At 39.4% G+C, this 254438-nt stretch overlaps 7 protein-coding genes across 22 annotated transcripts; 4 read left to right on the top strand and 3 right to left on the bottom strand.

Moving 5' to 3' along the window:
- Nucleotides 1–1048: 1048 nt before the first annotated feature.
- Nucleotides 1049–39257, bottom strand: ADAM10 (ADAM metallopeptidase domain 10). Its single transcript, XM_056499738.1, has 16 exons — nt 38989–39257; nt 30676–30826; nt 22130–22248; nt 20806–20964; nt 13902–14005; nt 12352–12501; nt 11126–11218; nt 10320–10503; nt 9398–9561; nt 8144–8327; nt 7123–7273; nt 6689–6872; nt 5097–5205; nt 4607–4827; nt 3778–3904; nt 1049–3308 (listed from the first exon to the last, which is right to left on the bottom strand). Exons 1-16 carry the CDS (start codon nt 39041–39043, stop codon nt 3214–3216), a joined length of 2250 nt encoding a protein of 749 aa, XP_056355713.1. The 5' UTR covers nt 39044–39257; the 3' UTR covers nt 1049–3213.
- Nucleotides 39258–40619: 1362 nt separating this feature from the next.
- On the top strand, nt 40620–68768 carry MINDY2 (MINDY lysine 48 deubiquitinase 2). The gene is made up of 9 exons (XM_056499851.1): nt 40620–41387; nt 48752–48809; nt 51014–51078; nt 53613–53771; nt 54604–54706; nt 55255–55397; nt 62929–63102; nt 63686–63859; nt 65189–68768. Exons 1-9 carry the CDS (start codon nt 40728–40730, stop codon nt 65309–65311), a joined length of 1659 nt encoding a protein of 552 aa, XP_056355826.1. The 5' UTR covers nt 40620–40727; the 3' UTR covers nt 65312–68768.
- A 5574-nt stretch (nt 68769–74342) lies between these two features.
- On the bottom strand, nt 74343–96006 carry SLTM (SAFB like transcription modulator). Of its 15 annotated transcripts, none has more exons than XM_056499834.1 (21): nt 95732–96006; nt 94989–95076; nt 90111–90184; nt 89657–89836; nt 89150–89197; nt 88143–88170; nt 86331–86799; nt 85719–85768; nt 83448–83566; nt 81745–81894; nt 81521–81630; nt 81273–81433; nt 80861–80952; nt 80474–80637; nt 79203–79377; nt 78487–78611; nt 77820–77990; nt 76729–77043; nt 76169–76319; nt 75295–75452; nt 74343–74996 (listed from the first exon to the last, which is right to left on the bottom strand). In XM_056499834.1, the coding sequence occupies exons 1-21, from the start codon at nt 95912–95914 to the stop codon at nt 74888–74890; spliced, it is 3120 nt and encodes a 1039-aa protein (XP_056355809.1). In that variant the 5' UTR covers nt 95915–96006; the 3' UTR covers nt 74343–74887. The 15 variants fall into 15 exon arrangements, with proteins under 15 accessions (XP_056355809.1, XP_056355812.1, XP_056355821.1 ...); XM_056499837.1 differs by having other exon boundaries at nt 90120–90184; nt 95732–96002; XM_056499846.1 differs by having other exon boundaries at nt 81354–81433; nt 90120–90184; nt 95732–95999.
- A 9188-nt stretch (nt 96007–105194) lies between these two features.
- RNF111 (ring finger protein 111) lies at nt 105195–143157 on the top strand. 2 transcript variants are annotated; one of them, XM_056499850.1, is made up of 14 exons: nt 105195–105448; nt 113799–114694; nt 123567–123693; nt 125368–125531; nt 128097–128294; nt 129245–129564; nt 130369–130615; nt 131848–132199; nt 133177–133302; nt 133947–134073; nt 139463–139555; nt 140485–140580; nt 141456–141559; nt 141857–143157. In XM_056499850.1, the coding sequence occupies exons 2-14, from the start codon at nt 113818–113820 to the stop codon at nt 141972–141974; spliced, it is 2949 nt and encodes a 982-aa protein (XP_056355825.1). In that variant the 5' UTR covers nt 105195–105448; nt 113799–113817; the 3' UTR covers nt 141975–143157. The 2 variants fall into 2 exon arrangements, with proteins under 2 accessions (XP_056355825.1, XP_056355824.1); XM_056499849.1 differs by having other exon boundaries at nt 141432–141559.
- A 1974-nt stretch (nt 143158–145131) lies between these two features.
- Nucleotides 145132–150469, top strand: CCNB2 (cyclin B2). Its single transcript, XM_056499852.1, has 9 exons — nt 145132–145485; nt 146580–146708; nt 146789–146914; nt 147320–147493; nt 147563–147721; nt 148023–148259; nt 149059–149199; nt 149770–149880; nt 150201–150469. The coding sequence occupies exons 1-9, from the start codon at nt 145456–145458 to the stop codon at nt 150300–150302; spliced, it is 1209 nt and encodes a 402-aa protein (XP_056355827.1). The 5' UTR covers nt 145132–145455; the 3' UTR covers nt 150303–150469.
- Nucleotides 150470–151922: 1453 nt separating this feature from the next.
- On the bottom strand, nt 151923–226377 carry MYO1E (myosin IE). Its single transcript, XM_056499832.1, is given in 29 exon segments — nt 151923–153003; nt 153498–153667; nt 156181–156385; nt 158645–158737; nt 159161–159318; nt 160172–160318; nt 160778–160923; nt 161063–161232; nt 161918–162032; nt 165157–165301; nt 169034–169132; nt 172874–172980; nt 173373–173454; nt 174031–174116; nt 174852–175019; nt 176054–176140; nt 177394–177480; nt 177864–177944; nt 178825–179021; nt 182397–182529; nt 183608–183742; nt 184994–185125; nt 185915–186004; nt 187591–187678; nt 194101–194195; nt 195050–195139; nt 197106–197249; nt 226046–226057; nt 226060–226377. Coding segments are annotated over 29 exon segments (3642 nt in total). The 5' UTR covers nt 226363–226377; the 3' UTR covers nt 151923–152926.
- A 6162-nt stretch (nt 226378–232539) lies between these two features.
- On the top strand, nt 232540–251709 carry FAM81A (family with sequence similarity 81 member A). Its single transcript, XM_056499787.1, has 10 exons — nt 232540–232710; nt 234785–235155; nt 236427–236494; nt 237709–237982; nt 238733–238851; nt 243838–243967; nt 245095–245201; nt 246278–246413; nt 246786–246981; nt 247384–251709. The coding sequence occupies exons 3-10, from the start codon at nt 236448–236450 to the stop codon at nt 247521–247523; spliced, it is 1149 nt and encodes a 382-aa protein (XP_056355762.1). The 5' UTR covers nt 232540–232710; nt 234785–235155; nt 236427–236447; the 3' UTR covers nt 247524–251709.
- Nucleotides 251710–254438: the final 2729 nt, after the last annotated feature.

Genomic DNA, 254438 nt, shown 5'->3' with positions numbered 1-254438 from the left:
TTGCTTAAAAGAACTTTGGTGCCCTTGTCATGCTCATACCATTTTGACTATGCTATACAGGCTTCTAAACAAGGTAAATAAACACATTTAATAACTAAAATATGTAAGATGAATTAAAGACTAAAAATGCAGGATTAATAAATTAATAGGTACAAATAAGATTATGTAAAATATTAGCTAGAAAAATTATATACTGGTTTGTCTCACTTATATATAAAATATACATGAAACTTGTATTTGAGCTGCTTAGGCTCTGGATCTGTGTTCCTACACAGAGATTTAAACACAACCACCACCACCTCTATGAGGATTTGCACAAGGGCTCTGCTCCAAGGGATTTTCCTTTAATGCCCTTTGCTCAGACAGTGCTATTTAGCTACAGGGAGCACTTCTATAAAAAGTCATGGGGGTGGTGGGGGGAGCACTGTGAGAAAGGAACTCTCTCTGATAACATCAAAGGCCACCCTGCTCACTTCAGGAAACAGATGTCCAAGCAGGCCACGCTCAACAAACAGCCCTAAGAATGGAAGACTCACTGGCAGGACCTGGCTTTAAAAAGAAGTCTTATCATTTAAATCAACCATGCAACACACACAAAACCCCAGAGACTCAGCTTAGCAGTTTTAAAACACCTTGCAAAAAGCACATCTGCTCCTTCTGTAGGTGTCATCCACCAGCTGTGTATTCAGAGTATTGCATATTAATGCCAATATTCCTCTCCAAACACATTTCCAAAGGTAACATCAGTAACAATGATGACAGGCTCGAACATCCCACCAGCAACTTGTTTTCATTTTGAAGGTAAAAGTTTTATTCCTGTGATCACATAAGTAATTTAAAATTAATTTCATGGCTTTCCCTAAACAGGTTACACAAACACATTTATTCTTATATATAACTGCTGGATGTTAAAACTGAGAGGAGCACTTTGATAGAGACAGTACAACTACATTTTGCCACAACAGTAAAAGCCAAAAATCAAGCAAAGTAGAATCTCTGTACTCCTCCTTGCTTTCAGGGCTCAACAAGTAAATGGATCTTCAGAAGATGATTTCATCAAGTCTATTTATTAATGCATTTCAAGTTTCAAAAAACCTTACATATCTTTGCACAATACTTTATTTTTTGCATTTTTTAGTAAAAATTTCCAAAGTGAACAAAAAAAGAGACTGTATAAAACACAGTGGACATGAAATCGACAGTAGTATTTCTGTTTCATTGTCTTGAACTTCCTTTCGGCTTTACCACATCTTGACTTGCAGTGGAGAGTTCAGTGCACATTTCTGTTTTCAAAAAACATTTAACTTAGACTCAAAATAAAATAGGGCAGCATTTGTCTGCCAAAATCCTACCACAGGATAACATTACAGGCAAAAAATTTACATGTTCCAAAGTCTACCACACTCAAGAAGTTACTAAGAACTCTTGCTGAATAAAAGTCACCATTTTAGAAATGCAAACCCACTTCCAATCTTTGCACACTCTTAAAACAAATGTATTTAAAATGACTTAAAAGCAACTACATACACTTCTAACTAGTTAAGATCATGTAGAATTATTTATATAGTCTATTGGACTTGGGGTTTCATGTACAAAATTTGTCTCTAAACCATGTACAAAAAGCTGTATTTTGAAAAAGTTACCACATACTGTACAAGTTTACAAGGAAGAGATCCCATTATATTCTGTAACATTTTTGGCCTTGCTGGCTTGCGTCACATTATGAGAATGATTGTGTAAACCTTATACTCTTAAAAACAAAACAAAAAAAAAAACCAAACGAAGAAGCCTGTCCAACCCTTAGTAAATTTTCACCTAAGCAAAGCCAGGAAAATTATAGCCATTTGCATCTCTAATTAGCTTGGTGCTTTTGGAAAACAAGCAATAAATACATCACAAGCTTAAACATTTGTAATGCCCCCTTTCATCTCCTGCATAGCAGTAAGCACCTTAAGACATCTTTTATTTCATCTTCAAAAATGCCAATTATTTACATTCGTAATAAAAATTCTGGAATGGGACATTGTGCTGTTGAACTTCACTACTGGTATAAATGTGGGAAAACTGGTAGACCTAACTACAGTTTTAACTCTGCCACAGTAGCCAGGCAAATCACTCTACTTTAGTGGTTATCAATCAACAGTATCATGCTGAAAAGTTATCCAAACACCTGATAAATTAAAAAAGAAAAGAAAAAAACTACAGCTTTTCTTTCTTCCCACAACCCTTAGAACATGAACTTGATCACCAAACTGTAAGAATATCTGAAGAGCCCAAATAAAAGTGGTTGCAATTTTTAAAACAAGTTGAATAACAGGCAGAATTTTCTAATAAAGCATGGAAACATTTGATCCAACTATTCATTATTTCACTGAATAATCAGACAAATTAAAAACATTTATGTTGAGCTACAAGGAAGACACATAAAACATTTTTGAAACATTCTGATATTCGCAAAGTTTGCAGAACACCTGTTAAACCTCTCTAAGACCATCCAGGCTGTGTCTTAGCAGCTGTTGGATAAAGATGAAATGAGTGCTTGAAACAACTTTTAGAATGATAAAAAAAAGTGTGATTGGATTCAAAATTGCTGTGTAAAGCATCACAGGACCCTTGACCACTACACACCATCATCCTCTGTTATCCTGAGTATGTCAATTAAACAGTAATTTCTTCATTAATAGCGGAAAAGTTTTATAATACAAAGAAACATCCATATTGCAATTCTCTTGTTTACAATTGCACACAAGTACGGGTGTACGTTAGAAATACATGTCTGCATATAACAATGTATATACATTGACAAGTAATGTCTCCAATGCTGAGGTGGTCTAGCTTCCTAGCCTTGTCTGGCAGTTGAAAAATATATCTTTTTCTCAATTCTTGAGCAAAAGTTTTACTACAGCCATATTTGCCTGCAAGTGAAGAAAATGCAGCAATGAAGAGCACAGAAGGGGGAAAGAATCATGATATGCTAGGACTTTGTCCCACTAAATTAAAAATACTCAAGAAAAACACTTTTCTTCTTTTTAAGCTGGAAGATTCTCTCATTAAAAATTAATTACTTCCACTTGTTTTGAGGGCATATCATGCTTTTTTTTTTTTCCTCTTCAATTTTTGAAAGTTAGACTGGGGTCAATGACTTAGTAGGTTTTCTTTGGAGTGAGTTTTCCCATTGTAGGCACTAGGAAGAACCAAGGCAAAAAGCTGCAGTCAGCGTCTCATATGTCCCATCTGATAACTCTCTCGGGGCCTTTGCCGCTGTGGGGGCTGAGTGGTTTGTGGTGGTCTCCTCCTTTTTAAAGTGCCTGTTTCAAAGAAAAGTAGCCATTATTAAATTATTTTTAAAAACTTAAGTTATTTCCAGAAGAGTTGTCCTGGCCATGCAAATTAAATACAACTGTTTTTCTGGAAGGCTTTGGATTTAGACCTGCAAAGTTTTAACTAGATGAGTAAAGGTATGGAGGACATACAGAATACATTTCAGTATCTCAACAATACTACCTTAAACAGGCTAATTCTTACAAAATGCAGCATGGAATAGGAAATAAAAGGAACTCTGCTGGAAAAAGTCTTCAGAGCTTTATATAATAATATATTATATTATAGGAAAATAAGACAAGAATTAGATTTTCATGAATTACTCCACTAGCATCAATTCTAGTTGTAGTTTCACATTGCCAGACTAAGAACTGTTGGTTGAAACACTTGAAATTTCTCTTTAGAACTAAACAGCTGAGGAGAAAACATTTCTCTATAAATAGCTGGAGTACTCACCTGGAAGTGGTTTATGAGGAGGCAACTTTGGATTACTGCTTGGAGTATGAACACTGCATATCTTAATGAAGCCAGCCATCAACATAATCAATGCAATTCCCATAAGCAACACTGCCCACCAATAAGCCTAAAAAACAAAACCACAACAACAACAACAGAAAGATTGTGTGGGGGCTGGCACAAGAGACATTGAATACTGCATTTTAGAAGTCATCAAAAAGCTTTCTGAAATATCACCAAGAATATATGACCTAACATTTGAAAGAAATGTCCCCAGAGCTCTCCCACAGAAAAGCCCCAATACTTCCATTCCAGTATCAGGTACTTTACGGCAGCTGCACTCCAGCAGAACTGTATAAGCCTAAAACAATCAACAGCTTACACAAAATTGCCTATACAGCTCTCAAAGGGCATTTCACTCTAGCTCTTCTTCCACTATAATACTATTAAACTGTCATCTAGCACAATAAAAATGATGAATGCTAAAGATCAAAATATATAGTTCCTTAAAAGAAGTCAGAGCATTCAAATATGAAGAGTCAAAATATGAAAAAACAGTATATTAAAAATGTGAATGAATAGAGGTATTTACAGATACTCTTTGTTATTTGTTTGTTTGTTTCCATTTCCTTCAATCTAGCAAACTTATTTGCTGCACACAGGGTGCATACAAAAAAATCTAGTAAAACAATAGCTCAATATACTTCGAAGAATGCTGAAGCACTCTGCATATCAACATGTATCAACTGTGAATCTTGATTACCAAGAACATTTCATATTATAAACATACATTATAACATTTCATATTGTAATATAAAAGTATACTTACCACAATCCACTCTGCAATATTTTCATATAGTTCTGGATTAAAAATAGCTTTCTTTAATCTAGCTAGAGGGCCATCAGCATCTACCAGCCGACACCTCATAAACACATCACAGTAGCCTTTAAAATCATTACAGGGAGATCCAGGTTGCAAAGTAATGGTCTCAAGATTAAAGTACTCCTGCCATTCGCGCGAGCCTGTGCTTGCACAAGTAGCTGGGTCCACTGAAAAGTGAATACAAATTAATCAAACCATTATTGTATTAAAACATCTGTGCATGAATACCACCCTAGTCTTTAACTGTTCAAAATGCTTTTCTATTAATCTGTAAAAATACAGTATACATTGCTGATTTCCTACACAGCACAATGCAATGTCTGTCTAAAACTACGTTTGAACCAAACACTCTCCAAGCTAACAAAGCTCTCAACCATTAGCAGGTTCCTCAGAGCCCTCCTGCTCTATTTACACTCATGATTCAGATAAATCTTACTTTTTCTCATGCAGCAGACATGGCACAGTTCTCTATCATCCTTGCCATCTGAACCAGCACATGTGCACTCCTCCAAGCCATGCTTCTCACAAATAGAGCCAGCACATTGCTGTGGGAGACAAAAGCACAGCAACACAAAAATCAATTTCACTTTTAAGCACACTGACATTAGGAAAGATATCAAAAATTAATAACTGAAAGCATAACCATAGGCCTAAAGATTTAAAGAGAGTCTAAAAACAACTGCTTCAATTTTTTTCCAATGCTTATAAACAAAAAATTATTAGTTTATCAACATCAATATTTTTGCACACTTTCTAATTTTTTAAAAGATGATTTACCTTACTTAGTTTTTTTAACACAGTATCTTCTTTTATAACATGAGAGTACCCCAAGAGTACCACAGTTCACACTGAAACAATAGTACTTAAAAAATATGGTGAGAAAAATAAATCTAACATGTATACACAAACATTTCTCTTGGAAAATTATAAAAACTACTGGCAGAAAAAAATTCTGCATTTAACTTTACTGTGAGAGGGTTCTTCAAACTCCAACTTTAGTGTATTTATAATTTTGTTTCAAAATCAGTAGCTATACAAAGATAATTCCTCTATCTTTAGGATGGCTATAAATTAGTAGAAAAATATTACAAGCAGTACTTGATTAAAATCCTGGACTCTTACAGCAACACAAGTTACAGATCTTTAAGAGGATGATTTTAGCTTGTGTTTGCTTCCAAGTAAACATAGATCAATTTGTAAGAGAATTCCCATCAATATTTTATAGCAACTACCATGTTCTCTTTTACCCATGAATCTAATAGCAGTTCAGAACCAGTCTAATTCCATATGCTTTAACATCAGTGATATACGTACACGTTTGGAGTATTGCCAATAAACCAAATTCAAGCTCTGTTGATGTGGTGGCTAACCCTGGCCTGGAGGCTCACAGTTCTGGTAACCCCAATTATAACTCAACAGGTCTATGCCATTAGGGAAAAGAGGTGAACATCCCTAGAAGCAAGGCACTGAGCAAAGCCAGGAGACTGGAATTCAAACACCAGGTGCCAATCCCCAAAAGTGTGGGCACAGGCAGCCATTGGCCAGTGAGCTGGGTGGTAATAACCAAACTCAGCCAGCTGGGACCAACCATGTGGGTTTCTAAAAACCACGTAACAGAGAGGCACACTTCATAAAATTCGCTACTGCCACATGAAGTACAGAGTGTCATGTCCTGTCCGTCTCAACTGTGACATACTGACAGGATATCCAGTTCTCCAAGGTGACAGAATTATTGACCAAGACTGAAGAAAAGTGAAAAGGTGGTACTAGAAAATAAAACACTTTCATAATCCTGATTTTTACAAAAAACTTTAAGTGTAACTTTCTCAGACAGCACAGCCATCTTGGGATCTGTTACATACTTCTTAATTCTTGGTGCACTTCCACTGTTATTTTGACTGGCACCAATAAATCAAAAATCTACACAGAAAAAGAGACTGAGCTTGCACTCCTGTGCAGTAATTACAGAAACCATATCAATTCACAATACAATATATTAGCAGTTACATAAGACTGTAAAAACCATACCCCCTTTATGCAAACTTGGGTGTTCCTGTTGCACACTGTGAAGTTTTCTTTGGGTTCAGATATTGGGCAGAGAGCACTGACACCGTTACACATTCCTTCCTTAGCACAGTCAGAGTCATTCCGACACTTATCTGTCCTCGATTTGAAATCACACTGGGCAGTGCAACACGGGCCTTGGCTGGGGCTGGAAAGAAACACCAATTGTGGATGCCAAGAAAAAGCATGAACCGCTCCAAATGAACTATTCACCCTGAAACCTACTCAAGCACTCAGCAAATTTTTGATTTGTGCTAAACAAAATGTGACTTGAAAATAATTTTTCCCACAGCATAATTATGCTTATATAAAACGCAGGTAAGCAAATTCAAATTCTGAAATCCTCATTACAGTTCCCACTAAATGCCCAAAATTGAAGTGTAACACATGCATAATACCTGCAGTTTTTGCCTGGTCTTAACTTGCATTTTTTATCTTCTGGTTGGTTTGCATCATAACAGCAGTCATCTTTACACTGGTCACTGTATCCACAATCACACTGTTCTCCTTGTTCAACCAGTCCATTACCACAGATGGGCTGCCCAGACTCTGAAAAATGACAGAATATTTATGCACAAAGCAGTACAAAGAACATGCAATACTTATAAACCTCAACAAGCATCCAGCTAATCACAACTGAAAGAGCCTGGTCAAGCTGGACTTTAGACTAGGGCTCAAATCAACTTGCATTACTGCTTGACACCCACCTTAGTCATTTCCACAATTCACAGAATTTTAAGCCTCTGAGTAAAAGGTTTTGGCTGAGTGAGAGTGAGAGTGTAAGAACAAGCTTTCTGCTCAGTCTCCCGGGGAGATGCATCCTTTCCTACACTCCTTTAGCAGTCAGAGGACCTTGAGGCAAAGGCTGATGGGTACTGGGGTGAACTACTCCAAAATCCAAATCTACCAAGTAGATGTGCAAACCTATGAGCTCACAAAATTTGTGAGAGCTCACACAGCAGACTCCAGAAAAAAAAATTCATGCAAAATTCTTTTTCATGTCTAAATAGGATTCCCTGCAGTTAAGTATGTGCTCCTTACCTCTAGTTCTTTCACAATGAGCATGACTGAAACCAGTCTGACCCTGTTTGTTTACTCCCTCCCACCAGGCATTTACAAAGAGAAGAGCCTCCCTCAGCCTTCTCTGCTCCTGAACAGTTTCTCTTGGACTCTCCTCACACGTCAGATGCTCCAATCCCTTAATAATCTTTGTGGCCCTTTGCTGGACTCACTCCAGTATGCCCTGCTGCTTCTGTGCTGGGCAGCCCAGAACCTGAGCAGCACTGAAGAACTCAAATTTTTTACTTGCAGAATCTTTCAGTAAACTTAAAAAATTAAGACAAATAAAATAAAAGAGAAATAATTAAGCATTACAGTAATATCTTAGCTATTCTCCTTTCAGGAGGATTAAATACATACCAACAAAACAATTATTTCTCTTCTTCTCAAGAACTTGGCTGATATTTCGAATGCTACAGATTGAAAATTTATTGTTGTTAAGTTTGTCCCCAGACGTAGCTCTTGCATACATGATATAATTGCCATTTTCCTTCTGTCCCAAGTTCTTGGACTCTCCAGGAGTGCACTCCATTCCAGAATCATGCTGCAAAACAAATATTTTACAACTATCTCAATCATGGCTGGTGCAAAAGTAAACTGGATTTGGTAGTCTGAACACAGAATTTAAAAAACAAAAACAAAACAAAACAAACCACTATCTTACACTCTCAGGTTTCTTGCAATACAAAAACTATATGTAAACCCAAAGTTTGATTTTGGGTTCTCTTTGTAGTATTGTTGTTTTTGTTTCCCCCAAGACAACACTAGCAAGTATCTAATTACTTAAGTTTCATCTTATTTGCATTCTTGGTAATTTACCCCCAAGTGCATGTCCCAGAATAAACAGTGACTTGGAAAAGCTGCCATCTTCTAAAAAGAGTGGCTTTATGGTCATAAAAGGGTAATCAGCATTCTGTGGAATAAAAGCAGGAGGAGTTAACAGAAACCACAGTCCATTCTTCTTGTTTGCTTTGAGGGAGGTACAAAGAGAACTTCAAAACAGAGCAGGAGTCTGACAGTCAGTGACTAAATCTACAATATCCAGTGTAAGGAATGAAATGCATTACATACTGGCAAAACAAAAAGCCTCATGCTTTCAAGCTTGCTGGAAACAAGCTGCATCCCTAAATGTCTGTGAAACAGTTCTGCTCAAAAACATTCTTCCTGGTATCCTATTTCCCTCCTCTATTTTCTTAGATAAACTTTTAAGTATAAATCATCTAACATAAACATGAGCCACTTGCTGAATAAAGTGTCATCTTAATTTTGCGCTTCTTCCTCCTCTCTAGGATAAATTACAATAGATATAACAAGATGTGTGCGACTCTACTCTTCATAAAGACAGAGAAGTATTTAGGGAATACTAATAAAGTACCTTTGTAAGGGACTGAACTAATATAAATAATTCACAAAATGCACTGTTGCACCACTGTTGTGAAATACTCAAAAAAGGGCTTGGCTGCCATCCACTTTGTTTGTATACAATGTATGTGCACATCTGCTCATGGAGTCAGGATTCTGCTTTCCTTGCTTATAAGTAGTAAAACCTCCATCTGTAAATCACACCCCATGAAATGGCTGAGAGTGAGTTAACAGATCACCAGCAATACTTACAGGGGAACCAAAGTTATGCCCAACCTCATGTGCAAAAGTAATGTGAGAAACCTTGGGAGGCACATGAGAGCCATAGTTCTGGACAGTGATGATTCCAGTGTTTAGAGACTTCTTCTTACCATCTGAATACAATTTACTTTTTTCACATATTCCACCAGAGCTCCCTGCATTCAGACAAAAGTACAACAGTCACACATTTAGGGAAAGAAGTGTTGTGTTACTTGTCTACTGACATCCAGAGCAACAAACAGTTACCCTCTGCAGGTTTACAGACTAAGAGCTCTCTATAATTAATATCAACACAACCTTGAAAGTAGATTAGATTTATTCACACAAATGCTCTCAACACTGATTGGATACATTCACACAAGAAGTTAACTGGTTTAGAATAGCTTTTGAGAGCTATTTTGGGCATTCACTGAATGGATGAGCCCTTATTTCATCACACCTGTAATACAAGACTAGCAGGGTGCAATGTCCAACAGAAACAGCCTCAATCTACATCCTATTTGGATTTCACAGAGTTAAAAAATGCACTGTAAATTCAATACTACCTAGAAAACCTAAAAGTTCTGCAGTGTAGTTCTCATACTTGTAAGCTCTGTTTACATAGAGCAGAAATATTTCATCTGTCACTTTACTGGTCACTCACACCTACTGTAAATAAAAAGCAATCTAAGTAGTATCACCTTTGTATAATGTTTTCCTTTATTGTTCATATCGTGCTCATCAGAAATACAGAATGATGACTTGAAATGGCACAATATACTAAAAATAAAATTAAACCATACCAAACCAAAATTGTGAAAAGCTAGGAGATTTTTGTCTATTTGCTGTCAGTTCAAAAGATGGTTTCTACCTTTCTTCTAGTGCCCACCTACAGTACTTTATCTCATAGCACTGAAGGCTTGAATACAATTACCTGAAGGGGCTCCAACCCAAGCTAGACCAAGGACTCCATCATCAAAATCACGGTCTGTAAACACATAGGCCAAGCAATAATCATCATGATTCTGTTCTGAGTTCAGTTCCAGAAACTTTTCCACACCAATGTTAGGAAATCTAAAGGGATTGGAAGAGTCCTTCTCATCCATGGTTGTGTTAATCTAAAAGTGAATTGAAACAAACTGTAAGACAGGATTCATTTCTACTTGCACACTCCAGCCAAGAGACTCACTCCTGTCAGTACCTTGCTATGTTACACAGCTAAAGATGTTTCAAATTTAAAAGCCTTGATTGTAAATTACTGCCCCAATCTCTGGAAAAGAAAGCACTACTAAAAACAAAGAATTGCATTTGTGTAGTAAATCCCCATTCTCTTATTTCCTTCTATTTCTTTTCCATCAGTACCCAAAGAATTATATTTATCCTCCTAAATTATCACTTTTACTAGGAAGTCCCAACCTAGATAACCATTCTCTATCTTGGTATTAAAGCTCTTGAAGAAGAGCAATAGTTATTCACTGTACAACAGTGTTGAAAACAAAGTCAGTTGATTCCTACAGAAAAACTGACTACAGCTTAATAACAGAAGTAGTGGGTTTTTGACAATAATAACTAAACCCAAACCAAATAAATGGTTTAGGGTATCATTTACTGCAGAGACACATAGGCTAAAGAATGGTTATAAAACAATAAATGGGTACAAGTGAACAGGAAATGGACATTTGAAGAATACAGCCTCCAAGCAGCAGAAGTGAAGCTGAAAGCATTTCCAACACAACTTACTCTGATTCTTTTCACCATGAAGCTGATGTTACGGATCCCTGAAAAATCTGTTGACTGGTAAATGGTGTCAATTGCTTTAACATGGCTGGAAATCTGTTGAAAACAAAAGTAGCTACAGTTCAGAGATCTGTGCACTACACTATAGCTGATCTTAAACAGCAATAGTTTCAAGGCCTGCACTCTTACACAATATATGATATTGTGCTGTAGGAATCCCTAACAGGCCTTTTGAATTAAATGATGGCATGTAATGGAAAAAAAACACTACCAGTATCTGCATCACACCATGCCAGATTCCCCCAAAGGATTTTGCCATTTGATTTTTTTTTTTTTTTAAAACACATAACTCTATCAACTTCCAGACAGCTTTTTGTGATACTCCTTAACTCACTGCTTTGGTAAGACACCACTGTAGTGGCAATCATATTCAAAGCATTGTATTTCTTTCTTGGAGAAAAAAAATTACTTGTCAAGAATTATTCTTTCATTTCTGGTAGAAGACATATGTGAAAAAACTAACCATTTACCTTTTCTAGCAAGCAGAAATGCTAACTCACTAAAAAGCTGATTTTGACTTCTAAGCTTTGAAAAATATTACTCAAATTTCCTATGCACAGCGTGATAAATAGTAAAATTAAGATCTGCAAGTGGCAGTGAAACTTCAGAAGTATGTTACCATGCTAGCTATACTTCCAGCAAATTATCAGCAAAACCACTAAATCATATCAGCCCTTTTCCCAGTTAATACTATACTGACAAATAAAAAGCATCTGCCTTTAGCTGTCACTGCTTTTTTAAGCATCCACTGTATCAGATAGTATAGGAATAGATTTGAGCATCATTAGCTCACAGCATTTTGAGCTAGAATTTCAAAGGGAAGCCCATTCAAGTGTTAAAACAGAGGCTAGGCAGACTATCAAACAGGACAGAACTCTTTAGGAAATAATATTTTTCTGAGTAAAAACTGGAAACAGACTGCAAGTCCTGCTCAGAGGTGCTAAACACACCACAGCTGCCATTAAAGGTGGCACAAGTGCCCAAGACTTTTGTCATAGAAACAGCATCTTTTTAGCAAAATAAAAAATGTTGTTTCAATTAGGTCAGACCACTTTAACAAATGAAACAGGACATTATAAAGTAAAAATACATGTAGATAAGTGACATGGAATTTATCACGACTACCTGAAGTAAAAGCAGGTGATTTAAAACAAAGGGGTTGGACATACCTGTGCAATCACAGCTTCTCTGGTTCCATAATGCTTGTAGAATAAATGATCAGTCTGGATATACAGCTGACATGTGTTTTTTTCAGCCTGAGTTGCACGCTTTTTTCTCAAAAGCTGTGGATCATCCTTCTTAGGCTCTTCAACAGGCTTCTACAAATGCACAGTAAAGAAATACATTAAATTTGTAGTTCCACATGTTGCACTGGATTGCCTAAAAATAACCACGGTTCTAAACATACTCCACTAATACAAACAGATTTTCATTCCTTTTCTTTAACTTGAAAAGTCTGATGAATCTTGAATTAAGATAGAATGAAGTACATTATGCTCAGTTTTCAAATACTTTGAATGTAATCTTAGCAAAAGCTCTCTCTGCACTTCATTTCATATTACAAAAGGCAGTCAACGTTACATAGATTTGCTTTTCCTTCATGTGATCTTTGGAACTTTTCCTTTTTATAATTTTTTTCTAAGATAAACAGTTGGTAGGTTAGGAAAAAAATCAGCACTGGTGGGACTTAAATGTCCTAACACCAGTTATTTCAAACTGTAATTACCTTAGTCAGCTACCTCAGCAAAGAGAAGCACTTTAGCAAGGAACAAATGGGGCACAGAACAAGAAGTTAAAGGAACACTGGTTAGTCAGAGTGGTATCTGGAAGCACGTTGGCCTTACAGCACTCAATGGTTGATGGCCCTCTCTCTCCATAAAGTTCTACAAGCAAATTTTTGGAAAGCATGTTATTGTTACCAATGCTGAACAGCACATTAATGTTGACAATTTCTAGAGTCACAACAAACTAAGTTACTGATGCTATTTAAAAAGCCATATTGCATCGTTTTCTGTGTATATATTTAGCTGACACCACAAAATTATGTCAAGACTTAGAACAGCTCAGAACACAGCTAAATCTAAAAGAAACTCAGTAACTTGCTGTTGGAAAAAAAATATTTCATGACACATGGTGCAAACCTGAATGCAATCCCACGGTGGGACTCCACTCAGGTGCACAGGCTCCTTCCACAGGACACTTACCTCCCACAGCAGCCAATCTGTAACGTGCTGTACCCCTGTGAGCTTACAGGGTTGTAAGGAAGACTCTCCCACCAATATAATTTAATTTTCCACCGAAAGCACTCAGATATCCCAAGTGTGTTATATTAACATAATTTAAAAATCTAGAAGGTATTAGTTTCTAGAACCAACGTATTACTTTGAGATCAAGGAATCTTGAAACTCTTCTTTCTCAATTGCAATAAAGTATATTCCTCATTTCAAGCTTGATTTCCATAGCCTTCTAAAATTCTAACTGGTGAAAAATTTGAGATCATGTAAGCTTCATTAAGACTATAAGTAGCACATCAGGGCTACAGAAGCAAGGAGAACAAGAATTTACAAAAATTGCGTTAAAAAGAAACCACCAGCAATAATTTCAGTATCTCACTATGTGGAGGGATGATAGCTCACCAAAGTAAAAGAGACAACATACAAGAAATAGGAAGTTATCACACTAAGTACTAATCAACATAATCCATTAGCCTTTGTTGTACCTCTGTTGTTGGTTCTTCTATACCAGTCATCTGGTACTTCTGCATTCTTTCAAATACTGAATGATCTGCACAACCTCCTTGTGGTCCATATTTATGAGGATATTCTAAAAAGAGGAAGGCCAGGTTGAGTTTTCAAATTCCAAGTACAATTCCAAAATATGGCTGCATGTGCAACTTATTCAGCTGGTGTCCAATATTGTGCATGTGATTTGAGGGAAGCATTAGAAGATGCACATTTCCACTAAAACATTCTTAGTTTTACAAACAGAACAAAACTGATATTTGCTTTTCTTAACATTCTTTTCTCAGGCAGCACAACAAAATAGGATGAGCAGTGCCTAACGTAAGAACAGGAGCTTTTATTTAGACATCTGCACCCACTTGCTTCCACTAAAGGCAGCCTTCAAAAAATGACATCACAATGAAAAATTATTAGATATCAAGCATACTAAAGACTGCTGGGGTAAAAGAAAGGGTTTTTATGTCACTTGATAAACCAACTAAGAAACCTCGCTAACATTCTTAGAGGATTTTATTATTTTATTCATCTTCCACTGTTTCTTTTTAAGTTTTCACATTCTGCTACTTAACTACCAATACATAAGAAAGGAAATGCAAATGGATAGAACCATGGTTTAGTTAACCCCTACATGTTAGTTAAACATGCTGGAGATCCAAACTAGTGAGAATATCCCACAACCATCTCTTTAACAAGGCCAACTCCTGCAATAGTTGCCAGTGCACCCCTTATTGCACAGGGAAATGTGCTTCAGACACGTGCTTAGCTTTTATTGTCAGTACCTATTGTAGATTTCTAACCTGTATTTGCAGAAGCTTCCTCTGGAGATGAGAAATACTGAATACTTTTCCCTTTGATTTCTTTGCAGATTCAACTCCATGATAAATTGGTGCCCAAGTAAGAAATAATGGAATACAGATTATGGTTGCCACAGATTTGAATACTTAGCAAGTCAGTTTCTGTAGGGCAAACCACAGTTTTTACCACCATCTCAATAGAGTTCCACTTTTGTCAGAAAAGTACAAACTTTACCAAGGTTTGCTGTGTTTTGGGAGTTGTTGGTTAGTTCATTTTTTATTTTTTGTTTGGTGAGGAGGTGTTATTTTTTAGAGTGGAGATGCAAATTCACAGAGTAAATAGAGCAGATATGTAAGAGTAGAATTGTAAAGCCTAGGCACCAAGGACCTGATGGCCACATTACATGCATTTCAGGTGATTTTGCCCTAGACTAGCTCTAGTCTGGGCTCTGGAGTCAAGGCTTAGCAGCAGCTGAAGCACAGCAGACGTGTTCCCTTGTATTATGGGCTCTGCTATGGTTTCATCTGACAGCTGCCTTTAATTATCTTTGACTCTTATGGTTGCTTGTTACAGTCATACTGCACTACACTGCTAAAATATTTCAACATACAGCTTACCTTGTAAGTTTATTTCATGACTTTCTAAATACTGGTTTATCTCATTTCAATTTCCACCACCACACAAATACCATTTTTGAACTGCTGTCTCATCACATTTCTCCCAGCACTATTAGTGCTAGCACAGTGTCACAAGAATGGAGAGAAAAAGAGAAAAATATTCTCTTACTGCAAGTCACCTCACCTAATTTGCTCCATCATGCTAGTTGAACACTGACTTGGCTACAATCAATATTAAACAAAAAGCACCTCTCTGTTGGAGTCACCTCCTACTTTCTGGGATCCTGTTTAATATCACTGGATTGTAGTTATGAGCAAAGGACTGTAGATATGATCCTTCCCTTCTCCATCTCCACCACCCTATCTTCTTCCCACTGCAGTATAAAAAATTCTCCTGTATTTAGTCTAATGCAAATTTTCATGACCTATGACCTGACTTCACACTGTTTATCTCTGCAACAAGGGCAGGTTACCCAGGGGCAGGAGCAATGGCCCATCCTGCCTTTCCCCCACACACTGTCCCTGTAGAAAACCACTGTGCCCTGAAAGCAACTCCTGCAGGAGCCCCACTCTGAAGCCTTATGACAACTGACAGAACAGTACTGGAAATAAATGCTCTCAGTGTATTACACAAAACAATCTGTCTTTCCTCTCAATCTTGTTTCCCAAAGATGTTAGGAAATCCCTCAACATGTTTTTTATACTGACTGCCTGCAATTCAAATATTTCTTACGTCAAAAGTAATCATCTAGTAAGAAACACTTTAAAGCCACAACAGTTAAAATTACAAAAAAATGAACACAAAACAGTCTGCAAGAGCAATTGCCAAGGGTTTGCATGTGTTAGAAAAGACAAATTCCCCCCAAAATCTGAGACAGATTTGAAGCATCCTGGTAATCACAGGAGACAGGTAATACAGGATGGTCTACTTTAGAACTGTTTCTAATTTACCGGGAAAGTTGTATGCAACATTTTCATTTGCTAAATGCTGAACTGCCTCCAAACTGTGAGGGCACCATTCCCTCAACATCTTTTGAGAGTTCCTATTTCCATCACCCCCTGCAGCAGTTCCATTTTTAAATATCTGAAGCTAAGCAAGAACTACATGGTGCCAGATGACTTGGCCAGTTTTGACCAACAAGACAGAAGTCTGATCCATGCTCTTGTGAAGCTTTTCATTGCTCTGAGATGTGCCAGCTTTCTGAGCAGCCTTCTGCCAGCCCTTTGGGATCAAGAGCTTCTTAGCCTATCCCTGCCACAACCTTGAGAAGTAAAAAGGAAAAAAACCTGCTTTCATAATGAAATGATTGCCAACAGTGAATACAGAGTTGAGGAGAAAACAGAAGACTATTTTCCAACAGAGGTTCAATCTTCTAAATAGAAAAAATCATTAGGCAAAGAAACCCCCAACTTTTTATTTTCCAGTACTGTCCACTTTCAGGTTTTGTACATCCTGGCAGAATGTTAAAAAATAAAGGGTAGAATAAAATTATATTTCTAAAAACTACCTGCAAAATCTTGTCATTTCATAGCTTCTGACTACAATGTCTTATTCTAACAAGATGACAGATGATTTAATGATATATACAACTCCAGATGCCTAAAATAAGATTTTTTTTTTTTCTTTTAAAGATGTACTACTACCTTCCACAAAGAACATTTGGTTTTTCTTCTTCTAATTATCAGTTAATAGTATGATCTGCTCAGCATTTAGGTTAGCTACTAAATCATTACTGAATTTAGGCATCTGGGGAAGGATGACATCAAACTTCCATTAAAAATGATGAAAACTCAATTCTTTAACAGCCATAGAGTTTTGCCCAATAGCAGCAAAAGCAATAATGTCAGAATAAAACTCTAATGTAACCAGATAAAAAAAAAACAACCCTTATTACAGATTTCATTTGCAGCACTCTGTGATGCTGTGCTCCCATGACAACTGTCATCACAATGTGGTGAAAAAGAAACCAGGTTCTCATTAATAACACAGTTTGCAATGTTCAGCAGATATGGCTCTGCAAAATTACAAACCACTTCACTTTTATGTTCCTAGTTGCATGGCCCTTCCAAGATGATAAAAATAATTAAGTGACCATGTTATTTTTCTGGAAAGCCTGAACAGGATTTTCCTGTTGATTTGAAGAAATACTGATTTTGTATTTTGCAGTATGAACTCAGGGATATACTTGAAGCAAATATGATTTAAATACAGTAAATATATCCTTATCCTTAAAGAAATATTTCCTAAATATATTAATGTAAACAGCAATTTGCATCTTTCTAACCCTAAATTATAAAACAGTTTGATCAAGACTGGTTTAGAAACTAAAATCATTGAACTTGTGTTTCAAGTCATGAATAGAAGGCTGCTTTCCACTGGTCACCAGATCCACTGTAACAGACAAAAGCTGCCTTATAAAGTTGACAATATAATCCCCATTTACAAAACAACTTTTGTTTAACTACTGAAAAAGAACTCATTGAGATGCTAATCATATGTTGCATTGTGGTTTCTGAAAAGCACTAAAAAGCATATTGTTTCAAAAGGCTGAAACATGGGTGACCAAAAAATACCCAAATTAAAGCAAAGATGACTTTTTACCTCAGTCTCTCCCGAGTTAGAAATGTGATAAGTTTTGTTGCTTTTGTCCTACATAAGATAGTAGTGGTTTGACTCTATTTCATGAGAGCTAGCTTTAGATTGCAGCAGTAACAACAAATCCACTACAAAGCTGAGCTTTTATGAGTTGTTTGGCTTTTTTTTGAGCTGCAGTTCAATGCAAAAATAGGTCTCATGAAAGACAAAAATAATTTAGCTTCAAAAGCACTCCTCAGAAAGAGACAGAAGCAGTTGCATACTCCAGATATTTCAGACAACGTAATCCTAGAGGCATCTATGATCCTAATGACTGAAGAGACACTATACAATCAGAACACAGGCACATCAGACTTCACTGGCAGCAACCAACAGGACTGATGTGTTTTTAAATAGTGCTGCTTAGACTTCACTCCAGGATGGGCTATTTTCAACCCTGCTGAGCAAGCAGCAATGTTCACTCATTGGTGATTTGGAAGCCATACTGTACTGCTGTTTTAATGTGATTCACCAGAATAGATTTAGACCACCCCCCAAATAATCTGATTTTGTTACTAACTGATGGTTTTGATGCACTAGATTCAAGAGGAAAAACTATGTAAACCAGCATACCAATACTTGAATAATTAAAAACACCCCAACATACCCTGCTTCCATTCACCTCAATAAGACACCAATAAGAACCAACTTCAACATTACTTTTTCCAGTTCCCAAAGCAATGCATTTACTCTTCCAACAGAGATCACTCCTACAAAGCAGCAATAGAACTTCCATAAAATCAATTTATCTGGTTCTTTAAGGCACAGTTCTATTTCTGTCAGTATTCGATAACAGTATAGAATATTTTCAGTCACTCACTACTTACAGCATAAGGAACTGGGACATGAGACAATCTTCTTGATTGTCTCAGCCTTTGAAAATTGGGCACCTCACTGCCTTATACCTCTTACTTTCCTCCTCCCCTTCTTATTAGCAACAGGGTTAGTTAATAAAACCCTTTATGAAGCCGACAGTGACTTATTTACACAAAGTTCTACATAAGTGGAAGGCCAACATTCCCACTATCAAGCAGTGAACTAAACTGTTCAGTGAGACCTGTAAAATGCAACACAAAACGTAGAAGTATGTGTGAATTATTCACAGAAACATTATGAAAGATATATCTTACACTTCCATGCCAGACTTTTTTAACTTTTTCACTACTTTTCCCCCACTACTCTCCTGCTACAGCAGCAAAGCCATAAATAGTCCAACTGCAGAGAACAGGGAAAAGTGCCTTCTCCCCTTTGAACTGACCTCCTCCCTGCTGAATTGACCAGCAATGCTCTACAGGGAAGAAAATGAAGCTCATGCTGCAGCTTCTCTTTGAGAATCAAAAATATGGTATGTTATCTCATAAAATTATTCTCAAGCATGGGTCTTCTAAGCACTAGGAAAATATACACTTAGTCAGAAAACAAATACTGTTCACAAATCCAGTAAATGCTTTCATTCAAAAGCTCTTTAAAATTATGGAAATTCTATTTGCTTTTGGGTTAGTAATCATATTTACAGAATGAGATAACAGGAAGGACAAACACATTTGCTAGCTCACAGCAATTTTAATACACTCAGAGACAGCACACATACTGCCACTGAAAGTAAAATACAAAAAAATCTTCCCAAATTTGCTGAGGTTTTAGTGGAGAAAGATCACTTCACTGCATTCACACAAGAGAAGCAATCAAGGAGAGCAATATGAAATAACCCTGTTTTTTTCCACTGGCTTACAGCATGAGAAAATTATAATATACAAAGCCAAATCACAATCAGAAACTTTCCTCATCTAACTTCTTATTCTTTGACACTTCTTTTCAGAATGCAGTCTCATCATGACATGCTTTGAAAATGATAAATACATATATCATTATCATAGTGGTTCACTTAATTTCTAGTGATCTAAGCCTCGTCATCCAATTCCAAATGAGATTTCAAACTCAAGTCTTCTAGGGTTTGCACACTGGCCTGATGGGACGTTTTTAAATAAAGTTATGGTTTATACTGATTTTTAAGCAAGACTGACATCCTGAAGTTAGCTGGAAAGACACTGTTAGCTTCAATACCAAAAGTTAGTCTTAAATTGATGATGCTAACATCTCCCTTTGATACCTCCTTGATCCTTGAAGGATTCGAACTTGGAATCACAACTTTATTGCAGTACTTTTGAGATTCAACATAACTTAAGCATCAAACAAAATTGATTTACATCTGTGTTACATCTGATGACTGATGATACATAAATACGCAGGTAAATTGCAAGAGAACTTTGGTGCATCAGTTCTGAAAATGTACAAGTATTCAATGATACTTTTTCATCCTTCTGAGCATTTGCCACTGACACTAGATTTCTGGGGCTATATTTGTCAAATTTATCTACCATTCTCTGTATACTTCCACCAGCTATTCTGTAAAATGGGACATACTGGATGCCACCACCTCTTCCTTAAGAGCTCCCTGAAGGCACATGTGAGACACATGCATGGGACACTTTTATTTCACACAAAATAATTTATTTTCAAAATCACATGGAAGAGCAATCAATATAGAGCATTTTAAGAATGTAATTTTCAAAGAAACATGTTTCCATAGGAAATGTACTGCTTGCACACTTAAGTCTGACTGCTAAGGATTTTTAAAAATGGCAGAATAAAGGCTGACATTGGTTTGCCATGAATTTCTCTCACACCATAACTGTATATGAATCACTTGAGGGCAGCACAATTCACAGTGTCATACACAAGTCAAAGTCTCATTTGATGCTTACAAATGGTGTACAGGTTTTGACAATTAATAAAAAAAATATTTCATCTGTAGCACAAGATGGAAGTACTCACTGATATCATCTTCATGATAAATGACAGAGTGGAATGGTAGGTTTCTGTCCTTTATGTATCTCTCTGCTGGTTCAATATAAAAGGTCCCACTGTGAGTTTGGATGAATCCTTCAAATTTTCCATCAATAACAGACCCATGAGTAAAACTTCCCTGCTCACCTGTTAAGGGACAAAGTGTATTAGTTTTTTATACCCTTCAAAAATCCTTTTTAAGACTAAGATTATCCAACAGTTACAGCAAAATCACAGTTACTAAGTTGAGCAGCTTCCCAATCAGGTGCATAACTGAAATGTTTAAAAAGCATATAATGAGGAATTCAACTCTGTATTTTATAACTAGTACATACACAGCATGTAATTCTATAGTCAAATTCTGTCCTTATACGTCCATTCATACAATTAGAAATAAAATCAGAGCAGAACTTTGGAAACTTTCAAAGACTTCCCTATATTCAAGATATGCATTTTCTCTTCAAGCATAATCTTCTTAGAACTGTAGCTAGGTTTAAACCTGGCATAAAGTGAATTTGTACTTGAAACAGTCACAATCAGGAAAAGTACAACTGTCAAAGTTTAATCACTGACTGCTGTAACATGCAGCATCCCAATAGCCTTTCCTATATAAAGAACGAAAGATTACTCTGCTAAAACAATGTTTATATACTCCTCCATTGAGGAAAGTTCAGAACCACTCTATCAAAAAACCTTCTGACCTACCCAAAAATAACTGGTAAATTGGTCTGCCTAGAAGCATATGAAGTCCTGTGTTTATTACTTTTGCAAATTGAAAATGCTCACTTCAAGACTGCAAAACATGGCTTGGAAAGACCTTCAGGAAAACCAAACAAACAGTATAAAGAGAGGCAGATTAAATCTTAATCCATTTCTTCTTTTCACCTGCTTTTAATTCTGCAATTCTTCTTAATTTTTAATCAATTTCATCTTTTGTATTTACTAAAACCAGGAATATTACTCTTAATGATGGTAACTCTATATTCCTTTTATTCCTTTAAACTAAGAATGGCACCTGATTTCTTTTTTCTTCAATGCATTCAACTTTTCTTTTTAAATGCATCAGACTTCTATGAAGAGCATGTTTATAAACAGATTTGAAATTCAACTTTTATGAGTATGAAAATTATTAGATAAAATATTCATTTAAGTGTGACTCATGTAAAAGCAGATGGGAGTTTAAATGTGTTAGATACATTATTAAAGTTTATCAATAATCTAATCGTATAGATACTAATTTTCTCCATGTACTATCAGAAAATTCCTGTTTAAAATTGCTGCACTTTCATCCATTTTAAAGTGTTATACTTACCATAAATGTGTCCAGTGTAAATATGGGAGGTATCATAATCAATTACTTGGTTCGATATTTCTACTTTAAAGTCATCACTAAAAAGAGATGTATCTCTCTTCATTCGAAGGTTGAATTGTCTAAAATGAATAAAACAAGTCAGCAAATTGGCCTTGAGCTTCAGCTAAAAGAGCCCTAAATAAAGTACTTCAAAACAACATTCCTGGGCAACTTGCAGACCTGGTGAAATTTCTGTAGAAAATGTTTTTACTGTACAAGAATTAGACAAAAACCTAGAAGGATTTTTAAAAAAAGATTCTTTAGATGCTTTTGATACAAGTAACTAAATTTACAAGATTCAAGCCAAAAAACGCATTAAAATTAAACATATATTTCTAAAATGCTGACTTGTACTATACACTTCTTCCCAGTCCTTCAGAAGACACTCAAATAGCTTAGGAAAAATGCAACTATTCTACTTCACAGCACTGTGAAGTAGAACAGATAAAAACAGCTTTCACTAATTTTACTTTCATTGATGACACTGAAGATTTAAATAACTTAAATGAAATGTAGGTGAGTTAATCAGTGCTCAACTGAAATCCAAAAAATAAGATGGGCAACAACATCTAGTAAAAATACTCAAACTGGTAGAGTTACTATGTAAACAGATCTTTCATTAAATTATTTGGTTCAGTTGCAACACTATGTACTTTAATGCAAATCCTACTGCCAATCTTCGTATGAAACTGCTTCCTTGTATGACAACAGGAGTTTCATTCAAGCAAGTAACATAACATAAGTGTCTTAAAATATGACACTATATTAGTTCATACCTGTGACAACCATTACCTTGCTTCAGAATTTCATCTGGTATTTCCTCACATTTTGTAAAAACATTAGTGCAAATACAGATCATGAAGTTGTTGACACTTCAGCCATTCTAAGTTTAGTCATTTTCTTCCTATATTCTTCCTTCTTAGCACAATGATTAAATTGAAGGAATGCTATAGTTATGTCACCAATTTGTTACACAAAAAAGTAACTCTGCTAAGTCCAGTACATCTGGGTTAGAGTCTTCATCTAAAAACACTGACCAGCAGAGCTGACCTTCACAGTGAAAGTGTATCCAAGTTTGCGACCAACAAAATAACCCAGGCAATTAAGAGCCATAGTGCAAAGTGATTAAATCTAGTTACTTGTTATTAATGAGCTGAAGCATATACAAAGTGTATCTTCAGTCTCCACCCGTATGTTAAATATGACAACACAGTTATAAGGATTTTGAAACATTAAGATGCACATTCGAGATAAAAAAAAAAAAACAAGCCATGCCTACACTTAAAACCTGGGAAGGGCTGTAGTGACTCATGTTGACTATTCTGTAATGCAAACAGCATTTCACAATCAAACTGTATTTATTATTATGTTAATAAAGCTTCAAAGCAAGTACTCTCCTGTGGCACTGTGTCACAGGTATCTCCTACAAGGTTATGTAACAAAACTGGCAGAAAAAGCTGTTATCTGGCATACAAAAAGGGCACTTGGTGCTCTTCCTTTTCTGCCTTTCCTCAGTCAAATTGCTGTAACCGGTGACAGGCTCACAGAATCCCTAAGTGACCAGAGGATATTGTGGAAAAAAAAACAGGGGGAAAAAGGAGATGGAGGAGTTACTCTACAGCTGAAAGAAGTGGCTGGGGAAAGGAAATGAGGGAGATGAGTTGGCAGCAGTATGTAATACGACTTCAGTACAAGGAGAGTCCATTGTTAGGTTCACAGTCTTTTCTTCCCAGTAGGAACCAGAAAAATCCTTGCAACCACGGCTCCATCAGCCTCCTCACAAGTCAGCATCTAGGAAATACTGTTCTGCTTTAGGTGCAAGTCTTATATCCCTGCCTTTCCTACCTAAGAACTCAAAGACTCTCTTCTTGGAAAAATGGAGGGGGGACTATAAATGGACAGGGATAATAACTTGATCTCTTCTTTCTTGCTGCTTCCAAGAGGCATGCCATAATCTACTCAGTTTCCACAAGACTCTCAGACTCATTCCAGCTCTGAACTATAGTAAATAGAAGGCAGCTTAACAACCTAATACTGGATTTATAATTCCCACAATTCTACAGAACCATCACACTATAAGATTTTTTTTTCCATTGCTTTAACTTACTATTAAATCTGCACAACATACTTCACCACTTAACTGATAATTCCCATGGTCCTGCTACTTACACTAAAGAAAGCTTATCTTTGAAGCTGCACATGATAGTGTGTCCAGGTTTATCACTCTTTCTTTGATCCACCTAGATGCAGAGAATTATTCCCTAGTATTTATGTAAATCTCAACCTCTACAGTATTTCAACACTCAGCCATCCCAGCTAGAATGCTTGCCACTTATGTTTGTTTTCCATTAACACCTCTAGGGTGACACTTGTGGTTATTCAGATGTCTTTCCTGACCTTCAGAAGTCAGACTTGTAAAACTTGGTATTCTAGAACACTACAATGAGGATGGCAAAGTGTTTGCCACTGATATGCACAACTGCAAACAAGCTCAGTAACAGAAACCATACAAGTAGGATTACAAGAAGCTACATGTTGGCTAATTTACACTCCAAGAAAGTATCTCTCAGTCCTGAAGAGGACAGAGTACCGATTTTAAAGGCAGAACAGTCTTTACTCAAGGTTGACTTTTTTCCCTTTCAGTAAAACTTCTTTGGGAAGTTCAGTAAAGAGTCGACCACCCAGTTTCCTGTTTAGTGAAAATAACCCTCCCATTTGTATTTACATAAAATTGACTACTTATATGCAATGCCATGTTCTAACAAAAGGAAGATACCAAAAATCAGAAAACAGGTAAAGATGTACTAGAATAAAAGCACAAGCAAAGTTACTACATGAATTCAAACTATGAAAGTGTTAGGAAAGAAGCTTTCTTAGTTATACAAGTAAAGATGCAGAAGATAAATCCACTAGTTGATAATACGAGCACATAGTTTAGGTACATTCATTTAAATATACTGCTTTCATTTTAAAAACATGACTTTCTCAGAGCATGGCTAACTCTACCAAAGTTTGCTGGCCAGGGAGTAGAGCTGCAAACAATTAACACCAATTTAAGCAGTACAGAGGAAATGCTGCACCTCAGCTGGGCTGTGCCACCAATCCAACATCATTGTATCAGGTGTCTCCCAGGAAAACCTAAGTCAAACATTAAATTACTTTTGTCCTGAAGGCCATACATAATCCAGCTCACTGTATTTAAATTCAACATATACAAGACAGTTAACCCACAGATTCAGCCTCTAGAATTTTTAAACTTCATTTCAGTTAAAAACCACGAAAGAACGTAGGACCCTGCTTCCCAATTCTTACAAGATAAAATTGCTTTACCTAAGAACCAGCATTGGGTGGGTTTGGCTTTTGACAAAACAGGTGTAGGAAGTAACACCTGATTTACAGGCATCTTGTCTAACAAGTTACCTGTCAAGTAAAAAGTACAATAGATAGGTAATGATTGAAGAATTGCCACAGAGCAGTCAGTAATGCTAAAAAGACTACAGTAAGAACTAAAGGCATCAAATTTTTTTCCTTTTCAAGTTTAGGACAGCCTAAAATGAATTGCAGTAAGTGAATCTTGCAAAAATTCACTTAGTAAAATTCATGCTCAGAATGCCACTTTTAAAATTCAGCTTATTGAGTATTATTTCTCTTTTATCCTCTTTTGTTTTCATACCCTACTCAAATATGGCCAGCAATTATCTTGTTTAAACACATTTACTGGCTCTGAATAATGAGGGCAATATGAAGGATTACAGATTACTACAGAATCAGGTATTAATTTTTTCTAAAAACCCTCAGAACTGAAATTTTGTGGCCCTTAGTTCTCCTATAAGGACCATGTACAGACAATACATTCCTACAAACATGTCTGAACAACTGGCAGTATTTCTCAAAAAATAAAATTTTAGGCAAAGTCTACAGAAAATGTAGATAAACTGCAAAACATCTGAAAGAAATTAATCCTTAATTTAATAATAAGCAGGTGTTATCATGTGTTCAAGTACCACTTGAAAATTCAACTGTTCACTCAGGTTGTGTGGGCACCTTTCCCAAGCAAGAGTCATCAACTAATCTAGGAGTAGTGAAAGTGGGTGTGAATGGACAATTAACAGGATCAAACAAAGAATTAGAAAGCATAAGTTACTAGTAATGTATTAAATAAAAAGTTGACTGAAAATAGAGTTAAATAGAGACATACTTTTTCCCCTTCTGAATTCATCAGCATCTCAGGAGTTGCCAGTTTTCTCACTAGGTCAAGGAGTACAGTTAGAATATCACACATTGTCCAAATTTTTTCAGCTCTGTCCTCAAAATCACTATTAAGTATTCAGCATATTTCTGACATTCTACAGTGGATAGTAATTCAGGTCAATATGAATTATGATTATTATATTGCAAACGTTTATACTGAAAAAGGAAGAAAACTTTCCAGTTTCTCTGCAGGGGAAGAGTTGTGTCCTGTAAGTAAACAAGTGCACATTTTGTGATCAGGTGAAAATTGTGTGTAAAATCAAATGTTAGTTTAAGTGATGTCCCAGCTTGCTTTTTGACTCTACTGACATTACCTTGACGTGCAAAATGAAGTTACTGCATTTAAAATGCTCCACTGTATCTCAAGCCAGTGCCAAGGCATTGTTGTTCTTTGAACCAATCCATGTATTTCAGGATTCTGTGCTATGTTTCGCTTTTTGGGGTGAAGGGCTGTGGGGTGGGTTTATAAACTGCTTTATATTAGCCATGTTCCTAGTATTAATACTGTGCTTTCATTAACTTTCTATGAGCTTTCCCTGGACTCAAAGGGCACCTTAAATTAACTCACACTAGAACACTCAGTATGAACTGGCAGGTGGAAGAGCTCTGATACACAACCAGGTTCGTTTCAAACCTTCATATTCCTTCCATGTTGAAGCATTTTAAAAATAAGCAAATTTCGCACTGCTGGGGAGGCAATAATGCAAATTAATATAATATGTGGTTTATTATTAAAAAGAATTAATAAGGATTTGTAGCTTAGTTTCAGCAATTTTAATTGTCCTATTAAGTATTTCAGCATTTAATAGTACAGCTGGCTCAGCTAGTTCACTGCATTTACCATAACAAGTTGTGTTTTATATTACCAAACAACAAAGATTTTGAAAAATTTCTATTCTGAGCAGTATATTGTGTGGCATCTAACTTCCATCTGAAAGTTAAACAGAGAAGGCTTCTCAATGATGGCATATTATACATTCATTTGTAGAATTACTGAGTCAAGTGTGAAAAAAGGTAACTTTGGGTTTAATTCCATCATTTTAGTATCTATTTCATTATTAAATGATTAGCCCATAGTTAAATGGCTGCTTTAACTTGGTATAAATATGTAATATTTAAATTGTGTTTTTATTTTTTCCTTTTTAAACAGAAGGGTACTATGAGATACAGTTCTTAAATCCAAACAGCCTACTGAAAAGAACAGATGCCACTTACACAATCCTAAAATACTGGTAACTGCCAGCCATTTTCTGGACAATGAAACTAAGTTTGATTAATGCTTATCTGGCATATGTCAGCACTACCACTGAAAAGGCTGGTACTGTATATTCACTCTCACCACTGTTGTTTAGTTCTGCACTCTTTTTTCTTAAAGCAAATTTGCCTCTACATTGAACAGAAAAACCAATTCACCTCACTGAAAAATAAGCAGTCAAGTCACTTTCCCATCTTGACTGGTCACGTGAGCAGCAGGTGCTTCCTTTGGCACACACCAGAAGATTAAGTTTAGAAGTTCCAACTGGTCACAGAGATACAACAGCCTGAGAACCACTGTGGCCCAGCTTCACTTCTGCTGCCAGCAGAGAACGGAAGTAAATATTAGGACAGCTTTTCCATTGTTTCCTTGCTACAAAATGCAGCCATTTAATCAGAATCCAAATCAAAATACAAGACTGTCATTTCAGTCCTAATAAGTAAAAGCTGTTTACTGTATTAAGTTAAGGGGGTGCAAGTTGGACAGCTGTGGGCCAATAAACCACTACACTTGGATGAACCCTAATGGACCATTTGGTAAGAGGCCATTCAACAAATATCAGGTATAAGTTTTCAGAATCTCAACTCTCATATTTACTGAATACCTTTAAGTTTCACCATTTGTATTTAAATGCCACATAACATTAAAAGTCCACAGCCTGTATCTAAATAGTTCACGTGTTTTGCAAAAGCTTTATTTCCTACCTTCACACAAAGTAATTCAAATACTGATAGAAAAGTTTTACCTTTGTCCTTCCCAGTGATGACATAAATCACTTAGTTATTCACAATAAACCAGCTGCAACTGCAAAAAGCCAATCCTATTTATACAGCTTCTCAAACTGCTACACACCTTCAAACCAAATAAACAAACTGTGAAGTAAAATCCAATTTACTTGATCCTTCCTAATTCATATTTAAAGCAAAACAAAAATATTTTGTAAGAACACATCCAAATTGATTAACAGGAACTTTGGACTAAATCTACATTCTGTCAACTACCCTCTCTTTGGCAGGAAGCACTAGATATGCCACAGGAAACTACCCAAATCCTAAATTATGGACTGGTTTGACCTTACAGTCAGTTTCCAATCAGCCTCCTCAGTTCATGATGGATTTGTGCCTCAACCACAGGGATTTATGATCAATTCCACATACAAACACCAACTTTTTTCTTCATGAGTAACAGCAGCTGCTACCAAAGTATTTATAAACCTGACTGACTAAAGTTTGGTTTTCCCCTGTGAAGTAAGAGATGAAATTTTTTTAGACCTCGCTATCCTAGGTGCAACTACCATTTTTACACGGTAAGGATTTTTAACCCACCCTCACATCACAAAGAGATCTCAGAGGCTAAGCTAGCAGCTCTATCTTACCAAAGATTATGATGGGATTTTACGAATGACAAGATGAACCTGCTCAAGTGGCCTGAAATGTGACCTGCTCCCAGAAAGAACGGTCTTGTCCTTTTTCTATCACTACTTCAAGTCACACTGATTTTTTTTCCAAGTAATTTTTAGACAGATTAGTTCCCAGATGCTATTCCTTGCATGGCTTTAACACTAACAGTGTTAGCACAAGGATGATGCTGAGAATGTGGTTAGACCTGTTTCTCTCTGCAGCAGTGCACACTTCAGTGAGCTTAAATTATCCACCAGCCTGCAGCTTAGAAGTGGCAGCATTAGGCTCAAACTTAACTTCACTGTCTTGCAGCCTTGCTGGTGATTTAAAAGTAGCAAGGTTTACACCGTGAGGAGCCTCTGAAGCATTCTACTCTGCAGTCCTGTTTATTAAAACAATTTAATAGGGAAAACTAGAGACTACCAGTGAAGTTACAGCAGAGACAGCAGCACTATGACTGTTCTTTAAACAAAATTCCTTGGACTAAAAATCACACCTGAAAACACAGTTTTAAGGACTGGACTTCAAATTCAGGATTTGGGTTGTAGTTCTATGGCATTTAGAAATACAACCCTAATGCTGACCTTCTGGGACCATGCACTGAAATTCAGTCATTACATCATAAACCTCCAGGAACAATACTGCATTCCCTGAAGAAACTACAAGCTGGCACAAAAACAAAACACTTAGTCATAAAACAATATCCCAAACAGATTCAGCAGACCCAGGTTTACATTTTCTCTGTTAAACTTCTTTTGTTTCTACATATGGCTAACAATTGTTTATCAAGTTCTAAATACTTAAATTGTAACTGAAATAACAAGAATGAGCATTGCACATTCCTGAAATATATTAAGAGAGTGGTGCTGCAAAAGAGGGAGTCATAGAAACTAAGATACAGACAAATATTTTAACTTTCTTCCTATTTTTCCTGCATTATACAAAAAGCAGGCAATTCCAAATTAGAACAAAATCTTCCTAAGTGAAAACCTACAAATTATATTTCAGTTGGTCACACTGAATAGCTTTAGTACTGGATCTTGCATGTTAAATACCACGCAAAACATGTCTTGTAAAAGCAATCATCTTTCCCCATGTCAAATAATTCCTAAATTTCACAATAGCACAAAAAAGCAGATACCAGTACACACAAAACAGAATTCTTTTTGGCCTATTTTGCGGCTTCAAATGAAATTTGAAATGTTACTTTTTCTCAATTAAATGTCCCCAAGCAGTTTAGCACAATTCTTGAAAAAGAACCAAAAAACAAAACTACAAAGAAAAAAATCAGACAAAAATATATTCAACACAAAACTGCATTATGAACTCAGAATCAACTACCATTCTGTTCCAAGTAGGACTCCATTATTTAAACTTCAAAGTGGACTAATAGTTACCATCAAATGTTTGAAGAAGTGCTTGCAAGTAACAATTTCATACCTAAACTGGGTATGAGAAAATACTTCATAGAAACTGTAAACAGTGCAATGTAGTTTATTCTACCTAATATTATTTCAGTGGTTGTATTTCATATTTACATTTGACTACAATTAAAACACATGAATAAAATATTAAAAGCAAACACCTAAAATATCACTAACCTTCCATGAGCATGAAAATCTAGGCGCAAGAACTGCTCTTCATGTGACACTGCTCTTTTGGCACGCTGGTGTTTTTGGTGTAACAAATCCACATCATAGGACAGTCCTTCATAGTGTCTAATATATTTATTTAGAGGATTTCCATACTGGCCTGAAAAACAGAGACAAGTAAGGTTGTAAACATACTACCAGGCATGGCAGACCTGTGGTGAAAAGCAGTTGGTAACAAGGACCCAAATTCCACATTATAGTAATTTTAACTTATTTTTCTCCTTTGTACATGTCAGATTCATTCTACTCCAGTCCCACAAACAGGACGCACAATGTGCAGCTACAAGTGCATCAGATGGACCTTGGAAAGCACCTTCCACTTGAATTACAATCAAAACAAGTATAGCTCATTTACTCCAAAACTATCCTACAATGCAAACTCCATCACTGTCAACAGAAATACTTCACAGATACTTCAGAAAGGCACTCCTGATTCAAAATAAGAAGTGAAGCAGCTGAATATCTTTCTTCAGGATTCCTGAAGCTGCGCTTCCAACTTCACTCTGCAGTCATGGCACCAGAGTATCTGCTCAAAATGTTTGTATTCTACATGCGAAATATCCAGGGAAATTAAGAGCAAATCATGCCACCTAGCAACATATTTTGTATCACACGGAATGTTCTACCACATGGAAAATTTTTATTAAAATTTATCTCCAGAGATGTAGATTCAGTTCAGTCTATTTTGCACAATTCCTTCCAGGGTAATATTTATGACTCATGTTAATATGAGCTCATGGCAGAAAATGGTGAAGATTTTGACCCTCCTATCCTGACGGAGGAAAAGACATCAATTACCAAAAAAATCTCAAAATAAAACTTGTGGAGAAAACCAGAAGAACTCTGAATTATGCAAGAAGAAAAATTAGTATCTCATAATCAATTTAACTTCAAACCAACCTAAATGTGAGTTCTCAGTGACCACATGTGGTAATTTTCTTCAGATATCTAAAAAGATTAACAAGTAGTACTTTCAGATGCATTGCTTGCATTTAGCAGCAATGTGCACAAGATGATATTGCTGTATCTGTTTAAAATTCAATTAATGCTATGCTGCATAGAAATCACATTCAAATTTCCTCACAGTACTGTAGGCTTCTGCAAATGTTGACTCTTCATTGTTAACTGCAAATACAGTCCAATAACAAAACTTCATTCTAATTGATTCTCACTCTTGGTCTCAAAATACATGTCCATTCACATCCAGCTTTCCAGAAAGGAAAGTGTCTTAAAATGTTTAAAATGTGTAGTTGAAGCAAGTCTACATGAATTCTAATCCAAGACACAGGACCACTACAAAATTTCAGGAGTTTTGAGGATGCAGGGTGTTTTCTGTGTCTATTGTTTCTTTCATCACTTCTAACATAATCCCTCCAAAAGGAACCACAACACCTCCTGTAACCCAAGAACTTCTACAAACCAAACCGGCCTGCAACTTTGCACAATATACATGTACCTGACTACAGACACATGCTTTCCAATTCCAGGTGTATGACCCAGAAGTGTCAACATTAAAGGAAATAAGCTTCAAAATTAACTGATATAGGCTAAAAAACTAAAAGTTTTAATTGTTAAATGAACCTGAATCTAGAATACAATATTAATAACTCGCTTTAAGAACTTGATTAAAACTAGAGTAAGTACACTGCAGAATGTGCAAACTTCTGAGCTTCAGAATCATCTTTACATTTTGTGTGGTAGGAAGCTTTTAATAATGCACTCCTTATATTTATTGTTACAGACCGTTTTTCTCCTCAGTACTGCAAGATACACTTTCAACAGCTTCAGGAACCCAGAAAAAAAAAGTTTTGAAGTGTGATAATTTACTGAAGACCCAATAACACTTGGCATTCAATCCAGGTCTCATGACCACATGAAAAGATGAGAGACAGCATTTAACTGAGTCACAAAGAATAGTTTTTAAGTGCTAACTACTGTGACAAGTCAGTAAAAGACTACTGACATTAGAACTTCTATAACTGTTCTGTCTGCTAAGGAAAAACAGACGGTTTTAAGCAAAGATCTTTCTTTTTAACAAAAAAACCTCACACACTTGATATGATCACACAACACTTTCTTTTCCCTTTCTTCAAAACTTTAAGAACTCCTTATGTTTTAAGTACTCTCACAGCAAACACTCAACACAAACACTCCTGCTGCTCTCTTCTTGCTTAAGCAGAGCAGCTGCACACCACCTAGAGAATTATGGCTTCTCCAAAAAGGAACTTAAGGCTTCAAAATGAACAGTTTCACTTCCAAAGCCTCTATAACATCAACATTGCTCTCGTGTTCAAAGTCTGCAACTGATCACATTCTTCTAATCAAACCAACTACCTATCAAAAGGGATTATCTTCTTCACAAAGGTAGCTTAATTAGTAGCTCAACCTTGGTAACAAGAATCTATAGAGGTTTCTGAGGCAAAAGTTCATTAAACTGGAAAGAAAACTTCACTGAGGTACATGAGGCAGGTAGAACTGCTGGCTCCAGTTTCTGTAACTAGAAGACTGCATCAAAAAGGAAGAAGTCTATCACAGGTTCTGGAAGTGGCACACCCCAAGAAATCATTATGACAGCACATACCAGATCCCAACCTCTGTTACAAACTACTGCCGTTATTTTTCTGTAAATGAAAAGCTAGGGGTTTGGTTTTTTTAACAAAGATTGCATGACAAAGATCTTTTCAATGTAGTATACAATCAGGAAACCTGCAATAAGAAACACCAAACCATGAACTCCTAAATGTAGTTTATGGGAACTGCCCTATAAATTCCATGTGTCATGCTGCCATCAACAAAACAAAGACAGTGTGATGCCTTTCCAGGCAACCTGGTGGAATAAAGCAACATTACACTTCATCTAAACACTAAGAGAGGAGACAGAAGCCCTTCAGGATACAGACATCAGAGAGTGACAAGGGGATGGCTTTTGAACTTGACAGTATAGTCTTCCAAAGACTTGCTAAACTAGATGTGGCATTTCCTATGACAAATTCCCTGCAGGAATGAAGCTTTACTCTCACAGGGAAGGACTTTAAACAGAATCAGCCGAGCATTTAGGCAAATGTCTCAGTGTGCCAGTCCCTGTGAAAGATGTTTTGTGTGTGCGGATATACAACTCTTCAGGATCCCTAGAGAGCTGTGAAGTATCTACAGTTGTTGTTGTTGTGAACAAACAAATCCCACTGGACAGGTATGGAGTCTGAGGCATGTACTCTCACCTTCAAACCAGCCTCATGCAAAGGCTAAATTGGATCATCTATGTGATTCTAGCTGTAAGCTTCCTGGCACAAGGTGAGCAAACACATGGAACAGTTGTTGGTGGTATGTGCTAAATTATTCCCTGGTTGGTGATTTCCGCAGAGAAAACCTCAAAGAGCTTCTCCCCCCAAGACAAACCCTCCCCAGCCTGCAGGAGAGAAGCAGCACCTGCAATGAGCAAGGGAACAACACTTCAGCCACCTGGATATACAGAAGCCCACGGGATCAGATGGGATGCAGCCAGGAGTGCCGAAGGGTCTGGCTGGCACCATTTCAAGGCTTCTATCACCTTTCTGAAAAGTTACTGTCATAGAGGGGAGCTCCTGACAAATATCATCCCCATCTTCAAGGAGGAGGGCCTGGAGAATTACAACTGGTCAGACTAATCTCAGTGTCTGTGAAGATTCTGGAACGAAATTTTTATGGAAGCTAGCTCCATGCACAAAAAAAAAAATTACTAGTAATAAACAGCACTGAAAGTTTACCCATGTAAATATAAATATCTATTAATTTTATACATATCATTGTAAAAGAGTAACATTTAACTTCCCATAAGAAGATAAATCAAGCATGCACTGTTCTAAAAAATGAAGTTTGCATTAAACCACTCCGATTAAGACTTGCATGACAGATGCAAATAGCTCAAGCACAACTCAAGTTTGTTAGTGGGGTGAAAAAAGAGCACAGAATACCTGACAGAGTATCAGAAATTGTTCAGAAGCCAAGCTAACTCACCAGACAAGTCTTATTACTGCAAGCATCATCACTAATTTGCAGATTCAAAATGCCAGCATGTGATAAACATCTTGTAGAGATTTATTATTATAATTTTAATTAAGACAATCAAAGCAACTTTTGCTTCAAGTTGCTTTCAAGACAGAGTTTATCTATCATACACAGAAAAGCTCCTTTTAGATGGGACATTGAAGAATGTACACTGCATTCAGATTTAGCAAGTCAGAAATTCTACCATATACCTCCTGACTTGGACTTCTCCGAAGAATTTATTCAGGCTGTTGTTTCAAAACCGCCAGCAGAAGGGCAGGCCCCGCTGTCCTTTTACATCTACCCTGTTCCCATTCTTCCCTTGCACTGGCACTAGATTCAGCTGAAAAAATATTCTCTCTCTTCTGGTCAAGTGAGTTTTGGGTGAAAGAAAAACATGTAATCAAGAAGTCAAGTCAGGATCATTTCCCTTCACTGAGGCCTCAATTTAGGGCATGGTCAGACAGTAAGGCAACATCAGTGCAAGCAGATGTCTGCTTTTTATTGACTCTCTTCCTCTCCACCCTGTGAAAGCCCCAGTTCTTCTTCCCCATCAGGCCTGGGTTTACTCAATAAAGCAACTTTAGTTACACATCTGGTAGGAGCTGATTTAATTTTTTTTCCTTTGGATTGACTTCTCATGCCAGGAGGAGAGGTGGGAGGGCAGCACCACCAGACAGCAGTAACTCAGTTCAGCGGCTCTGCCATACTGCAAAAATGAACCTTCGGATCTTTTAAAAGTATAAACAAACTGCAGTCTTAGGCTTTTGGGCAACAGCATTTCAAAGCAACTACCTAAACACTTGATTTTATTTATTTATTTTGAATTACTATAGGCATTTCTGAAATAACCATCTGACAGCTGTCTTGACTAGACACTGTCCCAACCATAATGCTTTTGTTTTAAACTCCAAATAAATGCTGGAGGCTGAGTGCTGCCACATTACTGAAGGCTACTGTTCCTCTGAATTTATAGTAAGAGCACAGCTAAATCACTCTGATGCTGATAGCTCATAAATGCCTTCCCACAACTCCCCCATGTGTCCAGAAAAAAAGCAGATTTTTTCCCATGCTCACTAGGAAATAGGCAGTTCAATATCCAGCAGCAAAAGACACTAAGATACAATTTGGAAGTCCTAGCAATATAAAAGAGCGTGTCGTACCAGTGACAACAAACTATTTATCATAGACTTGCAATGATATTTAGCATTTGATCAGCCTAGCCAAAGCATAGTCATTCTTGTTAAATCCAAGCTTTTTAGAGGCTTCAACAGTTCTCCTTTGTGTTTGCTATTGCCCGTTCCCTTTTTTTTGAATGACCCTTAGGTAGAAGGAGGGGTTTAATTAGTTATATCCATTCCTCTACGAGCATCACTGTATATGGATAATTAAGTATTGATTAATATACCTGCATGCATCTTCATCACATGCAACAAAGCATACTACAAAAAGCTGACAATAATATTACCCAACTTAAGTACCACTTCACACACATCAAAATTCATGACAGCACCACTGAGTGAACAGATCCTTTAAGACAAGCAATTCCAGGGGTGTTGGGGAAAATGCTGAGATTCACTTTTTAAAAAAAGAACTCTTACAAGTCAAGGTACATATACCCTATCTCAATACACTATATACCAGAAGCTAACTTCCAGCTTTCCTTAATGACTATCAGAAAGAAAACAAAATAAATGGTGTGGCTTTTCCTTCTTATACTATTTGAACAGTACTCAAACTGACCTGCAGGACCACTGATTTTGTGAAGGTAGTATTTATGCAGTGGAAGCAAAGAAAGCAGAAGGGAACACTAGAAGTGATCTAATACCAGAACCTGATCAAGAATGTTTCTGGGCCTATTAGGCCAAACTTCTAATAATGTGTCTGCTTTAACCAGACAGACATAACCTACCAAAAACTGTGAAGCAGCCCAAGACAGACACTGCAGTACATTTCACCAGTGCAGCAGCACTACTGATTGCTTTTGATTTCATTCCCTTCACATAATTTTAAGAACAACAAACAAATAATTTTTTAAATAAAACAAAGATTTCACTAAACCTTCTCAAATAAACCATCCAAATTATGCTGCATCATTTTTTAAAAGTTGATTTTATGATTCATACTTAGCTGTGAATTAATGTTACAGTTAGTTCTGTTATTCTGCACCTTTATATATAAAGACTATTACAATCAAGTATGTAGAGTGCTTGCACAGTACACAGGCACAGCCTTCCATAATTCTGAGAGTTCAAACTCAGGTATCCTATAAAAAACTCCAATCTTACACCCAACGTAGAAACCCCTAATTATTTTTAAAGTTTAGATTAATAGAATTTCCAAACTACTATTTAATACCTATGTGCCTTAAAACCAGACAACTTTACAGATAAATGTAAGCTTCAAGATCTCTGCAAAATTAATGAGGCCAGATGCAGTGCACATAAATGAAATGCAAATTGTTGAGTTCTTTTCAGCTCTTTCCAGTTTGGACTGCTCTCACAGTAACTTCTTTAAGAATTATGAACCTGCCCTTTTCACACAGATATTAATGCCTGCCTAGAAGGAAAAATACAAATGAAGAATCTTGTTTTTCAATAAATAAAAACATTTACAATATATAAGAAACTCTAGAAATATGAACACAAGTAGGATAGACCTTCCTAAACTTAAAAGGCTATTCTTAATTTAAGATACAACTGTGGCAAGTCTTTCATAATTACATTTAGGTTTTCACCAAAAAGGCGCTGTTGGATATTTTAGAGATCTGAACTGGCATTATCACTAGATTTCTATCGAGCATTATGAATCTTTCTTTAAAGATTTACCTGCACTGCTACACACCAAAGATATGCACCTCTCTTAGTGAGGTGTGCTTCCTAGTGCCCAGAAATGTTGAAGGTGCCCATTCTTCTCTCAAAGAAAAAAAATTAACTGGAATTTCTGAAATACATTTTGTGAATTTTCTTATATATATCCAGAGGACTGCACTTGACATGCTTACTACGATTTTTAAGGCACAACTGCCTGCCTGGAATTAAACAGTGAAAACAACCCTCACAACTTGGTTAACGAATTATTTTGAGTTAGTTCTGTGCCAGCACCATTTAGTTCAGAAAACAAAGAGGCCTTGAAAGCATGCCAACAATTAAGTCTGAAATATCTTGATAGCTTACAAAAGTTTACATTGAAAAACCTAAATTCTTTCGTGTATCCCACTGCTAATCAGATAAATAGCGGGATGGCTTCTGCCCATGCATATCACCCTGCTTTTTATCTCACAGCTTAGCCACAAATACAACCTACTGAAGTTTCCCATAATTTAATATTACTTTTTGGGAACGTGTGAAAGAACAGCATTTAGCGCTATTTTCTTTGTTAATAAACATACATATTGATGCACACAGAGGTAGAGCCCAGATAAATCAGAGAGGTGCCAAATGAAATAGAGGAAATAAGTCTTTATCAGTTGTTCCACCCACAGTTCTCTGGAAACGCCCTCCCAAGTCCACCCTTCCCGAAACCCTTTTTCTGTACAAAGTCGAAACTATTTTCCCTGCCATGACTTGACCAATTAAACATAACCAGGCGCAGTGGAGAAACTGCCCAGTTCCTAATGCCGAGAAACAACTCCTAACGGGAGCCAACACAGTTACACGTCCCCACAAACACAAGCGAGTTTTGCCCCGGCCTAGGAGAGGAGAGACCCTGGAAGTCACGGTCACACTTTGGGAAGTACCCGGGCTGTCTTTTATTTCCTTAAGCTGAACTTTCCACCTGCGTCCTTCCTGGTTTCGGAGAGAGGAAAGCGGCCGCGAGGGCAAGGGAAAGGAGCCGGGAAGCGGCCACCAGGAGCGGGCGGGAAGTCCTGAGGGACGGAAGCGGAGCCGGGGGAAGAAAACAAACACAGCCGACCGCGGAGAGAAGGACCCGAGGGGGAAGAAGAGCGGAGGGAACTGACCCGGTCCTCGGCGGGGAAAGTCCCGGGGAAGGGGCGGGGGCGCAGGCCGGCCCCGGGCGGCAGGGGAGAGGCCCGGGCGGGCTGAAGGGGCAGGCGGAAAAGGGAGCCCGGCGGGCGGCCCGGCCGCGGCCCTGGCGCCGGGGCGCCCCGGAGAGCGGGGCCCGCCGCCCCCGGCCCCGAGCGCCGGAGACGGGAGAGAAAGAGAAAGGGAAGAAAGAGGGAGAGAGGAAGGGAGACGGCCCCAAGCCAGGGCCCCGCGAGGCCGGGCGGCTCCTCACCTCCAGCGCCTGCCGCGCAGGAGCACAGCAGGATTATCGTCCCCGCCAGATCCATCTCTGCCGGGCGCAGGCCCCGCCGCCGCCGCCGCCGCCTACCCACAGCACATCCGCCCCAGACCGGCGCCGGGCGGGATGGGGAGGAGCGAGCCGGGCGCCTCCCTCCGCTTTGTCCCCCGCCGCTCCGGAGGACTGTTCCCGCCCACGGAACGGCCGCGGATCGCCGGCTCTCCCGGCAGCGCTGCCCCCTCTCTCTCCCTCCCTCCCCTCCACGCGCCGCCGCTCCCTCCGCCCGCGCGCGCGCCAGACGCCACCGGCGGGGCGGGGCCGCGGGACACGCCCAGAGCGCGCGGCCCCGCCCCGCCCGCGCGCACGGGGGCGGGGCCGCACGGGGCGGGGCCTCTCGCCGCTTCCGGCGCGCCCGGAGCCGCGGCTGTGGAGCCGTGACCGCAGCGGGGCACGCACACACCGCACCGGCTGCTGGCCTTTGTCCCCTTACCGGTTATATGGCTTCTCCTTGCAGAAAACTATCTACTTTTAGCGTTTCACTCTGGTTTCCTTCGTCCCCTAACCATATACACATTTCTTCCTTGCACAAAATAATTTACTTACTTTCAGAGTTTTATTTTAGGTCACCGATTTGTCCCGATGCTCTACATGTTGTGAAGTGTTGCAGTGTCCCCACTGAACACAGACTTGTCATTCTGAGACTGTCTTGAACAACCTTCACAATTCAAGGGTACAGAAAAATCATCCCGTGGAAATAAAAATGTGAGACATCTGAACAAAATGTTTACTCTCTTGGTTGTCCTTGTGCTAATACTTCCATCAACTGTGCCATCTCAAAGATTTATTTTTTATATTGGAGTTTGTGCCAAGTTTATCAGTTTACTGTCAGCCCTTTATATTTGTGTTTTTCTATTCCTATTGCTGTGTCAAAATAAAAAACATCTTCCCTCTGAACACTGATATAGGTGAGAAAAGGTTATGGAAATGCACATAGAATATACCTCAGGTAAGGCTGCAGAACTTGATACAAGTGTTTACACAGTTCAAATCAGAGAGCTGCTGAGAATAAAATGAGAGGATAAATCCGTATCATCCCAAGACTATTTAAAATTTGTGATTAAAAGTGGAAGATTTATTTAGGGAGAGGAGAGGTTCACTGGGGTAAAGTCTGAGTAATACACCCACATTAATTCTTACAGAATCACAGAACGTTAAGGGGTTGGAATGGATCTCAAGGAACACTTCATTCCAGCCCCCTGCCACGGACAGGGATGCCTCCCACCAGACCTTCAATGCTTCCAGGAACGGGACATCTGCAGCCTCTCTATGCAACCTGTGTCAGTACCTCACCACCCTCACAGTAAAGAATTTCTTCCTCATATGTAACCTACATTTCCTCTCTTTCAATTAGGCTATTCAAACAAATTGTTCTGGTTATCTTTTATACTCACCATAGCCGTATTTTTTATAGTACGACTGTCTAGGAAAACGCAAGGCAAAGCAGCGAGCGCTCTCGGGAGAGCCGGCCTCACCTGTTTTCCCTCCCCTTGCCGCTGCCCGCCCCGCCCCGGCCCCCCCGCCCCGGGCCCGCCGTGACCCGCGGCCGCTCCCCCCCCGCCCGCACGTCCCCGGCGGGGCGGGGCTGGCGCCGCTGCTGTGATGGCGTCGCGGGCGTTGCGGGCGGAGGCGCAGCCGCTGCGGTGCCAATAGAGAGCGGAGCGGCCGGGCCGGGCATGGAGAGCCTGGCGCAGCCCCCGCCGCCCCCGGGCTCGCTGCAGACGGGCGGTGGGGGCGCTGCCAGCCGGCTCCGCCTGGGAGAGGCGGCGGCGGGCGAAGGCGGCTGCAGGGAGGCCGAGGAGAGCGGCGGGCGGCGCAGCCCTTCTCCTCCGCCGGCCCCCGCTCCCGCCGCGGCCCCTCGGACCGCGTCCCCCTCCCGGGCCGCGGAGGGTGGTGCGGCGGCGGAGGGCGCGGGGCTGGCGGTGCCGGAGAGTCCCGGAGCGGCGCCCGCCTCGGAGAGCGGTCCCGCGGGAGCCGGCTCCGGGAGCAGCGGCGCTCCCAGCCCGCCGGGGGAGGAGTCCCGCAGCCTGGACTCGCTGGAGTCCTTCTCCAACCTGCACTCCTGCTGCCCGAGCAGCTCCGAGCTCAACAGCGACGCCGACGAGGCGGTGGTGGCGGGGGCCTCCTCGGGGGGCCCGGCCCCGGAGCCCGAAGGGGACAGGCCGGCGGCGGGCTCGCAGCTCCTCTCCGCTTCCAAGGAGCGCTTCCCGGGGCAGTCGGTCTATCACATCAAGTGGGTCCGCTGGAAGGAGGAGAACACGCCCGTCATCACCCAGAACGAGAACGGCCCCTGCCCGTTGCTGGCCATCATGAACGTGCTGCTGCTGGCCTGGAAGGTACCGGGCGGGCGGGCGCCATGGCGGGGCCGGGCGGGCGGTGCCGCTCGGGCAGCGCGGGCGGCTCCTGTGGCGCCGGCGGCGTGAGGGCTCCGGAGCCACCGCGGCGTGAGGGCACCGCGGCGAGTTCGTGCTGTTTAGGACAAGGACATTATGGAGAACGCTGGAGAGGAACTTCTGACAAGGGCATATGGTGACAGGACAAGGGGGAATGGCTTTAAACTAGCTAGGGGCAAGTTTAGAGACATGGAAAAAATTCATCCCGGTGAGAGTGATGAAGCACTGGCACAGGTTGACCAGGGAACCTCTGCATGCCCCATCCCTGCCAATGTCCCGGGCCAGGTTGGTTGGGTCTCTGGGCAACGTGGTCTAGTGAGAGGTGTCCGTGCCCGTGGCAGAGGGGTTGGAACTTTGTGATCTTTCAGGTCGCTTTGAACTCTAACCATTCTGTGATTTTCAGGAAGTACACAGGCTTATTTCTGCTGTTAAGCACATGTCTTACATAGAGAACTTGGAAAATAAACACTGCTGTGCAATATGTTGCCAATACACTACTTAGATGCTGCTGTCATAGACTTGCTTCGTTGTTGTCTTAAAATATCTAGATGATGTTTACTAACCTGAACAATATATTATATATAATAGTTTGCAGATGTGTACAGGTTTCTAGTGAGTAAAGATTGATATTTATAGCACTGAGCACATAGGGGATATTTTTGGAAAATAGGTTAGTTTCATATAATAAAGTGTATGTAGAGTTGTACAAAATGAGGAATTGTACAAAATATGGATTTGTACAAGTAACTGCCTGAGTAATGGGGACACATTCATACAGTTATGCAGTATAGATTGTATTTAAATTAACAAATCAGATAGTGATCAAGTACAGCTTTGAGACCTGGAAGTTCTTGAGCTCTGTAGCCATTGTGGATATGGACTTCCTTTAGTCTTAAAATAACTTCTTTTTTCAATTTTTTAAGTAACTAAAATCTAAGGCATAATGTAGTTATTAACATTTCTATGTGGAAGGAGAATCTGTTGGAGGAAAGCTGTAAAGTTGTTTGCATTGCAAAACAAGAATAAGGGGCACGTCTCATGAACTGCTGGCAGTTCAGCCCTGGAAGACTGAAGAGCTGATAGAATGGAATCCTGAAATAGGAAAGCTTTATAGGAGTGGCTTTTATTTTGTAGTAGTGAGGGGAAGAAATTTGGTATTGGAAGAGTAAGAGGTTGTTTGCAGTGTGACAGGTGACTTAGGAAAAGGTCAAAATGGAAATACGTTATCAGAAGAAAGTTATTTAGATGCAGGTAACTGCAGAAGATTAATGCTGTTGGTTGAGTTACAATTTTTACACATTCTTTTGAGCAGACTAGCTCAGACATCAGGAGGAAAACTCTGGATACAGTGATGTTGATGTTTAAGCATCAGTAAAAGCAGTAGAGGGAAGTTGTGTGTGACTTTGAGGTATTGCCTTATGTAGGTTCTGCTGTCCTCAAAAATGTGAATGTTGTCACAGGCTTCAGTATTGAACACTTGCTTTCTGTGCTCCCTCTTTAGTGTCTAGGGGTAACTTGAAAAACTTGCCATTCCTTATCATTTGGGGGGGCATTTTAAAAGAAACTGCTAGTTACAGGATCTTCATTTTAAATCTTTGATTTAATGAAAGATGTAAATGGGACAGCACTGGTCCTGTTGTTTGAATTCAAGTTTTTGGAGATTTTATTCCTTAACATTCTTCCTTTTCCCTCTGCTGCTGCTCTCCAACCAGAATTTTAACTGACATTCTGCTGGGATCAAATATTACGTTAGTGAGAATTAAGGTAATGCCCAGTTTTATAAATAGGCAAAAACCAAAACACCCCTTGGGAGTGCCCTACTGTTTTGTATTACTCAGATTACAGGAAGTTTTCTATAGTTCTGTCTATGTAAAACCTCAGCAGAATTTACATGCGTTGCAGACAGGCAGTTAAACTGGTGAAACTGTCATCGCGAGTTACTATTTATAGGTTTGAGGGTTTTCCTGTTAGTTGGTTATAGATTGTAGTTGCTTGTAATTTATTTTCCTAATTACTGCCTCTACAAATTGGCCTTTCTTTTCCCCAGTTCGTAGTCAAGAACTATGTTGACAGTGGTTGGTGAGGCAGCTCATCTGTACATCACTGACAGTAGCTTGCTACGTGTGTTGGGCATCCACCTTCTCACTCCTCCTAAACCAAGATGAACACGAGACTGGGTTGAGTATTATAATTTGGGAACAAGAAGGCAGACTGAAAGATGAAAACAGGTAAAAGTAGAGTGAGAATACCATAGTACGTATTAGGTGAAAAGAAGTCACATGAAATGGGGAAAAAGGGCATAAGAAGGAGATGAGGAGGGAAAATAGAATCACAACAGAAGTTAAACAGTTACGCTTTGGGTTCTATTCCCTCTATCAGCCAGCATCTTTCCTTCTCAGAACTCTGTCCTGACAGGGTTGCAAGTTCTGGTCATCCTGTGGATAGATCTGGTCTCAGCCAACTTAAGTGCAGTACTGGTTTGGCAGTTGGGATTTTGGAGATTCTGAAATAGTAGCACCCACTGTGACTGTTCAAATTCCATTTTGAAAATACCAGGTTTTGGAACAAAACCTGTGATAAAACTGCTACCTCTCTTTTATCCACTACTTTCAAAGGATGCATAAAACGTTGAGGTGGCAGATTGCAGAAACTGTATTTTAAATATTAAAATTATGAAATTACTTTTCTTTTGAAGTGTTTTTGCAGTCTGCCTGTCTAAGTGCAACTTGCAGTTGAGCCTGTAGGAGGGAGAGCTAAGGAGTTCCGCTAAAGAAGTGTTACAGAAATGTTGTTCTAAGAAGAAAAACAAAAGCACTATGATGTCAGCCTTGGAAAAGTAGCTGTTGTGCAAAACAGCTGTTGTGCAAAATAGTGTTGTAACCACTTAGACTTGTGTGATGCAAATGAAGCAGAAATAGAGATTGAAACAAACACTTTTAAGTATATTACAAGCATGAGTTGTGTCCTCTGATGTAGTGTAGCACACTGTTTTTCAGCTTATTTAAATCTGGAGATTGCCCAGTTTTTGCTCAGGCCTGTGGCTCGCTATGTGCAAAGTTGGCTTTTTTAAGTGCCTTTTGTGATCTAGTTCAAAGATGTGTTGTAGTTCATGCAACACTTTCTGATAACTTCTGGCACTTCATCGAATGTAATTTGGGGCAGGGGGAATGTGGGAATCATCAGATGCTGAAAACTTAGTGAGGGTGCCATGTGATTCTGCTTTGTGCTTCCTACCTAGGGTGTGATGTCTTGTAGCTGAAGAACTGTGTGAACCTTAACATGTTGCACAGAAATAACATATCTGAAGTGTCCAGGGAAGACTTTAAAACATAAAATTAGCAAAGGGAAAACATTATTCAATTTGAGTATAAATATTATTAATATTGTCTTGAGAAGTGCGTGCATATGGAATATCTTGTCCTTTTGTAGGAGAACAATGCCAGTTGCATATTTGGAAATGTCTTTGAAAGTTTTTTGTGCCATAATCCTCTAAAGAAATAGAAGGAGCTGTGTTCACACCTAGTTTTACTAAAATTTTGGTAACTTTCAGAACTGTATGAATTACCTATTTAGGTATCATGACAATTACGTAAGTAAATGTTATATAACCATTTTCTTGCTTAGATGTTTCCAAACTGATGTGCAGAGAAGAGGCAGACTAAAAAATTCTAGTTAGAAGTTCTTAGTTTTAGGTTTTGATAGAAATGGCCTTTTCCAGAGGAGCTGAGCACAGCAAGCTCCCTCTGGCAGGTGCTCCATTAGTCCGAGGCTGCGGTGGTGGTGGCGGCTCTGCGGGCTGGCACCGGCCCTTCCCTCGGCTCTGCTGTCCCTGTGGCTGAGCTGCCGGCCGTATGGCCGGGCTTGGCACACATTGCTCGGCCGGGCCTTGGCAGCCTCCCTTCCTCCAGCACCTGTGGGATGAGGTGAGGCCACAGATCCCAACCTGGAGCTGTGCCCTGGCACAGAACAAGCCCATGCTGAGGGGCTGAAGGGAGCCTGGCTGAGGGGACATGCTGAGGGGTATGTGCTGAAGGGAGCCTGGCTGAGGGGGAGCCTGGCTGAGGACCTGGAGTTGGCAGCACGGAGTTGGCAGCACACAGTTGGGCTGTCCTGTAACAGCTTCATGAAGCTGCTTTTGCCAGGCCAGTGGCACTTATCTGCAAAGAATATTAATTGGTTTTTGTCAAAGCTGCTTGAAGCTACCCTTACCTCTCTGGAACACTGTGTTCAGAGGAGTTGCATGTTTTAGATAAACATATTTTGAGACTTTAAGTCTTATATAAGACTTATTATATAAGCCATTAGAAATTTTCTTGGACCCTTTTGATAGTCATAATATTTTCAGAAGTGTTATCCTCTGTGCATGATTATATCACTTAATTTTTTTCAAGCCCTTCTGTAGTGTAGAAGAATATGGTGGAAAAATTAGTATTATGTAGTTTTGAGGTTTGTAGACTAACTCATAGGAACTGTGTAAGTTTTATTAGACCGTCTGTTCCATATGAAAATTTGTTTACCACTCTTATCTTTTAATTAAAATATGCCTCAACTGCATGTCATGCTGTAGTTGTGTGAGAAGGATTAAGTTTCCCACTCCTGAGTGTAGGAAGTAAAATGTAGCTAGAGTTAGAAAGAGTCATCAGGAGGAAAGACCAGGAAACTGCAGTAGAGGGGTAAAGGAAATGGGTGGGAATTGAGGAAATGCATTTTTCCTAAAATGTGGAATTGATGTAAAATCTAGCAACTGAACATTGAAACCTACTGAGAAAATGTGTCCCTCAAAATAATAGATTGACATAAAACAACAGAAGAAAACAATGTAAGCAATGGTAGTAGAAGCTGCTGTTGTCTATCTGGATAATGACTGTGGTTCTGTATGATGTTTTGCTCTCCCTTAAGTTCCAAGTTATTTTTCTCTCCCATTTCCTCTTCACTGTACATTTCCTGCCACTTAAGTGCTTGCAATGAAGCTCTGAACAGCTGGGAAATGTCATGTTCTCTCTGCATCCTTAAGTCAGTTCAGAAGTACTTAAAACAGTGTTAAAACCCCATTTAAAGGTGTGATCAAGGTCCCACTACACATGCCAGCCCTAAAATTATGCCATCAAGTAACCAATTAACTTTGCTTAGCATTTAATCAAGCAGTTAATTTTGAAATGTAGCTAAAATATCCAGCTTCGCAAGATCCCTGAGATATGAGCAAAACTAATTTGCTTTTTCCGCAGTAAAAAAATATATTACTAGCTTTACAGTGGGGGAAAGTTCCATTTGTGAACCAGTGATATAAATAATATGTTGTGCTATTTGTACATAGAGCTCAAATATAGGTAAACCATGTGATTGTGCTTTAGAGTTGGTGTTTGCCATGTAAGCATGCTTCTAGGGGTTCCAAATATGGTGCAGAACAGAAACCCCAAAGCAATGCTTGCTGAGCTGCTACAAATGGTTTAAATTAATAATAAAAAGAGCTAACTTCAATCCTCACAGTTAACAGTTGAGGGAGCAGTGCTAGTTTTCCTTCATACTGTACTGGCACGTCTGTGCTGTAGCACTTCAGGCAGGGCTGGTGGAGGTGATGCTGCTGTGTGCCTTAGGAGCTGTGATGGGCCCTGGCTCAGGGGTGTGCACAGCTAGTGTTTACTAAGACTTGCATGCTGCCAGTCCCAACTGGGAGCTTAAGAAGCAGCTTTTTGAACTTGTAGTCCTATTGTTTACATGGCTTAGTACATTGTATTTATGTGAATCCTCAGTATGAATATTGTGAACAGGATCAAAGAGTATGAAAGCATTTAGCCTATTGAGCATTAGTTTTGGGAAGAGCTATGTTCTAGAAGTTACAAACAGTTGTTGTTCATTTAATATTTTGAAAAACCATGAACCATGCATTCATGCCTGATTTTTCTTCTTTAATTCCTAGATCCCAGTACTGCCATCTCTGGGTTGATCAGTGTGTGGCATATGTCAACTCTACCCCAGGAAGGGACATATTTCTTAGAGTATAAATAACAAAGCCATATTAACTTGGGTCTCTTTTTTCCAAATTTAATGAACCTTCTTGTGAATTCATATGTTTAAGACATTTACCTTTTGTCGAATATAATTAAAATTGATAAGACAAATGTAGCCCAATCGCACCTCGTTTTCATTGCAAAGTTACTAAAATAGCTCAGTTTTCATACTGAAAATCCTCTTCCATCGCAATGTGAACAAAGCAGAGTGTGTTGCTATACTGTATATTTGAGTTTAGGGTGCTGCATCAAAGGCTTTATGTATATTGCTCTTTCATCTCCTGGTTTTCTACTTCTTCCTTCTTCTCCACACCCAGAAAAGTAGGTGGACCCTATTAAATCTCAAACATGAGATAAGTCTCACATCATGTCTTTCTATATGTGTCAAGGAGAACAGTGATCGTTACTGAGGAAGTTGTTTTAAAAATTCCCAATATAATAAATACCTTTTCTAGACTTTGAATGACAAGATGTTAGAGGGTGATAGGATGAGAAAATTAAAAACTGAAGAGAGCTTAAAAATCAACCCCCAAGACAAACCAACCCCGAACCCTAGAAAAATAAAATTCACATTTATGCAGAGAAAAATTAAGTAAGTCTATATCCTCTTGTGGTATTTCTTCAGATTGCCATACAGAAGCATATCCTTGTATGTGTTTGTGCTTTGGCTGTTGTGCTTCTTCCTGCAGTGAATGAAGTGTTCAACCAAAACGTTTTCCCAGGATGCTGGAAATGCAGGAAGCTTTAGCTCTGCCAAGGTGGTTGGTTTTAGGAGATGATGATGGTGGGAATAGATCAGGGAAGAGGGGAATGGAATCTTCACCACAGAGTTCTGTGTGTCTGCTCTGCTCTGCTCTCTGTGGAGTTAAGCCAAACCCTTGGAATGTGAACGTGGGATGGGAGGCTGGGAGGTCATTTCCTTGTACCTGCACAAACCTTTGGCTTCCCTGTCCCAGCAACTACTGACACTAGATCCTTTAGAGACTTTGTCTGTGTGCAGGAACTTCTTGGGCTAATACTCATTTAAGAATTTTAATGAAGGTAGGGAGTCAAAGACTTGAGGAAATTAAGTTTCTTAACAGTTCCCAGTCTGTTAATTCTGAGCACTTGTAGTTGAGCAGTGAGTGGTGTGAGCTCCTGTGGAGTGGGATGCTGGAGAAACATTTTGGTGGTAGAAGGGGGCACTATGCAGAGATGTGCAGGTGAAAGAAAGTGCTGTGTGCTTCCGTCTAGAAATACCATGCTTTTTGAATTGTAGTGTTTTGGTGTTTTAAAGAGAATATACTTTTACTTTGACAGATTAAACTGCCACCAATGATGGAAATCATAACGGCTGAACAGCTGATGGAATACTTAGGTTGGTAATTGCAATAAATCACTTTCATTTGTATGTTATACTTCATAGTGCTTAGTAACATAGAACTGTTTTATTTACTGTTTTATTCAGCTGTTTATTTGATTGAAGAAAACTACTTACAGCAATAAGTTACTCATGCTTTTCCTTAACTGTTTTTAGAAGTTTTCTGCACTGCTTTCCAAAGTGATTGGTCTAGTTGATGCTGTTGGTATGGCTTAGTGCACCCACAAATTGACAGATTTAAAATTATTCATGTATCTTACAGTGTTGTTTTATTATAGTTGACAGAATATAGTAAATCAACTCTGTCTTTAATTGTCTATAGTAGCTCTAATCCTTGGAAGTAGAACACAATTAAAATAACAAGAAAAATTAATATAATTCTCACAGTGGTTGGAGATCTCATTTGCAGGCACTCATCTGGTATTGTATTCAGTGTTCTGCAAAACTGAAGCTCTTTGTATCTGACAGGGTTGGAACTTTAATATCCCTGATGATCCAGGTGTTAAAAGTGCAGTTGTGATAGTACTTAAGCTGCATGTACCACTTTTCCTTCTCTTGTAGCCTGACAAAATATAAAATGTTTGAACTTAATAGACTAGGTTTGATTTTTCTTTAATGGGAGAAAAAACCCCTTACTCTATTTTTTCTTTTCGCTTGTAAAGAACATAGCTCATTCTTTTCAGAAGCAAATTGCTGACTCTTCTTGTTGAAGAAAAAAGGTACCTGCATAATTTTCCCAAAAAAAAGAAAAAATCTTGCTCCCTGTGTCTAAACATTTCTTATAATTGCATTGATGACACAATACTGTCTGAAGTCACTACGTAATTTCAGTTGTTTAGATGTGTATTCTTTCTTGAAGGCATATTTTAGCTTCTGGAATTGTCTTACTAAATTGAATAATAAAATTGTGTTCAAATTATTTAGGTTCCTACTCACTCAACAGGATTAGCAGTTACAGTTCTTCTACAGCTGAAAAAAAAGCTGAAACCAACAAAACAGCCTTCAACCACTTTCAAGTTAAAAGAGTATAAATTAGGAAACTATAATGATATTTTTGAGTTTAGTAATGGAGCAAGGGAGTAAGTACAAAAACATTGAAATAAAATCTGGAAAGTGAATACTAGTCTCTAAAGATGTTATAAATCTTGAACCTCAGTGCTTAATTAACTATTAACTAATCTATTACCTTTGTGTTGTAGACAAAGGTGGAATACAATTGTTGTGATTTAAGCCTAGGCACCTTTCTCACTCCCCTACCAGTGAGATCAGATGGAGAGTGGGGAGTGTAAAAGCTAGAAAACCTGTGGGTTGAGTTCAAGACTCAATATAGGGAAAGCAGAGCAAAACAGGGAATGAATTTGCTGCTTTTCAGGGGCAGGCAGGTGTTCAGGCCTCCCAAGGAGGGCAGGACCCTGTCACATGCAGTGGTGACTTGGGAAGACAAGTGGCATTGCTCCAAATGCCCCCCCCCCCCTTCCTCCTTCTTCATCCCACTTTATATCCTGGGCATGATGTCGGATGGTCACTGGGGTTCACCTGTCCTGGCTGTGTCTCCTCACAGCCTCCTGTGCATTTTCAGCCCTCACCAGCTTGGTCCTGTGAAAAGCAGGAAGGGCCTTGGCTCTGTGTGACCCTGCTGAGCAATAACAAAAACATCTCTGTGTTATCAGCCCTGGGTTCAGCACAAACCCAGAGCACGGCCCCACACCAGCCACTGTGAAAAAAGTTAACTGCAGTCAAAACCAGCATAACAAGTTTTATAGAATTACTGGTGTACAAAACATGGCAAACATTTGCAGTATCAGTCAGGATAAGCAGTTGCCTTTTTAAATTGTGTCCAGAATTACAAACCTTAATGTGAACAGTTTGACCTTTTTATATTTTTAAGCTGAGACACAGTGGGAGGTCAGTTTTTGAATAATGAAGAGATTGGTATGATACCCAAGAGATTATGAAATGCGGCTTTAGCAATAGTGTTGGCCATTTGAATTTTATTTCTTAATATGATCTTACTAAGTTTTTTATATTCATATTTTGCTCCATAATTATAATTCAGGTTATAAAACAATGTGATTTCATTAATTTGATAGAAAACTTCAGTTGCGGTGTTTATTATCAGTCAGCTTCAGTCAGAAATATTCATAGAAATGTTGAAGCTTTGATTGTGGAATAAATTTAATTTCATTTTTGCTTTCTTTTAGGAGACTACATTCTTGATGCAAAACCTAAAGAGATATCTGAAATTCAGCGACTTAATTATGAGCAGGTAAGGAGTTGCTCCTAAAACACAGTTGCTTATGTCTGAGGAAACTAAAACTACGTGTCTCACAAAGAGTTTTTCACCTTGTTAAAAACCAGAAGCATACAGACCGTTGTTTGTAGTTTGTTTTTTTCTGGGCTTGATGTAGAGTAGTAATTTTATGGATGTGCTATTAGTGAAGAAAAACTCAGTATCTATTAACGCAAGACACTTTCCCCCCTCCCCCGTTATGAGTGCAATGAAGTAAAATGGATTTTATTGAGGAGCTGTGACACAAAGATACTAATAAAAGTATATAACAGGGTGGTTGCTTTTTGAAGTATTCTGTTTCATGTCCTTCAGTTGCTCTGTTCTATGGTGCCTGCCAGAGTTTCTCTGAGGATGTAAACTGAGTAAGAGATCTGTGTTCTTAATCGTGATGGACAAAAAGAGGTTGATGTTATGAAAGGCGATGTTACTTGCACTGGCCACTATTTATATGTCATCACAGAAGTCTTTCTAAACTAAAGATAATGCTATTAGTTTTTAAAATTATTGATTTAGTATAAATTTTCCAAGCTCTGTCTATAGTCATAGCTGATTTTTTGGTTACTCATGGAAGAGGGAATTTGAATTTTTTAATAGGTGTAAGGGTTCAAGGTAGTTCTGTTTATTCTTAGGTCATTTTTTTCTTGTTCTCTTTCAGTGTTGAAAACCAAATCGAGTAACTTGATATTAGTTTGTATCAGATTATAGGAATTACTTTTGTAATAATGAAATTGGCTATTTTTTTCCACATCATTCTGTGCTGTAGAAGGTTATAGCTATAATCAACTTACAGGAGGGTGATGAAAACTATTATGCCTGGATAAAGTACAGCCTCTATAGATTTCTCAAATATATAGGTTTACCACATAAATGTCACATACCTAAAGTTTTTAACTGTGTAATTTCAAAGAAGCCTTCTGTTCTAGAAATCTGCTCAGTTGCTTTGAAGGTACAGAATAGCTGAAGTAGACGTGATAATGTTGAAATTGTAGTGAGAGTCTTCTGTGGTTTTCTGGTACATTTGATGTAATCCTGCTTTGTTTGCAAAGTAAACATTGCAAAATAAACGCAGCTATTGTCTGTAGATGTATGATCTGAATTTGTAGATGGCTAGTGCTTACTATGGACTTCTTACTCATTTAGCAGAGTAAGATTATGGCAGAATTTCTTTCAAAACATCTCAGACAGGATTTATCTTTGATATCTGGTCTTTACTAATGACATGCACTTGTTAAGGTGGTTTGGTTTGCTTTTAAGATGATAAAAGCTGAAGCCAGTCTTGAGAATTACTTCAAAAATCTTGCTAAATTCTAAACCTTATGGCATAGCAAAGTTGTCAATAAGATGAAACAACACATAGTAAGGTAGAGGGAGCTGTTCCATTCCTGATTATGGAAACTTGACAGAACAGGGCAGTTAAAGGGCTACAAATATTAAAACTCTTACTTATAGCAGCCATGCTCAAGTGCAGATTCTGATCAGAAGAAAACAGAGGCAGCTGTCTTTAACCATCAGTAGTTTTAGTCTCTGAATCTTTCCTGTCTCCATCTCCTGTCCAATCTGTATTTCTTTGGTCTTCGTCATTTTACTTTCCCACCGTTTTAAGCCTGAATTCCTGTTAAGCAACAGAATGTTGCAAAACCCAAAAATCCCCAAACAGCAAACAAGAAAGGGCCTCAGTTTCCCCAAATCTTTTCCACAGACTTTCTGACCATATTTTTTGTGGGCTTTTCTCACTTAGTAGAAATGTTTTTTTTCCTGCATCTCAGGAATTGGTTTTTATCTGCTGGTTGAAGATAACTGTCTCACAAAGCACGTTTTCTTTAGCTTATCTGTCCTTTCTGTGATTGGAACTTCATAACTTGATAATTCTCCTTAGGATTCCATTGGAATCACTACTATAATAAGTGCTACTTTCACGACTTGTTTCTACAGTAGAATCTACAGGCCTTTTCAAGGTATGCCCAAAATAAGACAGTATATATTTTTTATTAAAGAAAAAAAGTGGTGAACAATTAAGATTCTGATTCTAAGTACTGAACCCTGAAATTAGAGTTGGCAAGTGGGTCTGGAGATCTTATTGTTCATTATGTAGTGACAAGTACTTCAGCCTGACTTGTAAGGGAGGGCTTAAAAGGGGACAAGAAACCTCAAGAAAAGTCCCTTGAAAATTACCTTATAATTCAGTTTTCTTGCAGACATCTGGCTTGTAGCTTTGGGAAATGGACCTAAAGCAATCAGAACTGCCTAAAAATAGTTTATGGGTGTAAAAAAGAAACAGAGGTGATTGGAGGGAGATTCTTATATTTCATATATCTTTTGGCACAGACTGTAACACGAATGTGCTTTGAAACATTTGTTTAGGTAATTTACCCCCCTTTTAATTTTATTTTTTTTATTCTGAAGTGTTGAGTTGATGAGTACTAAATGATGAAGGGTTACAATAGTAACCGCTGAGTGAACAAAGCTCTATTGGGTCATCTGTTCTTTGTTTTTTTTCTTTTTGTTGTCAGAACATGAGTGATGCAATGGCAATTCTGCATAAGTTGCAGACGGGTCTGGATGTCAATGTGAAGTTCACAGGTGTCCGAGTATTTGAATACACACCTGAATGCATAGTGTTTGATCTTCTTGATATCCCCTTGTACCATGGATGGCTTGTGGACCCTCAGGTAACATATTCTCTTTCAATTATTAAAAAAAGAAGTTATTCTGAAGGTTATTGGTGGAAGGGGAGGCATTTCAGAATTTTAACAAGTCAGTAATTAACACGATAATTAATTTTTTAAATCTAGTCAGAAAAACTGAGGAGTGAATACGGACTGTGTGTTTTTAGTGCAGGACCTTTGCAGAGCCTTGGTCTGTAGTCAAACCACTTTAAAAGCCTTCTATGACTCTGTAAAGGAGAATTGTTTTTCTGAGGGAAGTAGCAAGTTGCCCCAGATATGGTGTCCCAGTCATCATTTTTGAGAGCTTATTAGAGAACACTTGGAAGGAATACAAAGTTACTTTCCTCCTATTTTAAAGTTTGATTTATTAGTTACTGAAGTTGAGAACTGAGGATAGTGGAACTGGTTGGAGAGAACTGCATCTTTAGCAAACACGTAATTTATTTTAACTGTATTATTTAATAAACAAGAAAGTGGTATTGTTTATTTAGAGGGAAACTGGTGAGTTTGGCTGGAATAATAATGCCTAAGACTTTTTCTTCTAGTGCCTTGGTGAGAGTTGCTGTTCTCTTACCTTAGCCCAGCTGATCCAACTCATGCCATGTTCTCCATCTGCCTTAGCTTTTGATACTAAGGGTTAACTGATTTAAAATAGGATCTGAAATAGCAAAATGTGTAACACTCTGGGCTAAAATGTTTTGGCCTAGATTTTTTAAGGGGATAACATCCTTTCTTTATTGAATTCTTATTGTCTTACGAATAATTGCCACTGGCTTGCAGTTGTGTTCTGTTCTTTTCAAAGGTAAATTCTCCATGTTATTCCTTTCTGCTGCAGGTTGCTGACATAGTAAAAGCAGTTGGTAACTGCAGTTACAATCAGCTGGTGGAGAAGATAATTTCTTGTAAACAGTCAGAAAACAGTGAACTGGTTAGTGAAGGTAGGTAATGTTTTTCTGTATTTTATCAAAGTATGTGCCCTGCCCAATCTAAGTTATGTGTTTTCCATGTGGGTCATGCTGAGTATAGATACAAGTGGGAAGAGCTGCATTTTGTGTACTGAGCTGCTTTCCCTCAGTACACAGCACTGTGCTTGTCTTCTCAATTTCTCTGATGCATTCTCTTGATCTATTCAATACACTTTTTCAAAAGCTGGCAAGAACTTCCTCTATTGTGGCAGCATTCAGATTTCAACTTAGCTATGTATTATCTCCTATAATTAGAATGTGTATTATATATTCCATTACAACAAGGAAAAATATGAGTAATATTAGAACTGGATATAGCATTGCTGGACATGGGAAGGTTTGTTTACAATGCTGTGGTTTTAGAACTTTGAAACTTGTTGTCCCCTCTCTGAATATGTTCCCTAAGGCTTGTGGCAATATGGGGATGTTGGGGGAGATAGGAAAAATACTACTATTGTTACCAGGTTTTATATTAGCAAGTGTTTAATAGACACACATAACAGTACGTGTTGCTTTTGCAGGGTTTGTAGCTGAGCAGTTCCTAAATAACACAGCTACACAATTGACATACCATGGACTGTGTGAGTTGACTTCAGCTGTTCAGGAGGGAGAGCTTTGTGTGTTCTTCAGGAACAACCATTTTAGCACCATGACCAAATACAAGGTACATCCAGCATTTTTGTCTTTATTGCTGTGTTTTGTGTTTCAAAGCAAGTAATGGTTTTTAATTGTTTTGAAATAGAATTAAATTCCAGGTTATGTTATATGTAAATATGGCTTAGTGTCTGTAAGGTCTGTAGCAAATGTTACTTAGGAATTAATGATTACAGTGGTTTAGTCACTGGGATCCATTACTACTTTAAATCTTCTTGTAGCCTTTCCCTTTATGTTCAGTTTACTCCCTGTGTTAATAACTCTTTGTGGTTATATGTAGTTATGTACACTTCTTACACGGCTTAAATTTTCTTGCAGTTTGTGGTTGGCATGATAAGGTTAATTTATGTAATTTCTTGTTTCTGAGGATTTAAAAGTTTGCATTACATTTGGGCCAGTAGATGAATATGTCCATGTGCAAAATCCCAAAAGTTTGGAGAAGTTGAGATGAGCTACAATATTGGTTCCCTTTGTTAGGGAAGAGAATTTTTTAAATTATTTTTTTATCTGTATCTGGGGAAGCAAAATGGCAGCAATTGTGAAAGTATTCCAGGATACAAAATGCAAGTGTCAGCTTGGTTAGTGCTTCTGGGATTTCTTCCCCCATGGAATGGAGCTTGTCAAGTTTACATTCATTTATGGAGCATCTTCATGCTAAAATTACTTTTGCTAGGATGGTAGTGTATGAGTTTTCATATTTGTATAGAACTCTTAAAATTATGTTTTGGTTATGTGCTATACAATAGGACTTTAATTTCATGTACACTTGTACTTACAAATAATGGCAATAGAAGCAAAAAAAGAGGTGTGTAACATGCAAAAAAGTTAAGAAACCACTGGTTTTGCCATTATACCTTATATACCTTATGTGAATGACACTTTCATTTGTCACTACTAGTCCTTTTATTCTCCCTCTTTAATCCTGACTGTCAATGCTAATCTTTGGCATTTTGTGTAACTACTCATAAGCTGAGCTAAAGGTCTGAACAGTCCTGATAAATAATGATTGACTCTACAAGCAGGTAACACACTTGGTTTTCTGATTGGATTACATCTGAGATATGTTTTAAATCTGTGTATATGATGCCACTCTGTAGGGCAAGCAAAAGGGTCTTTCTCCTCCCTTCTTCCATTTAAATAACCAAAAACTGTTAAATATATCTGTGTAGTCAAATATTACACTTCCTGATGCAGCTCATTTAAACCACAATTTTGAGTATAGTTTTTCCCCCCCTCTCTGCTTTTCTAAATTTAGTTCTTGGATTAATTGGTGGTAGCTCATGAAACAAGCCTGTACACTGTTTTATGCTTTCATTATGGAGTGGGGAGAGAAGAATAAACCCCAACCTCAACATAGTTTGGTTTTAAAAAAGAAAACAGTAAAAGTACAGCTGTACTTCCTGGGTACAAATGGTATCTAGAAAGGCAGGATACCTCTTTTACTTTGTCTAAAGGCTATTCTAGATAAAATACATAAATCCTCCTGGAAATAATACATTTTTGTGCTATTTTTAAAGCCTTTAAAATCTGAAATATTATTTGTATTAAATACAGTCAATGAGTATCACTTTGTCTTGTGGATTATAAATACAGATTAGTTTTATAATGTATGGGCTCTTTGTAGTCTTCCACAGCCCAGTATTTAGATTAAAGGCCAGAACCTGGGGGGTATTTGTCTGTGCTTTATTAGCTTCATACTTGTAAACATGTACTTCTCAGTTGAAATCCTGTTTTCTTATAGAAATAAAATGCAACACTTCAATGAGTTAAATATCCCTAGCCAATATTAATAATACAGAACAGGTTAAGGCAGTGAGTAAAAATCTGTCTTGAGTTTTTCTTGTAAGGGCTATATACAAGTCCTAAGAAATACAAAGTTAAAATATTTGAAGAAGAGTATTGTTTGTTTATTTAAGGTTTGCTGCTGATAAGTCACAGTGGTTTTAATCTTGTGCTTTTTGAGAACTCTTAGAATTCAGAAATGCTAAGTTTTGAAATAGAGACTATTATTCTTGTGTTTCACAGTCATTATGGGGAATGACTTTGTAGTTAGTGTTTAATTTCCATGTTATTTACATGTTTTAGTCCCTCAGGTTATTGCTTGTTCATTTTGATTTGAATTTCTGCTGATTGGTACATGACGGAATTTGAGATATCAAGAAACTTTTTTAAAATTATTATTATAAAAAATAATTATTTTGTTGATAATTATTTTGTCAAGAAGATAATTTTTAAATGGATACTTGAAGGCCAGCAGTAACTCTTTCACCTGCTTCTAATCTACCAGCTGTTGGCAGTAGCTGCATGCCTAGGGGGTCTTTTGTATCATGTCAGAAATAGACTTAGCTTGGGCTTTTAGCCCAGAGCAGCTATCCAGAAATTTCTGGACCTCCAGGGTACTCATGTGAGTGCCAAATGCATTGTTGCTACAGAGTTGAGTTTTTTTTTCAACTGCTTCGCTCTTTCCGTCTCTTGGGTTTAATGCTCGCTCTGCAGATGGGGTTTCCTCACAGTTTGAGCAGTAGTCAGCAGTAGCTGGACTATGGAGAAAATTCCATCCATTGGGAAAATGGAGAAACAACATATGCCAAGGAAAATGGAGGTATAGAACTTCTAGGGCAAGAATGATGCAATTATTTTTTCTCTTTCTCTAATGCTGCCTTTCTCTCTTTCCCCTCCTAACCAATACATGGAAAGGTATAAATAAAGCAGCTATAAAGTTAATCAAAAGGGAATTACACATGCAATAAGTTATGTCCATGTAATAAAATTGGTGTATTTTTAGAAACAGAGCTTGAGTAATGAGCGATTATTGTTCTAATTAAGCTAACGTTTAAACTTTTATTTGGCAGCTTTAATTTATGGCTGATACAAGGACTTGTACACTGGGGATATTTTTAAAGTGCAGTGTGTTTTTTTTAAGGCTGATATTTTAGTAAAAGGACTTAGATTTCTGTACCTTGTCCATTTGCCCAAGTAATCATTTTTTCTACTTCCTGTAGAAAAATTCCTTTAATTACATTCTAATAGTCTTGGCTCATGTGATTATAAAGTAATAATTTTCAGCAGTTAAAAATGTGATTTTATTTTTTTGCCTTTGCTTTTCATTATGCAGATAATAAGTACATCAAATGATAATTCCCTAGATCAAGGAAAAACAGGACTGTAAAGAGGGGATCAGTTTGGTAAGAAGATCTTAGTTCAGTTGGAACGTTTTACCAGACCTGTTTGTAATAGAACCTGTGTCCTTTACTGAAAAGTGTCAAGACACTTACCTGTTTGCATTTTTAAATATGCGTGTTTTCTACTTTATAAATGTTGTGTTTCTGCTTCAGAACTCAACAGATACTTTTATTCCAATACAAATACACAAAGTGTATTTCATGACAATAATTGCACTTTTTCCTTGGGCATGGTAAAGGCAATGAATATAACTGCTTAAAAACATGTTTATTTTTCAGTTTCTTAAGAGGTGTACAGTTCTTATGCTGAGGGTTACTCTGAATTCAATAGTACATACTTTCTTTAAAAAACCTTTTTAATTAGTATATCTGAATGTTTCAACTGTCAGAGAAAATTAAAACAACACTCATTCATCAGCTTAAAACACCTTCATGAAAACGAAGGGATCTGATCCAGAAGTCCAAGAGAATAATTACATACTATTCAAAACATAAGACTTAAAATGTTAGTCTTTACTGTATGAAGCTATTGGACATGTGTTTGGTTTTCTTTTTCAGTTTTCTGAATTAATGGAAACTTGGTAATTGGAATTGGAACAAGTAGTTTAATAACCTTTATCTTCATTATTTATTCTGATTTTGAAATTATCTAAGGAAAGAAGGTCTAAAACATCCCCTGTAGACTGTATTTGTGCTTATCAGAGAGGGGTTTTTTTGTGCAAACCAGAAGACTGAGAGATCCCTGTTTGGGAGAACAATCTTGCTTTATCCTCAGCTTTATTTCAAGTTTTTTATATGTGAAACTATAAAATCTGGGCATTGGTCTGTAAATATCTAAATATTGATTTTTATAATAAATAATTAGTCATAACTTTGTTAAAGTAAACTGTGTCTACAATAGTTCTACACTTGGGACTTTCTTTCATTGTTTTAGTCTCTATTGACTATAGTTAGTAGTAGATATTTTTGCTGTTTATTATGTTTTGGTATTTTGGGGCGCAGTGTTAACCCATGAGACTGGGTATTTGTTAAAAAACCTACACTTTAAAACAAACTTAAAAGATAAGCTGGTAATACTCTAGCAATGTCCAGTTAAGATTTTTCTGGAGTTAGAAACATTCTGTGAAGCGTTGATGCTGTTCTCAGTGAGGGGCATTTGAAAGCCATTTTTGTGTGCATTTGTTACCTGAGCTGCCCGAGCTCGGTGTGCTGCAAGCCTGGTGATCTGTGAGCGGGGACCCGCAGCGGCTGCACAGGCCGGGGCTGTGTGTGTCCCCCTGTCCCTCGGGGCTGCGTGTGTCCCCCTGTCCCTCGGGGCTCTGTGTGTCCCCCTGTCCCTCGGGGCTCTGTGTGTCCCCCTGTCCCTCGGGGCTGCGTGTGTCCTCCTGTTCCTCGGGGCTGTGTGTGTCCTCCTGTCCCTCGGGGCTCTGTGTGTCCCCCTGTCCCTCGGGGCTGTCCCCGGCCCGGCCCGGGATGTGGAAGTGCCTGCCAAGGGCGGCTGTTTCCGGGCCCCGGGCCCGGCCATGCTCGGTGCAGCTCCGGCTCCGAGGCCCCGTGGAGGTCAGAGGATAAAAGATAAAAGCTTTTCTCGGATCACGGGCTCTCCTTGCTGGAGTCTGGGTGTGCCGCTCCATGTGGCTGTGCCTTTAGCAGTGGGAAGAGAACGTGCCTGGCATTAAAACTGTACCTAAAAAGGCAGTCTGTAGACACGGCCTCTGTTTTCTTGTTGCAAGTAGAAGGAACCAAACCCATGATGAGAGTTTACATTACAGTTCATAGCAAAAGAGCCAGCTCCTCTTACTTTATATATGAAATTATTGCCAAAGGCTCATTGAATATTAGCAATATTGTGAGGGCCCTGGTTGGGTTTTTTTGTGGAATTCAATTTAATCATACTAATGATGTAGAGATCACAGAAGTTGGTTGAAAATAAGAGAAAGATGACTTTGGATCTCTGATATGTGATTTCCCATTTTTCTTTCGCTCCAATAATGTGAACAGCAACTCTGTCTCTTATCAGGTACTAGGGAGCCTGTGTTTGTTGGTTTGCTAAGCTTTGTTCAAGTGAAGCAGGATGTTTTAAGGTATGCAGTTGGTATTGGAATTGCAGTGTCGGTGTTCAGGTGATGTGGTATGTAGTTCAGTTTATTGCCTTTCATTAGGGAGCTGTGTTACATTTTTTATTATTTACTCTAATGTGACATTTTTACAATCAGTGTTTAATTGAGAAATTCTTTCAAAATAAGAATATTAACTGTATTTAAGATTTGAAACGGGTCTCTGTTTCAAACAAGTGTTAGCTTTAATCCATTCTTAGATAGTAGATTCTAATTCCATGAAGGCAGTGATATACCAATGATATATAGATTTGTGTGTGGAAAAATGAAGCTTATAATAGTTTGGAGATAGGAAAACTAGTATTTTCACAATTTCAGTATTACTAAGCTGCACAGTTTATGTGATATAATTTAAAATGTATAGCATAATAAAGGAAAACCTGAGACACACACAACTCCCTTTTTTAGGTTTGGTTGAGTCAATTTACTGTGCAAAATAAAACCTAAAAGTTCAAATACCTTTTATATTTAAAATTCTGGGATTTTTTATTTTTTTACATATTTTTTAACAAAATGTTGTGAAATAGGTACTCTGTGCAAAGTGGAAACATTGCAAAATTACTTCCTTTTATTTTCTTGAGGTAATTTTAAGTGTCAGGAGTATAATTCAGTTCTTAGGCAGGTTTCCAGGGGACAGATGATTTCTTAGATCATGTTATGTGATCAGACTTGTTGCTGACACTTGTGTTTATGTCTGTAAAGCCCCCTTGTGCTGGTTAACTCCCATTCCAAAGCTTGAACATACATTAGTGTTACCTGTTTGGTTTTTGTTTGGGTTTTTTATCCACTCTATTTGGCCTTGTGTATAAGTGCATGTTATGGTATTAGGTAATATGGGAGTAATTGCTGCATGTGAGTCTTTAAATAATATTTTTATTACATCAAGTGACCTCCCAGCCTCAGGAGGGGCGGCTGTAAACAGAGTGGGTTTGACGAGATGAGACTGCAATTTCAACACCTCCCTCAGAGTTATTTAATGCCTTAAGAGAAGTCAGGGAGCTCGTTCTCTGTGTGTTGAGTATGGACAGAGTTTCCATTTCTTGCCTGTTTAGCCTCAAAAATCATTAGAACAGGACCTGCCTCTTGCTTTGGTACAACTTCAGCACAGCAATCTTTGAGAGCCCTTTGTGTGCTGCTGGCATACAAATACCAGATTTTTTTGTGGATGTCACAATTAACTGCCTTGATTTTTACAGCTAAACCACTTTACAAGTTTTGTGTTGAGTGTCTTGATCTGGTACATTCAGTAATACTAATGGAAGCTTTAGTCTTAATATGTTGTATGGTCAGTAACAACATTCTTGATTTGTAGTATAATCCTAAAAACATGATAAAAAAGGTAGGATGAAATAAATGAATTTCTTTAAATGGAAATTTAAACGGGTATTTTGTGCTGCTTTGCTGTCCCTCAGATATGCAGCACCATCTCATTTTACTTGGGACCTGCTTCAGTTATTTCCCTTTGATTTCAGCTCATCTCCCACTCCTTCAGCCTAAGCTTATGTTTCATCCTTCCAGTGCCTTGGTGTCTGCAGTTGTTAGCATTGTCTCCTTCACTCCAGACCAGCCCATTTTATAATTTCAGACTTTGAAATCAAGAAATTTGGCTTTATGGAACTGTAAAATTACTAAAATGCCAACAAAAGCAGCTACTGGTGACAAGTGATAGCAAGAATCTTAAATTTAGAGCTTTCAATTGACACAGACCTCAAATTCTGTCAAAACTCATTATGAAACATGAAGTCTGAGATGTGGCCATTTTGAGGTAATGCCTCTTGGATTGTTTGGAAAGATCACCTTTGTCTCCATCTCTTACCTTTGGAATTTAATGTGATTACTTCTAGGATTTAAAGTTCTTGCTGCCAGTTTTTAAGTCTACTTCTTAGGTATGTTTTTAAAGAGCTGTCAAGGAGTATAGCTTGATATATATTAATATATTCAACTTTTTATATAAAATGTTTTATATTAATTTCTAGTCAATATGAACTTCCACTAAGAATGAAGAGTTACAAGATGGAATACAGAAATTGTGTGGCTGTTAATTTATCAGTGAATACTAGTATCTGGTGGTTTAATGCTGTATGCTGATTTACTCAATTATTAAATGTGTTAAAAAACTCCAAATTAATGTTTTATTGGAACACAACACTTGTATCATTTCTTCTTAGATTGTAAAAAGTTGTTGGTTTTGGGTTTTTTTTGTTTTTTTAGTTTTACAAGTTTTCCTTGTTCTTCTGTATAGGGTCAGCTTTATCTGCTGGTGACAGACCAGGGCTTTCTTACAGAAGAGAAGGTTGTGTGGGAAAGCTTACACAATGTGGATGGTGACGGGAATTTCTGTGACTCTGAATTCCACCTGCGGCCTCCATCAGACCCTGAAACTGTCTACAGAGGGCAGCAGGATCAAATAGATCAGGTACTGGGTTTCTGCCTTTCAATTCTAAGCTAGTACTGACTTTTAGTCATGGTGGGGATTTGTTACTCTTACTGAGACACAGAGTTTGCAGAAGTCATCTTTAAGGTGGGGCTGAGTTGTACCAGTTAATGCACAAGTGCAGAACAAGACAAAGTTCCTTGGAAATCTTACATTCTGAAAAAGTTTATAGTGATCACCATTAACAGTTTTTAAATACTATTAATTTATAAATGGGGGAAAATAAGATGCTTCTTAATAAATTGAAGGACTTGCATCTCCCTCTCAGAATAAAAATCGGATAGATAATTTGCTGCTGTCTAGGTAATAAATTTAAACCTGAAAACAAAATTTTTTAATTAGTTTTTGCATTTTCTGTGCTGTAGCTTAGGCATTGTGAAAGCAGATGTGTAAAGTAGCTGTTCTCAGCCTTTCTGCAGTTGACAGATTCTGAAACAAATTCTTGATCTACACTTGAAGGCTGGGAGAAAAGTGGTACTGTGTAGCAGCACATGCTGAAAAATTCACTTGATATTACTTGACTCTTTTCTCTGTGAAAGCATTCATTACCAAGTTTACTGTTTAGGATTATCTGATGGCATTGTCTCTACAACAAGAGCAGCAGAATCAAGAGATTAACTGGGAACAGATCCCAGAAGGAATCAGTGATCTAGAACTAGCAAAGAAACTCCAGGAAGAGGAGGACAGGAGAGCGTCTCAGTTCTATCAGGAACAAGAACAAGCAGCTGCTCAGGTCCAGGTAAGAAAACGGTACTACAAAATATGATCATCAATTTTAGAAAGTATTAATAATTGCATAGAAATAGCTATGCTTGTATATAATTCAGCCTGAGGTGAATATAGGAATCTTCAGGACTGTGCTACAATTGTTGGAGTATGCATGCAGATATGGCAACTTTCAGACATTTAGGAACTTTATAGCAGGCTTAACCTTCTAAATTAGGGTTTCATTTATACTTAACTTGGAATGACGGTATGAATTAATATGTCGGGTTACAAAGATGCTATTAGCTAGTATTTTACATTATGTAATAGTTGAAGCTTTGTCTTTATTTTGTCTTGCAGAAGTTAGTTGCTGTACATTTTCATGTGATTCAGACTGTGATCTCATGTGAACCTATTCTGTTTTTCCAAATTAGGCAATTCACAGTTTCTCCCAGTATACATTTTCATCCCATACCCATAAGCAGCTGATTTCAAAATCTTCTGAAAATGTGATTCAGTTAAAATGCAATTCAACTGTATCTTGTGTGCAGAGACAGTATTTAAGTTAGTGGTTTGGATTTAGAGGGTTCTTAACCACTGAGAACTTTCAGAACTGCTTTTATTTACAAATATGTAAGGGAAAAAAATTTAAAGCCTGCATCTTTGGCCTGAAGTAATTCAGAACCATTAACTGATAAGTTTAAGCATGAAACTTTGACAGGTAAAGTTGTGTTATTTGCACTGTTTGTTGCTTTAGTAGAACCAGCAGTACCTAAGATGCAGATTCATTACTGCTAGCTGCCAAAGGTAGAACTGAAGAACCTGCTGAACAGGATTAAGAGTGTGGTCATTTACAGCTATGAATGGAGGGAATAGATGATGAATTAACAAAACTTATGTTACCTTTGGGTACCAACCCTCTTGCCAAGTTATTAAAGAGTTACTGGTCACAAAAAGCTGCTACCTTATCATTATCTCACTGTCCACACCAGCACTTTGACTCTGCAAATAGTGAAATGTGGATTATGTACTAATAAAGAAACTAAGAAAAAATTCCAGTACAAGAACACAGAAGTGCCAGAAAATGCTTGAAAACATATTTTATTGAAACTACTGATCTGAATATGTGGACACAAAAGAAAGGACACATGAAGTTTGAAATATATTTTCAGCTGACTTAATTTTCAAGAAATATGCAATTTTGTGGAGGTCCTGGAGTAGGTATACCAAAAACCCCTACTTGAATTCTGTTGGTTTGCATAATACTTTAACTTTTTGTTTGTGGACCTGAGCACACAGTACCAGTTGAGGCTGTATCTGCAGTGATGCTGGGTTTATTTCCCATGTTATTTTCCCTACACAGCAGGTACAAGGTGCTGCCTCTCCAGCCAGTGCTGCAAGACAATCCGGGAGTAACGAACGCAAACGCAAAGAGCCTCGAGAGAAGGAGAGGGAGAAAGAGAAGAACAGCTGTGTTCTCTTGTAACAGAACAGGGATTCCATCTGGAGCCAAGTGCATGTCCTCAGAAGCAAAAACAAGGAGTAAAAAGGAAGACAAACCTGTTACATGCCGCCTGTGCCTGATTACCCCATGGATTTTGTTCATGTTCCAAGAGAGGAGGGATGACTTTGTAACAATCAGACTTCCTTCAAAGTCATAGTGCGTGCTGCTCAAGAGGGAATTCCAAATCACAGTTGGATGCGGCTGTGCTTTGAGTTAGTCATAAGAAATACTGCACCTTGTAGCTGAACACACAACTCATGGCAAGTCCTGTGTCATAGTGACATCCATTACTCATTACATCAGTTAGTAAGCTATTTTATCTTCTACTCTAAACAAAGGTAATTCATTTTGTGTAAGGCTTTTTCCTGAAGTCTGTACACGAGCACAATGGAGTTCTGTGTTACTTCCTTAGTATGAAACTATATCTTAGGCTGGGTATAGTCTCCACGACACAAGAGCCCAAGTAACAGCTGGGCACTGCCTCCTCAGTGTGTCCAGATTTCTTTGCTTCTGGATCTGGTATGTTCTTTTTTTGAACCCAGATTTATACTGCTATCACTGCATCTCCTGGCCAGCTTTTCTTGCCCCAAGAATACGTGAGTTATTAGGCAGCATACAGAAATTGTCATGAAAAACGTGGGGCATTTATTAAAAAGCAAGATGAATATTGTTTGCTTTTCTTGCAACTACAAACTGGGTATGGCAACTCAGATGTTATCAGGGTTAAACAAGTAATTTTATAGATAACTTCTTTTTCTTTTATTATTTTTTTTCTCTTGTAGGTAAACTGGACCAGATAAGCTTTTATTTATTGACCTCTCTATATGTTAGATGAATGATGAGAGGAAACTAAAGTCTATAATAATCGTTATTCTATATAAGAATGCAGAGTCAAAATAACTAACTATCTGCCTTTTATCCAGAAGTACCTTGAACTTCAACATGACGTTAACGTGTCCACTTGTATACTTAAGCAAGTGTACTGTAGTTAAAAACACACTTTTTTGTTTGTTTTATAAATCATGTATTCTTATAAAAGCACACTTCTGAAGGGGTGAGAGAGGAGTGAAGCTACTCTCTGAGATGGTTTGAAAGATGGCCAAGTGTAATATTTTGTTTTTTAAATCACTAATTTAGAATTTTTGGAAACCAGATTTTTCTAATTTATGGGAACCAAATAAACATGTTGCATCTTGTAGTATTTATAGAATGCAGAAATAGAACACTTGATGAATTTTGAGGGAACCACAAATCTTCCTCCACTTCCATTAAATCAATAACAATTATATTCTTGTTGAACCTTTTGATAAAAATTTCTATTTAATGATTTGTAGATACTTTTGAAACAGGCTGCTTCTCCTGGACAAGTTCTGTATCCATACTCTAAGCCTTAGTGTTCACACAGAATAACCTGCAAGCTAAGGAGGAATGTGACATTCCTGCTTCCAGGTGTTTGGAGAATGTCTATAAAAGTGGGTGTCTAACACAAGTCCACTAGTAAAGAGCCAATTCACAATTATTTCAAGCAGACTTGCTGCACTGATGGCAACCAGTCATCACACACATCTGTTACCAACCTAGAATGAAAATGAGATAAAGGAAGATTGTATTTTTACCAACTAAAGGGCCAATTTGTATCACTTTTTTTCCATGCTTTTTCCTCTTTTGTTTTTTCTTCCACTTTTGTTATTTCCCTTTTATAATGATGAAGTAATGAAGAGTAGGAGGTCTCTAATGTGTAAGCTATAAATTTAGAAATATCTTCTCTAGAAAAGTCATGCCCAGAGAAGTAATTTTAATACTTAATGTATGCAGTTGAGATAGTTTTCTATGTCAAAGCAAAGGTTGATGTCTCTTTTTCCTTTGCAGCAGCCTAACTTCTTCAAACAAATTAATGTGATGGAGGATCACCACCATAATGACTTAGCTACTTTAAGTAGATGAGAAACTATTCCAGTAGTGTCAATAACAGAGACTTTAAGCCAGAATGTTGTTTAAAAACATTCTGTTACTAAGATTTTTCCAAATTTGTGTATTTACATTTATTTATTGACCTTGAAAAATAAATATGTCAAGCTAAGTGTTTGTTTTTATTTTCAGTGACAGTATTGCCACTTTAACTCCTTTTGGAAGGAATCCAGCTGTTGTGGCTATGGAGTTCATCTCTTTGCCTAAGATACTTGCTCATATTAGAAGAATTCATGTAACATTTCCAGTTTCAGACAGATATGCCTGAAACTTAATATACTGGAGTTAGAGGAATTATGGTCATTTGGTCACAGAGGAAGAAGAGCTAAATGCAGTGCTCATCATGAAGCTGCAACTCCCAGATAATTCAGTTCCTTTCAATAGAGGAGTAGAGAGTTTCAGGGTATTTGAGATGGAAGGCATGCTATGAACACAGTCCTCTGTTAATATCCTTTTTCCTTTACAGGTCTTGAAGCTTTGGAAAAAAGGTAAAGAATTCCTGAAATCTAGGGCTGCATGAGTTGAACTTGTTAGTGGCAAAAGTTATAAGCAGTGGAGCTTCCCAATACCCCAAATGAAATTCATGTGGAAGCTTAATTTATGCCCTGCGGGGAGTAACCATTCCGAAAGCACCTGTCACAGTTGGTATCTCTGACAGTATCTGAGGATCAAAAAACATGAACAGAATTCTTTTATCTATATGAAGTGAGCTTGGAAAACAATATTGCACAATATAGTCTTGGAGTACCAAGAAGACAATATCTACTTCTGTTTACTTCATTTGCCTTTTTTTCCTTTTTTTTTCTCCAGCTCATGTTCTTGCAAAAGGGTATAGATTTGTACTTTAAATCTATTTATACAATTTAGCATGCACATGCTCCAAATACTACATAATATATATGAAAGTGTCCAGAAAAGTATAGTAGAACCTGTTTTTCACTAGATAAATGCTAGCACAGAAAACAGAATAATAGATTTTTTTGTTGTTGCATTATAGTTGTGGCATAAAAAAAGCTACATACAAGTATTCTTAAGATTAGCAAAAAACTGAGCACTGCCATAAATGTTTTTCTATAAGGCACTTTGTAAATGCTCAAATCCACCAGTTTTCTTGTAACATCAACACTTGCAACCCAACAAAACAGATCCAACAGAGGGTTGTAACACCAGAGAATGAAGTTAGCATTCCTGAAATTCACTTAAACACAATGCAAAAACTACATTTTGTTAGCTGTCCACGTTGTTCGTAGAAGAAATTATGTGTTCAGAGTGTCTCTGCAGAGCTGCTCCTGTGGCTCACAGGAACATGAGCTCCACGGGAAGCACAGGCTCTGCTGGGAACCTTGGATTGCTGGGCAAGCTCTTATTCACGTGGTATTTCACATTATTGTCATGTTTCTTCAAACTTGTGTATACAAGCTCTTGAAAAATTTTTCAGTATGTAATAAAAGGCAGTTTTGAGTTCTTGAAATGGAATTTCTTGTGCATTCAGCAGGAAATAAGTGAAAGGTAAAGCTGATGTATTTTTAACTGAACCATTCTTCACTGCTGCTCCACTGGTTCTGTAACAGAGTCAGCTCATTGCTTGGATCAGCTCTTTGCATTAGAATGCCTGTTAGAGAATCTATACCAACTACGTCCTTCAATACAACGTACTTGCTGAATTAAGAGCTTATTTTATATAAAAGTAGATTTTTAAATGTTGCAGCACTGAACAGGTGACTCAGGAAATGCACATTAATGGATGCAGAATCCTCACTGGAAAGCATATTACAGAAAAGCAAAAATAACAAGCTCTAGTTTGGTTGTAGTACAATGCTCTCATTTTTTCCATCTGTGCTATGATGAACACCTTGGTAGCAAGAAAAATCCAACTCTAAAAATGTTCATTCAGTCCAGGGATAGCAAATGTCATGTGCAAAGCCTGAAACTGGCATTTCATCTTGATGAGTACACATCCTTTTTTATTAAGCATAACTAGCCAGAGACTGTTAGTGTTGAGTGGGAAAATGGGAAAAGATGAGTGACACCTTCTCAAACCACATGATTTACACAGAGTGTGTCTGATGTTCACAGTGTTCCTGTACAGCTCCCTCTTGTTCTCAGCTTGGCCAGTAGAAAAGCAGTGGATTTAAGCTTGGCTTTGGAAGAAGTGTCACAGGGGAATGCTAAGGACGAAAGAGAGGCTGGAACATAAAAGGTCCCTATGTTACCTCGTGAGATTGTTTAAGGCTTTGTCCTTAATTTTGCTGTTATTTTGGACACAAATAGCTGTGGCACAGCGTGCAGTGGCCGCATTTTCTCACCTAGGTAATGCCCAGCAGGTTCATTTCCTGGCAGGTTGGCAGTGTCTGTCCCTGGACACACTGCTCTTCATTCTCACTGTGCTTTAAAGTCAGGACTAGCTGTGCTGATCCTCTGATAGCTCCAAATATTTTTATTAAATGTCATTTGCCTACTGTGCAGTTCTGGTCAATGTCAGCTCCTATCACTCTGAGCTGTCTCTGCTGGAGAGTTCTCTTGCTGAAATCTGCCTTCCTCATTCCTTTTCTGGTTTGTAGGATTACTTGTGTTCATGGAGAAGCTTTGTGTGCTGAAATGGGCAATTCCTTGTTTTTCAAGGTTAAAACATTTAAATACTCTGTTAATTATCATTAGAAAGTCAAGATTCCATGTTTGCCTCTACAGCACAGAAAAATGTGCAACAAACTAGTGTTATTTTTGGGAAATCCTAGGGAATAATTCAGATGAAGTTTTAGCACTCCAAGTAACTGAAAAGTTTGCTAGCTCAGTCTAAATAGTGCTTACAAATAGTGTAACACTGCTGCAATCAAAGGCAGCTGCTGTTCAGTGCAGATCAGTGCAGACAGAGCTGAGGCACTGCCTGTGCTGCCCTCCCCACCCTGAATGAAATGGGGGTGGTTTGATGGAGTCAAACACTCAGCCAAATGTACAGAGACCTTGGGGCTGGACAGGGACACAAACTCAGCTAAGTTTTATTATTTTTTTAAATTATTGAACTTTCTTTAGTGCTGACCCAATTTCAGTTTAGGTCCCATCCACCGTGATACTGATTGTGAAACATATGGGGAGTGATCTAATACTGTCTCATGAGCCAAAGCCTTTAGCAGAGACAAACTGAGGTTCTCCATCACAGAGCTGGATGGAATAATAGGATACTTGGTCAGTCTTGAAGTTCATGTTCTCCTTGCTTGTTGGAGGCCCTTAGGAAAATTTAGATGGACTTTTTGAGTTAAAACTTCAGCTGTAACTTTGAAAAGTTAAGTTTATGCTAAGCAGTTTTGAAAAAAACCTAAGTTTAACATTTTTAGATTTCTTCTGAATGTGTTTTGAGAAAAGCTGGGATAGCCTGTATCTTTGTCAGAAACCTTGTGATGGCTTTTGTTCCTGCTTACTGGCACTTGCCAAGGAAAAGGTCAAAATTGGAATTAGAAGAAACACCAGTGTGTCTTAAACTTTATACTTTAAAAACTCAAATCAGCTGAGTAATGGGAACACTCTTGGGTTTGCTCATCTATTGTTTTGGGGAACTACAAAATATCTATGAAAACAAACAATTTTTTCTTTAGTATTTTGGTATCAGGCCAGCAATAAGTCAATTAATTTTAAGGCTTTTGTTATTGCAGATTAACCAGAGCCAGAAACTGGTTTATCTTAGTTACTGTTTTGTTTACACTTGAGTTTTAGTGAAGCCCTGAAAGTTTGAAACCAGGTTCTCTCTGAGGTAACAGTATGGGGATTTTGGCCAAATGCATGGGTAGATATTACCACTAATTCTATTACCTACAGGAAGAAAGTATTGCTGTGGAAATAAAATCCTTCTTTTGCTTGAAAAAGCATAGTAATAGGTGGTATCTTCAAGACACTGCAAATAAATACAATCAACCAAGGAACCTGCTTGTGGACTTTAAACTATATGTAATCCAAATTTTGCATTTTTTATCATGAATACTTGCAATAATTACATGTTTGCATTCCATAAACTTGGGTTACAGCAGGTATGCTTGTATTTCTGGATTTCTTACATATTTTCTCTTAGGGATTCGCAAGAAAAAATAACTTCAGAGAGCCCCTTAAAAAAGTGACCATAGGTACATTGATTTCAAGAGACAAACCTACTGGAGGAAGGGTTTCTTCACCTGTAATTTGGTAACTCCTGAAATCACTAGTGCTGTAAACATGCTGAGAAGTGTGACTGGTCAGGGAGTTACAGTCCAGACACAGCTGAAATAAGCAGGGCCCTGGTGTGGATACACTTTGTACTTGCCAAAACACCCCCAATTACTGCAGGTTGCTATCAGTGTACTGGACAGTCATAGCACCTGTGAGTGTTTTTTCCTTGTGTTTTTGCAGTGTGTAGTCACTGTTTACAGATTGAGCCTCACAACTTTGCTAGCAGTCCTTCAGAACTACAGAAGTATCAAGTACTTGTCCTGTGCCACAGAAAGCTGTTCTAAATCTGTTACATCTTGCTCAATATTATGTTAATTCCTTACAGCAATTTCTTTATAAGGGAGTGAGAAATACTGTCAGCAGTTTCCCCACAGTAACCTGATAGAGCTTTAATATTAAATGACAGTTTTGGTTTATATTACAGCTTTCAGCAAACTAAAACTTATCAAAGTTTTTTTAAAATAAATTTCAGTTATCCTTTTATCTGGTCACCAGCTGCATAGCTCTTATTTGCACAACTTGCGATAATCACCTTTTACATGTTAGCTTAGTGAAGAAATGACTGATGGAACATACAAAAATGCATCCTACAGAAGTCGCCCCAAGTTCTCCACTGCTAAGTCAAATATTTGTTGTCTTAGCTGCCTTGACTGGGTCTATTTACAATTAAATGTTTTTTTAAAAACCGCACACACAAAACCCTGACACATTTTAGAAAACTTCCAAAATACTTCCAGATTAGTAATGTCTTCAAGATGCCACCAGAATTGTGCAATTCCTGTGTTAAATCAGCAGGTTTGTCTGTTAGTCATGCCATGCTTACCTGATTTCTAAATCTAGTCTTAAAAGAAAATGCAAAATAAAGCTGATGCAAGTGACTCTGGATTTACCAAGAGAAGGGAGAAGTTAAATTTTTTAACTTGTATTTTAGAGGTGCATGACAATTAAATCTAGTCATGCAGCATCATTTGTACCAGTGTATGTGAATGAAATAACTTTTCATCGTGTTACACCATTATCCAACACTGTAATGGCATCTACAAGTTCAACTACTGAATGTTTTGCATTTTAAAAGCCTTAATTGTTTATATTGTATTGTGTTTTTAAAGACTATAAGGAAATAACATTTCCTTGTAAATTGTTAAAATAATTTTGAACACAAATAGTTTTCAGAGAAATCCAGTTCTGTATCTTAATACCCCTTTTTGTTTGTGTACCACAAAGCTGTTAAATTCTGTTAACTTTTAAATAATGTCTCCTGTTATCAGCCTCTCTCTAGTTCAAGGTCTTTACCCAACTGAGATTTATTTTGGTTAACAGTCTTCTGAAACTCATTGTATGTAAATAAATTTAAGTGATCAAACTTAAATAAATATTTCATTTAGATATTTAAGTTCTTTCATAATAATAAAGGTTGGATGATATACTTTAAAAACCCAACAAACATAACCCAACAAAAACTCTCTGGAAAAGAAAATTATAGACTTCTGGTGCTCTTAAGCTTTTGATAAATTCAAAGATTTTAGCAGTTTGTTTTCAATCATCTTTTTTCCCCATTGTCTGAGTTTGTATTAATATTTTAAGTGAAATGGCTACACATGCACAATCACATTTTTAATTTAATTAAACTTTAACTGTTGGAATGCACATCTAGACTTTTACAAGGAACCAAGCACATCTCAAGTTTCATTTTTGTACCTCTCTATAGCTTTATCTTTTAAGGTTATAAACTTCCAAATTGACCATGAGATAGATCCATTAGCCACTATAAATTCATCTTGGAGCAGATACTTGTTTTCTGTGTGTTTTCACACCTGATAAAGCACAGACTGCAGCCAAACTCAGTATATTGAACTTCTCCATTTTTAAGAATTAAATAAGATGTATTAAATATATCAAGGTAAGTGACACAACTTGCTGAGACAGTGCATTTGTTTTGTTTAAACCTAAGTATTTGTCAGATGTGAATATTCATATAGGATTAATTAGAGACAATGCTGTTCCACAGCAGGTTTCTCTCTTCTCCATCTTTCCTGAAAGGCTACTTAGAGCCAGTTTGGTTTAAACTCATGCTCTGCTCTGCTCTTAATTCCCCTGGAACGCTGCAGGTGCTTAGCAGTTCTTCCACACAGCAAGCAGAAATCAGCATCTTACTGCCTCATGCCTTAAAAAATGTAACCTAAATCCTTCTTTCACAGACACTCTGCATCAGTCAACATTTCCAGCTCTTATTCAAGGACAATTTCCTAAGCAATTCTGTTCTGCTAGGAGTCCCCTGTTCATTTAGGGGACATCCACCACCCAAGCTTTTCCAAATGGGATTAATTCACTTTTCTTCCTTGCTGAACAGCAGAGTTGTAACTATACCCTTACCCTGGCTGGGTGACAAAAAGAGTCCTGGCCTGGCTGCCTGGCATTTCTATTTGGGCCTGGTCCAGAAAGGTTTAACACAGACCCTACCATGCTGACCCAAACCAAAAGGCTTAACAAGATGCAACCTTTTGCTCAAGGCCACATCAGTGAGCAGCTGCAGGAGTCCCCAAGCCCTGTAAGCAGAGTTTGTGGTAGTCTGGTATAAAATCCCAGCTGTTTCAAACTTCCCCAGCGCTTTGCCAAACACAAAGTCCAAGCTAAAATTATTTTTTTGGACCTTGAGTCTTTTGCTATGTTTTGGTTCTAATCTTTCTTCTGTGAGCAAAATGTGCTTCTAAATTTTCAATTCAGTAACAATAAAAGAGACAAGGAAGTTGCAGTCAGAACCTAATGGCACCCATGCTTTGATCTGCTATACCAACATGTTTAATTCTGCCTTCCTTCCCCAAAGACTGCTTTAAAGACTTACTAGAAGCTATACAGAATATGAAGGTTTATTTCAAAAGAATACATTTGCAAGAATACACATAAATGCACTCAAATGTAACAGTACCTTCTGCAAAAATAGGTTACATAATACCCAGTAATGAAAGAACAAATCTTATTTCTCTACAAATTAGAAAGCAGAGATAATAGCCTGGACAACCTTCAAAATGGAGGTTATTGTGGATGTTGTGAGAAGTAGCTAACTTTAAAGCATGACACCACAGAGCTAATGTTGGCAAATCAAACTACTAGCACACAGCTGTAAACTATTCTTTTATACAGAATTAACAAATATTTTGGTTCCAATTTCTTTTTACACAGCTCTAGTGCCTCAGGGAAAATGCTTATCAAAGATACACAAAAACTATTCAAAATTACAACGTAACTATTAAAATGCCTCCAAAATTGAGAGGAAAATAATCATGTTAAATTAAAAAAAATTTAACCAGGATTTCCAGACAAGATTTCCTGTTCTTAATCAGAGAAAGTTTACAAGAGATTTCAATAAGTTATCTTGAAACCAAACAGCTGTAGATCTTAGAATCTTCGTGGAGGTCCACCTTTAAATGGCTTAAATCCTGAGCCACTTCCCCTTGGCATGGAATTGCCTGTGATCTGTACAACTCTGTTAATGGGTGAAGAGTTACTGGAAACAGAAGTTTTAAAAAAAGTGTTATGATACGTACCTGGTGCACAGCTAATAACATTCTTACATCTCCTATCACTCAACTGTTAAACAGTGAGTCTCAAAAGAGAATTGAAAACATGAAGGATAGAGACTTTGCCAGTAGTCCCTCCCCCTGTGCTGGCTGGGCAGGTGGGGCTGAGCTGTGCAGCAGCCACAGGGAGTCATCCTGCTGCTACCGACACTGCTGCACTTCCTAAGGACACCAAAGCTGGCAGGGGCTCAGTAAGGAATGGAGAGGAAGGAGTGGTTTCTGTACCTTGTATGTGGAGCCATCATGCCCCCTCCTCCACGACCATCTCCCATTCTCCTTGTGTCATGATAGCCACTTCCTTGAGAACTAGGTCCATGCCATTCTTTCCTTGGTCCAGTTTCACGACTGTGCCGTTCTACGACATGTCTGTCCTCATTGTAGTGCTGTGGAGAAAGTGACAGTCATTCTCACAATGAAGGGGCTGTTTTATCTACAGCAAACAGGCTTGTCAAGAAAGGTAAGCATACAGCTGGTAGAATAAACAAAAGTCCAGCCCCTTTTAAGGTACCAGTCAGTCCATGGGCTGCTTCCACGTTTACAATATTCCTGTTAATTCTAGGTAACAGGAACTTAGCTGCAATGACGAGTGTGGGTATACAGGGAGTGAGGTTCCATAAACTCATACTTTACTCCCAATTCTGCCCTGGTCTCATTATCACTGGCATAAAACTCAGGAAGAACATTAATACTTTTTAAATGCTTCAGGATTTACCAGCAGGAGTGAGTTAATCTGTAGTCTTTAAAGACAGGTCTTGCAGAAGGATTTTCGCTCAGTATCACATTACAAATTACAATTACAAACTGCACTGAAAGTAGCAGGCAGTGTATGGTTAAAACCCTGAAAAGGTGACAACAAATTCTCAAAAGCTTAATCATCTATTCTCTCAGGTATTGTTCTGATCATAAAGATGCCAGATAAGGAAAATAGGGAAATTTTTCTGCAATTTCTTGGGTTAAGAACCTTTAACACAAAGAAAAGTTGAAAATAGGCAGAATGCTTGCGAATCATTTTGATGATGTTATTATGGTCATTCTTTCAGCATGAGTCTGCATTTTCCAGCCTTTCCTTCAGGCACAGGAACACAAGAAGGTGACTCACTTGTCCTCCACCTCTCTCTCCCATCACGCCCCGCTCTCCGTCCCTGCCCCCGTAGCCGGAGGCGCTGCTGCGGCTCCCGGGAGGCGCTCCCCTCACGTGGCCGGACACTTCCCTTCCCGACCGCTCTGGCCGCTCGCCTCTGTGAAAATTGCTTCCATCAAAATTGTGGTTTCAGTATAGTTGAACTGGTACCAAATCACAGCACATGTAGACAGCAGAGATTCCTGTGGTTCCTCACAACCTGCAGCTGACTTCTTAGAAACATTCCTTTAGGTCTATTTTTAAATAATTCAAGCTCACGTGCTACTCGTTTATATCTACATGCTACACAAAAGCCTCCTTAACTCTGTGCTGCTAGTCATGATTAAGAACAGACTGCTGGGAGTCAGCAACCAGTTCCTAGATAAGATTTAGCATTTGATAGCCTACATATTTCTTCAAACGCTGTTCTTTAGGAGGGGAGGGTCTATTCTCTCTTTACACACTAATTCTTGAGGAATTACTACTATGGATAAGTTCTACTAGAATCAGTACTTTCACTGGTTAGTCAGCACATTTACCTGCCATCCCGTTTGTCTGTGCTCATGCTTCCCTCGCTCTTCCAGTTTGTTTGCCTGGGTGGGTTGGAGCCAGTTTCTCTGGGGTGCCGGCCATGGGGGATTTCTGGCCTGTCGTGAATGATCACTGTTCTCCTCTCATCCCGGTCTCCCCGCACTTCGCGCCTGTCCGTGTCCCGCAGTTCACCTCTTGCCTGTGGTGGTTCATTTCTTCTGGACTCACTGAAGCTCTTGGGATACCTCTCAAACCCTGGCTCTTCTCTTCGTGCTGTTGGCCGAGTCTTTTTTGCCTCCCCTTGATTTACAAAACGATCTCGCCTAAGTTGTTAAAGTAGGAATGAGTAATTTGTTTGTTTCCCATTTTCACCTTTCTCTGCACATGTAAGTACATGCATGAGGATGTAAAATATCACTCATTTTTGGATTAGTTGTTTGCTACTATATATATGGAATAGAAATCAAAGATCCTTCCCATCCCAAATTGTATTTACTTCTCCAATTGTAGTTCAGAGCTTGAGTTCTAACAGCCAGTTAAAACATTTCTTTATGCACTTATCTGTTCCTATTTTGGTCAGTGTAATTTAAACAACTGTGAGGCCATCTTTTTGCCCAGTATGAAACCTGGGGAATGCTAGATTTCTCAAGTCAGAATTGTATTTACTATTCTAGTTCACTGCAACCTAAAAGCAGAATTCCAGAAGCTACAATTATGTGGTCTTAGCTTAACTAGTGGTTACTGGAACCATGAAGTTGCATCTGGAACCAGCATTTACTGTGCAGTAAATTACACAGGTAATCCACTGGAACTTGTGACTAGATGTGAAAGAGGAAGGAATAAGTGCAAAAATCCTTATGAAAATGTCTCACAAAAAAGGCCACTAGATAGCTAATTTAAAGTTCTCAGAGAAGAGCAGATGAGATTCTATGATAAAAGTGGCCAGTCTTGAAGACACAAGAAATTTCAGGACAGTACTGCAATTTTATTACATCAGAACTGTGTAAAGCCTTTCGCATGATGCTCAGTTTTGAATAGTTAAGAGTGAAATCCACAGAGATGCTGGCAGACAAATACCTGCTCCATTACCTACACTTACCTATCAAAAGAAGATGATGGAACAGAAGAACCCTCTGGATATCGGCCTCGTTCTCTGTGATCAAAGTCATTGAACCTGTTCTGCTGGCGGCTGTAATCTGAGCCATGGCCAAAACGTGCATCTGTATCAAGAGCCATCTTCTTACTCTCATTCCAGTAAGGATCATCTCTCCTTTAGCCAAAACAAAGGAACCCTTATCAGTCACATGCAGACAAATCAAGGCTTAATATACAGAAAATTGAGGGTCAGTTTTCTGAGATGCTCATTTGACCTTTGGAAAGTCACTGACAAAGTAGACTCTTTAATGAGCAGTGGACAAACTCATTTAAGAAAACACCCAAAACTAACCATCCATTTAGACGAAATATGAATTCTTAAAGTAGAAGCTAGAAGCTTCAACCATTAAGGCAGAACAGCTTTTCTCAGCAAATGCTCTGGATTGTGCTTTTTTCACAATTAATGGGATGTTTCTCTAATTTCAAAGCTCCTTCCTAGAGATGTGTACAGTAGTGTTTCATGTTTGTCATAAACTAATGTCTAACCAAACAAGTGCCAGAAAGCCAGCTCTTCTGTGAAGGCTGCTTCAGGTACAAATGCATTTTCCAGTCTGATACAAGGCTTGTAGCTGTTTTTATTATGCACTACAAATAACCAGTTTGAGAATTACCTGTGATCTACATCTCGTGGACGTTTCAAAGAATTCCTCTTTTCCTGTTCATATCGGAGCTGCTGCTGCTGCCGCCGAAGTTCCTCCCTCTCCCGCGCAATTCGCTCTGCTTCTTTCCGACGTTCCTGCCATGAAAAGAACCACAAACACCGCAGGTCTTTACTAGAGATACACAGAGAACAGTTAGCAAGGATACAGACCTATCCCATGTCAGTTTTCTGCTAAAGGTAATCTGATAAAATTAATCCTTGGGTAGCATCTAAGATTAAAGAGCACAGGGAATGTCTCTAAAAAAAGCAGACAAAAGATCTGGAGATACTATTGGCTGTTACACCGAAATGTCTCCAGGTCATTTCTTGTATTACTACTGTATTTATTGCCCAGAAACACATGTTGAAGTTTGCAGTGGTATTCTATAGGAAACATCTAGTCAAATTATGGAAGAGTGGTATAGACAAAGTGATCTATTACTGTACATCATGTTTAGAGACTGACTTGTACAGCTGCTAGAGTAGCAATCATTTTACATCCAATTACTGCCAGGCAAACAAGATGAAGATTCCCGTTGTTGTACACTGTGAATTATATAATGTTTGGCTGGGTTTTATAAAAGAAAAAGGACTGGGTAGAAGAGTGAAGAGCAAAAGTCTCTGCAAGGGCAAACTGGGCCATCCTCCAAGAAGCTCCAGCACAGTGCAGAGCACAGCTCTGCCCACCTGTTCAATCCGGACACGCTCCCTCTCCAAACGCTCCCGTTCCATCCTCTCCCTCTCCAGCTTCTGCCTCTCAATTTCGAGCCGCTCCCTTTCCCTCTGCAGGCACTCTTCTCGCTCGTGCATTATCCGTATCCGCTCTCGCTCGCGCCGCTCTCGCTCGGCAATTTCTCTTCGCCTGAACAAAGAAAAAAAGAGGTAGCAGAAATTCATCTGAAAAATTTTGTCATCCAAAACTAACATCACCTTGGGTATAGACATATAAAAACGACTTCAGAGTAAGGTCTTCACAGAAATCCTTGCACCAGAAGTCTACTCCTTTTAGCCCCAAGTAGCCAAAAGTGGTTTTAGCTTATCTACAGAACCATTAGCAAACAACTGATAGGAAGATTTCAAGATTTCAAATGATTTCAAGAATCATTTGTTGATTTATTTTATTCTTAATTTGTATTTCTCATTTGTCATGTGGCACACAGTAACAACAATATTTAGTAGCCAAGAATATGACTGAGACTAAAAAACAAATGCTATTTTAGCTCTTGTCTTCTTCAAGCTAAGAAAAATTTTACTTAGGGTTTTCTGTCCAAAAAGTAAGACGGACAGCCAATCATGACCACTCTGAGTTTCACTGGTTAGTAGACTTATGAACAGCTTCATTCTACTTTCTTCTTTTTACCTCACATAATACAGCCTAGAGGAAGCACAAAAGGCATTTTCCCCTGAAGGCTTTATGCTTGCTGGAATTCCTTTGTTTAGGAATTGTTTCCCTTTGTTTAGGGAAAGGGAATAACAAAACTCATTTAACTGCTCTTTGCAAGCTTTTGGGCATATGAAAACAGCAGAACAGAACAGTGTAACTATTTGGTCTTTCTGTTTAAAGGGTCAAGATTGTATTATGTTTGACTAGTCATTTAGAGATACAACATTCTCTGTTTAAAAACAAACAAACAAGCAAATCCCAAACTACTTTTGGTCCTGTCTCCTAGTCTACTTCTCACCTTTCCAAAAAGAAAACTAGCATGCAGTAACATTTATGAGATACACCCCCCCCACTGTAACAAACTCTAAGGTGTGTGTGTACATAAATAGCTATTAAAAGATTACACAAAAATTTTGGAGTTTGTTAATTCACATAAAGATACTGTTAGCTGGAGTCACAGACTTTAACATCTGGTTGGAAGGCTTGACAGAATGAATTCTGATTAGATTTCTAAATATAGTAATCTGATCAATTAATGGATAAAATAGCCTTTAGCAAAAAGTTGAATTACTACCTTCGCAGTTCAACAGCTCGTCGTATTCTTTCCAATCGAACCATGTGTTCTCGCAATCTCTGTTCCTTCATCTTTTCAAAAGGCAAGATATCCTTTCTACCCCTGTATTCCCTGAATTTCACTTTATCTTGAATAATACGCTCTTTGTTCCTCAATATCTGTGGCTATAGATAGAGATTACAATGGTTATTTCAGAAGTCTCATTCATTTAGGGAGATTTCTGGATGCTATGTTCAAGTATCATTAATGACTTAGCAATCCCAAAGCATACAAAGCTTCTATCTAAGCTTTACAGTTAGTGATAGTTTATTGACTCTTCAGTGCAAATATCAACTGCAAGGTAGGATCAAATCAGGTAAGGATTGCATCAAATCTATTGATACTTACTTTATCAAACCTTCCCCTTCTAACTGTCCTAGTGTGGCCTTGGTCTCCTTTTGTTTGGTCTAAAACTACAACTTGACCTGGGCTTTTACCACCTAGTGAAGGGGGGAAACAAAAAAAAAAAACAAAAATAAAAGAAGGTTTAAAAACACACACACAACTATCTCTATTTGCCTATTACAATTTCTCCTTAGTGAAATCTCTAAATCTCTGAAGTAAACTGGTACTGGTAGGAGAAGCATACCAGCACATGCCTGTAATTAAATATTAGTATAAAGTATGGAAGTAAAAATGTGTTACTGGAGTCTAACAAAGAACAGATGTTTAATTGTCTGTTTCCTAAGAGCAAGAACATGCCCCCAAGACAAGTCAGACACACAGATTCAACAGGAGGAAATATGGCTATATGGCATACTTATTCTTTTCTTTTCTTCAGTTTTTTTAGTGGATTCTTGATTAGGGCCACTTGTTCCATTATCACTCTTCTCATCTTTACCTTCTGTTTTCTTGGCTTCTTTACTTTCTTTTTTTTCAGATTTCTCTGATTTCTTTTCTTCTTTTTTGGTTGACAAAGTTCTTTTTAGGAAAAAGAAGACAAAAATCCAATGAGGGAAATTCAGCTTAGAGGATTTTCACAATTTCAGAAGACGTGAAATTTCTTACTTGCTGGCTTTATCACTTGATGCCGTCTTCTTATCTCCTATGCTCCTACCCGAACTAGATTTCTCATCACTTTCCTTCTTCAATTCTTTTTTGGAGGGATCACCTTTCACCTATTTTTTTTTTTCAAAAGCAAATAGATTAATACATTAATAATAGATTAACAGATTAATAATCTTGTAAAAGATGGTCTGTTTTGGGGAAAGTCTTCATGTTATGAAACCTACTTTCTCCACAGAGATCTGCTGTCCGTGCAGCTCTGTGCGGTGCAGGTGTGCGATGCACCGGGCCACTTCCGTACTGGAGGACATGGTCACTATGCCGTAGCACTTTGCCCCCGGGCTTCGTGCATTTGTGACCACCTTTGCACCAAGTACCTGTGCAAACAGGAACAATTCAGGCTTGGAGAGACATTTCTACTAAGGAAGCTATGGTATTCCAGTAAGATTTTTACCCTAGTATATAAGAAAGCAAAACAAATTCACCCCAACGTAACTCCCACCCCAGTAGAAAGATGGATTAACACTCCCAAGTTCTCAAAAGCTTTGAGAAATTTATCCCAACTTTCACATTAAGGCATATCAATGCTTGCATCCTGCTTTGACCACTCACCTCCTCATGCCCATTATCTAAATGCCTCTTCAGTTATTGTCAAAATTCATTCACAGAAACACCACTGACCTGAATTTGATGGTTCATCTCTGACAGATGAACACCGACAAAAAAAGTCAGCAGTTGCCAATTAACGGCAGGAAGGTATAGGCAGTATTATGTATAACTTAATAAGGGAGCCAAATCTTCAAAGTCATCTAGCAAGTGTGTAGGTTAAGCCGTTTTAGCATTCAGCTCTAACATCTGCTTCTTGAGAGGTATTAAGCTTTGTGCTCTTCCTCTTTGCTAGAATTTCTATGGCCACTGGAGCCAGTCCTTTTGCCACAGTCATGCTCTAAAGGCAACAGTTTTATCTTTGTAGCTGTCATCCATTTTATCTTTGTAGATGTCTAGACAGCCATGGTAGAGCCATTAAATATTTCCCAATCAGTTTTAAAACTGGGAAGCGATATAAATATAAGGACCAACCAGCTCTACAGTGAAAACAGCCAAGTAACTGGAAGTTTCAACAAAGTATACTTGTGAATCTATTAAACAAAATCACCTACTAAATTCATTAGGAAAATAATCAATACACATACTTGATATTCACAGTGCTCAGGTTCTAACTAGTTCCCAAGACACAATAAAGCCATACCTGCACAAGCTTACACAAACTACAAATTCACATAGTTATCAGCAACTCCTTTGGGAAAATGAGAACCCTGGGTTTAGAAGACTGCTTAGCTTTCAAGATTTCCACGTTGTTCTATGGAATTTGTGTGTTTCAATTAATCAAAATTGGGAAAACAGACTTAATTTAAAGTAGACTGTAAAAAAAAAATCATTAAGTTATTGAAAGAGTCCCTAGCATCATACATTAAATGTCACATATTTTTACCAATTCTTCCCATTCATAAAGCTTCAGAACACATTTTAAAAACAGTCTCCCAAAGCAGGAAGTTCTATAAACACCATTTGCATTACAATTTAATCAGTCAGTACATTATCTTGCACTCATAGTTAAATACAGTTGCTACAAAGGATCATAACTACCATTATTTTTAAAGCCAATCCTGACCAGAATATTCAAGTATTTGTGCAATTTCTTTTGTATTTATCTTACCTCCACAGGAAGAAAAACTTCTTAGAAAATGAACATATGGTTCTTCCTGTAAGCATATACTCTTAGTGCTGCAATATGGGGTTTTAGATTGCACTGGTCAGACATTTCCTCTCAAACCTTGATTTAAATCAAGTATTACTCAATTTCTGAAACTGAATAGAGCAGGGGGAATAGACTCACACCACACACATGGTATCACACCCCATGAAATACCTTTCCATATTTGCCAAAGAGATTTTTCAAGTCAGCAGCTTTTGTGTTGGAAGACAGTCCGCTAACCCACAGGTTTCTAGTTGAGCTTCCACTGCTACCACTAACACTGCTCGTGCTTCCTGAAACAAGTTTTACAAAACAGCCACAGAATTAAGGAGACAAAGGTACCATGAATCTTTAACTAAAGTGTTGCTGCAAAGAGAAACTTAGCCTGTTATCTCTAAATAACTGTTTATCTGGTTACCTTTCTTGAAAAGACTTCTACAGAAAAAAAAAATATATATGCTATAAGATTTCATATATTTAACCATGTATTGAGACCAATAGCTTGGCTAGCTTGTACCCAAAGGACAAAGACAGAAAAATAATACAAATCTTTGTTAAAGGCATGCTTTACTCCTCATTTGGGTGTGTACATTTAGCTTCAACATCTTGCTCTTATCACTAGCTACCATCCATAAAATGGGGTTTTTTGCACACAGTATTTGTTCTCCATCATGATGTCTGTACACTGCTCAAGTTACCAGAGACAGCAGAAAGGCAAATACAGGAGACTTGAATAATCCCAGCCTCCAGAATCAAGTGGTCCATTTCCACAACTTCCTGAAGTACTGGCTTCATCCAGAGCAGATTTTTAAAAATACTACTGGATACAGAACTGGATACAACCCACCAAAATTATTTCCCACATACTAAAGAAGATACTAAATAAAAGCTGAAAAAACATTATGTGCCTTAAATACTCCCTCCACCCCATATATTAGGTATTTTTGCAACAACACAGCAATAAGAACTCAAGAGATTACATTAATCTCATTTCTAGTATCTTTTAGACTTCAGTTATGTAGTTCAGCTTGTTGTTCTTTGCTGCTAAATGAACTGCTTTGGAATATGTTAAAATGTAGCCAGTCCTACAGGCAAGACCAGAACTAGATCCCCGTCTTGACAACTGGAAAATCTGGTGATGTGCAGAGTTTTAAAAGGTAATTTAACCATCTTGAGAAAAAAATGATAGTTTTGTTTCCTCAATGCATCTAGACTAACTAAGAACAAGAGGCAACATATCTCAGTTATGGTCATACTAAGTTTACCCCAATCTGTGGGCCCTGGCACAGGTTGTTCAGAGAAGCTGTGGTGGCCCCATCCCTGGAAGTGTCCAAGTTCAGGGCTTGGAGCAACCTGGAATAGTGGAAGGTGTCCCTGCCCACAGCAGGACATTGGAACAAGAGGATCTTTAAGATCCCTTTCAACCCATAACACTCTTATGGTTCTGTGATACACTTAGAACATCAATAAATGCCATTAAACAGCCACTATCCTGGCTTTGGCTGTGTATATTAAGAAAGCCTTACAAAAGAAAGCCTTATTATTACAATTATTACATATGCTACATAAATGAAGACACAGCAAATCTGCTTTCAGTTTCATTGTAAACATGTAACTGTCATTAAAAATCACATCTACCTAACACCCAATTATGTCTGCCACAAAAAATTTCCTCTCAAATTCATTTATCAGGTAAAGTTTCATTTGTCCCTTACTGTTATACCGGAGATTCTGTGACAAAGGCTTTTGGCAGAAAGGGAGTAGATAAAATAAGGAGACACATGAGCTCACACAAATGAAATTTGTTCAGCCATGAAGCATCAGTATAACGGTGACATTAATGTACTCTTGAGCTCCACTCTTCAAATATGTAATCATAATACAGTGTTTTATGGAAACAGATGGAAACTGGCAGAAAAATAGGTTCAAATTTAATACATTAAATACATTTAATACATTGCCACAAGAGCAATTTTGCAAGCTGGCATCTCAGCTACAGCACTTGGTTTAGAGTTCAATTTAAAAATGAGCTAGAATTACAAACAAAACAAAAAATTTCATTAGCATTAAATTTAAGTACTCGCAATTATTTTTTGCTTGTTTTGCTGTAAGTTACAGCAGGCTTATCTGAAAATTATAGCTTCTCATCAAAACAAATACTTGGGAAATGTTAAATGGAATTTGCTCCCAAAAGTATTTTGAAACAGAACAACATATTTTCATCAAGTCTTTAGAATATGTATTTTTGATCTTATGACAAACCTGGCATAAGGAGAAACAAAATATATGGACACATACGTATAGCAAAAGATCACTGTACTTCTAGAATAATTTATTATAGATGGCTGAGTTCAATTATATAAGCCATTTTATTACATGACAAGCAATTTCTTAATCAGGAAAGCTTTCGTTCAAGACAATACTATCCTAATTCATAATAGTTACCTTTATCATCCTTTGATGTTGTCTTGCTTTCTTTAGATTCCTTAGTAGAGCTAGAGAAGTAAATTAAAAAAATCAGAAGAAAGTTGAAACTACAGAATTTGGTGTTGCATTTTATACTACTAACACTAACAGACAAGTTAACATTTCAAAAAAATAAAAATGAAAAAGGGCCAGACTGTATATTTGAACAAATGATTCCCTTATGGATTCTTGCACTGATTTTCCCCAAGATGCCTGAAGATCTAGATTTTCTGACAACTCTATTCAGTGGATATATGGCAATCTTCTCCAGATTTCAGGACGGGGACTTGACTTCATTTTGTGTTCTTAGAACTGATAGCTGTTCATTACCATCATCACAAGGACATTTAAAAAAATCGTCAATTTGAAAAAAATAAATAAATGCTGACAATTCGACAATGCAATCAGTAGGACATAGTGTCTATACGAAGATCTTGAATTTTAAAAAGTAACTTATGGCGGTCAAAAAAACCTATAGGCAGGAGCATAGGATACTAATTATAAGATTCTTGCTGCTACCCCCTTAATGTAGAGTGATCTTATTGAATGCTGGTACTCAGTATCGTAAAGAACTGACATAGAAAAACAAACCTCTTTGCTTGACCAGAGGCCCCAGTAGACGAGGGACCTTTCTTCAAAGTATCCTTTTCTTTGTCTCCAGATTCTGCTTTCTTTGAACCTTCTCTGGCTTCCTTCTTGACAGGATCACCCTTCACGCAGTCTTCCTTCTTACCATCTTTATGGTTCTCAGTCATGTCATAGTCCTTGCTTTCCTTCTCCAGGCTCTGTGAAATGGTATCCTGCACATCCTTTGGCTTACTTGCTTCAGAATCTGTAATTTTCACATTTTTACCTGTTTCTAGGAGGTCATCACCATCAAAATCCAGAGTGATGGCATCTTCGGCCTGGATTGTAACCGATATGTTATCATCCTCAGCTTCTTTCACAGAGGTGTTAGCTTCCATCTCTTCATGAGCCGTGTGATCAGCCTCAGCTAGGCTTTCTTCTGAAGGAAGAGGTTTAGATACTTCTTGTGTACCATCACCAGAACCTGCTTTATCTAAGAGGATTTAACAGGAATAAATATGGCAAAACAAGAAGTTTAAACAATTTCATATGCATAAGCTAGAATAGGACCTAGAAAATACAAAGCCAGTTATTAGCACTGATGGAAGGTTAGAAAAAAACACAAGGCGTATTAACACAAATATAAATCCTTTACCCAGGATCACTTATTCTTCATGGCAAAACACATTTTCTAGAGACAAATACCAAAACATTAGGAGGGAGAATATGGTTCCATCCTGGAGATACCCATTCTTCATAAGAAGTATCCATTTTCCAGTTTAGGATTTAGCATTCCAGAAGAACGTATCTGCTTTGGATGTTCACAGTTAATCTGTCTTTGAATCTTCCTGGTTCCAGAACTTCTAGCCTTCCCAAATCCAAAAGAATTACAGTCTTGGAGAATTCCAGCCAGTCTTCCACGGTCAGTGTTCTCTGTTCCTTTCCATTCCAAGCAGTTGCTTGGCAGTCAAGTGAGTTGTACAAGGCTGCTGCAGAACATGGATGGGTGAGCCTTAATCCAGAGTTCGTAGACAAATGGTCTCAATCTTCCTCCACTAGAAAGATTTTCCATCTCAGTCCCACAGAGACATCTCCAACCGTGTTCTTGAATTTGCGTCGATGAGACACTTCGGCCATGGGGTCCCTCGTAAACACGGAGTCTGTAGTTTTATCCTGTAGCTTCAGTAATATGTTTATTCCATCTTGTGTAAAGTGATGGTGTTCCATGTCCTTTTGAGTCCACAAAATGTAGAATACTTATGACTTCTGTCCAGGAAATCTGTTTGCCCAAATGCATTACATTCCTTCTAGTTTCACTAATGAGCACAGCTTAAAAAAAATGGTAGCCACTCCACAGGTTTTCAAACACTTGTTTTACCATCCTATGTACAACTGGTATTTCTAAGTGACAGTAGGCCAAGCATATGATGGTCCATACATTTGTGGGGTGCTCAACTTCAGTGTGAGAGTGCAGCATTTCACACATCATCAGTTACTGCAGTGCAAGTTGGAGGCTTTGGCATCAAGACTTACCGTGTATTAAAATCAGTCCTTGAATACTATGGGTTTTTATTAAGAATCATAGTATTGCAACTGCATTATACATCCACCACAGTAACTGATAAGTACTGACTGTAATCAACTCTTAAGAGTAAAGTAACTCTTAGGAGTGAAATAAACTGACTGCAGTGATTCCAGGTGCTGAGCTCAATGAGAAGACAACTGATACTTAGTGCTGGAGATAAGCCTAGTATTAGTAGAGATTGAATGTTACAAGAGAAAGTTGCCTGCTCTACCAGAGTAAGACCTCTGAACTCTATTAAACTTTAGACATACCTTTCTCATTTTCTTCATCTTCCCCGTCCTGAAAGAAAAGGAAGTCAACACTAAATGTCTCCTATTTTGAAACTTTAAACAGAACAGTTTGTATTTTTCATAGAATTTCTATTTATGAAGGCAAATACTGAAATGAAAACTGTTCCCAAAGACTATCCAGGAACCAAACTTGTGCACCTCCCTTGTTAATTCACTAAAAAATTTTATGAAACAACTGGGCTTTATCTGCAACACTTGCAGTTTTGCAGTTGGTTGGGACATGCAAATATTGTCTTACCCCCTTAACTCAATGAGACATTTCTAAACTATTCCATGTGTTACCAAAGGCTTCAGAATGGATGTCAAGCTGCTGATTACTGCTTTCAGAGAAAGCAAGCAGTCCATCATTAGCTTTAAAAGCTCAAGAGAGAAGTCAGAAATTAGGTAGCCTCCCTCCAGTAAGTATTTAAAAATGAAACTGATTTTAATAGGTATTTACTCATTTCTCAGTAGTTTTACTGAGCAGGAGATGCTGTATGAGATGTCACTTTTCAGACATCAGTTGCATGTAACTCAGAACAAATTTCTGAACTTACAGATATCAGGTATTGGTATTAACACCAGAAAGCATCTCTAAATAACCCAGTTCCACACTCCCCATGTTCTCTAAGGGCAAACTTCTACATTAAACAGAATTTCTAGTACAGGCTGTATAATACTACAACAGCATCTGGCATAGCCTTCTGATATGTTTTTAAGGGAGTGTGAAACATTCTTTGTGAGTCTACACACTGAACACTCCCAAACTGTGGACAAGAATTATCTCTTTAAATAGGTCAACTTACTTGGTATCACAATTATCAGTATTATTAAATACTTGAATGAAAGCTTCCCATATTGTTTACCTTTATAGTCTTACATCATGTGACTCTAACATGCACGCTGGAACAGAAAAACCAGTATAAAAGTGATCTTTTTCAACTAGACAGACATGAAAATTAGCTTAACAGAATGAATTTAGAACTCACACGGCCAGTTGGAAAAGTGTAATCTTCTATGTCTGGACCTTCATTTTCCTATAGAAACAGAAAAGGGACTAGATAAGCAATTTATTTATAAGACACTCAAACATTGAAACAGGGTCAAGAGAATCCATTAGATCAGTAAACGTTGAAGTGGATACACACTCAACAATGTGAACATCAATGAGCAGTTCTCCTGATGTAAAGTATCTGAACACTGAACTGAAAGGCACAAGTCACTGCTAATACATGGGAAAAGGACCACTTAGGAACTAACTCTGTATTGACTCTGGTAGAATTTTATCAATGAGGGCCACATTTATTTCAGGACTATTCAAATACAAATCAAGGCAAATAGAAAGAAAATAGTAAAGTAGAGTAAAAAGAAAAAAAAAAAGGTATTTTGGAGATATGCAAGACAAACTGAAAAACTAGTTCTGCCTTCCTAGTAACAAATACTAAGAAAAAATGATATTTTGCTGATAAAAATTCACATAAAATATAGCCAAGTACCTGACTTTCAGAATCCTTCTCCACATCTTCTGTTGTCTCTACTGGCTCCAGGTATCTTTTCCTTTCTGCACGTGGTAGTTCTTTAGAATTCAAGTTCTCATCTTCAACAGATTCTTTGAAGTCTTTCAATTCATCATTTCCATCTTGATCACTTGCATCTTGTGTCTCCAATTCACTTTCCTTTTGGTGTGAACACAAATATTTGGTATAACTAGAAGTATTAGCTTTATTCTGAAAAAAATCACTGCTATAATCAGTGTCTCACTTGCAAAATAAAATTCATACCATGTTTTAAAAACCCCCCAGCTTCACACCCTTAGGCATCACACTGTGAATACAGTAAAAACAATGCTCCAAATTTCCACATAAATTACCAGAAAGAAAATGGAAGCTTTTTCATTAACTGAAGTCAAACACCAACCTTAAATACAAAATGGGAAAAGTTTTTACATACTTTTATTACCTTGACAAAGGAGTCCTCTTCTACTGAAGCATCACCAGTCAATTCATCAGCTTCTTGCTTTTTACCTGAAATGATGGGATATGTGACTAGATCTGCTATGTAGAGCACACGTTTAATACTGATTATGTGTTTGGCCTTTATTATTCTCTACTTGCTCTAGTTTAGCTGCACTGTTCATTTTAATATAACCCTTCAAAAACTGAGTAATTTTTAAGATAAGGGATACAATGTTAGCTGAATGAGAATGAGCAGTCAATGCTGATCAATAAACAAGTGGTTACATCCAAGAAATCTTAGTGATCTTAATACCTATCATTCTATTTTGAGTGATAATGGAATTCAGGAGTACATTACTGAGGTTAACTAGACATTATGACTTTGGAAAGGTCTTGTTTTAAAGGATAACTAACATCACTGAGAAATTAGGTTAGAACGAACCTCTAAAGGTCATCTAGTCCACCCAACCGCCTGCTGAAAATTACAGTGAAGTTTCAAGGACAATGGAATGTCTCAGAGCTTTATTTAGCTGCATCTTTGAATATCCACAAGCATATCAATCACAAGCCTCTCCAAGACACCTTTTTCAGTGCCTCTCACTAGAGGATGAAGCAAGGCAGAAGAATTGAGTAGGTGAAGCACTTCTGCTTCATGCTTTAATGTATTAAGGACCTGTTCCACTGAAGAATTCACTTTTCTCTATTAGAGATGTCTCTGTGGGGAAGATGACCAGACAGTTCTCTTTGGAACCCATTGATTTGCTTACTCTTATGAAAAACAAGACCTAAGAACACTACATAGAAACATCTCCATACACCCTTTGAAGAACGTTCTGTCTCTGAGTCAAAGATTAGCCTATGCAAGTAGCACAAGGTACAAAAGCAGTTCTGTTAGGAAGTGGCTTTACTGTATCTTCTACTGAAACTCAGTGTCAATTCAAATGCAAATGAGATGGCAGTCATAATTAGCACTTAATGCTTCATTTTTTGGCATCACATCTTCCCTCTTCCGTTCAACCTCCAATGAATGGCTAAACCAATTTTATAGTTATTCCAAAGGAATATAAAACAAAACCATAAGCCAAAGTTCAACACAGAATGGACATCTCTGCTAGCTGAAATACTCTTTTTTTTCAGCCATTAATTTTCATGGTCTTTCATATGCAGTTCCTAAATGCACTTCAAACCTGGAAAGTACTCAACTAGAGGGCAAGAGGAGACACTATTGTTTTGGGTTTGCTTGGATTCCAGTTGCTTTTACTCATTTCCCTGAAAGGCAGCACTCTGGCCATACTCCTAGAAAAAGCACATGGCTTTTCTCAGTACAGGCACACACTGATCGCCAGGAAAAAGCACATGGCAGCAGCTATTTCTGTGACTGCAAAACATGAGATTTAAACTTTCAGTCAGTGTCACTGATTTTACTTCACTTGAAACAAACAAAAAAACCCCAAAACCCACAAGTCCTGTTTTATACTGGTAATGCAATAGATTTGTGAGATTTTGGTGCAAAAAGCCACCTGCACAGGTATGCTGAGAGAAGCCAGCTCTTCTCAGGAAGAGGACTTACACTGGATAAAACAGTTTCTGATGTGCATGACAGCTGATTCCTGAAACAAAGACTAACTCAAATTTTGTGCTAGCTTTTTAGTATTCTGTGATAGAACCTACAGATCCCAGGTATCTTCAACATAAATAAAAAGCAATGAGAAACAGCAAGGATTTCTACACACATTCCACTGCTTTCTGTTTTACCCTCTCACATTTCAGTTTGTTTGTTAAACCTGGAAGACCGAGTTTTTCCTGATCCCACATCCAGCTAAGCATACACAGAGACAGGCAAGCACACAGGGCAGATGCTCAACACATTTAGCAACTCTCTAGCATAGACTAACATGAAAGCTATTTAAATAATTTATTTTGCTTGAGGAGATATGGCCGGTGGACTAGAACTGAGACTTTATAGGAAATAGAAAACCAATGGCAAAGCTACCTCAAGTTAGCCCCACCATTATGCAACAGCAGCTAGAAAACTGTATTTTATTGACTGGTCTTCATCAAGAGCAAGTTACAGCATTCAGTAATGAAGCTGTTTTATCCTTTATTTGCCACTAGATTAAGTAACTGTTTCATTAACCCTTCTGTACTATGTCTGTTGTCTTTGTATCAAGTCCTATTTACTCTGAGTACCAGAGGTGTTCCAAGGCACAACGAGACCTCAACAACGACCTTCACTTTTCAACTTCAAGCCAGAAAGTGGTATAAGTTTGCTCTCACTCTCAAGTTCTGTGCTTCAAGTTACTTTGCTCTGGTTAGAGTTACATTGCTCAAAAGTGATATTTCAAGGTTCTGGTACATTTTTCAGATGTTGGAACAGTAACTTGCCAAAAAGCCAGCATCCACAAAAATTCAGTATTTGTCTGACCGACACTCATTTACAGTGGGCTACTTAAAGGCACTTAAACTCACAAAACTAAAATCAGATTGCAACAAACACCTTGCAGAAAACAACTGTTTCTCTGAACTTATTCAAGATCAGTGTTGACCTGATTGAAGGGTAAGTTAACAGAGCCAGAACAGCTGAACCTTCTGCAGACAACAGGCGCAGCTGGTCTCAAGTCACAGCAGTTGTCAACACCTAAACTTCTGTACAGGTTTATTCAAGCAGCGGCCGTTGAAAATGTCAGTGTTTACTCAGCATTCACCACAGATCTGGGTGCTTAATAACACAAACACTCATTTACCTTGGAGTGATGGCACACCTTTACAAGCCATGCTCAATCCCTTTTCTGGGCAAGGCAATTGCTACACACTATAAAATTGCAACAGACTATTACACAGAGAAGAAATATTCTCCTTATAAGTAAGTAGAAGAATTAGAACATCTTTAAAATGTTAATTTTACATTATGCATTTTTGGCTTTCATTTACAAGCCTTCAGTAGCACAAGACTAGTCTACCTATTCATGGTCCTCCATCTGAGAAAATCAGGCTGAGTGTTTATGGAATTATAGAAGAGTATTTTCTGGACAACCTCCTTCCCTCCCTTTCGTCCACCCCCTGGCCCTTCCTGAAGATGTATTTTCATCATAAATGAATATCTAATACACAATTGTACAGCAAGAATAGCGCTGAGAAGAATACTATGGAATTAGTAATGTCATTAATTTCACTGCTGTCCAAAAAGGCCTGGATTAATCTGTCAGCAAAATCAGTAAGGAGGAAAAACTCCTCGCAGTGAGTAGTTAAAAATCAAACAATATATCATTTCATACAGTTAGAAATAAACCAATGAGATAAAAAAATACTTCCCCTAGACTAAATGGTGCATTTTTCATGTTCCACCAAGAACTTGCCATACTTTTGGCACAAAATTTGTTCATAAGACTTTTGTAATCTAAAAAGCAATGAGGAAAACCTCCTGAGCTTGCAAAGTGAACTGATAAGAACTTCACAAACGCTGTGTTTTCCTTTGAGGTTTACCAAGAACGCACATGTCATATGCATGCATTAGGATAATTTGGTGCACAGGAGAGGTGGCAGGGAAGAGTGACTGAAGCCCTGCCTCAGGCAGCAGCACTGGTTGGCAAACTACCTCTGCAGAAGCAAAACAGTCTAACTACCCAAGAAGACAGCTCAAGAACATTATGTATATCATGATATTAGTCTGGAGACTAGGAGGATAAAAAGCAGCAGATAAGAGAAGTGTTTGTCACAGCAGAACATGGAACCATTTACATCTCTACATGTGGAAGAGTTTCCGTATTTAACTTCCATGTAGTCATCTTAATCAGCAGTTAGCTTTCTAAAGCAGGGAATAAAGTAATGTCATAGAAAAAAAATGAAACCACATTTGAAAGTTTATTTCCTTTCACTTCTCTAATGTGTGAAAAGTGCAAAGAAGTTATTCAAACTTTCTAAGCCGACAGATTTCCTTACTAATTTCACCACTGACAGCATCAGACTGATTGAATAATCACTTTCACCACAAAACTCAGCCCATGACAAGAGACATGTATCTGTTCAATGAAGAATGCTGTGTACAAAGCACACAGGTCCTTTCCCAGTACTAACAGGTCACACATGCTCCCAGAATATCTGAAAACACAAATGCAAACTAAAATCCCCCCGATTCCAAACTCACAGAACAGTATTTAAATTCTCAGGCAAAAGAAAATAGAGCTAAAAAATCTGAAAAAAATCACTGCCAAACAGAACAGCACAAAATCTAAATATTAATTTCTCACAACAGAAAGACTAAAATCTCATTTAGACATTCCACTGTGAGGCTTCAATGCCTATTCAGAAAATTCATGTTTATAAATTCTGTCTTCAGCAGAAAGCATGCTAATACACACACACGACACAGTCCTCTTCAGGGAGTGCCCCCTCCTCATACAGCTATGCCCTCAGCACCAGCAGAGTCCAGCACTTGCTTGTGGCAGAAGAACCTTTGCTGTTACACAGACACAACCAACACTCCAGAGAGATCCACAGCACTCCTGCTCCACCCTGCACCTGTAACACCCCACGTTCAGGATCTCTGAACACAGCACACACCAAACCCCCCCAGCTCATCTACAGCACACAGCTCCAGGAGCTGTGGGCAGTACAGCCACTACCTCAAAACACACATCTTTTAACCCAGCCATTTTCCACCTCTCTCAATATATATATTGCTCCAGCATCCCCATACATTGTCTACATACAGCGACTGAAAACAGACATGCAAGGCAAAGGATGTCTTATATGACTGAAGTTATAAACAGTAAAGCCACAACTGCACCCAAACTATAGACAACAGTCCTTCCTTAAGGTGATACATGCAAAAAAAACCTGTGTCAGAATATGAAGTATATAGACAGATCCTAACCTTTGCCTTTAGTTGGTTTCTTGGTGGGTGTGTCAGCTGAAACACTTATTTCAATATTGTCTGGATCACCTCCTTCCTCTTCAATAGCCTAAATGAGACAAAAAATACAATTTTTAATGGCTTTCAGTGGAAAGCTGGACAGTTTGACTTCATCAGAAGTCTGAAAGGAAACAGTTCTTTCGGCATCTCAAAAATATTTGAGAAAACACTCTGGGTTAAACCTTTCACTTAAAGCTCGAGAAGAGCAGGGGAACACTAATGATAAAGGCTAGGAGTTTCAGCTGTTAAAACGACACTTTGGAAGTACAGCTTATCAAGGATCCACACGTTTCTCTTCGGAAACGTAACACTAGAAGGCCTGCCACAACGACATCTATAATGGCACTAAGGGCAGCTCAAAAACAGGATAGTGGGAAGCACAGACACCCCTCAGCAACAACCTGTCCCGGGGCTCGCCCGACGAGCCCCGGCGCCCGCGGCGGCGGGCGGGCCGCAAGGCCGCGGGGCGAGCGCGGCCAGCCCGGGCGGGAGCTCCGCCGGCCGGGACACCGCGCCCAGCCCGGCCCGCAGGGGCGCACAGCCCGGGGCTCGGCGGGGCGGACCCTCGGCCGGGCTGCGGCGGCACGGCGGGGACAGGTCCCGCCCCCACACCGGGACACCGGCAGGGCCGCCGGCGCCCCGCCCCCGGAGCCGGGCGGCAGCAGCGGCGGCCGGGCCGGGCCGGGCCTGCGCTCGCCGCTCACCTGCTTGAGCCGGGCGATGAGCACTGTCTTCACGCCGGTGATGTCCAGGTTGCGCCGCTTCAGCTCCGACTTGAGGTCGATAACGCGCAGGTCGCTGATCCTCTTGCTCTCGGTGGGCGGCGCCGCGGGAGCCGCGGGAGTCCCCGCGGCAGCGGCGGCAGGAGCGGAGGCGGCGGCGGCCATCTTAGAGCGGGCGGGCGAGCGCGGCGGCCGCGCGCACAATGAGCGCGGTGCCCGGATGGAGCGCGCGGCCGGCGCGCGGCTCTGCGCAGGCGCGGAGCGCGTACCTGGCCCGGAGCGCCCGCCCCGCCTGGGCCGGCCCTGCCCGTGAGGGGAGCGGTTCCGCCGTGTCCGCGCCCCCGCAGGGCCAGAGAGATCCCCAGCGCGGGAACGGCAGCGGAGCTCTGGCAGGGTCCGGAGCGCCTGTCCTGTGAGGAGTGCCTGGGGGAGCTGTGGGGCTCAGCCTGGAGAAGGGGAGGCTCAGGGGTGACCTTATCTCTCTCTACAACTCCCTGACAGGAGGATGTAGCTGGCTGGGGGTCGGTGTCTTCTGTCGGGAAACAGCGATAGGACAGGAGGACATGGCCTCAAGCTGCGGCAGGGAAGGTTCAGGTTTGACATAAGGAAGAATTTTTTCACAGATGAGGTGATTAGATGCTGAAGCCGGCTGCCCAGGGATGTGGTAGAGTCACCGTCCCTGAAGGTGTTTAAGGAAAGACCGGACCTGGCACTTGATGCCATGCTCCAGCTTACATTGTTTTCAGCTGTGGGTTGGACTCGATGATCTCAGAAGTTTTCTCCAACCTAACTACTGCTGTGATTCTTGCATGTTCTGGCCTCTGACTTGTCGGAGTTTAGGAAAAGAACAATTGATCTATTTGTGTAACAGTTTGTTATTGGAAATATTCCAGAAGTACAATACTAATGTTTTAATTTTTTACCGAAGTACCTCTTCTTATGATGTATTAGGCTGTACTTGTACCAGGTAATGGAAGATGTTACCTCTTAGTTCCATTTCATTCATTTTCTGTAGGGAATGCTTGAAGTTATTTTGTTAACAGACGTTAAGCTGCTACTAAATCTTCAAATAAGGCAGAATTTAAGTACCTATAGATTGAAGTCACAATAGCCTTTTGTTCTGTCTCTTCATTCAGAAATTGCATATAGATAAATATGAAAAAATTAATATTTGTTTTATGTAATAAATCTTTGTTAAACAACCTTTTGTGCAAATGAAGGTTTGAATCCTTAAAAAATTTTTACACTATTCTCTTTTTATCTTTTCAAAGTGCACTTGAAAGTGCATTCCAAAATTACCTGAAGTAATACTTTGATTAAGGAGTTATCAGTTGACAGAGAGTAAAATCTATGTATTTAAAAGGTAGACATGCACAGAAGTCTTAAAGCACTCTTTGGACTGGGAATTGCATGCATGTCTTAGCTATGTTATGGCTGCTGTTGCAGTGGATGCCAAGATTTTTATAAAAAGAATAATCTTAAATAAGAATATATATTTTTTATTATGCTGTCTTTTGTGACATTTGTATTAACATCAAATATAATAGGATTGACTCAGGTTAATGGATGAACACAAGCTTAACTTTAGACTACAGAAATATTTTATGAGTGAAAAAGACCTATTTTATTTTCACATAACCTTGAATTCAGAAGTGCAGCAAAATTTTAATCAGGAATGCGAGATTTACAGTGGTAAACTGTTGTGCAAATATACCCAAAATGCAGCTTGTGGGTTCCAGTATTAGTGAAGGCAAGTTTAGTGTGTCTCTTTTGTGGGAAAGATGAGAGGGATAACAAATACAGCAGTTGCACTGGTTCTTAGAGATTTCATGACATACCTAAACCTCAGTGCTTGTTGGTTAAGGTCATGTAGATGTTAAAGCTTTACACTTAGCATGTCCCCTCCCCAAATAAAAATCAACCAAGAGAGCCAAAAGTGGCCTTACCTGGATCCTCAGTCATCCTCCTGCCTCAAGGCACAATAAACTATTATGAAAAGAACCTCAAAGGATGTTTGCATAACCTGTTCTTAAAGACTTGAACATAGATTCCACTCATTCCTCAAGCAGTCTAGTCTAGTCCTTACCTCTCCTTTTTGAATGTCTGGATTAAATACCTTTTGCTGCAGTTTAGCTGATTTATTCCAAGTGAATGTGGACAATGTTCCCTTTCTTTTTGCAGCACCCTTCTACACAACTTAAGGCTGTTACATATTTTTGTTCAGTCTTTCTCTTTTGTTTTTTTTTTTTTTTTTTTTTATTAAAAGCATGGATTATTTTTCTTTAAATCAGTTCTGAAACACACGACTTTTTGTTGTACCGCTGTAGCACCCACCCAATCTTTTCACAACTTCCCAAATTTACCTTAGTGGCAGCTCTTCTGATGATGCATCTCAGCAGAGTGGATGCCTTTTCCAGCCTCATGAACTTGATGTGTTCTGCTTGTGATCCACTCTGCCTACTGGCTTCTTTTCTGCAAGTTTTGTTACAACAATTACTTGTCTCTTTGCAGTTGATTTCTTGTTGAGTGCAGAACTTTGCACTCATGTTTGTAGAATTATCATTCCCCCTGTTGCAATGATTTCAAACTCTACTCCTGCTTCTCCTCTTTGCAGCACCTCCCAGCTGGGTGTCAGCTCCAGGCTTATCAGCATGGTCCCTAAGCCTTTATGCAAGGAGATTATAATATAGAAATGTACAAAGAATTTTATTTGATCTAAGTTTGGTATTTGTGCAATTTGATATTAAACTGTTAATAGCGATCCTTGAAGTAAAACCAGTTTTGCATCAAATTGGTGGATTCTCTGTCCATATCAAATTTCCATATCATTCTTATGAAAATGCCAATGAAATAGAAGAGCCTTGCTGAAGTGAAGATCTTCAATTTACTTATGTCTGTAGAACCAGACATAAAAAACTAGGTTGGTTTGGTAGACTGTCATGAACAAATCATATTGGTTGTTATTTATAATTTTGCTATTTTTGAGGTATCTACAAATATTTTTAATTCATCCAAGAATTTTAATCAAGTTGATTGGACTCTAATTTCCTGTTTGTTTGATTGTTGTGTTGTTTTTTTTCCCTAAAGAAAAACAATCAGTCTTTTATTAGTCTCTTGAAATCTGCTAATTTTCAAAATAAATGCTGTTTTCTACATTGGGTTCTGAAATTTGTGGAAAAGTTTAGGAAATGGTAATAGACTTCCAAAGAGGATAGATGTTTGGCACAGATATTAGTATTCAAATAAGTACAGACCTGGTCTCCTGTAAATTGTTATTTGTCTGCTTTGTATGTGAGACAGCTGGAAGCTGTGAATGTCCTTAGATGTGTCATGTTTTCCCCTGGGCTTTATACCTTTGTGGGGTTTTTTCTGTGTAGATTATCCCAGTTCCAACTTCACTGCCCAGTCTATTCCGAGCTGAAGCACAATGTAGGAGCAAACACCAGCTTTCACATCTCTTTAATGGCTTAATGCAGTTGGTACCTGCATTTTTAAGTTAACTAAAACTGTAATTTTAGTGTGTTTGGGCTCTGTAAAAATAAAGGGGTATTCAGTGTTTTTAAACACAGAGAAGTAGTTCTTGCCTCTTTTTTTGTAAGGAAGCCTAGCTAGAGCATTCAGCTAGAATCAACAGGCTGTCCCAGTTTCCTCCTCTTCACACAGCCACCCATTTGTCCATAGCCCCGTCTAAAAAAAAGAGACATTCGTTCAAGAAAATGGGAGGGGTTTGGAATTCTGGAACATCACCTCCAAATGCAGTCTCTACAGTTAAACAGAACTCTGTCTCTCTTTTTTATTACATAGATGTAGGTACTTCTCTGCTTAACATATTGCGTCTTTAAAAACTGACTTTTGCAGTTTGTGTTTTCACTCTTAACATTAGTTAACAACAACTCTAACTAACTTTTGTTTGTTTGCTTCTGAAATCCCAAACCCTGGGAATTCCTGTCCCAAAACCCCAGGAATTCTGGCCCCAAAAACCTTGAAATTTTGGCCTCAAAATCCTGGAATACCCAGCCCTAAAACCCGGGAATTTCAGTCCTAAAGATTTGGGAATTTCAGCCCCAAAAACTAGGAATTCCAGCCCCAAAGTCTAGGAATTCTGGCACGAAAACTCTGGGACTTCAAAGCTTTGAAGACCTAGAATTCCAACCCAAGAACTTTTGAGTTTCAACCCCAAAATCCTGGGAATTTTATGACCCAAATCCTTGGAATTCTGGCCCCAAAAACTTGGGGATTCTATGCTTGGAACGCTCAGAATTTTAGCCTGAAAACCCTGGGAATTTAAACCCCAAACCCTTGGAATTCCAGCCCCAAAACTCCGGGAATTTCTCTCCCCTTGGGGGCGTGGTCTCTCCCCCGTGGGCGGGGCCTCCTACCCGGGGGCGGGGCCTCCTTTACTAGATCTACTTTGGGGGCTGACTAATGAAAGCTAGATATTACAGGAATATATAATGCAGTGACTCAGTTCCTTTTTCAGTCTAACCTTTTCTAAAAGAGTGAGGCTGGGCTGATGCTGGATTAACTGAAATAGCAGGAAAAATCCTTTTTACTGTGAAAGATACTGAGTCTTGTCCCAGTTCTCATGTCACATTGCCTGATTGCTATGATTTTAAACTGCACTACTTCTCTCAACTGCAGACAGAGCAAGATTAACTATTTGAGACATTTCAGTGAATGCCTGACAATAGGTACACTTTGAATCAAAAATCACTGATAATTTAATATGTATCAGCACTATAAAAAATAGCTTTTTCCACTCTGAATGTATAGTTTTCTTTTTGATGTATTATTGATGTACTGCATGATGAGCAGTCAGAGGAGGTTGTAAAAATGAATTTCTGATCTCTCAATTGTTCTTGTTACAATTCTTCTAGAGAACAGCAAGGAAAAGAACATAAATCCAATTGTAAACCAAACAGAAATATCCTATATTTCACTACTGAAACTATACATACATGCTAGGAAATGGCTATTGAATTTCTTAGTGTAAAGTCAGATAATTAAATGCAGGATGCTTTTGTTTGTTTTAAACCTAATTGCTCTAAAAATAGCCTCTGGTGCATCATTAAAACACAAAAATATTTTTGGCCCCATTATTGTACAAGCACTGGAAGAATAAATAGGAATATCTCGTGATCTCTCTACTAAGAGCTTGGTGACATATTTGTTTTTCAATTAAAAAAAGGAACTATTAAAAATACTGTCAACAAACTAGCTATTTCTAAGTAATTATATACACCACACCTTCTTAATTATATGGCAACTTAAATACTTAAGCTGTCAGATAATCTCAGAAAGATACTGAGACCTTAGTAGGGATTTGCATAATTTCCGAAGTCATGTGTTGTGAAAGTGCTGTTTCTAACTTTTCAGAGCCTTATCAGGATGTGCAACATGAAATCAAATGAATGACAGGTGGGTCATTTCTGTATCAACATTATACTATAATGCAGGGTATTTTGGTTCTCCATATATCTTAAAAATAAAAATTACCTGAGTGGTGCATGTTATTTTCCAGAGCTTTTGAAATCTTTTTGATCAATTGCATTTGAAAACTTTCTTTAGAAAATGTATAGCACAGACAACCATCAAGTTTTATTTTTGATTCTGCAAATGATCATTCTTTTCTTGCTTCCTAGTAGAAATTTTTTATATATAAATCTTTCAGGATTTTTTATCTCTTCCCTGTTTCTCCATTTTCACTGGTAAGGTATTCATCTGGGCTGACTGGAGCTGTGACTGTTTATCATCCAAGTATCAATCCCAATTTTTTTGTGATCTAACACAGAAATGTTTCTGTATTATCTGGTTTCCTGTATCATCCGGTTTCCTGTATCATCCTCACAATACATTACAAGGGGCTTTACATTTTATAGATATTACTAGTAATTGTAAATTGACTTAACTCGTGCAAGCATTTAAATATATGCTTATAAATATATGCTAGATGTTAAGTCTACACAAGTGCACCTGATGTAAATGTTGAGGATAGCCTGATGAATACCCTAGCTGCAAGTGACAGCTCCCGCCAGCAGCGTGCGTGTGACAGATCCTCACTCCTGTCTGTGTGGGAGTTTCAGAGGTGGCCACTTTCCACGCTGTCCTGGCCACCACCAGGCGTCAGCCCTTTGTGAGTGTGCAGCTTGGGCCTTGGCCCCGCGCCCGGTGCGGCTGCGGCGCTGGCTTCCAGAAGCTGGTGCTCACCTCTGGAAAAAGCTCTGCCTTGCTTCCATTCTGAGCCAGCAAACTGCTGCAGCAGCCCTGCACAGAGCTGTGCCCAGCCAGGAAGCCAAGCTGCTGAAGGTACCTCAGCATAAGAGGCTTACTTTTTTTTGTATTTTTGCCAAAAATGTAAAGTGTAATCTCCAGCTGGCTGGCATGTTTTGATCTTGGATCAGACCTTTTCTTCTCCACGTCTTTACATCTGCCAGGCCCTGGGGTGTGCATTTAAATGGTTTTATTCAGCTGTAGTTAGAAGTTGAAGAGTTCAGTATGAACTCAGTATGACACAATAGCCTGAAAGCCATTCTGAAATTTGCATTAGTGATTTAGAATTATTCCATTTAATCTTTTGATTTTCTATACCTAAGAGGTGTGAGAAGGAGAATGCTTTGGTTTGTTCCAAGGAATCAATAACCTGTTTTCAAGACAACTGTCTGTCTCTGCAAGATACTAAGATAATGGCTGAGATAACTTACATGAAAGAACATAGATAGAAGGTTGGTTTTTTAAAATAGTGAATAATTCTGGGCATCAAAGTATTTTCTACATCACTTTTCTTTTAAAATCAGGCTAATAACCAGTCAATAATGGACAAACTAATTTTTATCAAGAGTTTGTTTTAAGGTGACTGGCCCACAAATTGCTAGCTTTTTGTCAGCTGGTGGTCCATATTGAAATAGGTGTTAGGAAATCTTAGTCAATAAAGATCCTGGAAATTCTGCCTTTATGTTGCAGAAAGGTCTACAGAATCATATATATAACATTTACAGATCATTTGGCTGCTGTGACTTTGCTCGAGGAGAAAATCAAGACTAGACTGCATTTGCTTTTTAATTTGCGAACTGAAAATTTTAGCCACATGTTTTTGAAATGATCTTCTACATGTCTTTCAGTTGGTGAGCACACAGTGACTATACATTTTCTCTACCACGAACTACCTTTCTGTCACCTTTGGCACGAGTGTTCAAACCAATTATTAAGTAAATAGGTAAATACGTAACTAGTTGGTGTGGTTTTTTATTGGTGTTAGTCTCTGATCAGCTTATTCACAATGCTCCTCTATCTCATTTCTTAAAGTAATCCAGCCAAATTGTATTAGCTTCCTCTCTTATTATCTATACTGTGTTTTCTTGAGTGTCCCACTAAGATTAGAGTTCATCTACCTAGGATACATATTTTAAAAACTGCATAAAGTAGTTGCAAGACTACATAAGGAATAATTTTTGCAATACCACTGAAACCTCTCTCTCTCTCTGAAAATTATTTAGACTAAATTATTATACAGACACATTTGCTTTTTCACGTCTGCATCATGTTGTTGACCGATGGTCATTTACTTAATTACATTGATAATTGAAGGTTATATCCAATTGCCTTTGGCCTGACAAATACCCAAAACTTTTGGTCATTAACATTCAAGTGCACATTCTTTGTGTTTGATGTTTTTTCACTTTGCTTCTATTACTCCTCAGGGTGATTCACTTCTTCCCATATATTGTCTTGATTATTTTTTCGCCAGCTGATTTTTAGTAAAGTATTCCAACTTTGGATCTAGTGCTTAATGGAAAATATTGAAATTGTTTACACAGTCAAGACACTAGTGACCTCCATTGAATGATATGTCCTTCTTCCCACTGTCTGTTGCTGTTTTCATGTTCTCCACACTTTAACTGGTTATTTCATCTGTAGTTCAGTGTCTTTGTTTACTTAAATTAGCTGGATGTGACATTACTTAAAAAAAAGAAAACTACCCAACACCACAAGAAATATGTAGAGAAAGGTAGCAAGTTAATGCTGGATAACCTGTGTTATTGTCTTTATTGCATACTGAAATTAATTATTGCTTTGCTTATGGAACCACGTGAAATAACCTGTGATACTTTTTCCCACCTTCATTCTATGTGGCTCTCACTTCTTGTTTTCTCATTTCACACATAAAGCTAAAAAAGTCTTTATTTTCATATAATTTATGTGCTATAGCACTTTTTGCATTTTGTACACTTTTGGACATATATTGAAGTAGAGCCTAATTTCTATGTGGTTTTATCCACTTTTGCTTTAAGGAAATTCCTGTCAGAAATTTATGCAATTAATAGTGTCAACATGCATTTTTCCACAGTGACCATTGCTTTTGTAATGATGCATGCAGGTTGTTCAGCTCCTCTGAAGCACGTAGGAACTGCTGTGTACTGATGACTCTGGTGCCATGTGTTCTGAGTAATATCTTTAACTATTGGTAGGCCAGATTGTACCTTTGTGCTCCAAAGCCTTGGGTTTATGTAGCTGCTGGTCACTGAGAATATATGACCCTTGTCTATCCAGTGTTTCAATCTGGAGCTGGAATGCTACCTTGACATTGATGAAAGGTCATCTCTGGCAGAGAGATATCCTGGCCTTTGGCATTGCACAGTTAGCAAACACTCAGGCTTGCTGCTGTATCAGAGCCTTCCCAAAGTTGTGGTGTTTGCCGTGGTGTCCGTGTGACACATGGCCCCTGTACAGGACAGGTTTGTGTGTACATCAGTAACGATGAGAGAGAAGGCTCACCTCATCCCGAGTCAGTGACTGCATTGTGCAGTAAAGGCAAAGAAATTCCTATTTCTGGAGAGCTGGGATTTGTTGGCATTCCTTCACAGCTGTCACTGGCTTCAGGACAGGCAGCTGTGAGATGCTGCAGTGTCAAGACAAGACATAGCACTGGGCAGAACACGAATGTTTTTAGACAAGTCCTAGAAGGGGACATCACAGAAAGGGTCAGGTTGTTGGGGACCATAGCGGGTCCCCCTCTGGTGCGACCTCCCTGCTCAAGCCGGGTCATCCCAGAGGACACGGTACAGGATTGCGTCCAGCTCTGATACTTGGGCAGCCTGTTCCAGTGCTTGCTCACTGCACAGGGAAGAAGTTCTTTCTCTTATCGGGCAGAACTTTCTGTGCCTCAGTTTCTGCGCAGCGCCTTGTGTTCTATTGCTCGGCACCACCGAGCAAGGCCTGGCCCATACTCTGACAACCCCGCTTTATTTACTCACAACTGCGTAAATGCAGCAGCAGAGAAGACAGCCAGAGCCGTGCCGCCCGCCGCCCCGTCAGCCCGTCCCGTCCCGCCCGGTCCCCTCAGGATCCCGCGCTGAGGCGGCGCTACCGCCCGGCAGGGGGCGCGGCGGGAGGCGGGGCGCGCGCCGGCGCGGCTGCGCTTTGCGGGCGGCTGTAAAGCAGCGCCGAGTGTCGCGCTGCGCTGGGCTGGGAGCGGCGGGGGCTGCGCCACAACACAGCGGGGCCCGCCCGGCGCAGCGGCCGCAGCGGGACCGGACCGGGAGCAGCGGCTGCACCGGCACAGCAAGGACGCTGCGGCCTCCCGAGCCGCGCCGGGCAGCGCCGCGGGGTCACTGCGACGCCCACCGAGGCCGCTTCTACCCCTGGGCCCTGCGAAGGGCGCCGGCGGCACCCGCCCCTTCCCCCGCGGCCTCGCTGTCTCAGGTACGGGGGGCGGCGAGGACCCCGCGGGAGGGGCCGGGGGCGGGCGGGGCTGCCCCGCTTCGCCCAGCGGTGACCGGCGGGGCTGTGCGGCGGGTGGGAACTTCACGCAGAATGTATTTTTCCTTTTTTATTCAGCGCCTCGTTGACGCACAAAGCGGTGTCTTCACTGCGGGCAGCCGCAGCACTCTCTAGGGTTTTGTTACAAATTTGTCACAAATTTTCCCCTTAGGGAAATGAGTTTCTATTTCTGTGCGTAATCGGGTTTGTTATGACGTCATTTGTTTTGTTTGCGAAGTTACCGTTCTCTTAACCTATGTTTAAAAAAATCACCATTTTCATGTGTTTTTTGCCTGATAACCGAGGAAGTAACGTTCATTCAGAAATGTAGGCCAGGCTCTTCAGAGATACGTAGGCTTGTCACTGTTGCAGTACGGCAGGTGTTAAGGGTATATACTCCTTTAAGTGTCTGTGTTTCTGTGATTAGGGCTGAGCATGCATTCGTGGAATTTTCTTGCTGTTTGAGTAAGCTCTTCCATGGCTTGAAGTGATTTTATTAAATTATAAGCAAGGCCTGGTTGCTTTAGCTGATTAAATGAGACCCTAAATTCCTGATACCCAGGTACTTATTGAAGAGGACATAATGCAGGAGGTAAGAATTTGCTGTAAGTAGAATAATTTGATTCTTATGCAATTATTTCAGAAACATAAATTTGGCCAAAAATATAAGAGTTGACTGCTCATTGTGTAGACCTGGATTTGTCATGGTGTCTGTATTATAAACTACTAAAGAAAAGCAGAATGTTTCAGGTGCAGAATAAGGTCTTGCCTTGTCTTTGTTGTAACTTGTAGAAAATTCCAAAGGTATATTAATAGTGGATACTTAGTAGAAAGCTTTTTCAGGAAAACGAATTTAAATAGTTACAATGAATTGCCACTCTTAAAACTAGAAATTACATCTTGTTATTCACGTATCTATCGTTCTTGCTGTCAGAGCAGTTTAAGCAATTTATGTGCTTTTGCTCTTATTTTTTTGGATAAGGTCTTGGGGCAGGGAGGGAACAGAAGCAAACCCTGTTAGACAACATGATTCTTGTAGATGTGCAAGGATTGATAGGGAAAGAAGTGATCTTGGGTTATTTGATATATTGAACATCTAGTCGCCTGTCTTGTGCACTCATCCACAGTATAGAATCACCTGTAGATTTCATTAGGTGGGAAAGGCTGTAGGAACACTTCATATTTCACTTTAATTAAATAATAGTGTATAAGGTACCAAGCTTCTGTTTTAAAACTCTTGAAGTCTCACATATTTAAAAATCTGGGGGTTTTTATTCATGGTCAAAGCCCTGGCAGCTATAGCTGAGGTTGTATCTAGTGTTGGAAGCCTGAGGGTGAACAACAGCTCGCAGCATTCATGCATATTTTGCATGCCCTCTCAAAATATGGATGAGAACATTCTGACCTTTCAGAAATATATCTTGTATGAAGCAATGGCATTTGTAAAAGTGTATTAAGAGTGTATCTTAACATGACTGTGACTCGCACTTTATCTTTGATTAGTAACTTTGTTGACCTGCATAACCAAATCAGTTATAGCAGTTGATTTTCATTGGTGGCTGTGTTGCACTAACATTTAGCTGACAGCCATTGCTGCCTTCTTTTTCCAAGATGTACAATCTTTCATTTCAGTTGTTTGTGTTTCCTGTAATAGTGAGGGCATTCTTTTGGGAGGATAGAGGTGATAGTGCTCTCCTCCATAGCTGATGTATTATAGAGGCTTGGATGTCAAACAGTTAAATAAATAGGGAGAAATTGAGGGGGGAATGGTGATGAGATGGGGAACAGGATGATTTAATTCACATGTAAACAATGGATAGTATGGGAGATGGATTTGCCATAGGCAGATGTTATATAAAGGGCTCCTCACAGCTTTCCTGATGTGCAGCCTCCTTTAAGTAAGTTATCAGCAAAAGTTTGGGTTGGGGAAAGAAATATTTTCTTTTCTTCCTTTCCTTCTGCCCCTCAGGGTTCTCTGCTAGGCCTAACCTGAGCCCACCAAGAAAAACACCAATCTGTACTTAACCTTGAAGGAAGTTCCCTAGTTAAAATACTTCAGCTGTGGATACATTCTGTGTTTCTTACAAGAGCACTGTAAGTCTTGGAAGCAGCTACACCGACAGAATTTGGGAGACTACAACTTTGAGTAATTGTCCTATCCTTACGTTGTGCACGTATCCCATACAATATTACTCAATATTGTATGGGATATTTATATTTATAAATCTCTTTTCAACCTTACTGACATGCAAACAGCCAGACCACTACAGATCTGGTGATAAACCACGATTATTTTGTTGTTTTATGTAGTATATGCTATTTGGAAAAGGAATTTCTCTAAAAATGATGTTTTCCTTACTAAGTGTTTACCAAGTGAAATCTGAGAAGGCTGGTTCATGGCTTTACTAGCAAGAGGCCAGTAAGGGCTATTTGCTTCTGTCTCTTTTTTTTTTTTTTTTTTTTTTTTTTTTTTTCCCCCAATGTAATTTAGTCTTAATATTTGATTGCTGTCAGGTAAAATGTTTACTTTTGTCTCTGCTGGTTGCAGAGTGGAGAAGTCTGCTGCAGTGTCCTTTCCCCTGAAACCAGCAGATCTGCTCACTTTAGTATCTATAAAATCCCCTACTTCTCATGGGTTTGCTAAAGAGCAGCGTAAAACTGTCCTAATGGTTAATTTCATAATTCTCACTTGAAAGGCTCTTACTAGCAGCTGTGGCAAAGATCATGTTTAACTTTGCTCCTCAAAGCTTTATCGCAAAGCGTTTGCAAAATGACACTACATCAAGAGGAATTACACATACCTCAAAGGTCAAAAATGCCAGGGGACTAAGAAACAATTTTAAAAATAATTTTTGATGGCCATGTAACTCATGACTTCCCTAGCTGTCTTGGGAAGCAGAATTCCTAGCTAAGATCTTAAGTTCCAATAAAAACTTGCATTTTGTCATTATGTTATAAGGCTACAACTTTTTATTCCCAAGTTCAATGCTGTTAAGTTTGTCTTGGAGTTCACTGAAATCAAACCATTCCTGATTACCAAATCATAATGCTTCTATCTTAAGCCCATGATTTACATAGTGTTAATGTAGCTAACTGATTTAAGCCTAGGACAGAGCAAAGAAGTGTCTAGACTGAAGAATGTGCTTGTGAGCGCCATGTTTGTCAAATACACCTACTGGCATCCACTGTTCAAAGGCAGATAGATTCCTTGCCCAGGTGGGTGTGTGCATGGTGATGCTTTATTCAGGCTGGGATTTCCTTGGGTGCCTTTATGGCCTTAGAGTGACTCAGTGTACTGTAGCTCAGCTCACCTGTGCTGGAAGGGCTCTGCAGCATTGATCATAGCTCACCATCTAACAGGAGGTGCCTCCAGCTGGAGCCAGGCCATAGGTCCTGTCCTGAAGAGCTCTTCTGTTCGTAGCTGTTGTGTGCTGGGTTCTGTTGGAAGAGGTGAGACAGACACTTCAGTAGTCTCTCCATAGGAGTACAGTGCTGTTCAGTCTCAGAGGTGAATGGCAACATGGCACTGACATTTCTATTACAAGATAATTGCTTAATGAGCTGAATTGACTTACACTTCAGGAAGCACACCTTGAAGGTCCCAGAGGAATTTTTTTCAGGGATAAGATTAAGGAGAATTTGCTGATCCAGAGGTTGTGTACTGTTCATTACAGTATTTGATGGTACAGTTACTGTGATCTGACTTTTGAGATGGCTTTGCAAAGGTTAGTAAGGGTAGTATTGTACTTGAAATAATGTTGTTTCACTTCAAGAGCAGACTTTCCAAGCCAGTGATGGCTCCTAGAATTGCCTGCAGGGAGTGGATAGGCCTCCCTGCACTGCTGTGACTCATGTAGCTGCAAAGCACAGACCCTTCTGTCTGGGCTGGATGTAGTGGGCTGGCTTTGGAGAGCAAGAACCTGTTTCCAGAACATTATCATGCAGTTAGTAACTCATACTATGTATGTTATTCTGAAATACTGTATCTTTCAATAGGGCAGACATAAGTATTCTGCTCGGAGAATTCTCGAGTAATTTTGTCATTGAAAAATGGAGTCATCACCATGTCTGCATTAAAGCACAGAAAGGACATTGAGAATGGTTTGCAATGGTATTTGATATTGTCCTGTGAATAAAGATGCATAATATCAATGCAAACACTATGGATTTCAGATTACCTTCTGATTGTTGCTATTTTATAAAATGCATAGATCTTTAATTTATCAGTTACTTTATTTTTTTGTCAAAGATTAAAGGAGCAATATGTATGCTAAGAGACTTGTTTTTCTAGTGAAGTAATAAAAAGTGAGGAACAACCAAAAGTGAAGAAGAATGCAATAAAATTTTGAAATCTGATTGCACTTGTTTTCCTGATAATGGAACTGAACATTAGATGTTTTTGTTCTTGTCACTTACTCTGCATTGTATGGGCATGCAGCTTGTCCCTGTTTGATAGAATGAAATGAGTAGGACAGGACTGCCTCTTTTAGGAAAAAGAGTATAAGGGTTTTTGTGATCTGCTCAGTGAGTTCCTTATTTTGTTGAAGCAGCAGAGCCTGATAGCACTGAGATTCAATCTCTGTGGGATTGAGTTGGGGGATCCAACTTCTGAAGTTGCTCCTAAGCCTTCTGACACCCTCCAGTGTGTCAGGGCCATGCAGGAATCAATCTTGCATGGCTGCCTTGAGATTGGAAAGTAACTGTGCTTAGGTTTTCTTACTTTACTGAAGGGCTTGTATGAATTTTATAACCTTTTTCCTTTTCCTGTTTCTTGATATTTCTAATGGAAAAGCCTTGCTGAGAGAATAAGAATACATCTTTCTAATGAGAGGAAAGAAAGGTTTTCTCATGAATTTAACAGTATGAGTATTAGCTTGTCAGAGTAAAAATAATGTTAAAAGTAAAATCTGATACAAGCTGCATATCAGGGAAGGGAATTAGTTTTAAAAGTTAGTTGGGAGTTGAGTGACCATATGCAAAGAAAACAAGTTAGAACTGAATAAAGGGACAACAAATGCAAGATTTTTTTCTAGGTGGTGAAGGGAGTTGACTATTTCAGAATGTTGCTGAAAATACATTTTCAGGGTAATGATATAGTAGATCACATGCATTCATCAACCAATTTTGTACCAAAAAATGAGTTACGTTGTGTAATAAAGCATTTTACTGTTTTATAGTGCTGTAATGCTACAAACGTTTTGATTGCTTCTAAAGAAATTAATTATTAATGACAAAATCCTTTGCTCTATCTTATAACTCAAATGTTTTTTGCTTTGATATGTGATCATAAACTTCCTGTAAAGATTCTCTTTAACCTTGTTTTGTGACTTAACTATTTCCAGGGACTTCCCAGTTTGCATGACTTTTCTTGCACTTATGTCTTGGAATGATTAATATCAATGATTTTAAGTGGTGAAAAAAATGGATAAAAGTCATGTGCACTCTGTAATTCTGAATAGTCATACACCTGAGAGGAGTAAAAACTATTTATAGTTTTCAGGTAGCTATCTTAACAGCTCTTCTTTGAGTTATAATGGCTTAAAAGAAGGTAGTAAATCAAAACTTTGAGAGGAAACATGGGACTAAGTCAATAGAAAAATGTTTTGATTAGGAAGGAGGAACACTAATGCTGATTGAGCTTACTTCATCTTGCTGCTTTTTGAAAAAGCTTCTGAGGATTACTATTAAAGTAGATATTGTAGGAATTTCTAAATGTTTTAACAGCAGATGAGCTCATTCTAATGACTTAATTATTTGCATAATATTTTTGTAGTCCCTCTGAAATTTTGTCTTCTGTGCAGAAAAAGAAAAATGGCTATTTATTTCTAACCACTGAAGATACTTAAAATGAATTGAAATCTAGTCCAGCTTTTGTCTTTTTTGGGTCAAATTTTTGTTTGAAAGTTTGTAGTAGCATTTCTAAATAGTGAAGGAATGGTTTATTTGTCATTATTGATTGCTGTCATTCACCTCAAGACCACTCCTGTTTAAGCTGTTGCGTAAGTTTGTAGTTGGAAGGCAGCAGATCTCCTGTGAGTAAGCAGTCCTTCAGCTTCTCTACTGGTTAGCAAAAATGAAGAGTTCTTGATTACTTTGTTCAATTTCCATGGTTTTAAGAGTAAAAATATACAAAATACACAGATTCAAACATTTTGTATATTTTTATGTATGTTAACTGGCAATGGTGTACATAGGCTGCCTGTTGGAATAAAACTAAGCCAGTAAATAATGTTTCAGATGCACTAGTTTTCACTGTGTGATAATTCCAAGTTTTTCTCATGTTACAGTAGTTTGAGGTTTCTCAAAGTACTGTAAATGTCATTGCACTGAATTTTTTGCTGTAACTTAAATATCTATATCTGTATTTCAGCACAGTGGCCTCTGCACTAAAGTAAACAGAACTTATGCAAAGATAATCACATTTGGCATGCAGAGGTTTCATGCTGATGGAGATTCTTCCACTTTAACAATGAAAAGGGGAGGGTAGCACTCCAACAAGTAGAATAGAATCCTTTGTAAATCAGCCCCTAGTTGTGCTCACATAATGAGAAAATGTTCAGATTTTGATTTCTTAAGAAAATTAAGAGGTCAGTTCTCTTTGATTCTGAAGTGATCACGTTAAAATGAAAGTTGGACATGAAGTATATGGTGGCAAGTTATGATTGTGTTCAAAGACAAACTTTCTGAATAAAATAATATTTTTCCCCCAAAATTGAGATATTTTGTGGATTTTCTAGAAAAACTTGTGATGAAATACAGGGTTATTGTGGGAGGGTCTGGATTGCTTTTGGTCTGCGGTAAAGACTGACTAGACTGTTACATTTCTGTGAAACAGTGGTGCATAAATAACAGAGCTAAAAGGTGACCTTGGGAGGATCAGGAAAAGGACTATGTACTGCTTGTTCTCTGTGTGCTTGTGGAAGGTCTAAATGCTGTATTCTTCCCCTTATTAGAAACTGGATAAAATGGAAGTCTTGCTCTGCATCTTTTCAAGGAAAGATGATGCATGTGTGTGAGGGTATGGACAGGCATGGTGATGGACTGTCTTTAAGAGCTGGAGCTGAGAAGGGTAGACAGCCAGATTTTCTTTCTCAGATCAGTCAGGGTGCCTTTGGCTGGCTGTTGTTGCTGTTTCTGGCTTGCTCAGGTGTTTTTTGTAGCTTCATGCATATTCCCAGCTATACTGCTTAGGCAGCCTTATTCCACTTAAGGCATTGTTGCACATCTTTTCTTGAGCAGCCTTTTGGTAGTTCAGCACAACTTGCTGTAAGCTGTCAAATATCTACTACAGCCTTATTCAGTTGAGGCATAAAACCGCTTGATATTAGTTACAGTAAAGAGTTTCAGTAGTTCTCACAATGGGAACTAAATTGTTTCATCATTCCCTTTTGGGAATTTAAACCAAAGGCAGAGGTGTCAGATGAAGCAGATTGAACTTGGATCTGTTACTGAGGTTGCTGTTGTCTGTGTCTTCCAGTACAAAAGTATTTATTTGAGGCAAATGTTATGTGTTGGTAGCTTTATATTTTGACAGGAAAGAGAACCTGCCCAATAGTGACTGCTAAGGGAACATATGCTATGATATACTCAATTTCTAACATAGTGTAAGAATCAAAAGTACATGGATGGAAAATAGCTTTGTACACTGTACTGCTAATGTGTGGTGGTTTTTAAAAGAGACTCAAGGTAATAAATGGAATTTTATTACTTTGCCCCAAAATAGTAACGGTTCAAAATCTCTCATGTTTCATTCCTTTTCATGTCAGAAGAGAATGATGAAGTCTGAGTAACTGTCTTTTATAGCTCACTTGACACCATACAGCCCTGTGTATTGTGTTGAAGTATTTACTGTCCATGTGTTCTGCTGCAGGGGAAGATACAGGCCTTATTAAATAAGCATCCATTTTAGTTGATGGCTATGGGAGCTATTTAGCCAAAACTCAGGTAACTTGTATAAGCAGTGGCCTGTAACTGCCGTGCTTAAGTATCAGTAAAGAAGACATAATTGGTTTTGCAGGTGACATAGACCAGTATTTGCTCTGTGAAAGCTCTGTGATGATGTCTTCACTGACCATAAGAACTTCCCTTCAATGCAAATTATAAGAGTTCTGTCTTAATGAAAAATTACACTGTCAGAGAGTATTTTTAATATTTTAAAACAGCTGTATTTTGGTTACTGTTATTTTGCCATTCCCACTGGACAATTATTGTAGCAGTAAGTGGGTTTTCTCTTGTTTTGCTTTTGAAAAATTGAATGCTTCTTTTCTTCATGCTTATCTGTTTTATTTTCTAGGCCTTTCTTAAATCTTTCCATGTCTAAATGGACTCCTGAATGTAATATAGTTTATACTCTAAAAGCGGATATGAAGAGTGAAGTTCCTTCTGATGCACCAAAGAGACAGGAGAGTCTGAAGGGGATCCTCTTGAACCCTGAGCCTATTGGGGCAGCCAAAAGCTTCACTGCAGAAGTTGAGATGATTGCCAGTAAAGTAGGGAATGAGTTCTCTCACTTGTGTGGTGATTCTCAAAAGCAAAAGGACATGAATGGCAACCATACAGACCAAGAAAAACCAATTGTGGTGCGAAAAAAACGCAAGAGCCAGCAGGCTGGTCCTTCATACACTCAAAACTGTCCTGATAAAGAAAATAAAGGAATCTTAGGGTTGAGACAGCACCTAGAAACGCAGAGTGAAGACAATGATTCTTCTTTTAGTGACTGTATCTCTTCACCTTCATCTAGCTTGCATTTTGGAGACTCTGACACAGTAACATCTGATGAAGAAAAAGAGGCTCCTGTGAGACACCCTCAGGCAGTGTTGAATACTCCAAGCAGAACTCACAGTGCAAGGTCACAAAAGTGGCCTCGGACTGAGGCAGACTCTGTACCTGGGTTACTGATGAAAAGGCCCTGTTTTCACAACAGCTCTTTAAGAAGACTTCCATATAGGAAGAGAGTTGTGAAAACAGGTTCATCACAGCGGACACAGAACCAAAAAGAACGAATTTTAATGCAGAGGAAAAAGCGGGAAGTGTTAGCTCGAAGAAAGTACGCTTTACTGCCCAGTTCTAGCAGCTCCAGTGAGAATGACCTCAGTACTGAATCTTCTTCCAGTTCATCTACTGAAGGGGAGGAAGACTTGTTTGTGTCAGCTGGTGAAAACCACCAGAACAGCACAGCTGTTCCTTCAGGTAAAACTAAATTCTTGAGGTCTTCTGTATTAGTGATCTTTCATCGTGCACATAGGCTTTTTTATAAGTTCTTTGGAGCAGTTTTTGTTGAAGTTAATACTACAGATAGACCTACTGCAAGTACTATGAACATTGCAACATAAATTCTTGATGGGAGAAATACGTTCAGATCTTACAGTAGAATTGTAGCAAACCTAAAATCTTGAATGTAATAGTTAATAGCTTCTAAAGAACATAGTGGAAGGTTGCTCAGTCTGATTAATCACATGCTGCTGAGTTGATCCATTTTTATTTTTTTAGCTGTTGGGTTTTAGCTTTGAACTGATTGTGATAATTCTATTTTCAGAATGTAGAAATATCTCCTAATATTTAACTGCACTTGACAATTTAGAAAAATATGAATAAAAAAATAGATTGCTTTAAGAGCTGAAATAAATGTCTGGTGAAGGTAGCTTTAGTACTGAGATAAAAGTATTGTATATATACCAAATGTTTTACCTAGATAAATTCAATTCAAGGCAGTTGGTTTACACAGTTACTTTTCTAATATGTCTGAATCCTTGAGTGCTTGGAGGAGGACTCTTGGGGGGATGATTTTGTTTGGTTTGGTTTGTTTTGGATGTTTTTCCTGGTTTGTTTTGTTGTGTTATTTTTTTGGTTAATAGGCAGGTTTTTTTGGACTTCTATTTATGTTAAATTTGCCAAGTGAAAATACTTGTGCATTTTGTTTTAGCTCAGCTTTTTAGAGCATGGAGAAGTAGATAGAACACAGCATGGTGTTAATCTGTGCAACCATGTGTTTTATCTAGTGACAAATGTGTTTTAATAAGTGAAACCATATATCAGGCTGTGCTGATCATTCCTCTAAGAAAATGTGGTTGAAAATAAAAGGACAGGTTTAAAAAATAAAGAAAAAACGGTGTGACCTTATCACTCTCACAACTCCCTGAAAGGTGGCTGTGCTCAGGTGGGGTTGGTCTCTTCCTCCAGGCAGCACTGACAAAATCAGAGGATACAGTCTTAGGCTGTACCAAGGGAAATATAGGTTGGATATTAAGAAAAGGTTTTTTATGGAAAGAGTGATCAAGCACTGGAATGGTGTGCCCAGGGAGATGGTGGAGTCACCATCACTGGATGTGTATGAAAAAAGACTGGATGTGGCACTCAGTGCCATGAGGTGTTGAGGTGTTAGGACATGGGTTGGACTTGATGATCTTGGAGGTTTCTTCTAACCTTGTCATTCTGTGATTCATGTTAGGGCAGGATTTATGCTTGAACAGAAACAGAGTACTCAAGTCTAGATTATTGCTTGTTATTTGTTGCAGTAGGAAATAATGTCTGTGATGTTTAAATACAAGAAGTAAAATCTGTAATGCAAAAACCTTACTTGTGCAGTGCTAGGTCTGGGCTATATAACTCTGAAACAGAAGAATTATTGCACAGCCTTAATTACCTTGATTCATATTTGTGGGAATATAAATTAATTAGGCCTAGAACAGTTACATTTGACATGCATGTGTAATCATATTGAAGAATAAGATTTGTAAATAATCAATGTGTGGGGATATGCATGCATTTATATGAAAAGCCAATTTAGAAATTACTGTGTTAACACAATTGTTTCCAAGTTAATGGTTTCTTACAATTTTCAGAGAGGGTGGAGTTATGTAACTAAAATTATTCTAGGATCAATAACAACTCTCCTTCCACACAGTTGTGGAAAAGTCCAATGGTTTAACTTTTATACTACTTAAAAAGCACACTTAATTAGTGAAAGTGTTTATTTTCATGTCATGAATGAAAAAATCTATTAGTTCTGCATCAGTTAATTTTAGATTAGAATACTGACACAAGTTGTAACTGAAAGGAGGTCTGCTTTAAAGACTGTGTCCTGTCATGCCTGTACTCCAGGACCAGCACTTGCAGGGAGCTGACAAGCAATTCTGGCTTAATGTGTGTGAATACTCTGGGGATTTTTCCAGTGGAAATATATATTGATGGAAAGTTTTTTAAGCATTTTGTTTACATTGTATGTATAATGGGAAGTTGAGCAGACATCCTCTGTGGAAGTGTCCTATTTTTAACAAGATAAAAATGTGATTAACATTTTTTGTAGCTTTGTGCTGTTATATAAGGCATTTCTAGTTATTGAGTTAATTAGGACAGAAATGGGGCCAGCTGGAAAAACAGCTATGCAGCTTCTCTGTACAGTGAGCAAGCATGATGGGGTTTCAATATGAGGAAAGACTTGTATGGATAATAATGCTACACGAGCTTGTTAATGTTAGGGAGAATTTCTTTGCTCTACATTGGCATATATCTGCTGAATTTAGTGTGCTGAAGGGAAAATAACTTCTGCTAAGAATATGAGGCCTGGGGCCTATATGTAAAGGTGCTAGAGGATAGACTTGGGAAAGGAGGAGAATAATAATAATAATTGGAAAAGAAAGTACAGTTAAAAAAGATGTGGTAATAACTGATTTTTTTTTTTTTTAAAAAGCAGGCTTCAAAGTGATGTGATTCATCTTGTTGCCTACTGAATAGCAATTTGCATTAAGGATATTGCAGAAAATATTTCTTTGCTTTGAATGCTGATGTTTAACTAAAGATATGGTACATTTAAGGAACTACTAAGTTAAATTAGTTTAGACTGGTCTGAAAACCATTTTCTTTCTGACTGTTGCAAGAAATTAAAATAACAGACTTTAACCAAAAAAGTATTTAGTATGTTCTTATAATTAATAGAATTAACTTGGCTAATTTAGGAAAAATTATGTTAACGGAGATGTGAAGGGGGGGATTGTTTGTTTAACAAAACCTTTCCCAAAAAAAGATAGTGTTATATGAGGTTTTTCCTCCTGTTCTCTTAGGGCTTTAGCTATTCTTCTGGTGAAACACTGTGTTTTGGAACAGTACATCCTGGCACCTGGGAGTAGATGACATTGTTGTACCAACTGTGTGCCATAGAAGGCATTGTTCCCTTACATCTGGGAAAGGCAGCTGAAGCTCATTCAGGGTAGACAGGAGGTGGGAGCATAAGGCCAGTGTAAAACCAGCTGTGTGCAGTTTAATGATCCTTACAGCTGAACATGCAGCTGCTTACAGGGGTGTGTATTCTAGTTGCAGTGTTGATCAGCTGGGTTCAATTGCAATACTGGGCTTGCAGTTAAAATGACAGCAAGCAACAGCATTTTTGCTGGGAAACATGAATTTTGATTCTGTGTTTTGCTTAGGTGTTGCAGAAGCTTTTCTCTAACCCTGTGTACGCACCAGCAGAAATAATCCTCCTCCACCTTTGCCTATGAAAGGTGGCAAAATTCAACTTTTGCTGTTGTTGGATCTCTTATGTTGCAATGCAAATGTTCTGCTTCTGCAGGTATTTGATTTTCATCTTGGATCTAAAGAGTTCAGGTTGCAATTTGGAGGCAGTCTGTGGAGGGAAATCTGGCAAAGGCTTAAATTGGAACAATTTTTTAACTTTACATTCTTGATTTGCAAAAAAGCAGAACTGTGAAAAACAAGCTGTGTAGAGTTTTGCATTGTCATAAATTGTTCAAATTGTTCACCTGATAACTTAAGATTCCTTCAGGGTCTGACGTGTTTTCTGTATTTTTGAGCAACTAATGCTAGACAGGTTTTTCTTTTCTTAGTATGTAATGCTGATGAGAAGCTGCTCCAAATTTTGTTCAAAGCTGCTTAGAATGATAAGACAGTGTTTATTCACTACTGTTGTCTTGATTCTCTAGCACTTTTTGTCTGTCTCCCAAAAAACATTGAATATAGACATTCCGTATTTTGCAACCAGAGGCTGGTGAAAATGTTAAGCATATACTGCTTCATGCTCAGGTTATTTTAACAGGTTTAAGATAAACAGGTATTAAGTGGAAATGAGCTGCCTGTTGTTAGAGTTGATTATTTTTCACTTAATCCCTCCTACAAACTACAGCATGCAGTCCTTTTCTCACACCAACTGATGCAGCTCATAATTCCAACCTTTTATCTCAATAGCATTAGTGAATAAAGAAGTGTATAAGTATCCTGTTTTCCATGCTGTTTGCTGGAGACGAGCTGAGAAGTGGTGAGGAAAGAAGCACCTGGCTTTGTATGCAGTGGATATTAATTAGTGTTGCATATCCATCTGCTGTGAATTGGGGCTTTAAATAGCTACAGGAATAGATGTTAGTGTGGAATTCACTTCAGCCCTGCTGCAGCTTTCTGTGCTGAAAAGAAGATATTTGTAGAATTGGTTTGTTGTGGCATTGTCCATAGGACTGATTTTAGTGCAAGCTTAAGAACAGTTGGTACAAGTTTGAATTAGCATGGCTCATAGTTGGACAAAATCCTCTAAACTGTGGTTGCCTGTCTTCTCCACCAGGGTGCAGACTCCTAAGCAATTTCTGTACTTTGGAAAACTTTTCCCATCATGCACAGCTATTGGAAAGTATATTCCAAGTAAGTCTCAGGTACAGAAAAACTGTCATCAAACAACCCTAAGGGAACAGGCAGATTCTTGCCAGAGTGTTGACAGCAGTAAATCCTATTTACAATTAAGTCTTCATTTTCTTAGTAGGATTTTGATGGCATGGCATGGCACTGGATTTCTATAAGTAGAATCTATGTAATATAATCTGTAAGTAGCATAATACAAAATTTATACTACCACTAAGTTAAAATTTCTAATCACCTGGACGCTCTGCAGATCAGGCCAAATCTTAATATGTGGTTTGCTTTATCAATATAACAATCATAATCTAGGCTCAAAAACCATATAAAAGAACATGAGTCACTCACTCAATCCTCAGAAGAAGCAGATGATGACAGAGCTGTCCCTTGCTACCAGTGAGGGGAGGAGGTCTCATTTCAATCCATGTTCCCACTTGGGGTTGTAGCTGCTGGATTTTGTGGCCAGTGCTCTGGGTGCTGTCCGGCTCCCTTGTGCTGTGGCTGGGTCACCAGCAATGCTTGGCCTCCTGCCCGGGAGCTTCAAGGCCACCAGGGGAAGGGAGTGATCCTCCTGGCACCCAGGAATCTTGAGACATCTAGGGAGGAAAAGGAAAGATGTGTTTGGTCTGTCTGCTTGGTTCACAGGACCTTCAGAGCCTGAGAACGAGAGCAAAGCCACCAAATACGTGACCAGCTCAGTGACCAAGAATGGCTCCTCACACAGTGGTGTTATGCTAACAGGCTCAGAGCATGGCTACCAGCCATTCCTAGCTCAGGACATTTGAGATGGAAAGGAGACAGTACTCATTAATACTATCAGGATATAATTTTATTATTTGAATTACTATCCAAGTCATTATCTTTAATTCATGAGCATAAGTGGCTGTAGAGACACATAGCCCTATGTTCAAAAAGGGGTTCAGCACACTTATTGACACCTGTCCATGATCAATGACTGGACAAGAAAGTGTGCTCTGACGTCTGTGATATTGTTGTGGTGTGAGAGCTTTTAGTTAAAATTTTGTAGCCTGAATTTTCTGCCCTGATTGCATAGTTTTTTGCCTGCTGCAGCTGGCAGAGAGAACATGTGCCTGAGTGGGCTCTTGGTCTGATCCAGTGAAAGCTTGGAACTCAAAATAAGTCATCTCTGTCACTGGAACTTGACTGCTGATTTCAAATCTCGTCTGGTTTCACTTAAGACTTGATCAGACTGTCTCATTTGAAATTATTATCTTTTATTATCTTACATGTAATATGCACACTGGTTAAACTCCATGTTAATTGCAAAACAGCTGTGAAAATACCCTCTGAGAATGACAACAGTCAGCTAAACCTAAATTTGGGTATTTTACCAGTGTTATTTATGCCCTTGGTGGGATACTTGGGATGATGATTGATTAATCTTGGAGTTATGCCATGGTCTTTTAAATAGTAGTATAATTATATGTATTATACATGTTATGCTGTGCAAAGCTTAGTCTCTTGCTTACAGCTTCTGGATTATTAGATTCTAAAGCTTGCTTCTCAGCAAGTTGATCTATCAGTGGCACATAGCAATTTCTGTTCTGAGGTAGTCTTGCAACTTTCTAGGGAAAAATGTGTCATTTACTGCTCTAAGTATTGGACTTTAGAGTCCAATATAATCTTTATTTTATTATAAAAGTTATATTCTGCTTAATAAAGCACTTTATTATGACAGATTTACTGTCTTTGTGAGGTAGGACCTGGACAAGAGTGTGTTTTTCTTTTTAAGAGAGGATTATAGTTTTACACATGTTCAGATTTGGATTCAAGCATGTGCAGTTTATCCCTTCCCCTAGGACAGCTGAGCACTAGGTTTCCATCATAAAAAAAAAAGGCTTTTAAAAGACGGGAAAAAACTTTTTTGTTTTGTTTTTTTAAGTAGCTCACTTGAATTGCAGACTGAGTCTTTCAGTGGTGGCCCAAAGGTTAATTTACTCACAAATAACAGAGTATAATTTGCTTGCTGTGTTCTGTGATTCAGAAGATGACAGAGAAATGATGTGTGCCTGCAGGAGGATGATTTTCTGTTTGTTTTGTAGCCATAAGTATTATTCTGAAAGTAGTGCAAAGTACATCTCCTATATCTGCATAACTGTTTTGCTGTCAGCAGTCCAGTGACTCTGCTTGAAGCGAGATAACCCTCAAGAGCTGTAGGAGTAGTATAGTAAACTCTGTAGTTATGCAGATTTAGCTGGCTTCTTACAGCTTTAGTCATTCAGGTGATGCATTGATAAGTAATGTATTCATGCTTTAAATTTTGCTTGAAGTTCTTTACAGACAGAAGATGACCTGCCAGTGACTAGTATATGCTAAAAGAAAAAAGTGAGCTATATCTTATCGTGGTGAACTGTATAAAATAAATATTTACACAGCTTAGAGGAGTTGTTTTTCTGCTTAATTTTGAAGAAAGTATTGGTTCCTTGTTTAGGAAGGTACTTCATGGGATGAAAACTTCATCAGTTTGTGCTTTAGACTTAGGAGGATGTTTTTAGAAGCAGGAACAGTAGGAAATTGCCTATATGTGAACTATGTCTATGCTGTATCCTACTTGGAGCAACTTTGACTGTTTTCCTAAAGATTTTCTTTGTTATTTTGGAAGTAATAATAAAACCTGCTCATTCAGTACCAGTCCTGATGTTTTCTATGGTCTGATTTGTATAGTTGGTACAATCCACCTCTCAGCTAGAAGTGTGCTTAAAAAAAAATTTGAATAAAATGAGCTTTCAGACATTGAGAGAGGTATCTGTATTGTGTAGATATTCAGTTAAGAATTCCCTTTGGTTTTCATGAGCTAAGCTTGTGTCAGAATTTCAGTAGAGATACACACTGGGTGAATTTCAGTGTACATCTACAGGGCAGATGATTCAGTCCTCAAGAAGAAATTGTTTGTTTTCTGAAGTAACAAAATCATATTTAAGCCTAAATCTTTCTACTTTTGCACCTTCTGTAAATTCTGATAAATACTGAGCCTGATGACATGTGGACTCTGAGGAGTGCTCTCAAATTTATTATATTTCAGAGAAGGGTGGGTTTGGAAGCAGAAGGAAGATCATTGGGTTTTTCTCAGTGACCTTTCCCAGCTGCTTGGCCAGGTGGTTTTGTCTGACAGCAGCTGAGATAGTTTTGTGTAAGGAAGCTGTTGCTTGTTTGCCCCTGATAGGCACAATGTTTACATTCTTCTGAATGTGATGATGGCTTTAGCTGCTGCCTTTCAGTATTTTCAGTTTTGGAATGTCGTTTTGTTTTTTGGCCTTTGCAGTATTTTCAGTTTTTCCCAAAACTTACCTGCAAGTTCTGAGAACTAATTTTGTTCCACACTACTTCCCATTGCTAGAGTTTTGTTAGTACCAGTATTTGGAAGCATCACTCTTTACATCTTCAGCCAGCAATCTTTCTGGGATAACTATGGTCAGAAACAAAGGCTGTTGGAAAATAGGCAATGCAGTTTGGGGTTCTTCAAAGCAGAAAAACTGATAAAAATTAAATGGATGATCTTTCCCACCATGTAATTGGGTAAAGCAGCTGAGAACAGTCAGTCCATACAGGATGGAATTACTGACTTGAATAAGACCAAATTCTTCAAGCATTGAAGTAATTTGCAAAAACCAAAATGATAGTTGGTGATTTCTAAGCTACACAGCTTTTTTAGGAAGTTATTTTGTTCTCAGTGAATAATCCATAGCTCAATTTAAGTCTCATAGATAGCTCAGACTTGTCACTGCCAGTGTTGCAGCTCTAGAGAATGTTTCATGTGTCTGCTTGTTAAGCTGGAACCATTCTTCCTGAAGTGAAAGTTGTTTCCTAAGAAAACGTGTCTCTTGTGGCGTTTTTCTTGTTTTTTGTCGTTCTAAGTTTAATTTTATCTTCTTGTGTCTAGTACAGATTGTGAATGCCACAAAAAGTCTAGATACAAAGGTGTTTATGAACACCTTTAAGGGACTAATTTTGATATAAAGTAGTTGATGGATTGCTTTTCTTCTGTTGTCGGTGTTTAGCCTTGAGACTGATACCCATTGAAACATTTTTTTAAGAAGTTATTAGTGATAACAAACTACTACTGCTTTGCTAGCTTGGAATTTTGTTCTGTTTTTATATTAAATTACTTGAATTATATTAAATGAATTTTGTTGGTGTAATTGCTTTCAGTGCTTGTAATGCAAGCTTGCATACCCGCCCCACACTCAGTCTTCTGTCTGTCTCCTTCCATGTTTTTGCTTCAGTATTACAGCAGAATTGCTCCCTCTGATAATTAGGTCATGTATTTGACAGTTTCACCTAAGGTTTTGAAATTCTGTGCCTACATATATTTTAAATCTATGAAAAATAGTCTCTTATAATGACAGCTGCTGAGTGAATTATAAAAAAATGAAGTATAGAAACTTTCTTCTTCCTTTTTCCTTCTCAGGAAGTATTGATGAAGATGTTGTTGTGATTGAAGCATCCTCCACTCCCCAAGTCACTGCTAACGAAGAAATAAATGTTACCTCAACAGACAGTGAAGTGGAGATTGTCACAGTTGGTGAAAACTACAGGTGAGATTTGCATCTCTTTGCATTAATAAAGTTGTGTTTGTCTCTGGGCTGGTCGCAGTGTTTTGTGGCATTAAAAGCCCATAAGGTAATGTCACTGTGTGCACAGTATACATTTTTTTTTTTTTTTTTTTTTTTTTTTTTTACAAAAAACCAAATCAAACAAAGCCAAATCACTAATAAAAAACCCCAATCCTAAACCCCCAAACAAAATAAGGACAAAAAACCCAAAGCACAGCTTTGCCAAAGCTTGAGAATTGCACTAACCTAGAGTTGTTGAGGTGACTGTATTGGTGTGAGTGATGTGCAGAATTTGGGGGGAGTAAAGCTGCATGGTGTCATCCTAAAGAGAGCATGTCTAGGCTGAGTTGACTGTCTAGGGATTACCTGAGCATTTCTGAGGAAAGCAGCCCTCTTTCTGAAGCTGGTGCTGCTGTATATGCTTTCCTGTTCTTCCAAGAATCTCTGGAAGTTTTTGTTCCATATTTTCAGATTTTATAGAATCTATTAAAGTGGAGTTCCTTGAAGAAAGGTTTGAATTTGAAGTTATCTAAAGCCAGAAGCTTTTAAAAAATAAACATCTTTGTGTATTCCTGGCATCAATAAGATGTGTTTTCTGTAATAGCCTTAAAATGTCAAAAAATTAGTTCTTTCTTCCCTCACATTCTGCAGTGCTATAGCCAAAACAGCAGTAGCTCCATGGTGATTTGTGCAGTGGGTTTTGTTTGTTTTTAGTGAAGTCATTCGCTTTTCTTCACATTTTCCTCTTCTGAATTTCTGAAGTCTGAGTACATTGTTGTTCCAAATTGGAAAGTAAGAGCCACTTGATTTATGTAAATACTGGAGAGTCAAAGTATTTTGAGAGTGAAATGGTAAATACAATACTGTAAAAATATTGTTCCCTTAATTAAAGGCTATATGTTGCAAAGAGGATACACACTTCAAAGATCAGTCTTGAGTTGTTAGGGTTTGCATGGCTAAACTGAACAGAATGGGTGCTGTTTGTTACAATGTAGAGAGAGATCCATCCCTTTCCTTAGGTATAGTTACAGGCTTAGGATCGCCTCTCCTCAAGCTACATTGCAATTTAGTTTAAGTTTCACAAAAAGTTGTGTTTGTTCTCTGAAGAGAGGGAGCAAAATAATATTACAGGGAAAGGTCCAGAGATTTTGTACAGTCATAATATTTTGGAAGTTAGAAGTATAAAAATTATCCTCTGAAAGTACTCTGTCACAAGTTAACATGCAGAAGTACTTAATGCTTACAGATTTTATAGTTTTCATAATTCTGTCATCATTCATAGACCTGCTGTTTCAGACTGCATAAGAGTATTAGAGGATTTGGGGACTCTTCAATTACAGTTTACAAAGCTAAAACAATTTTAGCTATGATTTTTGCCTGTCCATGGTTGTAGGGTTTCACAGTGAATTTTTTTTAAAGATAGCTGCAGTTACATGGGATGTGATTTAAAGACCTTTAAACTCCATGTTGGGCATTTGCTGTTGTGTTCTCTGGTAAAGGCTGCAGTAGTGTTTGGTGAAAGTGGAGTCGTGGGGTATCTCAGTGGAACAAAATGCTTTTCTAATAATAAAAAAACTCCACCTAGCTCCTCAAACAGGAGAGGAAATGAATGATGGCAGAATGCATGCCAGTATCTAAGGTGTTCCCTTCGCTAAGGTCTCGCTCTGCGCTGGGACACTCGAGGTCCCACTGGGGCCAGAGCACCGGGTCCCACGCCAGCCGGGCTCCGGAGCAGCGATCCCGCAGCAGGATCTCCACCGTCATCCAGCCCCTGCGGCAGAACGCAGCCGAAGTCGTGGACCTCACCGTGGATGAAGATGGTAAGTTGCACCGGCAGAGAAGCCTCTTCAGGAGCAGCATGGGCAGTGTAAGGATGCTGGAGGTAATTGCATCAGATACAAGGTATCTTTCTAGGAGGATGTCTCATTTCCAGGCCTGACGGAAAATCCTCTTGTGCCCTTCCTTTCAAAATGTAGCCATTTTCAATGGGTCTTTGAGATCTAAAGATACAGTTTTTCTTCCAAAGCTGCTTTGGGTGTGTGTCTGAGGGCTGACTCACCAGGCAGAAATTACAGAACAGGTTGGAACTACTTCTTGAAAAATATGCACTTACTTCAATGCAGCACTATAAAAGGAAAGTCTGTCATTGCCTATGCTTTGGAATAGTGACTGTTCTTTCAGGCCTTGAAGTAAAAATAACTTTTAAAAAAAGAAAAAAGCCCAACCCTAAACTAGTAAAGTGTGTTAGGTTTCTGAAGCTGTAACCTTTCATTGGTTCTTAACATTAAAAGCTGCTGACACTTAATAAGTCTATTCCTGCTGAAAATCGTAAGAGCAACTATTCCCTCCCCAACAGGGCAACTTATCAATTATCAAAACATTGGGAGAAGGAAAAACTGAAGCTCATGTATGTTTTTGCACTTTTATATTTGCAGATGGTGGTGGTTTTGGGGATTTCTTGGGTGCATGTTACTTGTAATGTGAAGAGAAGTTTTGTCCTGTTGCGGTTCTATCCCTGAGTTCATTGCAAGCTTAGTATCTTGCAATATCTAATTCTTCAAGTTGTCATGGTTTTGGAGTGGGATGGAAAATCAGGCTTGAGAACAGTTCTGGTTGATTAATGGCTTTTAAGGTAGAGGATGTACAGATTATTTTTTATTAGATGTACTGTGAAATATCCCAACAGCTCTGTTGCTGAAGGGGTGCAGTGTAGGTATCTATTGCTTTGATTTACTCTTAGAATTCATAGTCTAGAATTTAGTCTTCTATTCATAAATGAAGTTATTTAAAGACTAGCTGCTTCTCCTGCCTCCTAGAGGAAATGGCTAAGATGAATCTTCCAGGATTTAAGGAATACTATTATTGGGTTTAGGCATCAAATTCCATACATGAATTAATGTTAAATGATCAGACTTCTGAATTAACGCTGTAAAAGGCAGCTGTGCAGTTTATTCCAACTTTACCCTTCTCAAAGATACTGGTCTTAAAACTTGGCTGGCTGCTTCCCTGAGCATGAGGATCCTATCTTCCTGGGTTCATGTCTGGGCAGTGTGTTAAGAAATTCAGTTTCTTTTAGCTAGTAGTTCATGATGGACCAAGCCCCTTGTTTTTCACTGGTTTGGACAGGGGAGAATCAGAAGTGTCTGTAGGGCTGGTGGTGACAGTCTCGGGCTGGTGGGGAACCTGAGCCTGGGGGAGCTCAGAGTGGCCACTGAGCACTGGCTGATCACTTCTCATTATAGGCTGTACTTGTACTATGAAGTTGCTTTTGTTTTCTGAATTTAAACATTAATACATTTCACTCAAAATGTCCTTAAATAAAATTAGTATATTGGATGGCCACATGAAAAATAAGAGGAATTTAAATGTAGATACCAGGTCATGTTTTTTTAATGTGGTGAGTTGGAAGACTTGCAGGAGAGAAGATACATTTATTCCTTTGCTCACTGAGTTGCTGATACTCCTACGAGATGTTGAGAGCAATCTTGAAAACTACTCATACTTTATTTTGAGACTTTGTGTAAAGGAAGTATTTGAAGTTTTTGGATGCTTTTTCCCCCCTCTCAATATCTATGCAGACGTTTTTACTAAAAAAACCTGTGCTGTTTCTGTAATATTCCCTTTTATAGTATCTTATATTCTTAGTCATGTCATTGCCTTTCATTACTTAAGAGGAATCTCAAACTTACAGTCAAAGTCTTTTTCAAAACTAAATTCTAATTATGCCACCATGTATAGTTTTAAATTTTAACTTGTTTACAGTTATCTAGTAAAGGAGAAGACTCATCAAGTGTTTCGGATTTTCAGAATATGTTGCTCACTATTAACTTTGCAATATGTAATCTGAACAGGTATGTACCTTTAAGAGAAGTCTCAAATATTGATAATCTGCTTTTAGCATGTGTTGAGGCTAGAAATAAAGCTTATCTTGCTAAAGCCTTTAGTATTATGCATCTGGAATAATCAAAGTTGTGAAGTAGTACTGCTAGTGTAGATGTTATGTGGTTCTTGGTGAGTGATCTAGAAGTTTTCTGTTCTTCATAGGCAATAAAAAGTTATAATAATACTAAATAACAGAGTAGTTTGCCTGTGGATTCATGGAGGGTATCAGCAAGCATTTTTATCATAAAGTACTGCAATAATTTAATCTCCTTTATAGTAGGGGTTTTTTATCCAGTAAATAGAACTTAAATGTCAGATTTGGTTGGGAATTGATTTTATGTTAATAATTAAAACTTGAGTAGATTAAAAAAGCACAAGAGAATTTTCTTTCCACACACAAGGCTGTCAGGTTTTTGTGTTCTGACTTTCAGCAGGAACAACAATAAAAAAGCCTGAGCGGCTTTTAAAGCTTAAAGAACATGAAAGCTTTTTTATTTCACTAGAGCCGACAGTTGTGCCAACCACATCAGCTCGAGTGGAGCCGCAGGTTGTGAGTTCTGCTCCCACTGCCAGCTCCAGTACGTCTACCTCAGAGCAGGCCTCTGATGCAGCTCCAAACGTCTCCAGCAGCCAGCCCTCTGCAGCACCAGAGACCACTCCCAGTCTCCCCAGTGGCAGCACTGCTGGCACTTCAACTGGAGGTACAGAATAAGAGCTTTGAGCTGTTGCATTGCCTCTGAGTACAAAGGAGATAGAGGAAGTTCATCAGCATTCTCTAAATGCCATGTGAGCTTTTAGTACTGAACCTAGCAGTAGTAAGCTGAGAGGACAGGAGTCTGGAAAAGACCATTATTTCTCCAGAAATAGAAGAATAGATAGAGGAAATCTGCTAGAGCATTCTGCTTGTGCCTGTGTTGGGATGATTTGATTATACATAATCAATGTATATACAATGTATATACAAATGATATACATATATCCTTGCTTTTTGAGGATGTGGAATGTGGTTCACTGGGAATTAAGTCTTTCATTGCAGTGTATTACAGAGGTGTTATTTCAGTCTGTGCTGTAAGGCAGTGAAGGATGTATCTAGATTCTTTGACTGTATCTCCTGCTGTGGTTAACCCCCTGGGAGCACATTTATACAGACCTGCATAGAGCTAGATATAGATATGTGTGTGTGTATATATGTATATGTGTGTGTGTGTATATATATATATACAGGAAGCACTCATGGCATCACTGGAACAAAGCTGTCCTGTCTGCAAGTGTGGTGAGGGACAATTAACCTGAGTGGACCACAGTTGCACAGGAGTTTGAGGTCTCTGCACACTAACCACAGGAACAATTCTTCCTCCTTTCCCTGCTGATGATGTGCCTTAAATTTGTGGAATAAGGCAAGTGTCACTTATGTCTTCCAGTGGTTGCCATGAGTACTTCCACCTGGACCACTCAGGTTTGGTTCATTTGGCAGGTATAGCTAAATCTTACTTTTTGTATCTAGTTTGTTTTGTTATAATCTAGATCTGGTTTTCAACTGGTTAAATATTTAATTGCCAGTTACAGGATGTTTTGTTTCTATTTAAGACACTGCTTTACAGTGATCAGCTTTACTAATTTCTTTCACTTCAATGTTAACTTTGTCTTCAAGATGAAATAAGAAGAGCTGCATCTAATTCGACACTGGAAACTGGCCCTCCGGCCATGCCAAGGCTGCCATCGTGCTGCCCCCAGCATTCTCCTTGTGGAGGACCTTCACAGACTCACCATGCACTGGGGCACCCACATACAAGCTGCTTTCAGCAGCATGGCCACCACTTCCAGCATCACCACCATCATCACCACAACCCTCACCCAGCTGTCCCACTGTCTCCTTCCTTCAGTGACTCCAGCTGCCCTGTGGAAAGGCCTCCTCCCATGCCTGCCCCGTGTGGAGCAAGCAGCAGTTCTGGCACCAGTTACCATGAGCAGGCATGTTTAATCCTTGTGACTCACAATCATACCTTGTGACTTGGGATTTCGAGTTGTTCCAGATAGGAGAGAATAGGTTTAGGATGCTGATTATAAATTACTCTCTTACTCTGCATCAGGCATTATAGAAGGGAACTAAAAGGAAAAATTGAGCTGTAATATATATGAACACAAAATGCTGAAATTTTATAGAAAGACATAATCCTTCAAGTACTCATTGACAGCTGACCTCTTCATGGCTGTAAGATGAGTGACTGCACAGCAAACCAAACATAATTACCTTGACATATTCTGCCCATCGTAGCAGTTTTGCAATGCAAATCATTGAGCTGCTTTGAGGGAAGAAAAATATCAAGTCTAATGTTCTGTATATAAAAAGTATAAAAGAGTTGCTCCTCTAAAAGCATTGCTTTTTAAGACTTTTTGAGTAATTAGATCACAGAATAGAGTCCTAAAAAAGAACAGTACTGTGCCAAGTTACAGTATGCAGAACTATCGGTTTTATTTATCCATTGTTGGGGTTTTTGTTGAGGTTTTTAGTTTGGTTGGGGGGTGGTGGGGGTTTTTGAGGGGATTTTGCTTGGTTGGTTTTTACAGAATATATTGTAAGGAAATCTGTCTCTCATCATATTAATGAATTCAGGAATAAAAAACGTTAGCCATATTTAAAAAATATTCTAGGGTCAAGCTGTAAAACTTCAAATTTTGAATCCCAGTTGCTTGCAATAGCATTATTTTTTTAATTGAAAACTTTGCTCTCAATGTCTGAAGAGTGGCTTGAAGGAAGCTGGTTTGTTTGTGCAGCAGGCACTGCCAGTAGACCTGAGCAGCAGCGGTATCCGAAGCCACGGGAGCGGCGCTTTCCACGGGCCGTCGGCGTTCGACCCGTGCTGCCCCGGCTCCTCGTCGCGCGCGGCGCTCTACGGGCCGCAGGCGGGCGCGGGGCCCAGCCAGGCGCTGCCCATGGACGGCTACGGCTCGGCCATGGTGCCGCAGCCGCCGCCGCCGCCGGCCTCGCTCTCCTCCTGCCGCCACTACATGCATTCTCCCTGTGAGTACTGCTGCACTGCCCTGGCTGCAGGGAGCGCTTGCCTGCTCGCACTGCTCCGACAGCTGCCTAGCAAAACACACACTGAGCAATAGCTTCAACAGTTTGGGGGTTTGAACAGGACCGAGGTGAAGTTAAAATATTTTCTTACGAGTGACCATAGTAACATTGAGACTTCAAAACTGTATTTGCTATGAAAATATTTTTCATCTCCTTATTATTGGCTTTTTATTTCATTTTCCTTGGTTGGTCCCTTGTCCTATTCCCCCATTGAGATCTGCTTTGGCAGAATCATTTGTTTGATTGTGATTTTTTTTTTTTTTAAATTTTTTTTTTTTTTTTTAATTTTATTGTCTCTATAGAATAGTGAACCCAGAAAGAAGGTTATTGAACTTATTGAACTTTTAAAAGTTAAGCAACAAATGTAGAGTAATACTGGAACAGGTTTCTGTCTTTCGCTCCTCCCTCATGAGACCCCACCTGGAATAGTGCCTTGGGTTTGGGCTCCTCAGTACAAGGAGGACAGACCTGTTGGAGTGAGTCTCTGGAGGACCATAATGGTGCTCAGAGGGCTGGGGCACCTTTGCTACAAGGACAGGTTAAGAGAGTTGGAATTGTTCAACCTTGCAAAGATAAAGCTCTGAAGAATCCTTATAGCACTTCCAATGCCTAAAGAGGCTGAGAGGTGAAGAGGGATCTTTGGCAGGGGGGAATGGCTTTAAACTGGAAGAGAGTAGGTTTAGATCAGGTTTAAGGAGGAAATCCCTCATTGTGAGGGTGGTGAGGCTCTGGCACAGCTTGCAGTGAAAAGCTCTGTTTGCCCCTTCCCCGGAAGTGTTCAGGACCAGGCTGGACATGGCTTGGAGCAGCCTTGTCTAGGTGAAGGTGTCCCTCCCTGACAATGCAGGGATTTGGAACAAGGATCTTTGAAATCTCTTCCAACCCAGACCTATCTATGTAGCTTTTCCAGTTGGTATCACAGATGTTTGGTTTTTTTCTTCTTTTTGCCAGTATTGGAAAACAATGCTTTTGGCTTCAGAAAATGTAGGTTTCTTGTAGGGTATATTGCTAGAGAATCGCTTTATTTAAAAGTTGCATAAACACATATTCCCCTGTTGCCACTGTTTAAACTGGTGTTTAATACTGAAACACCTGTGTGAAGATACTTCTTAAAATAAATTTAAGTCAAAACCTGCAATTGACCAAATTAAAAGCACCTGATGTTTTCATTGCAGATGCTTCCTTGACCAGACCTCTTCACCATCAAGCTTCTGCATGTCCTCACTCTCATGGAAATCCTCCTCCACAGCCACAACCTCCACCTCAAGTGGATTATGTTATCCCTCATCCCGTGCATCCCTTTCATCCTTCAATCTCTTCTCATGCGTCTTCTCATCCTGTTCCACCTCCACCACCAACTCATCCCTTAGCCAGTGCAGCTGCTCCAATACCACAGCATCTCCCTGCAACACACCAGCCAATATCCCATCACATCCCTGCAACAGCACCTCCAGCACAGAGGCTACATCCTCATGAAGTGATCCAGAGGATGGAGGTCCAGAGAAGAAGAATGATGCAACACCCAACGTATGTCACAAATGTACTCAGAACAGTATCTAAACATATAATTCATTTCCCTCAGGTTTGTAAAATGTTGCATGTGAATCTCAAACTGTTAATTGCATGGTTAGGAGCTGTTAGTGTTAAACCATGGTAAGAAGTGTCTTTACAAATCATCAGAGTCAAGCGAGCGTAGGACTGACCCTGCTCGGTTACATCTCAATAGTGTCTCCAGGTAAGGCATGAAGGGGGCATGGGAGATAAGAGATGCTTATAAATTTACAAAATGTCTGGTCTACTTTGTCAGGTAGTTTAAGGTGGTACTGTATCTGGAGAATGTATACTACTTTTGATAAAATCTAAGTTTTTAGGTTAAATAATAAACCATCCTTTCTGCATTGAAAGCAATGAAAAAAAAAATCTGATTAATTTCTTTTTGTGGTAAAGTAGGTAAAGTGGGAGGTGAAAAAGTAGTAGAAATCAGTCAGCAAGAGTTAAGGGTTTTGATTTTTTTTCAAATCCATAGTAGTTCTGTACCAGCTGGCATGGCTAAAAGCCGCTTTTACCTGAGCTATGATACAAACATGTTTCAAGGACAATGTCCTCTGATTAGTGTGTTAAGTTTCCCCTAATTACTTTTGCTGGTATAGTTTTACTAGAAATAATCTGCAGCAGAGCTGTGAATGACACTGAATCTGAGCATGACTGTCACGTGGCCCAGTCTTTCCTACCTGCCCTTCAAGTTTAGGATTAAACACTTTCTCAGTCTCTGTAGTGAAGGTGAAGGGCAGGTCACTGTAGCTGAAGCTGCCTTTGGTTTTGAATATGAAACCTGTGTTAAAATCAGTTTGTAACTTATATCTAAAGTAGAAATTAAAATACTGCATGGTGAGCTTCTTGTTTTAAAGGCACTGTAGTAGCTTGGTCTGTAATGTTTTATGGGTGTTGGTTCCTGCATACTAAAAAGTGTGTGAAATTAATTGTGGCTGTTCTTTGTTGTTTAGTCGTGCTCATGAGCGGCCTCCTCCACATCCTCACCGAATGCATCCTAATTATGGTCATGGGCATCACATCCATGTGCCTCAGACTATGTCTTCCCATCCTCGACAAGCTCCAGAGAGATCTGCCTGGTGAGTAATCACACACTGTTTGAGCTCTGGGGATTCTGGACAAGAGGCCATACTGATCACAGTACAGATAATGCTGGCTGTGGTTTTAAAAGCTGCTGCATGTACCTGTAGTTTAAAATTTGTTGATACGGCTTTGAAGTATTGCTTTGAGTACTCAGTATCTTAAATGTATTTCTAGTATTTTTAAGGTCTTGTAGTATAGACTAGTATATTCTCGCCCTTCTTTGTTTGAACTTATTTGCAATTGCATCAGGCCCACTAATGAAGCATTTGCTTCAGTTCCCCAATATATTTATTATTAGAAAATACTTTTGTCCATTAGTGAAGAAGTGCGTGCATGACAACTGCTGTTCCCAGAGCATGTGCTGCAGAGAACTCCACATGGATAATATTACTGGGCACATTAAATGTGGAGTTGTCTCGATTTTATTTTTTTTCTTTCATACTAAATCTTAGCAGCTGTTTTAAACATAACTTTGTTATGATAGCAAGATTGTTTAGCAAAGTTTAAATATGGTTAAAAAAACTTCTACGTGGAACTGTTGTTGGAGCTGTACTGTGTTGTAGAGTCTCCAAAGCAGTGGGATTGTACCTAGGAGGCAAGCTATTCCTTTACTGTAATGTCACTTTCATTCATGTGACAGGGAACTAGGAATTGAAGCTGGTGTGACTGCAGCCACTTACCCTCCAGGGCCCTTGCATCCTCACTTGGCCCACTACCATGCACCTCCTCGACTGCATCACTTGCAAATAGGGGCTCTTCCTCTAATGGTAAGGAGATAGCTTATGGAAAATTATGATGATTGTCATTTTGGTCTTGTTTGTCGGGAAAGTGGGTATGTATACATTGCTGCAAAGTGCTTAACTGAAAATATTTTACTACGTCTGTTTATGTGTTACTCCCAGCAAGGGAGCTTGAGCAGGCCCATTGTGTAGTAAGAGAAGACAGTATAGGAACATCTACATTTCTAACTTCAGCTCTTGTAAAATGAAACATACTTGAATTGAATTGTCACTTGCATTGCAATGCATTGACCCTCTGCATCTGATTTTTAAAGCTCAGATTATTCAGTTTTGTGTTGTTAAAGGTGCCAACTTTCCACCCAATGCATGAAAATTAGTATGGATTCTTTCTTTTTAAGGTGTGTATGCACACAACTAGAATTCCATCTAGATATTTGATTGTTTTCAAATAATACTTATTATTCATCAACCTAATTTTGTGTGATAACACTTCGTGCTACAAAATTCTATACTTTATAATCTGCAGGGAGTGTGATGGTAAGGTAGTCCCCCTGTTACACTTAATTTTTTTAATCTGAAGTAATCCCAACTTTAATTGGGATATTCCTACAGCTAAAATGTTATGGTAAGCAAATAGTTGGGACCTCGCTCTTCTTCATATTTTTAGCAGTAGAGGAGAAGAAAGCTGTGATAGAGAATGTTCAGAAGTATTTCCTGAGTGTGTGATAAAATATTTTAGGGATTTATGCCCTTCTGCTTCGTAACTGCAATTTGTAATTGGTAAAAGCAGCAGATGAAATAAGGGTTTTTAAGTCTACAGAAATTTGTGCAAGTATTTATGTAGGGATATTTGATTCTTTCAATAGTAATTAATGAGTGGCTGAATGAAAGAAGTTTGTTTTGAGGCCTTGTACCGACTGCGCTGACAGCATGTTTCATCATGAACAATCTGCTCTAAGCTGCACTTTGAGTGTTTGGGATCTGGTTTGAACCTTGCTGGGATCAGATCGAATGCTGTGGCTTTGAAGTTGTGGAGAGACTTTGACTAATTTAAAGTGTATTCACACACTAGAAGAACATGAAGGCAGGTTAGAGCTCTGCTAGAAGCTATATATACAGTGAGTTCAAAGCATTACAAATGCCTTTTGATGGCTCTACCCTTCTATGGCAGTAAAGAAAGTCACAGGTTTTGTTTGTGTGTGTGAGAGTACAGTGGATCTGTCAGCAAAACTCTTTGAATAGAGAGCAAGTAGTGAAGTTTTTCATCTAACAAACTGGACTGGATTTTAAACAAAAGTGCTGTTTTAGGCAACAGACGATTTGCACCTGCCACTTGTTTTTTTTCTTTGTAACTTTAAGATTAGGGGTGGAGGAGGAGAGGCTGAACTGTGATTGCAGTCCCTCTACAAAGTCGTTAGTGTTCTAAGGAGTGTTTTCTTCTTCAAGTACAGCGGTACTAAATAGAGATTTCATGAGTTGTGTTTTTTGATATAGATATCATAAACTATTCTCTTTTTTTGAGAAGGGGTTGTCTTTTAAAGTAACTCATGCAGCCACTCAACTAAAAATTTCATTAGTATTGAATCCACTTTGTGAAATGGCTTGCAGCACAATTGGCAGTGTGCCTTTTTTATGTGGAGTACTGAAACCCCTTCAAACTACCACCAGACTGTAAAGGACATAATGGATTATTTGGGCTTTAATGACGTTAGTACTCCGTATCAGTTTCTGACTTTAATTAGATGCAGATAACCAAATCTTCATCTACTGAGTGCTGGAATGCAGACTGCAGTTTTAGTCCTCACAGAGACAAAATTATCAAGATGGGGGAAGATAATCAACATTCAGCAGCTTTGACAGTCCAAATAGACGGTTGGGGAAGCAAAATCTCCTTTTCTACTAGTTTGGTTGAAGATACTTCTACCTGTGTGTTGTTTTGGGATGAGTCCTAGATTAAAAGGAGTTAGGAAGAGCTTCCTTCATATCTATGTATCCAAGGGGCAGGCTGCTTCCCTTTTTGAGTTAATATAATTACTTTGAGACCTCAACATTTAAGGCTGTAACTTGATGTAGTAAGAGTAGTTCAAGATGAACTTCAAGTCTGAAATAGCCTTGATTAGCTGCATCAAGTAGAACTGCATTTTGAATAAGAAGCTTCTAGCTTTTTTCTTAATATAAACATTAATTACTGTTCTTTGGCTTTTTGTAGAATAAAAGCTATTGAAGAGCACTCATTTTATGTTCCCCTAAGACACAGGTACCACTGGGTTTTATCTGTGCAGCAGATGGTACTTCATTGGGTTCCTTCACCCAGTGATTTTCTATGAAAACTACAGCTTTTCCCTGTTTATATTTGGCTTAAGCTGTTAAATGATGAGCTTTACTTCTTTTTGTGTCTTGATAGTAGCTGAGCAGTTGGTTACCTGAAAAGGCTTACACTGGGGAGTTGTTCTAATACATATGAAATCATACTTAATGTGCACCATGGAGGCTGGAGTGGACAAGATAAGTAGTACCATACAGGGCAGGAATCTCTCCACTGACTGGCAGCTGAAAAACAGAAAGGTCTTGCAAAAACAGAGGGTATTCAGCAAGGAAAAAAGCCTTCCCTGCAGGTTAGGTGTCTCAGACTGTTGAGAATGTTTGTATTGTAAATGGTTCAGACTTAGCCTTGAATTATTTCCGTTGCTGGAGATTTCTGTGGAATGTATCAATAGAAAGTGCAAAACAAGAAACAAATAATACTTCTACAGTTCTTGGAAGTCTTGTGCTGGAAAAGGCAGGTTCAGAAGATACTGCTTTAAAGTATGTATTTTAATTTGACCATATCCAAAAGAATATATACATTTAGTTCAGACTGGCATTACTTTTAACTGCTTACATTCTTCATTAGCTTTAACCTTTTCCTTTTTTTCTTCCATTCTGTATGAAAGCTTAGTGAGAACTAACTTCCACTTATGTGTGAAGCTCTCCAAGACAGCTGAAATCTTTTTGCATTTGAAGCTTGGCGGTAACTGTCAAAGGGATTTTAAATAAGACCATTCTTAGCTGGATACTATTGATAGTTCTCTCTTGCAAATCTTTTCTCCATCTTGTAGTCACAAATGTACTTAAATCTTGTGTTAGAAGACTGCTTATTCTGCCAGTATAAAGGAGCTGTTTTATTTTTTTTTTTTTATTCTAAGAGTAGCATTTCAGAGTAGCATTTCACCTGACCAGAAATGTGAGCTGGGTTCTTAGGGTATTTTATAAAACAGCCTGTACATAATGTGTGTTCAAGTAATTTTGCAGAGGTGTTATGCCATTCCCATCAAGATAATATGAAGGCCCATTTATTAGTATGAAAATATATTGTCCCACACAACATTTCTATTGTATTGAGTTCAGTAGTTTGTTGTGGTAGGTACTCTAAAAAATTTTTGGTTTTGTACTGTTAAAAATAATTTTAATAGGTTCTCCAGTAACAGAATTTGTTCCAAATAGAAGACCTATCCAGGTGCATGTCACTGCATGCATGTGACTGCTGAGGCAATTGGAACTGTAATTATGGAATTACAGCAATACATCTGTGACTTTGAACCTCTTGTAATGATGCAGTATCTGCACTATCAGGTTCATTGTTTTCCAGAAGACTGATTTGAAATTGTGGTCAATAAGAAGCAGGCATTGTATGTCACTTCTGAGACTTAGGTTAGTTTTTGTCAGGAGTTCCCTTCCTCTGAGTGGTGGCCATTGATTTCCAGTGTTATAATAGGCAATTCCCAAATTATGCCAAACAGGTCTATGCCTGTGAAAATCTGGCATATACATAGTGTGAGTGAATGACCTAATTCTTTAAATGCATTTTCTGTAGTTGGAATCTGTAGTAGAATTACATGCTAAAATGCAGAATAAATCATAAATCAGTGGCTATCTGAGAGATTTCCTACAAATTTCCTACAAATCAGCATATTTTTAATCTGCTCCCCCAAAATTCCTTAGTTACAGCCACAGTTTATATTGTCAATCAGTAAGACCTCTGATACCAACAGATATTACTTACATGAAGTGTTTTGATTTGCACATGAATACGCATCTTCAGTTTCTATTACTATGGTTTATTGCAATTTAAGACCAGTATTGTGGCTATATTTGTGACAGATGTTTGCACTACATTGTCATTTAACAAGCACCACATAAACTGCTTTAAAACAATCAGATTCTGCCTTTCTTTTCTGGAAAAAAATATTTAGGGCAGAGGAATCTTGTCTATCCCTGTCAGCTTTTAGTGACAAGACTGGATTTGACAACTGTAGAAAGGCAGCTTAATGATCCCTTATTTGATGTGGGTGGATTTGTCTAGGTCTGTGATTTTCCACAATGCATTCATTGAGTTTTACACCTTATGTATGTTAAACTTGGAAGTGTCTAATGGAAAGAAGAGGAGCAACATGTGAATATGTGACTTCATGAATAGTCTCTGGGGTATCTGATTTGTGGACAGCCTCATGAGATGAATGTTGAGCTGTCATATACAGCAGTAGAGACATTATCAACTGATAGCACAGAGAGGAAGATGGTACTTGAGTATTTCCAAGTGAATTACTGCTGACAGTCTTCCTATCAGTGTGCTGTGGGATTAAGTAAACCAAATCTGTTAATTATTTTGGGATTTTTTTTACCTGTTCATTAAATGCCATAGGGATGTTTCTGACAAAAGTGTTACTACCATTATTTCACTCATCTTGCTGGGGTAAAAAGGAATGCAGCAGCCCTGCTGTGGAGGTGGTCCCTGCTATATTAACTATCCTTCAGCTTTTGTCTGTGAAAAGTGCTGGTGCTTGAAGAGGCTGTGGGATATAGCACTGAACATTGGTCTTTTGTTCACTGCTTATATCTCTTACTGTGCAAGGAGGTTTAGTGGATGTTTGAGTGTGACTTTAGATGCGAGTTTTGAGTGTTAATTTTTATTGTCCTCTAAATTTAAAGACATTTGGTTCTTTTGTGTCATGTAAGAGTATTGGCTGCTTTTTCCAGTGAGTTTTTGAGCCTTGTTTTTTCTGTGGTACCAAAAGCTTATATTTAAGAATACTTTTCATAACTTTATTTGTTCTGCTAGGTGTTCTGTTTCCAAAGATAGGTAGATATTATGGTGGTTTATATAATGTAGGTTGAGATTTCGAGACTTGGGAATTATAATGCAGATGTGGAGAGATTATAGGAGAGGATCTAGGCTCACTTCGGTTTTGCTTCTGGTTATGTTTAGATGTGTTAGAGTGGTGTTAATGTTGTGCTGTCAGTTGGAATTGTATGCTCAGGCTAAGGAGTGTAAAAAGTGATTCAATGAAAGCAAAAGGAACTTAAATTTTTCAAAGTGAACAGTAAAATACTGAAACTGTTCTGAATAGGTTTAACTTAACATCTGCTGTTTGAATAGGTACCAGACATGGCGGGCTACCCTCACATCCGTTACATTTCATCGGGATTGGATGGAACATCATTCAGAGGCCCTTTCAGGGGCAATTTTGAGGTTTGTAATAGAATAAAACTAGATATATGTCAAAATGTGTCATGAGGGAATATGGGGAGGGTGTATGACAGAGCTAGTTCTATATATAGATAGGAAAGGATCATTTAGAGAATACCCTTTACTTACAGAATGCTGTCACCATTATGAAGTGGGACAAGCATATTGAACAGTTGGTCAGGAGAAGGTGCCCTGGACCCTGCAGGTTAGGTGGCAATTACCTGACTGTACATCTTGCTCTGCCCACCAGCCATCAGAAGAACTGAGTAGTCCCCTGACATTCTGGGAGAAGGCAGTGGTGTCTCTGAGTAACTGTGCCAGGATCCTCCAAGTGAGGCTGAAACTTGGCCACACTAACAGTGCTGTCCTGTTGTATAGTGCCAGAATTGAAATGGAGGGAAGGAAAAAAACAGATCATAAAAGGTATCAGATGCAGAGAGTTAATGACCTAGTCCACTGAAAATCTCTTCAGTGACATCTCATGGTTCTAATAAACTCATTGCTGGAGAAAAATAAATCAACTGTTGTATTTCAACTTAAGCAACTTTTTTTTTTTTTTTTCTTCAAAGCCTTAATGACTGTTAGAAAGCAAATATTTGCATCGCATATTTTAATTGCCTTTTCCTCATTAGACACAGAAGTATGTGTGAGCATACTGATGGCCATTCTTAGCTGACAAACACTCTCATTTTTTGGTAGTAAAATAGTATTTCCCTACAACTTAAAATACCAGACTATGTTGTGTGGGTTTTTTGACAGAAGCTCATCACTTTTCCCACACAACATACTTTTTGGCTTTGCCTATATTTAATTTATTGGGGAAATAAGAGTTTGTCATTCTAAAAATGAAGATGGGTTAGAATAAAATTGTTACTTCCTCAATGTAGTTGAAATAATAGTTTTTACACTGTTTATTCCTTCATGATTTTTAGGAGCTGATTCATTTGGAGGAACGACTAGGCAATGTTAATCGTGGAGCAACACAGGGAACTATAGAAAGATGCACATATCCACATAAATACAAAAAGGTGAGGATTTCTCAAATTGTGGCCTGTAATATTTCTTTGAACTTGTAATAATGTTAGCTTAAATCTGCAGAATTGCCAGCTTCAAAGAGGACATGTTTTCTGTATCTTGAAATTTCAAGGATTGTAAACAAAGCTTACAATGCCACTTGTTTCACAAGGAAAATTTAAAATTAGTTCCTTAGATAAAGAGCTACTGTGATGTGATAAACAGAAGTGGTTTGGTTGGATTAAGTTGTCCAGTAGCTCTTGAGTAGCCTTGTGAGTAATGAAATAGCTGCTGTTGGTAATAGCAAACAACAGACTTCAGCGATAGCTCACAAAAGAAAGCTTTGTTTGCAGTAAACAGTTCACAGTGCTTACCTGTTTGGAATGTATCAGTTTACTTTACTTTGAACACATGGGGAAGACTGGAACACCAGGAGGTTTTGAGCTGGGGTGCGCAGTTTTGACAGCTGAGGTTGTCTCTTGATTGGAGTTCAGTCTGTTATAAGATACAATCCTAAGCACATGACACTGTTCTTTCATACCTGATAAACAGTGACAGGACACTAGATTGCATGAATTTTCGTTTGCCTCTACATGAATGAAATTAAGATATATAAAGATATAGACAATAAGTTGAAGGGCTGGTTGCAGCACTATGAAATTAAAAGTCCAGTAGACTTCTTTGTCTGCAACAATAGTTAAATCTGGAATGTCCTGGGTTTTGCTCCTCGTGCTTGTTTTTGATTCATTTTGGTTCAAATACATTTTAATAAGTATTACAAAATGTTTTCAAAGAAATATGTTTTGAATATGTATCAAAAACAGATTTTACTCAGTTTGTCAATAATGTCATCTCTACTAATAAGGTAACAACTGATTGGTTCTCACAGAGGAAACTGCACTGCAAACAAGATGGGGAGGAAGGAACAGAAGAAGACACAGAGGAAAAGTGCACCATCTGTTTGTCTATATTGGAGGAAGGTGAAGATGTCAGGTATATAAATAATATAAATAACATATAACATAAATATATAAATAACACTGAATATCAGAATATAATGTTAATGTTCTGTCTCAGACACCATACTTGAATCTGGTGTACCGCTTAGGTTAACAGTTAAGTACTGCCATTAAACTGATACAATAAAACAAATTGTATTTGAAAATACACCTTGTTCAGTCTGTATTGCTGAACAGACCTCAGTAGAAAGCCCACGCTGTGTTTTTTCCAATGGGTTTGTTGATATGGAAGTGCTTTATTAACACTAATGTTTTTGTGTTCTGATGACAGGCGCCTTCCATGTATGCACCTTTTCCACCAAGTATGTGTAGATCAGTGGTTGATTACTAACAAGAAGTGCCCCATTTGCAGAGTGGACATTGAGGCTCAGCTGCCTAGTGAAAGTTGACACTGCTTTCCAGAACTCTTGTCCTCCCTCTCCTCCCTCTGATCCCTCCTGGTACTTCAGTCAACCAAAGATGGCATGACTTACCTGCGCAGATTTGGAAGCATTGAACCCAGAGTGCTGGCTCTGCTATATGGTACAACTAATGCTAGACCTACAGTTTATGTAGAAGACAGTTGAGTTTCAGTGTATTTATAAATTTTTTGTTTTACATTTTTTTCTTTTAAATTCATTACTGTATTTTTGCATGGTTCCTTGTATTGCATTTGTTTGCACATATAATGGGCTTTGTGACCCCAAACTTGCAGGCAAGATTAGCTGCTTTAGTAAATAGAGTTGTGTGGTCTCTTTTTTGGTTTGTTTTACGTAGTATCAAGCTTTGAAAGTATGATTTCACTCATTACTAACCTTGAATTCCTTAATTTAATCGATCATATATATTTTAGTTTAAATGTATAAAGATCATCTAGAAAAGGATAATATTATGTATTGAGACATTCCTTAATTAGGAAAAAATGGCTGCTGTATATTTACAAGATCAGTTCTGATTCAAATAACATCCTTAATACTGGGAACAGAATATTAATTATATTCAGTTTGACTGATACATATAGCATACTCATCACCAGAGTTTTTGTCTGATCAGATTTTTGTGTTTGTTTTTAAAATTTCAGCACAATGCAGATATATTTGAATGTCAATATTAAACATTTAGACTGCTGTTCAGATTGTATTTATCATTTTCTTCTATGTCTAGAAATTTGAATCCCTAACTTAAATATAAGCTGCTGTGAAACAGCTCTTAGTGAACACTAAATGTTGATTTCAGTTAGCTGGATTGTAGATACTTGCAGGTTGAAAGAATAATTAGGGACATGGAAAAAGAGCTTAGAATCTGTTTGGTCTTCTGCTAACTTAAGTTGAAGTATCTGCGCACATTGAGGGTTGGTTTTTTTGGGTTTGTTTTTTTTTTTTTTGGCTGTGGTTTTTTGTTTATTTGTTTGGGCTTTGTTGGTTTGTGTTTTTTTTTTTTTTTTTTTTTTTAATACAAAACCATTCAATAAGGACTTAAAGCTGCAGGGTTTTTGTTTGGGTTTATATACATGAATTCATAGAATTTCTAAGGATTCCAGGCTTGTCTTGGGATTTTTATTAGATTTGAAGTTAATAAAGTTAGCTAAATCCACTTGTCTCGTGTTTTTATTTTTCATTAGTAAGTTGAAAGCCTGTAAATTCCTGTAGAAACTGAAACACAAATTATGTGGTTCCCTAGTTTTTGCCTTGGTCATAGATTGCCTATTTAAATTACCAACAGTCCATCACTGAAATATTTTCTATAGTTAAGATTTGCTGCATAATGTAGTATATAGAACTAAGTTATAATGTACTAACATTTTGCCTTTGAAGGAGGTTTTCATCCATATCAGCATTCAAGTTGCTCATCAACATTCTTTCATGTCTAATAGATTATAGTTTATATAAATGTGCTCAACATTGCAAAATGCAAATGTGCAAAAACATTGAGACAGTATTACTGTCACTTTAGAAAAGATGTTCCTTGGGGATCATATACGAACATGTCAATTAGCTTGCATTAAGCCACCTGCTTTGTAAGTGGATTGAATAATAAATACCTTCAGTTTCTCTTGTCTTTGTCTTTCATGATCAGATTATGTGTAAAATGGTTTATTGTAAACCTAGAAGAAAAACTCTTATGTTTACACTAAAAAATCCATTTATAAATATTACCTTATCTAATTTAATGCCTGTTTCTGTATGGTTAAAGCTGCTTCATTTTTTTTTTTTTTTTTTTTAACCTGTTAGTAAGCATTTGCGAGTACAGTGTCTGTTGCAACAAGCTTCACACCTCTGGCACTGAGGCTTTAAACAGAGAGAAATTTTATTCCAGCATGTGTGATAAATGGACCTTTTCAAGCTTAATTGCATTGCTAAAACTGAACTTAAAACTACTTTGCGCTTGTGTGATAGGGGATATGGGAGAGAGGCAACAGGATTGGACTGCTTCAAAGCCTGATCTGGGTTTATGCTTAAGCTTCTTAAACATTCTGGCTGTAGGAAACTGAAAGTGACTGCAAAGTCGAAGCTGCATGAATTTATTCATTGCCAAGAATGAGTAAAAGTAACTGGAAGGACTGAACACACATTTTGTGTTTTCCAGTGACTGTTGAAGTTAATTGACCACTGATGTTTGAAGATCAATGATGCTAATTTCTAAAAGTTTCCAAGAAGGTACTTGAGAGATATGGGACAAAAAACCACAGGGCTCTGAAGTAACTGAGACCCTGGGTACATGATAGATTCTATTTTGGCTTCCTTACAGGACAGAGAAGCACAGGTTTGGGGGATTTTTTATTTTTAAGGAAATATTTTGTGGGTCTAATTTGAGTGCCTGGTACTAGAGGTATTTTAGTGATCCATTAATTAATTTGTTATTTAATAGCTACTGATAACTGTCTTGCTTTTAAATGTATGCACAACATTGTAATGTGATGCTGAACACTTAAGTATTTGTCAGGAATCACAGTGTTCTGATCTTAATGCTATTGCAGGGGCTAAAAAGCTGCAGCTTACTTCTGTTCCAGAAGGTTGTGACATAACCATAGTTTAAGGGAAGGAGAAGGAATAGGCTTTTCATTTTGAAAGCTTCCACCACTTACTGTGCTTTATATGCTTAGATGCATTGCCTTAAGTTTTCTGCAGCATCTTTGAAGATAAGTCTCAACAATATGCATCAAATTACTTTTCATATAAAATTCCATTGTCAAAAGAAATCCTTTTGTATGCAATAAATAAAATGTTAGACTGGTATCATTCAATCTGTTTCTTTTGCAATTTTTTCCCCTTCCCTTGTTTTGCTCTTGAAGTCTTGATCCATAAACATTTCCATTTACATGTATTAATTACTGCAGGTACTGCCTAAGAAAAAGCTCTTAGTGAAGGATCAAGATTTAGCTGAAGTTAATTAGCCTGTTAAATAGAATTATTTGGAAACTTGGAATTCAGTTCTTATTGTAAGAGACTGGAGAAGAATTGTAGGTAAACTTTTCTGTCATTTAGGCAACTACGGTAACGTTGGAGTTCCTGCATCTCGGACTCGTTATTAAACCTCCGGCTGCCTCCCCGCAGCTGGGAGAGCCCGTAACCCCCGGCGGGAGGCGCTGCCGGTGGGTGTTGGGGTTAAACTCTCCCGCTGCGCGGCTCGGGCTCGGCCCCGCCCTGGGGGAGGCGCCGCGCCCCCCGCACCGCCCGCCGCCCCGGAAGCGGCTGCAGCCGTTTCCTGCTGGGGCGGGGCCTGTGCGGACGGACCAATCGGACGCGTGCATCGTACAAAGTTGTCCAATAGTAGAGCAGGACAGGCTTTAAAGGGAGCGGCGGTAGCGTGAAGGAGCGGCCACCGGTTTGGCTGGAGACCGGATTGGTTCTGTGCGGAGCGGCGGCAGCGGCTCCCCTCGTGTCCGTGCTCATGGCGCTGCCGGTGACGCGCCGTGCCCCTGTGAGTACCGTCACGGGCGGGGGGCGGCCCGGGGGGCGATAGGGGAGCAGCCGGGCGGGCTGGGGGCGAGAGAGGGGCCGCGGCGGCCAAGGGGCCCCGGCGCTCTTTGCCCTCAGGCGGCGTGGGGGCCGCGGGCCGGCCGGGTGGGGCTGAGGGGGGGCGGCTCTCGGCTCTCACACCGGCCCGGTGGGACTGAGGGGGGACGGCTCTCGGCTCTTAGACCGGCCCGGTGGGACTGAGGGGGAGCGGCTCTCGGCTCTCAGACCGGCCCGGTTGGACTGAGGGGGGGCGGCTCTCGGCTCTTAGACCGGCCCGGTTGGACTGAGGCGGGGCGGCTCCCGGCTCTCAGACCGGCCCGGTTGGACTGAGGGGGGGCGGCTCTCGGCTCTTAGACCGGCCCGGGCCCCCGGTCCCTCGGCGGGTAGGGCGGCGGCCGGGCCGAGCTGCGGTGGCCGGGCCGAGCTGTGGCCCCGCTATGGGCAGCGCGGGCGCTGCTCCCGCCCCGGCCTGGCCTTGGCCGCCCGCGCCTCCCCCGCGGAACAGGGGGGAATGGATGCGGGAGTGGGAAAACTAAAGCTACCTTAGGGGGGAGGTGTAGGAAGGGACTACAGGAGCCTCTCATTTGTGGTGATTGACTAATGCTTTAACCTGAACTGCACGCAAAATGTGAAGCCTGGTGGTTTCATTGCTATGCATTATTAAGAATATTAATTTTTGCGTGTGTAGCATAGCTTTTTAGTTTGTATGAGATATATGTAACACGGAACACGCTTTACGCATCCTCCGGGTGGCCTGCTAGAGTTACAAAGTGTAAACAGAGCTAAATAGCAGGTGAGCACTCCGACCTTAAAATATTTAAAAGTATGAGATATTGCCTAATTTTATGACACCGTTCAGAAGTACAGTGCTCTGAACCTAGAGAGGAGACTTCTTCCTCTGAATGTACGTGACTGGCTAGGAAGTAAAAGCTGGTTGAGTGATGTATAGTAGGCACAGAGGTACACAGGTATAGTGGTGGCAAGTCTATAATGCAGTCAGGCATTGGAAAACTGTTGGTCTCTGACTCTCAAACTTTTGCAATTTTATCATTTTAGATCACTAGAGGGATGGAGAATGCTGTGCCTGACCTTAGAAGTAGAGCGAAAACTCACGTGACTGGCAAAAGAGCTGCTTTAGAAGAAATAGGAAATAAAGTTGCAACGAGAGGAACGCATATATCTAAGGTAAAAGGAAGATTTGAAATCTCTGTATAGGGAGAGGGTAGATTGCTCCTCTGTACTAATTATGATTGTTTTTACTACAGAAAACAGAATGCCCCAAAGCATCCATAAAGCCTGTGAGAGGACCTAGCAAGACGACAAATGGAATTGTACAGCCTAAAGCTCCAGCTATTGTAAACCAAGCAAACAAAGAAACTGATGTTCCAAAGGTAGGAAGTGATGATACTGTTCTGGTTTTTAATTTGATTTGCAACTTTAGCTCTACCTTCACAATTGTTTATTCTGTGGCTGTATCTCATTCCCCAAAAAAGCCAAGTCTGTGCACTGAGGTTTTGGTTTAATGCATGTTGTACTTAAAGGCTGATGTTCAAGTGGCAGAATAAGCTGTTAAAGTACTGGATGAAGTTTCTGCTTTAGCTGGCAATTACTAGAAGATCTTGGGACTCTGTGTTTGTGGTATGTCAGTGAAAACTTTTGCACTGGAGCCCAAGTTTGGTTTCAACTTCCATCTAAAGAAATTGCATTAGGAACTGGTGAAACATGGAAACAAAGGAGCGTTGAAACGTAAACAGTAAATCCATAAGAGGTGTTAACAGATCCGATCTATTGCTTAGGTTCCTATGTCTCCTGTCCCTATGGATGTATCAATGCAAGAGGAGGATTTGTGCCAAGCCTTCTCCGATGTGTTGCTCAACAACGTAGAAGACATTGATGCTGAGGACTGGGAGAACCCCCAGATGTGCAGTGACTACGTAAAAGACATCTACCTGTACCTGCGGGAGCTCGAGGTAGGCTGGGTGCCCCGGGCTGCCCTGCTGTGCTGGGGTTTGCCTGGCTGCTGACCCTGCTCTCCACAGCTGCAGCAGGCGGTGCGCCCGCACTACCTGGACGGGAGGGCGACCAACGGGCGCATGCGCGCCATCCTGGTGGACTGGCTGGTCCAGGTGCACTCGAGGTTCCGCCTCCTGCAGGAGACGCTCTACATGTGCGTGGCCATCATGGATCGCTTCTTACAGGTGAGGTCTCCTTCCAGTCATTCCTTCGGTTACTGCGTTGGTAAAGGAGTTCAGGATTTAACTTTTCCTCAGAAACCTAACCATCTACAAAATCTGCTCGGTGTAAGAGCTGTTACAGTGCAGCATCTTAACTCTGCTGCTGCCTTCTTTGAGCCTGTCATTATACAGACACCTTTGACTAGAATGAAAACCTCATTATTGGGATGAACACTGTTAAGCTGGTATTCTAAACTGATAAATATGAATCTGATTATCTAGGGCTGACACTTCAGGACCTGCATTTTAAATGTCTGTGTTGCAGAGTTATCCAATACCTCGCAAGAAGCTTCAGCTGGTGGGTGTAACAGCGCTGCTTGTAGCTTCAAAATATGAAGAGATACTCTGTCCTGATGTAGCAGACTTTGTTTACATTACTGACAATGCCTATACCAGTAATGAAATTAGAGAAATGGAAATGATTATTCTTAAAGAATTAAACTTTGACCTGGGGCGACCTCTTCCAATTCACTTCTTAAGAAGAGCATCAAAAGCTGGAGAGGTGGGTACTTGTCCTCATTATCTAGCACTTTCCTGTGTCGGTAAAGCTTATCAGGATTGCTTCTAGCGTTTTTATCTCGTGCTCTTACCTCCTCTAGTTTAAATGCTGGATGAAGAAATGCTCAGCTCTGAAACTCCACCTTGTGGAGTAACACGACAATGTCACTGTGGCAGCCACTAGTATTTCACATTTCTATTTACTGACGCCCATGTTCAGCCTTAGTGGCAGTAATTTTACTGTTAAACTAAGAACCCTTGCTTTTAATCTTTTGAATCTTGGTGATCAGGGTACTTACTAGTAAAACACTAGCAGTGTTGCAGTTCTTTGTAACTTCTGATTATAAATACTTCAATATTTAAGAATCAAAAGATAAGCTTTCTCTTTGACCCAACCCTTTTTTTCTCCACCTCATTAATTATATTCAGGTGACTGTCCACTCTTGAGGTGGGCTTCAATTACCTCAGTAGACCACTGGGTAACTCAAATAAGGTTCTCCTTAAGCCATTTTACACCTCCCCTCCCTTAGTTTGCATTGCAGAGAGAGTATTAGTCTCCCTAGTTGGGCACAACAGTACCTGATACTGCAATTTTCTGTTAAAATTCCTCACTTGACTTTGTGTGTAACTTCCAAATGGCTGGTGGTCTTGATTTTGAGAGGAGTATCTGTTAGAAAGGATGGTCCCTGCACTGTAGTAAATATTTTGGTATTTTTGTTTTGTTCTTGAATATGATAAGCAATTCTGAGTGATTATGCTAAAGTGAAGTGAAACTGTGGATTAACAAGCTCTCCACCTGCTAGGCTGATGCTAAGCAACACACTCTAGCAAAATACCTGATGGAGCTGACACTGATAGACTATGACATGGTTCACCACCGGCCTTCAGAGATCGCAGCCGCTGCACTGTGCCTGTCTCAGAAGGTTCTGGGGCAGAGCAAATGGGTGAGTATCTCAGTCAAACTTGTTCTTCACTCAGTGGAATTGAACCAAAAAAAAGTACTTTAAAAATTGTGTTTAGTTGGTAACAGTGCTGGTGCTGGAATGATGGTTGGGCAGCCTGATGCATAGTAGCAGGTAGAAAAAGGAAGGTACCAGTAAAAAATCACAATCCTTCTCTGTGTGAATATTGGGGTACAAAAGGATTTTTCTCGTGAAAGCATTGTTATTGAAGGCTACATTGTAAATAAAAGGAGATTTTCACAATTCTTGCAGCACATGTAGATAGCATAATTAAGTTGTAGACTTAGTTAAGTTGTGAGTAGTGAGTTGTAATTCAGCTGGTAGTTACTTTTATATCCTCTGTTCAGTCTAGAAGCATGGTCCTGGAAATAGATGTGTCCGGACTTGGGCACATCAGGGTACTCTGGATCTGTCATTTAAACTGACAGCTACAGTTTCCAGCACTTGAGGCTTAGCCATGAAGCTCATCAGGGTGTTTGCTGCCTGAAGTGATTGTGCCTCAAGCAGCAATTCCCCTTCACAAATCTCAAGTTTGTTACCATTCTGCTGCAGGGTACAAAGCAGCAGTACTACACTGGCTATGCAGAAGACAGTCTTGTGATGACCATGAAACATATGGCCAAGAATGTAGTCAAAGTAAATGAGAAGTTAACCAAATACATTGTAAGTATAACTACTTAAATCCATATTCTTAATGTTTTAAAAATAGTTTTGCTGCATATGGGTAGCTACTTAGGTAAATACTCTGTATGTTACCTTAAAGCATAAGCTGTTTTGACAAGCCTCTGAGAGGCTGTTGCATTAATGTTAACGGCAAAACCTTTTAGACAAATTGTGTTCTTGTTACTTTGCAAACTGGTTCATTGCCAGCCTTGTTTGTTTGCTTGTTTTGCAAGCAGGCAGGCAAATTGACACAAAGTTATCTGCCTGAGCCTCAACAGTTAATGCATTACACTTTTTTGTCTCTGTTCTCTACTCTGCAGGCCATCAAGAACAAGTATGCAAGCAGCAAACTACTGAACATCAGCACCATCCCTCAGCTGAACGGTGAGATCATCAAGGATCTGGCTGCATCACTCCTGTGAATCCCTGAGCAGCCAGGGCCTGATGGAGTGTGCACTTAGTCTGTCTGCTGCTTTTGTACATAGCATTCCAGCCTCCCACACACAGTTACGAATCACACAGAAGGTGACATTTTAAATTTGCTTTGTAATACAGTTTCTATCTAAAAATAAAACTCCATTCTTTTAAATACTGAGTGTGACTCTTTAAGGTACAACTTTACACTGCAAATGTCTATGTCCAAGTGGGACATTTGTCTAAATAGGTGATTGTTACAACTTGCAGTTAAATGGGCTTGATTATTCTCAGTGGTTGTTTCCAGAGGGAATCTCCAAGCTTTATATATTGCATTATATTTATTATTTTCACTTTCAACATAAAGAGGAGGGCATACAGTGCATATTTTTGTTGTACCTTAAAGAACACTAAATATGTACTTTATTTCAGTGTCTTGTTTCAATAAGGTATACTGGAATGTTTTTTTTTTTTGTTTTTGTAGTTAGCCATCTTCAAGTTTGGGGAAAGATGGAGGCTCACTTTAACGGGTATTAACCTTGTAAAATTTTGTGTTTCTCTCTGTGCTTAAAAAAAGGGAGCTAAGGTAGAAAAATTGGAACTCTCCTGTAATGCTGACAACTGTGCAGGGAATAGAGGTATGGAACTGTGGGCATGAGACCTTTTGAAAGCAGCTCAGCCCTTGAAACCTCCACTTCCTGAAAATAACCCCTTTAGGTTTTTCATTACTTGTTTGCTTGCCCACATCTTTTTCCCTCTCCCTGCTTCTCCAATAAAGCTCTGTACCTGGGATTATAGAGTCAAACCCAGCAAAAGGCAGTTCTTGTAATTTCCTGGACACTTTGCTTGCTTTTGTCTTTGTTTCTAATCTAAGTGTCAGTGTCTGTATCCTCAGGGAATACCACCATATAAGTGATGCAACTTTTCTGCCTCAATACCTCATGCATGTCCATGTTAAATGAATATTTTATAAGTAATGTTAAATTAGACCTTTTGATAGTCTCCAGGTTCTACTGAACTCAGCACCTCCCTTCCACACCTAGCTATTCTGTGATTGCTTAGCATCTCATCTTCATGAATGTGCTGGCTCTGATGTAGAAGGCAAGAACCCAATGCTACAGAACTGTCCTAGGTCTCAGTGCTCCCCTGGGGAATGGATGTTGAAGCTGCTGAGTTTTCTTTCCTCAAGCAGGAGGTTTTTCTCTCCCCTGGTATAAGTAAGCCTAGCACTTGCTGCAGTCTTCTGAAAAATATGCCTCATTCCTTGTGTGGATATTATTCCTCCCTTAGAGTGAGGTCCTCATTTCTGCCTCCCAGAAAAAGCTTCTGTAGAAGATGGAGTTTGTGTATCTAAGACTTGAGGCAATGGTTTAGGAGGGAGGGATTCAAGTTTTAGCTGTATCTTAAAGCTTATGCAACCTTTTAATAGCATATGGAGGGCTTTTAAACTGCTCTTAACATGAGAGAATGAAGTGCATGGCACTTCATCTGGGCATAGGGGAAAATAATTTGGTTTGGACTGAAGAAAGGGGTTCTTTTTAGAAGTCAATGCAGTAAAATCCTGAAGCCATTGTTGCAAAGGGATCTGTTTGTATATGTGAGAACAAACTTCACAGAGAACAAACCAGTTGATTTTCCCATGGTTTATTTTATGGAGGTTCAAAAGGCAAAGCAGGAATCTCAGAACTGCAGGGCAAGCAACAGCCACTCTGCTGGGGGAGGCAATCAGACTTGGGGAGTAACAACTGTGCTTTTGCTATTTAAAAGGAGAAGGAGTAGTGCATATCTGTAAGTACCTGGCATAAAAATTCTAGCAGTACTACTTTGTAAGAACAGTGGACTACTGCATTATACATTTATACATGTTTCTATCATAACCAGTTTTTATATACAGTATATAACTATTTCTGTAAATGTACAGCTCTGCATAAAGACACTTCCTATAACAGGTAGAGTATTAAACATAAATCCAACATGGGCCAGCCATATTATAATATAAATCTTGAAGAAGGCAACATTGTTTAGCATACAGTACTATGTGGTTTTCTGTTTTAAATTCTTACAGTGCCTGTTGGAGTCCCTAAACATACCTGCAAACACAAACCAGTTCCATTACATTTCTGTACAGAATTACTTAAATAAACCATCACAGTAGTTTTTCAGATGGTAATATCCCAAACGAGCCTAAATCTTTTTGACATGTAGCAGCATACTTATTAACATGTTCCCCAGAATGATCTGCATTAGAGGAAATGTGCATTTAACATTATCTTCAGTAGACAATTGAAAAGGTTACTGATATTCAGCTGAAGGCACTTATTAAATACACCCCTTTCAAAGTCCCTAGTTCCAGACTGTAAATCACCTGTTTCAGGAAGATGGTAGGGTTGAGCACTGTTCACTTATCAGGTGTTTAAACCAGGTTTTAAATATAATAAATAATTGGTCAGTTCATTGCTGTATGGTGCTGAGACAGACTGAAGTCTGTGGGTAGCTCTTCCTGCTCATACACAATTTACTGGTGAAAATACTGCTGAGAATGGCAGAACTTGAAAGAACAATGTCCTGAAGGCAAGGGAAAACATCTTCAACCACTGGTACCTTCCTTCACACCAGTTTTTCTCTGACAGTCTTAAATCTTGGTGACATAATTGTTGGGAAACAGACCCTGTTTCCCTCGTAGTCTTCCAGTCCACCAGCCAGAAGGATCTGTAACAAGGACAGCAAGGTAAAGAGTGAGACTCTGGAAGTGTTTCCATGTGCTTGGTGCAAACTTGCAAAGCTGCGTCACCCAGGGAGAGCCTTTCTGGGAAGGAATGAGGGGACAGGAATTTTGGAGTGTATTCATCTTTTGGCCACATCATTTTGCCTTGAGGGTGCTTTAGAGACCCAGATTTGTGACTGGGTAATTGCATTTTGCTTCTTGTGCTACAGCTGTGATTTAGGTTAATTTTCCTCTAGAGCCAGTGACAGAATTAGTGTCTCACTAAATGTACAGCTCTGCAGTACCCAATGACAGGTCCCTAGCCTGTCTCTGACATGCTCTTGAATGCAGAGCTTGGACTGGGGTGGAAGCTTCTCTGCCCCAAGCCATAATGGAAATGTGCAAGCCCAGCAAGAGCAGATGAAGCAGGGTGGCTCAGGGAGTCCTGTCCTCACGCCCTGTGCAATGGCCCTGGAGGAGCAGCACTGGGTGCCCGTACCTTCCTTGAGGATGTCAATGACGTCGTTGGCGTTGAAGCTGAGCTCGTCGGTGTCCTGCGCGTCGTAGGCGTAGAGCGCGCGGCACTGCGGCACCTGCGGCTTGGGCTTGGGCTGCGGCTTGGGCCGGCCCCCGGCGGGCGGCGGGCGGCTGGAGGTCTGCCTGCGGGCACTGCGGGCACAGGCGGGGCTCAGTGAGTGCACACAGCGAGGGAAAACTGATCTTCCTGCATGTCACCACCATCAAAAACAGCAGTGTGAGACTGCCCTCGGAAAGGGACAGAGCTGCCATTTCTTTCCTATGGAAATGGATGAGTAGGTACTTCCCAACAGCAGTTCAAATGCTTAGAAGACATTTAGTGCCCAGGATGGAATGGAAGCAAAAGTGCACATGCGGTTCATGCACATCTGACTGACTATACAGCTCAAGCTGTGTATCTCCCCTTGCCCCAATGTCACCAGTGATTGAGTTGTCAGTATCAAAAACAAAGGTCTAGCTCACAGGCTTGCTACTTTACCATTCTTGTGACTAAGCTGTAACAGAGACTCGCATCTCTTAAGTTGCCTCAGATTCCAGGGCCATCTATGGACTTGTTCTGTTACAGCCAACTCTGAAGCAGCAGGGGAGATGCTGCACAAACTGTCACATCTGTGACCACTCCAAAGATTAGGAAGGGGAAATAGGGAAGAAATGCATTTTGCCAGCTCATCAGCTAATAAAGGCTGGAAGAAAGAACAGGTATTAGACTCAGTATGTCAGTTTAGAATTAATAATATATGTGCTGAATGACTAAAAATGTAATGATGTGGAGGAGAATGAACTGTGATGGTGTCATGTAATGCCATGATAACATGACACAGCTTTTGCAGAAGAGTGTTACAGTTACTTACATGAAGTCCTAGGCTTAATTTTGTCAATAATCCTCTAATTCTAACTTTGCAGTGAACTGCACCAAAAAATAAGATTTCAAGTATGGATTATAACAGCACTTCAGTTCTCAATGTATCTATGAGGGGAGAGATTTTTCTCCTGTTCTTCAGCATCTACTGCCTTTGCTCAAGACAGGAGATATTGTGAAACCTAGACCTACTTATGGAAATGAAGGAATTCAGCACAAGCCTTGGAAAGTAACTCAGCTTTTGTACAGCTATGGTAGAACTACTATATCTTAAATGAAATGTTTTGCTGCTGGGGGAAGCCTGCTGATTTTAATCTTGGTCTTGTACTGGATTGTTGGTACCACTGCATCCTTCTTGGCAGCTTTGCTAAGAATAAACTTAATTCTACTCCTTAAAAATTACATCTACTTCTATATAGCTATGGTTTTGAAATACTAAAGTTACAGTTCTTCTAGCTTGCAGCTTCCTTCTGAAAGTAACAGGCACAGAAATTTCACTGGTGATTACAGTTACATTATTTCTTTTCAGTATTAATAAAGGAGCTCATAATTTTCAGGAAGACAGCCTTGGGAATGTCACTTTTGTAAGAGTATTTCCTTAGGTTTGTTCCTGCTGCAGAACACCTGGCTTGTTTGGTTTTATCCTATGGCTTATGTGTTTTTGTTGCTACATGAACTGTAGTCTCAAGACAAAGTAAAGTCTAATATTAGTAGAAGAGTTTAGGAAGAAGCTGTCATGTGACAAGAACATTTCACCACCAAAAGCCATGGAAGTTATTACAAGATAGAAATGTGCCTGTTAGCATGTGCTGATGGGTTTGAAAGTGGTAAAATAAGTTGCAGTGGCTACTTCTTTCTGATTTCTTATTTGAAGATTAATCTTAAACAAAAATAAATGCTCTAAATATGCCTGAAATATCTTATGGCTGACACTTGGCACTGTGGGGTAAAATGACTGCCATTAGTACAACTGCAAAGACCTCTGTATACACCTAACCCTGCTTGAGGGCTCCATCTTTAGGACCTAGAAAGCTCCTCCCTAGGAAACCTGTGCACTCTCAATTCTCAAATAATCAATCAACTGTGAGCATTTATGTTACTATTTGATAACTGTGAAATGTGTAATGCTCACTAACATTGCAACTAATCCACTTAATAATCCACCTGTTGGATCACACAGCAAAGAATGCTTAGGCCAACAGAGTAATTTAGTGCAGAGCACCTGCTAAGGAGCTTCTGCTGACTAACAGTTGAGACAGGGCTGCTTGTACAAAAAGTTGCTCTTGATATGGTTACAAATAAATATACTTTTTCTGGCTCCAAGAACCCCCATTCATGCAGATCATGGGAGTCATCAGCAAACTGCTTCTTCTAAACTAAATTCTTTCTGTTTTCTTCCTAGAAGTGCTGAATAGGCAGCAGTCTTTGACAATTAGGTGACACTCAAAGATTCCCACTACAGTAGAGCTCCGCTAACATTCTGCAAGAGAGTGGAGTAAGGGCTGAGCTTAAGTAGAAACTGTTGGGTCACTGAAAAACTGAAAATTTTTAAGGCCTTCAACATTCAAATTTAAGATATTAAACCAGAACTGCTTCACCTTTATTCCTATGGGTCTAGGATGGAATATGTTTTGGAATCAAATGGAATGGATGATACCTTTGAGTACAGCTCAATAGCACAACCTAGTGATTGATGCACAGAGTATATCAGTCATGAACAGTTTGAGTGTGTAAAACTGTTTACAAAAATGGACATCTTTTTCTCAGATTCAATGTAAAATCTTACCCAGCTGCTCCTTGGTCAGGTACTTTCAAGAAGTCCAAGCTCTGTGGTTGCTGTGAAATCTTGCCTGATGCTCCTGACGTTTGCCGTGGTAAAGCTGGTCGTGTCATGCTTGTGTACAGGTTCTTCTGATTGGCCCACTGATTTCCTGGGCTCTGGGGATGGGCTGCAGACTGGAGGGCATTTATTACTCCATTTTGCTGGTGACCTGGAAGTAAATAAAGAGTGAGTGCATGCAGTCCAAACTCCAGCTCAGTAAAGATAACCTTTGATGGCTAAGCTGTCAGACTCAGCTATCAGAGCCCACCCATCAAGGAACCCAAAAAAAAAAAAAAAACGTGTTGAAATGTTGATTTATACCCAGTTTCTGGTCTGCTGACAATTTTGGGTTTCCAACTTCACGGACTCATGCTCAGGTTTAAGACCTGTGCCCTGGGTGTTCCAAGCAAGCACAAGGATTAGCTCTCAGCTGAGTTCCAGTTTATCTAACGTGGATCACCAACTCCTCTCTAAAACACTGCACAACATTTTATCCAGATAAGGGTTAATCAAAATCTAGCCAGAATTTCTTCTTTTTCTTTTGAAGTTCAAACTCAGTCTACCACATACTCAAGGAATTTGGCTGTTTTTATTAAGTCACTATAAATACTTGTCTATTTAACAAGCATGCAGGTAAGGGGTGTTTGGGCTTTCTTACTGTTTTGTTTAAAAAAAATGCCTTGATGCTATTTTTGATAGTTGAAAAGGAGTTTGAATTCTCTAGGACTGACATGGGAATATGCCTTTAAATAAATAATTATGCCTCTAAACTTAATTTAATGCAAAACCACCCATGTCTGAGCTACTTGCAGTATGAATGCCTAAAGAGCTCATCTGCATGCTTTACATTCCTAAAACTCCTATGGAACAAAATGAGAGCTATGTTTCTATTAAAAATCAGTTTCCTCAATGATACGGGTGACCCTCTCCTCTGCCATTGTGACTATGCCTGCTAAACATTAGCAGAAAGAACAGCTGTGCAGAGAGAAGAATTCATGATCCCAGCACCTGGGAAAACCCTACTGCCTGTAACAGCTGGTCTTTGCTTCTGATGTTCTCTGGGTACTGCAGCAGAACTGAGGGGTCATAAACTCCTGCACAAACCCCACTCTGCAATCCAAGCCAGCATGACACATACATTATGGTGATTAATAAAAAAAGGTTTGGCTTATTCTGAACCTGTACTGAACACTCTGTTTACCTAATGCACCACCAATTTCAAAACAACATGTGAAAATAGCAGAAGCCTTTCAAAGAGGAATTCATGACATGGCTTCAAACTCCTTGTTTGGAGTCTGGAAATTTTAACTTTTGTGACACCTGTCTGCCATTTTGTTTTCCCAGCCATGTGTAGAAAAACACATCTCTACTTTCCAAGAGAGTTTAGCATTCAAAAACCAACCAGATAAACAAAAAGCCATGTGACTGCAACCTACAGAGAGGTTTGTAGGAAGGCCTTCTGCTCACCTTTTAAATGCCATAGCTCAATGCCTGAGGATCAACACAGCATTTAACTTCAGTGTAACAGCAGTTACACTTCTCCTAGCTATAAAACTGCTGAAACAATTTTTAAAAATATAAACCAGACTGTCCTTGCTTTAACTGATGCTGGACAAATACTCACCACCTCTGTTTGCTGACAGGTCAACTCTTACAGTAATTTCTCACTTCAGTACCAGTTCTGGTAGATGACAAGAGTCCTTAGTTTGGCTCATGCAGCTGCGAGGATTTGGAATTGTCTACTTTGGTGACCAAGACTGGTCACACCCCTAACTTCCACCATTAGCATTGTGCTTCTCAATAAACGGCAGCTGACTGAAAGAAGACTCTTTGTTAAAAAGAAAGTATTCTGGAAGTGTAAGTAAAAAAAAAAAAACCTCTTGGGAAATGTTGGGTCAATGGAACATTGTTCTCCCCTGTGAGTTCACAAGCAAAATTAATCATATCTGCCCAGGGCAGAAGTGGAACACCCTAATGACATCAGTCCCTGTGCTGTTCACTGGCACAACTGCTGTGTCCCAGCACTTGGGCACACATGTCTGACAGGGCAGGACAATGAGACACAAACTGCATTCTGTGTTGTGCTGGCCCTGAAAGCAGTTTCACTGCAAAGCATTGTCTGGCTTGATAAGCACAGAGCTTGTATCCTTCACAGTGGAGAAGGCTACAGGGTCAGGTTTAGATTCTGTGGCTTATACCAAGTGTCTGAACAAGTCACCATCCAAGTCGAGCAGGACAGCTCCAGGGGAATATCCAGCAAGACACTTCATAAAATGCCTACAAACAGATACTTTCCAGGCAGGATCTTTTGAAGAGAAGTTTAAGCTGCTGCCGTAATTTTTTGTAATGGGTAAAAATTGTCAGATGACAGAAGAAAACCAAAAGCCTTCATTTGAAATTCCGTGTTGCCCAAGCTAAGAGGACTTACCTGGAGGAGGTGGTGCAGCTCTCATAGGATAAGTCTGATTTTGAGACCTACTGGAATATCCTCTGACTTGGGTAAGGTTCCGTCTAGTAGGACCTAGAAGAAACCAGCAATATTCTGTTACCCCTTCTCAATTACAGTAATTGGGTAAGTCCTGCTGGCTGCCAGCCCCATGTTCTGTGACCAGAAAGAGCAGAGCTTCAGGAATAAGGAATCTGACTCCTGCAGGGATGGCCAGGCTGCTATAAAGCATTAGGTGCAAAAAGGATGATTTGGGGATATTCTCCCTTTTGTAAGCCAAGTTCAGCCTCAGGCTATACTTGCAACTTGCAACTACAGTAAACAAGACCCAGAACACCCACAGCTGCAGAGCAGCAAGGAGCTCTGCTGTATCCTTAGGATGTGTGTTACACAGAAATTAATAAAGAAAATGGTGAGGCTAGAGCCAAGCATTGATAGAAAAGTCAGCCATTCTCTGATTTTATAAACCCCTAATTTCTGGAGGAAATTCATACTTACGGGAATTCTTTGGTAGCCCTGGTCCAATGCTGATCTGCAGCACTTTATTACTTGGTTTGAGAATGGCTACATCTCCTTGGCCCTGCATAAACTGCACCTGTCGAGAACCAGCACTGCTCCAGGGACCCCAGCTCTCCTTCTTCAGCTTCACTTCAAGTCTGACAGAAGCATGCAAACACACAAATGAAAAATTCAGAATTGCTACAGCAAATCAAGGCAGTATTGCAGAAGATAACTTAGAAATATAAAATTAAAGGCTTAGACTGAGAATCTGCATTCCATGAGTGACCCAGCTGACATAATCACCTAATTAAATCTTTCCTCCATGCTTTTTGAAAAAATGTTCTTAATTGGCATTTTAACTTTCCTGGAACAGCTTCTCAAAGGAAGTTTAAGATGCCCTGGAGAGGACAGGGAGCTTTGAACAAAAATGTGCAAAGGTCCAAGTAGGAGAAGTGTCAGCCCTGAGCCACCCCAGTGCCTCTGCTGGCGCTGCTCGAGTGCTGTCTGTGGATGTTCCCTGCACACTGTCAGAGGTGCACACACATTGATCTGTGGGTGGCTGGGCACTGCCCTGGGTGCTCTGGGCAGGCCCTGTGCTGTGCTGCAAGGGAACACTTCTGCACACACACACACCTCAGCCTGCTCCTCTGACATTCTTTCCCATGCAGGCACATACACACATTCTTCCCCAGCATTTCCACATTACCCATCTGCTCTGAACTGTACTCAAAAGGGGTTTTGGGCAAGACCCCAGAAGTGCAATACATGACACACACACTGGTACTGGTTCTGCATTCCCAGTATACAGGACTGCAAACTCTAGTAATGTTCCTCACTTCAATTCTTCTTCTACACCCTTTCCAAACAAAAATAGTGATCTCCTGTTGCTTTTCATAATTCCTCTACCTTTTTGAAGGCAATAAAATAAACATACAAATCCAAGGCCTGCTGTTGCTAATCTCCTTAATGGGTGGAAGTATTAACCCACTGAAAAAAGCCATAACTCACGTATTGCTAAATTTCAGAGGTAGTGTTCTTTGTGTTTTCTCTTCGTATCGTTTAGATAAGAGGCTTAAAAACTCCGTTTTGAAGACTGATTCAAGCAAACTGTCATATTCCTGTTCATGTAGAATGAAAATGTCATCCTGCATGGTGCTGCAAGGAAATCAGAGCATACACCATCCAGTTTAAAATGTCATCAACAAATACAGCCAGCATTATAATGACATTTGCAGAGTACTCATGGCAAATTTTTAAAAACAAAGTCCAAGCAGCATTAATTACAGAGCCTTGCTTTCTGAGAACAGGTTTGGGGTTTTTTCAGGAGTTGATAATGGAATAGCTGAAACAATACTACTTAGTCGTTTTACAGTAATTACTGTAAGTAAAAAACCACATGCTATTAAAGTTACAATTATAATTCTTCTCTTCAATAATGGCAGCTTTTGTGACAAGAGATAAATTGGAAATTTGAAGGTTACTGAAGCAAGTCTGAAACCCAAAGCAAGTAAATTCAAAAGTAAAGCTTTCAATGACCACTTCATCAATCAAGTTATTTTCCTTGTGCTGCACAAATTGCTCTGTCAATGGAAAAAATATATTCCAGGTACTGACCTTAAAGAAACAGAAAGAATTCTCTCCACTTCCATCCTTCGCTTCAAGACTTCCTTCACCTGGCCCTTCTCTGGGCCCTGCTTTATCTTCTCACGCCCAATCAGGTAAATGCACTTGGGAGTGAGGACGAGATCTCGCTTCACGCTCTGAAACACAACATTGAAAATACACAGGCGTGTCCTGCGTGCTGTGAGCCTGAGCTGGGCAGGTCCTGGGGCAGGATGGTGAAGACAACTCTGACTCGCAGCAGAACTCGTCTTTAGGGGATGTGGCTGTTCCACCCACCTTAAACCGTCTGTCATATTTAGTTACAGTGTCTGCAAAATCGATCTTCTCCCGCTTGCCCACAAACTGGCGGAGCTCGGGGTGCTCCTCCATGCCTATGTAATCTCCCACAAAATTCCTGTTAATGCTGTTCCGTCTTCTCTCTTTCTTGTTCAGCAGCAGATCTGATGCTTAAATACAAAACATACACATTGATTAATGGCACCTACCAAATTTTCTAAACTCATGCTCTCAAAGAGCCAATTGTTTCACACAGAATTTCTTGGGAAGTCATAACCACATTGTTTCTAATATGGAGAAACAGTGAAGAACTGCTGCTAATCCTTTAGGTAAGAATATACATTGTCATTAAATCAATTCCTAATGAAAAACGCTGATGGCAAGCTCAGTAGTTCTGGTTAATTGGGAGCACTTCTGGAACTAATAAATTGCTCACTCACTGCTAGAAATTAAGGATTAACCCTTCCAAACCCAGCATGATCATTCTCACAGCCCAGGTCACACACAGCTAAGCCCCAGGAGAGTCCATAGATTGATCTTATCACCTACAGATTATTCAGATTCTGCTTAACTCTGGGAAGTTTTCTCTTTTGCCTCCCCTGCACCATCTCTGCTGTCTGTCCTACTCAATCTGGTTTTGATTTGAGAGCAGTCCAAGAGAGCTGTGCATGCAGAACAGTCAACCTCATCAGCAGTACCGTAGGGGTCCAACAAAGTGCAGTCATTCTGAGACAGTTACCTGCAATGCAACTTTTGCCTACAGAGAGGGAGAGATTGCTTTCCCCTTTGTGTCCATCCTCCTTTTCCTGGAGCTGTGTGTGTGTGAAGTCCCTGCCATCAGAAGTTCTGACTTACCCTCTTCTCTCATCTGCACGTATTTTTTCCTGGCTGCGTACTTCCTCCAGGCCTTCTGGATGGCCCTGGCGTACCCATCGTACTTCCTCTCTCTCATTTCTTCTAACAGGAACAGCTGGACAGAGAGACAGTGGGGCGGGTCAAACATTTTACATGCGGAGCTCAAGAAAATCTGTATTTTCCTTTTGACAACTCTCCAGTGCATTTCACTCTAGATCCAAACTGGTGCCTCTTCCACAACTGTGGGATCTGAGATTTCAATGTTAAGGCACCTTTGCTGGAAGGAATCTCTGATTCCTGGGGCTCTTCCCAGTCTACCAATTATGTTCCCTACCCCATGATGAAGGAAGAGGAAAGAAATATGGATTCTCCCTGAAACTACCGGTGCAACACAAGGTTCTCCACTGGCCATTTCTTCAGCCTCCATCCACACATTCTCCAACATTCCCACTTCTCTTGTCAGAATGTTACCATGTCTGTGGGGATCTGTGCAATGTGTAACACAACTGTTCACAAGCAACTTTTTTCCCTGGCTCAATTTCATACCCACCCTGTCCATTGTCTCTGATCACTGAAAGTTGTCAGTGTCTGCAGGACTTGTAACTATGACCTTATAATTCATAATATGACATAGTAAGATTTTTGGGCCTAAAATGTCAGAAATCAAGAGACAATAATGTTTGATTTAAACAGCAATGGAAGGTGCATCCTCTTTTTTGAGAATTTCTCAGGTCCTATTAAAATACATGTAAATTTAATGCATTAGAACAATTCCATAATTACTGTAGGGGACAGCATATTCACTATAGCCTTTTACATACTTCAGTTAAATGGGGTTTTTGTCTTATCAGGAGCACAAGCATTGGGCTAAATTGTAGCATTCAATCACTGACATGACTGTTTATTATTTCCCTGCATTCTGTGTTAAATATTCACAGGAGTTTTCTTCTAGCTTTCAGGAAATAAAATTAGTAAAAATGGGTGTATGGAGAAGCAAACCTGGGGTTTAGGATTCTTTTCACTTTGCTGCTCTAAACCATGCAAATCTAGAAAAACACTGTTGGTCATATTGATCTGAAAAAGGAAACTCGATCTGGTGCAAACCATTTCCACAGAACCTCACTTGCTCCTGTACAGAGTTATTTATTCAGGTGTGGGATAGAAATGTAAATAATGAAGCCTTTCTGCCACCCATAAAACCTTATTTCACAGTTGGCAATTCTCCATCTACAGCAAACTTATTTTAAAAAGTTTTAAAATCTCTTCCTGAACACAAGCACTCGCTGAGGTTTCAGCACAGGCACGAGAGCTCCTGATGAAAAAAACATCCTCAGCTGCAGCAGGGACATGACCAAGCCCTTGTGCAATTCAGGTTACAGTGACTATCTTGGTGCTGTCTGTCATGAACACTCACCATTTATTTCTCTAACAATAATGTTAATTGCAAAATCTCAGTGCATAATAATTTATCATCTGCAGATGAAGGTCCTCATTAAGGAAGTTCAACTCAATCACTGGGCTAAAATACAGTTGTTAAGCTAGAGAAATAAAGATACTGCATAACCCTCTCCTAAAATATGTATTATAAAGCCTCTCCTTACACTCTCAAGCAAATCAAGTATTTTTAATCTTTAGCCACAAAAGATGCTGTTTTTGCTGAAAGAAAGGAGAGATTTCATTTACCATCTAAAAGATTATTTTTCTCAGAAGCAATACAATCATAGCCGGTAATTTAGTAATGCAAGATAAAAAAGATGATTGTCTTTCTTAATAAAAGATAAATAACTCTTTAAAATATTCAGTTTATAGAAACATTTTCAATACTAAAAAAAAAAATTAAAAACATATACATTAATTGAAAGCATTAATTTAAATTAGAATTGAAACATAACCCCAAAAAAGTTTCCAGTAAACTTCATGTTGTCCTAACCTGCAGAACTGTCCTTCAATAAAACTCACAGATACACCATTAAATGGCATATCCATGCAAGCAGGACTTAGCATCACAAAAATGCATCAGGGATGGGAAGATGCTTCCACTGGGCAACAGTGTTGTCCTCTTGAACGAACCAGTAGCACTTCATGTTGGAGTACAGATCATTAACTGACTGAAGGGGAGCTGGATCCATCAATCTCATGGCAGCGCCTGCCACAGACAGCAGGAAATCACACCAACTTTGTAAGACAAAACTCCTAAAAATCTCCAGAAAGAAATCACAGCTGTGCTCCAGGGGTGCACGTAAAGCTCACATTCCCTCAGAACTGGTTGCCTGTTGCTGCTATGACCAAGTAGGATCAATCCATAGTAGGTTTCTACTCTGCCAATATGCCACCTGAAGAACTATAATAACCAACATCTCCAGGACTATGTGCTGTAGAGTATAAACACGTCTCTCAGATGTAGGCAGGAATGCAAATCTCAATATTCCTGAAGAGTATCTTATCCTTTTTATGGTAGAAACAAGATTTCTATTATGACTTGGAGAAGCATTCTTTTTTTGCCTCTAACTAGTATCTTCCCATGTGATTGGACACAGCAATGTCATTGCCTGAATTACTGTTGTTCTACAGAGAAAAACGTATGTTCCTGGAACAGCAAATGATAGCCAGAGAAGTGTTCAGCTTTTATTTTAGCATGTAAAGACAAAGCACCAAGAAATCAATGCTCAACTGCAAGATGAGCACAAACTAAGCCCCATTGCCTCTGATGCAGCAGGGATACATGAGGCTGAGCAGAGCACAGATTTTCCTTAAAAAACGTGCCTAAATAGCAAAGTAAGAAAACTTTTTCCACCTGATTTTGCACAACCTAGTAGTCACAGGATGAAACTAGCTTTGTGATGCCTCCTTAATATTCTCTTTGGGATTTCACGCTGCAGTCATTCTGGAACACTGATTTACTCTGTATCTATACTGTGTAACATCCCTTACCATCCCTTGGGACTACCCTACTGTCCCTTCATCAGTAGCTCTTGTTACGAGTAGAGGAGCAATGTTCTTGATACCAAGGCACCTTCATAACCCATTTTTCTTCTTCTTGATGCATTTAATTCTCTTTATATTAAGTGCCAAAACCTTGCAGTGGCCCTTTACACAACCTCTATGACAGATGTGCTCAGCTTGTCTTAGATTTTTACACTTGCCCCACCTCAGCAGGTATCATGCTCAACTTGAGTGGGCAGGACTTTAATTTCAGCAAAGAGTTGCACATGTAAAGAATTGTGTTCTGGCACACTTACAGACTCTGGAGCTTTGATGAAGACTTTGGACTTCCCAAGCTGGTACTGGTCAGGATCCATGTTGACTGACTGAAGCAGGTGGAGGACTCCTTGTTTCTCTTCTCCTTTCCAGGAGGGCCAGGTTGCTTTGGTCAGAATAGCATACCTTAACCACCAAGGAGAAGAGATTAACACCTGGGGTCAAACAGCAGCAGCAGCACAGCACTGACTCTTGGCCAGCACTACCCTGAGGGAGGTTGACAATGGCAGCAGGACTCAAGAGCTTGGTGTGTGTGAAGATGCACAGTACTAAGATCTTTCTTGTTCACTGAGACCAAACAACTGAGAAGGATAACAATGCCCTGGAGTCTCCCATTTCCAGATGTTAAGTTGCTGACTGGTAATTGCCGCAGTTCATTGCAGAAAGTTGTGCTGGAACCTGCTCAAGTCCAGGGTGAAGTTATTCACCACCAATGACCTTATGGCCCAGATTTGAGTACCTACATCCTTGGAATTTTAAACTGATTCCCAAGCACATGTCCAATTTCTCACTCAAGCCTTCTCACTCTTATTCTTACAAAGGTCTTTTCTGTTACTGAGCAAATGACCAGCTTGTTCTCCTAACCCACCTGCTCAACAACTGGGCTGCATTTAGCAAGGAGCCATTCCTGGCTCTATCCCAGGAAGCCTCTGGCTTGGCCTCTGGTGCAAGAAGGAAGCAACAGTGATGTTGGTGCTACCTTGAGGGCACGCTGGGAACTGACCCCACAAAGAGCCTGGAATGAGCAGGGAAGTGCTGACTTGTCTGTGACAGAAAGAAGCACATAATAGCCTTCTCTCTCATGGTATCCTCTGTAATCCTTGAGAATGAAGTAGATGCCAGATTGCAGCCCTTTTAAACTGCCCACTTTTCCAGGTTTCCCTTGGGCTATTGGAACTGCCAGGCTGGAGTTACAAAGCTGCCTCGTTCCACTGCCCACCAAAGGAGCACTGCTGGGCTTTAGCTGCCCCAGCATCTCTGTGGGTACAGTAACTACTCTGGAAGCAGCTGTTCAGGGTCTTCTGATAAGAAGACTGGAGAACAGCTAAATATATTGTGGCAAATTTCTCCCCAAAATCTTATATTCTTTACTCTTGACAACTTCCTTTTAATGCCTTAGGCATACTTAAGTCATGTAAACTAAATCATGCTTATTAGTAAAACTATTCAACACATGAAAAAGTGATCAAGTATGGAGGTCAGTTTGTTGTAATTCCCAAGTTTTTAAGATGATTTAGGCAGCTCCTAATAAAATGCTCTCAAAAATCAGACAAGGAATCATTGAAAAATAGACTAAAGGAATGTTGATTACCCGTTATTATCATATCTAAAATGTTATCCAGCCAAGCAGCAGGAACAGTGTCATGCAATGTAAGTAACAGTACCACACAAACAGAAATATCAAACAGTTAAAAAGAAATGTATCACAAAACCCAAACACCTTTGAATAGAAGGTGCATGAGAAGAGAGTAACTTCTGAATAATTCAGTAGGATCCAAACCACTGGTGTTCTCATGTTCAAATCTCTCAGTTAACAAATGCTCAGGTACTCTGCTGGATGGTGTAATGAAGTAGCTCTTACACCACCTTAAACACAGCAGTGTATTATACACAATCTGTGTTCAGACAATGTGTGCACTTTCATATTTATGTGACTTAGCAGTATTATGGGATAAATAGATGCAACGCAGTAAAGAGTTGTAACTTAAATTAACTCCAAGCTCCTTTATTAAAGCTCATCATGTATTGCTGACAGTGCAGCTGTGTAGGTGGGTCAAACCAAGGCTGAAGGTAAAGGAGCTGAGGTCAAAACTGCTACCTTCCACACAAGAGACTGTGACATGACATTTCAGCATGCTACAAATTCTCTCCTACATCTCCCGAACTGTAAAGGAAGGCACAGGGAAAAACATGATTCAAGACCTTTTAATATATGTAGAGCTCTTGGGTACAAAGTAAGAATAGATTTGAAATTCTTCTTTTTCTTTAAATTAACTTAATAGATTTAACTGCTGTGACAAGTCTTCAAGAACAAACAGATCATTCTATAATATGCATTATTTAAGCATTTCAGTTTGATAACATGACAAGTCTCACTGTTCACTGCTGTTTAGCAATGGCACTTCAGTGTCCTCATGCAGATTGCCATGAAACCACTCATGTCACCATCCATAAATCCTAGGTTTGTTAAGCTTGTGTAATTTGATCTTGCAGATGATTTCAGCACAAGTACTAAATGTGTTCTTAACATGCTTCTGAAACAATTTCCAATCATGACTGCCTCCCAGATAGGTATTACAAACTCCCAGTAAGCAGTTAGGTCTGACAGCTAAACAGGGAGTGGGAGCTCAGCTTTCAGACTGGTTATGCTTGGGAACACACAGGCCTTTTCAGTGACTGTGGCTTTTTGCATGCAAATGTATATTTTGTACATAAAAGTCTATTCAGCCCAGCAATCTCCACTTGCACGGAGCTGCCAAGGAACGCCCAATGAAAACAAGTGTACAAGCATGCATTTCCTGTGCATCCCATGCCTTAGGCCACTTTTACTCACACTGACTCAGGGGGTCAGAACAGAGCTTGTTCTGGGTGCTAGGAACTGTGAATGGAAAGGGTGCAGGAAGAATTTTACTCATAACAAAATGTTAAATTTAACAAAGCTAATTAATCTGAAACAAAAGGATGAATTCCATAAGAGGAGTTTCAGTTGCCTACGGGTCCAGAAGTACCAGGTAGCTTTTTCCTTTGTGCAGAGCTCTCAGGGCCTGCCCAGCCCTCAGTCTGTCTTCAGGCTAGATTTTACACACAGTATAAATCTGTTATTTGTCTCAGCAACAGTCTGTGTTAAGTAACATAACCTGTAGCATATTCATGTTTATACGTCTGGGCTTAAAGGTCATGAAGAAAAAGGAATTTAAAATTGTTCCATAATGAAAATGAAGCCCATACTTTCAGAGACTGCAGGTCTAATTGTTACTACATTATTAGAATATTCTTGGTATTATAATGCAGTACTACTAATGGCTTTGTTCTGTGCTGTCTGAATAACTATACTCCACTCCCTGAAAAAACAGATTTGGATTTCGTTTGATACTCTCAAGTTCAATGCAATTATTTCCAACAAAAGTCTGTTTATCACATAAAGCCTGTTTGGGCACTTACTAGCTGTATGTCTCCAGTTTCTGAAAAACAGAAGCTGAATGTTGTATAAATCTTGAAACTGCACTTATTTAAGAGGATTTAATTAGCTAGTGGAGGTAGTTAATCATGTTAACAGCTGGTCCTAAGACACCAAGAACAGGACTGATCTTCCAAAGCTCTGGCTTGCTTTCATTCATTCACTGAGCAGCTGCAAAGGTCTGAGCTGTACCCATTCCCAGCTGTTGGAACACCAGTGGAAGGGTAATGAGCACTGTAAGCTGAGATTACTCTTTACACTGCAATGGTTCACTGGCAGGCATGGATTTCTTTACCTGTCTTCTGTCTTCCATGGGAGAGTTGGGAGAGCTGGAGCAGTAACATTTTAGACAAGAGCTTGCAGCTGGACACTCAGATTTCAAGCACTGCAGCAGTTCCTTGAACTGTTTGTGACTTTGAGGAACCCTCTCACAGCACTAGAAATACTGAGGCCTTAGGTAAGTTTACAGAAAAGATGAAGTACTTTCAATAACACAAAGCCAGGCTTTAAAGCACCTTGAAATCTCTGTGTAATCAAGATCACCGAGCAAGGCACATGTGGAGAAATGGCTGCAGGGGAAATGAGAAGGTTTCAAAACTGGCAACCTCTTGGTTTTCTCCTCATCATATAAACAACCCTGCTGCTGTTTTTAGCAATTCTTCTAAACGAGTGCTACCTACCTCTGCAGAAACTTCTTGAAAACCCGTCTGTAGGCATAGCCAGCTCTTCTGACTCGAATGTTTTCTTTCAGACCCAAGTATTCCACTTGATGCTTTACCCTGGGGACAAAAACAATGCAAGGCTTAAAATCCATTTAATTTCAGCATACTTGTGGATTGAGGCATTCTTAAACATCTGAATCATGTTTAACTGTTGATTGCTAAAATTCATGCTCAGGTAAATGAATCTGTTTTTGTACATTACCCTGCACACTGCATAGTAGGAAAGATATTCCAGGCAGGTAGACTACAGCACTGAAATATATGTAGCAAGTTAACCTTAGCATTTTTTCCTAGTTTAATTTCCCATCTCCAAAATAATTTGTGTATAAATTTCTTAGGTAACAATAAAATTCATAAAAGGCCAAGTAACCATACAATTACACAGATGGTATCAAAGGGATTGGGAAATTGTTTTGTGTTCTCTTACTGTAAGTTTTTCCTATGCCTTACACAGCTCAAACAGCAACACAGTAACATATTTTTCCTCGTTGTTATGGAGAAAAGACCAAACCTGATGGTTGGAAAAAGCCCCTGATGCCAAAACTTCTACAAAAAACTACACAAAGAATGAGAAAGAAGAAAGCCAGGTCAGCATACTGATGAAAAGCTAGAATTTCTCTTGATTTTACTGTGTTGCAAAGGAAGAATTCGAGGATAGGCACAAGACTGGCTGAAGCCAGTAATGGATGACTCATCCATGGCACATTTTAAATTACAAACAAAAGCTGAGCTGGTTCCAGTCCCACAGAAAGTGTTAATGGCTGTGGAGGAACTCTGCTGCACATGGGAACTGAAGCATCATTATCCCAACACCATCGGAGCTGCCTCATACCCAGCACTTCCAATTAGCTTCTAACCAGGGAACAAGTATGTGCCCATGAAATGCAAAGCAGAAAAATAGCAAAACGAAACAGTTTTTGCATTTTTTTGTCCTTCTAGACCCGTGGCATAGATGTTTTTATGTTTCTTCTTACATATCCTGCTAATCTACTACTAAACGTCTGTTAATTTGAAGAATTTCAGTTGCTGATTTCCTTTGCATTTCCTTAATTTTCTCATCTAAGTCATGTGCTGAAAGAAGCAATGTCAGTTTTTCACTCTGTTGCTGTTCTTCTATAGGGCAAAGTATAAAAGCTTTAGCTTTCACTCTGAACTATAACAGTTGTCAAGATTTTAGTCCCACAAGTTTAACAAACAGTATATAAAAGTGCATCTGTTTACATATAATTTTTAAAAAGTGAGCCTGTAAGAAACCATTTAATTTTGGTTTGCTTTCTATTTCTCTGATTTTACAAAAAATTTTTCCAAATCCTGAAACTCTTAGTTAATTCAATGTTATTTCTCCAGCTATTTTGAAAAGCTAAATTTGAATATAAAATGTACTATCCATTGATTTTTTTTGCTGAGACATTTTTTTCGAATGACTCATAGTACGAAGGGAAAAATCTTTTGAAATCCCTTGCTACAAATGACAAAATCCTTTCAGTTATTTCTTCTTTCTGAAGACCACTTTTGAGAGGTATTTTACTAAATGACGAGTGATACTGCTCTTTTAGCTTAAAATAAAGACTACTACACATTTTAATCTTGCTGTGTTCAAGGAATAAAGTGTATTTTGTACCCACTCCAAGAATTCTAGTGCAGTACAAAGTTGGTGGACAAAAATACATTTTCCTGTTTATAGCTTTCTCTCCTGTTCACATCTGGAATAATGCACTGGAGCAACAGCACTACTCCCATTTTCTTACTCTCCTGCCAGTATCAGTGTCCAGCACCAGAGAATTTGAGACATTTTTCTGTTTTTTTCCTTTCCTTTCTGAGAAAAGACACACTGAAAATCTCCCTCCAGGCAGCAACCCCAAGCAGGTCAGGGTCTGGGAATTCAGCTAATGCAGCAGTTTTGCATACAAGTCCAAGTGGCTGTGCCAGGACCTGAACAAAAACACATTTCAAGAACACCCCAATTTCTGGATTAACTAAGGTATTATACAAGGTTTAGATATTACACAGGGCCTATACTCAGTGCTGAGTATTCAACAGCAGCAGAAAGGTGGAGTTCCATGGCTTCTGTAAGCATGAAGTAAGACCAGATTTGTGAAAGGGTTTTTTCCTTTTCCAGTCACAATTTCACGGTCTAGTAAGCTGCTACTAATAAGCAAATTGCTACTCCCATTACACTGACTAAGGCAGCCTGTGTATGATGCAGCTTTATGTGACCACATAAGAAAATAAACCATTTTTAAAAATCAACCTATCAGTAAAGTATCACATAAACTCAATTATGTTTATTTCCCTCAAATATTTTTCCCATTAAAACTGAGAAACAACAATATTGAGCTTAACTTCGAATTGTCACATGCATATAAATTTCTTCTCCCCAGACCTGCCACTAAGTGCCCCAGTGAAGTCTTAGTACAATAGATGGGCAATCACAGATTGAAATGGGATAATGTTGGGATTTTTGAACAGGGAGGAAGGATTACCATTGTAAGCAGCACTGCCATTTCTGTCTGAGCTTGATAATATACAATCCTTTGTATTTCACTTGGCAAATACAGCAGCTACTAGTAACTCACCATTCTCATTATAGGAAAACAAGAAGAAATCTTGCCTGGTTTTGCTCCTGAAGGGGTTTCCTGAAAGCTGCCCTTTTCTCAGGACTAGAACTGTATTTGTTTCACTGGTTTCCTAGCAACATCTTCTACAATAACAGGCCTGTTTCCCAATATGCAAATTGATTGATTTTAAAAGCCCCTCAATTTTTAACTCTAAGTTTTATAAATACTTGTCCCAGGATCACTTAGTTTCCTCCTTTGGTCCCCCGTGTCAGTAAAAAATTAAGTGCAACACAGCAGGATTGTCAAGGTGGAAAAGCTAAAGAGGGTCTGCATTTACTGCCAAGCCCTGCAGTCCCAATAGCTTCTCTAAGTGCTCTCCATCTGCATGTGACTGTGCTGGTCTGCTGGAAAGGCAGGACGGGAATTCTGCTGGGGCTGTCCAAGAATCCTTTTTATCAGACTTTGCAAGCTGTTTCACTGTGATAAAAATAACCACTTGCTTTATCAGCAATTTTACCATTCTCAGAAGTACTTGGTATATAGTCATGAATGCTACCTACATCAGGCCCCCACATGGTTTGCACATCCTACTGAGCACCCAGCCAAGTGCAAACAGTACAGCCTCTCTACAGTGAAGAGGAAGATGCTATAAGTACCATGTAGTTAAAGATGCCTTAAAACAGATGTAATAAACCAAACTAATCATTTAGACATCTATTTCATGTCTATATATACACCTGATATGACATTCCAGTCAATTGTTTTTAAAGAATTAGTTAATCAAACATAAGAAGGAAAACAGGAACCTTCTCCATTGCTGGTCATAGACACACTTTGGCAGGTTTGACACATAAAAGTAGATAAAGATATTCTATTGGCTTTTAGCTTCTTAACAGAAGCTATTTTCAAAGCATAAAGCCAAAGTTCAAAGTGACACATTTGGTGTGCACATTCTACATGGAAAACTGAGTCTTTAATATATTAGGAGTGTTACTCATGCAAATGTTGGTTATTCATAACTGGTGGGAGAAAAGCCAAGAGCTGCATACACTAAGTGCTGATTTACACCAAGTGACCACCACTTATCTTCAAAGTTTAGGAGAGGTCATGCCAGATTTCATTTCTGATAGTTTAGACAATATAGTTCTGTTTATAGGCCATGCAATTACAAATTATGAGTTTTTGTGGCTTCTTTTGACCATTAGCACTGCTCCTCCTCACACACTCTGCTTATCCACACCTGCTCTCCTCCCAGTCTCGAGACTTCTTGGTTTCATTGGGTTTGATGCAGCGGATGTAGTGGGGTGTACACTTCATCAGGGTGCCAACAAGGTCATTGGCTTGTTTCTGTAAAACAAAGGAAAACAAAAGGATCTGAGCTGAACAGGCTAAATCCTGAGGGAATTCTAGTTATCAGCCATTTGATGATGATTCCATTGGCTAGATGCTGTGTAAGGTGGCTCATTCATTATGCACATGCAATAATGAATTGCTCATTTTGAAAATTCACTGCTATAGGATGCATCTGAATACAACATTTAATGAATATTGATGCTGGGCAGCACTATTCTAATAAAGCTGAAACAATGCATCACTTTGCCATGAAGATACTCCTAATATCTATCTTTAAAAGTATCAGAACAGTAAAAAAAGAAAATACTTTTTAAAATTTATTTAGCTATTCATACACAAATGCAGAACCACATATACACACACCAACATTGCAAAAGGAGACATACTTTGATTTTGCTGCCTGCAGTGGTAGGACGGCCCTTCTTGTCCACTTGAAGATTTTCAGGAAACAGAGCCTTTATAAAAGGCCTAGGAAAGAATTTATAAAATAGGGTTGGCATAGAGAGACAATTCAATGCAAGCATGTCAAGGAATATGCTGTAAAAGTTGATAGTTGAGCAGAATAGAAACAGCCATTTCTATTACTCTATTTTAAGATTAGTACTTTCCATGAGCTTTACTCCTCACAGAGACCCGTTGCTATTTTAGTGAGCATTGAAAGCCATGACATCAGACATCTAGAAGATTTGAAGAAATGCACCCTTCTTAAAAAATAAGCATCGATTAATTAAAATACATCACCAAAAACTGTTACTTTGTCAAAACAGTGCCTGTTCTGAGAGGATGCCAGAGCACTGATGGCCTTGCTTGAGGCCCTAACAAAGGCTGCCATTACAGCATTTGATTCTGACACTGCAGTGCCTCCCTCGGTCTCCAATTTGCAGCAATGAAGGTCAGTAATGAAGTGATTGTCTAGTGCAGTGCTGTGTAATTGGCACTGGCACACAAAGGAGCTCAGCAGGTGCAAAGCAGAGAAGTCAGGCCCTGGGTGCCCCTCCAAACCACCACGGCATTCCTAACTGGAAGCAAGTTTTGCTTACGTACAAATCACTGCTCTGCATGAGTTCAATCAAGTCCATGAAAAGAACATCCCGATTTCTCTCGCAGAATCCATCCATATCATAAGATACCTGGGCCAAGGTGGAAATGGATTGTTTGTGGTAAGTTGAGAACCCAATTTAAATTCTGTCCTCATTAGTTGCTGTTCTGTACTTTTTGGTTAGTGTGGTAAAACTTGGTTACTACAATGAGAACTAAATCCTGGCATGTATTATTAAACTTTTTCTCAACAAAGGAATTTCATCCTTAAATATAAATCCAGTTTAAAATCAAATTTAAAAAAAAAATTATGGAACTAGTGAATGGAACATGACAAGTGAATTTAATACTGAATTTTTCTGAGAAAATTTTTTTCAAAGTAAGGACAGTAAGTTTTACTGTTATTAAACAGTAAGTTTTACTGTTATTAACTGCAGAAAACAATGAACACTGAGAAATAAATGCAAACAAGGCAGAACTGCATATTATATCCCCGTTTTATTGGTATATCATCACCTAAACATCATTTTTATATCTGAATTCTTTAAATTTACTACTACTGTAATAAACAAAGGAAATTACAATTAATAGAAGTCTCATTTATTACATTTAAGTTCTGGTTCTGAGAGCAGCAAGGCCCAGACTCCTCTCTCCTGAAGGGCCATTTGTGAAGGCATTTCTGTCCTAAGCTCCCTGCACTGTGAAGGGACTCTGTCCCCTGAGAAAATCTGGCTGTGTAAAATCAAGCCAGCTCTCTGGAGGGCTTCCCCTTCCTTTCATTACTGTCCTCTTTCCTCATAAATCCATGACAGAGAATTCCACATTACCTTTCCAGCATAATGATGGATGATAAAGCCCTGGTTCCAGCTGTTGAAATGCTCATGAGTCCCAATCTGCATCTGGAGTTTCTGGAGCAGGGTTTGGTCAGCCCCTTCTCCCACCGCGTGCATTGTGGCACACACGTCATCTAAAATGCTCATAATCCCTGGGGGATTCTAATGTGTTGGGGAACAGGAACAGCAGCTCAGGCGAGGGGGGAAAAATTATGAGCCCAGTTGTTTCCCCCAAACAGTCTTTGCTACAAAAACACTAGAGCACAGTCAGGAAGGATTTCCCCCCAACCAACTGAGATTAACTTTTACACCAATACACAAGTAGTTTAAGGAGAGATGACGCTTCATGGGATGACAGTGACAGTGGGAAAAGATGGAAGAAACAGTAATCACTGATGAAAAAAAGACACATTAACAAAAACATCAAAACACTCAACATTTGTTTAAAGTTTCTTTCCTAACTCCACCAAAAAATAAACCCATGTCTGAGGAAATTATTTAAATGGACATACTGCAGCTTCACAAACTTAGAGCTAAATATTGAGATTGGGAGGGAAATCTTATTCTCTTCGTAGTTATCCTCATAGACAGAAAATGGGCAAAATCTGAAGTGCATTTGAGCACAAGTTACTCCAATCTTTTAAAACTGTTCTGGCCTACATGAGGATAAAGAACTATCTGAAAAACACTCTACTGCTGACCTAAAGGGCAACTCAACATCTGTCACCCCAAGACTTGAGACTACAGAACAGTCTGTGGAGCAAAACCACAACATTTCTTTTATCTACAATACTGTCTCTTCACTTTTTTCTGTTTGATTTGCAATAGCACCTTGAAGGAAAAGCAGAGCTGTAGCTTCCCCAAAGTGGGTTACATCTCCCAGGGACACAAAGAGCATTATCTGATGTACAGTATGTCAGTAAGGTCTTAACTTTTTTCCCTTTGTTTGTTTTTTAGTCACATGTCAATCATGCTATGCTATAGTTCTCTTTTTGGATGGTATCTTACATGACGTATCTTTGGGCTCCTATAAGACATCTTATGTAAGATTTATATATAGACTTAGCATGACTCAGTAACTGAACAACAGTATTTGCATTTTCCTATGAACCTTCTTTACAGAAAAAGCAGTTGCCCAAATGTTTAAGAGAAAAAAATCTGGTTGTTTTCTCCACCTGTTTGTTCTAAATACTTACCACTTTGTTCTCTATAAGGTCACACACTATTTTGTTGTTAAAGTATTCTATAGGTGTCCACCTAATTCCTTCTTGCACATATTCTTCCTGTTAAGTAAAAGAAAACAGATGCAAACATTCCTTTGCACTGTAGATGTAGCACTAGATTTACAACACACCACAGACACAAACTCTGCACTACTCATGTTCAGGAAGACTTGCCAAATGTATGACTGGGTGGAGGTGGGAGAAATGACCCTACTGATAGTTAAATCCAGCTCTCTGCTGCCTAAAGATGAATCGAAATCCTACTCTGTTCTCCCCACACATTCCTTCGTCATTCACAGCCCTTCCGCGGTTACTGACAACAGCAGGGAGATTTCAACCACATTTATTGTCAAAGCACTTTGCAAATAGTAACAAAATTACTTTTACAGTATCTTGACAGTGCACCTAATTATCTACACATCCTGATCTATTTTAAAAATTAAGATTGTGACAGGCACATTGAGGATCAGATCCCCCAGACAACACATTTAGAAATGTACATGAAAGGAAGACGCAGCTTTTTATTTCTGCATGCAATTACTGCATCCATAAAGACACCTAATGAAAGACTGGGGGAAAATCCATATTAAAATTCGATTAAATTGACCCAGTCAGTCGCACATTTAAGGGATCAGTAGACACTCTGCAGGTCACTTATGCACCCAGTGCCATGACTGGTTACTTTCCCACAAAGGCAATTGTGTCTGGGCATTCCTGAAAACTCTGTCCCAAAGCTGGTGCCAGCCCTGAGCTCATGCTGCACACAGGGCTCCTGTCTCAGCTGCATCCTGTCTGCCCTCCCATGCAGAAACAAAAAAAGTGAGATTGAGCAGAGAACTGCAGATACTTTCACAAGCATTTTTGTATTTCTCTGATCTATTTCATTCTTACACACACATATACACATATATAAATATTTTTTTAATTAAAAAAAAAGATATGGAGGAAATTCAGGAAAGTTTCCCCAATGAAATGTGTGTCATGCTCAAGGGAAGCCCAGGGATGGAGCCAGGCTGCAGCTCCCATCCCTGCCCATGAGTCAGACTCTGCAGCATGCCTGGGCACAGTCATATGACTGCATCAGCACACTGTGGGGTGGACTGGCTCCTGCACCACTCCACCACAGAACAAATGCAGCTGATGTGCTTTATAGTTTTCGGGCCAGCCAACAACAAAGGTTGTTTTCTTTTTCTTTGTCTTGCTTAACAAGGTAGATTTTACTGTTAACAGATAATGATGAAACCTCAATTTTTCCACCAGTTCAAAAAGGAATAGCTCAATCATAAATTCCAAAGTAAAAAACACCTGATTACCTGCTCTGCCTTCAGTGTCAGTTCAATAAAAATCTGCTGCAGTTTTTCATTTACAAAGTTGATGCAGAACTGTTCAAAACCATTTTTCTGCAGAAAAGGAAACAATGTAAAAATTAGTCTCCTGCCTTATATACAATAATTTTTAGTTCCTATGCTGGCAATAAGCTTCAAAGAAACACTGTCAGTGACAGATGGGTTGCTGACTTTATAGACATTTTCTGGAATCTCAGATCTTTCTTTCAAGATCAATGACTTCATTTCTTTGAAGTTTCTTCAATACTTCATGTTTATTAAGTGAGACATTACCAGTGAGATCACAATGTCCAGAAAGATGGGTTGGGATTTTTTTGCTTTTATTCTGGCAATATGATCTGTGAATTTTTTTCTGGTTTAAATTTTTTCCCCTCTAAATTACAAAAAAACTCTCTTAGGTCAGATCTGCTTGAACCCCAAGCATTCCATTGTCATACCTGAAATATTTCAAAGCCATAAATATCAAGGACACCAATGTTATATTCTTCATGGTCCTTCTCCATAGCCTTATTAATAGACTAACAAAACAGAAACAAAATACAAAACAAAGTGCAGTTATACAATTAAAATATATCAATATTCTTAAATATTTATATCAAGATTATTTTAAAATAATGTATTTGAATTTAATTTAAATATATGGAATAGGTTCTTTTGCTTTAACTTTTTAATAAAGGGTTACAAACAGTTAGGAAATGAACAGTATGTTATCCTGTTTTTCAGGTCAGTGAGACTTTGGATTTACTATCTATAAAAATCTTCCCTCTCCACTGTAATTGGCTCAGTTAAATAAAAGGACAAAGAAAAAGAGCAGCTTTAGGTCTGCCATATGATGAATTTTGCTTAGGGTACACTGAATCTCTTCACTTTAGTCTGTGTCCCCTCCTGTGCAGTGTCAGTGCTGGCACAGGCACAGTGGGATGGCAGGGCTGTAGTGAGGGAAGCTCTGGGTCACTGCTGTGCTCCAGGGAGCAGATCCCTGCTGCACCAGGAGCATCTTAGCCTCCAGCCCAGCCAGGCTCTCACTCTGCATGGAGAATGGAATGTGGCCCTGGATCCACTGCCAGATGTGGCTGCTGAAGGGGCTCTTTACAGGGAAGTGGGATCAGAGAGCAGGGGAAGCACAACCAATTCTGCTCTACTCTGAAGGAGGAAGTCAGAGAAGCACAGGTGCTGAGAGGAAGGAGATCAGGATCCCCCAGGGGACAGTTCTGGCAGGAGCCTGCAGGCACAGCTGGTGTCAGAGGCAGTGCCTGTGTTTGGTATCCATGGGCACTCCCACTGCACTGGGCAGGCTTGGGCACAGCAATGACAGGCAAAAAAAGGCCTGCAAGGAACATTCCTAGTGCCCTTGAACTTGTTTTGATACTTCAGTAGAATCAGGCAAATCCAACTTACATCCACCAAGTAATCAAAAACACGGGAATGAAGGGCCTTGGCCAGTGCATCCCTGGTGTAGCAGGCTTGTTCCACATTTAGTGTGACATGAATGGACTCAGATTTGCCTCCCCACTTGCTGTCCATCTGTCTGCTGGTCAGTTTTTCCTTCAGGCGGTCCTGGTTAATTCCCAGGAGAAAAGCAGGGAAAGCTAAAACTGCAAGAAAGATCAGGCTTGCTGGATTATGACTTACAGGCTAAATACAGAACAAAGAAAATAACTGTTATCTCAAATAACAATAAAACTCATTGAGTGTGCAGCTTAAAAAGGGAAAGAAGAGTGATTTATGTCTTTAAAATTTCCCTATGTTCCTCAAGGACATTTCCAACTCTTTACTTGCATGGATTTCAATTATGATAAATCACCTTGAAGTAAAATAGTCAGCTATTTCTGTTACCTTCAGTCCTTCAAACATGTAAGCTACCACAGGACATAGTTTTGAACTGTGTGGTTCAAACAAATCACTCTTGGAGGAGATGGAAATAAAATGTAGAGCTCACACATGAAATAAAACTGACACCATTGAAAATTCTTTGTAAAAACATGAAATGCTTAAAATGTAATAAGAAGTCAGCTATCTGCTTCCTAATATCTTCTCTTTCTTCTTATAAATTAGGACATTGCAAAAAGTTTTTAATTCCCTTGTCTTTTATTTTTTAATCCCTTTTTCTGTAAGTACTTTGTCAATTCTGTTTCCCCTTGTTTAAAAGCAAAGCACAAAAATCCATCTGTGCCATAAGCAGCCCAGGGTCTGGTATTCTCTGCACTCTCAGCACATGGTGCAGATGTTACTGCAGGTGTCACACCCCTTAGGGAGAGGAAAAACAGAAATATCTTGAGAGCAAACAGAAAAAGGTCCTGAGGAAAACTCCTGGAGTTGGTATTGTACCTCCACTAAACAACACAATCCACTAAGTGTTTTCTCCATTTCCACTGGTTTCAGATCTACTTTACTGGTGTGAGGAGGATGTAGAATAATCACAATTACATATCTGTAATGTCACAGCATGACTTCACTAAACCTTTTAGTACATTATTACAAAAGTATTGGAATAACCACCAGTTTTCTAAAATATGATTTATTATCATCAGCAAACTGATTAAATTTACTCTGGGTACCAGGAATGACACGAAGTCAAGTCACTGGCAACATCACTGGTAGTTCAGAGAACTCAAGCTGAAGAGCACATGAAAAGGTCAAGCATCATATGCTTTAACTTGGGAAAGAATGCAGGCAATTATAGACCAGATATGCTCACATATACTGTTAAGATGCCAGGAAAAATGCTTAACCAACACTACTGGTAAGAATTTATGAAGACAGTCTAATGGCAAGGATCACTGTGCAGAGCTCAGAAACTCTCCCTTCCCAGCTAATGATTTACTGTAAGGGAAGAGTAGCTGGCCAGCATTGATACAACTTCACATTCTTAAGATGCTTGATTGTTTTCCCTAGTCAGGGACCATAAAGTTACAGTCTGGAAATTATTATAAAGCAGGATATGCATGTAATTGAAAAAATGATCCTCAAAGAGTCATCAGTAGCATTCAGTGGAATATTTTAAATACACTCTGTGAAGGAAAGCTGAAAAGACTGGGCTCACTTCCTGGGATTCCAGGAAGGGAAAAACAACCCTTCCAATATAATGCAAGTGTAAAGAGGGAAGGTTTAAATTCTTTTCTCCTTCCAAGACAGAAGTACTATTATTTGCCTTGATTTGTAGCATGAAAGATTTCCAGCAAATAAGAATTTTTTTCATCTATTAATATAATCAAAAACTAGAGCAGATAGTTATCACTTGGCAGTTTTAAAGATCCATTTGTCTAAATGTCTGTCAAGAAGGGTCTGTATAGATTTGATTCTGACTCAGAATAAGAGAGTAGAGTTTTTGGTGCCCCAAAGAATGGCTTAGCATGTTTTTTTGCAATCAGCTGTATAACAAGAACACAATTGACCAAATTCTTAAACTTTTTGTTATTTCAGGCTTATACAAAGCAGGACTGAGTAGTGGTTGCTTCTTGTGCTTTATCTTTCATGGCTATGCAGGATATAAATGCTTTACTATCTAGCTGGTTAGAATGAACAGTAAACTGGGGGGAGGACTAACAAAGAAGAAAAATGAGCCCAACTTTCATCTTCATAATGCAGAAACTGTGCTAGACATAGCTATTTCTTCTCTGGCTTCTTTAAAATCAGTATATTTATGTGTGAGTTTGATAGTCATTTACTTTCTAATTTCTTCACATGTATTATCCATACACAGTTTATGTACTTGTATCCCAGGGAGCAGGAGAAACATGGTGGACATGGCTCATCACAGAAACACATTCACTTCTAATGATTTATTTTCAATTAATGTCTTTGCCATTTGTTATTTTGATGCAACTCACTTTGTATCCATCTTGTATGGCTTTTAAATGCCTTGATTTGATTGAACAATTTAACACTGATTTAAATTGAAGAACAGTAGCTTATTTGTATTTATATGCCTTTTGATTCCAACACCACAAAACGTTTTTCTTTGGGTTCACCTAATTTCTTAATTTGAGAGACTAGGAAGGTTAAAAATTAGTAATTTTTATTTCCCAATTTCATAAAACAAATAGCAGGAGAGTGCTAATACAGTTGAGTGCAAAGCTGACTGCACAAGATAAGTTAGTTATGGACAAAATATCTAAAAGTAAACAAATGCAATTTTCCTAACCATAAGACCCATTCTGAACCAAGAATTAAGGGAACCCACAGGTATGTATAAGGTACATTATTATGTTATGTATATTGTGCTTATCCACTCTGTCCTTAAACTATCCAAGTAGCATAAATCCACATCTGATGCAAGGTGTAAATCACAACAAAAATGTTTAAAACTCAAAGTCCATTAATATTCCAACACCTTGCTGCTGTGGGCCCAGCTGCTAGAGAATAGAGCACGTGCTGAGGGATGCAAGGACAGGGCACTGTGGGAAGGGGAATTGTAAAGGAATAGTTACTCAGTAGCTGTAGCTAACTATGAGGTATCAGCTGAGGAATTTGAGACAGGAAATGTAACTGCAGAATGCAAATTCTGCGTTTCAGTTCAGCTCTGAACCTCTGTTTACAAGGCACATGCACACACCTGTATGGATGCCTGGGCACTAGCTATGTCCTGAGCCTGGGACACCCACAGCTGGAGGCTGCTTTCACAGGACAGGGAGGCCACACAGACCACAGAATAAACAAGGGGTTTTTATGTGTGTGTTCTGATGCACTGAAAGAAGCAGAGTTCAAGCCCTTCTTACCGTGTCTATTATTTCTTAAGGGTTGGAACAGGATTTCTCAAATTCAAAATCACACTCCTGTTAAGTCAGTAGCCTTTTACAAGACAAAAGAGGGGCCTCAGCACCTGGTTTTGGCACAAACTCTCATTTGGCAGCCTCACACTCTAAGAAATGATGCTCTGTTTGAATAAGCAGCTCTAAATTGCAGTTCACCTTCTGCCATCTGGGCTGCAGCCCACTGCTGCTCCTGTAACAGTTTCCAGAGGTACTTACACTCCTCGCTCTCCACTCCTGCATAGTTGCCAACTTCTTTGAAGCTGATGTTTCCCAAATGCAATATTCCTGCCACTATCTGCAGTACCAATGCCTGCTCCTCTGCAAAGATCCCAATCACACTCATTGCATGCTGGGAAGAAAAACAAACAAATTTCTATCAAAGATTCTTGTCTTAGAAGTCCTTTTAAAATTTTGGTGTTAAAAAGTAGAGTTATTCAACACTGCTCAGATTCCTAAGGCAACCAAATTTCGTTAACGCTGCAATGAAGTTTCAAAGGGCACCAGAAGTTCTGCTTCAGCATTTCTGTATTTTTTTAATTAAATACAGAAGCATCCACACTTTTTGGAAGACGTATTAACAAAATAAGTTCTGGGAAAAATAAACACCTGCTTTTAAATGTTACACAAAAAATAAATAGTTTTGTTGCAAACTGGGAAACAACAAACCTGAGAGACAATGATTTTATTCCTTCTCCACAGTCAAATGGTTTTACCCCCCAAAGACTAAGAATCGTGAAGTTGTACAGAATGACTCTAAAAAGCCACTTACTAGAAAATCCCCAGCACCCCTGGGTTTTGGAGTTCAGAGTATGTGACAACTTACAGAATATCTTCCCAACAAACGGTTTTTCTAAAATACCAAATAAGCTCCAACACAACACTAACAATTATTTTTTTAGGCCTTTAAATGTGCTACATACATAAATGTGTAAATACATCTACATTAAATAGTAAATTCCTAAGAACAGGATGCCAGCAGTTGGCAGGTCACACAATGAACTGGCAGGAGCACTGGATAGAGATCCCTGATCTGCTTTCACACTCCCTTTCTCCAGCTTTTAAGTTGTACTGTTTTAAATAAGCATGGAAGGTCAGCCAGCACTGGGAAATCAGCTAAAGCAGGGCACTCTTTTATAATTTTCTTCTAATACAAGTTCCTCACTGTGTTTGCATTTTCAGATTCTTCATACTACAGATTATCTGTACAAGTTAAATTTCATTAAATTTGCACCCTTCTGAAAAAGAACAAACTGAAAATCTCAATACCTTTCTACAAAACTTCCTCCTCAGGGCAAAATACAACTAGAATAAGTTACATCTACAATAATTTCTCATTCCCACATCAATAGATCAATGTCTTTGCTAAAAATGAATGGTGAAATGAACATATCCCCACCACTATGCAAATCATATGGTAAAGAACTCACCAGTGTTTCTTGGAAATCTGATTTGTCATTGATGTCATCGACTTTGTAGGACCCAGAAAGACTCAGATAGTAATAGTAGTCCATGCTGGTAATGCCAAGGCTGCTTTTTTGCTCTGTAGAGGCCCCTTCAATTAGCTGCAGAATAAAAACCCCCGAATTAGGTATCACCCAACAATCTCCAGCAGAGATGAGCAGGTCAAAAACAGGTGACTGAGCCTGAAATTACTGGGAGAGATAGCCTGGTGTTGTGCCAGGGATGTATCCTTCCTGCTTAATCCAGAAGACCAGGCTCTCAATCCCAGTCCCACAAATGGTTTAGTTCTAACTTCACAACTAATAAACAGCTAAAAATGTGACTGCCTTGAATGCCTTCCATTATCTTTAAATCATTAAGAAAAGGCAAAGTGGGTTTTCCAATCCACAATGTGTTCCCTAAATCCTCAGGAGCCATGTGTATTCCACACCCACTGCAAGGCAGGCACAGCTGACAGCACATTCAGAAGGCTCTGTGGCTCTCACTGTGAGGACAAGCATCCTTCATGTTCCTCAGACCTGTGCAAAGGCCATGTAATCAGGCACAGACATGGCTGCACCAGGGAGGAACAAGCCTCAAAACAGAGCTGTCAAAACCCCATGGTCTCCTAACCCTTGTGTCAAAAATCTCTCCAGGCCACAGGAAAAGCAGCAGGACAGGGCAAAGAAAAGGAGAACACACAGCTCCTGGAGCAACTCCAGCACCAACTCAGCTTTCTCTCCCAGCAATGGCCAACTTGAACTACATGAAGCTGGCTACAGTCACTTACAAAGCTCTGCCTTGGCCCTAGCTTTGCAGAGCTTGATCAGCAGCACTCCAGCAGGTGAGGACCATGCACATCAAAGACCACTGAAGGCCAGCAAAGTCTTTTCAAACAAAAAAAAATGGGGATACTTGGACAATTCAAAAAGAGCATTATCATAAATGCCTCCAAAAAATAAACTGAGAATCAAATTTCTCTTTATATATATATACTTTCTATACAGGAAGTATAGGCTGATACAGATTATATATAAACTGGCCTCTCTCTCTCTCTATATATATATATAGGCCAGTTTAAAAAGAAATCAGCTGAAAAGTTCACATTTTCTATTATATTCTCCCTGACTTTTCATGGAGTTCACGATGAATTTCCATGCAAGGTTTTGAAATACAGCAGTATTCTGTTCTGGAGCTGAAAGGCAGTCAGGCAGGTCTGTGGCAGATGGTGTCTCACCAGGCTGTTGAGCTTCTCAGCAGAGACCAGGTTACTTTTGCAGTGTGCACTCAAATCTCACTGTTTGAGAACAGCTTTTCAACCAAAAGGAGAAATGGGTCCTACATAACTCAATAAGGACTTAGACACTTCTGACCTGGTAAAAAATGTGAAAACTCCTCTCTCCAGGATTCCTCATTACAACTCGAGATTTTTCCAGCAGGAAGTTGGAGATTTTCCCTCCATCTGGTTCTCCACCTGGGCTAAACTGTATTTCAAAGTATTTCCCCTGCAATGAATAATTCAAGCTGTTAAATGGTTAGTAAATGCAAATTAAAAATTGTGCATTTGTACTGTATTCCAAACAAGGTTGAGAGGATATTTCATCTTTATGGTTACCTCAAGGTACAACCTAAGCTAAGACTGTTGAACCACCACGTTTTCTGTATTTATACAGCTCGACATGAACACAGGCCATGTTAATGCAAACACAGAAAGGAGATCAATGGCTTCTCTTCACTGCTAAGACTCTTGCTTAGTATCAAGGAAACCATGAAGCTTACCTACACAGCAAGTCAGTTCAACAGATTTACAACCAAGAGCAAACTGTTCTGCCTGGAAGCAAAGCAAAGCCATGATCTCTTGCTTTCAGGGAGATATTAACTGCATTAACACTCACGTCAGTCAAGGTACACATCTCTAATTTTTTAAACCTACATGTAACTTTTTAAAATGGAACCTGTGGTGTGCAATTTAGAGAGTAGTAATTTAAGAGATTATCTTGACCCTTCTGGAATGACAGACTGAAGGTAATTCCTGCCTACTGCCTGTATAGTATTAGGAAAGGCTGCAGCCTTGGTATTTCAAAAGCTGTACCCAGTATATATAGAGAAAGAAATGCACAACCTATACAGAATGAAACAGAAGCTTCTGACATCTACCATGGTTTAAAACACACTTTATATCTTACCCAGATTTACCTCACCTATAGTAAATTCATATTATATCCCTGAATATTGTCTCTGTAACAGCACAGAAGGTGGAAGAGTAAAGTCATCTTGAAGGTAGAGGGACTTACAAATCTGCTGGAGTTGTTGTTCCGTACAGTTTTTGCATTCCCAAAGGCCTCCAGTAAAGGGTTGGATTGTAGAATAATATCTTTAACATGCTAAAATTTTAGGAAACAAAAGAAATGCAAATTCAGAAACAGATACTTTTAAGTTCTTAAATTTATTTTATTTTACAAAATCCCAAACCTATGACATATAATAATAAAATAAAAAGGCAAGAAATCCTGCATCTGGAAAAATTCTCTTGATCATCAAAGGAACAGAGCTTTTAGTTCCTATTTTTAAGGAAAATCCTATAGAATTAAACAAAATGCCTGTGGCTAAAACCTGGTTCTGTGCATTGCTCTGCCAAGCAACACAGCTGATAAATTAACCTGTTTTTTCCATCATCTTCATTTTAAATCACATTTACATGTGAGCATTTAATTTTCTGGAGGGATCAGGAACCACAACCAATTAAGACAGAGTAGCATAAAATTTAGGAATCTGCAAGTGCTTCAGCAGTCTGTTTTGGGATATGACTGATTATTTGGGACTGATAATGCTATCCAGTTGTCTTAGAAAGCAAAGTAATGTGTTTCTATTGTCTCTTTATCTGGTCCTGGGAGCTCAAAACATGGAAAAGACATTAGCTTTGGAAAAAACCCAATGCATGTAGGGTTGTGAAAAGAAGATGGAATTTTATTTCAAAAGAAATGCTCAAGGAAACCTACCAACCTTATCAACTTAACTCTGTAATTACTAACTATTACTCTGTAATTTTTTGATTTTGTACAAAAAGCTGGACTCTTTCAAACAAAATATTTACTTATAAAGTATGGTTATATTTATTGCAAAATAACACAACGCACTCTCCCTCTGGATCATACTCTTGGTTACTGAGTTATTCTCTGCAATGGTCCCAGTGTCAATGTTGCACAAAACTACTCAGAAAGAACACACAGAGACTGCAATCGAGCAAAAATTACAGAAAGCATGCAACAGGAATGGACTGGTAAAAGCAGTCACTACCTACCAGTGCCTGTCAGTGAAGGAATGACACTGTAATGTCATTAAGAGAGTTTTTATGGCTATTTCACTTAGAACAGACATCAACAGCATCAGTATTACCAAATGCAACTATTTATTCTTTCAGGCAGCTTTCACACACCCTGATTTTGCCTAGGTAGCCTCATAAAACAAATTGACCTTCTTGCTGTGCCTCTTTGATGTATAAACTAGAAATTTAAAGGAAGCAACAGAAACTCAAAAAGCCAGGTCAGTTTTCAATAAAATGCCAATACAGGAGGAAAAAACCATACATCTACTAAAAGGATTGATTGTTGTTCTTGATCTGGTTTAGAACAATTAAAGTTCTCTTACCACTTAACACCCACCCCCTAAAAACAAAAACTCACCCATCCTGCAGATGCAATTCAGCAGAAGGGCTACAGCACCTGGAGCAGAGCTGATTCTGGCCCTGTGGCTGTCCCTGCCATGGCTCCCATGCAGCATTCTGCAGGTGAGCAGAGCTGCCCAGCTCAGGGCTCTCTGCTTTAGGGCACACATGTTTCTGATTGCTCCTCCCCAAGATACACAGGTCAAAAGAGCCTCTTGTCTGCCAGTGTCTGCCCCAACATTCATTCCACCTCCCAAGTGAACCTAGACTAAACTTATGCTTCAGTATTACTGTGGATCAACTCACCTGCACTTTAGGACCACCTCCTGAAATTTTGGAGACATAACTCATGATATATTTAGCAGCTACAGTCTTTCCAGCACCACTTTCCCCACTATAGAAAAAGAAACACAAAAATGCACACAATTAGTTTTTAAGTAACTCTACAATAAATTACAGGGGTAATTTGAAATTCATCTTGTCCAAGCAAGGTGAGGTACCTTAATTCAATACACCACATTCAGACTGAGTAACCTGATAATACAGACTGTGATACAGTGTGGTAGCATTGTACTTGGATATGTTTGTGAGTACAGAACTCAGAATACAGCATCTAGCATGGATGCCAGGGCCTCTCTGAGACTCCAAGGTCAGAAAAGCACATATATTGAGAAACATCTACTTAAACCAAGATGCTCAAAAGAGAATTTGTGTGTTAAAGACTCAATTCCCACCCATTTAGGGGAATTTCAGGTCTTGGCAAAAAAACTAATTTGAAAATCTGAGCTGTGCATGCCATGCTAGATACCTACTTCATTTTGGTAGTTTTTTGTTTTAGGTGTTCCTGAATAAAATAATGAGGCATTATTAATCACATCCTGAATGACGGAAGAACTACCTTCCTGTTCCTATGCCTCTTGACACAGGGTACAAGAAGTTTTAATATCCCATACTAGCTCTCACAATTCCTTCCTTCCTTCCTTTATAATATTTCACTTCAATGGTGAATGGTGTTTACAACATCAGCAGCTCTGCCTTCTTTCAATCAGTAAGTTTCTCAAGAGGGAAAGAAGACTGGCATGCCAGACAATCCAACCTCCCTTCACTCCATCCCTTAAAGCTTCTTCCCTTCCTTTCAAGAGAATTCCTCCAGACTTCATGAAGTCTAGTGCAAGTCAGCTCTGACCTTAATGCATTTCCCGTGACCTGGATAACTACACTAAAGCAAAAACAACAACACACAGATGTCAGTTCAATGTCACAAAAAATTAAAATAGTTTTAGTTTAAAAAGTTAAAACAGCACAGATTTTCACAAGAGATAAAGCTATCTTTAAACCCCTGAATAATTTCAGTGAACACTGTTGACTCTTCTATCCTGCACCCACTTGTTCCTGGATATGGATCAAGTGCACATCTTTTCCTGCACAAATTTTAGCTACATCTGCCAAAGAAACATCAGCATGTCCTGAACAGGAAAGGGACTCACCGAGAACGAACAACTCAAAGCTCCTTATCAGCATGACTAACAGACACATTTTTAAATGTTTCATTCTGGAAAATCTCCCCAAACTGCCAAGCTGCAAATGTCTTTTACGTCTTTAAAGCTTCCAAACAATACAGAAATACTGAAAGGCTCTTGAAAATTATTTTCCCAGAAATGTTTTCATGCTTTTATCTTCTCCTGACTACAGTTTCACAGATCAAACTGAAAACCTGAAAGGGTGAAAAAGTACTTACTGAGCATCCATCTGTGGAGCACAGACCACGATTATTATTGTTCTCCTGAGTCACCTTTTCCCAACAACCAAGAAAGCATATATTATGCATATCTACTACATTCACAGGGACAGAGTTTGATGAATGGCAAACTGCTTTTAAAAGTTCCAATCATAAATAGTTCAATAATTAAAATAACATTTCTTCAAAATCTGCTGGCACTAAATTTGTTCTTCCTGTAAAACCAGACAAACCAACTGAACCTGAATCATACTCTGAGTTTACAAACTGCAGCTTTCAACTGAGTGCAAGGAAGGATGCAGGGCCAAATACTGAATGATTCTGATCAGGTATTATTTACCACACAGTAAAAATAAAACACATTTCTGTAAGATTTTCTTCAATGCATCCATTATCCTTCTCCTCCTTGCTTAAATTAAGTGTGGCTTGTATTTCTTACTCCACAGTATCTGTCACAGAACTGACCTGGAGCAATAAAGCTCCATTTTATTGTTATCCTCTGTTTCAAAATAAGTGGTCCTTTCTAGCAAATTAATTTGGCCAGAAGATTACCTTCCAGTTTGCTTCAGATTTATGCATGCATACACTCTTTTTTAGTTTTAGGTTTTTATTGATCAAAGACCAGCAAATTGCTCCAATTAAACTAGAATAAAACAAGAGGATGCATTATTTATGAACAAAAGTAGCTTTATCTGATGGGATGGTATCCTGCCCCAAATAAAGCTCAGGTATTCAAACAAAACAAGGAAATCATGGCATTACTGCCAAATGGTTCCCATGCAGCTGCTTCATATAAACCTTATTGCTCTGCTGCTATTAAAACTATTTTAAGAAGATATAAGAATCATCTAGCTTGGTAGCCTCAAGTATGTTGGAAGCAAGTAAGTTTTTAGAGCTTGAAAAAACTCTTAAAATGGCTTAAAGTGGATCGTGGTACTGACAATTTTCTCAGAGACTTTTCTTGCTGGAAGTAAAACTAGCATAGAGTTTCAGTCACTAACAAAAACTATAATGCCTCAAAAGACATATTGATTCTCCTAGCACTATTTTCCACTTCAGAAAAATGACATTTTCATTCAAAAATTCAATTAATACTTAGCTGAAATCAGAATAAGACCATAAACACAGAAGGAAATTTTTTGCTCCTTGCTTCCTTCCCAGAGGAAACAATCAGTAATTAGAGAAGTATGATCCGATACATTGCATCATCCTTCTCTCTAAACTTAATTTTCTGAGTAACATTTAATACGGTATCCATGGCTGTAGAACAATACAAGTGATGCTTATCTACATCACCAGGACAATGTAGGAATTTCAATACCAAATATTTATAAAGAACCTTCGGATCTGCCAGTAAAGAACACTGTATATGTAAAATACTCTGATATATTTGGGTAAGTTTTTTAGTTTGTTTACACAGAAAAACTACTTTCTGCAATTATGTTCAGAGAAACCTCAGTAGCATGATTTCAGTGAAATATTTCTCCCTTCTGAATCAGAGCTTTAATCTACCTTTTCTTACAGTGTTAGACTTATGTTTCTACCTCTTCCTCATTAAAATTCAGTCATATTTCCAGTCAGGTTCTCTCCTGATGTTTTAGAATGATCAGTCATTCGAGTCTTCTGGAAAGCTGAGATATAGAAGCTGACTAGAAACCTCATACTGAATTTTGAACTTAATAGATTTAAGATAGACATGAGCTATTCACTAAAAGCAGACCAGGTGGTAAATGACCTTTTCATTAACACCTGTTTGTAGTATATAAGATGTATTGCCTTTTCAGATATTCAGTCATCATACACTGCTTTCCTGGACTCATATGTCACCAAACAAATGGCAAATGTAAAAAAATATAAAACTGCTTTAATGCAACAGCAACATCTCCTGGCAGGGATCACAGAATCAAAATGAAAATAAAATCCTCAGCTTTACAGAAAGGCAAACCTTAAAAACACACTGAAGAAATGCATTTGTTGCTACATTATGGAAGAATATTAATCATAACCTTCACTCTTTCAATTAAAGAACAGTGATAGCCCAGAAGGAATTAAAAGCCATGAGAGAAAATCCTTCATAATTAAAATCTTTACTGGACAAGTCCTTGTTGATAGTCTGGAAGGGCTGCCATGTCACATGGGGGAGAAATGCCAACGGCCTGTTCTAATTGCCACCAATGAGCTTAGTTCAAGAAAGGTCTAAATTAAACATCTTGCCTCAGTAAAACATAAACTGAATGAGAGCTGTGTCAGCCCTGTGAGTGAGCTTCCCCTGCACTCTTGCCCATGCACAGAGCCAGGGAAGACCTGGGGGCACTGCTCCCTCCTCCCACCCAAGCACACCCTGCTCCTGGACTCAGCCCAGCCTGGAGGCAGCCCATGAATAACCTCTCTGTTTATTTACTCCACAGCAGCCATGCAAAGCAGCTCAGCTATGATTAGACGTGCACATGCAATTTTCTTAACATGTATGCAAACACGCTGGAATTACTCAGATAATGAAAAAGCCTTCTCTAGCCTTGGAAAGGTTGTTTAGTAACAGTTTTCCTTTTGAAATTTGTATTATCATATGAAAAGATATTCTTTTTGGTTTGCCACCTATGCAGCCTTTCAGAGAATTGTATTTTCTTTTGGACCTGCTTTCCCAGCTCATTCACTGACTTTTGAAGAGGATGAGTTTTTTCTCTCAGTGTCTAAATGTTCTTGGAGGTAATGTCCAGGTAAAAGGTGTTCTGCCTACATTAGGGACCCTCCTTCACCTGCCTGGAAACACACATCTAGTCTATGGAATGCATGTCCCCTGCCAGGTTTGGAGGTAGCTGCCACAGGTGCCCAAAGCACACGGCAGGAGGACAGAGCAGGTGTGCACCTGCCCCTTTCCCACCATCCTTCTGTCTCCATTCCTGAGGCTCCATATGCAACAGAAGGGCCAGTCTACACCTTATTTCTTACCTTCTCTCTTTGCAAGCCTTTCTTTACAGGGAAATCTGCTACTTTGACAAGGAAAATGAAGGAAAAACCTCGGTACTAGCTGGTTCTGGTCCTTCTGTTCTATCAGGGATTTTCAGTGGAGTGACTCCAAATTCAGACTACTTGTGAAGTAGAGATGTAAGAAGCACCTCACTATGGCCGTATTATCATCACTCATCTTCCACAGGACAATTTTTTACAGCAAAAACCTATGTTTCACTGAACACAAAGGTTCATTTAGAGCTGCTTATGCTCAGCAGCTTCTGTGGCATTGACAACACAGAGCTGTGTCTCAGTTTTTTGAGAATCACCAGTTTAGGGGCAGAAATGGTAAAGCCCCTGGCATCTATTATGTGAAACTGTGGTAGCAGACTCTGAGTTAGGCAGAACATTCATTTCACTGAAGAGCTGCAGAATCCTGGAAGCTGCCAGTCTGCAGCAATTTCAGTGCCTTCTGGTCCATACAATAAAACATAAAGCAAGCAAACTCCATACTTCAAGAAACTTCCTTGTAAAGCGTGCCCTTGTTGTTGGAAATACTGATCACATTAAATCAGAAAATACAAAATGTATCAAAACAGCTTAGATCAAATGTGGTCCAAACGATTAAAGTATCAACCAAAGGGTATCAATTTAGTGAGCAGCTGAGTTACTTATTATTTATAAGAATAATTTCTAAGTGTCCTAAAAAAATCAAAAACCATAATGAAAACTACTTGTAAATCTAGTCCACTGTAGTTTCTACAGTGTCTGCAACAAAAATATCAAAGGAAAGATAAATGTGTAAGAAGGGAAAAAAGGTCTCTGAAATATGCCTTGCAAACATGATCCTTCTTGTTTCGGTTTTGCAGATTTCATTTAACTCCTGCAGACTTTGAATACACACTGTGCACATGCTGAGAGAAGTTTCCCTCTGCACATACAAAATGCACATTCCAAAGAGCATTCAAGTACATCATCCAGCATTCAAGTACAAGAATTCTCATGTAAAATTAAAACTATGTCTGTATCTCAGATCTGCATCTCAGCTCTCTCACAATGTGACTCTCTGCACGCATTGCACTGTGGGGCATACACACGACCAAAAAGTAGGGGTTTTATTCACAATCCATAACAGCTCAAAGATTTTCACTGTAAATTTAGCTTCATGTGAAATCATCCCACTCTCTTGGATGCTACTTTATGCCAGAAGCAAAATCCCAATTTTACCCATTCCTAACAGGTCTCAATTTGACAACACGTGCCTAGTAAACCTCAGCACAGCAATAGGCATCAGTTTTTCAAAGACTGAGCTCAGGGAACCATTCAACCATCCTATGGCACTAAGCTGTCCCAAGGGCCCAGGAGCAAACTGTTCTGTTACCACCTGCTTGGCCTTCCCAGGTGTAAAATCCATGCACAGCCTTGGAGGCCCCACCCAGCTCTGTGAACAGGTAAAGGGCAGCTCCAGGTGCTCTGCACTGAACCTCCCCAGCAGCCCTGTCAGAGGGGGCAAAGGGTCCCAGCTGCAGGATCCTGCAGTCCTTGCTCTCCACACATTTTCTTTTATCATGCAAAAAACCCACAGATGAGAACAAAGTGTAACTCTGGTCCCAAAATTCACTTCAACTGTCATTTAAATAATGCCTGTCATTAAAAAAGCTGAGTAATAATTCCACAGTGAATTCCATGGTTTAATAATTAAAATAGATCAATAGTGAAGACAAAATTAATTTCCCAGTATCTCTTGCCTTTTGTCTCTGAGTGAATGCAAGTAAAATTCCAAAGGGAACAAAAGACCATGATAAATGCAGTCCATGTGGGATTGCTGATTTTAACAGTATCTGTGGCTGTACAGCTGTTAATCCAACCCCCTCATGTAGTCATTCAAGCTGTTATAATTTTGGTATTGGACAAGAAGCTGGCTGCATGAGTAAGATTTCTTGTGGTTAAGCTAGCATCAGGATTTTACTGGAAAACAAAAAGCAGGGTCAGAAAATACTTAGCTCACCCAGAAAATCCCAAAATGTTAATGTAGACAGAATAATTTTATTGCTATAATAAACTTTCTGCTTCTTCAAGTTAAAATACCGTAAGAAGATAAAATATTTTTTACCGATTTTTTTTCTTACCTAATAATGACACACTGATTTTCTCTGTCAATAATCATGTTTCTGTACATGCTGTCAGCAAGAGCATAAATATGTGGTGGGTTTTCATACTGTGCCTAGGAGTGGAAATAAAGAATAATTTTTCAAGACAGCATTAAAAGATGCTGAAAGAGCAAAATAAATTTAAATTGGAAGAGTTATTTCTCTGGAAAAACTAATTCTGGAGAAAACTTTATAGTGAATTTTCCCCAATAATTCTTTGGTACTTTTAATAAAAAGAAACAAAACAAAACTCTCTAGACTTTGTTAGTGAACTTTCTCTCATTCATAATTTTCTCCTAAAAACACTTCGTTCTAAAAATGGCTTCTGCTGGAAATGTATTACTTGTCCAAAGGAAACTCACACAATTTAAGCCTATCCCACCAGTGGTCATGTACTAACAATGCTCCCCCCCAGCAGCACTCAGTGCCTTGGGTCCCATTTTCATCCACTGGCCATCCAAATCCAACAGCTTACCCAAGTGGACACACCCAAATCAAGCAGGAAATTTAATTTCAAGGCCCTAACATTCTTGTGCTGACTCACTCTTCAAGCTGTATTTTCAAAAGTGAATTTTGGCACCTCATTTTTTTTTATTGTTCTTGTCCAGTTAGAGAGTTCAGTCTCCAGATTCACTAATGGCCATTTTGTGCATATGACAGCTTAAAAATTGCCTTTGTAGGAGCAGGGACATGTCAAGGAGAGATACATAATATGGATTAGAGCTAATCAATACAAGTATTTTCTTGAAATATTGATCTGACATTGCAGGGAGTTCAATCTGAATACTCAGTCTATGGCAATAACTATCTGCCAAGCTGTCCCAGGCCAGCACAATGCTAGCAAACCCAGAAACAAAGTGTTAAACTATGTAGAATAGTATTTCCAAGCCCCTGCATACTGCACAATATTTTAGACTGCTTTACTTACTGCTCCTTGGTACATTTCTATTTCCTTTTCTCCAAAATATGGCATTTGCTTGAAAGGATTCACAGAGATTAACACGGAGCCAATGTATGTCTGCATTCAAAAGAAGTTAAGGTTCATAAAGTATCATCTTACTACTAGTGAAAAAGAACTTTTCCACCTATTACATAATACTTCAAATAATAGTAAAAACCACCACAGCTTACAACAATTGTTAATAAAAATTATATTAGCAGGCTTACAAGAATATAAACATACCATTCAATTGGAGTATTTTAGTATTATCTTATTTTAGGACAAGCTAAGTACAGAAACATGTTTTAAAAGCCCGAAACATGATACACCCTGAATAAAAATAGAGAAAGGAAATGGTACATTTGAACTGGTTTTAGTCCTTTGTAACTGAGGAGGCCATATTGTAAGTATTAGAAAATATTGGTTTGACCTTTGCAGAATATAGTGCAGTGACACATTCTGATCTCACAGGACAGTGCTGAGCAAGCAGAGCTGGATGGAAATGCTACTGTCGAGCCAAATTAGACAACTCAGCTGCATGCACTGGGGGGTGCTGGGGGAATTGGGTAATTCAGTCTGTGGTGTTATTTTATGAGTCTATTAACAGTCCCTCAGAGTCCTCTCCTGCAGACTGCCCTGTACCAAGACACTCAACTTAAAGTTATTATTAGATTTTTTGCAACATTTTTAATATAGTATTTCATCATTCTGCATTTAGCTGCACATGCTCTGCATTTCAAATAGTCCATAAACCTTTGGAACTACAGCTGCAGTGTACACATAGAAAGCACCTGATAGTAATTCACAGGTATCAGTATCAGTATTTGTCATTGAGCTGGGAGGTAGCAACAAGCCCACACCTATGGCACCAAAATGTTGTACTGCATGTTTCATTAACAATCTGGAACTGTTCATAGGCAAACTTGCTATCTATCCTTTCTGCAGAAAGTAGAAAAATTAACAAATGTATCCTGTTGGATTTTCCTATGTAGGAATCTCCTACTGTGGTGCCAAGGCACAAAAGGTAACGTGTTAGAGAAGAACTATAACTCAATGAACATAATTTCTGTAATATCAATTTGCAATGCTTTTTTCATACATTTTTAAATTAATTCAAAGAGTGACAACATCTGGGTCTTGGATATAATAGATCAATTACTCATTGTGTCAGTATAAACACTTGAAGTGACAGTTTTGTTGATAAACAATACCAGCATTTTCTGGGATGATTCCGTCATCTCTGTACAATGTAGCACTGAGAAATGTTCATTCATGGGTGGACATGCAAACAATTCAAATATTCAAGAGATGATCTTCAGCTTTGAATGAAAAGCCTTCACAGAATTGCAAAAGGAGTTCTCCCTCCATGAGGGAAGACTGATCCCTCAATGTGACCACCAGTCCCCTTGGAAAACACAACTATTCTGACTTCAGCAGAAAGAATTTTGAACTGCTTTTATATGAAATTTTTTTTAGAAAAGCAAGCCTTGGGTAATGAAGTCTGGTCTTCCTGTTAGCATGTTTAGGTATTTAAATTTTCACATTTTCATTAATCATAGAAAAAAAAAAAAGTGAGAACACTGAAGATTTACAGATATTGACATTATTCACCTGTTTCCTTCATCCTATGATTCACAGTATTAACAATACCAGAATAAGTTGTAAATGGGGTTACGTCACAGAAGAAATGCTATTTTGAAAGCATTATTATTTTGGAGGTATAGAAGACAGCACATCAATAAATGTAGACACACTTATTATAACCTATTAATTCTTGCTCTTAGAAGTAACATTACCTCAGGAAGCTTCAGGGGTCACATGAATGCATAAATACATGGAGGTACATTCTTCAACATATTAAAAAGAATATATTAAAATATTTTTGATCTTATTTTCAACCCTCATAATTAGCTGAGTATTAAAAGCCTTTTCTGTTATCTCAGGTGAAGTGTCACATAAAATGTTGAGCACTCTTGAATAATCTGCTTAAAGAGAATCCGTACATATAATTAGTGTCACATTCCACAAAACCAACAAAGGATACAAAAATATAGTCATCCATGTATCGTTTCTTTAGGTTCTCCACTATGGAATCCTCAGTGATTTTGGAAAGCAGGACCATATCATCCACTCCGCTGTGCTTGACATTGTGGCTCTGCCAGTGGTATCTATAGTGTCCTTTACTGCCCTGAAGGAAAGCACAATGAACATCACAAAGGTTACAATTCTCATCAGCACTAAGTAACTGAAAACCATTATTCAAATTCCAACTTCCCAAATGTTTTTCTTTCACCGAATTCTATTCCTTGATCCAGGCATTCTATGAAAGCACATATAAATGGTATCAGCTGACGTGCCTCTGCGCTGTTAGAAGAATTGTACTGCCCTCCAAAACTAGAAGGTAATTCCATGGGGTTTTGTGACCACCTACACACAGAATGGATTTCAGATGGCAGACATTTTTAAACCTAGTAGAAAAAAAACCCCAATTATTTCAACTGAGATGCAGCTATTGGAAGCTAAGGATGCAAAAATTACACTCCTACATTGTAACTATTAGCAATGAGGATAATTACCATCACCACAGTGAATTCCTCATCCTTTACAGTCTTTGAAGTCAAAGCTGCACATAAGCTGTTACTGGAGGAAGCTGTGAGCCTGCTGCAGTTAAGTATTCAGTGATGTTCTGCAAAGTATGTACCCCAGCTTGTCGGCTGCTTGTCTTCCCTTTTGATCTGTTAGTCACCATGCTTAAGTGACATCTAAATAGATACTCTCTCCCCACACTCAGAGACTACTATTTCAGGATAGTACTAAAACATATGACATTTCATGCTGTACCACTTGAAATCAAAATCTGTTTTTCTTCCAGCTGATTTGAACAGTAGTTTGGTTCCATGGATACACCCACAAACAAGTTTAAAATGCAGTCGACATCAAGGCTATTAATTCAGCTATAAATCTGCTCCCCAAACCCAAACCTATTTTCTGCAGCCTAGTAGACAACACTAATGGAGTTCTGATCTCTTCCCTTTTTCTACTTAATTTTTGCTTGTACAATACTTAAATGCTGGAATTACCACATTTAACACTGTAAAGTGATCAAGTATGCTGTTAAAGATGTGGCCAACAAAATGCCAATTCCGCAAATTCCCCTAATTCTTTAATGCTACAGTTTGTTACAATGTGATTTAACTACACTGCTCAGGGGAACTTATCCAGGATCAAGTCACATCCACCAGGATGCAAGCAATTTATTATTATAAAGTATATTAATTATTTTATTCTGCAAAAATTTTACAGAAGAGAATTTAGGTATTCTGAACACTTCAGCTGCATTGGTATTTCACAATGGGACATCAGCAACTTACAGAAGGGCAACTTTTGTATGTACACAGTTCTGCAAGAGCAAATGACCCACACAACTGTACTAACACCAAGTGCTATACCAGGCCTACAGCTTGGCTTAATGTTGACTAACATAAAAGACCAACTAGATTTTCACCTCGAGTTAAATTAACTTCCACTAAATCCTGCTACTGCAGACAGCACAGAAGCTGCAGGCTTCATGTTCTTTCACCTAAGTCTCCAGCCACAGCTAACCTGATGCAGATCCATTACTGCTAACACCAGAACACTTTCAAATATAGTGCAGCTGAGGTAAATATGTCTGAAAACACAATCTCAGCAATTTGCTTCAACATCCACAAGCATACATGAGCTTCAATAAAATAATAACCCTAAACTAGCTAAGCTTGTGTGAAAATTGTCAATTTTCTATCTGTACAATGGAAACAGTGATCTTGAAGCACTGAGAAACCAAAGAATCCATTTTTATACTGTCATAAAACATATGACTGAAAATACTAGTTGAAGCTTGGGTTTTTGGAGAAAACAGAAGTCCAAAGGAGAAGCATAATTTCCTTCAGTGTATTCATCAGCTATTTGTGATATTAAACCTGGAAAAAGGAACCGACCGGATGGACAAGAAACATACAGTATCAAAATAAATATGGATAATTAGATTGCTCACAAAGCTATACAGAATGTGATTTAGCATCAGATAATGGAGTAAGCTATAGAAAATGTGTAAGAAATGAGACTGGGAAAACAATCAAGCTTCCCTTTGGAAGGCATGGCATCAGACCCAGTGAGCTCAATGAGCACAAAGCTTGCAAAGCCACAAGATACAAAGAAAATGTGCACACTGTCTGCAAAACAGCAGCTTTATGCAAGTCACTGACTGTTGCTGACTGTGATTAAGCCACACACAGGACCAGGCCAAAGGGTTCTTCCCCAAAAGAAGAGAGCAGTGCCAGGGCAGCCCAGCTCCAACCACAGCAGCAGCCAAAGCTGAGCCACACAACCAAAGACACTGCAAAGCACAGAGAGGTTTAACTTAGGCAGTAGCCTAAACACCCAGGAAAGCACTGACATAGAAGACAGCTGAGAGTGATGGCACTGAGCAGTTCACATTAAAATTGTAACTCAATTGAAATGGCATTATCCTTTTCCTTTCAAAACATGGCCCTACATTCTAATGTGCCAAGAAGCAGGAAATCACCACCAGATTATTGTCAGGCTCATCCCTGGGATCTAAAAATAAGCCCAAGCTTTAGTAGTGCCTGACCAGCCATGGTTAAGTTTTGCTCTCACTCTTCCTTCTCCAGGAAGTAACACCAGTGGGATGGCTGGGTGCAGTGGCTACCACCTCTTTGTCCGGGCAACAAAATAGGGAGTGTTTTTTAGAGGACACAACCCACTCCCAAGTTCTTGTCCTTCCAAGCATGAGCAATGACTACAGAGTCTAACCTGAAATTAGCAACTTCAGTCACTTCCAACTGGTAATATAGCCAAGTCCAGCTAACCACTAACTGGTTTTTAACACAGCATTGAAATTAAAAAAAAAAAAAAGAAATTTAAAAAATCTTCCTACAATCAATCATCTGAAAAAACTTCACACAATAGCAGTTATAAAAGCAACTCTTCATCTTACTCCAGACTGAGTATTTCCCAAAGGTCAAGGCTACATGCTTAAATATTACACTAATGATTTGTTCTTATTGTATATTTCTTGAGAATTTAAGTGCTTTTTTTTTTATTTTACTTTTTTTTTTTTCCCCCCCAGAGCTTTCCATCATCTAGATAAAAATGCAGCACTCTAGTCTGGAGACCGTGTACAATTGAACCTGCTTTGCAGGGTGCACTCAGGCTAATTCACTCAGCTGCTGATTACCCTCTGCTGTCCAGCACACCTCTCCCTCCACCCCTCTCCAGACGGATCATCCAGATATGATGGATCTTGTGTCCTTCTTTCCCAGAAGGTTCTTCAGAGCCAGTAGCACAAGGCCGGCAGAGCTGCCCCACGCTGATGTTGCAGCAGCCCCAGCCAGGACCTGGTACCTCCAACAGAGCTCCCTGGACCTGGTCAGAGCTGGCCAGAGAGCCCGAGGTCCAGCCCTGGGCCAAGCCATGGGTCAGGTGTCAGCAGAAGCTATTTGGCTTCTCTTAGGTTTTCTCACTGAAAGGTGTGATCTAGCTGTACTGAAGTAAGCAAATAAAAGTCTATGTCAGCACTAACAATGCCTGAGCAGCTGGAAAAAGATGAGCTTGGCAGATTAAGAAAAATACAAAACAAAATAAAAAACCAACTCCAAAACAAAACACATCTCAAGAGGCTGCTAAAAGCCACAGAAGTGGAAACACCAGTGTAGAACAACCTGGCTGCCAGGCCTCCCCCAGGCTCTTCCCTGGCTTCCAACCTCAGTATCTGCCGCTGCACAGGGAGGGGAGGCTGGATGGCAAGGCTGCAATTAAAGGCGTGTACCACAGTGCTGTCAGCTGTTATTATTCATTTGGTTGCTGTTTTAGGCTCAAACTCAGATCTGCTCTGCACTGACAAGAATAATATTTACGAGTCACGGGCTGACCCCATGAGCTCGGGGCCTGAGGAGCGGCACAGCGGCCCTGGGCTGCAGGGCCCCCTCAGCACCCCAACAGCCAACACCAGGAACCCCAACATCCATATTTTCTCACTCTGAGCGTGTCCCTGAACAGCCACTCATTAACTGATTAACACAACTGCTACATTAATACCGAGAAAGGTGATGCAAAATATGCTCTATGTACTGAATACTGCCTACACCCTCCTGCACTACTTTGGCTACTGGCAGTATAATATGGTTACAGCAGATCATAGTTTTGTATGGAATGAATAAGTATTAATAAGACATTTATTTCCAGAATTTATTTTTGCTGCCCTCCACCTTGTGTTACAGTAGCAACTGCTGTTTTTGTATTTTTGCCTTTATTATTGTTTGTATGTTCTTGCATTATCCTAAGCAACACATATTTGATGTAGCTATAAAAAGACAAAGTCATGCTGTGTCACAACATGGGTTTCCTTTTAACTGGAAAAAAAAGCAAATATTTTTATATTTCAAGGTGTTTAAAAATAGAATATTAAAAATGAAGCACTAAAAACAAGGGATCAGAAGAGGCTGTATATTCAGTGCCTGAGAACCTTGTTACTCTTTGTCCACCAGAACTCTCACTAAACTACAACCACCTACATGCCATCAATAATCATTCTCCATTTCCACAAAGGGAAAAATTGCCACTCTGAATCTCTGACAGCTTTTTTTGGTAGCAAACATCAATGTCCCATCACAGAAGTGATTCTCAGCCTCCACGAGGAGTAGGAGTCTCAAGTGATCACAAGCATGACCTTTTCTTCCCCTTTTCCAATGACACAGTACTACTGCACGAAATCCTTGTAGTCCTGGAGCATGTGCCTACCTTCTCAGCTCAGTATTATGAATACAATAGTAAATGAGACACATACACATTAGCCAAAAAGTGACAAAGCTGCACACCATTTACTTTAGACCTGACATCATCAATTCTTCTACCAAAAGAGCCTACCACCAGTCTCATACATACATAATTTGTATCAGTTTTTCCATCTAACAAGAAAATAAACCCACGGCTTTCTGCAATGATATCATCTGTCAAAATTAGCAAACTTTTCTAATCCACTTAGAGGAATCTTTCACATATTTCTGAAAAGTGAAAAGGTCTGCTGTTCCCAGAGAATACTGCAAAAATACTTAATGTGAATTTTGGTCCTTGACTGGGATAATCAAAACAGAGAAGCTATAGTGAACAAATGTGCTCCAAAATAGCTCTTGAATATCTTATATTAGAAAAAATACTTCTTGGCTGCAATGATGTGACCATATTTCTGAGAGGAAATTAAAGGAAGACAGTAGAAGCAGCAAGATGGACAAGGATAAAAGGCCATTTATTTAAATTTAAAATGAGGAAAATGTTAAGGGAGATGAAAAGCACTGCTTAAAGATCTGAGGAAATAGCAAAGCAAAAATACTGAGCATCTAAGCAGCAGGACAGACATCTTAAACCAAGAACTAAAAATACCAAAAATGTATTAAGGAATGGAAACTACTAGCAGGTCAATATCCAAAAAAACATAGCTAGGGGAATATAATACTGAGAAACAAATTTCGGGGGGGGGGGGGGTGGAGGGGTGAGGGAAATGTCAAAGAGTTCTCACTGTTTGCTCTGAGACAGGGGTGGATGCAGCCCAACACCACCTGGAGGACTGAGCCCACAGCTGGTCCCAGGCTGCAGGAGATCCCAGTGGTCCAAACATCTGCTCCCATCAGCTCCTGTGCAGGTGCTGCTGCTCCAGCAGGGCCTGGCCCCAGGGCAGCTCCCCACCATCCCCTCCTGCTCTGGAGCCAGGGAGCAGCCAGGATCTACCTCCTGCAGCCAGGGCTGGAGGAGGAGACAGGACAGCAACCAGAGCCTGCTCACCTGGACAGGAACTGCACGCTCTAACTCAACAGGAGTTAGGAGAACATGAGAGTTTACAGGATTTACACATGATGCTCATTTTCAGCAGTCAGACACGACACTGGCATTCTTCTAAGACAAGTAACAGGACATTACCAAAACAGAAGTTACTTCACTGTTTGACCATAAGGCTCATCTGTTGCCTCAGTATTAACTTTTAGTGAAAGTTTTGAAAGTTTATTTTTAATAAGGCATAGTTACACAATGGACTGAAATAAGGACAGGAAAGAAGTCAAATGTGCCTAAGATTTTGAAATAAGTTACAGAAACTGCAGGCAGATACTGGGAAGTAGTTAATGAACCCCTATTTACTTATATTGCTTGTTGGGTGGCTTTGTCCTGATGTTCCAAGAAGTAATTTTCCTAAGGAAATGCAATAATGCTAACGACTTAATATGGTTGATTTGCTCTTAGACATTTATTGTCTTACTTCAGTTATTGAAAAGTCTCCAGAGCTGTTCTAAGTCTGGTCTGTTCCTTGTGGCATGAGCAGCAAGCTTTGCTGGGACAGGATCAGTATAGGCCCTGGCTGCATTGCAATAGCAAGTTTTAGTCCGTGTATCTGTGTGCATACACACCATCCCTGTACTGCAATCATTGCACTGAGCAGCATTCATGCACACTAACTCTTGATCTGTGAATTGTATATGCAGTTTACATCTGTATATACCTATCATGCAATTTAAAAAATGGAGAAGATAAATTACAACAAATATTTTCATCTTGGCTGTGTCAATCTTTAAAGCATAATAAAGATTTGTGTGTGTCACTCTTCTCCATTAAAGACAGGTTTCAAAGCAATCATACACCTTATCAATAATATTATTATGGTCTTTAACTGAAAAACGTAGTTTGAAAATTCCATCAGAAGATTCAGACAACATGTCAGTGCCTCTGCTATAGCAGAAGACCAAAAATATTTTTCCTAGATCATCCTGAAACTAAATCATAAACTGAGGTCCCCTGGGAGTTTCCCATGTGCTCTCCAGAGGGAGGAATCTCAGAGCAGTGTGACTCAGAGGCTCCATGCGTGGGACCAGCATCCCAGCACACGCTGGAGCAGGGAGCCTGTGGATGCTGGAGTTCCTGCACTGCGCTGGTGCCAGTGGAAAATTTCGGAGCAAGTCAAACCCCTGGCACATTACAAAAATACCATCCCAGCCGTGTCCCGTTCTAGCTGATGTCAACACTCACTCCCCTGCCCCACCTCGCAGATTTTGGAATCTCAGGCTTAGCACCAAGCTTTAGACCATCAGGCCACGATTACCGCAGGGAATTCCTCTCTGCTCAGTCACTGATCTCTTTGCAGGGCTGCAGCCGCTCCTGTCCCCTTCCCCTGCCCCTTTTGTCCACGGTAAATAAAGACATTTGCTTGCCCACCAGACCGATACTGCAGACAGTACCCTGAGGGTTTACTGCCCCAGCATCCCCAGCTGACATTCCTGTGACAGGGTCTAACTGGAAACGCCTGGTCACTGCTGGAGCCCAGGACAATGCTGGGATGGTCACTCCCATCAGCAGGCTGAAGGGATTCTGCAGATCACCGAGGGATCTGCAACAGCATTTAGTGGCTGCTCAGCCCAGACTCGGATCCCTTCCCTGATACCACAATGCTCTCCTTCCAGAAAATAGAGCGGGGCAATGCGATATCAAGGAAAAAAAAAAAAAATTTAGCCTTATTCTTTAGCTGCAGGTTTTGCTCTTTTTTATCTATGCAGAATACAAACTAAGAGCATTGCAATATTTCTGAATTACTTAGTATTTAAATTCATAACAAGACAACACTGAAGGATAAAAGGATAACTACATTTTTGCATGTATTAAAAAGGTGGAGAAATCATTCTAGAATTTGTAGGATTTCCAGGGAATAAAACAGCTCATGTTAAAACACCATTTAGATAGCACTCCACCGTACCTGAAGAGTACCAGCTACTGTCTGCATCTACCAAATCCATTTCCACTGATGTCATCAGCACCACCAAACGACTGAAAAATCTCATTCCCAATAACAAATGTTTACATAATCAATTCAATGCTTAACTATAAGCAGAAAGATACTATAAATCCTAAAGAAATAATCAATTGTATCTTTACTTATACTTCTCAATAAAATTACTGAACATCTACATTTTGTTGCATATATTTGTCTTCAGCAATTACTAACGGATTGTAAGAATACAACACATTGGGCAGATTACAGATCTTATTTTAATACTAATTAAGATATTTTTATGTCAACAGTTTGATTTAGTTGAGTAACAGTATGTAGCAATTCCACAAAAATTGAAAGACTAATTTCTAAAATAAACAATAGCTAAATCATCCCTCAGAATAACAACTAAATTTAAAATAATTTGGAGAAAAAAAACTACGGCTGAGTCTCTTTGGTTTTGTTTTTTGGTTTTTTTTTTTAATCATTTTTAAAAAAGCCTCTTTCTGAACTTATTTACAAACAGAGGGAATATAGATATTTTTTTCTGAGTGGAGACTGCCATGTAGTCACATGCCTGCGGCAGTTCAGGCTAAAGAAAAACACTTTTATTGCAACAGGCATGATGAAACTGCAAAAGCTGCAACACAGCAGAAAACAGTGGCCAAGATTGCTCTTCCAACAGCATGTACCAAAAAGCACCTTTGTGCTGACATCAAACTTTATTAGTGCAATGCACTGCTCAGAGTTATAACATTTAACCCTTCTGATACCACAAATAAGATATGCAGTCAACTGCTTATTTCTTAACCTAGGCATTAGCATGGTCATGGGTTTTAAAGTTCAGCTATTTTTGAGGTATGCATAGTTTCAACGGGGATAAGTGGGGCAGGACAAGACAATCACTGCTCTGTGTACCAGGGTGGAGCCTATGATAAAGAGCTTATCTGCTGAATTCCAATGCATACTGTGAGGTTTACACAGGATTTTCCCAAGTCCCCGGCCTCAAGTACGTCTGCTGTCATGTTTGGTGAGAGCTGGGTAATCTGCTCTCGGGCTGTGCTCAGGTGTGGGGCTCAGGGCTGCGTGTTCTGCACAGATCACTGCACTGGGGACCAGGGGAGCTGCAGGCAGCGCAGTCCAGGGGCGCTGGGAGCAGCGATGTGCAGGAACAGCTGAGAGGGATCCCTGCTTCCCACACACCAACATCCCCCTGCACAGGAGCTGCCAGCGCCTCTCACTGTGGACAGAGCCTGGAGCAGCTTTGGGGGGGCAGCAGGAACTCCACACCGGGGGAGGTTCTGATAAAAAAATTGCTTTCGATGTTTATTTTAACTTCACAGAGTGCTGAGCAAAGGGAGTAAAAGCTCCAGGACTGCAGCAGCTTCCTGCTTACCGCTGGCAGCAGCAGGGAAAGGCTCAGGGAGTGGTGCTCACTCACCTACAGCACAGCCTGCACCTGGGTGGTAACATGCATGTGGCTCAACACCTCCTTTCCATATGTTGTCATGTTTTGATACTCATGCAAAAATCAGATTTTACTTCAGTCACTGTGGGAAATAAGACTATTTGACATGTTGACTAAACCTTTAATTTAGCTTTAAAATAATCCAACCTTCGTATTTATTTTAGTGTATTCATAAACAAGCATATCCTTGGTTAATTATTACATAAATACAAACAAGAATTTGAGTATTCCACCTCAGGAATAAGTTACTCATCTTGTCGAGAGACCAAATTTACAAGTTCACTTCAACTCCCAAAAAGTTAATCAAAAAACAACAGATGGCAAAAATCTTGAGAGAAGCAGTAAACATCAGACCCAACAAATCTCACACACTGTGCAGAAGACCCAAGCAGATATTAATCCACTTTCTCAACTGTACATTCACTTCTGTCAGGAGGTAACCTCATGCACATCTTCATTCATCCTTTGTCAGGGCTTTGCTTTTACTTTAACCAATAATCACATTATGCCAGGGCAAGCAGGTCCCACTGAGTGTCCAATGTCCACAACAGACAGATTCTCATGACCAGATTATCTTCCACATGCACATTATTCATAAAGCTGATACTTGTAATTTCCCTAAATTTCTAAAGCAACTTTGAACAATTCAGTCCAGGGCAGCTTGAGGTGAAATACATTTAAAAAACCAGCATGTAACACTGCAGTTGTATAAAATAACTGGCTTATTGTCATTTAATCAATATGTTGTTTACCTCACTTGCTTTTATTAGTTACTTTCAAATCTGGATGACAAGAATGCTGTTCTCTGAACATTTTTTTTTATTAGCCCAGATTGCTTAAGATTGCTAATTTAAGATTTTAAGATTGCTTGCTTAATATTTCATACAGTTGTCTAATTTTCTTCCTCTAAAATCCTATGCTTTAAATTATTTATTCTAATTTTATATTAGGGTTCTATCCTGGCTCTGTAGACATACATATTTCCATAATAAATTCCTGGCTCATATTTCCTTAATAATTCACAAGTCACCCAAGAAAATTAAACTAAAAATCAATATACATGATCTCTATCTCACTGCATTCTGTCAATGAAGATGATATCCCAGAAAGGTGGAAAATAGAAATGCATTGCAAATATGAAGCATTCATTCCACCCTAGTGAACACCATGGTTATTAATGGAAATATGTAGAAAGTATCTGGCCCAATGTTTTTTAATACAACCATCAACAGCTAGGCCTTCATGGTTATTATCTAGACTGTGTATTACCAATGCATGTGTATGATCTCTGCATCCCCAGGATTCTTCTTTTATTAATTCTGGGCAGAAGTTCACTTAACAGCTGAAGTGATGGTGCCTATTAGTCTGTGAAACAGATTTTAACACAGAAACAGCTATTTCCCCTCAATTTTATTTGAGGTATGTGAGACTGTTTAATGTTAATATTTAGCATTCAAATTATTTCTGAACCATAAAAGGTAACAGAAAATTAATTTCGACATCTAGCCGTCTTCGTAACTCTAGGCTTTTACCAGATGTGTGAACAAACACATTATTTGCAAACTATCCTTCTTTCTCCATTGGCAGCATGCATTAGATTCAGTCTCACAGATGTTGTATTGGCATAATTATGCTCTGAGCACAGATGCCAGCCAAAGAAGCTGTTTTAGAAAACCTGTAACTTTATCATCAACTTGGCAGTATTATGCAAAAGTCCAAATTTAAATGTCTTTTAAACCTTGCAATTCAGCATCATAAATATACATAAGGTTCCAATGATTTATGTTAAAGGGGAAACCAAGTAAAAAGCCAAGTGCCAGCTTTGAGGAGAAACTGCTTCAGACCACTGCAGATTAACTCTAGCTTTATTTAAAAGAACCTCTGTAGTGGTGCAGTGTGATGCTGCATTTTCTCTTCCCTTTCATTTCACATTTCTATGTCTTCAGCTAAACTTCATAATGAAAACCCAGGACAGGTGCAATTCAAGTTAAATCACAAGGTTTCAAAATTGGTAATTGAGAAAAACAAGTGTCAGATGCTGAACTGTGGCTGAAGAGTTGTCTTGCAGCACTTTGACACAAACCCACACTAAACTTAAATGCTTGCAATGTACCTTGCTTTCAACTTCTGGACTCATTCAATTTCAGACCTGTGACTCAAATCCACATGAACTGAAGTAATATTGAATTAAAATATAGACTAAAACCAGCTGAATTACTTTTCTATCTAAGCATAATATTCTGATTCAGACAATTGTTTAGTGAATAGCATCTCATTCCCTCCACCCCAAACAACCTGGACATGAACAGATGCTCACATTATCAAAATCCTTTAGCTTTTGGTTGCTGCAATTCATTACACTGGTGAGGCCCATAAAGCAGCTTTACCTTTTTCTACATTCCATGTAACATGCAAAATTTGTGTTTCCTTAAAATAAAGTTCTGGCTTACAAAGTAACTTGCACTCAAGTAGCTTTTTTCTAAGCTTACACGACAGCTTGGTAAACAACATACTCCTTATGACCCATCAGGACCACAGGATCAGCTTGAAGTCTTTCAAACACACTATAAATGCTGCCCTTGACTCCATCTTTCCTAACAGAGATCCGATTTTAAGTGGTGTGCTAAAAGAGCAACCCAAATGCAGTACCTGCAGGCTGTGCCAGGTAAGGGTGCAGTGCTGAGCACCACGGCTGTGAGGAGTGGACACAGGTGTGTCCCTTTTACCTGTGAGCACCATTCATTCCTGTCTCAGGTGGCCTTTGGCTTCTGCAGCAGGGTATGCAGGGCTCAGGGGTTCCCGAGCGTGACCTGCAACAGGCAGCTCCCAATCCTGACTTGGATTCAGGCATCTCTCACTGAGGCTCAGCAGAGTACCAGTCCTTACATAAACATAGCTAAGATTTTGCCAAATGTAATTAACCACAAGATAATTCTGAATAAAGGAATGTGGTAAAGACTTTTTTAATAAGTTGCTTGAGGTTCTTTGGGATGTAAATAGTGTGTAAACAAAGTTCATCATGAATTATTCAACACCTAAAATACTGAAACTCACTAAGGCTTTCAAAACCAAAATTCTTCTAATTATGAACACACAATTAAAAAAGAACAAAGAATCATGAAATATTCAGGTATCTGTAATAACTTGCCAGTTTTATTTACGCCTAGTAAGGTTTTGTTGAGAAGAAAACCATTTGCTTCTGCAAAAAGTATTTAAGCCAACTATCAATTGCAGGACTGCACAGAAATACAATTTTGAGGCATCCTGTTTTTAGGGACAGTGTCCTTTTTAAAAAATAAATTTTAAAAAAAAGGACACAATCCACACATTTCAGATGACTAACTGAAACCTTATGTTACAGATTCCATCTAATCTGTCCCACTAAAATTAAGGACAATTTGTCCCACTCCTTATAGAGCTAGATCTTCAAATATCCTCCAAGATAACTTTACCCAAACACAGATAAAGAATATCGACAAAACTAAGTCAAGTCAAAATTCAACAAAACCAGAGGAATTCCTTACAAATTTTTTTTTAAACAAGCAAGGTATGAAGGCTGCCAGCAGCTAAATCAATCTGTGAGTGTTTGTTATGTTGCCATTGAGAATACAATTTTTAGTATTTCAAACTCAGTCCTTGTTAATAATCCAATTAATGAAAGCTATTAGAATCACCTATGTTAAGGAAAACCTCAGGGTTTTCTCTTTATATTTTTTCAAAATAGAAAAGAATACAGCAGCAGGAACTGTTCTTTAGTAAAAGCTGTAAATTGTTTACAAGCAACACAAAATAGTCCCTACTGTAGGTCCTTTTGCATTTAAATGCAGAAATGTAACCCAAAGCCTGTGTGCACTGAAATGCCTCATCTAGTTCAGCTTTTTAATAGATAGATGAATAACACCACTTCAGTTTCCTATTAAGTTTTTATATGCAGTACTGTAAGACCTTACTCTAGAATTTCAGATGTCTATTGATTTCATTGCAGTTTGACTTACTGAAAGACTGTTTGGTTTTGGATTGGATTTTTCACATTAGTGAAGCATTCAGAGGCAGCTGCAGACCAGGAGTGAAGTTAGCAGAAGCTCACAGTTCACAGCCATATCACCTCCTACTGCTTCAATCCTGCCAGGTGTGGCACCACTGCTGCAAAGTGGGGGCCACTGAGGTCACCTGAGGGTACCATGCCCTATAGGACTTAAAGCACATGCTGGAAAAGGGACCAAAGGCACAAGACACAAAATCCTTTAGCCCTCTCAAGTGGGAATTGAAGCTCTGAGGTTCGTCATTTAGCAACACAGGTTTGGGAGTCTCATTCCCATTCTCAAACCTCTGCTAAAGCCATAGAATCATAGAATATCCTGAGTTAGAAGGGATCCAGAAAAGTCAAGCTGCACATATAGCACATCCTCAAGAATCCCACCATGTGCCTGAGAGTGTTGACCAAACTCTCTTGGACCTTTGTTGGGTTGGTGCAGTGACCACTGCCCTGGGGAGCCTGTTCCAATACCCAACCCTCCAGGTGACAGAACCTGTCTCCAAAACTAGACTACCCATGACACAGCTTCAGGCCATTCCCTCAGGCCCTGCCACTGGCCACAAGAGCCAAGGGATCAGTGTCTGCCCCTCCTCTTCCCCTGTGGAGGAGGCTGTACCTGCAATGAGGCATCCCCTCAGTCTGCTCCACCTTGAACAGATCAGGTGTCCCCAGCTGCTCCTCACCATCTTCATGCCCTGCTTTGAACACAAGTTCAAAGCACACCTTTTGAGCACATAAGTGAGAAAAGCCTGTTTCCTGCAAAACACGCATAGCTGTATGTATGATACAGTGAAGCATGTGTGTGATGATCTTCAACCATCCCAGCCATCTGCCTGTGCCTTTTTCTTTCCCCTAAAAAACGTTAATTTGAACAACTATGTTATGCAGCTAAGCATGTCTCATCGTTAATGAAAGCATCTCTGAAGATTAAAGAATCAGACTATTAGATAAGCAGATGTGCCTCTGCATACTCCTTGTGCAATGTCTGACTGCCAGAATAATTTTTTTCTCGATAAAACACAGTAAGAGGAACAGGAGGCAGCCTGCAGCTATCTTGCTTTGCAATTTGCTCCTGTCAAATCTCAGTGTTTAGCAAGGCTTGATTTACATAGCACTTACATGGAGAGCACCAGGTAAAGCCCAGACTTCTAGAGAACAACAGTACTAATTTAGCCAAGGATGAGTCAGTAATTGCCAGTTTAGCAGAAGGGCTATCAAAAGAGACAAATCCTTTTGGTTATTCGTGGTGAAAAAAGGTGCCATGGAACATTTTGCAAGTAGAAGTCCAGTTTTATAGCAGCTGTATTGCTTCTAGATAGTTTTGACAGCAGCTTCAAAAATGCTCTGCATTTGAAATCATTCAGTGACAGCTTGCATGACAAAGGTTTTCCTGTATCTTCTAACACATACTTGTGGTCTGTGGGATACAGGCAATATCTAACGCCAGCTATTCCACAGAATCCTACTACAGATTTATCCTCAGGCATGTGCTAATGTACCAATTATTTATATCTTTCATTGCATTTTGAAAAATTGTCCAACACTCTACAGCACTAGCTATAAGGACTAGTACGAAGATAAAAAAAAAAAATTATTTGTCATCTCCTGCTAAAGTCACATGTTTCATATACAGACATTTAAGTAAAACATGACATTCACATAACCACATAAATGAATTACAAATGTACATCTCTACATGCATTTTCATCTCCATGACCTTACTGCAAAGTACAAAATATAACTTCTTTGCCTTTATGCAACGTATTTCTTTGCAAGTTTCCCTGTAGTATTTTCCCTGCCAGGAAAATCTGCACTTTAAAAAGGATGAGAAAAATGACCCAGTATTTATACACAAGCCTAAACCTGTTCAGAACTACTAGTAAAAGCGTAACTTAGACATCACATTACATAATTGCAGATAACATTTAAGGGATAAACCCCCAAAATCACCCTGAAAGCCTGTAATGAAGTGGAACATGTCCTTTGGCATTTGCAGCTGAAGACAAAAGACCTCTGCAAAGGCTGGCTGAGAGTTTAAGATGTAGAAGGGAAGGCATAAGGAAGGCAATTGTAGAAGGTGAGAGCTAAGACCAGAGTCAGGCAAGTATTTCAAAGCCACATGGCTGATCTGTGGGCAGAAGGACAAATACACATTTCCTACACAAGGTTAGAATCAGAGAAGGTGTCAGACTGAACCAATTCCATCAGCAATATTAAAAGCTTATAAACAGATGGAAAGAACTACTAAGGTAGAGCTGAAGGAGCAGAACTTCACATGGAAATTGGAAGCAGCTTGCCTGGACCAGACTAGACTCCCACCATCTTGCCAGCCAGACCATTCCACCATTCCCTCTTACATTTATTTCCCTTATTCTCTTTCCTGTTCGAGAAAGTTCTATCACTCAGTGTATTGTGGGCCAAGTCCATTTCCCTCACAGAGGGCACAACATAGTTTGCATGCATCATCTGTCAAAACCAGCAGAGGATTCCAGCCCTCTCTCACTCTATAGATAATTTAGGCTCCTAGGAGAGCTCCACAACACAGTCCATGGCAGCTGATAGGAACATGCCTCAGATATATTCCCCACTCAGTCCTCATTAAAAGGGCACCAGAACAAAACAACACTCAGAGTGATCACAAAGGCTCTGCACAGCTTTGGTACTTTAGGAGGTCCTCCCACATTGTCACACCAGAAACTGGAGGGCAGAACAGGAATAAGGTGGCAAAACTATGTTTCACTACAGCTATAGCAGTAAATGGATAGAACAACAGAAAACTACCCCCCCCCCCCCAGTTCTAATACACTGTCCGGACCTGCCCCGAGTTAAAACACCACCTTAAAAAAACAAAAATTAGTTAGTTTTAGTTCTTGAATAAATTCCAAAGTCTTCAAAAACACTAAAAAATAAGAACCTAGGCAACTCATTGAGGTGTGAGGCAGAAAAAGTAGGTTGGTTCATTTAAATGAGGTTGAATTCTGCTCTCCTGAGGAGTTTCAATTGGTCAAGTACAATTCCAAAACAAGCCCTAAAAGGACACAATTAGCTACAGAATGTAGTTTCATTGTTCACTGTATCCTGTTACCAGCCCGAACATAATTTTAGCTACTAAATTTGAGCTTCTTTGTTTTAGCAATCAGATTATATTAATTTCCTCTTTGTTTTTTTTTTTTCCTGTTTGTACACCTGCACCATCAATGAACAAACAGCAACAGGATTAGTATTTTAGAGTTAACCTACTGCTCCACACCTGTAAAGAGCAGGATGATAAAATATTTCCAAGGGCTCAGGGGGGAAAAAAAACAATCCAAAACAAACACCAGAACAACCTTGACTTCTAACTTTAAGATTTCAGTGTAGTTACCAGGCAAAATAACCTTGAAAAAAAAAAAGTATATTCTTTCAACTTACTGTCTGCTTCAGATGTAAAATGAATGACCGTAGCTACCACACCTCAGGTAGTTAACATCACAATTATTGACTGTCCACCTACATATTTTGAAGTGCAGACTAGAAAGAACTCCCCAGCACCCTAAATGCTTCTAGAACAGTAAAAGGCAATAGTGGCATTTTTGATTGAATTCTCCCCCTCTCCCCAAACTAAGTTAAGAGCTATTTAACCATTTTTGAGTGTCAGGACCACAAGAGGTGGTTACAGTCGAACTGACAGGACCGGTTTTGCTTTGTCCCTTGCAGCCCCAGGCTGGACTCCAGCCACACTCAAGTCTCTGCAGAGCTGCAGGGTAAAGCCTGTTAACTGCTTCATTTTAAATGTATTCTGGTCTCAGAACAGACCCACAGATGGGACAAGTGAAGAAGTCACCTAATGGCCTGAGGTGCAAAAACCCCTCAGCCTCCTGTATCATTAAGGAATGACCTGAACAAAAGAAAACCTGATTTCAGTAGGTGAGCACTCTCGAGGTGTGTCAGACTAAATAGCTCTTCATGACTAATTCATTAACTGTGGTAACAACACACTCCTCCATTACAAACTACCACCTTCAGAACATCCATCAGAACATCCTCGGTTTATGAAGTAACTACCTATCTTCCAAGGGTACAGGCTGTACTGTCAGTGCAGCCCAAACAGATTTGCTTCAGCACTTGTCAGCTTTCACACTGTTAAGCCTCTTTTCAGAATAAACAGCTCTTAAATTCCTCGCCCCAAAATAAATGGTTAGCTCTGGGGAAAAAACCCCAGTTGTTCAAGTCCATAAACTTATCCTGTGGCACTGAAATAGGGATTTAGAACTCTGTATTATGTTTTGTTCTGGATAGATTTCAGACATTCCTTTCTTATTCAGAACTGGAGGGTTTTAGTTCTGTCAAGACTGCATCCATAAAGGATTAATTTTAGGCATTCTGACACATGCAGCTGAACTTAGTTCAAGTACAGATTGCAATAATTAAGAACAAGAAAAGGTCAATCACAGGACTAATAAAATAAAGATTAATTATTTCTGCAGTCCTCAGTTTGTCTTTTTCCTGGTGAATTGCATGAAAACAGATAATGTAGCCAGCTATTCCAGCAGGAAGCAGTGCCTACACTGTCAGTGATTATAACACTTTCCTGAAATATTTGTACTTGCTTCTATCACAATATGGCTTTAATAGTGGCTATTTAAGAAAGTGGATTTAGGGCTTGGGGTTCCCTCCTCACCCCTAAATCTGTACAGAAGACATGAGTCCTTTAAGTAAAAGTCTCAGGAAAAATACCAAGGAGAAAGTTAGGACGTGCAAGCAAGTTTCTGTTCTAAATATTGTTTCCTTTTCCACAGTTAAATAGTTGAATGCTCACTTCACTACAGTACTTAGTAACACTCACTAATTCTGACTCTTTATAACAAAATACATCACTACTAATGTGTAGACCAATGGAAGCTCCACTGGAGAACAAAGAATTGTAACCATGTAAATACAAGTTTTCAGTATTGTGAAGAGTCAGGCCCACCTAGTTTAAGGGTTCCCCCACCACTGCCACTGACCATCACTGCAATGCCGAGCAGAAAACTGCACTGTGCACAGCAGCAAAGGAAATGGACCTCTGTGACTCTGCCAAGATTGAGCTGTGGTTGGCGGCAGGTTAGATTGTCCAGGAACGCTGTATCAGCCCTCTCCTTTAGTAAGGGATGTCCATTCTGTCTAGAACAATCCCAAATATGGGAATAAGTTGCCACTGCCCCATTTCCTCTTAAGTGCTCCTAGAATGTACCAAGAATAAAAACACAAAGTAAACGACAGGAAGAAACTACTGCTGGTCATGAACTTATTCTGCATATTGAGATCAGGTCTCTGTGGACTGGGTGTGCTGGTATTTCAGGCATTAAGAACCCTGGAACCAGAATTCATATTACCACTAGAAAAGCTTTAACAAACAGTACCCATGGGAACAGCATTAAGACTCCTGGAGCAGTCAGCTGGGTTACTGACACTGGAACTGGCAGACCAGATTAGAACTGCCAGTTACCAGTAGTCCTATCTATGTGAAATAATGAATCCATTCTCTCCGTGCTACTGAAGTTCAAGCCCCACACACTTCATTACATATTCCTGAGACTGAGGTCAAAGTCACTGGAGGCTGTAGAGAACACATTCTGTGTGCTTGACAGCAGCTTCAACCTAGAACAGATTCATCTCCTTGATTGTATATACTTTTTAAAACCACAACAGAAGCCATTTCAGTTTTGTCAAATCTAAGTTTTGCTGGTCACATACCAGAATATATGCTGATTTGTTATCTAAAGCAAGTATCAAATTGGGCAAATTCATATTTTCTCCAATACACTGAATCTAGTCCTTTATTGCTATGCAGATATATATTACAGAATGCTGAGAGACCAGAGTGACAATTATAGACAAATATCCAAGCTGCTTAAGAAACCAGGCTCAGTTGTTAGAAACAGGTACTCAAATTATCTCAAGTTTCAGATACTAGATACTCAGGTACTGCCAAGTCCTCTTTCACTTGTAGGCACACTTCTGACCTGACCTGCTCTGCTGAAGACCTATTCCTGCCTTCTTTCTCATCTGAAAAGAGTTCATGCTTCAAAAATTCTATGGTTGCAATTCAATGCTGAGATAAAAAACAACTAAAGCACAGAAAAAGGCAGTGGCCTCTCCTACAATGAAGTCATTCTGCCCACTCCCAACACTGTTTCAAATGGAGCTCAAGATTTTGCTCATTAAAGGCCAGACCTCAGCTCAGACCTCCAGAGACATGCACAGAGCCATAACAGGATCTCCATTTGTTACAAAACGTCTCAGTTCACTTTTTTCCCTGGGTCAAGTCTAATCCTTTTTAAAAAAACCTAGCAAATAGTACAGTCTGTAGAAGTTACTCCAACCTCTATTTGTTGGCAGTGTCTTCCCATAATGAGAATTACCAACATGGGCGCTGGGTCCTGCCAGGACTTTGCCATTGGCAAGTACTGGCCACCAAAGCCCAAAGGGCTGCTGAGTCCCACCCCCAGCTGGGAGAAGAACGTCCCTCCTCACAGCAGCACTGTGTCCAGAGCCAACAGTGCCCCCAGCAAAGGTGGCTGCAGGCAGCTGGGATTATGAACTCCCTGCCACCCCAGGAAAACGCAGGAAGAGGCGCTTTGCAAAGCCAACAGCCACAGCAGAGCAAATAATGGCCAGTTTGCCTACAGCTCGAGATAGAATTACACATTTTTAGCTCTCTTTTGCAATAGCTTTCTCAGCAGGTTTATGCTGCTCCTCCATAGCAGGAGCCCCCTCCACCAGGAACAATCAATTCCAAAAAGGAACCTTACTTCAGTCTACTCAAGTCCTGCAGGATACATAAAAAACAGCCAGGATCCCCCCCAGAGCTGAACACATCCAAATTGCTCCACTCTGAGAAGCAATTTCTGTTTTTCCACTGTAAAGACCAGAATGTTTTTGTAGGAAACACTGGTTTGCTGAATCTAGCAATTACTAACCAATATAGCATTCCCAGTGTATACTTGAGGGGAAGCACTGAAAAAGGCTTTGGAGACTATCAACATAGCATCAAGTTGTGGAAACATGACTGTGAGACAGGCACAGTTTTTAAGTGGAGAAAATATATCCAGCTGAAGTAATTCTGCTTTTAGATGTACTATGTTTTAATTTGCCACATCAAATATTTGTTTTCTTGGACTCAGGCAAGTCAGAATTCAGGAACTAATCAAGTTTACATGTGAAATGGGATATTTAATGGTACAGAAGCTACATGTAATAAAATCACGTTTGTAATATATCAGCTTATTGTAGCCAAATTTTAAATTCAAATTATGGTAGGAAAGATAGCAGAAGTTTCCTGACAGAATTAGTGTATTAATTTAACCTTCTCTCATAAAAATTGCACTATCAAGACTCAACAAAAAATACAGAACTAGGTATGATACAGGGCTCTGACTATGGATTCCCATGACAAATTATTTCTTCCTAGATGATTTCATCCTATCACTGATTCCTTCAAAAACAATCTATATTTAGCTAGACAGCAGAAATAATTATGAAAAATCCATGTTTCTTTTACTTTACCAGAAGATACCATAGATTTATCTACTAAATCAGACTATGTAGACAGCTTATACCTCTATGCTCTGAAAGCAAGAATGGGTGGGTTTGAGCTTGATATCCTTTCTGGAATGAATCTAACCACATTTTTAATTCTGCATTTAAGTATATCTGTAGTATAAGTATGACTGTTTCCAATTACCGTTACAAATACTTTTGCACATCTCTTTCTTTAGGTATGTTCTGAATACAGGTGGGTATCAGTACAGGAAAACAAATTCCTTCAGAATTAATAAATGAACAAATCAAATGCTCCTCAAATACTGAAAGGAAAAAATACTTACAAGCATGCACCTGCTTTTAAGTCCCATGAAATAGCTTTTAGAATTAGGTTTAACTGAAGTTCTCCTTCAATAAGCCTCAAGAACACTGCTTCCACTTAGCAAAAGTAGTATTTTCTTGTTCATATATCAAAACACCTGCAGTAAGTCCAAAACCCAAGCAATCAGGATGTGAACATGCCAGTATGTGCCAGTAGCAGCAGCAAAACAGCTCAAAGATGTTTACAATACCTAGGTAAACTTCTGCCCTCAGAATGGTCCTACTATCCCCCAGAGCAGCAGTACTTCCACACCACATGAGCTGTCAAAGAGTCCAGGGCTCACAACCTCAGGGACTCCAAATGCATCAGCAGCAGTAAACACACTTTGCATCTATGCACTTCTTAACCAAGTCGTGAATAACACAGGGTTGCAAGTTATTGCAAAAACAAATTTGGAAGCACTCAGGCATTTGTGCAGACTTGTATCCTTCAAGTAAGGAAAAAAAAAAAACAAAAAAAAAAAAAAACAAAACAAAACAAGATGAGACAAGTTCTCAACTACTGCTTGGCACTGCAAATGTATTACTAACGAGAGGTTCCAAATTCCATCTTTCCTGCTATTAGCAATATCCAACTCAAAGCACAGGAAAAGACATCAATCACTGCAAAAGATAACACTGCTCATTGGTAAACTGCCTAGAATTTAAAGCCTCACAAATGTTGTGGAATGTCAGACTGAAAACAGAAGACTGTGCTAGGGTGCAAGATGAAACATCAGGCAGCATATTTTAAAAGACACAAGCAGGAAAGACTTTAAAGCTGTTGAAAATATTTTGCTTGGTTTTATAGAGGGTATCAGGCAGCATTGTTCAGACTTGAATATGACTCCAACACTTAAATTAGACTGACCAAGAAGTGGTTACAGACTCAGGCTCAGCTGATGACAGTGATTCAGTGAGTGGTTCTGAGCTGGCAAGGAAAAAAAAGCCCCACACTTCCTGTACAGGGACAAGTGCAGCAAGTCACTACGAGACTGCTAATCCTCTTTCAAGAATGCCAACAAAAACCTCTCATTTAGACTTCAGATTGCTGAAAAAAGCATGAAAATAGCTTCTAGAAGCACATGTTTCTGCATAAACTATTTATGTCCCCTTTTTTTGAAGGAGTCTAAGGAAAAACATCTACCATCACTCCATCCCAAAGCCACTGCTCTGATCCCCTGAAAGCCAGAAGTGGCGTTCACCAGACACTTCTGGCAGCTGAAAAAAAATCACACACGTGACAGGATAGCAGGGTACCAGACCCATTTTATAATCCTTTTGATACTCCCAGGACAGTGTTGATCACAAAGCATACTCAAGATCTGCTAATACCTGGATTTAAATTTCCAGTTCACATTCAGTAAGTTATGTTAATAGATAAGCCTTTGTACTTTAAAAACACCTTGCAAGTAGGCTTCCCAATAAGCATCACTTCTGACAGCTCTGACTCACGCTCCAACTGCCAACACTGCTTTCCTTGTCAGCTCTCACATTTGTTTTGTTTAAAAAGGTAATTTCAGTTTCAACTAAAAAAAAAAAAAATTCAAAAATTCAAAAAATTTCAAATTTTTAAAAATTATACTTTACAATTTATGAACCCAATCCATAAGTGGTTTTGGTATCAATTAAATGCTGCTGTGTCTTTGGAAAAAAACCTTGACCATACCCTTCTTCCCAGGCTGTTTATATTATGGACTCTTGGGCTTAGATGTACTTGCTTGTGTAGAGGACACCATCAAACCCCAAAGCCATTTACATTTATACGAAGCATATTTAACAGAAGGGACAGAAAACACCTGTGAGGTTCAGGGTGTGGAAAAGCTGTAGACCAAGACTCCTTTTCTGATCACAGCAATGACTCAGTCAAGCAGAGAGAACAGACCCCAGTCACTGCCAGGATCTGACTGCACACCTGGCATCCCCAGGGAGTATTCACAGTTCTGAAGTGAGGGAGGAAAGCAGTAGGTGGATAGGAAAGCTAGAAGATGAGGATGAGTCAGGAGAGGAGTGACAACCGTACTTCCTGGGCAGGACAGTAACTGGCATCTCAGGAATGTGGGGAAGGGAGTAGGAGATGGGAAAGACTGAGCTAAGGCCAGGAAGGTCTGACTAAATTACAGTTCTTTACACCCAGCTGCCCAGGAGTAGCACAGGAGGCTGAGGTAAACGTCTGAGCAAGCTACCAGTCCTCATCTGAAGGGAGAAAATTCTTGTTAATTTCTTGCCATATTTCTCTGATATTTACAAATGCTTTTACTGCCATAGTGGAAATAATAAAATCTAAACAATACACTACAGCTACCCAGAGTCCTCTGACTACAGCAGTTCCAAAAGTCAGCAGGCACACCACATACCTGGAATACCTCCCCATATACAGGCAGTACAAAAACCCACTTCCATCAGAGCTGAAAACAACGCTGCTCATTTGCTAGTGACCAGCATCAACCAGAAAAGCTTCTTGGCAGATGATAGGTAGTGAACAAGTGAATGGCCTCCAATAGGTGAGAAAATGTGTGAGAGGACCTTTATATGATTTTCCTTGAAAGGTTTAGCCTTTTGTGCCAAGTTAAACTCTGCTGCTTATATTCATGGTGAATATGAGGTGAGAGCTTAGACAGTACAAAGTGGCTTAATTCAAAGAGCTACCAGTAATGCAAGCCAACCCTTTCTTACCAAAGCCGATGCCTGGATTTCTGTGCTTGCAGAGGAACCAATATAGTTTCCAAATCCTTATTTTTGTAGCACACACATATACAAACACACTCCTCCCAGTTCCAAAAACTGCTTCAATTTTACTGCTTCTAGTCTAGCATGGTTAACTCCCAGAAAAAAAATGCTTGTGAATTTGGTGCAAAGTTCCTTTCTAACACAGTTCTTAATGCCTTTCAGTAGCCACACCTCACCTAGACCTGGAATACAGCTTCCTAAAAAAGGCAGATTGAAGTATTGCATTACAAGAGAGCTTTAGGAAACTAAAAAGGAAAGCAGATGAATTTGTCATTTATAAGCCATTTATTGTGGCAATAACCAGAACCAAAGAGTAAACAAAAGCCTAACAACTTGCAAGCCAGCTCCAGGCTGGTCTTCGTCAGCAGAACTTCCATGATCTGTGTCAGAACTCTTCAGCTAACTACAGGAAACTTGCTCCCAGGGTCAGCCTGGGCAAAGTAAGAGCTGGGAGCCCAGGAGGAAAAATCACCTATCTTTTTGCTCCTTTCCTCATCACAACATGCAGCAACTAAGGTAGGCTTTATTAATATAAAGGATTCTTCTGTAACTCTATTTATTTACATGTTCTATACGTTAGTATCATTAATGTATACATGCATACTATATTAGAATACAAATCCAAACACAGAGGAATTTGGTATTCCTGATGCTGAAATTAGGAGTACCAAAACCTTTACTCTTTACAATATACCTTGGATAGATTGATCTAAATGTTCATGCACTGCTCTATCACGCCTTTAGACTAATTCCTACAACTGAAAATAGAACATACGGATATTGACCAAGTCAAATTAACTTAAATTATTACAAAAGGTGATAAAAACACTTCTCTAAAGAGATGTACAACTTTTTAGTGTTTCAAGTAAGGTAATATACTTTCCATGTTAAGATGGGAACACTACTAAGATTTTACTGAAAACTCATAAAAGCTTAACATTCCATGTTCTGACCATGACAAAACTCATTTTAACTTCACCCATGCCACAGGTGCAGCAATGCTTTAAGAACAAGGCAGTGAGACTGGTGAATGTTATTCCTTTAAGTAAAGAAAACATGGTTGCAAATAGTTTAGTAAACTACTAATAGCATTGCCACCCCATTTCCTTCACAATAAATTAGTTATGTATGTAGAACAGAAAACATATCTGGAAGGCAGAAGATTATGAGAAAATTGCCTAAGATATACATACATACACAATCACATGTTCAGTCTTCAGCTGCAAAAGTTGCATTTGAGTAACTTTCTGCATAATTAGTGTCTTCCGAAAAAAGTGCTCTAACATACACAGTATACCCATTATCATTCTAGAGATCTAAACTAGAAACAAAAACAAGCATGCACACAATGCAAGCTTAAACAAAACACCTCAAGTACTACTGTGTTTTAGTATATTTTATTTATCAGCCAGAAAGAAACATCATATAGCTGGAAGATTTTCCACTAATGCACCTCCAGACATAATGCAAAGCACATGCTGTTACCCTCCCTAGTATTCCACATTTGGCAGAAAGCAAGGTTTGAGCTTAGGCTACTGTCTGCAGCACCACACAGAAAAGCACCCTTCAAATACAGAAGCATCACTGTCTTGCTTGTGACTTCCCTGCAGAAAAAAAGACTTAAGATAGTATGAGGTCCCTGTTCCCATCACACGTTCACTATCTCAGGACTGAATCCTAAAGGCCACCAAGTCCCCTCAGGCTAATCCAGTCTTTCATTTCTGCAAACATTCGTAGGCACTACATGGAATCAAGACATCCTTTGCTTCTTGCTGGACTGGGCTATAAAAATCTGCTCTCTTCTGATGCCAAACTGCTATAAAAAGGTTTCTTTTCAAAAAAACCCGGACTTCCATCTTTGCTGAAGAGCTGGAACCAAGAAGACACCAAGTACATCCAGATAAAATGCACATACTGACTGCAGTGTTACAGAAAATTGCTTAGCAATGAAATAATGGTTAAAGGTAACATAGAAACACATTGGATTTTTTAACATAAGTATATTAGACAACCCTGGCTTGCTCAACAGCTTGTGAGCTAATCCAGATACTGCTGATCCTGCTTTCTCTTGGGAGCTTTCCCTTCTCACTCTGCCCAACAAACTGGTACAAAACCTCAGCAGAAATACTCTGGAACAGAGATTATGCAAAAGCAGGTAAAGCTGATCACTGATGGGTTATTGTTGGGGTGGAGCATTTATTTGACTTTGTGGTTGGCTTTTTTTCTAAGTATAGTAGCAGTTTATGCCTTAGAAAATACTTCCTGATTGACATTCAAACTTATTCTTAGGAGAGTCAAAGCCAGCTGACACTACTAGGGTGAACAATCTTTTCCTGAAGACTACAGAGCTACTTTAAATGAAAAGTCCAAGATAATTTTTCTCAGGTACATGGTACAGGTTCTCTATCCAATTCAAGATCCTCCAATGCATCTCCATGAACTACCCCCTGTCATGAAGGTTCTACCTCACAAGGTAACAGCATAAAGTTCAGCTGACCATATGCTCCCCTTTAGAGCAAGTTTCAGCTTAGTTTCACCAAGAGGCTTCCTGCATATTATGGACAGACTCCTTCACTGGAGTGGGACTACTTGGCACTGACATAATAACCAGTTCTTGAAGACTCAAAAGCTTCAGCTAAGTTGTTAGAGGCTGTTAGGATTTTTTTTAATTTAAAATATTGAAACACAAAGCTAACAAAATGGATGCCTTTCAAGACAAAAATTTCAAGCTGCCAGGTGTGTTCCATAGACAGGTCAGCTTTACTACAGTTTTGCCCCACTATTGCTGATTCCCACCTTGTACTGCCACATAAAGCCATGAAACAACTCACCCATTCCATGCTTGCAGATCTCCTTCTGAAACCACCCTTGTTAACTTGACACAGATATTGATCTGGATTAAAAATAAACCAGCAAAAAGCAGACCTATTGAAGTGCAGAGAGCTCTGCAGTGCGCCAGCCGAGCAGGGTGGGGCAGGGCACCATGGCAGGGATGGCAAAGGCACCAGGGGCAGATCAGGGACACATTAGGGACATCAGTGTCTGCTCTGCCCCATCCCATGGCCTCAGAAGCACCAACAGCACCTGTATCAGTGGCCACTCAGCACCCTGCACTGGAGACCCTGTCACAACAGGAAAAGAGCACCCTGAGGTCTACAGTGAAGAAGATATAGCAGAAAAGACTCAATTCAGAAAACACAAAACACGTGTAACATTCAGCTTCTTTCACCCTCCAGACATCAAAACTGTTAAGACAAAATCAGGGGAATAATCCGAGTTTTTTATACAGCACAGAGAATGAGTATAAAGTTTCAGGATATGACTAGCATGATTCATGTTCACCAACAGTTCTTGTAAGTCCTGCCAGGCAATCGTTCTGCCAACTAAGTTACAAAATACTACCTTCTAATGACTATCAAACAATTGTTTGGGCTTAATTATTTTAAAAAGCAGAACTTCCAAAGCCACTATTTTCTGGTTTTGTTGTAATAATTACTTACTAATAATCTAAAAATGCAATTCATATTATTTTGAGATATCACAGTGAACAACTACTTCAGTATCAAATTAAAAGCCAGAGAATAACTGTCTGACTACATTCCTAAAAAGTATATTTTGTTCAAGAAAGTAATTCTCTTATTTTGATAAGGTAAATCTCATAGAATATGTTGCCATTTAGTGATATAAATTTATAAAAACTACTTCGATTAAAACCTTTCATTAAGAAGGAATGAATGGGGTCCACAGCAGATCAACTAACAGACTGATCTCAAAGTATTACTGGTAACAGGCAGACTTATCTGAAGCACTTGCAACAAAGACTTCCAACCCCATTTAACATGCCAGCAGCCTAAGCAATGAGAAGCCTCTGCCAACGAGCCCATATGTGCCACAGGTGTCTGTGACATAGCAGGTACTTGAGGAAAGCTTAAGGCTAACGAGTTGATCTGAATCACCTGGCAAAACAATCAACCCCAGGGAATACAAGCACCTATCTTATTCAAAAACAGGATTATAAGAATTAGTTGATATCATTATCCCTGGCTTCAAGAGAAGTTTTAGCTTCCTACCTTCTACAATGCTTTACTTAAAGATTTGTGCTCCATATAGGTGTAACTCAGGAAGTAAAAGCAGAAGCAATGGCAATAAGAAAGGCATCCTTGGAAAGGCATTGGGAGTGGAGCTCTCAACACACAAGAACTAGGCTGGTCAGTCTTTAAATCTTAACCTTCGTTAAGCTTTAGCAGAAATACTGCAAAAGTTTTTCAAGTATCTGAACACTCAGATCTTTGGTACTCTGCTTTAGAAGAGTTTTAAATAAACTATTTGTTTAAAAGTTACAGATTTTAGCCACATAGGATTCAACAGGTAGACATAATCGCTATTTGGATTACTTTAGGATGAAAGTCATTATCAATCATCAGGAGGCAATTACTAAAGACAATCCAGGTTCACTTGCCGAACCTCAATTTCCTCTCAGTCTAGCACTGAGGTGTTTTCCTGACATCGCGTCCCCTCGTCACCCCAGCAGTGGCGGTGCCCCAGCTGCCGGGTTCGGTGCCTCTGCGGACACCTGAGCGCGTCCGGAGCGCCAGCGGCCCCGGGCACGGCGGGGCCGGGAGCGGCTCTGCCCGCCCAGGCTGCTCCGCCAGCGCCCTCTGAACCGAGGCGTCACCTGTTGTTCGCTACGCCGCGGCGTCCCCCTGGCCCGGATCCCTCCACCCGGGGACACCAACATCCCAAACCTCTCCGGACCCCGGGCGGCGGGAGAGGGCGGCAGACGCGGCTCGCGCTCCACAGGCGGCGCCGGCCCTGCCCGCGCCCCGCGATGGGACGGCGGGTTCTGGACGGGACCGAGGGCACCGACCCGGGCCGGCAGCCGCCGGTCCTCGGCAAGTGCCTGGCACAGCCCGGCTCCCCACAGGCCGCCGTTGTTACACAAGCGCTCCCTGGCCGGGAGCGGGACACGGAGCGCTGCCCGGCCCCTTCCCGGCACCGCGCGGGGGAACGCGACAGCCGCGCTCCCACCGCCGCCCCGCGGGCCTCGGCCCCGCTCTGGCCCCTGCCGAGCTCCCCGCTCACCATCGCGGCTCCTCGGCGCTGCGCTGCCCGCGGCTCTGCCCAGACACGCCGGCGCCCCGGGACGGAGGGACGGGCGGGCGGAGAGGAGGGGAGGGCAGGGGGCAGCGGCTCCGCCCTCCCCGCGCGCGCAGCTCCCGGCCGGGCGGGGCGGGCCCGGGGCGGGAACGGCGCGGGGCTGGAGCCGGGGCCGGGCCCGAGCGGGGCGGGGAGAGGACGGGACTGAAGGGACGAGCGGCCCGGGACCGGGAGCGGAGCGATGTGTCCATAAATGGAGAAGTCGCCGCGGCGCAGCCAATGGCCGCGCGCAGGGGCGTCATTCCCTGAGGGAATCCCGGCGCGCGCCGCTCGCGAGCTCGGCCCAGGGATCGGCCCCGGGAGAAGCGCCCGCCCCCCGCGCTGACCGGCCGCCCCCCGCGCACCCGCTGAGCCGCTCCTCCCGGGAAACGCTGCAAGTACCAAGCATCTTGCGCCGGGTGGGTGCTGGAAAGCCCTACAGGCATCTCACAGACGTGAGACTGCCCAGGTGCCGCAGGCGGCCGGCATCTGCTGCACAGTGCTGCACAGTGCTCCGCTCGTTCGCACCCCAACACCCACACAACTTCAGCGGCTGCGCTTCCTCGGCGATCAGACCGGTGAACCCGCCCGAGGCTGACTGCTCTAGTCCTGTTAACTAACGTTTCATCTCAGGCTTGAAGCCCTGCTGGTGGCTCTAATGGGTTTCTAATGCCACTTCTAAACCAGAATATAAATAAAATGGAAACAACATAATGTAACAATCATAACAACAGCCAGACCTCGAGTCATATGTTGATACTGCTTCCAAACCACTTTGCAAGCCACTCCTAATGGGTAAGATCCTGGCTTTCATCAATAGATTGGACTGGGATTTAGTTTATTTCTGATTAAAAAGAAGTGTAGTTATTGGAAAAAAAATAGGGAGTAGTGTGTACACAATATATGTATTCTATTTTTACTGTTTTTATGAACAAAAATACTCGTGTCCACACCAGTTTAGAGATGAGACTTAAGCAGATTCACTTCTGGCTTTTTGGAGGATTACACTGCTCTGGCTGCTCTGAGCCAGATGCTGTTGTGCAGCCAGATCTGCCAGTGCAGATGAAGGACAGTGCTGATCAGCACCTGGATTTGTCCTCACAGGTCTGACTGCAGGACAGGTGTGATGGGATGCAAACATTAAACGCTTGGCTGATCAAGCATCACAAACTCAAACCACTCTGATGTGCACAATACAGAAATGGGACAAAACTTCAACTATTTACCTGCCCCCTCTCATGTCCTACAGACTTTGGTGGTTTGGATGAAACACAACAGTCCTTTGGGCATGTTTCATCCTTGGTTTCGAGGAATAAACAAAACACTTCTCAGCTGAGCTGGGATTGCACTGTTTAATTACTGATCATGTGAAGCTTGGGATTTCCATAGTGGATTGCTTGGATGTTGGCTGACATTGATGGGAGAGGTAGGGAATATTTTCATTGAGAAAATAGCTGGGTGGCAAATATGACCTGCAACAACTATTGAAGCAAAAATACATCTGATAGTGCTATTAGTGCACAGAACTCCACAGGAGATAAGTTTCACACTTTGATTCTCTACAGAAAGTGAGTACAGCAGTTTTATGGAAATAGGACAAAAATAATTTGCCAAGTATTTAATTTGAACATGGAAATGTTACATAAAATTATAAGGCTGATAAAAAGCAGTGAAAATAGTCCTGTAAGAGTCTAAAGAGTGTATGTATATTGGGCCAACAGAAGATAGAAAATCAATACAGGTTTTATACATTTTTCTATTTGCTTTGGATGTGGCTTTCTTTAATGTACTAGACTAATTACCTTAGGATATGTGTATATGTATACATGTATACATGTATATATGTATATATGTATATATGTATATATGTATATATGTATATATGTGTATATGTGTATATGTATATATGTGTTTACATACACAGAAACAACTTTACAACAAGTTATGAATAACAAGAAACAAGGTTGTGGAAGAATAGTTAAAAAGTGCATCCGCACTGGCCAGCTAATCAAGAAACTGGCCCTGAATTCACTGAACTGAATGTGTGCTACTGGGTCCACCTAGTCTACATGGATGACAAAATGACTTTGAACAAAATTTCTGGAGCTGAAAGAACTGGTGCTGTGCATCTGCATGAAGCTTTGCTAAGCATTAGGTGGATCAAGCACGGTCTAATTTACAATAAATTCTTTTCATACTTTTAAACATTCTGCTTATTTTAATGATAAACATCTAATTCCCAAGCTGCCTATATTAACTGAATGATACTTATTCAACATCCTTGCTCAGAAGCAGGGGAAAGCATTTTCCCTTGAATGTCAGTGGTGGTGTGCCTCAATGGTCTGCATGCCTGGGCTCCTGCAGCCAAGAATGTACAATTCATGTCTGAGGGAGGCAGAACCTGCATTTTCATATTGAGCAGTTCTAGCAGAGTGAAGACGAACCCCTGTACTTTTAAATGATGCACAAAACTTAGAAGTGGTGACATCTCTATCAAAACATTGGAATAGACAGGATACCTTTCAAAGACCTAACTTGAAAAGATTTAGGAGAAATTCTCCCTGTATCAAGAACTCCCATCAGTTTTTTCAGTGTGTGTATTGTCTGACAGTCTGTCTGGTTAGTAACACCTACAGCTCATGCACAGAAGTGCTAACATAAAGAATTATTTTGAGGATATTTTCTAGCTGCAAAACAGTTGCACTGCTTGATTCTCCTGATATTGATCACTAGTGCTAAGCTTTGGGGAAATATTTAAGGACAAGCTTCACTTCAGTGCCTCAGGAGGTTTATTAGCTTAGCATCTGGGACTTGCAGGGGCTGGTCCAGGCTCAGCACTCACTGAAGTGACTACACGTGCAGCTGGCAACTCACACGTGCCTTTCCACCTCCCCAGTGCCTGAGCAACACTGTGAGCCAGCACCAAACAGGGACCAGCCTGGTGCTCAACTGGAAAAAAGAACAAGGTCTTTATCTCTGGAAAAGACACAGAATAAAGCTTTCCCCTCCATTCTAAAAGCATTATTGTGGCTTCAGAAAGAAATAAGTCTTATAAGAAGTCAGTGAATCTGGAAAAGGTTAGAAATTGTAATGAAATAAGCACTGCTCTGACTGCTTTCTAACTGGCTAAAAATGACAGCAAAGGGGAAAAAAGGCATTAGTGCTTTTCTCTCACTTGAAGGCTATAATTGAAATAAGTTTTTGTAAGTCACATATTTGTCTTCTGTTGACTAGAATAATTTAATTAATAATTTAATTAATGCTTGAAAGCTATTAAAATAAGGTTTAACACCTTTGACAATACATCATTCTTTTAGTTAGAAAACCACATAATCTGGTATTTCTTACAATGATGAAGGACTTGTGTAATAGAAAAACAAATTGTATTAGATTAAGAAAATGTTAAAAATTCAGTGCAGTTTTTTTCCCTGTATTTGCCTTCCAAAGAATAAACAGACATTTCTGAATTGTAACATTTTCTTCTAAAATGCAGATGGTTACACTCTGCCTCCAGTTACACTTAGAGCATGTAGAATTCTACTTATGGGAAATAAAAAATGAATTCAGCAATTTCTTCTTGTGGAATACAGGGAGGGAGAAACAGAATGGCATGTATAAAACAAAGGCAGAATTTTATTGCTTAAAATGTGATGAAATCACTTCAGTGGTCAGGACAGGTTGGAAAATAGTATAATCATTGTAGTTTTCTTTAAATCTTCTAACAAAATTTCTTACTTTCCTCTCTGTTGTTGGCCTCAAATGAGAGCAGTATTCCTGTTCAGAAAACATGCCCTTAACATGTCCATCCAAAGTACCACTGGAATAAAAATACAGCAACAAAGTCACCAGCCCTTTTATATCCACTGCTTGGTTTGAGGCTTTTTGAAGAAAAATAGTACATATCTCTTTCACCCTGGATCTGAGTAAGAGAAGCCTGAGATGTAAGAGATACTTAGAATTCACAGAGTTGAATTTTTCTCTAACCAAAACGTATGAATAATGTTGTTATTTGCAAGGCTGGTATAAACCTGGAAGAACTCCACAAAGACTTGGTAACTGAGGAGTTCTTCCTCCTGTGTTCCTGTGACTGAATTCATTTTAGCTATGTACATTCACAACAACAAAATTACAAAGATTAATTTTTTTCCCCTCCGAGGGAGATTTGTGGCAACATTACACAAGCTTTTAGGATGAAAACTTTATGCTATGATGGGCAACCTGATCCAATATCAAAATTAGCCTTGCTCTGAGCAGGCTATATTCCTTCCTCTGAGCAGGACCATATTCATTCTGAGGTCCCTTCCAGCCTAAAATGTTTTGTTCTGTAATTATCTGATTATTTAAGTGGGGCTCATTTATTGAGTGAGACAGCCAAATATTCCAGAATAAATTAATATTCTTAATGTTGTGCCTTGATAAAAAGTTTGCAATATGAATTCGCCTTTAAGAAAATAAATCTACATGTTCAGTATGAATTACACTGAAGATGCAATGATATAAAGTACAATAGCTTAGTACTGCTTTAGTCAGAAATATCAAGAAAGTGATACAAGTACAAAAAAATAATGATCTCTGGTAACACAACATGAAAAGAGCATCCATATGGGTCAAACCAAAGACCATTCACTCAAATCCCGGTGGTGTGGATGCCTCGGGAAAAGTATAAGAACAGACAAGGATTTACATGTCCCATCCCTGTCTCTTGGCCTCCACTATTCCAGAGAAAGGCCAGAGGGAGAAAGCAGGGTGAGTGCTGAGCATGTTGGTACATTTTAATGTTATTTTCAAGACTGCAGTAGGAGGTACATATGTTATACTTTTAAATTAAAACAACTTCAATTGATTTACTTCAACTAACGATTTGCTTTTAAGCCCTACTCTGCAGACATACACACTCAAGAAAACACTGGGTGTTTGAGCAGTCCTTTAAAAAGGAAAAACCACTAGACAGGTGCACAAAAACTACACAGGGACATGAAGTTAGTCTAGAATACAGCTGCGTACATCATTAAACTAGAGCAAGTTCAACAGAGGCCAGTGAGATGGTTTGGAGCTGCATCACTGAGGATGCAGGGCTTGCTCAGCCTGATGAAAGCAGGCTTTGGGGGACCTGGCAGGGCCCTCCAGTATCCATGATGAAATCATCAAGATGGCAAGTTTGGACTCTTCATAGTGGCACATGGTGGAAGACAACAATATAAATGTAAAAAAGAGAGGTTCAGGTTAGGTATAAAGAAAATGTTCCTTCCTCATCAGCCAGCAAATATGAGAACAAGCTGTCCACCGAAGCTGAACAGTCTCCATCCTTGGAGAATTTCAAGAGTAGGTTGGGTAAAACCCTGAACAACTGCATTTGGCCTCATCAATCACCTCCCTTGGAGCAGGAGGTTGGACGAGGGTTCTCCTGTGGTTTATTCTGAGCTGAATTATCCTACAGTATTATGACTCTCAGTTCATTGTTTTCAAACCATCTCTGGCATGTTTTCTCTTTGGTCTGATCCTTTGATGTGGGAATTGCTTTAAAATAAATAGGTCAATCAGAATGTGGGTTCAGACTCCACCTTGCTTTTTACAATAGAGTGTGCATGGTATAACCCTTTTATCCTTCACATCTACCAGAATCCTAGTCCTGCAATGGTTTTCTTATAAAACAGTATGGGATGTCGCATGGATTTTAACTAAAATCAGAGACAACCAGCTATTTCAGAGTGAACTGGTGCAGTAAGTTGTTCTCAGATTTCACTTACATTTTGTTTACTCAAGGTGGTTGTATCAAAGTCCAAGGAGTGACACAAGCAGGAACAAAAGTGAAGGCACACACACCCTCTGTGGACTTTGTTTCTCCAGTAATACTTTCTCTTAGTTGACACGCCTCTGCTGTGCAAGCAGATGGATCTTATTTGCTGTGATATACGAAGTTTTACTGAAGCTCCATGTTAGCTCGTTTGAAAATGTAACATGGATATTTTATAAACAAGACTAATATTTGTCACTGATTTTAATAATGTGTTCTGACAGGATTCGATTTACGCTCTGGAAAAACCCACGCTTTCAGTCATGCTCTCGGCTCTTTTGCAGCACCAGTAACTCAGAGTCACCGCTGTTTGTCACACCGAACTTTCTGTCTGGGGGCCGGCGTGTGCTGGCGCGGGGGGCGCGGGCACGGCCCCGCTCCGTCCCCACGCTCGCCCCCGCGCCGCAGGGAGCGCGGCTGTTCGCGGGCCCGTCCGTCCCTCCGTGCCCGCCCGGGATCGGCGCTGCCGGGAATCGCTGGAGGAGGGGGCGATGGAAGGGCTCCCCCCGCCAGGGCGGCAGCGCGTTCCCATGGTGACGGCGTCCTGGCAACCGCTCCCGCTCCCGCAGCCCGGCCTGCGGCGGCCGCCCCGCTGCAGCCGCTCCCATCCCATCCATCCATCCATCCATCCATTCCATCCCATTCCCATCCGCGCAGGGACCGCCAGGGCGGGCGGGGAGCTCCGGCCGCGCTCCGGCGGTCACGGCTCGGGAACTGCCGCTCCCGCGGCGGAGCGCCCGGAGCGCAGAGCGGCTCGGCCGGCGGCGGGGATGCGCGGGAGCGGCGGGCAGCGCTGCCCTGCCCGGAGCCAGCACCGGTGAGTGAGCGCACAGGCTGTCCCGGCTCCGGCCCCCCGTGTTGCATGGCCAGAGGTGCTGTCTGCACCGCGGTGTCCTGTCGGCCGTCGTACACTCCGTGCCCCGCAATCTTCACCGCGCCCACCGATGACCCCGCACCGCGGGGCCGGGACCCCCGGCGGGGCAGAGCCGCGGGCAGGCGGGGCAGGGCGGGGCAGAGCGCTCGGCCTGGCGCCAGCAGGGCTCCGCCGCGATCCCCCCGCTCACGGCGTCCGGCACGGGCCGGCAGCGGGGCCGATAGCAGCTGTTTCCCCAGAGGCCCTCGGGCATGTCCCGCAGCCCCCGCCTGTCCCAGAGCCCCCCGGCGTGTCCCGGAGCCTCCGCCTGGCCCGGAGCCCCCGGTCTGCCCCGGAGCCCCTGCTCGGTCCTGGCGCTGCCGGGGAGCCCCCGGCACCCTGGCACAGCGGCTGTGCGCGGTGCCCCGAGTGCCGCGGCACCGGGGCTGGGCACGGGTCTGGCTCTGCCCGGCGCTGCCGGGGTCTGTCTGACCCATCCCTCTGCTGAGCACTGCGACTTGCTCGCTTACTCTCAAGCGCTGCCCCAAAGCACTTCAGAGTAACACGGGGAAGGATCTGGCGGCTGCCGGGGTGGTGCCGTCACACGCTCCCTGTGCAGCAACCAAAGCGCTTTCTATTTTAAGAAAAAAAACCCGGAGTGATTAAAGTGTTTGCCTAGGCAGGTATTTCAGTCTGCTTTGATTCCCGTGTGACTTGTGGCAAGTCACATAGCCCGCCCCGTGCTTCATTTCCCTACCAGCACAGAAGGAAATTATATTTTCAGGGATAATAATGCTTCCTACCTCGCAGGCATATTGTGAGAATGAATGTGAAAAACACTCTGAGGTGCGCAGACATTACAGCATTAGTTGTAGATTATCATGGAAGATGGGGAACTGAGTGCTACAGGTATGATTATCCTTCAAAACAGGAGAAATGGAGATCCTGCAGAAAATAAACAATAAACTGCAAGGCAGTCTGAGAAGTAGGGAAAGGATGCCCCAGCACAAATAGCAAGGAGTGAACTGCACATTGCTAGAAGTGTCTCTTCATCGTGTCCCATGGATGATTTTGTTTTTCCCAAGATTTTACATATCTTATGTCAGTGATTTAAAGAAACGCTAAGGAAGCACTCCACATTTGTATGGAAATCCTGCCTTAATTATCAAGTGAACTGTTATTTTTGGTAAGCAGGCATGTAATTTACAAATAGGTAAAAACTTCTATCTTGTTCATGTGACAAGTATATTTGAAATATTCAGTAACTTAAATCAGTCAACCCAAATTTACTGGGTTAATATATCATGACTTAAATTGCTTATAGCAGTATCTAGCAGGAAATAACCTCATTAAACAAATAAATTAAGTACCTCTAACCAATATTTCAACGGATATCTTAGACACCAGTTCAGTGCCAATGAAAGAGCCATGTGAAATGATACCCCTCTGAATCTATGTATCAGAACATCTTATAGTTTCTATTTACTAGTCTAAGTTAGTATTACACTCATAGAGAAGGAATTTGTCATTAGTTCTGACAGCTATTTGTTTATTGCAAATATCTCCAAACTCCAGGAAAGTTTTGTACAACTGCCAGTCAAGGTCTTAGATCCTTTCTGGCTGTCTGATCAGATCAAGAAATCTGATATCTGATTATGAGATGTTTCACTTAGTACAGAGCAAAGAGAAATTAATGAGAAGTTAATTTATGTAACTTTTGTTTCATATCCACACACATATCCAGATATTTGCATTTAGCTGCATTATTTATGGTAGACTGGCAGAAAGAGTTTAGACTTCGTGCAAACCTGTGCTTAGTTTGCTGCAAATATTATTTTCCAGTTGATAATGGGTACTAAGGGCTGTGGGACTAAAGCACTGTAGTTTGCTGCAAATATTATTTTCCAGTTGATAATGGGTACTAAGGGCTGTGGGACTAAAGCACTGTTTGGGTGTTTTTTATAAGGTGTATTTCACTAAATTTCACTAAGATGCTGCTAGATGTACAGACTTTAATATTTGTTCTTTGTTTTTCTAGGTAGCATCCAGTGCTTTGCTGCTGCAGTGCACGTAGCTCTTCCCAAATCAGTCGGATAATTCCTGTGTTTACAGCTAAATTGTGCTTAAAAGCTTCAATGCATCAAGACTGTTAAAATGTGTTAAGGCCCAGAGGTCTCAGGCCCACTGAGAACTGGGTGCCTGGTGGTGTGACCAGGAGGGACCCCTCACAGAGTTCTGGCATTCCTAAAAACCCAACAGACAACTGGGAAATGATGAGTGTGAGGAACAGACTGCAGAACTGGACATTCAGTGTCTGTGCAGGACTCTGAATGCAGAAGTCACCATAATGAACCCCAGCTCTTATACTGTGCTTTTGACTTATAGCCATGTAAGAACCTAAACAAGGAGGTAGGTATGGTGGTCTTACATATAGGGAAACTGAGTCATTGCTCATGGAAATAACTTGACCCAAGTCAACAGAATCAGAAATTGAGCAAGGAATTCAATTCAGACCTTCTGAATTCCTGTCTGCTGTCACTGCTGCTCAGCAACCCAGCTTCTCTTAAAAATGTTTTTTTTTTCTAATTTGTAGTTTCCGAAGCACCATGCTATAAATAGAACACACACACTGTGACAATGTTTGCTCTCTGCTTTCAGGCAGTGCTTTCATACATTTCTAAAGCACAAACATGCTTTGCATTTTGAAATCTCAAAGGGTAGCCCTATTGCTTCTCCACTATCGATATTTGACTATTGTATTTCTATAACCCCATCTTCCTCAGATTGCACAGGATTTCATCAGCAATGGTAAGCTTCTTTTCATACATCAGCCTTTATTTTGCAGTGAGTATTTTATGTTCCCAAGGAGATCAGGCTCACGCCATACTACTTCTCTTTATACTTAAAAATGTTTGTTTTATATAGGGGAGATTAGTTGGAGGCTAATATATTTTTCATTAATTTCTGTCAGCAGAAAAAGCTGCTGAGCCAGGTACTGGTGTCACAGTAAGACACTAAAATATCTTTCTGAAACTATTTAATAGACCTACTCTGCTGCAATATCTGTCACAGTCTGGCTGGCTGTGTCTAAAAATTAAAAATTAGCGAATTCATATTCTTACCACAGAATAACTTACTTACAACATTGTGTCATCATTTAGATTTGAAGACAATTTAATACAATACTCAATTTTGATAAATTATGCTGATGTCCTACATCCAATGCTTTTATCTTACCCCTAATAATCTGCTGTCATGAAACACTTGTATTTGATTCTCCAGTTGATGTTTTCTTAAGTTTTATGATCCTCCTGTAGACCTTATTTTATTATTCATTGATTAATGATGTCAGAGACCAGTAGAAGCTAGGGGACATGAACTTTGTTTACCTCTGCCCTGCCAAATCAGGGTCAACAGCAGATTTTGGTTTCAAGGCTGTCTACCTCATCTTTTCAAGAGTATAATTTTCACCATAAAAAGCTTTTTAGCAGTTTTTAGTCTTCATTCTTTTGTATTAATTTTTATTTGCATTTACTGCATTAGCAATATTTGAATGCCAAGATCGCTGGTGTCAGCATAATATTACACTTTACTTAAAGGTGCACTGAAAGCAAAAACTTCAAGTCATTTCAGTATCAGATGTAAACTATACAATAATTCAATTTGTGCTTTTTCAACAGACATAAATTATTGACCAGAGAATGGCCCACCGAAGCCCAATCTTCCCAACTCTTGCCCCTTCTGAAAGGTACAGTCTGGAATAAAAAACAAAAAAATTTCATATTGCAGAGTATTTTGTATCTCTTAATTCCCTATATACAGAAATGCTATGACCTTTAGCATTAGTGTGCAAAGAAAAGTGAAATACCATAGACATTCAAATAATAGCCCAAATCACAAGTCCTTACTCAGCTTTTACTTAGCCATTCCCCAAAGAAATTAAATAGCTTAAATCTCACTGACTAGAAGTCCAAGAACACTTTAGCCAGTGTTTGAGTAGCATGGAATGAGTTGTGAAAACACAGCCAAAATTGACCTTTGTTGGAATCCTCATACATCTCTATCAATATCGTCATGGTCAAACTGAACTGCAAATTTGGCTCATTAACAGGAAACAACATGAGAATACACAGAGCTCCTAGAAAAAAGAAGTGGGGTTGAACTTGTGTCCTCCACTTATGCTTCTGAAGATGCTGTTATTCTTTACAGAACATAGTGGTAGGAAAAGGTTTCATGCATTTCCAGCCTCATTTTATTATTTTCAGCACCCATGAGCTCCACTGCTTCCCATGGGAGCTATGCAATGCAGAGCACACTTCAAAAATCTAGAGAATTATTCAAGGAACTCAGATGTAGGCTATTTTGTGGGAAAATTTAACTTCTAAGATTCTGAGAAGCTTGTCATAATTTTGGTCTCACCTCAGTTTCTAAGTCCACATTCGCTCCTGTCCAGTTTGCAGGGGAAAAATCTTCTGTGTCATATTACAGGGTATTTATAGAGACAGAAAAGGGATTGACACAAGCTACTCCCTTTTTATCCTGATCTGTTTTCATTTAATTTACAATACCTACCTTCAACTCTTACAGCTTTGATTAAGCCTGGAAACAAGACAAATAACATTACTTTGGAAACTCAGAAGAAGAATTTGAATTTGGATTCATAACCAAATTATAGTTCGGATTTGTAACTACTATTATTATGCTAATATCCTTTCCTTAAGTTCTGATACTTTTGAAAGCTTCCTTATAGAGTATGAAAAAAAGCCTGACCTGCCTTTGTACAAGACACACGGTAGCCAACACAGCACCCATTTATTTGTAGCAGTGGGCACTCTATCTGGGAGGATTTTGGGGCTTCTCCCCAGCACTGCAGTACTCAGATAGTGTCACACCATCTCCAGTGCAAAGGCATTGCAGAGTTTTGTGTGAGAACCTAACGAGCTGTGGATTTTCTCGCTGCAGACGGGTCCGGAACATCCCGCTGCACAGCCAGGCACTGACCGCGGTCCCGCTGGCATCCGCCAGCCTGGTGGATCAGCTGGAGGACAGGATCCTGAGCCATGAGAAAACAACGGCAGCCCTGGTGGAACACGCTTTTCGCATCAAGGAGGACATTGTTTCCACGCTGCACAGAATGCAGAACAAAGGGGGAGGTGACCGGCTGGCGAGGCAGCTCCTGGAGGAGCACATCCGAAACATCACCGCGATAGTGCGGCAGCTCAATCGGGACATCGAGGTACGGCACCAGCGCCCTCCCACACACCTACTGCTTCTCATGTCCTAACAAAGTTCACCACGGGATAAGTAAAGGGCTGAAGACCCTGTAAGCTTATAAATTGTTTTTATAACTTGAAAAAGTGTTTGCAAATTACATAATTCTTTCGGTGGCTATGAAAATAGCACAGGATATTAGCATATAAACACAGAAGCCTTTGTGGTTCTAATAAGCTTGCTTTCAAAAGCTGCACTGGAAAATCTTGAAAAAATGAATTAATGCGACACTAATACCCAGCTCAACTTCAGTCCAAAGGCTGTGCTGTATAAACACTAGGAAATGCCTTTGCTCTATAATAAACTTTCTTTCCCTTCCGACTCACTGACGACACGAAGTAACCAAACCCAAGTACTCATTTTTATGACCTAATCGTAGGCAGACACATGACTTCATGTCTGACCTCTGCTGCAGTGAACAACAGGGGTGTGGTAGGGAAAATGAGAGGAGAAAAAAAAATGTAACTCTCCATTTCACTGTCAAGTTATACTTTACATGTATTACGGTAGCTGTGTGCAGATTGGACAGTAATAATAAGAAATAATACATACCTAAAAGCTATCTGGTTTAGTACATTACAAGACAAAGCTTTGCATAAAGTAATAATAAAATGGTATCTGAGGATACTGAATTACTGACAAATAATGAGTGACATTTAAAATGTACATTAAATGTGACATACTGAGTTTTTATTTGCATATGAATGCTCTGTAGATGCTGCAGGAACAGATACGTGTCAGAGACAATCTCAGCTATGGAACAAATTCTACCCTGAAGAGTCTTGAAATGCGGCAGCTTTCTGGCCTAGGAGATCTTCGGGGAAGAGTTGCAAGGTAAAAGTCTGCATAGAACTGTGTTTTGGGGTCTAGCTAATCTTGTTTTAATCCTGAAATATTAATGATAATGGGTTGAATTCAACTTTGGCAAAAATCCAAGGATAATTTTACTCTGCATTTTCAAGAAAATGAGTAATAATACTTTGCATTCCAGAATTACGTATTAAATGTGACAATATCACCCTTAATTCCTAAAATTCCTGAAATTAGTTCTAAATAAATTACTTCAAATTCCCTGGGAATTTGGGTTTGGTTCAGCTTTTAAGAAGTACTGTGGTTAGACTTTGAAACACGTTAATTAGCACAATTATAAAGGCAGCACGGAACAATCTGCACTTGTGAAGAACAAAACAGTTGCACATTTTTGCATATATTCTAGAAGTAAAAATCTGCACACTCAGTTAGTGGTTAGCCATATTAAATCCCACACGGGCTACATGACACACAAGGAACAGAAAGCTGTACAATAACAGAGGTTTTACAGGCTGCCTGAAGCTCCAGGTTACAATTCTGTGGCCACACAGAATGTGCCATCAATGACACATTTACAAACCCCAGCACGACAACATTTGCTTAAGTGCCTGTAAAGTTGAACATGAAAAACAGAGGCTGTGTACAGCTATGTACATATCCTATATGTGCAGGAAAAGGACATAACCTGGCCTACAGCTGCTTGGGTAAAAACTTTGGTGGAGTTATACTTGTCCTGAATTTGACCTGTTATCTATATTGTACGGGTAATTCTGCTTCCTTTTCTGCATGTCACCTGATTTAGTAATAACCCTCAACAACATACAGAAATAATCAGAGAGGGATTTTCTTTGAACTAAGGTATTCTCATAAATTACTCAGTTGTCTGAAGCTTCCACTGTAACTTTCATAGCCCATTTTGTAGACAATACTTTAGAGATACTTCAAAAAGAATTACACATTTAGTAAGTTATGTACTATACTTTAGCAAACACAAATGAACTAGTTTATTTTTTTTCAAATCAGAAAATTGATGGAAAAACCTATAGAGAAATACACATACACATCTCTATCCTGCTGAGAAATCCCCTCAAAAATGTACATGCTTATATCTTCCTGCTTCTTTCTATAAAAATATTTTGAGGTCATACTACATCCTGAGAGGTGTTCTATGTGGAGCAGCACTGTTAGTGACACCTTGGGAGGCAAAACATGGTGCCTTTGCTCTCAGTCAGGGAACTCAAGAAAAGAAACTCCTGCTGCCATGGGTGTCACTGGGGGGCCCTGTCCTGACCCAGGACTTGGTGTGGGAGGGTGGGGACAGGGCACAGGGTGTGCCAGGGCTTCTTCCTTTATTTCCTTAGGGCACCACCCTTGTGCTGTGCCTGCGTTGCAATTTATCTGCAAATTGAATGAGATTATACCCATGTCAGACTGCATGACGAATGCAGGTTATTTGTATTCATTCCTGTAAGAGGATCAGTTTATTGCCTTTTAACTGATACCTTTCATTCTGCATTCTATGCTTCTATTTAGCATGCCCTCTACAAAAAAAAAAAAAAAAAAAAAAAAATTCCTGAATGAGGAAAGAAATCTTCCCTTTATCAGAAAGCAATTTAAAGCAGTGATCCATGAGAGAAACCTCTTTGTCTTTATTTATAGAACATATTCTACTTTGAAGTTACTGCTCCAGTGAATAACAATTAAAGCACTAGCTGGAGATTGTGGTCAGGACAATGGTTTGTTGTGCCTTTGGCACAACACAGAGACTTTCTCTGAGATAAACACCTTCTGGTTGCTTTAGCCCTGTTCCTTATATAAAATATACTTTCCCCACCTAATGTACCCTTACCTGTAGTGCTGCTAGCTTCCAGATGAGTTTAGAGTGAAACATTAGAAACACGATCAAGTTACTGTGGGTTACCAACTTCCTGTGCACCAACTTCCAGCCACAGTGAAGGTACACTGAGAGGCTTGGGCTGCAATAGCTCTGAGCACTGTGTTTGCTCCAGGCTGGCAGAAGGACAGTGGGAATCACTTTAGACATTAAATCCCAAAGCCTGAGCCCTTTGTCATGTAATAACTTTAGTGTCCATCTTAGGATTCTGGCCAGATTTCAGTTCCAGTGATTTCTTACATACTAAACATCCTATTCAAGTTCAGTATTGGAGAGAGGGCTGTTTATTTCCTAACACCAACTGTTCTGTAATATGTCAATATATCATCAAACAACTTTCTCATTATTTCTTGAGAGCTGGTGCTGTTAATGCTGGGAACAAGGGATTCCTACATGCACATGCAGTTCTGAAGCACAGCTCCAAACCACACTCCCCACAGCCCTGCAGGAGTGAGATTCCAACACACCTCACTCACATCACAGAATCAACTAATATTGCTATCAGAGAAAGAATACACATTACAGTTCATGTTCCTGGATCCTTCCTCAATAAGCACAGTTTACTACTGAATTTGCGAAGTGTTATCACAGCCCTGAATTATTGCTAAAAATCAGCATTATTATTAACTGTTTTTTACCTCTATAAAATTCAGCAACACATGTAGCAGAAAATTAGATTGATGCCAGTAGATCAAATTCTCCAGCCTCTTGTCCCTTATGTTGTCAATTTTATATTATACAGATTTACCAATTCTTTTTCTGATAACACATCATAAAATTCATTAGTGCCTTATCATTTATTTAGAGAATTACTTGTGGATAATAAGCATTTGTCTTGAAAGTTTAAATCCAGCAGCCTGGTTGGAATGATAGCTGCTGCCATCTTCATAAAAGCTTCCTGAAAGCTGAAACATCCGGAGCACTGGCAATTATGTGTGTTCAGATTGCCTACTTTGCATATATAGACGAATTTTTTATCTACATTATGGAACTGATTCATTTCAGACAACCTGGACTCATTACACATAGGCAGATTTTCCTGCTGCACGAATTCTGAGTCTGATGCATCTGGGCTGCACACACTGGCAGCTCCCCAGGACAATAACTGTGCTGCTCTCTGGCCTTGCTGTGTGGGAGTGGCACCACAAGGGCAGCTCTGGGCTCCCTGCCTCAGGCCAGAACAATCCACCAGCTCTGCTGCTCCTGCCCAGTGCCCTCACTGGGCGTTTCTACTTGCTTTTCACTACCTATTCTCCAGCTGCTTGTTTTTCTCTGGAATGCTGGCATTTTAATTGGAACATCTCCTGTTATAATAAACCAGGAGCATTAAAAGCTGTCTCCATACCACTACAGCACATGCATATAGCAGCCAGCTGCAGAGTACTGGCACAGTTCTCACTTTATCTATGTCCCAGCCATACCGAATGGAGCAACTGTTTGTCTTTTGATTTCCTTGATGCTGAACACTAATATTTTCTTCCAGGTCAAAACCAACCATGTGTTTTCCAGTGTGTACAACAGATATAGAAGATAAACCAAAATAATCTGATCTATGTATGCTAGGCATAGACACATAGTCAGAATTCACAGTCAGAATCTTAATCTTTCAGTTACCATGGAACTACATGAACCCTTTGACCACATAACTAAATTCCATGAAGAAGAGAGATATTCTGTGATTAAACCCAAAACACTAATTTACTTTAAAAACAATTACAGGTGCTTGCTGATTATATTTACTTCAGTAGTTTCAAAGCTGTTGCTTTTTTATATTTTCTGCCATGCCTCAGAGAAACAAAACTAATCAGTTTTTGGAACCCACAACCTTGTAACAACAAAAACCTTGGCTTCTCTAGTCTTTCTAAAGAAACTCCCTGATTGTGAGCCCTACAAGCTTTTCACTGCCATTTAAACCCTAGCCAGGCTTCCTGCAGATATTACTAACGGGTCTTACAATGCCGAACTGCTGCACCAGAAATTAATTTCCTCAAGTTTTATAATGCCCATGCTATTTTACATTACTGATTATTCTTCATATTGAAACCATAATAATAAGCAGATACTCCATTTGTTATTTTTAGCTGTAACTTTCCCTTAATGTTTAATGATAATGGCACTTCCTGTAACTGAGGTGATGAAAATGCATGTAGAAATGAAAGCTTCAAACTGAAATGTGACTAAAAAGATGACAAAGTGTGTCATTGGTTTAGTAATGACTTAACATGCCTCAGCTTGTTCCATTTTGCTGCCTTTTTCTCCCTCAAATTGTAACTGCTGTCTGTTCCTCATCAGTTTCTTACATCAAATTTGGCAACACTAATGATTACATACTTAAAAATATATATATGTGAGTCATACTTCACAGAGGTCTTACTCCTGAAATCACAGTACTCACATTTTTACAGCTCAGTTAATGCCCTTACTGCATTACTGTAGATGAAATCCACCTGATCAAATTATTTTTAAAATCTGGTAGAAAACACACATGTTCTAAAACATATTTATCCTGAAAATGTTGCAGCATCAAGAAGCGTTCCAATGTGAAGAAAGGAAACAATTATTATGTTCCAGGACTTCATTTTATAGCCATTTCTGAGACAAAATTGCCATTGCTTTCAACAACAATTTATTTATTCACCTAAATAAAGACTAAGAACCATAAAATTTGCCCCATGTTGTTAACTACACATATTAGCTGTATACTACTATTTCACAAATAAAAATGCAAAGCTAGAACAATGAACAAATGGTCCTCAGTTATTTAGGCTACTAATCATGTAGGGGAACTCACACACCTTATCAGATATTTTCTGGGGTGTGACAAAAAGATACGGAAATGAAATTCTGCATCTTTGCATTTCTGATGTGATTTCCCTGAGTGATAACACACCCTACCCATATCATGTCAGTGCCAAGAGCAATGGAATTTGTGTCTCAGACTACAGGACCTCGAGGCCTATTTGGGAGCTGAACACTGTGAGATGTATTACCATTCTTACAGTCTCAAAGACATTGCTTCCCTAGCCAGACAGGAATTCCACAAAAATTGATAATTTAAAAGGCCTGGACTTTATATTCTGTTTGGCTGGTGCTTTGTTTTTTATCTATTCAAACAGGTGTGATGCTGGGTTAGCCAGGCTGTCTGCAGAGCATAAAATTACATATGAAAGACTTCAGAGTCTAAGTAAAGACCAACACACCTCCAAGCTGATCTTAGAATCTAAAATCAAAGAGGCAGAAATACAGGTATGGTATTTAGACCAAGGCAGTCCCTGTACAGGTAAGAGTTCTAGACTAATTCACACAGACTCCATTACTGTCAATTATTATCCTGGGAGGTCACAGATTTACAAATGGAGAGGTCACAGTCCTTATTACATTGACCATTGGTACCTAGATGAATTATTGTACTGCTTTAGCTGAAAAAGGGCCTTAATTTCTGCCTGCAGCATGCTGTGTAGAAGGAATTAGTATGTAAAGGCACATGCTCAACAAAACTAAAACAATGGAAGCCTCTGCATCTTTCACTGTGTGTTTTGGCCTTCCCAGGATGATCCTATATGTATTTGAACATAATTTTTGAAGGTCTGCAAAACAAAACAGGCTTTGGGTTCTGTGAATCCATTAATCTGTCTGTCAGGTTTCTCTTCCATTGGGTTTGAGAATGGAAGTGAGCACTAGATACAAGCAGAGACTCGGAGATATGAAGAATCCCTTTCCTTAATGTCACATCTCAAGGCCTTCTCATTTTCTTGGTCAACAAAAGTATTTTACATCTTCATTTTGCGGTAGGTAAATGGCTAAAATCCACTTTGCCTTTCTCAGAAGCCTCAGTGTAGTATATTAGCATGCAAGGAGCATGTTGTCATGCAACTTGTAGTAAACCTGAACAGTATGCTTTGAGAAAGTGAGATGGTTATTTTGGTGACAAAAATTCTCTTTTAGTAATGACCTGGCCCCAGTTAAACCCAGCACTTCTATCACTGCAGTGGCCCTTATACACAAAGTAATGGAGCATATCCCTCAGCATTGGTGGTGTGCTTCAGAACTTGTTTATTCTGATTATGTGGCAACTTAGAGATGTTTGGATCATTCAAATTCAGCTGTCTCAAGGGGGGACCAGGCAGAGATTTTCAAGGTGAAACTATTCACATTATTGAAGGCAAAAAAAATTAGTTTTCAAAATGTTGATACTTTCATATTGAGAGATAGTATATTTTCATGATAAAGTAAAAATATACAAATTTATTAATTTTTGAAATTTTAGCAGAAGTGAGCTCTCTGTAAGACCTCCTCTACTGTTATGAAAATGTCGCAAATGAAACTGTGATGCAATGCTGTTGAAAAATAGTAAATTCTGAATTTTGTTTCAGATTTCTCATCTGCTGAGCAGAGTAGAGCAATCCATAATGCAACAAGAAGCAAAGCTGAAGATTGCCTACAAAGAGAGCAACCAACAGCTGCAAGTCCTGGACACAAAGTAAGTGCCTGGGAAGCTTTGCTGCTGCTGTGTACCTTGGGAGCAGGGCCTGAGTTTTCCCAGCTTGGCCTCAGTTTTCCCAGTCCGACTGGTGTAATCTTCAGGCCTATAAAAGCAGGAACCTCTATGAATACATGTGTTTGCTCCACAGATATTGCAAAAGCTGACTGTCAAGAGGTCAAGAAGAACTTGCTTTCACCGAGAATTCTGCCCCTTATGTGGTTAGGCAGTTCTGAGAAGTTGATTAAGTTCCTAGTTAAGTATTCAGGCAGAAGTTATAGTAAAGGACACAACTGAGGGTTTTTGTTAGAGTGGTCTGGTGCCTTTCTGCAAGAATTGTCTGAAGCAATGAATGCTGGAGGTGGCTGTGCAGAGCAGGGGAAAAAGTTCAGCTGGAGAAAGCAGGAAGGAAAGCACAGCAGTCACAGAGTGCTATTGCTCTGAACTGGCTTCAAACATTAATGTAACTGAAATACCTAAATGATTAAGATACTCTGTACTACCAGACATTACATGGGGTCATTATATTCAATTCATGTTAACTCCTCTCCAGGCATTTCACTCAGTAGCAGCCCTTCTCAATTTCTTACTGCTTTGGCCATCCTCATGCTATCCAGGTTTAACACATTCACTGGAGAAAAGAAACAGTTTCACTGGCACAGTTGCTTGGTGTAAAGTTGAGGTGGGTATGGGCAATGTGAGTGAAGCTACAGGAACCAGCATTATCACCAGAATAAGTGGCTACCAAATCTTTGCTCAGATTTAATACATATGGACATGAGGTTTATAATCTGAATGGATGACCATATTCTGTTTCCAGTGTCACAATGAATTCTCGTCTAACATGATTCCAATTTTGTTTTCATATAAATTTGCTTATGAACTTTCACCTGTATTATCTAAACCAATGTTACCATATCCAGTTGAATAGCCTTAAAATTCAAAGACTCACCTTAATGGTGTGAAGAATGTATTAAATTGCTATTTTGTGTTTTTATGAACACATTTATGACGAAGTCATTGTTGAATGACAAGTTCTTCTCTTTTGTATCTGCAAATTTCTATTGTGCTCCTAGATTAAAAGATGCTGTTGAGGAGCTCAACAATCAGATTTTGTCTGCACGGAGCTGGTTGGAACAGGAACATGGAAAGACTGAAAAAGAGCTCGTGCAAAAAATTGACCAACTCTCACTAACTTTTAAGGAAAGCACTGTAAGTTTTATTCAAATGTTCTGTAATACTTCTCAGGAAGCACCCAAAAGCATTATTAATAGGTAAGATGATGTAACTGAGATATTATTTGAGTGAGATTTTCAGTGAGAATTGGCCTAAGTCTCTTCATCAATATCAAGTGTAATACCCATAACCTGAAAATCTTTAAATGAATCTGGTCACTGCTAAGTAGATCAGTATTTTAACATACACTAATCAAGTATTTTGAAATTATTTTATGAAAAATTGTAATTCCTTACATTTTGAATTCCAGATAAAAGATGATTAATCAGTATCTATTTCATATTTTAAAAAGACCACTGTTATTCCACATGCAGAGCAAATTATTAAAATTCCTTTTCCTGGCTCCAGGAAATGAGTGAGAGAGGTATTGAGATGAAATTCAACCAAATGGCAGAGAAAATTGAGAGAATAGAAGAAATGCAGAAGATAACCATGGAAGCACATGAAGCAAAACAGACTGAAGAAAAGATTAATATTCGGATTGCCAAACTTCAAAATGAGATAAATGAAGATATAAAAGAAATGAAAGCTGAAGTTAATGCTGGTAGGAACATAGTTTTCCAGTTCTTTATTCTGAATTGTGGTGACAGTGATTGGCTCATACTAATATGCAAAATGTCTTTGCATGTGCCAAAGTAGCTTAAATACATTTGGGGCAGATGTAATGGCTACACCTGTGGCATTAAGAAGGATTTTCATGAAGTGCAAAAAGCAGAGTAGTAAGGGGTGACAACCAGCTTAGAAGTGCTGTCCCCAGAGCTGGCACAGCCACAGCTGGGCTGCCATCAGAACATTTCTGCTATCAGCACAGCTACATCCCATTTTCCTTCAGAACTTTTGCAGTGCTCCTAGTGAAAGCAGAGCATTGTAAGAGTGCATTCTGGCAGCAGGGATGTGATACTCTTGCTCCTCATGGTGAACTAATGGAATTCTCACCTGCAATTAGGGTTTGCAGCTATCTATGAGAGCATTGGGTCTCTACGGCAAGTTCTGGAAGCAAAAATGAAGCTGGACAGAGATGAACTGCAGAAGCAGATCCACCAAATGAAGCAAGAGGTTCCAAGATGGGGAGAAGCTGGACCATGACTGCAAGGTTTTGTCTGAGGGATTAGTGTTTACCTGGCTAACTAGGCAAACTCTAGTGTTGTTCCAGTCTGTAATGCCAATTACCTGCATGTACCAAATGACATGCTGCTGCTGCTGCTGCTGCTGCTGCTGCTGCTGCTGCTGCTGCACAGGTGTTTGCTCACAGCAGTAAATGCAAGCTGTTCATAGATAACTGGCAATGAGCCCTTGGAACTGAGGTGCTGCTTTGCCCCTGCACAACTCCAGTTGCTGTCAGGAAATTTAGCACTGTGTAAAACTGGAGTCATGCATTGGTGAAGCTGGCACCTAGTTTGCTAAAGTCAGTCCAGTTTTGCAGGCTTGATCAGGAAGCTATATGCTTTTATATGCAACTGTACCCCTCCACCTCTGAAAAAAAAAAAAGGTAAGTTGCTATCATTTGCTTCATATGGATTTGACAAGGTTCTCCAGCTTGATACAAATTACTTGAAATCAATGGACATTTTTAGAGTGACTTTCTCTACTGTTGATTTCCTGGGAAGACAGAATTGGCACTAAACAGACCAATCTTCAAAATCTAGACACCATCAGAAAATCTTTGTTTCAGTTTACAAATATCCTGTGTGTGAAAACTAGGTAGTTTCATGTAATGTAGTTGTAGACTAAGATGATTCATAAACAGCATAAGAAACTTAACTTACATGGTCTTAAGTATTGTAACCTTTTAAAATAATAACCAAGGGGAGTTGACACAAGACAAAAGATGCAGATAGAGTATTTTTTACTGGGCATGTGTTCCTGTGACTTGCTTCATTATATTGATAAAAACTTAGAAAGGTTTGAAAACTAAAGAAAAGGTAATAATCTAACCTAGTCTGGAGACTGTAATGTAAAATAAAATGCAGTTTATGATCTCCTTAGAAATTTTCATTGAAGTAAAAAAAATTGATTCATCATATTTAAGTAGACTTTAATAATTTAGCAGACTCAAATTGCTAATTTATTCACATAATCTCCAGATAATAATTTCCATTCCCAGAAGAGATTACATAATGAAAATCAGCACGTATGTGGCATATTATCTAAATAGGAAAAAAATATATGTTGTTTTTACTTCTTCATTCTTAGCATGATATATTGCTCCTCATGTTTGTAAGCCATGCAGGATTAAACTCTTACAAAAAATAAAAGACTTTATCCAGCATCCTATTAATTTTTGCTATTAACAGAAATTAATATACAAAAATAATATTAATTCACAGAATTTACAGTATGGTTGACCTAAATAAATTAATAGGATGTCTCTACACTGTCCTTAATGGACCTTTCATTCAGCTAGTATTGGAAAAATATATTTTTAGTTGGAAAATCATTGGCAAATATCATTTCCATAAAAGACATTTTGGTCCACAGAATCACCATATAAAAAACAAATAATGAATTTTAAAAACCACTTCAAGAACTTATAGTCATTAACTTCAGTAAGTCAGTGTAGAGGGTAAAAATCAAATAAATGCATATGTCTTTACAGGATTGACACCTAAGTTTATATTCATTTCTGCTTTAGTTGAAAGTCATTGAAGTCTCAAAGCCACATTAAGCATTTGCAGCTCTGGCTTCCAAAGCTGTCTGATACAAACCAGGAATAGCAGAGGCAGTTTTGTTGTCATCCATGTCCTGTGGAATATATTTACAATGGCAGCTAAGGGGAAAACCCAGTTCCCTAAAGAGAGACAATTAAATGCTTGTAGATATTTCTCAGGAATTGTCTTAATCTTACTTCATGTATGTATTCTTATCCTTAAATATTTAGCTATGTGCAGTAGAAAAGCTATTACTGGTGTTTTATTTAAAAAACAAAACAAAACAAAGAAAGAAACTAAAAGAGACAGACCAAAAACAGAGTAATTTTTAAATTCTGTAATTTGGATTCTGTACAAAATCTGATATGATATGAAGAGCATACAAAGTATCAGAAATAATTTATGTAGGACTTTAATATATTGTTCCTCTTGTAAAAATCATGTGTGATTGATCCAAATATAAAACATCACATGAAACCCTATCCAATTTTACTTTTTCTGTCTTAAATACATTCTAAATCTCAGCTAAAGCAAATAAGTAAAAGCCCAACTAAAATAATACTCAACTGATTGCCAAGCAGTGTCTTCAAGCTCTGAAGTGCTGAGTGGAGGCAGGCCCAGGCCAGCCCTGGGCACTGTCTGCCAGGGAGTGCTCGCATGTGAAAAGTGAGTCCTGCAAGGGAGAATTTGGAGTCCTCTGAGGACTGGAGTATCCTCTGATCACCTCAACATGTTAGGGCAGAATCCTCTCAGACACAGCATCCCCTCAGGGGAACAACTGAGAAGCCACAAGGGCAGAGCTGCAGACACTGAGCTATGGAAGCTTCGTTTTGCCAAATGGAAACTGATTTTGAAAACTGACCCTGAGAGATCCTGTACAGCCAAATAGAAGGAAACAGCAGTGCTTGAAAGCAGGACTGCTCCTTTTTGTTCCCTTCCATGCTGGTGTGCAATGGGATTCCTGTGTTCCAGTCCTTCAGGGACACCAAGGCCCATTTTTGATGGTGGAAATAATGTGCTTTCTTTGTTCTGCACAAGCACTCATGCAATGAGTCTCAGGTTTGTGCACCAAAGGCCACCTTGCCAAGCCCACAAAAGGAACAAGGTAGGGAGTGCTTGTGTGGATGGAAATCAAGCAACAGAATGAGATTTGGGGAAGTAAAATAACAGATGTGCACAAAGTACTAGTTAAATCACCAAGCTCACTGACACAACCATAAACTCACTGAAGGAAAGACTGGGAGGAGCCTTAGGAAGTCATCTTCTCCACCTCTCCACTTTGAAATTGATCCAACCCCACCTAAAATATTTGCCATAGACACTTCTGTTACTTGCTTATAACAATCTTTTAAGAATAAGCCATTGATTAATGCAGTCTGTTCCACTGCTTAAAGAAGACTGCCTTGCCACCCAAACATCTCAACAAGGACAAGATGTAATAGCCTTAAATTTCAAGCACAGAGGACAAAACCCAATTTACTACATTCTTTCCTTCATGTTCATTAGTTTTTTAGGGCAATCTGTGTATAACAGATGATTTGATTGAAGCTTCACAGGATTATTTACCCAATATTTCTTACTTTTTTTCTCCTTCTTACATCCATATAAAGCCCACCAAACCAGCAACACCGAATCCAAAGAAACCACCACCACAAAACCCCCAAAACGGCCAAAGCAGACCACTTGCTCTCATGAAGTTTTAAAATTTTTCTTTTGCCAGCTATTTAACCTGCATGAGGCTTAAATCACTTGCAATGTGCAGACCATACTGTTCAGTCAACTGTGTAGCACATACTGAGTGTTGAACTCATTGAGAAATGTTTAACTGGGTACATGGCTTTTACATTAGTGTGTGATAACACAGTAGAACCATGGTACTGTGCAATGAGGGACTTGGCTGGAATCAGAACTATGTCAGTAATTACTGAGAAATTGTGCTGTTTATACTCATTAAACAAACCAAAGGAAGGGTGCAAGTAAGAAGTTCAAAGGATGACCCTAACTTCCACATGCAGCTGTTTATGTAGTGGGTTTTGTGTTGTGGATACCTTTATATTGTGGATATCTTTGTCATCACAATCTGATACAGTTCAATAGACAGTTGCCATGTTAGAGAAAAGCAGTATGAATGATAGTGAGGAGTGGTGTATTCCTGTAACATCAATTTAAACTGAAATGCAAAATTTTCCTCTTTTCCCAATTTCTGTTTTGTGTTCCCCCTCCACGAGCATCTGGCCATCTGGAGCAGAGTATTCTCTGTATCTGAGAATTAAAGTGCTCATTAGACACGTCTTCCAACGATGGAAATGTCTAATAAGAGAGGATGACAATGTGATGAAGGCCTCCTATGCGCAGGGGGAATTCCGGCAGTGACACTTCCTGCAGTGTAAGAAAACAGGAGGCAAACGTGAAAGAAACCGAGGGAATTGAGCGCATGGGCTCTGCTCAATTTGCCACAGGGTGTCACTGTTACTCTTGGCAAGGGAAGGACCTGTCCCAATGTACCTGTGTGCTGCAATTCCACTGGGATGGGGCTGAAAGTATTTACCATGTATTTTGACAAAAGAAAAAAAAATATTCTAAAGACGTCACTGTGTAAAATCACAATAAAGGCAGATGATTAATTAAGTAAAATATTCTGATTGTGATGCTCCTTTAGACAATCTGTGAAGAATACTGAGTGGGGACCAAAGCTCTCTGCTGCCTGTTCTGTCAGCAGGACTCTGTCAGGTCAACATAAACCATTTAAAAACCCCAAACAAATTCCCAAACCCAGAAAAAAAATCGGAGACAGTTCTAAAGCACTAGATCTTAAATCATGTACAGCCCAAAGAACAATGTGCCTTTCACACTGCTGCAGATGTGCAGAAGAGGCTCCTGCACTGCCTCCTGCTCTGAGACTGGCTTGGGCAGGAAGAACACAGGATAACCTCGACACTTACTACCAGAAGAAGCTCTGGAGCCAGCACAAAAAGCTGCTCTCAATACATGAAAGGATTATCTCAGTAAATATTACAGTGGAATAGCCTCAAACATTGCAAAATATGTGAGAGGGCCATGAGGTTTTGGCACAGATCAGTGAAAAAATTATTTGAGCTCAGTGAGAACCAGGACCAAGTTTAAGAAGAAAACTGAGCAGTGTCACAAAACATCAATGAAATGTATGAGAGGGTGAGTAGGAATTGCTGGTAAGAGAGGAGAAAGGAGATTTGTTTCTAGTAGGAAGGAATTAAAATAGAACACATCATGCACTGCTGCACATACGCCAAACAGTTCCTCTCATTAAACCTGACTTCAGCTTCTGCTAAGGCTCATTTTCTAATGCCAGGGCAGTAAACAGGCTTCCATTCTGCGATTGAAGTTGGAGCAGACTGTAAATGAAGACATATTTCAGTGCTTGTGCAGTCTCATTGCTGTGCTGCCACTCTCTGATGGTGTCAGGACAGAGAGGCAGGCACTCACCCTGCTAGGTGGCTTTTGTGATCTTGCCATCTCCCCTAAGAACAACTTAGAGGTTCAATAATTGCATATTAGAGTATATCCACAGCTGCATAAACAACACTGAGTTTTCATGTCCATGCTCCTTCCTTCTTCACTAACTTTGAGAATTGTAATTTCAGTACATTCCAAGTATCTTGTCTTCTAGAAATCATTAAATTCAAGAAAGGTATAATGACTCAAAGCAGAGCTTTTAAAATGCAAATAACTACAAACAACAAAAGTTAAAACATATTTTATGCCACTGCCATGCTTTGAAAAGATAAATGCCAGCCTGTTTACTACTATAAATAATAAACCTTGTTCACTTTATAAAGATCTTACGGGGATTGATCACTTTGTATCTGACACAAGCTTGAATATGTGGAGTGCTGTGACCCAGTTCCACATATGCTTTCCTTTGTGAGATTAGTCTTCCTAAAATGAATGTGGCAGCTCACAGTGTAAAGTGCTTGCTTACCTCTTTGCATGTATAATGTCTTATGTTTCAAACAAAAAGGAACTGGTGGTCTCTAGTATGGTCTCCCAGTATCTCAGAATCATAGAATCTTTTTGTTTGGGAAAGATTTTTCATTAATAGCAAAATCTTAACCATTATTTAACATTTTGGGTTTCTAGTTATTGTGGACTAACAAGACAAAAAAATGAATACTATAACATTATCAGTGTTTATTTTAGTAATTTATCTCCATTTTCCAGAGGGAGAGGTGATAAGGAAAATCCAATACTGACATCATGAGACGGAGTACAGTGGTGGGATACTGAGTCTCTTGATAGATTTTGGGCTAGTTTGGGCCCATTATCTACAGCTCTGTGTCCCTTATTTCAGTAAACTTAAACTATCTAGTGGTAAATTAATTATTTGCATTTATCAGGCTGTCCAGACTGCAATAACTTCCACACCATGTTAAATTAAAAAAAAAAAAAAAAAAAAAAAGTGCATCAAGTATTATTCTATCCCTGAGGCCCCACTGCCACCTGATGTCACTATTCTTGTCAGGCAAAGGCAGGCAGTCAAGCTGTGTGTCTGCAAGAACTGACAGCTCTGGAAAGGATTTCAGCAGGTAGGAAGCCCCAGGGAAAGTCACACAAATTATTTCACTAAGTCAAAAGATTATGCCTTAAGGACAGCACTTGTTAAGACAAATCCATTAACCAGGGCAAACACAGGGATTCAGTTAAGGGTGACTCTCCTTGAGGTCTTCTGGGGATAGGCTGGCACTGCCTGGCACAAATGGGCAGGAACTCCACGTGGCAAACACCTCAGTGGGGTAAAAATTCCTCCTCCCCTTGCATTGCTGCAGCTTGGTTCCTAGCAAAGCACACTAAAGTAGGAGAAACTCCACAAATAAGACAAATCTGACACACAGGAGCGAAGTCCAGGTGAACACCAGACCCCTCATCCATTTAATGCTGGCTAATACATTTATATTTATATTTTGCATCTAAACAAATTTGGTTTTCACGAGCACAAAACGTATTTTAAAATACTTGGCTCACCTTTCTGATACCTTCCAGATAGCTCAGATAACTTTCTGTAACTCTGGTTTTAATTATACTATTGACCAACAGCCCATAGTCCTAGAACATGTTTTATTCCCCCTAAGGTTTCTTGTAACAATCAGTCAAATCCCTATCTCTGCACAAGTTAAGGAAAAAAAAAAAAAAAAGGTATTAGAGACATTAATGGCCCAGTTTGGTACAGATAAAAAACCCTGCAAAATAGTGTTCCACACAAGTAAGGGTTATTCTTTCTAATCTGTTTTCCTTTACTCAAGGCAATTTAATTTGTATATTAATGTAGTCTGGTTAGCCACTATATTTAATTCACCCACTGTGGAATCTGATGGTTTCA

Source organism: Oenanthe melanoleuca, chromosome 10, assembly GCF_029582105.1.
Source record: "Oenanthe melanoleuca isolate GR-GAL-2019-014 chromosome 10, OMel1.0, whole genome shotgun sequence".
NCBI classification, from domain to species: domain Eukaryota; kingdom Metazoa; phylum Chordata; class Aves; order Passeriformes; family Muscicapidae; genus Oenanthe; species Oenanthe melanoleuca.
This window is presented reverse-complemented; position numbering and strand designations above follow the sequence as displayed.

Coding starts and splice junctions, on each gene's coding strand:
- SLTM (XM_056499833.1), bottom strand. CDS start 95,914: ATGGCCGCCGCCGCCTCCGCTCCTGCCGCCGCTGCCGCGGGGACTCCC. Junction 80,953..81,272: donor TGAAGAAAAGAAAAGAATAA/GTATGCCATATA, acceptor CCCCTTCACTAG/GTGGTAAAAGCCCAGGTCAA. Junction 77,991..78,486: donor CCACGAGATGTAGATCACAG/GTAATTCTCAAA, acceptor TTTTGGCTAAAG/GAGAGATGATCCTTACTGGA.
- ADAM10 (XM_056499738.1), bottom strand. CDS start 39,043: ATGGATCTGGCGGGGACGATAATCCTGCTGTGCTCCTGCGCGGCAGGC. Junction 9,562..10,319: donor TTGGGTTGGAGCCCCTTCAG/GTAATTGTATTC, acceptor GTCTGAATGCAG/GGAGCTCTGGTGGAATATGT. Junction 7,274..8,143: donor GAGAAATAATTGTTTTGTTG/GTATGTATTTAA, acceptor GTCATTTTTCAG/AGTCTGGGCAGCCCATCTGT.
- MINDY2 (XM_056499851.1), top strand. CDS start 40,728: ATGGAGAGCCTGGCGCAGCCCCCGCCGCCCCCGGGCTCGCTGCAGACG. Junction 41,388..48,751: donor TGCTGCTGCTGGCCTGGAAG/GTACCGGGCGGG, acceptor TTACTTTGACAG/ATTAAACTGCCACCAATGAT. Junction 51,079..53,612: donor AGCGACTTAATTATGAGCAG/GTAAGGAGTTGC, acceptor TTTTGTTGTCAG/AACATGAGTGATGCAATGGC.
- FAM81A (XM_056499787.1), top strand. CDS start 236,448: ATGGCCCACCGAAGCCCAATCTTCCCAACTCTTGCCCCTTCTGAAAG. Junction 245,202..246,277: donor CTGCAAGTCCTGGACACAAA/GTAAGTGCCTGG, acceptor TTGTGCTCCTAG/ATTAAAAGATGCTGTTGAGG. Junction 246,414..246,785: donor TAACTTTTAAGGAAAGCACT/GTAAGTTTTATT, acceptor TCCTGGCTCCAG/GAAATGAGTGAGAGAGGTAT.
- CCNB2 (XM_056499852.1), top strand. CDS start 145,456: ATGGCGCTGCCGGTGACGCGCCGTGCCCCT. Junction 148,260..149,058: donor GAGCATCAAAAGCTGGAGAG/GTGGGTACTTGT, acceptor TCCACCTGCTAG/GCTGATGCTAAGCAACACAC. Junction 149,881..150,200: donor AGAAGTTAACCAAATACATT/GTAAGTATAACT, acceptor TCTACTCTGCAG/GCCATCAAGAACAAGTATGC.
- RNF111 (XM_056499849.1), top strand. CDS start 113,818: ATGTCTAAATGGACTCCTGAATGTAATATAGTTTATACTCTAAAAGCG. Junction 114,695..123,566: donor CAGCACAGCTGTTCCTTCAG/GTAAAACTAAAT, acceptor TTTCCTTCTCAG/GAAGTATTGATGAAGATGTT. Junction 139,556..140,484: donor CTTTCAGGGGCAATTTTGAG/GTTTGTAATAGA, acceptor CATGATTTTTAG/GAGCTGATTCATTTGGAGGA.